The 251199-nt window shown below is 51.4% G+C and overlaps 2 protein-coding genes across 6 annotated transcripts; one reads left to right on the plus strand and one right to left on the minus strand.

Moving 5' to 3' along the window:
• Positions 1-3327: 3327 nt before the first annotated feature.
• On the minus strand, positions 3328-133782 carry PHF21B (PHD finger protein 21B). 5 transcript variants are annotated; one of them, XM_031005660.3, is made up of 13 exons: positions 133258-133775; positions 132313-132378; positions 43266-43358; positions 39125-39475; positions 36652-36792; positions 17210-17261; positions 14630-14706; positions 12450-12504; positions 10958-10980; positions 9170-9328; positions 6855-6930; positions 6411-6514; positions 3328-4534 (listed from the first exon to the last, which is right to left on the minus strand). In XM_031005660.3, the coding sequence occupies exons 1-13, from the start codon at positions 133309-133311 to the stop codon at positions 4316-4318; spliced, it is 1470 nt and encodes a 489-aa protein (XP_030861520.2). In that variant the 5' UTR covers positions 133312-133775; the 3' UTR covers positions 3328-4315. The 5 variants fall into 5 exon arrangements, with proteins under 5 accessions (XP_030861520.2, XP_030861519.2, XP_055231345.1 ...); XM_031005659.3 differs by lacking the exon at positions 10958-10980 and adding an exon at positions 14368-14450; XM_055375370.2 differs by lacking the exons at positions 10958-10980; positions 133258-133775 and adding exons at positions 14368-14450; positions 132562-133180.
• Positions 106742-107484, plus strand: LOC129529643 (location of vulva defective 1-like). The gene is made up of 2 exons (XM_055375372.2): positions 106742-106843; positions 106925-107484. Exon 2 carries the CDS (start codon positions 107050-107052, stop codon positions 107332-107334), a length of 285 nt encoding a protein of 94 aa, XP_055231347.1. The 5' UTR covers positions 106742-106843; positions 106925-107049; the 3' UTR covers positions 107335-107484.
• Positions 133783-251199: the final 117417 nt, after the last annotated feature.

A 251199-nucleotide genomic window follows, 5' to 3' on the forward strand; every position in this document is an offset into this window, starting at 1 on the left:
GCCCCCTTCTAATGGCAGAGCTGTCCCTGGGAGGGAGGGAGGGAGGGAGCCGCTGTTGCTGGAGTAGAGGGGCGGGGCAGTGAGGGGTGCTTTGGAGGGAATTCCCTGCATGGTCCGGCAGCTGGAGGTCACAGGAGCTGCCCCTGAGCCCTGCTCTTGGTTGGGAGTAAGGCTGTGATGGAACTGCGTGGGATTGGAGGACAAGGACGGAGTGGAGTCCGGGCACGTCCACTCGGCACCTGCAGGATTGCAGGCAATTCCATCCCTTTCCTGGCCTCTGCTTTCTTATCTGCCCGCCCAGCCTCACCTGGCAGTTGGGGTGGCCTAAGGGACTCCCCAGGGGAGGGCCCTGAACCAGGATGGCGCAGCCCCAAGGCCTAGCAGCTCTGTCTCTCCAAAATCTACGCTGGGTGTCAACTGTTTGCCAGGCACTTCTAGATGCTGGGGTTTGGAAAGAAAACCAACCAAACTCCCTATCTTCCTGAGTAGACAGACAAAAACCCACAGGGGTGCACACAGCAGGCTGTGGAAGCTCAAGGAACCAAAGAGCAGGCAGAAGGACAGGCAATGCCAGGGTCCTGGCGAGGGGGCTGGAAGGCGGCACTGCGAGGAGGCGGTGCTCAGGGTCAGGTCTTCAGGGAGCCGGCCAGGGAGATGGCTGGGGGCCGAGGGCACAGCACGTGCAAAGGCCCTGTGGTGGGAGCAAGCGAGGAGGCAGGCAAGGAGGAGAGGAGCAGGGCATAAACCAGAGGCCAGAGCAAGCGAGGCCTGTGGCCCTGGAGGCACAAGCAAGGTGAGTAGGGTGAGGCCTTTAGCTTTTGCTGAACGAGACACAGGGCAGCAGGGTTTTGTTTGTTTTTTGAGACGGAGTTTCGCTCTTTCGCCCAGGCTGGAGTGCAGCGGTGCGATCTTAGCTCACTGCAACCTCCACCTTCCGGTTTCAAGCGATTCTCCTGCCTCAGCCTCCCAAGTAGCTGGGATTACAGGCGCCCGGATGGCAGGGTTTTGACAGCGTCGCCATCACACTAGTTGCTGGGTTGAGAAGAGACTGCAGCGGGGCAGGGGGAGAGAGCAGGTGGGTGGCAGCTGCCGGAATCCAGGGGAGATCATGGGGCTGGGACCAAGGTGATTTTGGGGTAGGCGGTGAGGCTTGTCCCATCCTGCTTATGTTCTGAGGGCAGAGCTGATGGATTTGCCAAGGACCAGGTATGCAAGGTGGGAGAAAAGAGCCAAGAGTGACTCCCAGGGTGCCGGCCCCAGCAGCCTGAAGCTCCTCTGAGATGGGGAGGTGGGAGGGACTGGCCTGGTAGAGACTGTGCAGAGCGTGAGACACCCACAGCCGTACAGTGGGCCTGGGGGTACAGACAGAAGCCAGGGGCAGGTGAAGGCCGGCTGCGGGAGATCAGAGCACAGACCTGGGCCTTCAGTGATTAGGTAGAAGAGAAGCAAGTCTGGAGCAGAGACCAGCGAGCAGCCACATTGGCAGGAGTGAGGTCCCAGGAGCCTCCTTTGGCAGGGGGTGTGGCCGATGTGTCCTCTGGTTCTGAGAGGTCCAGGTGATGACCGGGAGCACCCCGGGGATCTGGCCATGGGAGGTCACTACTGACCTGGTGTTCCAGAGGTGCAAAGGGGTGGGGAGTCGGACTGAAGAGAATCCAGAGAGGACAGGAGTGAGCCACGGATGCCGAGTGTGGTCTTTTGAGTGGCCCCCAGGAGGGCTCAGGCAGAGCTGACTTGAAACCTGCTCCCCTCCTTCCAAACTATTCTCCCCAGGGCAAGCCATGAAGCGGGACTGTGTGGCAGCCCTGCATGCCCTCCACCTCTCTGTCCCCTGGGGCACCGGACCCCACTTTGGCATTAGACCCCAGCTTCTGGCCACAGCTAACTGCCCAGGGGTCGGCCCTGACCCACTTGGCCAATCAGAGTCCCCCGTGCAATGCCAGGAGCTAGGACTCAGGGGGGCTGCTTCCCCGGTTTCCTGATTCCCCACCTCTTGTAGGGCAAGGTGTAAGCTCAGCGTGGCTGCAGGAGTGCCTGTACCTGCTGCTGGGGGAGAGAGACAGCGGTGATGTTGCCAGGCTGAGAGGCAGGAACCCATGAGGGAGCAGAGGGCACCACCTTGGGCTCTGCACAGTGACAGACCTGCTGGGTTTCCGAGACTTTCCACCCTCAATCCTAGCCCTAAAGGGTCACCCGCCGCCTCTGAGGACTGGGAATGGGGGGTGAGCGAGTGGAGGGCACCGAGCTCTCTCCTGTTTCCCTCCCTCCATCCCTCCCTCCTCAGGGTGGGAGAAGACCCTGATTTCCAGCCTCTCCAACGCCCACCTGGCTGCCCTGGGCACTCCCGGGGGCCTCTCCGCAAGGCAAGGACACCAAAACCACAGGGCTTTGAAATCATCGATCGAGTTTAATACATTGTAAAGAAGGAAAACTACATTGGCGTATTTAAGACAAACACTTTTTCTCTATCCTCACTACCCACTGGACGGTCCTCCTTGGTCCAAAAAAACCTAACAATCTCAAGACACATCGGCAGCTACCCCTCCCGGGTCCAACCTTTCAGATCCTCCCATTACACTGTTAAAACATGTAACTCAATCCATCCGCGAAGAAAACCAAACCAACAGAAAAGGAAGCTGAAGACATGGACATCGCAAGCCACGCGGTAATGCATACTTGGCACAGAGTAGCCAATATAGAAGACGTGTGCCTCACACGGTGCACTTTGTTCATCAATAAAAGAATATAAAAATCTTGTTCACCCAGTGGTAAGTGTATTAAAATAGATCTGTATCATACAGCACAGTTTCTCCCGGAGTCGTGAGAATGACAGGAGGGACCGTGGCAGCTGCGGGATTTGCCGGCCTCCTCGCTCTGCACCTCTGCGTGTGTGCATGCGTGTCTGTGGTCGTGGCCGCGTGCGATGCACACACGCGTGTTCAGTGCAATTCGGCACCATGTGATATGCTCGGGGTGGGAGCCCGTGGCTCCTGGACGCTTATCCTGTTGTGCTGAGTCCCTCAGGACTGGGATGTGGGAATCGGGCGAGGGTGACAAGCTGGCACTGCCCACCCTGGATGCAGAAGCCCTTGGCAGCAAGTCTGGTCCCCGAAGGCCGGAACCTCCCGAGGCCACCGCCCTTTCTTTCCTCCCCAACCCTCCACCCGGCTCTTAAAAAACCTGCTGGATCTTCCAGCTTGGCCAGGCTTCCCGAGGGGAGGTGTTCCCATTTGTACCTTGAAGCAGAGACTACTAGAAGCAGAAAGGAAGTCAGCCAGAGTCCCCCCCACCATTCACATTAAATATCTCACAATAAAAACGCCATACAAAAGTGTGAAGTTATTTTTTGGCATAGTGTCTGCACTGGCAAGAAGGGAGGAGTGGAATACTTATCGGCTCTTCCAAAGGAGACAAGAAAAGGCTTCGGTCATTAAGTTGAATGATTCAACCCCAAAGAGAAAACCTGCCAAATGCTGCCCCCCAACAACAGGGTTGCAGCTCCACTCTGCCCAGAAACTCCATGAGAAAAACGCATCAACGGCAAACTGAGTCCAAGAGATTGGCAAAAGGAAGGAGGCAGCCTTGAGGGCCCGAAAGACGGAGCAGGAAGGGCACAGGCTCTGGCGGGGATCACTGCAGCGTCCCGGCGCCCAGACACGCTCACCTCCGACAGTGTCTTTCAAGTTAAACAGCTGCAATTCGTAACCCTAATAATACTGACAGAAAGGGGCCCAGGTGGTTCTGCCAAGGCGACGGAGTGCCCCAGGCCCGCCTGCCCACCCCAGGTGGACCTCCTAGGAGCGTGGGGCATTGGGGAACTACCTAGATCCGCTATCCCGCTTCTCGTCCCAACTACCGCTACCACTCAGCTAGTCCATGTGTTCTCAGCTCGCCCTCCCACAGGACACCAAGAGGCGGTGCCCTCAGTGGAGACTGCATGCTGGGGGGTGTGCTTGTCCCCTCCACAGCCTCAGCCTGCCCCTCCAACGGGCCGGAGGGAGGCCGTGGAGAGCAGGGCCTGGAAGCCAGAGGCCCAGGCAGCCCCGAGGTGGCCGGGGGCGGACTGTGTGCCCCAACCTGTCGTACCCCCACCTGGCTCCTAGGTACCCCCTGTGAATGTGGAGTGCACAGGGCCGCACCCCCACCTGGTCCTGGCTCTAGGCCTCTCGCCCAGCTCTTCCTCCCTCCTCTCCTCTGTCTGGTTAATTTTTGTCTGAAATTCATCGTGTTTATGAATTAAGGCCGACAGAACCCCCAGGCTGTGTAAGCAGGGTCCCAATAACTTTCCGTGGGTATGAAGACTGGTCCCTCGGGGTCAGTTGTGGCCCTGGGGGTGCTGGACGGTGGGGTGTGTGGCTGCCACCGAGGGCTTGGTCCAGGGCCCGGCCAGCAGTGGGGCAGGGCTAGTGGTCGTCATGGTGACCTGGAGCAGCTGCTCGCCCTGTATCAGTCTCAGGAGGGCCCGCAGGCGGTCCAGGGATGACTGGGTGCCCCTCTGGCGGGCCAGCAGGCTTGTCTTCAACTCCAGGCATTTCTGTTGGGGAGAAGGTCAGGGGAAAGGGTCTTAGTATTCGGCTCTACAGCCATCCTGGGGCAGCCACCGTCTGAGCCCCTCTCCCCTCCACTGCAAAGGCCTGCAAGAAACCAGGCTGAGGGCTTCACAAAAACCAGGAAGTGGTGCAAATGCAATTAAAGAACAGCCAGACCCACAGGAGACGATGCTTGCTTTGGAACTTAGGGCTAGAAAAAGTGTGGCTCTGCCTGGGAACGTCCTTCCCATGGCTGTGATGTGACCTCCTCCTCCCCGCTAGCTGCCCACACTCTTCCTCCTCCTCCTGCTGGCCAACCTGCAACAGCCTCAGAGGCCTTTGGCTTCCCAGTCACCTTTCTGCTCTTTCTCTTGCCTGTTGTGCTGTGTGGTCTTTTCCAGTCTCTCTACGCACCACCGCAACAAGGAAAAGCAGTAAGGACTGATGCCTACAGTCCCACATCCATCTGCTCTGGGTCAAATACTGCTTGGGCAAATAACAACCTCCCCGAGATGGTTTCTAAAATGATTATAGGGACAATCACAAAGCCTCTTCACAGCATTATAGAGAGGATTAAATGAGACACTGCATTTAAAGAGCTTCCCCAGGGCCCGTTACCATCACCATCCTCTAACACATCATCAGCACCATCATCACCATTACTGTGATCATTACCACCATCACCACCACCATGATCACCATTATCACCACCGCCACCACCATCACTGTGATCAGCACCATCATCATCACCATGATCACCATCACCACCACCACCATCACTGTGATCAGCACCATCACCACCATCATTACCACCATCACCACCACGATCACCATCGTCACCACCACCACCATCACTGTGATCAGCACCATCACCACCATCATTACCACCATCACCACCACGATCACCATCGTCACCACCACCACCATCACTGTGATCAGCACCATCACCACCATCATTACCACCATCACCACCATGATCACCATCATCACCACCACCACCATCATGGTGATCAGCACCATCACCACCATCACCATCACCACCATCACCATGATCACCATGACCACCACCATCACTGTGATCAGCACCATCATCACCACCATCACCATAATCACCACCATAATCACCATTATCATCACCACCATCACCATCACTGTGGTCTGCACCATCACCATCATCATCACCATCATCATTACAACCATCACCATCACCACCATCACCATGATCACCATCACCACCACCATCACTGTGATCAGCACCACCATCATTACCACCATCACCATCACCACCACCATCACCACCAACACCGTATCATCATCATCATCACCATCATCACCACCACCACCACCATCATCACCACCACCACAACCATCATCTTCATTATCTTGTCTATCTCCATCCTAGGGAGGAGGAATTATGTTCACTTTACACAAGAGGAAACAGATTCGGAGGTCAGGGCCCTGCCAAGTGGCCTGAGCAGGCACACAGCCAGGGTGCTGTCAATCGCTTGACAAATATTTGTTGAATGAGTCACAGCACTGCCTTCTCCACATACTGGCTTGCTGGGGGATGCTTGGTGAGTCTGTCTTCTTCCTAGGCCTTATAGGTGAACAGTGAAGCTCTGGATCTACGCCTGTGGTTCTAAGGACACATCTGCCTGTCCCCCAGGCCCCAGTGCACACCTGCAGGGCTGAGGCCAGCCTGGATCTACACTTGTGGTTTGAATGACACACCTGCCTGTCCACCAGGCCCTGGCTCCTTCCTGCACTGCTGAGGCCAGCCTGGATCTACACCTGTGGTTCTAAGGACACATCTGTCTGTCACCTAGACCCGGGGCACACCTGCAGGGCTGAGGCCAGCCTCCCCCAGGCCCCGGGGCACACCTGCACTGCTGATGCCAGCCGCCGGTCCCGCTCCTCCAGCTGCTGGTGCTCGTTCTGCAGCTCACTGCCTCGTTGCAGCAGCTTCTGCTTCTCCTCTTCTTTGACTAGAAAAGAGAAGGCCAGGTCCCTGGAGAGGGGCAGGTAAGGTCGTAGGGGCGGCTGGGTCGTAGAGTAAATGGGAGAGGCAGAAGGGATGAAACCAAGGCCTAGGACATCCCCCTGAAGAAGCCGGTGGCTGTGGCCAAATGCACAGGACCTGGAGCCACTCTCCCCTGGCCACACCTGCCCCAGACACAGGACTGGTCCCAGGATCCCACTTTTCAGTGCTCTGGCTCGGAAGGGAATGGACCCACCTGTCCTCCCACAGGACAAGGTGAGCCCAGAGGCCTGGGTGGGGGAGGAGGGGGAGCAGGTACCCTTTCCCACTCCCCAAGGATGCCTTACCTGTCTTGTGGGTGACATAAGAGTGCACGATGGCCAGCATCCCAGTCCAGGGCACACCCTCGTCTTTCTTTAAGGCCTGGGTAGCAGACGGGGAGATGAAAAAGTGGACAGGCCCTGGGACCTGCTGGGACTGTCCACACCCTGGCTGTGTAACCCTGAGGGGGCACGCCCTGTCTGAGCCACAGGGTCCTCACCCGTGACCAGGAGCTGGGGCCGCACATGCCTCGTGGCCCGGCTCAAAGGGCTACACGGTAAGATCAGCTCCACGAGGCTGGAACATTCTGGGCCTCTCCCCTGCTCATCACCAGGGCCCTGAACAGGCAGCAGGCTCAAATACTTCTTGAACGAATGAATGATCACCTGTCTTCCTCCCAAGTCCAGAAGACCTGAGGGCAGCGACCCCAGGCACAAATGGAGAGACTCGATGTCCCCCACACTATGCTGAAGCGGGGAACAGAATTCTGTTCCCTCTCCACATGCCCTCAAAAAGTTGTGACAAAAAAGAAAGAAGAAAAAAGGAAGAAGAGGCAAAAAAAAAAAAAAAAAAAGCTGGGCATTAATCCCAGCAGTTTGGGAGGCCAAGGGGGGAGGATTGCTTGAACCCAGGAGTTTGAGATCTGCCTGGACAACAAAGTGAGACCCAACCTCTACAAAAATTAAAAAATTAGCTGGCCATGGTGGTGTGTACCTGTGGTCCCAGCTCCTCAGGAGGCTGAGGTGGGAAGATTGTTTGAGCCCCGAAGGTCAAGTCTGCAGTGAGCTGTGCTCGTGCTCCTGCACTCTAGCCTGTGCAACAGAGCAAGACCCTGTCTACCAAAAAAAAAAAGGATGTAACCCCCGACCCAGGCAGTCACAATGCAGGGGCAGGTAGCTGCAGAGGGAACAGCCCGACCCTGCCCACCATATCCACTGCCCTTGATCCCCACAGAACCAGGGATGACAGGAACTCCCAATGGTTAATACTTTTTGAAATAAAGTATTAAAACTCCCTGGCTGGGTGCGGTGGCTCACACCTGTAATCCCAGCACTTTGGGAGGTCAAGGCGGACAGATCACTTGAGGTCAGGAGTTTGAGACCAGCCTGGCCAACATGGTGAAACCCCATCTCTACTAAAAATACAAAAAAATTAGCCAGGAGTGGTGGCGCATGCCTGTAATCCCAGCTACTTGGGAGGCTGAAGCAGGAGAATCGCTTGAACCCAGGAGGCAGAGGTGGCAGTGAGCTGAGATCATGCCATTGCACTCCAGCTTGGGCAACAAGAGCGAAACTCCATCTCAAAAAAAAAAAAAAATAAGAAAGAAAAGGTAACTCCCTATGACCACGCAAGTCATGCATCTGTGGAAGGCACACTTGAAGCCAAGCACTGCTGCCACCCGCCACCCACCACACTCAGGGGCCACACTCCCAAGTGTTTTATCCCAGGGTTTTTACTCTGCAGTTTTTCTCAGATGGCTGATTCCCAAACTATATAGCAGCTGTAAAGCCTGTTTTTTATTTTTATAATTCCATATAGTGAACAAGATCCAGAGAATCACACTTTTTGTAAAAACCTGTTGGATGCTGACGGAATATCTCACTGAGTGCAGAGCTGGGCTATTCCACTATCTCCCGCTGCTGGGAGGAGAGGCTGCTTCCCCTCTAGTCTTTTGTAAATAAAGGGTGTGGGGCTTCTCTGCGCACAAAACTTTATCCCTATTTGGATTATTTCCTTAGACTATATTCCCCAAAGCAAGATCCAGGTTTTTAAAAGGCCATTACTGAAAGAAGCCACTATTAGCATCTCACGGGTAGAGGCCAGGGATGCTGCTAAACATCCCATAATAGGCCAGGCGCGGAGGCTCACGCCTATAATCCCAACACTTTGGGAGGCTGAGGCGGGTGATCACCTGAGGTCAGGAGTTTGAGACCAGCCTGGCCAACATGGTGAAACCCCCCATCTACTAAAAATACAAAAATTATCCGGGTGTGGTGGTGGGCACCTATAACCCCAGCTACTTGAGAGGCTGAGGCAGGAGGATCACTTGAACCCAGGAGGCAGAGGCTGCAATGACCCGAGACTGTGCCACTGCACTCCAGCCTGGGCAACAGAACGAGACTCTGTCTCAAAAAAAAAAAAAAAAAAAAAAAAATCCCATAATACACAGGACAAAGTTCCACAACCAAGGATTATCCAGCCCCAAATGTCAATTGTGCTGAGGTTGAAAAAGCCTTCCTATACCCAAGCCCCTTTTTTCACCCCTCCTCTGCCCTGTCTCTGCCTACGGTGGGGACCTCCATGCCAGTCTGGGGTGAGGGGGTCACACAGCCTCTTGTACCTTCTGCTGGCACCTGGGGCACACCCACACGCCCTTGGGCGCCGTCTTGAGGGGCGGCTCCAGGCAGCTGAGGTGGTAGGCCCCCGGGCAGGTGCCGCAGGGCTGCAGGTTGGCCCCTCGCTTGCAGGCGGCACAGTGCTCATCGTGGGTGATCTCGTTCTGGAAAAGAAGGGAGGGCAGGAGACAGGTCAGCCACAGCCAGGTCAGCGGGGGCCAGTCAGCCAGGGCCAGGCCCAGGCAGCTGTGTCTGACCTACATGTGGCCGCTCTTCTGCCAACGTTTCCCAGCAGCTCTATGGAGAGAGAGGGATAAACCCTGGAGGGCGACAGTGTGGGGTCAGGCCTGGGCCCTGGGAGGAGGGGGGGCACCCACAGGGCCAGATTTACTAGGGGCCGAGGCACTGAGAATTGGAGTCCGGCCTGGTGTGACTCCCATAACCTGATTCTTCTGTACTAAGACCTGGACCCCAGGTGCGGGCGACAAGGCAGGCTGTCCTGCTGCGGCCTAGAAAACAGCCCCCTCAGGGTCTGTGTTGCACCAGAGGTCCATGTGCTGGGAGTGGGGCCAGTGATGAATGCAGCACTCCCTCCCTGCCCCCACTGCTTATGTGGACACTGCCTGGAGGGGCGGCGTAGCTCCGGCCAAGACCCTGTACTCAGCTCTCTGTTCACCATCCACGTGTCAACAGCATGCTCCAACTTCAGAGTTGGAAAAGACCAGAGAGCTCTCCTCTGGGATGGCCCGTGCCACAAGGACACTGGATGTCCCTGAAGGAGGGGCAACACCCTCAGACGAGGCCTCAGAGGTCCCTGTCTCCACCCCTTGTGTCATGCAAATGCCCAGGGAGGGAGAGGCGGTTGTCACACAGGGAGGGGAGGCAGTTGTCACACAGCAAGCTGGAAGGGGAGCCGGGACCAGCAACCAGGTGGCCTGCCTCAAAGCCGAGGCCCTCTCCAAGTCTGTGGGCTCTGTGGGGACAGAGTTCAGGCTCCAGGTGTCCCCTGTCCACATGCCCGCCCTGGATGGGCACAAGATGTTTGCAGATAAACACTGCCAGGTCCCCCAGCACCAACCCGTGCCATTGCAGAGCTATTGTGAAAATGACACAGCCTAACCGGAGCTGACTGCAATCATCACCTACTGCTTCTTAGATGCTTGACCGTTACAAGCATGCAGGGACTAGAATGTTCTTTTAGAATTAGATCAGACATTCAGTGAAGAAAAACGCTGAATAAATTCTGAGATCATGCCATGAACGAGGTCATGACCAGCCAATGTTCTGGGAATCAGGGATGTGGTGTGTGCACAGGTAGGGGGTAGGGGGTGGGGGCCCCACAGGATCACAGAAATGTGGGTGTGTGGGGTGAGTCCCTGGGGATTAACAAGTCCAGCCCCTTTCCGGACGGGTAACAGAGGACCAGGGAGGGCCAGCTCTGCCCAGGTCACACTGAGGCCAGTGGAGCCAGGGTGGAGGCCTTTGGGCACCAGCTGGCTGCTTCCAGTTGGGCCTCAGTGGCCCCTGCAGTCTCTGCATCCTCAATTCTGAGGAGGGAGGGCTCCCATTTGAAGCTAAGAGCAGAGCCCTGTGGTAATGCCGACTTGACGCTGCCTGGCCAGCTGGAAAGCTGGCTGAGTGTTGCACAAAGCTCTTAGCACCTAAAGGCAGAACCGAAAGGCCTTCTGCATCACTCCGGGCTCTTTCCCTCTTTCCAGGAGGGACCCTATGAGGACTGTACTGAAAACATTCTCCACCCCGGAAGTGTGAAGACGGAGGGAGGGGACACGTACCTTCCAGCAGGGGTCCTCATTGGCTAGCACAGAGAAGAAGGGCGGAGAACACGTTAGTGGCCGTCAGAGGAGCACAGATCAGGACTGGAGTCCATGAGGCCTCATGTGGCAAGGGCTCTTACCCCGGGGCATGATGGGAGCACCATAAGGCCCCCATGATACCTGGGCTCTCACCCCAGGGCATGATGGGAATATCACAAGGCCCTGTGATACCTGGGATCTTACCCCAGGGCATGATGGGAATATCACAAGGCCCCCATGACACCTGGGCTCACCCCAGGGCATGATGGGGGTATCACAAGGCCCTGTGATACCTGGGGCCTCACTCCTGGGCAGGATGGGAGTAAGGATCTCAGCCCTGGTCACATCTAGGAGCCACCATGGGAACAGGCTCATGTGGCCCCTGTGCTGAGGACATAGTGGCAGTGAGCTGCCCGGGGGAAGGAACCATCACTCCAAGAACCCCTCAAAGTGACTTATTTTCAACTCTTTTTAAACTGTAATCCACTCTCATTCTAGTAAATGATACCAAACCACACATTTTAATGATCACAAACATATATATCTTTCAGGTTCTAGATCAGATCTGTCTGCAAATAATGCCACCCAGCGGGAGAACAGTTCCGGCGTCTGCACAGCACTCGACAGCTCACAAAGTGCAGTCACACTCGCCCTTCAAGTCACTGTCCCAGCTCTGAGAAGCAGGTAGCTATGGGCCCACTTTCTAGATCAGTAAACCAAGGCCCAGGGAGGGATGGTGACATGTTGAAAGCTACACAGAATCCCAGCAAGCTGGCCGTCATTTCCTGCTCATGGGACTATGGTTTTCTAACTGAAGAGAAGTGGCAGCTTCCTGCTGCTGTCTGAATGCAGGGATGTGGCTCCCTGAGGTCCTGCACTGGGGCACGGCTGGCAGAGGAGGGAGGGGCCCTGCAGACACAGGTAGAGGCCTCAGGCCAGGTTCCAGCCTGAAGATCTGGCCCAATGCCTTGTACAGAAGGAGCCCTCGGCTCTAACACACACAGCGAGGCAGAGGCAGAACTGGGCTGAGATCCCCACCCCTGTCCAGCCTGTGCTCTTCCAATGCCCAGAGCAGGCACAAGAGGGTGGGCAAGGTTTGGGCTGAGAGGCGCCAGCCCAGCCCAGGGGTATCAGAGGCCGCCCGCGTGTGGGGAAGAGAGGTTGTCTCCAGTGGAGTATGGAAGCAGCAGCACCTGGGCTGGGTCACACCTGCAGAGGCCCCATTGGTCACGCTCACACCTATGGCCCAGGCTGTGGACCTCTCCCAGGCCACAGCTCCAAGCTCACACACAGGCTGCAGGAGGAGCGGGGAGGCGGGAGGCTCCTCTCAGCACGTCCTCACTTTCCTCTGCCCAGGTCAGCCCAGTGGGAGGCGGGCAGCCCTGCCCAGGCCCAGGCGTGGAGGACCACCCAGGGATGACTCCCCGTGGCCCTGAGCAGCTCTGGCAGAAGGCCTGAAGCCGGTGCTTACCTCTTGCTGTGAGGAACAGGGGGTTGTTGAGATAGTTGGAGGCCAGCCGTTTCCTCTGCAGGGACAGAAAACAAAACAACACACCCCATCGTCTGGAGGCTCTCCTCGATGGTGACGTCACCCCAGGTCAGGACTCTCTCTGGGACAGGGTTCCCATCCAGGGCTCCAGGCTCTGGCTGGACACCCCCTGCCAGGGGCAGAAACAGGAACAAATACAGGGCAGAAGCAGGAACAAATACAGGGCAGAAGCACGCAGGGATGGCTGAGGATGGGGCGGGGTGGGGCGGGGCAGGGAAGTCGGCAAAGGCTCTGCCTGCAGGAGGCCTAGGACATCCTCTCTGCACCCGTGGGTGCATCTAGCTCAGGAAGGGCCGTCAGTGGGACACAGCAGTCACATGGTGCATGTCACATTCTCCACCTGTCTCCTGCCTCTCAACTGGGTCTGGAGTCAGGTGGAAAAATGGGTGTTATAGACTGGCTCCCCCAAATTCCACTTCTTGGCATGTGGCCTTAAACATCACATGTGGACAAAGGTTTCTGGAACATTCCAGAAGAGCGGCCTTAGTCCTGGCTTTGGCAACCACAGGCCACACCAGTCTAAACCTTGGTGGTTCAAAGTGGCTTTGGCTGCGGCTGTTGTAATACTGTGTGGCCAGATTTGACACCATTTCTCTCGGTGTGGTCAGGCTGCGGACCTGGGGAAGGGCCCCCTCGGGCTGTGTGCCTGCTCCAGGCTCAGGGTCACGGGGCCTTGGGTTGACTCCTGACCTGCTTATGCCGTCTCTGGCCCTGGCCTCAGACTTGGGAGCCTAGAGTAACGCCTCGTCCACAGAGCAGCCTGCATTTTCATGAACAAACAAATCTAAAGGAATGAAGCCCTCCCTGTCTGGAGAACACACCATTTCCTTGGGTGGAGGCTGAAAACACTTCCACGATGTTCCTATGAAGGGTCCGAGTCAGGGGACAGGGCTTGCTCAGATGAAGGAAGAGGAAGTGAATGGTATGAAACGGCCCACGTGGAGCACGTTCTCAGAACAGGAGCAGGGCAGGCAGAAGTAGAGGAAAGGCGTGGACAGGCTGAGGAGGCCAGAGGACGCCTCACGGTGGGCTCTCCCCACGGACAGGGCAATTGCAGAGCCTGGAACTGGCTGCTGCTCCGCGCAAAACGCCTCCCTCCCACTTGAGCTCAGGTTCCCAAGACGTGGATTCTGGGCAGTGGCCCAGACTAGCCCGCACCCTGGGAGGTGAGACAGCACTTTCCTCACCTTCCTCCAGATCTCACAGAGCTGGCGTCTGCAACACACCAGGCACTGACCTCGGGGGACATCGTTTCCCTCAGGACAGCTGTCCCAAGCTCTGGACTTCGGAGCTCTAAGCAAACGGCTTCCATCCCAGAGAAAGACTCTAAGACGCTGCCCCTAAGAAAGCCCTGAGCCTCTGAGTTAAAGGTCCCAACAGACCCTGCAGAGTTGGCTTTGGGGAGATGACATTAGGATTTTAACCTAAGAATTTTGGACTGTCATTTACAAGGGCAGGGAGGTGTCATTTATGACCTGGTTTCTCCCTGGGGACATGCTCATGGGAGAGGCCCTTGTGCTCCCCTACGGCATCCTTAAATCCCAACCCTGCTGCACTGGACCGATTTTGGTGCAGGCTCTCGGATTCCCACCCCCATCCCTGGGGATGGACACTCCAACTGGGAGGAGGGAAGTGCACTGGCCATGCCCACCCAGCCCCTTTCTCTACGGTGCCCGCCTGCTCCAGGCTGTGCACATCCTCAGTCTCTCCCAGCCATGAGCCAACTGCACAGGCTCTAGACGAGGTGTGAGGTGGTCCAGGGAGGCCGGGGTGTCCAGCCCTGCCTGTGACCGGAGATTTGCCTGATCATTCAGGGTGAAGAGTCAAGAAGCCGGTGTACCTCACACGAAGCCACGCCCACCGGCGAGCCTCTATTAGGAATAAACTGACATCTCCTCTTCCGCATCTTCCTATCAATTGATTCTGAACTCGGAGGTGATAAGAGAGAGATGATTTACAGTCACCCACAGCCCCACTCCCAGGAGGGACAGACGACAGGGGTGGTTAGGAAAGCGAATGAGGGAGGCCCTGGGACTTTTCCTGGAGGCTGTGCACTGGGAGCCCCCACCCTCCTGGTGGCATGGGGCTGGCGGGTCCCCCACCTCGGTCTCCAGGAGGCCGCTGTAGGCAGGGTTGGCTGTGCTTCTTCTCTTCCGCTCCTGTCGCTTGCTCTGGATTTCTGGAAAGGCACAGACACAGCAGTTACTGGGTCCTGCCTGCCCTGGGAACCCCAAATGCTTCCTTGCCAAGCCCTGGGCACCACCATCCCCTCCTGCTCTGAAGCCTCTCTGTGTGCTCAGCATCCATGCCACAGAGTGGCCCAGGGCGGGTTAGGGCCTCCAGGAATCACTGACTCCATGGCAGGACAGCTCTGGTGGCCTCAGGCTGAATGACAGATTGGTGGGAGGCTGGCAGGTACCCAGAATCCAGGTGCCCACTCTTAGCACGGGGTCCTCCTTTTGTGTCCCTATCTGGCCCATGGCCGTTATTGGGGACCCACAGGATGGCAGATACCCACAGGTTGGGTGATACCCACTGGTCCAGTGAGCTGCAGGGTGAGGCTCCCAGCTGCCGGAAGCCCAGGAGCAAGCCTCTACCCAGGTGGCCTCTGCCCCAATGCAGCCCCCAGCAGGAATCCTTCACATGCGAGCGAGAGGGGGCATGGCCACACTGACAGTGTTTTCTTTTCCTTTTTCTTTGCTTTGACCCCCAGGCAGGACCCATGACCTGCCTCTCTGTGTGCAGCTGTGCTAGTGTCTTCTAATCTCTGTCTCCCGGACCTAGTTTTGCTTTTTAAACCTTTTCAGTATTACTCAGCCTGTTTTCTGTAAGGCACTCAGACCTTCTGTGGAATAACACAGGGTCTAAAGAAAGAAAGAATTAAGGACATCACAGCAGAGGTTGGGGAGAGGTTTCTAAATGAGGACTATTTATAAAACCAATAATGATCTAATGATCATGCCTATTAGGAACGCACTTTTCGATCAGTCCCTCACCAACTCCACGAAGTTTACAGGCGCAGTTTTCCCCATGTTGCAGATGAGGAAACTGAGGTTCGGAGTGGGGAAGGACCTTGCCTAGGGACTCCAGCCAGTGCACAGGCGGGACTTGAGCATAAGACTTCTGTCCCCACAGCCCCATGCTGCCTCTGTGGCACCGTGGTTTCGGTCAGAGATTAAATCATTCCCAAAGGCAAGCTGAGGGCAGCGGGATTCATCTCGCTCAAGCTCACACGATCAGGCGGGGAGCTCACAGAGGTTCTTATGAAGGAACCTTGGCTGGAGGGTAATGCCTTCCAACCATGCACGCAGAAGGGTGAGGAAGGCCAGGGGCAAGGGTTGCTTACAGGGGGCTTCCCTGCCCAGGGATCTGGAAGGCTGGGGCTCTTCCCTGGCTCTCCCCATCCTGGCTGCTGCCAGAGAGCAAGTCAGATCCAGGGGACATAAAGGGAGAGGGCTATCTTCTTGGAGCCTGCGTGGCAGGCTGCGGTCCCTGTGCGCTGGGCTCTGCTGAGCTCGGGAAGGCTTGCTCTGCTCCCACTTGCCCCGGATGAGCTGTGTGACCTCAGCCAGGTCCCTCCCCTCCCCTGGGCTTCGGTGGCTCACCTGCTGCAATGGAAAGAAACTCTTAACTTCAAGACTGCTAGTGCCTCGGGCACCACAGGGGTTCACTTCATTCCCTCTTGCTTTGAAGAAGAGGAACGCTAGGGGAACCTTCCTGCATCCAGGTTTACCAGGGTATGTGCTTTCCCTTTATAAAACGCCTTTGCAGGTGAGGTGGGTGTGGTGGAAAACGTTCTGGGTTGGGAGTCAGGAGGCCTGGATTCCAGCCTGGGCCTGGTATCAACTGGCCCTGAGACCCTGGGCAAGTGAATCAGCTTCCCTGGCCTCGGCTTCCCATGGGGGCTTCCCCAAGGGGGCTGGTTTCGAGGCTTCCCAGGCCCTAAGATTCTAGGATGACGTTCACGGCTCACGTGAGATTGCCCTCATCATTCTGCAACGATGTTCACGGCCCATGTGAAGCTGCCCTCATCCGTAAGGTCACAGCCCCTTCGTAGAGTCACAGTGCCCTGTCTGCTCAAAGAAACTACTGTTCCAATTTTGACGGACACATTTGGTGGCACACATGAAGTCCGCAGGCTAGTATGACGGCAGGGGAGCTGGTGGTCAGCTCTCCCACTGTGCTGGGCACTGCTTCCAACAATCCCCAGAGGACAGTTCGGCCATTACCCATTTTATACATGAAGAGACTGAGGCACACAGAAGTAACCTGCCCACACTTAAGAAAGTGGTGGGACCGGGCAGTCTGCCTCTTGTCATTTCCCTGTGTTGAGGGCAGGGAGTCCACACGGTCCCTCCGCTGAAACAAGGAAGTGCCACAGTGGGTATTGTGCATAGTCATGGAGCCAGGGCGAGCCTGGAAGGCTTCTCTGTCTTGTTCGTCTTTGATGACAGCCACCCAGCCTCAGGCACTTGGGGCAGACCTCCTGGGAGGTGGTTTATACACAGACACTGCCATCCGAGCCGGGACATCCTGAGACCCACTGCAGCTGTGTGAGGCCACGCTCCACCCACATCGGCTGCTGCTGAAGCCCAGACCACCCGTCATCACACCTGACCCCCAACACCCCGGCTTTCGGGTCAGTCCCAGCCCAACCTGCTGCTACCTGGATCCTTCCTTACCTTCCAAGTGTTCCGTGGTAACCAGGCCTAGCGCTACCATGAAGGCGATTTTCTGAGGGAAGGAACAGACAAAGAAGCATTAACACAACCATCAACGTTCATTCATGCACTCAGCAAACATCTGCTGTGGCAGGTGCAGGGCGATACCTCATGGGTGCCCCAACCACAGAGGCTTCCAACTCCAGATGCCAAGTCAGTTTCTAAGAAACGTGGGGAAATATGATTTCCAAAGAGAGTATCTACAGCTCAATTTGGAGGGCCTCCTTGAAAACACTGGATACATGTATTCAAACACACTTTAAGGGGCTAAGGTGCACATAGCTGGGCTAATCCTTATGGGTGCTCCAACCACTAAGGCCCCCAACTCCAGACACCAAGTCAGTTTCTAAGAAACACAGGGAAATAGGATTCCCAAAGAAAGCATCTACAGCTCAATTTGGAGGGGCTCCTTGAAAACACTGGATACACATATTCAAACATACTTTAAAGAGCTAAGGTGCACACAGCTGGGCTAATCACTGTCACATAACACGTCACTGGTTCATAACACATTTGCATCATTGGTCCTTTCATGGCTGTCTTTCATTTTATTTAATAATAAATTGAACATCATGAACCTACTAACTCAAAACCTGACAATTGACCCAAAAGTTGCATCTCTTCTGTGTTCCTCACTTTATCTCATTCTTTTCACCCTAATTTCTAGTGATCCTAGTTTTGTAATGACCATTTCTCCAGTTTTGTAATGACCATTTCCTTGACTTTGTATACACATATGCATGTATTTCTGTCACTTATGAAACAGGGTGGCACTTAGTTTTATCTGTTTTTTTTTTTTTTTTGAGACAGGTTCTCACTCTGTCACCCAGACTGGAGTGCACTGGAGGAATCACAGCTCATTGCAGCTTCAATCTCTGGGGCTCAAGTGATCCTCCTACCTCAGCCTCCCGAGGAGCTGGGACCACAGGTGCGCACCACCATGCCCAGCTAATTTTCGTATTTTTTGAAGAGATGGAGTTTTGCCATGTTGCCCAGGCTGGTCTTGAACTCCTGGGTGCAAGCCTACCCCAGCCTCCCAAAGTGCTGGTATTATAGATGTGGGCCACCATGCCCAGCCATTACCTGTTTTTGACTTGTGAAAAGGTCATGACACTGTATTGTCTACAGAGCTCACTAGGGCTTTTTTTTTTTTCATTTGACATTCTTTGGTGGTGGAAGGCAGAATCTAGAATGGCCCCGGAGCCCCTACCCTGTGGTGTAGCCACCCCGTATCATTCCCTGCCTTGAGTGTGGGCAGGATTGAAAATACCATGGGATTAGGTAACATCACAGAGCGAAGAGGTGCCAAAGCCACTCCTATGGTGTATGATGTTACATAAGACCCCTGCTGGTGACGGGAGTGAGGCTCTCTTGCTGGCCTTGAGAGACAGCCTGCCAGGAGTCCTGCAGCCACCACGCTGTAGGAAGACCAACTCCCGGAGCCTCACTCAAGGTCGGCCACAGAGTAGGTGCTCGTGAGTATTTGATGAATCTGTGAGTCAATCTTTCCTTGTCTGGGATATGACTTGCAGTATATTTTCCCCCTTTATCTTTTATTTCTGGGGCTGGCTTATTTATTGTAGTTTCAGATTTACAGGGAAGTTGCAAGACTCATTACTGAGAGTTCCTGTACACCCCACACCCAGTTCATCGCAACTAAAGAACCAACATCGGTACATTATCATCAGCTAAAAGCCATACTTTATTTGGATTTCTTTAGTCTTTTTGTTTTTTAGAGACAGAGTCTCACTCTGTCAACCAGGCTGGAGTACAGTGACACAATCATAGCTCACTGCAGCCTCAAACTCCTGGGCTCAAGCAATTCTCTTGCCTCAGCCTCCCAAGTAACTGAGACTACAGGTGCACACCACCACACCCAGCTAATTTTTAAATTTTTTGTAGAGATGAGGGCGTAGACCACCCACCTGACTCATCGCTGCTGGTGACCCTGGTCACTGGCTGAAGTGTGTCTGCCAAGCTCCACTCGGCAAAGCCACTCTTTCCGTGCCCGCCCCGTGCCCCCATACCATGCTTGTTGGGAATAAGTCACCATGGGCCGCTCACACTTAAGGAGCTGGGAATCAGGTTCCACTCAGGCGGGGCTTTTTTCATTTTGTTGCCATGCACCTAGATTTTTTAAAAAGAGTATCCATTTTTAAATTATAGTAAAAATTTTAAAATGCATCAATTTTTAATTTTTAAAATTTTAAATTAAATTGTAATAAAACTTATCAATATTTTCTTTTGCAGTGTTTTGATTGTTTGGATCCTGGCTAGAGGAGCTGAGGTAATAAAATAATTTTAGTCTCTATAGTTTCTCTTTTTACATTTAAATTCTTGATCCATTTGGAACGGATCCTGGTGGGCCCAGTGGGAACTCCGGGCTCACTGCTTTCTGTATGGCTACCATTTGTTCCAATACCATTTGCTGAAAATTCCATCTTCCCATGTTTCACTGACTTAAGGAGCCACTTTAATCATATACTAAATTATCATAGATCTATTTGGGTCTATTTCTGGGCCTTCTATTTTGTTCCTTAAATCTGCCTCTCTAGGAGCTCCTGCCACACGTTCAGTTCTCAAGGCTTTAGGGTCTATTTTAATATCCGGGAGGATTAGAATATCCCTTCACTGTTTTTCCTGTTCAGTTTCCTGGCTCTTCTTATTTTTTCTTTTTTATTTTTTTTTATTTTTTATTGATCATTCTTGGGTGTTTCTCGCAGAGGGGGATTTGGCAGGGTCACAGGACAATAGTGGAGGGAAGGTCAGCAGATAAACAAGTGAACAAAGTTCTCTGGTTTTCCTAGGCAGAGGACCCTGCGGCCTTCCGCAGTGTTTGTGTCCCTGGGTACTTGAGATTAGGGAGTGGTGATGACTCTTAACGAGCATGCTGCCTTCAAGCATCTGTTTAACAAAGCACATCTTGCACCGCCCCTAATCCATTCAACCCTGAGTGGATACAGCACATGTTTCAGAGAGCACAGGGTTGGGGGTAAGGTCACAGATCAACAGGATCCCAAGGCAGAAGAATTTTTCTTAGTACAGAACAAAATGAAAAGTCTCCCACGTCTACCTCTTTCTACACAGACACGGCAACCATCCGATTTCTCAATCTTTTCCCCACCTTTCCCCCCTTTCTATTCCACAAAACCGCCATTGTCATCATGGCCCGTTCTCAATGAGCTGTTGGGTACACCTCCCAGACGGGGTGGTGGCCAGGCAGAGGGGCCCCTCACTTCCCAGTAGGGGCGGCCGGGCAGAGGCGTCCCTCACCTCCCGGACGGGGCGGCTGGCCGGGCGGGGGGCTGACCCCCCCACCTCCCTCCTGGACGGGGCGGCTGGCCGGGCAGAGGGGCTCCTCACTTCCCAGTAGGGGCGGCCAGGCAGAGGCGCCCCTCACCTCCCGGACGGGGCGGCTGGCCGGGCGGGGGGCTGACCCCCCCCCACCTCCCTCCCAGACGGGGCGGCTGGCCGGGCAGAGGGGCTCCTCACTTCCCAGTAGGGGCGGCCGGTCAGAGGCGCCCCTCACCTCTCGGACGGGGCGGCTGGCCAGGCGGGGGGCTAACCCCCCCACCTCCCTCCCGGACGGGGTGGCTGGCCGGGCGGCGGGCTGACCCCCCCACCTCCCTCCCGGACGGGGCGGCTGGCCGGGCAGGGGGCTAACCCCCCCAACCTCCCTCCCGGACGGGGCGGCTGGCCGGGCAGAGGGGCTCCTCACTTCCCAGTAGGGGCGGCCGGGCAGAGGCGCCCCTCACCTCCTGGACAGGGCGGCTGGCCGGGCGGGGGGCTGATCCCCCCACCTCCCTCCCGGACGAGGTGGCTGCCGGGCAGAGACGCTCCTCACTTCCCAGACGGGGTGGCTGCTGGGTGGAGGGGCTCCTCACTTCTCAGACGGGGCGGCTGCCGGGCGGCGGGCTGACCCCCTCACCTCCCTCCCGGATGGGGCGGCTGGCCGGGCGGGGGGCTGGCCCCCCCACCTCCCTCCCGGACGAGGTGGCTGCCGGGCGGAGACGCTCCTCACTTCGCAGACGGGGTGGCTGCTGGGCGGAGACGCTCCTCACTTCGCAGACGGGGTGGCTGCTGGGCGGAGGGGCTCCTCACTTCTCAGACAGGGTGGCTGCCAGGCAGAGGGGCTCCTCACTTCTCAGACGGGGCGGTTGCCAGGCAGAGGGTCTCCTCACTTCTCAGACGGGGCAGCCGGGCAGAGACGCTCCTCACATCCCGGACGGGGTGGCAGGGCAGAGGTGCTCCCCACATCTCAGACGATGGGCGGCCGGGCAGAGACACTCCTCACTTCCAGGATGTGATGGCAGCCGGGAAGAGGCGCTCCTCACTTCCTAGATGGGATGGCGGCCAGGCAGAGACGCTCCTCACTTTCCAGACTGGGCAGCCAGGCAGAGGGGCTCCTCACATCCCAGACGATGGGCAGCCTGGCAGAGACGCTCCTCACTTCCCAGATGGGGTCGCGGCTGGGCAGAGGCTGCAATCTCAGCACTTTGGGAGGCCAAGGCAGGCGGCTGGGAGGTGGTTGTAGCGGGCTGAGATCACGCCACTGCACTCCAGCCCGGGTGCCATTGAGCACTGAGTTAACGAGACTCCGTCTGCAATCCCGGCACCTCGGGAGGCCGAGGCTGGCCGATCACTCGCGGTTAGGAGCTGGAGACCAGCCCAGCCGACACAGAGAAACCCCGTCTCCACCAAAAAAATACGAAAACCAGTCAGGCGTGGCGGCGCGCGCCTGCAATCGCAGGCACTCGGCAGGCTGAGGCAGGAGAATCAGGCAGGGAGGTTGCAGTGAGCTGAGATGGCAGCAGTACCGTCCAGCTTCGGCTCGGCATCAGAGGGAGACCGTGGAAAGAGAGGGAGAGGGAGACCGTGGAAAGAGAGGGAGAGGGAGACCGTGGGGAGAGGGAGAGGGAGAGGGAGAGGGAGAGGAGGGAGAGGGGGGAGAGGGAGGAGAGGGAGGAGAGGGAGGAGAGGGAGAGGGAGGAGAGGGAGAGGGAGGAGAGGGAGAGGGAGGAGAGGGAGAGGGAGGAGAGGGAGAGGGAGGAGAGGGAGAGGGAGAGGGAGAGGGAGAGCTCTTCTTATTTTTTCATGTGAAATTTAGAAACCATCTTAGGAAGCTCTGAGGATGAGGGAATCAGTTGGTGGATTTACTGGAATGTTAAAATTATAAATTAACTTTGGGCATAATGACAGTTTTATATTATTAAGTTTTCCTACTTAAATCTATGACATGCCCCTCTGTTCTTATTCTTTTTTTTTTTTTTTTTTTTTTTTGAGACGGAGCTTCGCTCTTGTCACCCAGCCTAGAGTGCAGTGGCATGATCTCAGCTCACTGCAATCTCCGCCTTCTGGTTTCAAGCGATTCTCTTGCCTCAGCCTCCCAAGTAGCTGGGATTATGGGTGCCCGCCACCAAGCCCGGCTAATTTTTGTATTTTTAGCAGAGACGGGGTTTCACCATGTTGGCCAGGCTGGTCTCGAACTCTTGACCTCAGGTGATCTGCCTGCCTCGCCTCCCAAAGTGCTGGGATTACAGGCGTGACCTACCACACCCAGCCTCTTCTTTTTTCTTCTCCTTCTCCTCTTTTCTTCCTTCTCGAGAACTTCCTTCTTCTTCTCCTCCTCCTCTCCTTCCTTCTCCTCTTCTTCTGTCTTAAGGGGTTTTAAATTTTTCCTCAAATAGATATTGAATATTCTTATTATGTTTATTCTTGGCATTTAATCTTTTTGCTGCAATCGTAAATGGGGTTGTGTATAAAGCTTCTAACAGGTTACTGTGTTGCTATGAAGATTAGTGATATTTTAACATTAATTTTACACCCTGCTGCAATGCCAAATTCTCTTATTGTCTGCAGCTTTTTCAGCAATTCTCTTGGGTTTTCCAGATCATCTCAAATAGTTTACTCCTTTCCGATTTTTACTTCTATGCTGTTAAAAATGCTTCTCTTTAATTTTTCAGCCGTAAAGGGTATTTTCTGATTCATCTTAAGTCCCAACTGCTACAGATAAGCTCATCTGAGAACTCTTTCCACTTCCCACCTTCTTTCCCTCCTTCTCCTCTCAATTTTACTTAAATGAATCTTTTATATATTATCGGAACACATCATATCTAAACTCTATTCTGACATCCTCACCCACAGTTACATACATTTGATGCTCACCCCGGTGCTGGTACCAAAGTTTCCCCATGTCTCTTGGTTGCTTGGGTTTGGGTCTCCAGCAGTTTCTCATAAATGGCTCATGGAACATTTCCTGAGCTCTCCAAAGATTTACAACTTTTTTTTGTTGCCCAGACTGGAGTGTAGTGGCATGATCTTGGCTCACTGCAACCTCCACCTCCCAGACTAAAGCGATTCTCCTGCCTCAGTCTCCCGAGTAGCTGGGATTACAGGCACCCGCCAGCACGCCCAGCTAATTTTTGTATTTTTACTAGAGATGGGGTTTCACCCCATGTTGGCCAGGCTGGTCTCAAACTCCTGACCTCAAGTGATCCACCCGCCTCGGCCTCCTAAAGTGCTGAGATTACAGGCGTGAGCCACTGCACCCGGCTAGATTTACAAGTTTTTATCTGTAGCCTTTAAACTTGAAGGACAGCTTGGCTGCAAATGAAATCCTTGGCTCGTTCTTTCTTTCCATTATTTTCTTGCAGATGTTACTCTAGCGTATCCTGGAATTGAATGTGGCTGTGGAAAAGTCAGACACCAGCTTAATTGCTTTCCCTCTAAAGTGACTCTTTTTTTTTTTTTTTTTTTGGCCTGGATGCCTATAGGATTCTTTTGTTTCCACAGTCAGTCAGTAACTTCACTGGGTGTGTCTCAGCATTACACATTTTCCCCCTGGAGCACACATCAGCTGTCCCTGGGACCCAATGTGTCCTTTCAAGATGCAGATTATAAAGTCTTTTTAAAAGTTCAGGACATTTTCCTTGAATTATATTTCAAAAAGTGAAGCATCACCATACCATGAAAAGTGGGGTCTGTCAAACTCAATCCTGTGAGATGTGCACTCACATAGGTGGAAGATCAGTGGAGCAGCTGAGGGGGCTGCAGAGCCACCTGACTGGGAATTCTGGGGCCATCCAGCAGCTCGGCCAATCAGTACCAGTCTGGCAGCAGTCTGGTGCCACCTGGTTCAAATATCACTTCTGGACCCTGTGTCTAACTAACTGGACAGTGGCAGGGACTCTAGGACGCCCTGAGCTGCTGGCAGCCGTTTTACTGGCCTGACCTGGCAAGGCTGGGCTGGGAGAACACTGGGAATGTGGTGCCTCTGCTTCCTCACATCATCTTCTCCTCCCTGAGTCCCCTCCACTGACACTCATTTGAGGACAGGTTATGAACAGGAAACAGGAACCAATGCCAACCACAGGACAGCCAAATTCAACTCATTGCAGGAAATTATGGAAATGTTTTCATCATTCTGGTTTCCTTCTTTGATGCCTCCCATTATACATGTGTTGTATCTTCTTTGCTTGCCTCCTGTAGGTTTCACTTACTGAAACTTAAAAACTCATTATTGAGTTCTCTTTCCCATCTTGCAAGATGGTGAGAAGTTGGATACTGAGGAGAAGAAACCCGAAGCCAAGAAGGCTGATGCTGGTGGCAAGGTGAAAAGGGGGAACCTCAAAGCGAAAAAGCCCAAGGGGGAAGCCCCATTGAAGCTGAAATCCCATCCTTGTCAGAGGAATTGGCAGATATTCCCAATCTGCTACATATTCCAGAAAGGCCGTGTACAAGAGGAAGTACTCGGCCGCTAAATCCAAGGTTGAAAAGAAGAAGGAGAAGATTCTTGCAACTGTTACAAACAGTTGGTGGTGACAAGAATGGTGGTACCCGGCTGGTTCAACTTCACAAAATGCCTAGATATTCTCCTACTGAAGACATGCCTTGGAAGCTATTGAGCCATGGCAAAAACCCCTTCAGTCAGCATGGGAGAAAACTGTAAGCCAGCATCACCCCTGGGACCTTCTGATCATCCTCACTGGACACCACAGAGGCAAGAGGGCGGTTTTCCTGAAGAGCTGGGCAGTGGCTGTTACTTGTGTCTGGACCTCTGGTCCTCAGTTGAGGACACACCAGAAATTTGCCATTGCCACCTCAATCAAAGTTGGTATCAGCAATGTGAAAATCCCAATACATCTTACTGATGCTTAATTCAAGCAGCAGCAGCTGCAGAACCCCAGACACCAGAAAGGTGAGCTCTTCCACACAGAAACAGACAAGTACAAGATTACAGGGCAGCGCAAGGCTGATCATCAAAAAGCTGTGGACTCACAAATGTTACTGAGTATCAAAGCTACTCCTCAGCTCCAGGGCTACCTGAGATCTGTGTTTGCCCCGATGAGTGGAGTTTATCCCTCACAAATTGGTGTTCTAAATTTCTTAAGAACCTAATAAAGGATATATACAAATCAAATAACTATTGTTTGAATTTCGTATACTTTTCCCCCTTCTGCCTCTGGTGTCCCTTACCGTGTCTTCTGCTGTATCCATGGCCCTCTGTGTTCATTCAGCTATGCATCCATTTCTGGGATGGTTTTATTGTTTTTTCATGAATAATTCCAGCTCATGGTTAATTCTCTCCAGTAATTTAGCCACTTAGCCACCTCTTCCATAAATCTGTGTATTTTAGCCATGTAGTGCTGATTGTTTCATTAAGTTTTTTTTAAAAAATCACAGCAGGATATCAATTTTTTTTCCTAGTATTCTTTATGTTATGGTAAAAATAACTTCTGTTTCCTGTATTTTTTGCTTATAGCAGCTTCATATTGATGTTTTGTTGTTAAACATAACTAAATGAGCTGAATTTTCCCATACTGGAGATTTGTAGCAGGTGGGAAAGGGATTACATTAGCCTTCTAGAAGCAACTCAAAGGCTCTGCCTCTCCTGCCAAGGCAATTGACTTCATTCTTCGTCCCTCAGTGGGATTCTCCGGTTAACCACGCCTCCTCTGCCTCTCCCCCATGGTCAAAGAGCATTTCTGCCACCTTCCGTGTTCCTGGATGCCTTACAGATTGCAGGTGCAATCCCTCCAGGAGACATATTTTGCCTGGCACTTTCTAAGACCTGACAACACCAAGCACTCCCTCCTCCAGCACATTCTCTCTATATTATCTCAGGCCCAGCTTTCACCTGACCCGGCCCTGTCTAAGCTAAGGCTAGCTCAGACACTCCCTTTCCTTTTGCACTTCAAGATGGACTTCTGATCTTCAGGGAGTGCATGCCACTGACTTTTTCTGCAGCCTGTGGCTCCTTGGCCCTCTCTGGAGTCCCCTACGCCACTCCTGGCCACTGCTCACTGCACCATCGGCTTGCTGCCCGGCCCTGACCTCCACTGCATCTGACGACACTAACACTTCTTGCCCAGTCTGCCGATGCTCTGCTCATGTCTGAAATCCACAAAATGAAGAAAAAAATTCTTGTTGCTATTAGTTTATAGGGGATGCAGGGGGAGTCTCAGTTCTAAGTAGCTGCTCTGTTCCTTCTGGAAGCTCAGCCAATTCTTTTTGCCCTGTGGGATCAACTGGCTTCATTCTGATAGACGTGTGTTCAAAACTGTGTTCTGCAGATTTTGTCAAATTTGCCTTTTACAATTCTGCTATTAGGTTGGTGCAAAAGTAATTGCACAATTACTTTTGCACCAAATGCATATCCCAAACGATGTTGCTATGGTACACATAAGTTCGTGACTGTTAAATTATCTTGATGGATGTACCTTTAGTATTTACATTAGTATGTCTTTTTCATTCCTTTCAACCTTTCTGGTGTTGTTTATTTAGGTATGCCTCTGACAAACAGCACACAACTGGATTGTGTTGTTTTTAAGCCTGTTTTCATTTCTCTAAAAGTAGGAAGACTTCATTTGCATTTATTATGGTTACTGAGTTATTTGGACTTATTTCCTCTACTTTATTTGTATTTTCAGTGTATCCTTTTTCATTTCCTACTTCTTGGGGAAAAAAAGCTCCACATTCACTTTTTTATTCCTCTGCTGATTTAGAAATTATAGGTGGCATTACATTTTTTTCACTGATTAGCCTAAATGTTTTGAGCATATGTTTCTAACTATACACTTTTCTAATAAAGGCTGGAGTTAATATTTCTATTCTTCTTCCCCAAATTACACTGCTTCTGTCATGTTCTAACTCCCTCCAAAACATCACCTCCAACCAATTTATTGTTTCCTAGAATTTTCCTTTTATCTGCTTTGTAAAACAAAACTGGATTTTTTTTTCAGTCTACACTTAAATACATCTACCTATAATTTAACAGTCTATACACTCAGTTGTTTCTTATACCCACTGGCTGTCTCTGGCTTCATCTATCTTCTGGCAAAAGCACAGTTCTTTTAAGGATGGTCTGTGGGTGATAAAACCCTTAGTCTTCCTATGTGTAAAATGTCTTTCTTTTGCCCTTGCTCTTGAAAAACAACTTAACTGGGTATAAAATACTGAGTTGGCAGCGACTTTCCCTCGGCAGTCTGCAGATATTTATTGCTCTGTGGTCATCTGCCTGAGGCTGCTGGAGGCCCCCGGCACATCTGTCATTCCGCTGTTTTTGCCCTGGCAGTTTTTTATGATTTTTCTCTTTATCTTTGACATGAATCTCTAGCCTCCTAGATTTGCTTTTATTAATCCCGCCTGAGAGATGGAGTCTACTTTTGACTTAAAAACTCAAACTGATGCTCTTCAATCCTGGGACATTCTTCAGCTTTGCTTCTCCACCTGCCCTGTCACCCTACACCCACTCCCTCTGGCTGAAAGCCCCATGAGGTGAAAGCGAGGTTTCCCCACTTGCTTTCTGTCCCTGCCTGCTCCTGCGTATTTTTTCTTTTACATGTTTGCATCTCTGTGCTCCATGCATGGTATCCTATTCAAAAGCACTAATTATCTCTGTTCCTGCCGTCTAGTAAGCTTTTCAAATGTCATCTCATCGCCATGTTTCTTATCATCAAATTCTCGAATTTTTATGTTCATCTAATTGTTTTCTATCCTTGGTTTTTGTGCTTCATTATTCCTTATTTCTAGACATTACTCCTTTCTTTGTGGATCTTAAACACATTTATTTAAAAGCTGTTGCTAGAGTACTTAGCACAATTCACTTCATTTGGAATAAATTCATGTTCCAAATGTTGATTTCATTGATCGCCACCCTTGGCGTGAGATCTCGTATATGTTAGAATTCTGTCGAGACTTACCTGGGCACAATTTCTTTTTGTTTTTTTGATACGGAATCTCACTCGGTCACCCAGGCTGTAGTGCAGTGGCACAATCTCAGCTCACTGCAAGCTCCGCCTCCCGGGTTCACACCATTCTCCTGCCTCAGCCTCCTGAGTAGCTGGGACTACAGGCGCCCACCACCAGGCCTGGCTAATTTTTTGTATTTTTAGTAGAGACAGGGTTTCACCGTGTTAGCCAGGATGGTCTCGATCTCCTGACCTCGTGATCCGCCCGCCTCGGCCTCCCAAAGTGCTGGGCACAATTTCTTTCTTTTTCTCTCCCTACGCTTACCCTTCCCTTTCAGCAAGTTTGCAGTTGCCTCAGCGCTGGCCACTTCCCTAGGTCTGGCTGTGGCCCGGACCAGCAGAGAAGCCTGGTCAACTTGTCTCTTACCCAAGGAATTCTTGGAACCCGCTGCCCTGTGTGAGCTGCCCACCCTCAGGGTCACCCTTGCTCAATTCCGAACCAAGGGTGTGGGTCCCTGGCTGCCGTGTTTTAGGGACACAGCAACGTTCAGCTCCATCATTATCCTCTCTCTCTCCACTGTATCTGGGGTTGCTGTGGGTTTGAAACGGAGAGGTCCATTCACGTGAACCCAGAGTCTTCCTGATGGACGGGATGCTTGGATGGATTTCAAGAGGGGGAGTGACTTAGTTATTTCTGAATTTTGGAAAGATCATTTGCAGGGTGAATAGACAGGGAGGAAGCCATCCAGGGGCAGGGAGATGGGCCGGGGTCCACTGCAGTAGCCCTGGGCAGATATGAGACAGGAAGGAGGGCTGGGCACAGGGCCGAAACGTGTGTGTGAACACAGCTTGCTAAGAGAGGTGTGGGGCTGGGACCTTGCTCCGACTGCCCTTTGCAGGGCATGTGCTGATTTGAGGGCAGCCAGACTCATTCAGATGCTAGCTGAGGCCAGGACAATGGGTGGCCCCAGAGAGGGCTGCAGCTCTGTCCTAAGGCAGGCTGTAGGCCTTGGGACACGAGGGAGCAGACAGTGCCCTGGGTCGGGAACCAGAAGCCCGGGTTCTGTCTGAACTTAGCATGCAGCCCCGTGACCGTACATGTGGTTTGCCTCTGAGCCTCAGCTTCCTCATCTGTAAAATGAACTTTGTAATTCCTGCCCCCGGCTACTGTGCAGCCGCCATGAGGACAGGGGGAGAAGGAAGGGGAAGCACAGTCAACCGTGAGACTCAGTGGTGATCAGCGTGGGGTGATGGCCACCGCCCTGCAGTGGACACTGCCACCTCACATCCCTGAGAGAAGGGGAAGCACAGTCAGCTGTGAGACTCAGTGGCGATCAGCGTGGGGTGATGGCCGCTGCCCTGCCCTGGACACTGCCACCTCACATCCCTGAGCTTCCACTGCCCATCACCTTGACACCTGTAGGTACATACATGTCACGCGTTTTAGAGCATTGCAGACGTGAGGAGCCTGCTAGGAAGCACGTCCGTGCCGCAACCTCACCCTTGCTGTGAGAAACCCCAGGGCAGCTGAGGCAGCCTGGCAGCCTGGGAACCTCAGTCTGACAGTGGCCCCGCCCACCCCCAGCCTCCGCCTCTGCTCCGAGTTGCTTCCTGGGTCCCCATTGTCTATGTATTGCTGTAGGTGTCATTTTCTGTTATGGCTGAAATCAGGAGGCATCTGAAGGATGGCAGAAAGGCTGGAGATGTGAGGTCGTGGCCTGGCTGGCTCAAGCTGAGTTGCAGCTACAACCTTGGGCAAGTTGCTGTGAGCCTGTGGTTTGTAAATCCTAAAGGGGACACGATCCCACCTCTGTGTGCTTGTGTGGGGTGAACAGGCCAGCCGTGTTCAGCGTCCCGCACGTGCCTGGTGTGGAGTGGGGCGTGGGATGTACATGGCCTGGGAGCCCTGGGCTTAGGATCATGAGAGACTTTGGCTTCCCTGTCTGTGACCTGGAAGGGCAGATAAGCAAGTGTCCTTAGGGCAGTCTCAGCCACACACAAAAGGACAGGCCCTTCAAGGAGGTTCTGGTCACAGGAAGGGCGGAACACAGCTAAGAGACGAGCGTTCATTACTGACATCTATCCTGATTCCGGGAAAAGGTTTTGTAGGGCATTTGCACAACACACTGAAACAGACGGTAAACAAGGAAGAAAGGAGACAGGACAGCAAACCTAGGAAGGTAACGTGAAGCCATGTCATAGGCCCTGACAATTATTAGAGGTGGGACATAGATTGGCCTGTGAGCTCCCTAGCTGCCAGAGCAAAGACGGATGCAGGGCCAGGAACACAATCCCACAGTCCACTGACCTGCTGGAATCTCTGGGAAGTACAGGGGCGCTGGGGGGGGTGAGGCCAGCCTTGTGGCCCCCTGGGAAGGCTGGTAATGCGGCCCCTTTCACGCCCATAATGTTTATATGCAGGAAAAGCTGGGAGCTGTAAGTGGGAAAATCAGGGAAGGATGATAACCCAAGGTATCGGGCAGCCTCTTCACGACTGACGGGTTCGGGTCCCGAGCAGTCGGTTCTGACCCCAAACCTGACCTCCACTCAGCCTGACCAAAGGCAGAGATGGCGTCTCCAGTGGCAAGGCTTCACGGCATAGACCGCAGACTCTGAGGCCAGATGCCTGAGTGTGGCTCCCACCTCTGAGGATCAGTGCCTCTGGGCCTCAGCGTCCCCATCTGTACCATGGGCTAACAACAGTCCTTTCCTGTGGGGCCTGAAACTGACCCATGTTGAGCATGGACGGGCGGCAGCTAACACCCTCCTAGGTGGTCTTATCTCGTTCTGCTGTTCCCCACATGGACCTTATGGGGTCCGAGAGCTACTGAAATATTCCTCCCCATGGTGCATGGGTCACTCTGGGACACTGCTGACTCGACGTCCCCTTCTGCTGCAGCCCCTGTTGCCATTTAGCGTGGCTCCAAGCAACCCCTGGGCTGGCCATCCCACATGTGCCCTGCTGAGGGCAAGTGCCACTTTCTGGGGAGCTGCAGTGACAGCGGAGTTGCACAAACATCAATCATGTTTCTTCACAAAAATCCACACCCCTACTGGCTGACCTTGGCTCCTCCTGTGACGCTTCTGGGGGCAGCTACTGCTGTCCGGTTTCTAGGCTCTAACTCAGACACTTCACTGACAGGTTCAAGGTCCAGCAGTCTGTGCAGCACAGCTCTTCTTGGTATGCATGTATGTGTGTATGTACATATATGAGATGGAGTCTTGCTCTGTCGCCCAGGCTGGAGTGCAGTGGTGCGATCTTGGCTCACCGCAACCTCCGCCTCCCAGGTTCAAGCGATTCTCCTGCCTCAGCCTCCCAAGTAGCTGGGATTACAGGTGTGTGGCACCATGCCTGGCTCATTTTTTGTATTTTTGTAGAGACCAGGTTTCACCATGTTGACCAGGCTGGTCTTGAACTCCTGACCTCAGGTGATCCGCCCACCTCGGCCTCCCAAAGTGCCAGGATTACAGGTGTGAGCCACTGCGCCTGGCCTTGGTCCTCTTTTAAAATAAACTTTAATAAGGATTTTTATCCCAGGACATGCTGTAATTGCAAATTCTATCTATTTAAGTCATCGCATATGTTTACACTAATTATGTAATTAGATGTAATTATACTAATTGTATAAATACACAATAATTGACTAAGATATATTAAATACTTTGAGAGAACAAAGAGAATCCACCCAGAATACCTTCCCCAATATTAAGGGTGCAGCTGAACCCCAAGAGAGGACAGAAGGGTCATCATGGGAGTCTTGGGCTGCAAGCCGAGCCAGGGCCTCACAGTGCACCTGCAGGTGCAGACACTGCCACAGAATGGAACGGACTTTGAGACGATTAGGCCCAGGGCCACAGAGGAGACCTGGTTCACGCTGCAGCCTCACTTAGCAGCTCCTTGACTTCACTGGTTTTTTAGACATGTCGAAGGACAATAATCAAGTCATTCTTCTGCTCAAAGATATTCCGTGGCTCCCCATTACCTAAGAATAAAGCTCCACTTTGTCAGCCTGCATTCAGGCCCTCCAGGACCAGGTTCCCACATCTGTCTTCACCTCCTACTGCAGTCCGAAAGCCCAGCTGACTGCTCTGGGTGTGTGGAATCCTTTCCCACTCGTGGGCTATTGCCTATGCAGTGCCCTCCGGCTGGTGAGCTACCCCTCTGCCTCCTGTTCTCTGCTGGATCCTGGCAACTCCTCCACCCCTGCAGACCACGCCCCTTCTCTCCAAAGCCTTCCTCAGTCCTTCCAGGAGGAAACAGCTCTCTCCCTTTGCCCTCATCTCCTGTAGCCCTTCATTTATAATTCTCTCACGACATACGCGTTTTTGAATCCGTCAGAGTCCTTGGTGGCCATCTCTGTCTTTACCCCTGGAAGTGAGTTTTCCAAGGGCAAGGACCATGTCTGCCTGCATCCTGATGTCCCTAGCCTTTGGCACAGAGCCTGGCAGGGAGCAAACTCCAAGGCATGTTGAACAACTAAAGGAAAAAGTGAAGGGATGCACAACAGGTTTCCTTTGGTAATGACAGTACATTGATGGGGAGAATCGCTGGGAGCTGCAGGGGCCCAGGGGGTCCAGGGCAGGGTGCTGCAGTTGGGGACAGGGTGGTCAGAAACCATTCCTGGGGGCCAACATGTCTCAACTCAATCTTGTGGAATGAAGGGCACAACAGGGAGGGAAAAGGAAACCGAGTCTGAGCTTGGTGGCTTACACTTATAATCCCAGCACTTTTGGAGGCTGAGGCAGGAGGATCACTTGAGGCTTGAGGCCAGGAACTCAAGACCAGCCTGGGCAACATGGAGAGACCCTGTGATATGGTTTGGTTGTGTCCCCATCCAAATCTCATCTTGAATTCCCACATATTGTGGGAGGGACCTGGTGGAAGGTAATTGAATCATGGGGCGGGTCTTTCCTGTGCTGTTCTTGTGATAGTGAATGTCTCACGAGATCTGATGGGTGTAAAAATGGGAGTTTCCCTGCACAAGCTCTCTCTTTGCTTGCCGCCATCCATGTAAGATGTGACTTGCTCCTTCTTTCCTTCTGCCATGATTGTGAGGCTTCCCCAGCCATCTGGAACTGTGAGTTCTCCATTAAACCTCTTTCCTTTGTAAATTGTCCTGTCTCAGGTATGTCTTTATCAGCAGTGTAAAATGGACTAATACAGTAAATTGGTACCAGTAGAGTGGGATGTTGCTGAAAAGATACCCCAAAATGTGGAAGTGACTTTGGAACTGGGTAATAGGCAGAGGTTGGAACAGTTTGGAGGGCTCAGAAGAAGACAGAAAAATATGGAAAAGTTCAGAACTTACTAGAGAGTTGTTAAATGGCTTTCACAAAAATGCTGATAGTGAGATGAACAATAAGGTCAGGCTGAGGTGGTCTCAGATGGAGACAAGGAACTTGTTGGGAACTGGAGCAAAGGTGATTCTTGTTATGTTTTAGCAAAGAGACTGGCAGCATTTTGCCTCTGCTCTAGAGACTTGTAGAACTTTGAACTTGAGAGAGATGATTTAGGGTATCTGGCAGAAAAAACTTCTAAGCAGCAAAGCATTTGAGAGGTGACTTGGGTGCTGTTAAAGGCATTCAGTTTTAAAAGGGGAAACAGCGCATAAAAGTTCAGAAAATGTGCAGCCTGACAATGTGATAGAAAAGAAAAATCCCATTTTCTGATGAGAAATTCAAGCTGGCTGCAGAAATTTGCATAAGTAACGAGGAGTCAAATGTTAATCACCAAGACAGTGGGGAAAATGTCTCCAGGGAATGTCAGAGACCTTTGCAGCAGCCCCTCCCATCGTAGGCCTAGAGGTTTAGGAGGAAAAAATGGTTTCTTAGGCTGGGCCCAGGGTCCCTCTGCTGTGTGCAGTCTAGGGACTTAGTGCCCTGTGTCCCAGCCACTCCAGCCATGACTAAAAGGGGCCAAGGTACCCCTCAGCCTGTTGCTTCAGAGGGTGGAAGCACAAGCCTCAGCAGCTTCCACATGGTGTTGAGTCTGTGGGTGCAGAGAAGTCAAGAATTGAGGTTTGGGAACCTCTGCCTAGATTTCACAGGATGTATGGAAATGCTCGGATATACAGGCAGAAGTTTGCTGCAGGGGCAGAGCCCTCATGGAGAATCTCTGCTAGGGCAGTACAGAAGGGAAATGTGGAGTTGGAGCCCCTACACAGAGTCTCTACTGGGGCACTGGCTAGTGGAGCTGTGAGAAGAGGGCCACTGTCCTCTGGACACCAGAATGATAGATCCACCGACAGCTCGTACTGTGCACCTGGAAAAGCTGCAGACACTCAACACCAGCCGGTGAAAGCAACCAGGAGGGAGGCTATACCCTGCAAAGCCACAGCAGCAGAGCTGCTCAAGGCTGTGGAAGCCCAGCTCTTGAATCAGCATGACCTGGATCTGAGACAGGGAGTCAAAGGAGATAATTCTGGAGCTTTAAGGTTTAACTGCCCCACCAGATTTCGGACTTGCATGGGGCCTGTAGCCCCTTTGTTTTGGCCAATTTCTCCCATTTGGAATGGCTGTATTTACCCAATGCCTGTACCCTCATTGTATTTAGGAAGTAACTAATTTGCTTTGATTTTACAGGCTCATAGGTGGAAGGGACTTGCCTTGTCTCGGATGAGACTTTGGACTGTGGACTTTTGAGGTTAATGTTGAAATGAGTTAAGACTTTGAGGGACTGTTGGGAAGGCATGATTGGTTTTGAAATATGAAGACATGAGATGTGGAAGGAGCCAGGGGTAAAATGATATGGTTTGGCTGTGTCCTCACCCAAATCTCATCTTGAATTCCCACATGTTGTAGGAGGGACCTGGTGGGAAGTAACTGAATCATGGCATGGGTCTTTCCCATGCTGTTCTCGTGATAGTGAATAGGTCTCACAAGATCTGATGTGTTTAAAAAACGGGAGCTTCCCTACACAAGCTCTCTCTTTGCCTGCCACCATGTAAGATGTGACTTGCTCATCTTCCGCCATGATTGTGAGGTTCCCCCAGCCATGTGGAACTGTGAGTTCTCCATTAAACCTCTTTCCTTTGTAGATTGCCCAGTCTTGGGTATGTCTTTATCAGCAGCATGAAAACGGACTAATACACCCTGTCTCTACAAAACATTAAAAAATTAGCCAAGAGTGGTAGTGCACACCTTGTAGTCCCAGCTACTTGGGAGGCTGAGGTGGGAGGATCACTTGAGCCCAGGAGGTTGAGGCTGCAGTGAGCTATGATGGTGCCAGTGCACGCCAGCCTGGCTCAAAGAGTGAGACTCTATCTCAAAAAAAAAAAAAAAAAAAAAAAGACAAAAAGAAAGGAAAAAAGAAAAGGAAACTGGGTGGGAAGGGTTGAATGGAAAAGACCCAGAGTGGAGGATGTGGGGCTGGTGTTGGCCTAGGATGCCGAGGACCAAGCTGCAGTACACCTGCTGCCACCACCAGTTCAGCAAAGGATGGCCCTGAGTCAGCTGCTGTCCCCACGCCACCATCAGTGCAGGGGCTGCGCATCCACTATGTATTTGGATGCTTCAATATGAGCTTATTTATCTGGCCTCCTTCAGAGGGTGTGTGGGAGAGGTGGAGACATAGGCAATTTCTAGCAAGTTCTCCAGGCACCTTCAGGAGACATCTGCACCTCTCATGCCAGCCTGGGGCACAGCTACTTCTACAGTGCCCAGGGTCCTGCACACACCCAGGACTGGCCATGGCAAGAGAAGAGGCAGGAGCCGCTGCCCAGAGGAGCCCCTTTCCCTCCTAGACTCAGGACAGAGGGGCCCATAGCTGGGGCCCCTAGGATGGGGTGTAGTGGCCAAAAGTCCCCACCAGGTGCTGTCCAGGGGCTCAGCAAACATGAATTCACAGAATCCTCCCAGCAGCCCTGTGAGGAAGGGGGCCCTGCCATTCCCACCTTACAGATGAGCAAACAGACGCGAGCTGCTCACGGTCACACCACTGGAAACTGGCAGTGCAGGATCCACGCAGAATGGTTCTAGAATTTGTGCTAACAACTGCCCCACACTGCCGTTCAGCCAGTGCCTCCCTGAGATAGAACAGTTGAGACCTGGGCTTGCTGGGCGAGGCCCCATCCTGGTCGCCGACTGCACAGGGCAGCTGTGCCCGTGGCTTGTCGGGACCATCCCACAGTGAGGCCATCCCCGCTATACACAGCGGCCTCAGATGGCACCTGCAGACTGAGCAGGGCCTGGGCCCTCCGGAGAGGGCTGTCCTACCTCGGGGTTCTCCTGGGTCGGGGGCCGGTCTTCCTTCTTCTTTTTGGTGGCCTGAGCTCCCTGAGATGGCTCCTCTGTGGGCGGCCGCGACTCTGCCGTGCTCTCGGGCTGCGTCTGCACTTGAGGCTGAATGATGATGACCTGGAAGATACCATGGAGGGGTGAAGGGGACAGTGATGGGGAGGGAGGGGTGAAGGGGACAGTGATGGGGAGGGAGGGGTGAGGGGAAGAGAGGAGGGGTGGAGGGGACAGTGATGGGTTGCGGGGTGAGGGGAAGAGAGGAGGGGTGGAGGAGGCTGGAGAGCGAGGGTGAGGGGCACAGGGAGGAAGGGAAGAGTGAGGGGGGCTGGGGAGGTAGCTGGTAGGGCACAGGGCAGGGGTTGGGGAGCAGAGCCTGGGCCAGGCCAAGCTGGGAGGGCGGATCCCCGGGAACTGGGTGGTTTGCGCCCCTGTCTGTCTAGCACCTGCCCCTCCTGACACACCTTTTCCACCATGGGGAGGGTCTGCATGAGAAGCTGGCCTGGTTTAGGAACCGGGAAGGTCTGGGTTCCAGTTCTGCCCCACTGCTTCCCAGCTGTGTGGCCTCAGGGGAGTCACTGCTTCTGAGAGTCAGGTTGGTCATCAGTGAAACTGGCCACACCTCTCCCCAGGGAGGCCGTGCACACTCAGGCGGCGAGGACTTCTCATCCCAGTTCAGGTGCAGATGAACTGAGGCCATGAGAGCTCAGACTTGCTCCTGGCCTGAGGCCATCCAGTCAGGAGGCAGAGGGGCTGGGAACCCTGGCTCCGTTTCTCCCTCCCCACACCACAGTGCCTGAGACACACAACCCTGGCTTGGGGGCACGGGTGGGAATAACATTCTACTTTTTTTCACTGCCATGAGGCCCCTCACGTGGTGGATGGGGAAGGGGAAGGGGGGTCTTCAGATGCCACCCTGCAGCAGCCCCCCTTAGCCAGCCTTCCTCGAGGCTCAGGGGGTGCTCTGGTTTGATGAAAGGGTGTGATGCTGAAAATCAGCTTGAAATCCACCCATCCGGCCCAGCCTCTCCCTGGGCCAGGATCCGCTCCATCTCTAGCTCTACCATTTTATTTCTTTGGACAGGAAATTGGGAAAGAATTATTAGTTTTCACGGCTCCAAGAAGAAGAATTCTCCAGGATCCATCAGCCACAGTCTGGTTTAAACTAGGAATTACTTGAACTTGGGTGTTTTTTTGGTTTGTTTTTCCCTAAGCACAGGTGGTGACTGTCTGATGAATTTGAGGCTTCTGAGCACAAAGAGAAAATATGTCCCATTTTTCTGCTGGCTTAAGGGAAGCTCTGCCTTCCTCTTTGTATCACATTTTTAAAACCCCAAAATCTCCGTATGGAAAAAATATGTCCATTTTTATATCCATGGGAAGAAAAACATTAAGATCTCCAATAGGAAAAAGGGCAAAGAATATTCTCAAGTCACACATGAGAAGATAGAATTCTTAAGTGTAAGAAAAACACTGAAGCTTAACAGTAACCAAGGGAATTCAACTTTCAACAATGAGGCATCTATGTGCCTAGTAAATGAACAAAACAGTGTTTAAGTGACCAACATCAAATGCTGGTGCAGTTGTGGTGAAACAGACACACTCCTTCCAGCATCTGCTAAGCACCTTGTCTGGATCAGGTGCCCTCCTGGGATACACCTGCCATCCCACCATGGCCCATGACAACTCTTCAGACTGCGAATTCTTTGAGGGGCCCTCAGTGGGCGGGAGAGCCTGGAAGCACAGGACTCCCGGGAATGCACCGGGTGCAACAGCACCAGCTCACATGAGGGTCGGCCGTCAACATCCAGGCTGGGGAAGCAGAAGGTACCCCAGCCATAAGCAAGAGAGGGGCGGCCTGGCAGTCCCCAAATGGGGAACAGAGAGAAAGAGGCCACAGACAGGGGACGGCAGGGATGAGGCAGCCCCGAAGGCCTCAAACAGCACAACCACCAGGAGCTCGGAGGGGAGCAGCGGGAGGACCTTAGTTTTAGTTTTAAAACTTGGCAGAAATTATGGGAGATTGTGCACTTGGGCAGTGGGGTAAAAACAGCCCTTGACCGTCCAACTCCACCAGCAGAGACGGAGAATCAATATCTCTTCTAGTCACTCATTCAGCCACATGTCATTAATTGGTTAATCATTTGAATGAATTCATTCATTGACCAATCACTCCTTTTCCACTGGTATTAATTCATGCAGCCGTATTGTCTCTGGATCGCATATTCATTCATTTGTTCATGCACTAATTCACTCCCTTAATCATGTGTTCACACTCCATTCATTCATTTGCTCCTCTGTTTCCGTCCCATTCATTCATTTGTCCACTTGATCATTCTGCCCTCTGGTCATTCATTCTGCCTGGGCTTGTTCATTTGGCCCTTCCCAAATGATTGCTCTTGGCCTCCTGTATGCGGCTGCACACCCTTTCCGGAGCCTGCTGGTGGGCACTCACCTTGTTGTCAGCACTGATGAGGAGAGGCTGGACTTTGATGCTGTCACTGACCACAGACACGGCGGTGCTGGGGGCCATGGCGGCGGCATTGCTGGGGGAGGTGGAGATGATGGCGTAGGCCACCCCCGCACTGCTCAGCGGAGAGGCGAGGGCGGCGGGCTCGGCGAGGGCCTGGGGCTGGCTGCCGGGCACTGGCACATGGCTGACAGTGTTGTTGGCGGTGGGGAGGGCTGGGCTGGGGTTCTTGACGCTGACCACGGTGGCCTTCTGGAATGTTGGGGGCTGCTTGGGTGGCCGGTCCCGGCCCGGGGCAACGGGGAGGCTGTCTGGAATCAGAGTCTTTGGCCTAACCTGGGAAGAAGGGACAGACAGGTATGTGGTCAGACGGGCAGACACACAGGAGTGCAGGGGAGGGGCCGCCCTGGCTCGGAGACTTCCTATATTCAAGGGGAAGGGGCAGCATCAGAAAGAGCACAGCGCCTGTCACGGCCTCACAGCAGGTGAGACCTCGACCCCAATGCCTCCCTCCTCCTGGGCTTGCACCGACTGGCCACGGGGCTCAGGAGGGGCTGCTCTGGACCCAAGGCCCTGCCAGCTGCACTCAGAGAAAATGGTGAAGAGCAGCGGGGAGGCTCGGAAGGCAGCGCTTGGGCGCGAGGGGACAGTCTGCGCAGTGTGACGCCCTGCAGATCAAGTCCCAAGCGGCAAAGCCCCCTTTGGCCTTGGAAGTCTGGAAAGCGCTGCCCCTCGGCAGGGACTGGAAGGGGCTGTGAGGGCTCCGGGGCCTTGCCCAGTTCTGCTTCTCAGTCTGGGTGGGGGCTGCTGCTGCGCTCCCATGAAAACCAGAGCTGAGCCCGCGTGACTGCGGCGGGCCTCTCAAATGACAGTGAAGGTGTGCAGAGGGCAGCCGGGCAGCCACCGGGTGGTTCAGGCCAGGGCTCTGGACAGACTGTTTGTTTGGGCCCAATCCTGGCTCCTCTGGGGTCCTGGTGACACACCTGAACTGGGCCGGGTCCCTCATCTGCATGAGGTGATGAGACTTACTGGGGTTCGGAAGAAAGAAAATGCACAGCAAGTGCTGGGTGTACTTGACTGAGGGCTGTCACCAGCACCCCCACACCCAGCAGAGTGTTTCTGATGGTGGAAATTCCCATCAGAGCCACCACCACTGAGCCCATGCATGGAACCAGGAGCGCCACATGCCCCAGATGAGGACACACCAACCCTGGGAGGTCCAGGCCAATATCATGCCCCAAGAGACAAGGGGACAAGGAGAAGGGGTACGACCTGCCTTCTCATCTGAACCCCGCTGCGCTCGCACTGCAGGGTGGCCATCCTGGCCTGTTCTACAGATAAGCAAACTGAGGTGCGTAGTGGAGACTCACCGGTAATAATGATGCTACGGTCGTTATCATTAGGGCCTGTCTGGCATCGGTGAAGGGCACAGAGCGCTGTACTGCCCCGCCCATCTCCTCCCACCCTGTGTCCAGTGGTGCATGTGGAAGGAGTGGTCCAGGGTGGCTCCTACAGGGCCCTGTGGCCTTGGGCAGGTCACCAAGGCACAGCGTGCTCTTCAGTTGGACAGTATCACGTCTGTCAGCTCCTCACCAGTGCCTGGCACAGAGCTGGCCCTTGAGTCTAGTGATCTCTGTGTCCCCTGCCATGCTGGGTCCTCAGCAAGTGAGCCCGGCCTCCCACATCAGGGCCCTGGCCACAGCACGGGCAGGCGATGTGGCCAGCCTGGGTTCAGGTAGCCTGCCACTCTGTCCTTGGCACCACAGGTCAGGGCCTTTGTCCCCCAGTGCCAGGCTTACAGCCCAACAGAAACTCCAATACCAAAGGCTTTAAAAAATCCGTCTTCTCGTTCCTGCCAGCCCTCAGCTGGAGAAAGTTACCCATTGGAAAACTGCTGTTCTCCGCCTCTGAAGAGGACTGGCGTGGGGGCGGATGGACACCCACGTGGTGGTCAGTGAGGACCTCAGCTGTGGCAGTGGCCGTTCCGCGTTCTGGTCAGCACCTCCCTGGTCATCTGGGGTTTGCCCACATGTTCTTGTTGACCCTGGCCGCCCACCCTATGTAAGCAGACTCTGGGCATGGGCGAGCTGGCGTCAATCACAGATGCCAGACACAGAAACTAAGCTGAGCTGGAAGCTCAGGATCTGGCCTGAGCCACTCCAGAGAGAACACCTTCGGGGCACCCTGGAGCTTATCATCTTTCTGCCTGTGCCTCCTGGCCTGTGTGCAGCCCCAGGCCGGGAAGCCCCCGGGTCCACCCTGTCCCCACCCGCTCTCCTTTCTCAGGTCTGCAGTCATCCTGCCAGGCTGGCCCCAACACAGGCTGCCTACTCTGTTCCCCGTGAGCCACCTGGGACAGCAGCAGCTGGCAGCTGGACCCGGCATGCACTGGACACCTTCTGGCCCAAGCTGACTGTCCTGGAGGCCAGCAGGCCAATGGCAGGTGCAGACTTTTGTGGGGCAGAGACAGCAAGGATAAAACATGGAGACAGAGATCCAGGAGGCGGAAGAGAGAGAGGAAGAAGGGTGGGTGCTGGGCAGAGGGAAATAGCACCGGCCTTGATTGGCAGCCTCTCCCTGGAGCCTGCCTTGCTCTGAAGCCTCGCATAGCTCCCTGCTGCCCACAGGTCACCGACAGGGGAAGCCCGACTCTAAGGTCCCCATGGGCCCCTGGTGGCCTCTCCACTCCCAGGACTGTCCCAACCTCCCTCCCTCAGTACTTTGACTCTGGTCTCTCCCTACCACCTCTGCCTCTGTTTCTCACCCTGCACCCTCCTCCTGGGGGGCTCCCTCTGGGGCCTAACTCTATCTCAGCCTGCAATGTCCTCTTACCCTGAGGTCTAGCTCAAGCACTACCTCCTCCAGGAAGCCTTCCTTGACGCCCAGGTGTGTGGCAAGCCTCCTCAGGGCTCCCGCCCCGCAGTGTCTCTTTCTGGCATAGCCCCATCACCCTGGACTCACAGTATCTGTTTTCCCTTGTCTGTCCTCCCTCTAGACCAAGCCTGTCCAAACCACAAGCTGCATGCGGCCCAGGATGGCTTCGAATGCGGCTCAACACAAATTCAAACCTTCTTAAAACATTATGAGAGTTTTTTGCCATTTTTTTCCCTTTATCTCATCAGCTACTGTTAGTGTTAGTGTATTTTATGTGCGGCCTAAGACAATTCTTCTTCTTCCAGTGTGGCCCAGGGAAACCAAAAGATTGGAAGATTGGCCACCCCTGCTCTAGACTCTGATTCAGCTCAAGTGGGCACTTGGGGAAAGTTGCCACATGAATGAGGGAGCTCAGGGCAGCCACCTCTCGCCATCCTTGAGCTGGGGGAATCTGTCTAGCCCTGAGGTCCCACGACAGGCAGGGGCCATCTTGGTCTTTACCACTGGCAGCCTCTGGCCCAGTATGCTGTATACAGCAAGTGCTCAACAAAGCTGAGCTTGTGGTAATAAGGGAGCTGGCTAATAACTACCTGGCATTTGCTCTGTACCAGGCACGGTTACAAATGTTTTGTCTTGACTCGATACTCACGGCCACCATTGGCTCAACCCTTACAGCCACCAACAGAGGAAGCCGGCACCTGTACCAGTCCCTCTGCAGGTGAGAAGCCTCGGCCCAGGAAGGCTGAGAGGTCAGGTGACTGGGGCAAAGTGTGGAGTCCAGTCGGGGGGACCCTGCACTAGAAGCCAGGGCACCTGGCCCAGAGTCTGTGCTGCCCCTCCCTGAAATGAATCCCCTCGTCCAGAGTGTCTCAAACTTCCCGACCATAACCCATAGTCAAAAATACACATGACGGAGTCACCCAGTCTTGAAACAAGTTGGTCAAGAAACAATGCATAGGACGCATCTTGATATTTCCATTCTATTTTAGTCTGGCCTCATTTATTCCATTTTTAAAAATTCTGGTCATGACCCACTAAATTGATTTCCCAATTCCTTGCTGAAAAAACGTATCTGGTCCAAATGTTTCCATTGAAGAATGGATAGAAGAGGTAAGAGGGGAAGGTGCAGCTGAGAGGGCATGGGTTCCGCCTGGCCCAGTGCCCACCAGAAACCTCAGTGCTGAGGGGTTAGGAACAGAGACTGCGGGGACAGACAGACGGACACCCCAGGGCCCGCCCAAGGGCTGCTTACCTGAGGTAGCACTGCCGCTCCTTGCCCGGCCAACCTCTGCAAGGAGCTGACCTGAGGACCCGTGACAGGCACTGCAGTGATCGTTCCCAAAGCCTGAAACATACAGGAGGGCAACGTTGAGACGGGACGAGCAGCTGAGACCGAATCCGTTGCCCCCAGCCTGGCCAAGCAGGGGGCAGCTGCCTTGGAGACAGCAAATTCTACTCTTCCCTTTCTTAATTATGATTTTAAGAAAATCACAATAGTAATCGATATTCCTTCCAGAAAGTTTGGAAACTAGAGAAAGGAAAAGAGCAGCACTGCCCAGAAATCAATTACCCTTTGTTACACATTGGCTTCCTCTTTTAAGTGAATTTTTTATACAGCTAAATATAGAATGTTGTAACCTATTTTTCTACTTTCACTTAAGGACAAGGTGTGATGTCGCTACGATCTTCATAAATCACTCCTTTAATGGCTATGGGATCTTCCATTCAGCAGACATAATGGTATTTCCTCAGACAATCCTCTACTCTTGGAAATTTGAGTTCTAGCTCCATCTTTTTCCAGTTAATAAACAATGCTGCAGCGAACATCTTTGTGGATAAATCCATTTCCACATCACAGAGCATTTCTGTAGGAGAGTCTGAATACGGGGATTCGTGGACCAAAATGCAGGAATATTTTTCAGGCCCTTGGTGCATATCTGCACTGGGTCCCTCAGGAGGGGGAACGGCCTGGGTGTGCACCAACATGCCCCCAAATCCCAGCCCCCCAATATGGGGGTCTCGCCAACACACGATGGGATGGCAGCACCACTAGCAGGGTGGACATTCAGGGTAAGGAGAAGGGAGATGGCACCCTCCCAGGAATTCCAGGCCCACACGCGTACAGGAGATGTGTTTTGGGGTGCTCACTTGTCTAAAGTCTCCTTTTGTGGGAACCACCACTACCCGCAGCCCCTGATGGAACCGGAACAGTTCTTTTTTTTTTCTTTTTTTTTTTTCTTGAGACGGAGTCTCGCTCTGTCGCCCAGGCTGGAGTGCAGTGGCGTGATCTCGGCTCATTGCAAGCTCCGCCTCCCGGGTTCATGCCATTCTCCTGCCTCAGCCTCCTGAGTAGCTGGAACTACAGGCGCCCGCCACCACGCCCGGCTACTTTTTTGTATTTTTAGTAGAGACGGGGCTTCACCATGTTAGCCAGGATGGTCTTGATCTCCTGACCTCATGATCCACCCGCCTCGGCCTCCCAAAGTGCTAGGATTACAGGCATGAGCCATGGCACCCAGCCTTTTTTTTTTCAGATGGAGACTCGCTCTGTTGCCCAGGTTGGAATGTAGTGGCGTGATCTTGGCTCACTGCAACCTCTGCCTCCTGGGTTCAAGTGATTTTCCTGCCTCAGCCTCCCGAGTAGCTGGGATTACAGGCGCCCACCACCACGCCTGGGTAACTTTTGTATTTTTAGTAGAGATGGGGTTTCATTATGTTGGCCAGGCTGGTCTCAAACTCCTAACCTCAGGTGATCCACCCACCTCGGCCTCCCAAAGTGCTGGGATTATAGGCATGAGCCACCGCGCCCAGTCCTGATGGAGCAGTTCTACATGGCTACATTTGCACCCCACGAGCCTGCCTGATGGGGAGAGAGGGACCCCCTTGCTCAGATCCAGCCAAACCATCAGTGGCCAGGGACCAGTGAGGTTCTCTCTTGAACTCAGATGCAGAAATTCTTAACAGAATGTTAGCAAATCAATTCTAACAATAACAAAAAGGATAAGACATCATGAACAAGCTGGGTTTATCCCAGGACTGCAGGGCTGCTTTGCCATTTGAAAGTCAGTCTGTGTAATTTGCTAAAATAACACATGGAAGAAGAAAAACCGTATGCCGGCCTCAACAGATTTTCAAACAGCTGTTAGGACTAATAAATGAGTTTAGCCAGGTTGCAGGATAGAACAATATATAAAAATCAGTTGTGGGCTGGGCGCGGTGGCTCATGCCTGTAATCCCAGCACTTTGGGAGACCGAGGCAGGCAGATCACCTGAGGTCAGGAGTTCAAGACCAGCCTGTCCAACATGGAGAAACCCCATCTCTACTAAAAATACAAAATTAGCCAGGTGTGATAGCACATGCCTCTAATCCCAGCTATTCAGGAGGCTGAGGCAGGAGAATCGCTTGAACCTGGGAGGTGGAGGTTGCAGTGAGCCGAGATCACACCACTGCACTCCAGCCTGGGCAACAAGAGTGAAACTTCATCTCAAAAAAAAAAAAAAAAAAAAAAAAAATCAGTTGCGTTTCTATACACTAGGCACCAACACTTAGAAATTCAAAAAATTTTAAATGCCATTTGCAATAGCATCAATAAATAAAAATAAGAAATAGGGATGAATCTGACAATAGCTATATAAGACCTGTACACTGGAAACTTCCAAATATCGCCGAAAGAATTGTTTAAAGACTTAAGAAAGAGATATACCATAACCATGAATCAGAAGCCTCAACATTGTTAAGATTTCAATTCTTCCCAGATTGATCTACAGATTCAACACAACCTCAAATCAAAATCTCAGTCAGCTTTTTTTTTAAAAAAATAGAAATTGACAAGATGATTTTAGAATGCATATGAAATTATAAGGGACCTAGAATAGCCAAAACAACTATGAAACAAACAAAAATAACAACCAAACAAAGGGAAAGATTTAACATTATCTGACTCCAAGACCCGCTATAAAGCTATGGTAATCAAGACAGTGTAGTATTGGTATTAAGATGAATAAATAGATCAATGGAACAGAACAGAGAGTCCAAAGTAGACTTACACATACATAGTCCATTGATTTTCAGCAAAGCCCAAAAAGGTAATTAATTAAGTACAAAAAAGATAATGTTTTCAAAATGGTATTAGAACAAGGAGATATATACTAAAATCGAACAGAAAAGAACTTCAGTCCATACCACATACCATATCAAAAAAAAAAAAAAAAGAAGAACAAATGGATCAGAGATCTGAATGTAGGGACCAAAACTATAAAACTGCTCGAACAAAATGTCTCAAATAAAATGTAAGAGAAATCTTTGGGATGTTAGGTCAGGCAAAGAATCTTAGATACAACACCAAAAACATAATCGATATAAGGGCAAAATAATAAATTAACTTCAGCAAAATAAGAAACTCCCAAAGATGGAAAGAGAATGTTAGGAAAATGCAAAAAGTGGCCACACCCTGGAAAAAAACACATACAAATCACCTGTCTGATGAAAGCCTTGTATCCATAATATATGAAAGAACTCTTAAAACTCAATAATCTGAAAACAAACAACTCAATTAAAATGAACACAATATTTGAACAGATACTCCACTAAAGAAGATATACCGGGCCAGGCACAGTGTCTCATGCTTGAAATCCCAGCACTTTGGGAGGTGGAGGTAGGCCGATCGCTTGAGGCCAGGAGTTCAAAACCAGCCTGTGCAATATAGTCTCTAGAAAAAAAAATTAAAAATTAGCTGAGCATGGTAGCACATGCCTGTAGTCTCAGCTGCTTGTGAGGCTGAGGCAGGAGGGTCACTTGAGGCCAGGAGGTTGAGGCTGCAGTGAGCCATGATTGCACCACTGCACTCCAGCCTGAGTGACAAAGTGAGATCCAAGAAGAAGAAAGATGAAGAAGAAAGAAGAAGAAAGAGGAGGAAGAAGAGGGAGGGAGGGAGGGAGGGAAGGGAGGGAGGGGAGGAAGGAGGGGAGGAGGGAGGGGAGGAGGGAGGGGAGGAAGGAGGGGAGGAGGGAGGGGAGGGAAGAGGGGAGGAAGGAGAACAACAACAAAAACAACTACTGATGGCAAATAAGCAAATAAAAAATTACTAAACATAATTAGTTATTAGGGAAATGCAAATTAAAACCACAATAAGATACTGCTACAAGCCTATTCAGATGGCTAAAATTAAAAAGACTGACCAAATCAAGTGCTGGTGAGGATGTAGAGCAACTGGAACTCTCAACCACTGCTGTTGGGAACATAAAATGATACACTTTGAAAGAGAGTTTGGCAGTTAAAAAGTTAAACATATGTATGGCAATGAACAGAACGTATGTATCCTCTCCCAGATCCAAATGTTGAAATCCTAACCCTCAATGTGATGGTATTTGGAGATGGGACCTCCAGGAGGTGATCCGGTCATGAGGGTGGAGCCCTCAGTTAGTGCTCTTATAAGAAGAGACACGAGGGAGTTTGTGTCCTCTCTCTCTCTCATTCTCTTTCTCTCTCTGCCATGGGCAAATACAGCAAGAAGGTGGCCATCTGCAAACCAGGAATAGAGCCATCAGGAACTGAATCTGCTGGCACCTTGATCTTGGACTTCCCAGCCTCCAGAACCATAAGAAACTGATTTCTGTTGCTTAAGCCAGCCAGTCCATGGTATTTTTGTTATGGCAGCCTGGGCAGACTAGGACATTTATGATACGAGACAGCCATTCTATTCCTAAGCATTCGCCAAGAGAAGGGAAGGCACGTGTTCATACAGAGACTTGTACGTGAATGTTCGCAGCAGCTCTTGGTGTCACAGCACAAATGGGAAGCAACCCAAACGCTCACCAACAAGTACACGGATGAGCAAGCTGTGGTATCTTCACACGACAGAGTATTACTCAGCAATAAAAAGGAACAAACTACTGACACACACAATATGGATGAATCACAAAATAACACTGCCAAAAAAACCCAGACTCCAAAAAATATCCATACTGTATGATGCTAGTTATACGAAATTCTGAAAATGGCAAACAAAGTGACAGAAAATAAATCCCAGGTTTTGTGGAGATGGTGCAGGGACGAGAGGAAGGGATTACAAAACGACACAGGACATTTTCAGGGAGAAAGATGTGTTCACGATCTTCATTGTGGCAATGGGTTCACATTTGTCAAACTTATATTGTACATTCTAAATACATGCAGCTCATTGTGTATCACTTATACCTCCACAAAGCTGTTAAAAATTCCCTCCCCATTTCTCTCCTTATCCAGTCTCTCTCCACCCCTAGAATGAATATCATCCATCCTCAAATGACATGGCAGAGAGTCTCAGGCCCCACCACAGAGCTGCTTCTCTCATTATGCTCGGACAGCGGTTCCTGCCTCCTCTTTGCCACCTGTCCCATGGGGGTCAAAACTCTGAGAGGCTCATGTCCTCTGAGCCAACTGCCTGTCTCTCTGCATGGAACCAAATGACACACATTCCCCTGGATATCCACTCTGGACATTTGTTAAAACAGAGCTTTCTATGCAATGCGGAGCACATGACAAACAGCCTCGGCCACTGGATGAGGCAGCTCCCAATCCATAACACTGCCTGCTGCTCTTGGCCGGCACAGCCTGGCAGGCAGCACTAAGACCACCTTAGGTGCCACCTGATGCCCGCCTCCCCTAATGCATGTCTCAAAGATGGGGGGTTATGGGGATTGTCCTCCCCGTTACCTCGAACTCCACGACCAGTGTTCCCCCAACTTCCACAAAGCAAGGTGTGTGGAAGGCTCTGATCTCCCCACCCCTGGCCTGCCAACCAGTGCCATTTATGCAGCTGGTCAACAGTCAGGGCCCCAGGCCAGCCCAGACCGTGGGGGCGGGAGGCAAGCAGGAGCAGCCATTTGATGAGCCAGCTTCCAGGTGACTCCACCCAACTGGGGCTGCAGGCCGAGAGTAAGCAGGCCCTGTGGTGGGAAGGCCCACACAGCACGGCCCTGTGGTGGATTCCCAGGGAAGTGGGTTCTGTGGTGGGAAGGCCCACACAGCACGGCCCTGTGGTGGATTCCCAGGGAAGTGGGTTCTGTGGTGGGAAGGCCCACGTGGCCCGGCCTGCAGTGGATTCCCGGGGAAGTGGGTTCTGTGGTGGGAAGGCCCACATGCCACGTCCCTAAGGTGTGTTCCCTGGGAAGCGGGTTCTGTGGTGGGAAGGTCCATGAGGCATGACCCTGCAATGGATTCCCAGGGAAGCACATTCGGCGGCATGAAGGCCCACACGGCATGTGGGTTCCTGGGGAAGCAGGTTCTGTAGCGGGAAGGCCCACATGGCATGTCCCCGCGGTGGATTCCTGAGGCAGGTTCCCCGAAAGTGTGTGCATGAGGGGCAGGCCGTGGGGCCCCGGGGAGGAGAAATTTCCACATGGATGGGGCTGGCCAGCATATCCAATAGGGGCCAGAGAACAGGCACGAACCTGCTTTGCTGGGGCTTCTGTCCTCACTCAGATGCCCCAGATAAAACCTCCAGACATGGTCCAGCCCGTGAAGAGGTGTGGGCTGGCACTCCAGGCAAGGCGGGTGTGTGCTGCTGTGTTTTCCAAGCCCACATGTGCCTCTGTGAGTCCCAGAGGGTTGCTGTGTCAAGTTGCTCCTGCAGATAGCTCTGGGTGGGCCGAGGACAGCCATGTGTGTTTTGCATGTTGCCTTGTGGACCAAGGGTTGCCGTGTGGGCTGAGATGGCCATGTGTCCATGTCCAAGTACTGCCACGTGGGCCATGGGTAGCTGTGTGTTTTGTGTGTTGCTGCATGAGCTAGGGGTGGCCATGTATCCATGTCCGGGTGTTGCTGCGTGAGCCGGGGGTGGCCGTGTGGGTCAGGGGTGGCCATGTCTGTGTCCGGGTGTTGCCATGTGGGCCAGGAGTGACCGTGTATCTGTGTCTGGGTGTTGCTCAGCAGCAGCTGTTGCTTTCTCTGATACCCACTCAGGTGTGCACAGCTCTGTTTCCACACGAGTTCTTCTCAGGAGCGTCTTTGGCTCTGTGTCTGTGTTTCTGGGCCTCATCTGGTCAAGGCTCGACCCTCCCTCCTGACTTGGGACCCTGACAACTCCTGTGCCCTTACTTTAGGAATTCACAGCCGGGGACAGGGAAAGGAGGGGAGACCCAAAGGAGAGGGACGGACGGAGGCGGCGGAGAGGCAGAACCCCGAGAGAGAGGTGAGGAGATGACAGGAAGAGCTATTTCCACTTGATCCTCCCTAGTCAGTTACCAAGAAAGGGACATAACCCGCCCTGGGGAAACGTCCACACCCGCAGGAGGCCGGCAACAAACAGCGACTGGCCATGCGTGTCCCCCCAAAACTCCAAACCAACCTGAGAGCGGCATGTGTGCCCCTGCCTGGGAATCGAGGTGCCCTGCAGCTCTTCAGGGAGCAAATATGGGGTGCCCTCAAGTATCCAGCACCCTTAGCTAGGTCGGCAGAAAGAGTGGGCTCTGCAACCATGGACCTACAGCCCCAGCATCAAAGAAGAGACGATTCTGAGTCAAAGTCCAAAGTCCCCATTATCTGGGAAAGAGTCTGCTGCAAACAGGGCTGCCTTGCAGGGCCCCCTCCTCACCGCCCTGGGAACGGTGGGTTCCTTCTCGAACACTGCCATCCCCTTCCAACAACCGTCCATTCTCCGCCAACGCTAAGCTAGCTTCAGGCTCTCCAATCTCTACGTGTTTTCTTCACTCCAAGCCTACCCGAGTGCGTTCTTCCACTTCCCTACAAACCTTTAATTAGCGAGCTGAAAGCCATTTTATCTGGCAAGGGCTGACCTTTCTGCTCCAAGCTGGAATTTATGGACACCAGCAGAAACAATCATCTCAGACTCGATTTCACCAGCACCAGGTAGTTTACAGCCGCACTTACTTCAAGATCAATGAGCTTGTGACTACGTTTACAGCTCCAAGCATTTTAATAGGGGAGAAAAAATGGGCCATGAAAGTCAAAGATAACTTCAAATTCTTCCTGCCATGGCTGAGTCTGGGGCGGGGCGGGGCACAGCTGGGGAAATCTCCAGGAAGCTCAGACACGGGGAGACAGCGGGAAGGAGACAGGTGTTGGTGCAGACCCTACAACCTTCCAGGGCAAAAGCCACACGTGGCTCTGGAAAAATCTGTCTTTAATAAATGTTTCTGAGCGCTCTAGGGACTTGGCTCTGGAGCTCTGCCAGGGCAGAGGGGTTCCAGCGCTGGCTTTGACATCAGCTGTGCGGGACCCCTCAGCTCTTCCCACCCCCGCTTCAGCACGCACCACCAGGACTCGCCCCATGCGGCAACACCAGCCTCACACCCGCCGTCCTCGAACTGCCAGGCCACAGTCTAACTCCCTGACTGTCCCACTGGTTACAAGCAGGACCTGGTCCAGGACGAGCCCTGTCATTTGTGGGTCTCTCCTGCCTCTTTCCATTTAGAACAGCCCCACAGCACCCCTTCTTCCCATGAAAGGAACTTTTTTTTGAGACGGAGTCTTGCTCTGTCTCCCAGGCTGCGGTGCAATAGCGTGATCTTGGCTCACTGCAACCTCCGCCTCCTGGGTTCAAGTGATTCTCCTGCCTCAGCCTCCCGAGTAGCTGGGATTACAGGCGCCCACCACCACGCCTGGCTAATTTTTGTATTTTTAGTAGAGACAGTGTTTCACCATGTTGACTGGGTTGGTCTCGAACTCCCGACCTCAAACGATCTGCCCACCTTGGCCTCCCAAAGTGCTGGGATTACAGGCATGAGCCAACACACATGGCTTAAAGGAACTTTTTAAAGAAACCAGGACAATTGTCTACAGAAGGCGCTGGGTTGCTGTGGCTGCTTCCTCGCAGTGGGCCGTGTTTCCCATGGAGACCCTCACTGGACAAGGGTGGACCAGGCTCTCCAGAGTCTTCACCCACCATTCAGGCCCTGGGGCTGCAGAGGCCCCCCACCCTTCACCGCTGAGGCCCCACTGCCGGGGCTGAGGACCCACAGGCCTCTCTGGACACTTGAGCTTCACCAGGCTGGGGAGGCGAGAGGGGAGGCAGCCCCAGGCCTCCCAGAAGCCCCCAGGAAGCCCCCATGGAAGGCGGCCTTGCTCTCCTCTCCACATGGCTCAGCCACCACGCGCACAGCCACAGAGCACGGCGATTTAATTGCTTCTCGAGTTGCAATTTTCCTTGCATCTTTATAGAACTGCTGTGATGTGTGGCAAAGATAACAAGTCAGTTCCAACATCAATAACCGCTAATAAATATTAATATAACATAAGCACCACTTTTACCGTCATGTGAAACCAGTTCATTATTCACAGATGAAATCCAACTGCCGCCTTTATCACTGTCAGGAACGAATGAGCTGGTTCCACGGGCCGCTGCTGCTGCATGAGAATGTGGTTAGGCTTGGCCTTTATGTCCCCATTTGGTGTCCCCCACCCTCATCCAGACATCAGGCCTTCATGAGCCCCAAGCTCATCCAGGAGGGACCAGCAAGGGCCACGGCGAGTGCATGTAAAAATCCAGGCAAATTCCACTTGCTCTGGTCTCAGCTGGCTGCCCTGTGCCTCCTCCAGCCCACGTGCGTTTACCACCATGCCCAGCGCACCTGCAACAAAGACCACCATGGGGAGGCCAACCCATCTGCATTTGAATTTGACTCCTGGACTGGCGCTGGTCATGCCAGACGCATTGCTCCCCCACCTCCAGAGAAAGAGGGCAAGAACTGCTGTCGCTGTTACAACGAAGAGGGGAGGTCCCTGTGTCAGGAGATGCCCGGCACACAGGTGCTCTAACAGCAGCCGGTGGCACTGGCACTTGAGTCGTTCCAATGGTGCCGCTGCCTCTCAGTCCTGGGCGCCTCTGTGGGCCAACACACACCCACAGAAATGCAGCATGAAGCGGCAGCCCTGAGGGACCCATAGAGATGCGAGGGTCCACCGGGCTGGAGGGAGGGGAGGCGACAGGTCGAAGATGAAGTGAGGCAGCGAGCCCAGGCCTGCAGTTCCAGGAAGGACCCCTGCAGCACCTGCAACCAGGAAAGCTGGGATCCACCCACTGTCACTAAGAGGGAAAAGAGGAACCAGAAAGTTCTCATACAATGGAAAACTTCCCAGCAGCCAGAGAGAAGAAACCAGACTTGCCCGGGTCACCAAGAGTGTGGAAGACACCCCTCAGGGTGAACAACACGAGCACCTGAGTCTGCCCACAGCCTGACTCCATCCACTCAGGCAAAGCCAGCACTGGGGCGGGTGTGGCCTGCTGGTGTCCCATAAATGCACACAACCAGGGCCGGGTCTATCCCCAAGTCATGACTGCGGCTGCCCCTGTGGAGGGGAGAGGGAGAGGAGGAAGCTGGAGAATGCCTATTGCCTCTACTGTGTTCTAGCCTTTAAGAAAGTGATCAGAAGCAAACTGCCCAACCTCCCTGTTTACCCATTTGGGTGGAGAACATGTGGAGGCTTATTATAGGGCCCTCTGGATATCTTATAATAAATATGCATGAAGGAGACAGAGGGAGCTCTGTCTACAGCTGGAAGCAGGAAGGCTCCCTGGAGGAAGCGGTGTCTGAGTGGGACCTTGCAAGCTGGACCGGAATGTTACCAGTGGGCAGTCAGGAAAGCACACAGGAGTCGGGAGGCGGGACAGGAGGGTGGTGGGAGGGGAAGAGGCACCAGCAGCAGGGGTGCCAAGAGGCTCAGAGCACTGGAGGCTACAGCTCCCAAAGGTGGACAGTGAAGGAGGAGAGGAGGGGCAGGTGGAGGCCCTGCCACCAGGGGCCTTGAATCCATCCATGCCCAGGATCTGAGTGTGAGTCAGGCAGAGCACTCTGGGGCAGGCACCAGAAGGGCTCTCACCTCTTCTGACAGGATAGGTTGCTGGCCAACCCCCTGAAAGGGCAGGGCGCAAGGGCGGCACCCCCCAACCCCGAGGTACAGAGGTCTGTTTGGACCTCGGTATCTTCTCCTGCCAGGAACAGCTGTCCGGGGGCTGCAGCCCTTCCCCATCCTGAATCCTGCTCTCTCCCAGGGTGCTGGGGACAGCCCCGATACCCAGCAGCTCCGGAGAGGTGAGCTACGCCCAGGGGACTCTTAGGAGGCCTCAATGCTGGAACCCTCTTCCAAAGCCAGCTTCAGCAAGCCCCACAAGGAGTCATTTTCTTTCTTTCTTTTCAGAGGCCAGGTCTCGCTCTGTTGCCCCAGCTGCAGTGCAGTGGCGCAACCGTAGCTCACTGCAGCCTCGAATTCCTGGGCTCAAGTGAGTCACCCATCTCGGCCTCCCAAAGTGCTAGAATTACAGGCATGAGCCACCATGACCACCCGAAGAGTCATTTTCTAAAGTTCTGACTCCAGAATGCTGCTCATGTCTCGCTCCAAGGCAATTCTGTTTACTGAGAGCACTGTGGGAACAAAGATATGCGGCCGCTGAGGCCCGGCTGCCAGGCGCAGGTGGCTCCCACCCGGCTGGGTCTCGGTGACCCTGACCAAAGCCAGGCCGGCCGAGGCAGGCTGCCCAGGGCCACTTAACCAATCGCAGAGGCCTTTACAGGCAGCTGCTCTTAATCAAAAAGTGCCAGACAACACAAGTGGCTACCGTATGCTGACATTTAAAACACCCGTGCAGCGGCCCTCGGCGTTGCAGAGCAGTTTGTTTAAGTTGAAAGGATGTAATTTTATGCTATTTAGCAAAAAAACACACACTCTGAATGGCATCATGAACTAAGGACTGGGGGTTGTGATCTTGGGGGGGGTGCCAAAAAATGGTTGTGAGGTCCCCAGTGACCACAGGTGCATGTGTAGAGGTGTATTCTGGAAACTTCTGCACGGAAGTGGCAGCCTCTGAGGTCACACTAGTTCTGCCATGGAGGGTGTCCGTGAGACCAGCTAAAACGGCCATGTCTCCATCTACTCAACTGGAAAACATACCGTCTGGAAGAGATCTGGACTCCAGGGGCCCAGGAGCCCACCAGGAGCCTCCTGTGCAATCCCTCCCACTGTGGGCCCTGCTCTCAGAGAAGAACTGGCACAGCCAGCAGCCTGCTGGGAATGTCCAAAATCCAGGGAGGGGCTGGACAGGAGGGACATCTCTAAGCTGCATCCCCCAGGAAGGAAGGAAGGCAGGGCACAGGGAAAGACGCAGCCTTGAGGCCTTGGAGAGGGTGGGTGAGGTCGTGTCACTCAACAGAGGACCCGGGGCAGAGGCTGGAGGCCTTGAACCTCCGCTGGAAAGACCCGGAGGTTAGTTTTCCCTCGACTCATCTGTTTCCTAAAGATGCAGCAAAATCTGATCTTTAAGAGGGGCCATGGGCTTGCTGTAAGGGCTGCCAGGAGAGGGCAGATTGGGGGGCGAATGCCCCACCCCAGAGAGGAGAGGCGCTGCCTCTCTTGAGCCTGGGGTAAGAGGAAAAACACAAGCGGTTGGTACTTACTCGTCCCTGTGTCACGAGACTGCTCACCCACTATCAGAGCGTCCTTATTCCTTCCTAGCCAGGGGGCCCTGAACCCCCAACCTGGGCCCTTGGATCTGGAGTGGCCGCCACCACCAGGCACACGTCTTCCAAACAAATCACAGTAGCAGCAAAATCCAATCGATGGTAGTGCCTCTAGCTGCCTGTCCCCACTGACCTCCAGACCTCTGTAAAATAGACGGTCATTGAGAAGATCTAATTCCCACATAAGATGGGTTCACGCAGTCCCGCTGGCCTCAGCTTCATCATCCCCACCTCCGACGGCCTGGGATCTAACTGAGGGTGCACCACGGAACGCTGATGACGGCCTGGAATCTGAGGGTTCACCTCTGCACCTGCACCACAGAATGCCGATGACGGCCCAGCAGGTGCTCCTCTCTCTGCAGAGGCCTCCCGGAGCTAGCCTTGGTGTGGGCAGGGATGCAAGGGTGGGTGGACCCCAATCACCCCTTCCCCAACCCCTGGCCCTCCAGAGGAAGGGCCCATTTTACTTCCAGTGAATGGCACAGAGCTTAGGCCACAGCTCACTGGATTTGACAAACATCTACACCCAAGTAACCACCGTGCAGACCAAGATACAGAACATTCCAGCAACCCTAGAGGTGCCCACAAGCCCCTCAAAGGGGGCCCCGCATTCTAACAAGGCACTCGCCAAGGAGAGCAGGTCCTGTCCTCGGGGACGGACTTCTGGTTGGATTGGCAAATGCTCCCGCCCCGCTGTGGAAACAGCCGCAGGTCTCTTCTATTTCTTTTTTTTTTTTGAGATGGAGTCTCACTCTGTCACCCAGGCTGGAGTGCACTGGCACATCTCGGCTCACTGCAACTTCTGCCTCCTGGGTTCAAGCGATTCTCCTGCCTCAGCCTCCCAAGTACCTGGGATTACAAGTATGTGCCACCATGCCCAGCTAATTTTGTATTTTTAGTAGAGACAGGGTTTCTCCATGTTGGTCAGGCTGGTCTCGAACTCCCGACATCAGGGGATCCGTCCGCCTCGGCCTCCGAAAGTGATGGGATTACAGGCGTGAGCCACTGCGCTCGGCCTCTTCTATTTCCTGAAGCCATTGGCACTGACTAAACTCAGCAAGTGTTCACTGCACACCTACCCCGTGCTGGGTCCCTTGTGCACAGATGAGAGGTTCTGCCCGCGATCTGGGGAAACAGACCAGAAGTGAGCATCAGAATGTGCTGCCCGCAACTCAACGGAAGTGCACGGGAAGGTCTCGGTTACATAGAAGGGGTAAGCGGTAAGTGGGGTGGGGGAGCCGTCTGAGGTTGGTCACGCACCTCCATGCCTAGTTCATCTCCACCATTCCAGGAGATGAGTATCTGGAGCTCGTCGTGCAGATGAGAGAGAGAGAGAGAGAGAGAAAGAGACAGACAGACAGAGAGACAGAGACAGAGAGACAGACACATGACTGCCCCAAGCAAGTGAGGAATGAATCTGTGTGTACCCTGCACCGCGAGGGAAGGGTTTTCTGGGCACAGTAACTGAATACAAATGATTTACACAACCACAGGGAAGGCTCTGGCAGTCCCCGGGAGACAGGCCATGGGCTCGTGAAGCGTCCTTGTCTATTTACTGAGATCCTGCCATGCTCAGCAGTCGCTGCATTTCCACGCAGTTTGAGGGACTTCCTGGTGAAAACTAACAAGAAAATATATGGCATGTGTAACCACAAGACCAGAGGGGCTCTTCTTGACCTCTGCTTCCTCTCCTCTGACGTGGGCATGGCAGCCCGTCCCCTCCTGGGGACTGCTGACCCAGAGGGTGGTCCTGGTGGCTGCCACGAGGCAGGGGGCCTTTGCACGGGGCTCAAAGTCCCATCGGCCACTTCCTCCTGACTCTCAGGTGCCGCCGGCCCTCACCTGCACCTCGCCCACCTGCTTCCCCTGTCCTGGAGCGTGTCAGTGAGGATGTTAGAACAGCCTGGTACCCAGCCACCCATCACCGCACATGACCTAAGATAGACATAGAGGAGCGATGACATCATCACAACAAACATGAATGAGACTCCTTACAGACGTCCACATCCAACAGAAGGGACTTCCACGAGCAGGAGTTTTTTCAGGCCAAGAAGGGACAACATCGTCCCAGGCAGAGAGGGGCAGTCTAGAGGTATACCAGGATGGCGTGGTCAGGAACAGAGCCCTCCCCTGCCAGGGCGTCAGGTCCATCTGGGAACAGCCAGGCGTCAGCACATGGACAGGCCACACCCATCAAGCTAAGCTGTCTCGACTCTGCAGGTAGGCACTGGGGCTCTAGGAGTTTCCAAGCCAAGGGTAACACCACGTGGGCCCATAACTGGAGGGTGTAGGGAGTCCTGGAGTCCCCTGAGTCTGGGGTTAGAAGAACTGAAGGTCCCCTCAGCCAGAAGCTTCTGATTCGTCCAAAGTCCCCACTGCCCCCACTTCTGCAAAGTGTCTGGGATGGCCACATCCCCTGTCTCTGTCTGGTCCTCACTCTTTCCTGGTCTGGCTGCTTAACTCCAGACCCACCGAAAGCTCAGCAGGCCCCACCAGGCCATCCTGGGAAGTGTCCCAGCCCTTGCTGAGACCTGCCAGGAGCATGGGGAGAGAAGACATGTGGCACTAGGCTTTGGAGAGGAGGACAGTCCCTGCTCTGCTCCAGAAGAAGTTCCCAGGGCCTTTGACAACTCCGTGGCTGGTTAAACACACATGCCCACACAGTATATTCACTTTCATCAAGAGAAAAAGGATCACGGCAATCGGTCCAGTGGTCACCCCTGTCCCCGACACACTCCCTCTGACCTGCGTCTAACTGGAAGCTTCAGGAACATAGCCCAAAGATCTGAGAGCAAACCCCAGTCCTGCCACCTAAGGGTTATGAGACCCTGAACAAGTTACTCAAACTCCCTGAGCCCCAGTTTCCCTCCTCTGTAAACAGGGAGAACTAACGTTCACACAGGTTTGCCCTGACAGTTAAAACAGAAGCACATGGCCGGGCGCGGTGACTCACGCCTGTAATCCCAGCACTTTGCGAGGCTGAGACGGGCGGATCACGAGGTCAGGAGATCGAGACCATCCTGGCTAACACGGTGAAACCCTGTCTCTACTAAAAACACAAAAAATTAGCCGGGCGTGGTGGCGGGCGCCTGCAGTCCCAGCTGCTCAGGAGGCTGAGGCAGGAGAATGGCGTGAACCCGGGAGGTGGAGCTTGCAGTGAGCCGAGATCGCGCCACTGCACTCCAGCCTGGGCGACAGAGCAAGACTCCGCCTCAAAAACAAACATACAAACAAACAAAAAAAACAGAAGCACATGGCTCACACCTGGCACCTTGGAGGCCCCAAGAAACTGGCAGGTCTCATGGGAGAGGGCAACAGGGCCCTCTGCAGCTGTGACTTCAAGCTGTTTAACCTCCTGAGCCTCAGTTTCCTCATCTGTAAGATGGAGATGTTGATGCCAGCTTCACAGGGGGAGCAGAGTTAGCGAGACTAGAAAAGTGTTCAGCTCAAGAAGGGGTGGCTCTGCCCTGTCTCTGCCCTCCTCGGGGGAGCTCCAACCTCGCATGAACCCACTCTGGGCTGGGGCCCAGAGCTGAGCCCGGCTCCACGCCGTGCTGCCCAGGAGACACACCACATTCTGTTCTCTCTGCTGGGGTATTTTTAGAAGGAACAGCACTTCTAACTGTGCAAATAACGTGTTGAAAATAAGCTTTAGATTTTGACTCAAATGTACTAGGAGAGGCGGAAACATTCCTTGTCCTCCGAATACCGTGGAGAACATCTCTTTGGAGGGTCCTGAAGAACCCAGCTGCTGTCTTCACTCCTGGGATGAATGGGCCAAGCCCCCCTCCCGGAACGGGGAGGTGGGGTCCGCCTTGTCACCTGCATGAGCCCTGGAGTACTCCTCCCTGGCCACGTCCAGTGGAGACGGCACAGGGGAAGCTGCAGCTCCCGCCTGGTTCTGAAGGCGGCTCCTTGTAGAGAGGCCACAGCCTCAGGCCGACTGTCTCTCTGGCCCAGCAGAAATGCTGGCTCCTGGCCTGTGACCCTCATCTCTCCCTGTATACCGGCAGCCCCGTCGCCTCCTGTCCCCAGTCCCTCTCCTTCGAGCTCCAGATCTGGGTGTGACATCCCACCTGGATGCCTCACTGCCCCCTCGAGACAGGACCGCCTCCTGCCATCCGTTACTGGTGAGCCCTTGCAAGTGGCCAACCTGAGCTGAGACGGGTTTCATGTGGGACCTCAAAGACTCATGAAAAGATATTAAAGTATCTCATTAATATTTTAAAAATGAAGTACATGCTGAAATAATATCTTGGACATATTGGACTACATAAAATAATTATTAAAATGATTTTCACCCCCCCAGGTTAATTTCACTTGTTTCTTTTTACTTTTTTTATTGTGGCTTACCAGAAGATTTAAACTTACACATATGGCTCTCACTACGCTTTTATTAGACAATGCTGTTCTACAGGAAACTTACAATTTAAGACAAAAGTTGTGGACATCCACTTTCTTTCTTTTTTTTTTTTTCTGAGATGGAGTTTCACTCTTACTGCCCAGGCTGGAGTGCAATGGCGCAATTTCGGCTTACTGCAACCTCCACCTCCCGGGATTGTCCTGCCTCAGCCTCCTGAGTGGCTGGGATTACAGGTGCCCGCCACCACACCCAGCTACTTTTTTGTATTTTTAGTAGAGGTGAGGTTTCACCATGTTGGCCAGGATGGTCTCGAACTCCTGACCTCAAGTGATCCACCTGCCTCGGCCTCCCAAAGTGCTGGGATTACAGGCATGAGCCACCGCACCCGGCTGAACATTCGCTTCTGCTGAAGAAGTGGAAGGATGAGAAAACTTTAACTCCATGGTAACATCAAGACACACCCAGACAAAATAAAAATCCTATTCATCCCCAAGAGCAGTGACTACGAGAAAGCCTTGAAGGACCAAGTTCCAGGGAGAAAGGAGCCTCAAAGGCTGGGCAGAGAGGGAGACATCACAGCCAGGCGGCCGCCAGGTGTGAACACAGGTGCACACTCGGCACAGGTGGAGGCCGCTGAGGACGGAGACCCAAGTGGGCTGAGCTGGGCCATCAAGGAGTAGCGGGGTCTCTCACAAACCACTGCAGGAGTGGGAGGCAGTGCAAACACTTCAAAAAATAGTTGGGTCATTTCTTACAAAACTAAACACACACCTGTGCTCTCTGACCCAGCAATTTCACTCCTAGGTGTTCACACAAGAGAAATGAAAACCTGTATCCCCAAAACATCATGTGCATGAAAATTCGGAGCAGCTTTATTCATAATCTCTTAAAAGGGAAAACAACTCAAATGTCCATCAACCGGTGAGTAGGCAAACCTACTGTGGGACCCCCACGCCACGGGATGCCACTGAGAAACACGCAGGGAAAGAATGACGAATACTCTCGATGACACGGAGGAGCCACATAGCACCGCGTGGAATGAAGGGACCCCACACAAAGGCCGCAGGCCTCCCCGGACATGAGGCTCAAGAAACAGCAAAACTAATCCATGGTGATGAAATCTCAACAGCGGGTGCTCTGCAGGACGGATCGCGCAGGTGCAGAATTTTCTGAGGTGATGCAAATGCTCTATTTTGGAGTATAAGTTACCTGGGTGTACACAACTGTCAAAACTCATCCAGCAGTACAATTAAAATCTGTGAATTTCAATGTATGCAAATTTTATCTCAAATTTTAAAAATCTATATATTTTATTTTTGAGACAGAGTCTCGCTCTGTCACCCAGGGTGGAGTGTAGTACCTCGATCTTGGCTCACTGCAACCTCCACCTCCCAGGTTCAAGCCATTCTCATGCCTCAGTCTCCCGAGTAGCTGGGATTACAGGTGCCTGCCACCATGCCCGGTTTTTTGTTTTTTTGAGACAGAGTCTCGCTCTCTTGCCCAGGCTGGAGTGCAGTGGCACGGACTTGGCTCACTGCAACCTCTGCCTCCCAGGTTCAAGCCATTCTCATGCCTCAGCCTCCGGAGTAGCTGGGATTACAGGCACCTGCCATCATGCATGGTTGATTTTTGTATTTTTAGTAGAGACAGGGTTTCTCCATGTTGGCCAGGCTGGTATCAACTCCTGATCTCAAGTGGTCCGCCCGCCTTGGCCTCCCAAAGTGCTGGGACTACAGGCGTGAGCCACTGTGCCCAAAAAATCTATGTATTTTAAGAAGGACAAGAGCTGCAGCTCCAACCCTCATAGAAAGGCAGGGCCAAGGGGGCAGCTGGAGGAGCCCGGCTGGTGCACAGACCTATGCCCTCTCAGGGGCAGCACTGATAGACCCTCATTATGGCAGCTGCATGGCTAAGATGCTTCATCTGGAATGGAATCAATATTCATAGTTATGTCAATGAGGGCCTGAAAAATAAGGTGCCATCTCTAGGAGGAGACCCAGGACCAGGATCAGGAACAGGTTCTGGGTGGCACTGAATATGGGGCAGGAAATCTGGATGCGCCATTATGGAAATAAATGCACTCTGGCCTCACTGATGACCAGGAAGGCACTAAGGAAGGACTCGTGTCTAGCTTCTCTGCTATGCATTGATAGCACCTGGACCTGCAGAAAAGCAGGAGCTGGTTGAGGACTGAAAAAGACCAAGGACTTCACAAAACCTCCACCAGGCTGCTGGGCTGCACACACATGGCACCTCCTGTGCGTGAGCTCAGAGCCGGCACCGACCATCTGCAGCAGCTGCACAAGCGCAGGCCCTTCCTGCCTTCTGCCAAGGCCCCTTAGGAGCCTCCAGTAGAAAACTCAAGATCGGCTCAGACAGGGCTGGGGAAGAGGGAGACTCCCGCTGAGCCAAAAGCAGGCTGCTGTGATGAGCCAGGGACTGCGGGAAGCTGCACGACCCATAGAGGCAGGAGACACTCCTTCACCCACGGCTGGGGAGACTCTGAAGCTCCAGGGTGCAGTGAGGTAAGTGGAGAAGGAGAGAGGGCTGTGGGTAGAACACGTCTGAGCTCTGCCCCAGGACTGCCATGTGTGACTGGTGTCCCCACCTGAGGCCTCACCTGTCACCTTGCAAAGTTGCCGCGAAGTTTCAATGAAATGCAGGAAGCACTGCGCACTGAGCAAATGCCAAGGTTCTCCCACTGGACCTCCCACGAGCTTCCCAGGTGGGGGCGGCAGAGGGGGCTCAACGCATCTGTGAGCACAGTGGGGACCAGGAAAGGGTGAAGGAGATGCTGGCGCTGTCTTGGAAGTTAAGTAGGATTCCCAGACATGGGGCGGAGTAACTGTGGGACACCCAGCCCGTCCTGTCCAAGCATCAACGAGGAGACCAGGAGAAGTCATGGCCACAGGGGATGGGTGGGAGCAGGGCTAGGGAGGGGCGAAAGGATGGGGCCGAAGGCAGCAAAGGCCACCTGCAGGAGGGTGGGTCTGAAGAAGAGGGAGACGGGTAGAGATGGGAGCCCAGCAGTCCAGGAGCTGCCCAGTAACGTAAGATGAAGAAGAGGCTGCCCACGGAGGCAGGGAGACCGGGAGGAGGTTGCAGAGGCCCAGGGAGGTGAGGATGAGTAAGACATGGTTGGGCTCTGGGCTTTAAGCAGGAAGAGTGATGTATCTATCAAAAACTCAAAAAGCCCAGAGTTAGGTGGTGGGGACAACAATAAAGTCCCCATCCTCAAAATACAGCCAGGGGCCAGTGGGGTGGGGACTCAGGCAAGCCACTGCCACCCTGGGCCTCAGTTTCCCCTTCTGTAAAAAGCAATCTGTGAAATGCAGAAGTGCTTAAGATGCCGCACCTCTGCCAGGGCAGGTGCCACGGGCTTAGATCACCAGTTTTTCCGCACCTCCTCTTGGCAAGAGGGCCTGAACCTGCCTCCGGGCAAGCCTGTCCACACCCTCCAGCCACCTTAATTATTCCCACATTCCTAACACGAAATCTGGCCCTTAAATTCACCAGCAAGCCTGCACCCAGTGCCAACGCCACATCCCTAATTACCAGCATTAGCATTGCTAATCTCCCGCCCGCCCGCTGTGAGCCCCATCACAGGCACCCCTTGTCCACGCAGTCCTCCTGTTAATAAGCCGGAATAATAAGGCTTCACCACGCAGCAGGGGCCAACAGGATGCAGGAGGATTTTAATTTCAGATTTTGGGGTCCCAAGTTATGAGGCACAACTGAAAGGGATCAGGGACGATCCCAGGGGCTGAAGGAGGCCGCCTGAGAGGCTGCCCAAATGGCCCCCAGAGAAACAGTGGCGGGTGGGGAAGGACGGGGAGAGGATAAGAGAACACTGCTCTCAGACTTTGGTGGACAAATAAAAATAACTGGGAGGGAGGGACTTCTGTGAAGCACCTGCTTCCCCACCTAGAAGGCAAAGGGGCCGAAGGAAGAGGCAGACTAACCCCAGCAGCTGGGACCTTCCAGAGCCCCGGTCAGCTGGACAAGGCTCAGGGACTAGAGGCAAACTCTTGGCCCATGTGGCCAGGAGTGGGTGAGATGGACACAGAGGAAGGGTGCCAACACCCCCTTCTTCATGTGAAGGCATCCAAAGCTTGGGGTGGGGCTGTGGAGGCGAGTGGGGGGGCTGTCGTTTCATGGAATGTAATTTTAATTTCCATTAATCAACTTCTAAACATTCCAACTCTTTGCAATTTTTAAAGGCTCAACAAATGTTTGCTGCACAAGCAGCGGGATTCGTGAACAGTAACAACCCACATCCACAGCACCCCGCAGCGCCACGCAGTCCTGATGTCATGGACTCAGGAATGCTGCACGTGCTCACAATGACCATTCCCTTTACACCTGAGGAAATGGAGGATCAGAGGTTGAGTGACCTGCCCAAGACCACCCAGCTACCAGTCAGCCAACACCCAGAGGAAGATTCCCAGTCAGCAACACCCAGAGGAAGATTCCCAGTCAGCAACACCCAGAGGGAGATTCCAGAAACCTCCAGAGGTCCCCGCAGTGCTACCTCCTGCAAGCTACACCGCGCCATGCCGCACCACCAGCTCTCCGCGGGGACTTCAGGGGCTGTGCCCTTCCAGGGCTGTTTGCCCCGGAGTGGATCAGGCCAGTCCGTCCCTCTGTGACTCGGCCTCTCAATCCTACACCTCAGGAGGAAGCTCAGTCTCCTCCTCCTCCCCGAGGCCACTTCAGCTCTGGTTTTAATCTCCACTGCTTAGAGTAACAGCGGTGGAGGAGGTGGGTCACAAGGACCTGAAAATCACAGATCCCAACCCAGCTGGATCGCTTTGTTCCTCTGACGTTGTGGTGGGCACAATGCAAAATTGTGAGACGCCACCAACCCCACTTCCCACGTTAGCAGGGGGATGGGGCGGGGGTGGACGGAGGCCACCGTCACTTTAAGCCTCTGCCTCGATGCAGGCTCGGGAGCACCCACTAGATGCTGGGCAGGGGGATACGGCAGGGCCTTCATTCTGGTCAGGAAACAGACCTGCTCATGGTGACCAGCCAAGGTGAGGACGGCAGGGGCACAGGCTAGGGGGGCCACCTGCCATTGATTCATTCACTAATGCAGCACCCACCCCAGGTACAGGGGACACAGCACTGAGTCAGAAGCAGCCCCCTCTCCCAGGGACTGCTTGTTCAGTGGGCACAGACCCATCCCCCACCCCATCTGTGAGACCACAGACAGAGATGCCACTTCCCAGAGGAGATGACAATGAGTAGGACCCTGAAAGAAAAGGCCACGACATGGCCCGAGGCCCAGTGGGGAGAATGCGGCCCTGGGAACTCAGAACAGCCTGACATGGGACAGCAAGTCTGAGGCCAGAAGGGCCTGGGATGCCAGGCTCAGCATCTGCCCTTGTCCCAGCACCACCAAAGGGTCCGCCTTCTCCCTTTTCCCAGCCAGACTCGGGACAGGGGCAGAAAATCCAGAGCCTGCAACATCTCATACTTGGTCTGGGGGCCTGGGACACAGATCCAGGCCACCGGGACAGTGTGTGCCAGGCACCATCTGGAGGGCAGCCGATGGGCTCTGCCAGATTCCTGATCCACAGTAGGACCCTGGGGGCACCCTCAGCCCGAGGACCCTGGAACACACAGCCCGGGGGCAAGAGAATAACTGCAGGGATCTCGCCAATTCCTGACTAACCCTGCCCTAGGTCAGTCCCAGACTTCATCCCCCCAGCTCTGTGGAAAGGCACTATTACCATCCCACTGAACACACAGGGAAACGTGACCTGCCAATGCTGGGAGGTGGAGGAAGCCGGTCCAGCCCAGGCAGCTGACTGCAGAGCCCATGTGTGCTCCAGGCTGCCCTAGGAGCAGCTGCCCCACACAGGGCACCGAGGTCTGTGGCCCTGAGGACACAGCCAAGGCACACGGTCGGAGGCGGGTGCCCACAGCTCACCCACAGCCTGGCCCCTGAGCTGAGGCCCAGCGCACGAGCTGTCGGGGAGCCACGTGGAGGGCAGGACCACCCAGGCTTCCCTGGGGGTGGCAGTCCTAGGAGGACACCCGGGACGGGGGTGCAGGAGTTGGTTCAGCAGCAAACCCTTGCCCCGGCTGGACCTGAGTTTCCCCATCTGTATGATGGGGTGGGGCTGGAGTGGCTGATTCCTGGGGGCCAGGGTGAAGCGTGTGACTCAGTGAAGAAAGGGGGATTCAGAGCTTAGGACACAAGCCTGAGGCAGGGACCCACAGGCGGACCCCCAACAGGGAGGGACCCCCCCCCCCCATCCTCAGAAGGGCTGACCAAAGCCAAGAGCACACAAAGTAGATGGAAGATCTGGATTGAATCCTGCTCAGCACCGCCTCTGCCCCCCAAGCCAGCCCCTCCTGCCCATGATGCCCTCCATGCTGCTCCCCAACATGCTCCAGGGTTGCCTGCCTGTGGCCTTCGCGCCAGCACCCGCTCCCCCAAGCCTGGAGAAGAGAGCTGCGTGTAGTCCCTGAGCCCGTCCCCAGGAGCACACGGTCCCTGTGCCTGTCCCCCAGTAGCACAGCCAGGGGCTCGGGGACACAGAAGCACAGGGGGTTGATTACACCCGAAGGGCCGTAATCCCTAGGACAGAGCTGGCCCGGGGAGGCCAGAAAAATCCAAGCCCCTATTTTGTTTTGAGCAAAGCCCCATCTGAGCTAGATCCCAGGGAAGTACCAGGGAATGTTTGGGAACGATGAGCATGTGGGGCTCTGGGAAAGGCCCCACTAGTGCTGGGGGCGGCCCGATCTCCAGCAGGCTCAGCTACATCTCCGTCTCCTCGTGGGGACACGGGCAGCTGCACGCCTCCTCCAGGCCCCGCGGGCTCTAGAGTCCTGGCAGCTGGCTCACACCGGGATCCTTGACTGCTGTGCCCCACTCCCACACCCTTTGTAAAGCAAACAGGTTTAGATTTCGACAGACAGGTTTGGGGTCCACATTCAGTGGCCAGGCACATGACAGCGACTCCTGGGCCACATGACGCTCACCCTCAGCTCTCACCTTAGTCTCTACCAGTTTGGGTCCAAAAAGTGGCAGCAGCCCAAGCGTCCAGCCCAGCAGCACCCTGGCACCATGCTCGTGGGGCACCGGGAAAAGCCACCTGCAGCATTCCAGGCCCGGCTTCCGAGTTCCTCCTAGCAACTGGGTCTCATGCAGATGAAAACCCCCAGGCCTGGTGCACAGTAGCTGCTCAGTAAAATGTCTTCAGCCCTTTGGACTCAACAGTACACTTGGACCCTGAGGGAAGGAACAGCGCTGGGCCTGGGGTCAGAAAACCTGGCTTCAACCCAGCTCCCTCCTCTACCCTCCTGCTGCTCCACCTTCGGTAAGATGCTGAGCCCCGCAAGCCTCAGTTTCTCCATCTGTAAAGGCTGCAGCTGTTCTGCAGACAGTGAAGGACTGTGCACCCAGCATCCAGTGGCTTCCACCTATGGCGTGTGTTGTCAGGCTATGAGAACCCTGATGGCAAAGGTGCCCTGAGCAGAAGCTGAAAACCACGTCCTTTCAAGGGAATTCGGGGAGGAAATAAGGTTCCTTTCCACGTGCATCTTATTTCTGGGGCCTCAAGGTGCCAGGAGCCACTGCCCAGGAGCTGGACGCCTGTGCTGGGAGGGGCACTATGGCATGCTCACCTCTGATGTCTGTTTCCATCCATTCCTCCTCTCTGGTCATCTGAAGCACCCTCTGGATTCTGGGAGCTATCGAGACTTAATGAGGGCCACCTGGAGGCCCTGCCATCAATAACTAGTTTGTATTATTGCCTCGGTATTTGGACAAATTAGGAACCCCACAGCCGGCGTCAGCAGAGTTAGGGAATTTCCTAAGATGCCAGGCCAAGTCCACTCCTGAGCCTGCCCACCAGCAAATGACGCATCACAGGGCCACGCTGGCCCATTCTGGTTCCTCTATCTGCTAGATGTGGATGGTGGGGTCCTGGCCTTCGAACGGGAATGTCTGCTTCAAGAAGAACAGCCCCAGAGCCAGGAAGAAACAAGCTGACCAAGCTGCTGATGAGTGAGTGAATGGGTGAATGGAGGAAGAAACCCTTTGCCCAGCCCATCGCATGGGTTCAGAAGCTCTAATGAAGTCAGGGGCCTGGAAGGAAGGACTTGGGGAAGGAAAGCATCCGACTACACAGTCAGGCAAGAGCTGGGCCTCGACTGTCACTCCCGCCTTCCTGCCGCAGTCCTGAGCCTTCGTTTCCTCCTCTGTGAATTAGAGCGATCCTTACCTCTTAGGAGCACATGAGATTCCTGCATGCGGGGCTGCGCCTGCACCTCAAAGGTGCTTGGGATGGCTCACTCACTCCTTGCCTGTTTCCCGTATTAATTTCCTGCCTCTAAATCACTGGTGAAAACGAGGTTTGCTTCTCAGGTTACCATGGCAGGAAAACCCTCCGAGTACACAAAAAGCTGCAGAAATCCTGGGTTTCCTGAAGACCTGGCTCAGGTGTGACTGTGTTACCATCTATCTCCTCCGTGTTGGGAGGCCCATGGGCACCTAGCTTTCCCCAGTGGGAACGGACAGGCTCGCTCTGGGTAGGAGCAGCAGGGGTCTGACCCAGGCACCCCCAGCGCCCTGTGAATGGGGCGATTTAACTCCGTCTGAGTGACATGAAGCATGGGAGGCACTTGTCTGTGCTTCCCAAGCCGCCGCCCCTAGAAATCTGAGACCCTCCCATCCTTGGGTGGGAATTGAGAGTACACGGGGTTTTGTGCTTTCTGCAGAATCACCTGTGCTTGAGTGCACGGGGCCTGTTTCCCAGCACAGTGCCCACACAGCTGGGGCTTGTTTCCCTGGCTCCAGCCCCAGCCCCAAATCCCCACACTGCTCAGATCCCCTGCACCTGGGCTGCAGGGCAATGAGTGCCTCCAGAAGGGCCTGATTGTGGGGACAGGGAGTGACAGGGAACCCCAGGAACGCCATCTTCCAGCACCTGACCAGTCTCCTCCCACATACTGTTGGCAGAATTGGGGGGGGGAGGGGTATAAAGCAGTCCTGCTTACCTTGACCTTGGCAGGAAGCTGTGGGTAAGCACGAGGGGTCAGCCTGAACCTGAGTCTGGGGCTCCAAAGGGGGCTGAGTGCCTCCCAGATGGTACCAGAACTCTTTGGGCCTCAGGCCCCAGGCAGTGAGATGGGGAAGATGCTACCATCCCCTCCTGAGGGTGACCTCAGGGCCACCTGTGCTGTTCCTTCTGCCTGGGTCGCTCTGTCCCCTGCCTCTTGCCCAAGTCACCCACTTACTCCCCAAATAATTACCAAGTTCCTACAGTGTGCCAAGCACCCAGAACTAACTACACACAGGTGGACACCACCCTGGCCTCCACCGGCTCATCAGGGAGAGTCAGGCCCTGCGGGAGAGAAGCATGGGGGCTGGGAGGCCTGCTGGAGCCAGAGTGGTCACGGAGGGCTTCTCAGAGGAGGCGCACTGCGGCAGAGCCCAGGCTGAGAGTGCAGTAGGCACGAAGTATTTCTGGGGCTGGGGGTGGGGAGGGATGCCAGAGACTAGAGGGGCTCCCTATCTCTGAGAAGCTTCCCCTGACACCCCCAAACTAGGCCAGATACCCCAATTCTGCCCTCTACCAGCACCTTCTATGCCCTCCCGACATGCCTACAATCTCGATCCCTCCTGCTAGGCTCTCATCTCTCAGAGCGTAGGGAGTAGGTCGTGTCTCGAAGAGTGTTGGCATCCTGGGCGCTCAGTGTACACGTACTGAGCGGGATGGGAAAGAGGAAACACGGAAAGTCCTGTTATTATGGATGGATGAAAGGGTGGACGGATGGTGGGTGGACGGATGGAAGGGTAGACGGACAGTGGGTGGACATACGGAAGGGTGGATGGACGGGTGGATGGATGGACAGTGGGCGGATGGATGGAAGGGTGTATGGATGGCAGGGTGGATGGATGGGTGGGTGGATGGACGGGGCGTGGGTAGAATCAATTCCACCTTCCTGCAGAAGACTCTCCTGCCTCATGTTCCATCTCAGGGGGATGCTCAGGATTCCAGGGGCTGAAAATATTCCAGGTTGCAGGGGCTGCAGGCCACACTCCCCACCCCAGGCCAAGGCCATGAACATGGCAGGGAAGACAGAAGCCTGTGGCTGGGGAACCTTTGGTGACACTGTGGAGGCCCCTGCCAGCTTAGCCACCTGCCACAGAAGGAGGGAGGGTAGCAGGGCCTCTGGTGACTCTGCAGGACCTGGAAATGGGACACAGGACAGAGGCTGGCCAAGGAGATGCTCCGTTTAAGGGGGCTGCGGCCAATTGGCATCACTGGAGCCCAGTGACAATGCCACCAGGAGGTCCTGTTATTCATCCCCTGTTAAACGTGAGAAAACCAAGGCACACTGGAGTTAAGCAAGTGGCCCAAGATCACACACTGCGTGGGTGGCAGAGCCCTTCCCCATGAGAAGCCTGGCCTTGCAGGCTGAGCTGTCCCAGTCCCCAGGCAAGATCCCCGCCCCCACCCTTGGCCCTGCTATTCTCAATGCTTCTGGAAGGGCTGCCTCCAGTCTGTGTGTTGCCATTCTGAGCACCTACTCGGCACCAAGCATTCTGTTCACGTTCATGATCTCATTTAAAATGATCTCGCAAGGCAGGGCTCTGCCGCCTTTGTTTTTAAGCAGACCGACACATGGGCAGGTGACTGACAGCCATGGATGCTAAGTTAGGAAGTGCCCGCTGGGCCTTAAATCCTGGCCAGCGCCAGGGCCCAGCCCCCTGCCCTATAGAACCTCTCAGCCACGCAGCTCCCATGAATGGCCTGGCAGAGGGAAGGGCTCTGGGCCCTCCAGGTGTTCTGGGTGCATCTCCTGGGACAGGCTGGGCCCAGAGCACTCACTGCAGCCCCGCTCGGCAGCACAGGCACCAAATTCTGCCTCCCTGTCATGTCACACCTTCCACGCGGACCCTGTGGGGACCAGAGTGTGAATTCTGCTTTCGTACCTGCTCTTGCCACTGCCATCCATGAAAGGCCCGAGGACAGGGGTCAGGTGGAGTCTGGGTCTCCAAGCACAGGGCTGATGACCAGGGTGTGGCCCTGGCTCCCGGAAGCTCAGATCTATTTCAGTTTGTCACTTCGGCTCTGCTTGGTGTGCTTCCTTTTCTTTTTTACTTATCCAGATACGACTTACAAACAGCGATGTGCGCAGGTCTTAAGGGTACAGCTGGAGGAACTCCTCCTGCATCCATACCCAGACAATGACCGCTGAGTTCAGGATCCAGAGCACAGGGCGCCAGAGCCTCCTCCCCGCTGTTGTCCCTCCTCCCTGCTGCTGTCCCGTTCGGACGTGATGCTGCCTGTTTTGTACCTTACATCAGTGGTCTCCAACCTTTTTGGCACCAGAGACCAGTTCCGTGGAAGATGGTTTTTCCATGGACCTGGGAGGGAGATGGTTTTGGGATAATTCAAGCACATTACATTTATTGTGTACTTTATTTCTGTTATTATTACATTGTAATAGATAATGAAATAATTACACAACTCACCATAACATAGCATAAGTGGGAGATCTGAGCTTGTTTTCCTGCAACTAGACAGTCCCATCTGCGGGTGGGTGATGGGGACAGTGGCACCCTAAATGTGTTGCCTATGTCCAGTCTACTCCATCATCTCGTTTTGGTTGCTGTCACTGCAGAAAACTCTGCTTCAGGCTGGGCGCAGTGGCTCATGCCTGTAATCCCGGCACTCTGGGAGGCCGAGGCGGGCAGATCATCTGATGTCGGGAGTTTGAGACTAGCCTAGCCAACATGGCAAAATCCATCTCTACTAAAAATAAAAAAAAAAAAATTTAGCCAGGTGTGGTGGTGCAGAACTGTAGTCCCAGATACTTGGGAGGCTGAGGCACGAGAATCGCTCGAACCCGGGAGGCAGAGGTGGCAGTGAGCCAAGACTGTGCCACTGCACTCCAGCATGGGTGACAGAGTGAGACTCTGTCTGGAAAAAAAAAAAAGAGAGAGAGAGAGAGAGAAAACCCGGCTTCACAAAGACAGGATGCTGGACATGGAAGCAGGCTTTTCAGTGCTCACATGGCAATCTCAGGATATTCCACCTTGACTTTTATCCAGAACATATGGAGATTTGAAGTTGTCTCAAACACACTTTTAGGGCCACTGTCATTTGCAGTCTCAAGCAGTTGATCCTCTTCTAGCACAGACAAAGGTGATTCGCGTGGCTTATCCACAAATGGGTAACGGATCCATTCCTTCCCAGTTTGGGGTTCTTTGGTGGTTGGGAAGTAACGCTCAAGCTCTTTTGAAAGCTGAGGTAGGGGCCGGGCGCGGTGGCTCATGCCTGTAATCCCAGCACTTTGGGAGGCAGAGGCAGCAGATCACCTGAGGTCAGGAGTTCAGTACCAGCCTGACCAACATGGAGAAACCCTGTCTCTACTAAAAATACAAAATTAGTTGGGTGTAGTGGCTCATGCCTGTAATCCCAGATACTCGGGAGGCTGAGGCAGGAGAACTGCTTGAACCTGGGAGGCGGAGGTTGCAGTGAGCCAAGATCGTGCCATTGCACTTCAGCCTGGGCAACAAGAGCGAAACTCCGTCTCAAAAAAAAAAAAAGAAAAAGAAAAAAGAAAGCTGAGGTAGGTGATCATGCACCAGCTGGAGGAGAGAAGGCCCTGGCTCCGTCTCTTTCAAAATCTCTGCTAATGTTTGAAACATGTCAAAAATCCCAGTGTTCCCTCGTCACCCCCATAATTCCAATTTGGCTTTGAATGCAGCCACTTTATCTGCCGACTTGAACACAGTTGTCATTCTTCCCTGAAGTGACAGATTGAGTTTGTTGAGCAGGTTGAATACGTCGCACAAGTCAGCAAGTTTTGCGACTCATCCTATGTCACTGAAATATGCTGCCAGTGGGGACTATTTTTCTAAAAGAAATCTCTGGAGCAGCTCTCATAACTCAGAAACTCTGGCCAGTGATCTACCTTTAGAAAGCATCTCACTTCTGTGTATCAGAGAAGACGTGTGTGCACTGCGTCCATCTCCTCACAGAGCCGCGAGAACAGACCTCGTGAGTTAAAGCCATGTACTTTAACGTGACTGATCACTTTAATCACAGCTTCCAAAACGCTGTTAAGTTCAGGCGACATTTTTTGGCTGGCCGGCATTTCTCCATGGATGACACAGTGTGTGGACTCACATTCAGAAGTGACCTCTTTGACCTGAGTAATGAAACCAGAAAGCCGTCCAGCCATGGCAGTCTCTCTGTCCATGCACAGACCAACATAAAGTGATCAATTCAGCTTTCCTGATATGTAATCAAAGACGTGAATACCAGCTGTGGTGTGGGTTGGCAACAGAAGCACACATAACACATCCTCATGCACATCCTCCTGAAAATATATTGCACAAAAACAAGCATTGTTGCCTTGTTTTCAACATCGGTAGACTCGTCAACCCTGGGTTGCGTACCGCAGTGACTCATTAATCCCCTCTAACAATTGTGCCTCAATACCCTCTGCCGTTTCATCAATTCATCTAGTTATGGTGCTAGCCAAAAGAGGAACACGTGCCACCTTTTCAACTGCAGTCTCTCTCAAAAGTTCACGACAGATGTCCTTAGCGGCAGCAGGCAGGATCAACTCCACCAACAGTAAAGGGATTCCTAGCTTTAGCAATGTGGTTAGACACTAAGAGTGACGCTCTCAGTGCAGACACAGTCAACTAAGTGGTGGCCTTCAATCATTGCTTCTGTTCTTCGTGTTCGTGTTTTTTTTTTCTTTTGAAAAACTCTAAAGGTTTGTCTTTTAATGCAAGGTGCTTGGTCTCCATGTGGTGAAGTGGTTTTGAAGGTTTTACGGCTTCACTGGATAGCCAGTAGTCACATATTATGCAAAGAGGGCTTGGGGAATGTGAATCACTTGTTGCAATGAATCCGTAATTGAAGCAGGGCTCTTGGTGTTTCCTTTTAAATGCAACTTTCTTTGAGTCTTCTGCTGTTTCACCATTGGGCCTTTCCCCCTTTTCAAAGAAGCTCTCCAGAGACGCTTGATTTTTTTCTTACTCATTTTGGCTAGGGTTAGCCAGTGGACTTACCCAAACTGTGACTGAGACACGTGCTGAGTGTGGGAAAGTGGCATGGACGGAAGTGGTAAGTAACATCACAGGCGGGCCACACGCAGACTAAAATAAGCATCAGGTTCTGACATAAAGCCTGCCGCCAGACGCGGTGGTACAACTGAAGTACATCAACTCACTTGCCACTATAAAGCCTGCCACCAGATGTAGGTTAATCGCCCGCCACTCACAGATATGGTTTTGATATGAGTCTGCAAGCAACTGACTTACTATGGTCTCTGTGCAGTCAAACCTCTCTGCTAATGCTTATCTGTATTTGTAGCCATGCTTCAGTGCCAGCATCACTGCCTCAGCTCCACCGCAGATCATCAGGCATTAGATTCTCATAAGGAGTGCACAGCCTACATCCCTTGCATGCAGAGTTCACAATAGGGTTCGTGTTCCTATGAAAATCGAATGCTGCTGCTAATCTGACAGGAGGCGGAACTCAGGGTAATGCGAGCAATGGGGAGCGGCTATAAATACAGATGAAGCTTTGCTCACTCACCCACTCCTCACCTCCTGCTGTGAGCCCCAGTTCCTAACAGGCCACAGACCAGTACCAGTCCGTGGCCCGGGGTATGGGAATCCCTGCTTTACATAAAAGGGATCACACAGTTTGCACTCTTTGGGTCTTGATGCATTTGCCCAACATTAACACCTGTGAGATGCATGAAAGTTGTTGTATCCAGATGTCCTTTTTCATTGCTGCATAGTATTCCACTCTGTGAATGGACCACAATCTACATCTCCAGTGTACTGCTGACTGGCATTTGGGTTGTTTCCAGTTTGGGTTATCATAAAGAACGGCTAATGCTGAACACCTTTTTTTTGGTGAGCCAGGCACTCATTTTTTTGGGTCTGCACCCAGGAGTGGAACTCCTAGATCATGGGATAGGTGCAGGTTTAGCTTTAGTGGACTGTTAGCTTTATGCATTTCCCATCTCACTTTTCCTTGCCTTTTGTCCTTTATTATCTCAAATTTCTTTTAGAAAGAGGTGGTGAACAAGAGTGAAATAAAGATTCCGAGTAACAGTGGTTATGACGAAATGATTCCATGATTCTCAGATTTGTGGTTAAACTTCTCTGTGATGGTGCTCACTGTGTGTTATGTATACAATTAAGAAAACAGAACTGGCTGGGTGTGGTGGCTCACACCTGTAATCCCAGCACCTATGGAGGCCAAGGCAGGTATATCACCTGAGGTCAGGAGTTCCAGACTAGCCTGGCCAACACGGTGAAACCTCGTCTCTATTAAAAAAACAAAAACTAGCCAGGCATGGTGGCAGACGCCTATAATCCCAGCTACTTTGGAGGCTGAGGCAGGAGAATCGCTTGAACTCGAGAGTCGGAGGTTGCAGTGAGCTGAGATCGCACCAGTGTACTCTAGCCTGGGCAACAAGAGCGAAACTTTGTCTCAAAAAAGAAAATAAAATAGAACCAACGTGCATGCAACGTGAGAGAAACTGTTCAGTTCACTGTGGCATGTTTCCACAACAAAATGGCATATGGTCATTGAAAACAGTTTAGACATGGGAAAAGGTTCCTGTCTATCCTGGGGGTGGAGGGAGCACAGGGAGGCAGAACCGAAGAAAAAGTCAAGTTCCAAGTGGAGTAAACGATGCCCAGCGTTTTTGGGCTTTCAACTGATGGGAATTACATCTAATGACTAACGGTGACTGCCTCTCATGGAGAATATGATAAATTTCTGTTTTTCTATTTCTTTATCCTTTATGATACTTTCCACATCTCCTATGATGAATATGTTTACAGTTGAAAAAGAGTATAAGAGTCTGATTCCAAGATTCTATGATTTTTGAAGAGCTATAATTATGAGCCTCCTCTAAATAACCCCAGAGGTTCAGAGACCCTGGCAGCCCTCAGTGACGTGAATGGGGTGCTAGGCACAGATTCTCAGTGACAGAGAGCTCTCAGGACAAAAGGCAGGACTCAGCCCCTGCGTCGAGCACCCTCCTAGCCCTCGGTTGCCCTCGGGACTGCTGAGCCCTGTGTGCTGGGCTGCCCTGTGCCCTGCTGACCTAGCTCCTCCCCATTCCGCAGACCCCTGGGTCTCTTCTATAGCAGCCAGGGGGACAGAAGTGGGCTGGGGTGAGCCAGGCATCAGGAGCCCAACTGCTACGATGGCTTCAGTCCTGAGCAGCCCCTTCCTCTCTCTGAGGCCCAGGGTGCCCATGAACACTGAGCCAGAAGGAGAAGGTCCCCACAGGACTCTTCTCTCGGACACTGAGGCCCGCGGCTGGGGCAGAAATGGCTCTCACAGGTCTGACTCCCAAGCCCTGGGCAGGATGCACTAGCTAGTTGGGGTACAATTTCCCAGTTTGTTTTAAGCAGAAACTCAACCCATTTGATGCATCACACTGGAAATTAGAACTCACAGCAACTCCTGTCTTTGAAGCTCCCGTGAGTGCCCCTCCCTACCCCTCCCTGCAAGTCTTATGCAAACCAACCAGCCACAGCTTCCATCGGGCTTTTGTGGTGTGATCACCGCTAATTTTCCACGTTCCCTTTCGTTTTATTTTTCCTGCTCTAATTTATTAATTAGCCTCTCTGCTTGCAACACCATCCCAGCCCCAGAGTGGATCTTTCAACACTGTGAACTCCTCTAAATGTTTTCTCTGCTAATGTGTCTCAGTGGGGGAGTGGAGAGGGAGCTTCCTGCTAAAATGGAGATTCCCCAGCCCTCCTTCCTGAGATCTGCAGCTTCCAGGTGTGTGGGTGAGCAGAATTTTGAAGAATGCATTGGACTTTGTCAGACCCAAATGCACCCATTAGTATTACAAGCAAGCATGGCTTATAAAATAATACCTAACATCTTATGGATTTTTAGGCACTAAATACTATTTTAAGCATTAATTAATCCTCAGAACAACTCTATGGAAAGGTATGATCATGCCCATCCAACAGCTGTGCCAACTGAGGCACAGAACAGTGAAGCAACTTGCCCAAGCCCACCCCGCCAGGAGAGGTGAAGCCAGGTTCGGCCCTGAAAGGCAGCTCAGCATGCCCCCGGCCTGAACCACCACCCCACCGGGCTCTTCCTAAGGAGCCTCTCCCGGCTCAGAGCAGACTCCCAGTGGGGTGTGGCCCACCATGATTCCTCGGGCCCTGAGAGGATCCAGGTTTACGGGGAAGGAAAGCTACCAGCTGTTGCAGCTACAGGAAATAGCACTGCTAAGGTCCTTTTCTTATTAATGCATTGTACGTTTCGTTTCTTTCTTGTTAAAAAAAAAAAAAATCCCCTTGGAAAACACTTTTGCAAGCACCCAGTGCTTATCTGGTACTTTCCAGCCTTCTGAAAGAATCTGTGCTCACTGGGACACATCACTCCCTCCCTCTTTGGGGACCCAGCGCAGGACACGCAGGCTGCCCTTCCTCCAGGCCCTCTCACGCTCAGGGATCTTGGATCTGGATCTTGCCAGATTCCTCTCTCCCTACCTGGTGCCCAATGCCACATCTGAGGAATTCATTCCATAAACAGCTACAGTGAATGAAGAAACAGCCGGCTCTGATGGTCCAGCTGCTCCACCCTAGCAGCTGGACCCGGCACTAGCCGAGCCAGCGTGTGCAACACACAAAGCGTTTCTGCATGAAGCCCTGTCTGCATTTTACCATCCATCCCATTTTACCTGCTTCTCTAAATAAAACCATCTGGCCTCTCTTGAGCAATTCAGGTCTACAGATTCACCAAGCAGTAATTATTCACATCACAAAACCATCCTTTAACCAAAGGCACCAACATCCATCTCTAGGCACCAAGCGTATTGCGTTTGTAGAGACCGGGCTTGATGCACCTGAGTCCTTCCCACCCCACGCTCCCAGGAATTTAACCGAGGAGTGGTCCGGCCCCGCTGGAAGACAGGCTCTGGGCAGGCCTCCGAAGTCGGGCTTTGAAGGAAGAGGCAAATCTTGCCAGGTGGCACAGAGGACAGTCCTCCAGGGAGAAGGAATGGGACAGAGAAGGCAGGACGGGTGATGTTGGGAGCAGGCGGGGACAACAGGACCTCGGGGTGGCAGGCGGTGTGGAGCTTCCAGCCCAGAAGCCATGATCAAGCAAAGCCCAGAGCAACCACACTAGGGATCACTGTCCAGCGGTGCAGCTGCGTCCAGCCTGAGGGGGCAGAAGGTGGGAATGGCCGGTTAAGAAGAAGTCAGCGGTCACGCTGTGTCTCCCAGAGTCCCGGCCTCGGAGGAGGCTCCACAGCAACACCACCAGCCCCACTTGCAGACAAGAGCCGGCACAGCACCTGGGAGGAGCACACAGCACCACTCCACAGCTGTGTGACCTTGGAAAGCCCCCTGAGCCTCTCTGGGCTTCAGCCTCCTCATCTGGGTAAACACCACCTGTGCTCACAGGGGTGTTGTGACCTCAAAGTGAGAAGATGCGCTCACGGTGCTGTGACGGTTAATTTCACACGGCAGCCTGAACCGGCTAAGGGGTGCCACACAGCTGGTAAATCTGCTTTCTGGGTGTGTCTGTGAGGGCGTTTCTGGAACAGATCAGCATATGGGTAGGTAGACCCAGGAAAGAGAATCCGCGCCACCAATTCGGGTGGGCATCCGCCAATCCACTGAGGGCCCAGATAGAACAAAAAGGCGGGGAAGGGTGGCTTCTCTCTTCCTGAGCGGGGACATCCTCCTTCTCCTGCTCTCAGGCCTCAGAGCTCCTGGTCCCCAGGCCTTCAGACTCTGGGACTTACCCACCAGGCCCTCAGGCCTCAGATTTGGACTGAATGACAGCACCGGCGTTCTAGAGTCTCCAGTTTCCAGGTGGTGGATCACAGGACTTCTCACCCTCCACCACTGCAGGAGCTGGTTCCCCAGATCAATCCCCGTTATGCATCCCCATCTGTATCCCATTGGTTCTGCTCTCTGGCGAGCCCTGACTGATGTGGGTGCTTAGAATTGAGTCGGGCCGTGGTCAGCGCTCAAAGATGCTTCCGTCATATTACAGATGAGGACAGTGGGGAGGCTGAGGGCACGCACTTCCCTGGCAGTTCTATATGAGCCCTGGCCCACGACAGGGAGGCACGGTGCTTTGTCCTGGGCACAGTGATAAACAACACAACTGTCTCCTCCCACCCAACAACGTCCAGCCATCAGCCCGCGAGGAAGGGGACTGAGCCCTCCAGCTTGACGACCCAGTGGTGGGAGCACAGGGGAGATGCTCTGTGTGTTCTGCACAAGCAACGTCCCACCAGGCTGGCCTCGATGGGTCGGAGATACAGGGGAACCAAGGGAGGAGGCTCCCTGGGGAGGGGGATTTTGCCTGGGGGAGAAGCTGAGCAGGAAGAGGAAGGCTATTTGGAGAGCCGCCCCAATGCTAGGGCACCCAGTCTGTGAGGCAGAGGCCCGACCCAGGGGCCCGAGAGTCAGTACTTTCTTACCCTGACGAGTGTATCTTTTCCTCATTACTCAACACTTAACGGGGTGACAGCCGGGATTAAACAGTAAGTCATCTGCAGCCCCATTAGGGCCCCAGCAAGATGGCTCCAAATTAAATCTAACAGTCAATGAAATCGTCAATATTTAATTTACTCATTGCAGGTGGCAATTTAGCCCTTGTGACAATATCGTTTAATGGCAGAAATACTGGGATTTATCACACATTATGGGACTGCAGAGCTGCCGAGCTTCCTTCACGAGGCGGCTGCTGCCCAGGGAGACCTCGAGGGACCCTCCACAAGTGACCCCATGAGGTCTGAAGCCCAAGGCCAGCGGGACCATGAGGCCTGACCACCGGAAAGGCCCAGGGGACCTCTTGCTGGGCCCACCCAAGGCAGTGCTTTCTGTTTCTGGAATCCACTTTGGAAACAGAAAACTTGGGCTAAGGGACAGAGGCCCCTCCACGCGGTGGGCTCTCCCTCCTCCTCCGACCTCCCTCCCTTCTCATCAAAGCTGTACCCCAGATGCTCAGGGCTGGGCCTGCAGCATTCAGCAGCCAACCGAGTGAAGAGAGACAATGGCCACATCCACTCACCAACCACAGGGAAAGAGGAGGCAGCCGTCACGCCTCAGTCCTGGGCTCCATCCTCATCCCAGCCCTCCTGCTGGTGGTGGGAGCTGTACCCAGAGGTCACTGCCCACACGGCAGTCCAACGGCCACCTCCACCTCAGCACCGCCCCCTCCCTCCTCCCTCTGAGCTCACAGCTGCCTCGTCCTGCGCATTCTTCTGTACCTGTGGCCTCCCTCGCTGTGGACCCACAGCCTCTGCAGGGGACCGCAGTCTCTGAAAGCCAGGCTGAGAACACAGTTGCACGGTGCTCACCCAGCCTCAGAGGGTCAGGCACCGGACGGTGCACTTTACAACAATTAGCTCTTCTGGAAAAAGTTGTTTCGGTTTTTTCCCCGATCCTTTGCATGAAAAACCCTCTGAAGGTACAAAGCAAATTCCAGAACTGACTGTAGAAGGAGTGAGAGAGACCCGGGCTGCTGCACAGGGCTGGCGTGCGGGCCCCTCACAGCCTTCCTCTGGGGCTTGCCACTGTCCGTCCTCATGCTGCCTCCAGAGGGAGTTCTCAAATCCATTTTATGCGTATTTAAATAACATATGCACAGAATCAATAGTCAGCCCTCTCTTTCTTCTACCGCTGCTTTTTTTCTCCTGCCTTGAGTTCCCATTTGTTTGGCGTTCTGGGTTCCTCCTGCTAATTTTTCCTAAGTTCCCTGATAGAATTATAAAACCCTTTCCTGTGCAAACACACCAGGCATCAGTTCCCTGTTGCTAACCTAAATAGGTTTCTCTCCAGGCTGCTGGGGCCCCCCCTCCTGAATTTAGATCTGCTGCTTTTCTGGGCTTAATTCCTTTATTTCAGTAGAACGCCTCACCCAGTAGCTTTCTGAGAAAGGCGACGCATGAAATAAGCATTCTAAACCCGTTCAGGCCTTGTGTGTCTAAAAGCGTTCGAACTCTAGCTGGACCTGATCACCACTGGACTTTTTTTTTTTTTTTTTTTTTTTTTGAGATGGAGTTTCGCTCTTGTTGCCCAGGCTGGAGTGCAATGGCGCGATCTTGGCTCACCACAACCTCCACCTCCCAGGTTCAAGCGATTCTCCTGCCTCTGCCTCCCGAGTAGCTGGGATTACAGGCATGTGCTATCATGCCTGGCTAACTTTTTGTATTTTTAGTAGAGGCAGGGTTTCTCCATTTGGTCAGGCTGGTCTCGAACTCCCGACCTCAGGTGATCTGCCCACCTTGGCCTCCCAAAGTGCTGGGATTACAGGCGTGAGCCACCGCGACAGCCCCTATCCCTGGGCATTTTGAGTGCACGACTCTGCTGCCTTCTGGCATCCGGGCCTGCCGCCTCCCTGACTCTCTCCCTACACAGTGAGGGTCTAGTTGGGGTCTGCTCAAACCCTGTGCTCTGGAATTTCATGGTGTGCACTGCAGTGTGGACCTTTTCCTGTTAGTTGTGCTGAGAACTCCGAGAGCTTTCTCAACCGGGAGGCCTGTGTCCTTCGATTAGGAATGTGCACATTGCATCCACATGGTTCTCTCTGCCAATACCCCTGTTTTATCTGAAACTCCTTAGTTAGAGATTTTCCAATTTTCTCAACTTCTCTCACCTAGCCCCATTCCATTAGCGTACTATTCTACTCTTTGAGAGATCTCCTCAGCTTCATCTTCCAGCCTTCCTTTGATTTTTTTTTTTTTTTTTTTTTTTGAGATGGAGTCTTACTCTGTCGCCCATGCTGGAGTGCAGTGGCATGATCTTGGCTCACAGCAACCTCCGCCTCCTGGGTTCAAGTGACTCTCCTGCCTCAGCCTCTTGAGTAGCTGGAATTACAGGCGCCCGCCACCACACCTGGCTAATTTTTTATTTTTATTTTTGTATTTTGTAGAGACAGGGTTTTTGTATTTTGTAGAGACGGGGTTTCACCATGTTGGCTAGGCTGGTCTTGAACTCCTGACCTCTGATGATCTGCCCACCTTGGCCTCCCAAAGTGCTGGGGTTACAGGTGTGAGCCACCGCACCCGGCCCCTCCTTTGATTATTTAACTGCGCGATCTACATTTTATTTCCAGTGTCTCCTGCTGGTTCCATGGCCGGTCCCCGCTGGAGCGCCTCTTCTGATTCAGATGGTCTACTGCCCGATTTCTCGGAGGATGACACAGTTTTGGAAGCCTTCTTCTGCTTCCTGCATAGCCTCCTCTCCCTCTCAGATCCGGTTTCTGTCTGTTTTGGTCTCTTCCTTGTTGGAAGCTCCCCTGGCATGTCCTGAGACTGCTGATGATCTGCTCCCATCTCAGGACGAGGCTCGCATGCCTTCTGGAGGGCCTGGTGTGTTGGTGATGCTGAATAACAAATGTCTTCCAGAGAATGATGACATTTTGCCCCGACCCATCTTCTCATACTCTCCACTTTGTGCTTCACGCCTTAGCTGCGGGACTTCTCACATTTCTGGGCCTCTTTGTGCCTTACTCTTGTGTGGGCCTTTGCTCCTGCTGTTTGTCCCCTGCCTGGGTCCTTCCTCCTCCTTTCTAACTGGTCCAAGTGAACAGTAGACACCAGTTCCAGCCAAGTGCTCTCTCAAGGCCCCAAGAAAAGTGTTTGTGCTCAGCAGGTTTCATTCACACCTGGCTGCCCCTGGCTCTGACCTGGAGACCAGTCTGTCTCTGCTCCTACCATGGAGAGGAAGCCAGTGATGGGGAAGACGGGCAAGTCATTCAAGATGAACCCAGGTGGTCCCGGTGCTGCAGAGGATGTCTGAGCTGGGCACAGCAGAAGCATCAATGAGAGGGAGCCAGTGCTACCCATGGGAAAAGTCTCCACGGAGGAGCTGATCACTGAAAACAGTAAAGAGATGACCAACAGGGGAACAGGAGGTAAGACATCCCAGGAGATGAAATGGCTTCAGTTGAGACCAGAGTTATGAAAGAAGCCCAGGAGTTCAGGAGATGCAAGCGCAGGGCCCAACCGGAGCAACAGCAAGGACAGGGGCTGAGCCAAACGTGAGGCAGCAAAAGTAAGCCTGGCCAGCTTGTGAGGAAGTCAGGGCAGCGCCTCCAGGAAGTGCTCTGAGCAGGGCCAGTCTGCACCCCAGAGAGCGGGCCCTCCGCTGTGTGACCCCAGCACCGGACATGTCTCTAGTCCTGCAACCCTCTCTAATGGCTGAAACCTGAGCATTCCTCACTGCACACCCAATGCTTCACACAAGGCCTGGCACCCAGTAGATGCTAAGTAAACATCCGCCTGAAAAGACAACCATCCCAGGAAACCGCTGGACGCTGAGGCCTCCACAAACCACGGGACCCAATGCTGGATCTATTTTTCCCTTTCCTGCTGATCTTCAGTTGTCTTGGCTCTGCAGAGATGCCCCCTTCCCTCCACAGCTACCTGAGTTCGGTGTCAGATGACATCAAGACAACTATCTCTTTTTTTCCTTCACTGCCTGAAAAATGAGAAAATTCTGGGTCGACACTGCAGTCCGGCAGCACCAGGCAAAGCCCCCCACTCCTGTCCCTCAACGACTACAGTCACCTGCTCCCCAAATCGTTGCCCAACCCTCCACTGGCTGGAAGTCACTGCTGTCTGCACCCGTATTAAGGGGCCATGGGTGACCTGGGCTGCTGGTTCTTCCCATGTCTGTCTTCCCCAAGAGCTGTGTGACAGTGACTGTGTCAACTGGACTGGACCATGGGGTGCACAGACATCTGGGCAAGCATTACTTTGGTGTGTCTGTGAGGATGTTTCTGGATGAGACTCACATCTGAATTAGTGGCCTGAGTAAAGCAGGTGGCCCTCACCAGTGAATGAGGGTCTCATCCAACCAGCCGGAGGCCTGAACAGAGCAAACTGTCTCAGTAAGAGAAGTCCTGCTGTCTGCCTGCACTCAGCCTGGACACCAGGGTTTTCTTGCCTTTGGAGGCAAACTGATGCATCAGCCTTTCTCAGGTCTCCAGCCTCCTTTTGGACTGGAACTTACAGCATCGACTCTTCAGGGTCTCCAGCTTGCCCACTGCGGATCCTGGGACTTGAGGGTCTGTCCCTTCAAAATCACGTGAGTTGATTTTTTTTTTTTTTTTTTGAGAAGGAGTCTCATTCTGTCACCCAGGCTGGAGTGCAGTGGCGCGATCTCGGCTCACTGCAACTTCTGACTCCCTGGTTCAAGCGATTCTCATGCCTCAGCCTCCCGAGTAGCTGGGATTACAGGTACGTGCCACCACACCCGGCTCATTTTTGTATTTTTAGTGGAGATGAGGTTTCACCAGGTTGGCCAGGATGGTCTCAATCTCTTGACCTCGTGATCCACCTGCCTCAGCCTCCCAAAGTGCTGGGATTACAGGCATGAGCCACCATGCCCAGACTGATTTTTTATACAACTTCAACTTTTATTTTAGATTCGGGGGTACAGGTGCAGGTTACATAGGTATACTTCGTGATGCTCAGATATGGGGTACAACTGATCCTGTCACCCAGGTAGTGAGCATAGTACCCCACGGTTTTTCAACCCTTGCTCCCCTCCTTCCCTCTCTGCTCTAGGAGTCCCTAGTATCCACTGTTGCCATCTTTATGTCCCTGTGAATCTAATGTTTAGCTCTTACTTCCAAGTGAAAACGTGGTAATTGGTTTTCTGTTCCTGCTCTATTTGCTTAGGATAATGGCCTGCAGGCTGGGCGTGGTGGCTCATGCCTATAATACGAGCAATTTGGGAGGCCTAGGCAGGCAGAGCACCTGAGGTCAGGAGTTCAAGACCAGCCTGGTCAACATGGTGAAACCCAGTCTCTACTAAAAATATGAAAATAAGCCAGGCTTGGTGGTGCACCCCTGTAATCCCAGCTATTCGGGAGGCAGAGACAGGAAAATCGCTTGAACCAGCATGGCAGAGGTTGCAGTGAGCCGAGGTTGCGCGCACCACTGTAATCCAGCCTGGGTGACAGAGCGAGACTCTGTCTCAAAAAAAAAAAATAATAATAATAAATAAATAAATAAATAAATAAGGATAATGACCTCCAGCTGCATTCATGTTGTTGCAAAGGGCATTATTTTAATTCTGTTATGGCTGTGTAGTATTCCATGGTGTATATGTACCACATTTTCTTTATTCAATCCACTACTGATGGGCAGTTAGGTTGTTTCCATGTCTTTGCTATTGTGAGTAATGCTGAGATGTACACACAAGTGCATGTGTCTTTTGGGTAGAATGATGTATTTTCTTTCCAATATATACCCAGTTAATGGGATTGCTGGGTCGAATGATAGCTCTGTTTTAAGTTCTTTGAGAAATCTCCAAACTGCCTTCCATGGTGGCTGAACTAATTTACATTCCCACCAAGAGTGTATAAGCATTCCCTTTTCTCTGCAGCCTCACATAACTTTTTAATGATCTGTAGATGCGCCTCAACTTACGATGAAGTTACATCCAGATAAAGTCACTGTAAGTTGAAAATATCCTAAGTTGAAAATACATTTAACACACCTGGCCTGCTGAACATCATAGCTTAGCCCAGCCTAACTTAGTGTGCTCAGAACACCTAACAGTGGCATGGCTGATGGGAGCTGCAGCTCACAGCCGCTGCCCAGCATTGATTGCAAGGGAGGCCCAGCCCAACTTAATGTGCTCAGAACACCTAACATTGGCATGGCTGATGGGAGCTGCAGCTCACAACCGCTGCCCAGCATTGCAAGGGAGTATCACATGGAATAGTGCTAGCCTGGGAAAAGATCAAAATTCAAAGTATGGCTTCTACTGAACGTGTATTGCTTTTGCACCATGATAGAGTCACGAAAGCATAGTAAGTGAAACCATCATCAGTCAGGGACCATCTGTACACCACATATCCTACTGGCTGTGTTTCTCCGGGGAACTCTGACAAATACAAGCTGGGTCCCATGTAACCCAGTGTCTTGCTCAGAGGGAACACCAGGTACTATATGGACACATGCCTGGATGAAGAGCTGCCTGCAGGTGCCTCACGGAACGGTGGGGGATGGAGGCTGGGGCAGGGTGGGGGTGTGCTCTACTTGCGATGTGGCCAGAAGACTCAGCCCCGATGCATTTAGAGGCCCTACAAGAACACCTCATAGCACCAGGAATAGAGCCACGCAGTACAGTTTTCCCTTCCAAGCACCATGATGATAAAACAAATCATGACTCGTTCTACCTTTGCATTATCTCATGGTTTGCAAGGTACTGGCTCATCCGGTTCTTTCAACAACCCTGGGCAGACATTGCCATCTGGAAATGAGGAAGCTGAGCTCTCTGGGGGCACAGGGGCTGCCCCCCAGATCCCTCCTCATAACAGAATCAAGATCTCAGCTTCTCCACAAGGACACTCTGCAGCTGTGACATGGACTCCCTGCTCTCCCTTCTGGGAACAGAGGGGAAACCTCATGGTAGGCCTGGCCTGGCAGCCACGTTCACATCACTGCAGCAGCCCTGAGGGCAAGACAGCACGCTGGAGAGGGAGGGCAACCCGCCACGCTCACACCACTGCAGCGGCCCCGAGCGCAAGACAGCACACTGGTTAGGGAGGATGACCCACCATGCTGAACTGTATTTCGAGGGTACTGAGGGTGGATCAGCCCTCACTGTTAAGGATTTTGTTTTTTTACCTAGAAATAAAGTGACTTCTATGAAGCCCTCACTTCTATGAAGCAGGGTCTGAGAGCCCTAAGATGACGTGACCCATGGTTTCTCCAAGCCTTTCTCAGCAACACTCGTCATGGTCATCATCATCCCCAGCAAGAAGTGGGGCTGAAGGACGAAAGAAGAGAACGGATAAGAAGATGCTTTGTAAACAGCAAGGCAGCGTCCAGGCACTCACCGCAGACTTTGTTTTAACTCAGAGAACCCGAGGCCTTCCCTGGCTGTACGCTCCCAGGGGCCATGTGGGGCTGAGTCCCATGCCAGGCCCAGCACCTGAACCCAGCCCACAGCACAGTCAGGTGACATCTGCAAGGACAAACACCACCAAAGTTCGGAGAAGCAGGCCCACCCCACACCTCTGCTCAAAGCTTCTCTCTCCATGTGGGGGACCCCAAGGGCCAGCCACACAAGACATTTCTTAATTTTGTGGACACACCTGTCACCTGCCTTTGACTCAAATCATTGACTTCCCGGTAATGAATCAAAGCCTGGCACACAGAGGGCACTCAGGGTCATCTTTGGAAGGGCACTGGCTCCAGGGCCAGCCAGCTGTGTTCCAGCCCTGACCTCGGCCCCGTCCAGCTGTGTGTCGGGAGGGTTGCTGGAAGCCTCGGCTTCCTTCTCACTGACCCAACAAGAGCAAGAGCATGTGTTTCCTGGGGCTGTGGGGAAGATGAAACAGATGAATATCTGTACGTATGTGCTGCCACTAGACAGTGACAAACACAGAGGATTCAATATACTCGTTAATATTAATATTCACGGAGGCCTCAACCCTGTCTTCCCTGCATCACTGTTTAACCATTATCTTCCCTAAACACAGACCCACCCAGAGACACATTCAACAGTGAGGCCACTCTTCCCAATGCAGCCTCAGCCCGAGAGAGGATGGGACTTCGCGTGGTGCACCCCGGCCCCCCTGCACTGACTCTCGCACCCCTGAACCTGGGGTCTCCCACTGAGCAGCTCAGGCCTGGCCATTTGGCAACCCCGGGGGCACAGAGGAGGACCACTCCCAAACCTCCGATCTTCAGCAGCGAAACAACAGCCCCTGACTCGGCAGGAGAAGATTTTACTCACTGCGGCTCAGCATTTAAATGACCCGATTATGCTAATTCCAGCTGCAGTGATTAATAACTACATTTTAAAGGGAGATGCCTCCCAGGGTGAGGTCTTTGGGGAAAAGTTTTTGCCTGCGGCACAAGTTCCCATGTGACTTTAGACAAGCAGTGGTCTACTCTGTTCATTCATTCATTCACTCATTCATTTACTTATTTTCTAGGAGGGATTTTAAAAGCCTCTTTTTTTCCATCCCCAGTCTCGGGCCCAAGTCTCCTGGCCACCTGGCCTCCCGGAGACTCACAGTAAACTGGGCCTGAAGCCGCCTCTCAGGCCGGTTGTCAGTGCAGCAGGTGTGGACCAAACCTGCTCTTGCTGCCCTTTGCAGTGTGAGGCCGGGCAGCACCTTAACATCTCTGAGCCTCGGCTCCTGTCCATACACTGGAGATGAGGTGGTTGGGAAAACAATGCACATAGGGTGCCCGGGGCAGGGGCATCTCAGGGGCTCATGTCCTTTCCCTCCCCTGTGGTATGGTGGGGCTCCCAACAGGGTGCCTGCAACGTGGCGTGAACACCGCAGCCACTCTGAGTCCCAGCCTGGGACTCAACCGGCTTGAACAGCAGCCCAAAGACGGGCTTTGCTGGACGATCCCCCCGGGCCACCTGTCCAGGGCAGCTGCCAGGCCAGGCTTCCTGACCTCTGAACACAGCGGCCTCTGGTCCAACTCGGCTGCACACCCGCTTGTATGTGGACGGCCACGCTCATCCCCCTCAAGACGCCTCCCAGCCTCTTCCCCTCTGCACAGCCCTCAGATGTGGGTCCTTTGGGTCTGTGCCTATCCCTCCCCCCCCACCACTACACTAGCCACCTGCACCCAGCGGAGCTCACCATCTGTCCAGCCAGAACTCAGTCACCCTGCCCCACCCTCCCCACCCCACAGGTTCTGCCACTTCCAGCTTTTTCCATCCTGCACGGCCCTGGTCCTCCTGTCAGTCCAGGTTCTCACCATTTTCCCAGTTCTTGGCTGAGGGGTTTCCCTCTATTACCCCAGATGCAGCCTCTCCTCCCTGACTCTTTTCCCAGCGCCCTGAGCTGAGACGATTCCCCCGGCCCCCCAGGTGTTCTGGCTGTCTGGGCCGTCTGTCTCCCTCGCCCTCCAGACCAGAGCTGAGTGGCTGGTGTCTGACTTGGGAACAGCGGAGCAGGACCACACTGCCCACTGGCTGGGAAGTCAGACAGCCACACTGGAGCCACCGCCAGATGCCAGGCAATGGGGTGGACGGGGCCATCCCAGCAGCCTGGGGTGAGTGCCAGCCATGTATCACAAGGACCCTGAGCAGGGACTCCTAGGCACAGGGGGTCAGGACACCCCCTACCCCAAAGCTGCACATCCCCTGCTCCACCACTTCCTCTCTAAAGGAGGTGAGCCCCATCCAGAAATCCCACTTCCAAAGGCCCGGCTCCCACGGGCCTGCTCATCCACTGGGCACCCAAGGGAGGGCTGTGTCTTCCTCTGGAGACAGGTGTTTCTCCAGCCATCCCTCCAGCCTGGAAAGCCCCTTCCACAGCTCAACTCTCCTCCTCCAGAGCCTGCCAGATGCCCTCCCACATCCTGGGCACTCCCTGCATCCCTTCAGTCCCTCGCTCCTATGCTGCCTGGGCCTCCTAGACAGGCTCCAGGGCCCCACCCCAGCTTTCCAGCATAAAGGGAGAGGCAGAGCCGGGGACGTCCCCAACCATGCGACGAGCCCTGCTGCTCACTGAGCTTCAGAAAACCCGGAGTCTCCAGCCCCTTTTTGAGAGAAGTCTGAGCCTTGTTGGGTGCAGGCACTTGCCCAACGTCACATAATCTGCGTGAAGGTCAAAGCAGACAAGCTGGGCCCCCAAGCCCAGCTCTTGCCACACAACCCTTGGGCAGGCCAGCATCTATTGGGAGCTCTGGGGCCACTGCAGCGTCCCTGTGAAAAGACAGGCCCCAGCACTGGAGATGCAAGAGACCAAGCCCCTGTCCCCAGGGAGTCCCTGGGCAGGCAGGGAGACCACAGGTCAAGGCCAGGCAGGTGCGGTGAAGGGAGCCAGGAGTCCTCCCTTCAGAGCCTGGGTCCCTCCATCCGTCTGTCACAGGTGGGGGCCAGGCCAACCCTGCCAGCTGCCACACACATCAAGGCCCCAGCATGAGGTAGCAGTAGCCCCCGCAGTAACCTCCAGCAAAGCCATCAAGACCAAGAAAAATTGTGATGGGCGATGGCTTTGAAATCTGAGGAGTGAGGTCCAGTCCAAGATGGAAAAGGTAGCATCGCTGCAGAGGCTCCCAGAGCAGTGCCCACACTCGAGTTAGTGCATTATATAGATAGACAGACGCTTTCTTGACAGACTTTGCAAGGCTGATCTTTGTCTCCCACTCCCCAGCCTCTCCATTCAACTTGCAATCTCCCCCAGAGCCCACTGGCCAAGTCCCCTGTGTGCAGGTTGAGAAAAAAACACAGGTAAAGATGACCACACCTCAATGCCTCTGCAAGAAAACACAACTCTCTTTCTGCTTCTCCATGGAGAGCCACGTGGAGCTGAATCAGGAACTTTCTCCAACCACCGAGTCCCCTGAGGTGGGGGCTGGATGTCCACTCGCTCACGGGGGGTGGCCACCAATGTGCCCTGCACAGAGACCGGGGGGCAGAGGCTGGGCCACGACAGAAGAGGACTTTTACTTTTTTTTTTTTTTTTTTTTTGAGACGGAGTCTCACTCTGTGGCCAAGGCTGGAGTGCAGTGGCACAATCTCAGTTCACTGCAAGCTCTGCCTCCCGGGTTCATGCCATTCTCCTGCCTCAGCCTCCCGAGTAGCTGGGACTACAGGTGCCCACCACACCTGGCTAATTTTTTTGTATTTTTAGTAGAGACGGGGTTTCACCGTGTTAGCCAGGATAGTCTCGACCTCCTGACCTCATGATCCGCCTGCCTCGGCCTCCCAAAGTGCTGGGATTACAGGCGTGAGCCACTGTGCCCGGCCGGTCTTTTACTTTTTAAAAAATAAATTTTATTCCAGAATAGTTTTTGATTACGGAAAAGTTATGAAGATATAGCACAGAGCATTCCCCAGTAGCCCACGCTGTTTCCGCGACTGTTAATGTCTGACACCGGCCTGGTGCATCTGCCTCCACTAGGGAACCAATGTCACGCACATAGTTAGTTAACTGAAGTCCACACTGTGTTCAGGCTTCCTTCGTTTCTCCCAATGTCCTTTTCTGTCTCAGGATCCCAACGAGGATCCCATATGACATTTCATCATTGCTCTCCCCAGGCTGCCCTGGGCTGGGAGAGTTTCTGACTCTCCTTGCTATTGATGACCTGGACAGTCTGAGGACGGGTCAGGAATTTCGCAGAATGTCCTCTTAGTGGGATGTGTCTGTTTCTCTCTTGATGAGGCTGGGGTTATGGGCTTTGGGGAGGAAGACTGTAAAGGTATGTGGTACCATTTCCATCACGTATCAAGAGCGCTTCCTGTCGACCCGGCTTGTCATTGTTGGTGTTGACCTTGGTGACCTGGCTGAGGTGTGACTGTCAGGCGTCTTCAGAGCAGTTACTTTACTTCCTTCCTTCCACACTGTGATCTCTGGGAGAAAGCCACTGTGCCCAGCCCACCCTTAAGGGGTGAGAGTTACCCCTCCCTCCTTGAGGGCGGAGTAGCTACATAAATTATTTGAAACTCTTCTGCATGGAAGATTTGTCTCGTCTTTATTCATTTATTGAATCATTTATTTGCATCAGCAGGGACTAAGAAATATTTACTCTGTACTTGGTCTATGATGCAACACATATTGAGTATCCCTTATCCAAAATGCTTGGGACAAGGCTGGGTACAGCGGCTCACACCTGTAATCTCAGGACTTTAGGAGGCTGAGGTGGGCAGATCACTTGAGGTCAGGAGTTCGAGACCAGCCTGGCCAACATGGCAAAACCCTGTCTCTACTAAAAATACAAAAAGTAGCCGAGCGTGGTGGCACGTGCTTGTAATGCCAGCTACTCAGGAGGCTGAGGCAGAAGAATTGCTTGAACCTGGGAGGCAGAGGTTGCAGTCAACTGAGATCGCGCCACTGCACTCCAGCCTAGGCAACAGAGTGAGATTCCATCTCAAAAAAAAAAAAAAATACCTGGGACCATACATGTTTTGGAATTTATATTTTTTGGATTTTGAAGGACTTGCATTATACTTATCCACTGAGCCTCCCTAACCCCAAAATCCAAAATCCAAAATCCAAAATGCTCTAATGAGTGCTTCCTTTGAGTGTCCCATCACTACTCAAAGTGTCAGGTTTCAGAGCAGATTCTTTTGGGTTTCAGATTTTTGGAAGAGGAATACTCAACCTGTCCTACTTTATTGACTTTGTAGCTCAAACTGCTCCAGCTGTGGCCACTGGGGGCTCTCTGACTTGGCTCTGTGTCGCTTTGACATAAGAGTCCCATCATTCTGTTTTTTGTTGTTACCTTCAGGCACTACAAGACGCTCAGCTCCTGGGCACCATTTACAGCTGCACCAAAGGATACTGACACTTCCTGTGGCCAGAGTCTCTGAAGGCGTCACTGCTTCGTGGAGCTCACTGGCATAGGGTTGGACCTACAAAGCAGGACAAAGGGCCTCCGTGTCCACGTGATCCATGCTCGCCTGGCCCTGCTGGCATCAGTTTGCAGGAGCTCCCTAAAAGAAGGGGTGTTTTCAGCACAAAGGACACCCCAAAGCCAGCTGCTGCAAGCTGCCTGGTTCTTCCACCCTCAAACTCTTAGTCAGAGGCCTGGAAAGGTGCTTGAGCTGTGGAGTCAGGAGGGTGTGGGGTTCAACTCCTAGGCCTCCATTTCCGCAACTGAAAAATGGAGCCGGCCGGGCACGGTGGCTCGCACCTATAATTCCAGCACTTTAGGAGACCAAGGCGGGCGGATCACTTGAGGTCAGGAGCCCGAGACCAGCCTGGCCAACATGGTGAAACTCCGTCTCTACTAAAAATACAAAAATTAGCCAGGTGTGGTGGTGGGCACCTGTAATCCCAGCTACTCGGGAGGCTGAGGGATGAGAATCACTTGAACCTGGGAGGTGGAGGTTACAGCGAGCTGAGATCACGCCACTGCACTCCAGCCTGGGTGATACAGCGAGACTCACTCTCAAAAAAAAAAAAAAAAAGAAAAAGAAAAATGGAGCCATTTGAGGATTGCAGATGAGGTGCGTGAAAGCCTGGGGGCCCAGCTGGCTCAGCATACGACATGCATGGCTGACTGTAGACTTTCCACTATCTCACCTGATCCTTGCCACGATTCTATAAGGGCCTATAGTGTCCCATTTTACAGATGAGGAAATGGAGGAACAAAGAGGTTAAGTAACTGGCCCAAGGACATCCAGCTACTAAGGGCTGAGATTTGAACACTGTCTCGTTTTTCCATGCGCTCTGGACAACTTTCAAGCTCTTGACTCTATCATCATCACATCCTCCAGCAGCGCAGCCACTTCATGAAACTACAGGTGGTCAACTCTACAGGTGGTCAACCAAGATCACAGCTCCACGCTAGCACTGGTACTCGGGGAAGCCAGAGCCCAGGGAGGCTGTGCGGCCAGCCCAAGGCCACAGAGCTGGCTTATCGGAGATGCATGGCACTCCTGCCTCGATCCCAGGCCAGTATGCTTTCCACTAGGAAGAAAGATTAAAAGCATCCTGAAGGGAGGCATATTCCCCATCCCTTGAAGCCAGGCTGGCCATGCCATGTGACCTGCTCTGCACAGAAGGGCAAGGGGGGATCTTTTCTGCACACTATTTTTATAGGCTCGAGACTCCAGGAATTCCTAGTTCATTCTGCAAAGCCACTGGGCAGATGCTGGTCAAGCACAGCTGCACCACCAAAGGCAGCACCTGTGCCAGGGGAGGGTGGGACCTGGTAGGGCTGGGTGTGCCAGGCGGCAGTCCCATGCCCACCCCTCTAGGTCTGCTGCTACAGAGCCACCAGTGGCTCCCCAGGGTCTCCCCTTAACCACCTCAGCAGTGGTACCAAGGCCAGCATGACCCTCCCCACACCCGCCTACCTTCAACAGCAGCAATTCCCAGGCCAATTCTCGGCCCTCCTTAGAAACCTAGGTTCAGGGTCAAGGTGGGTCTGTGTGGTCAAAGCTCGCCGAACTGCTCTAGCACTGCTCATCCAGCCCAGCCACAGAGAACCATGGTCCTGCCCCCTCCAGCCTCACCTCTCAGGGTTCCCTCTTTGCCCCAAATTTAACTCTAAGCTCTTTGGAGACTATACAGCCAGGAAAGATTTGGGGGACAAGTGGCGAGGGACATAGCCTAAGACTTCCTTCAATCTGCATGTTGATTACATTCTGACTAGCAGAAAATGGTGGGTGGCTCTTCGTCTGTTTTGCCTCTATTTCTTCATCTGTAAAATGAAACCACTCACCTCCTAAGGTCTGGCCAGGATGAGATCAGCTTAGCACTCAGTCAGCACTCCTCCTCCAACCCAGCGGTGCTCAAGGTGTGGTGGCCATTCCAGCAGTACCAGCAGAGCATGGGGACTCGCCTCAAAAGGCAAATTCTCAGGCCCACCCAAGAGTGATTAAATCTAAAACCCTGGGAGGAAAGGCTCAATAATCTGTGTTTTGGAAGGAGTTCTAATCCACCCACACCCTGTTTTTCAACCACAGGGCTCCTCACTCACGGCTGGACCCTGTAGATCACCATCATGGGCCCCTGGCGTGGCTATGAAGCCTGTTTGGCGTGAGTGACTCTGAAGCCCTCCTCTCACCTGACAAGGTATCTTTGGGTTTTCTCCGTCCTCCCTTGAATTCTTTCTGCCATGTGTTTTTCAGATGATAAAGCATTGGTGCCTGGTAAACAGCCCTCCTCAGGGCCATTCGGGGTAGGCAGCAGAAGGAGTGCATCCGAGACCACCTGTACCGCGCACAGAGTTGGGGAGATACTGAGAAGGGGTCTCCACTTTCCACTCTTGGACTTTGGGTGACTCGGGGCCAATTTACACTGTGTCCGCCCTTTGCTCTCCCGGGTACCCGCAGAAGCCTGAATTCCCCAACACCACCGTCCACTCCAGGGCTTCCAGTGCCTTGGGGCTGCTGAGACAACAGGGCCTGGCCCTTGGGCGGCTCTGTCCCTCCCTTCCCAGAAAACTTAGCCCTCCCACAAGCCATCAAAACACACTGTGCCTCCACCTCCAGGGAGCCCTCGTGGGTGTGCCCGGTAGAGCCAATCTCTCCTCTGGGTCACTGCATGCCCTGACATGGCTTTGCACTGACCCCTCCCACACTTGCTGGGTCTGTCTCCCAAGCTCAGCCTCAAGCTCCTTACGGACATGTCTGTCTTTCCTTGCACACCACCTGGTCCAGCACAAAGCAAGGCATGAAGCAGGCGCCCCACAGCTGCTAATAAACACATAAGAAAACAGGCTCAGGGAGGTTAAGCAACTCCTACCCCCGGGTTGCATTTGAGGGGAGAGATGAGGGTTCCAGTGGGCTCAGGACAGGGTCACCCATACCGGCTGCACTGAATGCTTTAGGGTGGGCAACACTGTGTCTGCTCAGACCTGCAGGCCCTCCCCTAACGAATGACAGGGCTGGGTCTTGGGGGAGCCCTCACAGCAGAAAACATGAATGAGAGATAAAGGCTTGGCTTTGAAATTCAAGTTCCTTTGTATTCTTCATCAACTTCTTACCAGAGACATGACTCAGATGGGCTTTCCCAGACCTGACTGCCTTGATGTTGCTAATGAAAATATGAAAGGTGATTAAGGAGGACGTTTCTTTTTTCTTTTGACTTTGGTAAAATGTATCATGAGTGACAGATTTGGGCATTTTGGCCTGTTGTGCATTTTCATCATTTTGTTAAGAGGGGAAAAAACCTGAAAAGCCAAAGAAGCTTGAAACCAAGTGTTGGCGGACGCTGCGGCTCAGTGGAACGAGGAAGCCGGAAACCGAGTGTTCGCAGACCGGCTGCTCAGTGCAACGAGGAAGCCGGAAACCGAGTGTTGGCGAACGCGGCTGCTCAGTGGAACCAGGAAGCCGGTGCTGGCTCTCCAGGCCCACACTGCATGCCCTGACATGGCTCCTCAGTGGGAACTCCTCATGTACGTCGGCTCAGGGTGCTCTGGGCAGAAGCGGGCATCGTGTGGGTCCTTGAAAGCCCTCACTCAGTCAACAAACACTGAGCACCTGCTGCATGCCCCACCCTGGTGGAGCTGAGCTTCTCCTGGGACAAATAGGATTCTGCCCCTCTCCCTGTCCCAAAGCTGTGTGCAAAGGAGCTGTGTGTCCGTCCCCCTACAGACAGGGACTACGTCTTTGCTGCCAGACAACTTGGGCCCTGGCACAGGCCTGGTGCTAAGGCCCAAGTGGGCCAAGGAAGTAGGGGCGGGGGAGGGAGGCTGGCAGGCAGGGCGCTCAGAGATGAGGAGACACACCCTCCCCGCCATGCAGGAGGTCCTCAGCTGTGAGAATGACACCAGGTGACTGTCACTTTAACAAACTCCCACTCCGGGCTCTGATGACCCTCAGCTTTGTTGTCAGAATTAAGTGCAAACACTATGACTGACTCCCCACCCCCAGTCATCACAGCCCGGTGGAGTCTGTGTGTCTGTGTTTAATACAGAAGTCCCCGAGGAGCTGCATTCCCTTCAGGTCCTCAGGCCCCAGTCAGAGAAAACGGGGTCTGCTGGTCTCCACCCTGTCCCCTTCCTGTCCCTGGACTCTGGGTCCGCCAAAGAGGCAAAGAGAAGATTCAAGTGCACTCAACCTATGCACATCAACTTCCAGATTGGCAGATGTCAGCTCCCACCCCTGAAACCAGAAAAAAGTTGAGCAAACTAAAAATCAGTGACTTTTCTTAGAATCCTCAGAAAATTGAGGTTACAGGACAAACAGCCAACCCTAAAACTAAAGAGACAGGCGGAGACAGAGAACCACAGCTCACAGTGAGGACAGGCTGCTGGAGCCAGGAACTGGGAGGAACAAAAAGGCAACTTCAGTGAACTGCTCAAGCTGAGTGGGGGCTACCTCAAGACTTAAAACCTAGGGGCTCAGCGTGGGATGGGGGGGCACACTTTTATAAGGCTTACCTTCAGAAACCCCACCAGGGTCTCAAAGTGAATACTGGAGAAGAATCCCACTGTGCTTGACTGGGGTGAGAGGAAAAGAACCATTCTGAAACACAACTAACATATACAGAGTACCCACTGTATTCCCAGCTTTCTCAAGACAGTGTAAGGGTGGGGTCGCCATGGGAGAGGAAAGTGTGGCTCTTGTCCCCAGAAGCTATGCAACCAGCTGAACAAGACCTAGCCCAGCACTGGGAGGTCAGGGAAGACTTCTTGGAGGAGGTGGTGCCAAGTCAATTCTTAACAAATTAGCAGGAATAAGCCAGAAGAGGAGGCAGGTAAGGACAATGTAGGCAGAATTAGCAGAAACAACACTAGGGGCGTAGTTTTTGGACACCAGTGAGACACCCTGGCCAGGCTGACACTCCTCCTTGCTCAGAAGTACTAAAAGCTTTGGGCTGAGGCCACAGCAGACAGGCGTGACTATCAGTTCCATTCTCTGCCTGGAGTGTTTGTGTGTGATGCTGTAAACGTGCATATGCGGCCAGGTGCGGTGGCTCACGTCTGTAATCCCAACACTTTGGGAGGCCGAGGCAGGTGGATCACTTGAGGGCCAGGAGTTCGAGACCAGCCTGACCAACATGGCGAAACCCTGTCTCTACTAAAATATAAAAATCAGCTGGGCATGGTGGCGGATGCCTGTAGTCCCAGCTACTTGGGAGGCTGAGGCAGGAGGGTCACTTGAGGCCAGGAGGTTGAGACTGCAGTGAGCCATGATTGCACCACTGCACTCCAGCCTGGGCGACAGAGACCCTGTCTTAAAAAAAAAAAAAAAAATGCATATGCTTAAGGACACAGAGGTCTGCACAAACACACCCTGACACGACACATGCTTACATTTTCACACAAACAGCCGACATACCCACATGTGTTGGTACCACCCTGCACAAAGTCCTACATCCGTGCAGCTTACATTGAGTTTTAACACTAGGCAAATCCACTGTGACCACAGCGGGTCACTTCCGGGCCCTCGTCACCACCTGACCTGCTCATAGATGCAGCCTGGTGCTATACAGTGTGTGTCCAATCAGACCAGAAATTGGAGGAGAGAGAGAGAGCTCTTCAAACAGCAGGTATCCCGCCTCCCATGCTGGGTTTACAGTTCAAATCAGAGCGCTGAGCGTGAATATGATTTAGATCTAACAAGGCCAGGGTGGTATATGGAGATATAGATGCCAAGCAATTTGTTTCAATGAATAGTGTAATGTTCTCTGTTATTGAAAATTCTGATCATATTAATACCACTCGGTACCCAGTCATTGAACAAGCAGATCAAAATGGAATGTGAATTAACACATGGGTGTTGTGATGAGAAACAAACATCCCAGAATTCAAAGCTGAAAGAATCCTCAGACATCCTCCTGTCGGTCTGTCTCTCCTCCGGCATGGAGCCACAGCCTGTCCTGGACGCTGACCCCACCTTCTCCTCTCTCTCCACCTGCTCCCCAATCTGCACCCTTGGCTGAGGGAAGACAGCAGAGAATCTTCCTGAAGCCCCCATCACCATCCTCCTCTCACCCCTTCTGCATCAAACCCACCTTTTCTCCAGGGAAGCAGAATCAAGGGTCCAAGCTCCTGGCTGAGACACTTCAGCTCCCTCTGCCAGCCCCACGCCTGGGATGAGCCCAAGGAGTGACCAGCACCTGCCTGGCCTTGGACTCCCCCTCTGGCCACCGTGACACTGTTCCTTCCAGAGCAGGAAGTGCCTTTGGGTGGGTGTCTCACAGAGCCATAAGAGGCCCCTGTCCCTCCCCTCCCTCCAGCCAGCCTAGAAAGTGTATGAAGAGCAGGCGTCCCTCTAAGCCTGGTGACATCGGTACTGCACATGGAGTCCCCTCATGAGTGGCAAGCAGGTCTCATCACTGGGCGCCCTCCTGCCCTGACAGCAGAGAGGGTTTTCTAAGCATTTACAGAACACCGAGCTATGTTGCGCACTGTGGCATGAGCTTCTTCCAGCTCATCTCAGCCTACGAGGAAGGCAGGAGGGAACCCAGGCTCCTGCCACCTTCTTCCCCAAAGCTGCGGCCAAATCAGCGAGGGAAGCCCACGGCCACGCCCAGTAAAGAGGCTGCTCGGAGTGCTGTCCGTGGTGCTGAACCAGCAGGGCTCTTGGGGCCAGAGGGTCCTCCCACCAGGGCTCCACTTCCAACTCGCCCAGGAGAGGGCGCTGGTCAGTTTTGCTTCATTTCCAGAATTTACCTTGGTTAACAAGAAAACCTATTTTAAAATTTTTGGGTTGGGCACGGTGGATCACGCCTGTAATCCCAGCATTTTGGGAGGCCAAGGCAGACGGATTGCTTGAGTTCAAGAGTTCGAGACCAGCCTGGGCAACATGGCGAAACCTCATCTCTACAAAAAAATTCAAAAAATTTGGCCGGGCATGGTGGTGCACACCTGTAGTCCCAGCTACTCAGGAGGCTGAGGTGGGAGGATCACCCGAGCCCAGGAGGCTGAGGCTGCAGTGGGTCATGATTGCGCCACTGCACTCTAGCCTGGGCGACAGAGCAAGACCCTGTCTCAAGAAAACATTTTGTTTTTAATTGACACATAACTACATATTCATGGGGTACAGTAGGATATTTTGCTGCATGTACATATTGTGTAATCATCAAATCAAGGTATTTAGCATATCCATCGCCTCATACATTTATTATTTCTTTGTGGTGAGAACACTCAAAATCCTCTCTTTACACTGTCTTAAGATACATAATACCATATTGTAAGCACCGCAGTCACCCTGCTGTGCAGTGGAACACCAGAACTATTCCTCCCACCTAACTGTAACTTTGTACCCATTGACCAATCTCTCCCTATCCAAACTTTTAAAATGTGGACTTCATGCCATTTTAGAAGGAAAAAAGCAAAATTACAATTCACATTTCACAATTTACACAGTTGGTTTCATGCACTTTTGACCGTTCCGTCTTGTTTCTGCAAGTTACACAAGTTGCAGCCTCTGGGGAGCTGGAAGTGTACTGTCCCTGGAGGTCCTTGTATGTCCAAGGACAGCCCAGACCCATCCGCCTGTACTAAAGCACAGAATCTCACATTTGAGGCAGGAAGCCCCACACCTACAGGCCCATTTAAAAACATACAGATGTTTTATTAAGTACTGAAGAGAGATTAAAGGTTCTAAAACATGTAACATTTGAAGAATAATACCAGAAGCATCTATGTACATAGCACTCAGGTTAAGAAAGTGGCCAGGGCCGGGTGGGGGCTCACAACGCAGTCCCAGCACTTTAGGAGGCCCAGGTGTGAGGACCGCTTGAGCCCAGCAGTTCAAGACCAGCCTGGGCAACATGGCAAAACCCTGTGTCTACAAAAAATGCAAAAAGGTGGCACACTCCTGTAGTCCCAGCTATTAATACTAGGGAGGCTGACCTGGGCCCGAGAGGGTGAGGCTGCAGTGAGCTGTGATCATGTCACTGCACTCCAGCCTGGATGACAGAATGACACCCTGTCTCAAAAACAAAAGAAAGAAAAAAACGAAGGAAGGAAAAAATAAAATAAATATTCACTTTGAAATCCTCCACTCGCTACAGGTAACTACTACTATTTTGTATTTTTCATTCCCAGACTTTTTTTTTAATAGTTTACCACATATGTATATCAAAAAGTGTATCAGGCCAGGCACGGGTGGTGGCTCACACCTGTAATCCCAGCACTTTGGGAGGCCGAGGTGGGCAGATCACCTGAGGTCAGGAGTTTGAGACCAGCCTGGCCAACATGGTGAAACCCCATCTTTACTAAAAATACAAAAATTAGCCAGGTGTGGTTGTGTGCGCCTGTAAGCCCAGCTACTTGGGAGGCTGAGGCAGGAGAATCACTTGAACCTGAGAGGCGGAGGTTGCAGTGAGATGCGATCATACCTCTACACTCCAACCTAGGTGACAGAGCGAGACTCCGTCTCGAAAAAAAAAAGGATATCGCTTGTTTTTTGGGTTGGTTTGTTTTTTTGTTTTTTGGGATGGGGTCTTGCTCTGTCACCCAATCAGGGCTCACTGCAGTCTCAACCTCCTGGGCTCAGGCGATCTCCTCACCTCAGCCTCTAGAGTAGCTGGGGCTACAAGTGCATGCCACCACACCCAGCTCATTTTTCATTTTTTTTTTTTTTTTGTAGAGATGGAGTTTTACCATGTTGCCCAGGCTGATCTCGAACTCCTGGCCTCAAGTAATCCTCCCACCATGGCCTCCCAAAGTGCTGTGATTACAGGCGTGAGCCACTGCACCTGGCCTGCATGTTTTGAACTTTAATTAAATGAAATCATATGAAGTTTTCTTCTGCAACTTTTTGAAGAAAACTTCAACTCCAAGCTCCCAAGAGTCAAGGTTGTTGCACGTGGCCTCGCTCATTCCTTTTCCTTGCTGTAGACACAGTGCATACATGTGCATATTTATCCATTATCCATCAGTGGTGGCCACATTCTGTTGTATTTCATTTTGGCTGCTAGGATTTTCAGGCCTCCCAGGACACGTGTGTAATAACTTCCCTATGGGAAATACCTACAAGTGGGATCTCCGGTTTGCAGGAGATGTACATCTCCCCTCATCTTTACTAGATAATTCCGAATTGTTTTCCAAATTCTCCAACTTCCCACCCAGCAGCACTCCTCACACCCAGGAGCCCCCGACACCGTCATCATTCTCCTTCGGTGTTGGTATTCGTCTGGAAGAAACAAAAAGGACTCTCCCTGTGATTTTGTTTTTTTGTTTGTTTTGTTTGTTTTTTGAGATGGAGACTCCCTGCGATGCCCAGGCTGGAGTGCAGTGGCACGATCTAGGCTCACTGCCACCTCCACTTCCCAGGTTCAAGCGATTCTCCTGCTTCAACCTCCTAAGTAGCTGGGACTATAAGCATGCGCCACCTCACCTGGCTAATTTTTGTATTTTCATAGAGACAGGGTTTCTCCATGTTGGTCAGGCTGGTCTCAAACTCCTGACCTCAAGTGATCCACCCGCCTCGGTCTCCAAAAGTGCTGGGATTACAGGCATGAGCCACCACGCCCAGCCTCCCTGTGGTTTTCATCAGCATTTCTCTGATTCGGGTAAGGCATCCTCCCAATTGTAGAATGACTGCCCTTTTTTCCTCTTCTACAACACCTGCCCAATCTCCCGGCTCCCGTAGGAGCTGCCCAATCTCCTGGCTCCCGTAGGAGAAGGCTGTTGACAAGATGGTTTCATTCTGAGGAACAAAGGATGTGTCCACGGGGGAACCAGGTGTCCACTGCTGTGTAGACTCTGCGTGCAGCCGCTGCATCTGGAGATCCCAGATGAGGCAGGCCCACTGGCCCCAGGGAGAAAACGCAGGACAGGGAATCTTCCCAGTTCACAGCCTCACCCCCCAGTAACAACCACCCCCTGCAATGAAACTGCACTTTGGGCTCAAGCTGTGTCCCTTTCCGGCACCCCTAGACCTCGCTGCCACGTGGCTCAGGCAGCTCCAGCTGCAGCCCCCTAAGGGTAGACCACATCTGGTTCATTCTCTCCTGCACCCACAGTGCTTGGCAGAGATCTAGAGTGTGGAGGATCCTCCTGCTGGCTTGGGGGCAGTGGGGTACAGGGAGGAGCTGCCATCTGGGGGCTGCCTCTCTGAGCAGCCCTGGTCCTTTGGTATTGGCGGCCTGATGAACACAGTGGCCAAGGCCAAGTTGACCTGTGACACCAGGGAAAGAGCAGCCAACACTCCAGAGGCTGTCGTGGTCTCTGACAGGCACCCGAGGTCGTGCAAGGGCACTCAGGGGGCAGTCTTAAGGACAGGCAGGGATGCAGGACTGTCAGCCCCCTCCCAGCCATAGGAAGGCAGACCCTGACCCCTTCCTGCAGCCCCTGGAGGGCAGCCAGTGGCAGAAAGGAAAGGTTGTCTCATGTCTGCCCAGTGTCCTCCCCAGCCTTCTCCAACTCTGGCCTGTGACGTGCCCAGCGCCTTAGCAGCTGTGCCTCTCCCCTCTTGGCTCCTCCAGCTCCTTCCCTGCTCAGAGGGAGACTTGGTGTCCATGACTATCTCCATTTACCGGCTATGTGTGCTCAGACACTTTAAGCTGTGCCCAGTTTATGGTGTTTGGGCTTTCAAAATGTCTTGTTGTCTTGCTTGTTTTTGTTCATTGAGGTAAAACCATTGACATAATATAAAAGTAGCCATTTCACTTCTGTAATCCCAGCACTTCGGGAGGCTGAGGCAGGGGGATCATTTGAGGTCAGGAGTTCAAGACCAGTCTGGCCGACATGGTGAAACCCGGTCTCTACTAAAAATTCAAAATTTAGCCAGGCATCATGGCGGGTGCCTGTAGTCCCAGCCACTCGGGAGGCTGAGGCAGGAGAATCGCTTGAACCCGGAAGACAGAGGCTACAGTGAGCTGAGATCACGCCACTGCACTCCAGCCTGGGCAACAGAGCAAGACTTCGTCTCAAAAAAAAAAAAAAAAAAAAAAGGAAAGAAAAAGTAACCATTTCAAAGCCTACAAGGCCACTGCATTTACTCCATTTGCGAAGCTGTGCAACCACCACCCCTGCCAAGTTCCAGGACATTTTCACCACTCCAAAAGGAGCACTGGTTTCTTTCTGCAGGATGTCAGCATGTCTGGCCCTCAGTGGAAGATCTGGACTCCTGGAGGACAGGTTCAGGGTCTCAGGTGTCTCTATCTACACCTCAGACGGGCTTGCAGTCACTGCTCACCCACGCTGAAGTAGGTAACATGTAGCGATGTGGACACACGGTTCCCAGAGTCTCCTGAGTTTATGTCCAGCACCCTGCAGGGTTACCGGGCATCACCACACAGGGCGTCCACACTGCAGACCTGGGAGGCCCAGGGATGCAGCACAGGCCACATCTCAGGGACAGAGCCAGCCCATAAGTAAAACCCAGTGAAGCGGGTCTGGAGGAGCTGTGTGTGATAAAGACTGGAAAAGGCATGAGTGGTATGAAGGAAGCCACTGCCATCAGAGGCAAATTCAGGGCAGCTGCGAAGGTTCCAAATCCATACAAGTCAAGCCACTGCCTCCCCCAAGACCGTAAAGTCACTTTCCACACAACACAAGTGGGTGCTGACACCTGTGTCTCTTCCAAGGGACAATTAGCTGTCACTCAGCCTTGAAAACAAGGCCAGGGTCCTCTGCCCGCCCCAGGAAGCCGAGCCCCTTCACAAGGGTAACGTGCCCTCTCCGTTCTAACCCGGGACCAGGAAGCAGCATCTGTCACCCGGCACTGCCGCCCAGAGTCATCACACAGCTAATTACTGCTAATTGTAATATCGTTTCTGTCTTGCTGTTAATACATTTAGACTTGCTAATCAAATCAAACCATTCCACCTTGCTGTGCTGCTTTCAAATAAACATTTCTGCAAAACGGGAAATAAATAAGTCCCAAGCTTTGTTCTCTTCTCTGGAGCTGCTGTCTGCAGAGATTTAGGGTAGGGTGTGGGGGTTGCCGTGTCTCTGGGACCAAAGGCATAGAAGAAGTCTGATGAGGAAACGGCCTTTATGTCCAAAGCTTCCCATCAGGTTGGAGGAAGAGGGAGACAGAGGGGAGGGGAGAAGAGACCTAGAGACTGGGAGGGAGAGGGAGGAGGAGGCAAGAAACTGCCCTAACTGAGTGGCACGATCTGTTCAACACTTTCCCTGTGTCATCTCTACCCTCCTCGGATACTGTCTCCAGCAGCCCCTGGCTGGGCTGGTAGCTCCTTCTCGTGACCCCCTCAGACCTCTGCACTCCCCGCCTCACTCACCAAGTTGGGGTTTACTGATCTGTTTGCAGACCTGGCTATGGTCTTGAAGGTGGGGACCCTGTGCTGTCACGAACCCAGCACCTCACCCAAGGCCTGGCAGGTAGCAGGTGCTCAGGAAGCCCTGGCTCAATGAACAGGCTAATGATCAGGGAAATGTGACTTTCCTGATTCTGCAGATGAGGAAACCAAGACTCAGAGATGCTAAGTGACTGCCTAGCATTTGTGCATCAGTGAAGAGTGGACCTGAGAATTCGTTCCTGGCTGGACAAGCCCTTCACCTGTGCTCTCTCAGAAAGGAGGGGAGGGAGGGGACACTGGCTTTTCTGTGCCCCTTAACAATAGCTACACGGGGACCGACAAAGAAATTTGACAAGCTACAGCGGCACGCAGGTGTTCTGCTCAAGGACACGCTGGGATGACTCTCAGAGTTCTGGAATGGAAACTGACAAAAGGTTGACCATGAAAGCAAGGTAACAGAAGTGCATCCAGTTACTATGGCAACCCAGCTGAAGAACTGGCTGGTGCCTGCACACGTACCCCACCGCTGAGAAAGGGGCTCGTGCCACCCTAGGGCCGGGGGTTGCAGGACTTCCCAGCCCCAGCCCTCGGCTGCCTCCCGTTGCCTTGGCAAATGCGGTTTCCCCATCACCCACCAGCCCCGAGGGAACGGGGGTGTGGCAGTGGAAACAGCGCTGGGCTAGAGCGTCATGGCACACAGGTTCTCTCCTGGTTCTGCCAGGACTGGCCTAGACTAAGTCACTTCTCCATTCTCAGCCTCAGTGTTTTTTTTTTTCAGATGAGGGGAACCCGGTGTCCCTGCTGCCTCTGCTGCCTATCAGCTTCTGTGTATCTCACTGAAGGAGTGAATGAGTGAGTGAATGACCCAATATGAGTACTTTGCAAAGGCTGGTCTGGGGCAGGGAGAGAGAAGAGGAAAGACAACAAGATCATGACTGAGCATCCACTTGGGGCAGGCACACCCTTGCCATCACCTACGTGCAACCCTGGGGAGCTGGCACTACCAAACCCTTCCACAGATGAGAAACCTGGGGCTCGGAAAGTCATCCGATTACCCTAAGAGGGCACAGGCCGGCCAGCCAAGTCTGCAGGACTTTAAGCCCGTGTCCTCCCCACTCCTCCACAGGCCCAGGTGCTCGGCGGGTCCTAAGCAAACTCCCCCATGGGCTCACATCTCGCAGCCACTGCTTCTGCCCAAGCAAGAGACGCACATAACCAAGAAACCAGAAGCTCAACTCCCGTCAAATGAGGCTGTCGATTTTAATTAATTTCAGACTTTGTGTGTTTCTGGCAATTATTTGTAACAAGGTTTACAGAGGGCATTTAAAATTAATGGTGATTTTTATCTGGAAATCATTGATTATTTTTAAGTAGCTCATTAGGGGTGAGTGTGTATTACGGGAGCAGCAGGCTCTGTCAGGAAGGAGGCACCTGGGGCTACCAGGAGGAGCCAGAAGAAGGAAGACGTCTGAACTGTGACAAGTTCAAAGCCAGCATGATTATGAAATGATGCTCCCCAAGACAGAATCTGATTTGGACCAAGATGTATGCAAAGGGCCGGGCGCGGTGGCTCATGCCTGTAATCCCAGCACTTTGGGAGACCGAGGTGGGAGAATCACTCGAGGTCAGGAGTTTGAGACCAGCTGGACCAACCCTGTCTCCACTAAAAATTCAAAAATTAGCTGGGCATGGTGGCAGGCGCCTGTAATCCCAGCTACTCAGGAAGCTGAAGCAGGAGAATTGCTTGAACCCAGGAGGCGGAGGTTACAGCGAGCTGAGATCATGCCACTGCACTCCAGCCTGGGCGACAGAGCGAGACTCTGTCTCAAAAAAAAAAAAAAAAAAAAAAAAAGGCAAAACCAGGGGAAATCTAGTGAATGACCTAAAACGGGAAAGCGAGTTGGGCTCCTCTTGCTTCTCACCCATTGACCTGCAGACATGTTGGCATGTTTGCTGCCGCTGGTGGCTCTTAGGGAGGTCCAGCTGTCCCTAGCCACTTGGCCCAGGGGAAGTCACTACCTCAGGCAGAGGCTTCAGTATGAACCCCCACGAGTGACAAAGGCCCTGAGGAAACCGGAACAAAGACTGCAGGGAGGGGTCCCTGTGGGCATCAGCAGACAAGCCTGGAAGAGCTGGGCCCTGGGCCGTCGCAAACACCACACCAAAGGGCAGGCGAGGGAGGCTTAGCAGATCATCTTCTGTACTTTTTGTATTTTTTAAAAGTATTTTAAAAGACATAAGTTTGAAAATCTACCCTAAGAAAAACCAATGCAGATGAAGAGAAATGTCTAAACACCAATCACATAAAATGTTAAATGGAAACAATCTAACATCACAGACCGTTTACAAACTGCTACAGTTTTTACTTCCTGCTTTTTACTCAGAGGATTAAACTCCAGGGTAGTCCTCTGAATTATAATAAAACCACTAATATTTGCATAGGCCTTTATAGCTGATACAGATATTATTTCCATTTTGCAGGTGGGAAAAGGGAAGTTTGGGGAGATTCCATGCCCAAGTATTCAAGGCATGTACTCTGAGGAACTGGAGCTGGGCTCCTTTCCGACATGCCGATGTCCTCAATCTTTCCCAGAGGTTAGCAAGGCATGATAGCCACCGCCATCATCATTGGCATCATCACCACCATCATCACTATCATCATCATCACCATCACCACCACCATCACCATCATCATCATCACCACCATAACCACCATCACCATCATCATCACCATCACCACCACCATCACCACCACCATCACCACCATCACCACCATCACTACCATAACCACCATCACCACCACCATCACCATCACCATCATCACCATCATTACCACCATCATCATCACCATCACCACCACCATCACCATCATCACCACCATCATCACATAACCACCACCACCATCACCATAACCATCACCACCATCATCACCATCACCACTACCATCGTCACAATCACCACCATCATCACCATCACTACCATCATCACCATCACCACCACCATTATCACCATCACCACCATCATCATCACCACTACCACCATCATCACCACCACCATCACCATCACCATTATCATCACCATCACCACCCTCATTACCACCACCATCACCATCACCACCACCACCACCACCACCATCATCATCATCATCATCATCATCACAAAAGGGCCAGTAAGAGCTGAAGAAGCATGACCTTCACATCTTTCATCATCATCATCATCATCATCATCATCACAAAAGGGCCAGTAAGAGCTGAAGAAGCATGACCTTCACATCTTTCCATCTGGTCAGGTGGCCAGGGAAAAGGTTAACCTTACCCAGAGCCTTGGTTCTCAAACTTCAGGGGATCCCGAATCTTGTGGGAAGCATGTTACACACAGACTCCTGGACCCAGTGGTGGATTCCCCAGGTATGGGGAGGCACCAGGCTTCCGCAGGTGAACGGAGCTCGGGGATTCAGGTGCAGTCAAGGGGCTGGCTCTGAGGGCCCCTGTGCAAAGCCTGGCAATGCCGTAGCTGGAGGCACATCTGAGAGTTAAACACCCGCTCAGCATGAGAATGAAAGTGTGTGGCATACATGCTTATTTGTATTTCAATCCTGCTCTGTAAGTTATTAATTTAATTTGTAGGGTGATAGGACTGCTTATCCTGTTATTTCATGGAAAGCTTTATTTTTCAAGAAAAGTCACATTAGGACTGTTTTCTATTCCTGTTATTTCCTTCCAGAACCTCGGCATTTCCCGCCGGTGGCCAACACAACTACAAGCCCTGCAGAGGAGGAACGGACGGCACCCTGGGCCTGACCTGAGATTTGTCAGACCTATCAAGTGATGTCACAAAGACTCTGCAAAAGCAACAGGAGGTACTAGCCCCTGGAAAATGCTACCTGAGTGTCAAGGTCTTTAAAAGTGATGTTGGCAACCCTGTGGGTTTTCTGTTATCCTGTTAACTCTGCAGGGGGTTGTCAGCAGGGCATTCTCCAGGAACACAAGGAACTTCACTGCTGGGGTATCGAGTTCAGTGACTAGGACTTCGAAAACTTTTTGCTCCTGCTTTAAACACACACGAGCATTTTGTCTTTAAGAACATAATCTAACAGCAATATCATTTACAGTTTGTAAATAAATGTAAATTTATCATTTACAAACTTCCACACCCACTATTTATTCATTAAAATTTTACTGTTGCACACCTGAACCTCTTGTCAGAACAGAGAGGACTTTCACTACCTCCATTTTACTAAAGAGGAAACTACAACTCACAGGGTCTGATTTGCCACCAAGTAGCAAGGCCAACACTTGCAAGCTCTAGCTCCTGATACATGAAGAAGTCAAGGCCCAGCCTAGGCAACAGTGAGACCCTGTCTCTAACAAAAAAATTAACTGGGTGTGGTGGCTCACGTTTGCAGTCCCACTTATGGGAGGCTGAACCAGGAGGATCGCTGGAACCCAGGAGTTGGAAGTTGCATTGAGCCATGATTGCATCACTGAGCTCTACCCTGGGCAAGAAAGCAAGACCCATCTCTCAAAAAAAAAAATGAAGAAAAAAGAAAAACAACTCTAGTCTCTGTTCCCTCCACTGTGGAGATAATATGGGAGATAATATTTCCTCACAGGGATGTGTTGTGATGGCAAAGCAACATGGAAAACACTTTTACTCACCATAGGAGGTGGTCAGTAAATGACAGCTGCCATGACCGCCACTGATGTTATCACCGTAGCTATCAACACCATCACCATCACCATGGGCACCACCGCCACTACCATCACAATGATCACCATCACCACCACCATCACCAGCAGCACCACCACCATCACCATGAGCACCACCACCACTACCATCACAATGATCACCATTATCACCATCACTATGACAACCATCCTCATCACCATCACCATGACAACCATCACCAGCAGCAGCACCACGATCACCATGAGCACCATCACCAGCAGCACCACCGCCACTACCATCACAATGATCACCATTATCACCATCACTATGACAACCATCATCACCACCATCACCAGCAGCACCACCATGAGCACCACCGCCACTATCATCACAATGATCACCATTATCACAACCATGACAACCATCATCACCATGACAACATTACCAGCAGCACCACCACCATCACCATAACACCCATCACCAGCAGCACCACCACCACCATCCTCATTACCACCTGCATCTGCATGATCCAATCCAGATGCATCCAGAGGTCCTTTCTTGAGGGTAAGGAGATGCTCCAGGCCTTGGGTCTTGGTGGATGGGCTGGATCTTATTTCAAACAACAACAAAAAAAGGCAACCCAAGCAGGAGAGCAAAGGCTCAGTGACCCCCACATGTTTAGTATGTCTGGGAAATGGTCTGCAGTTTTGAGTCAGGAGATGAGGCTGAAGAAAGGATTTGAGGCCAGATAATAAAAGCCCCCATCTGTCCATTGCAACAAAGTCTTGAATTTTATTCCTCAAGTTACTGGCTTCTACACTGTGCTCGCTGGAGCCCCAGATGCCTCCCACATGCCAGTGTTCCTGGAGCTGGGGAGAGGGCAGGTGAAGGTCCTGGAGTTGGGGGTCCTGGAGATGGGGAGAGTGCAGGTGCAGGCGGGGTCCTGGAGGTGGGGGGAAGGCAGGTACAGGCGGGGTCCTGGAGGTGGGGGGAAGGCAGGTACAGGTGGGGTCCTGGAGGTGGGGGGGAAGGCAGGTACAGGTGGGTCCTGGAGATGGGGAAAGGGCAGATGCAGGCGGGGATCCAGGCCCCTGCCCCAGCTCCAAGCAGAGCAGCTTGTCTATCAGATTCATACCTCGAGAGAGGCTAAGAAGACATTAGAAACTTCTGCCATTGGCCAAGCAGAATGAAAGTTCGTGTTTACGCACAGAAGAGTAACATAAAGGCTAAACTTGAGACAAACAACTTTGGTCACAGTGTAGTGGACAGAGGCTGGGAGTAAAGAGACCAGTCAGCGGGCTGCTGTAATACTTCCGGTGAAAGCTGCTGAGGGGTGAATGAATAGTGGCAGAGGTAGGAAAAAATAATGAAAACATTGGCATGGAGGTGACATTGGCAAGATGAGGGTGGGAACTAGCAAAGAGGTGAGAAGGAAGGCCAGTGGGACCCCCGGGGAGACCAATGTTTCTGAAGCCAGCAGCAGAAGGTAACGGCCAGGCTGAGAGGCACCAGGACCTAAGCTAAGCTGTAACAGCCATGGTTCTGCTTCACACTTCCAGGTCTACAAGGCGTGCACTCAGATCACCTCATCTTGCATGTGAGCACACAGCGGTGCAAGGGTGCTTAATAACAGGCTCAAGCTCACGAAACTAACAAGGGTCCAACGTGGGACCTGAGAGGTGAAGTTGGGGAGGCTGTGCACAGGGTTAGAGCTCAGAGGAAGAAATCCCATGGTCCTCTGACCACCCAGAGCACTGGCAGCCACCACCTGTGGTCATGACATCCGGACCCCAGCTGTTCCTCATGGTGACAAGGAACCTCTTGAGGGCAGGCATTGAGGTTTACGGTTCTTAAATCATGGAGCCCCCAACACTCTCTCTTGTCTCCTCTCTTTCTCTCTCTCTCTCCTCTCCCCCTCCCCTCTCCTTCTCCTCTCTATCTCACCCTTCACCCCTCATTGGCTATCAGGCCATAGATTATAAAGGTCTCCCCCAGTGGGTGGGTAGATGGATGGAAGAACAGGAACTGACAGATCCCAAAATAAGGTGGGCCACCCTGAAGATCCACGTTGTCCAGACCTGGAGTGGACTTGCTTTGGAGATAGTGAGCTCCCCGTCACACAAAGAACTCAACCAGTAAGAATGACTAACAGGGAATCCCTGGAGGATTTGGTCAGCATTTGTCAAACTTACTTAGGAAGCAGAGCCTAGGGATAACATCTTTGTGGAATACCATGAACTAATATTTTATCCCATGATACAATCAAGGAAAAACTTTACTGTAGAAAATATCACTTCAAGGCGAGGCACGGTGGCTCACCCACGCCTGTAATCCCAGCACTTTGGGAGGCTGAGGCAGGAGGATGGCTTGAGCCCAGGAGTTCAAGATCATGACCTGGGCATCATAGCGAGACCTCGTCTCTGCAAAAAATAATTAGACGAGTGTGGTAGCATGGGCTTGTTGTCCTAGCTACTCAGGAGGCTGAGGTGGGAGGATTGCTTGAGCCCTGGAGGTCAAGGCTGCAGTGAGCTAAGATCATGCCGCTGCACTCCAGCCTGGGTGACACAGCAAGACCCTGTCAAAAGAAAGGAAAGGGAAAGGAAAAAGGGAAATAGAAGGAAGAAAAAAATATAACTTCATTTTAGCTGCATGTGAAAAAAATGACTAGAAGTCCACCAAAGTCTTCAAAATAGTCATAACCAACTGTAAATTTTTGTCAGATGCTTATTATGTCATTTTGTCCTCTGCTAGAACCCAAGAACCAAAGATGTAGGAAATATGAATGCCAGGAAAAAAAAGTTTAATTGAGAAAGGTCTGCAGATTGTGTCTTTTTCCCTGCACATCGAGAGAAGAGCATTGTGGAAGTTTAGCAATGGCATATGCTGTGGTCATTTTGGGGCTGCTACACCAAAAGATTAGACTGGGTAATTTACAAACAATAGGAGTCTACTGCTCACAGTTCTGGAGGCTGGGAAGTCCACGTGGAGGGCCCCAGCAGATGCAGTGTCCAGTGAGGGCTGCTCTCTGCTTCAAAGATAGTGCCTGGCTGCTGTGTCCTCACGAAGGCAGACAGACACCCTCAGCCTCTTTTATAAGGGCACTAATCTTATTTATGAGGGTGTAGCCCTGGGGACCTAATCACCTCCCAAAGCCCCACCTCCTAATACCATCATCTCGGGGTGAGGTTTCAAGGTATGTACTTCAAGAAGGGCACAGCATTCAGGCCTTGGCTGCCTAACTCTCTGCAGCCCAGGGCAGGCTGGCGGATCACAGGACCATAGTCTGAAGGGCCACAGATAAAGCAGCCTAGTCAGGAGACCTCAGGGAACTCTTCACATGGATGTTCCTCAAACCCCGGACTCAAGGAACAAGTTGGCGGTGGCGGTGCTGTGCGAGTGATGAGAAGGGCTCTAGGAAGCTGCCTCCAATCTCAGCTTGGCCTCCTCCAAAGAAAACGCTGGATTTTATTTGTGGGTGCCCTGGAAAAGGCCCACCAGCCCTCAAACCTCACTTTTAAACCCATGAAACGTGAATGCAACGGGTTAATGTAAGTGGCAATGCCCAATACCCCGAGATGCTGCTACACAAATGTTAGTTGTTGTTCACGAATAAGGAACGAAGAAATCGGTCCCCTCCTGACTAATCATCCTGAGAGAGAGAGGAAAAAAGAAAACACATCACTATAGTAATACAACGTCTACACAAGCCACCACAACGCGCCTTTTTTCACTATAGTAATACAACGTCTACACGAGCCACCGCGACGTGCCTTTTTTCACTATAGTAATACAATGTCTACACGAGCCACCGCGACGCGCCTTTATTCACTATAGTAATACAACGTCTACACGAGCCACCGCGATGCGCCTTTTTTCACTATAGTAATACAACGTCTACACGAGCCACCGCGACGCGCCTTTTTTCACTATAGTAATACAACGTCTACACGAGCCACCGCGACGCGCCTTTTTTCACTATAGTAATACGTCTACACGAGCCACCGCGACACGCCTTTTTTCAGTATAGTAATACATCTACACGAGCCACCGCGACGCGCCTTTTTTCACTATAGTAATACAACGTCTACACGAGCCACCGCAATGCGCCTTTTTTCACTATAGTAATACGTCTACACGAGCCACCGTGACACGCCTTTTTTCAGTATAGTAATACGTCTACACGAGCCACCGCGACGCGCCTTTTTTCACTATAGTAATACAACGGCTACACAAGCCACCACAACGCGACATTTTTTTTTTTTTTTTGAGACGAGTCTCACTCTGTCACCCAGGCTGGAGCGCAGTGGTGTGATCTCAGCTCACTGCAACCTCCGCATCCCAGGTTCAAGCGACTCTCGTGCCTCAGCCTCCTCAGCAGCTGGGATTACAGGCACACACCACCACATCAGGCTAATTTTTGTATTTTTAGTAGAGACAGGGTTTCACCATGTTGACTAGGCTGGTCTCAAACTCCCAACCTCAGGTGATCCACCTGCCTTGGCCTCCCAAAGTACTGGGATTACAGGCGTGAGCCACCATGCCCGGCCGTGAGCTACATTTTTAACGTCCACGTGTTCAACGCCAATGCAAATCTCTAACAGGAGAATTCATTCTGAGCACAGGCACGCCCTTCATAAAGTGCACGCCGAAGGGGCCAACAGGCTCCGTGAATGCTGCCGCTGCCTCCACTTCCACCCGTGCCCATGTCCCCTGGGCAGAGGCCTTACTAGGGGCTGGGGGAAGCCAGCAGAGAGGCACTCAAATTCCCTGGCAGGATGTGATATCAAAACCATGGTTCCCACAGTCATGGACACAGGTTTGATGGAACACGGTCACCCCTGGACTATGCCCCCAGAGGATGACACAGGCAACCAACCCTTCAGGCTTCTCTCCACTGAAGGTTTGCCCAGGAAGAAAAGCACAAGTCCCATCCATCAATTCCACTTCTGCATAGATACCCAAATGAATGGAAGGCAGGGACTCAAACACATTTGCACACCCATGTTCCTAAGAGCTTTATTCACAACAGCCAAGGGGTGGAAGCAAGGCAAACGTGCATTGATGGATGAATGGATAAACAGCACGGAGTACATGCAAGCAGTGGAATAACGCACAGCCTGAAAAAGGAAGGAAGTTCTGACGCACGCTACAACATGCGTGAATTACGCTAAGTAAGAGTATATTACGCTAAGTGAAAAAAGCCAGTGGCAAAAAGATAAATTCAGTATATTACACTAAGTGAAAAAAGCCAGTTGCACAAAGATAAATACTCTGTGATTCTAAGTAAGATGCCGGCTACCAGGAGCCTGGGGAGGAAGGAATAGGAGTAATTGTTTCATGGGTACCAAGTTGCAGTTTGGGAAGACAAGGACATCTGGAGATGGATGGTGGTGATGACTACACAGCGTGAATATATCTAATGTTGCTAAACTGGGCACTTAAAAATGGTGAAGACGGTAAGTTTTATGTTATGTCCATTTTGCTGCAATAAAAATTTGGATCAATGTTATTTAATAAAGCCAGGAGTGTGACCGAGGAAAAAGGCAGGAGTCGCTAACTGCGTGGCCATGGGGAGCCCTGAACCACCTTGGAAGGTCTAGCCACCAACAGCGGGCCCTGCTGCCGCGGCTCCTCCACACCCAGGCCTGTGAGGCGGGAATCAAAGCCCTGCCCTGCCCACCTTCCAGGGCTGTCACGAGGGTGCCGTCCATCGGGCAGGGCAGTCTCCAAAACCGTCCAGAGAAATGCAACCTGGGCTTCAATCCAGGTTAGCCCATCCTTCAGTCTTCAGTCATTAACACTAGTAATTTTAGCATTTGTGCACCAAGGGGATTAAGTTCAAATGAGAAAACCCTCCTTGAGAAGGCAAAAAAGCTTGATGTGCACGCTATTAAGAATTCCCTAAAACGGGTAAAAGAAAAGGCAGCCTGGCCACTCCATGGTGCAGTACAGATTCTCCCACCTCACAGGTGCTGGGTCCGTGCACAGGGGAAGGGATTTCCGGTGCCTGGAAAACCCACTGTGTGTGGTGGTTCCTTCTTCAGTGACGTCAGCCAAACAGAACACAAACAACCAAGACGACAGGCAGACTTGTGACAGATGATCCCACTGAGCGTCCTCCCCCAGGGAAGGAGGCAGAGGATCACACAGCTTCGGCCCAGGAGACCCAAGGAGAGGCTGAGAACAGGGACGGGCCTGGCGTCCCCCTAGATGGTGAGTGATGCTGTGGTCCTCTCTGTGGGGCCAGGACATCCATGGAGGGGCAGTCCCTTACAGAGCTCGGGGGACCTGGGGGTGGTCACCCTGTGCCCAGCTGGGGGGCTCCTGTGGTGGCCACTGTCTCCACCTCTGTTTTGCGTCCAGTTGGCCTCCCTCCACGGGCCTGCTAGCCAGACCTGACTCTCAGCTCCGCTGGTCCATCCAGCTCCATAAGCAGGACTCACCTGGGGACACAGGGGACAATGGCTGCCCTCGCTGGCTTTACAGGGTGAAGGGGCTGCTGAGAACTCTTGTCTTCACTTTCTTTGGTCTCTTCCAAAAACACATTTAGTAAATGAGTCAATTGTGTAACCTAAGAAACAGCTTTTTTAATCAAGCTGTTGGCTGGGTCACAAGATTTTTGGAGGCATTAAAGAAACCAGACCCGGACGTTGGGGGAGCGCACTTGGTCGGGTCTCTTCCTTCTCTTGACCAATGTAAGTGACGGGGAGTGCACTGCCTCGAGGGCAGACTGTTCTCTCAGTGCATTCTTAGATGTCCTCTAACTTCAGGAGAAATTCAGCTCTGTGTTAATCCCTTCTCTCCATGCCCTCTGAAGTTGCAGAAAGCACCATTCATGCCCCTGTCAGGGGAGGACCCTTGGAGTGTTTAAACAGAAGCCCCTTGAAGCCACTTTGCAGAGGCTGCCGCTGCCCAGGGATGCTGGACGATGAAATGCATGGGAGGAACTGACGGGGACGGGGTGCTGTGGACGCACTCAATGCCAGGGCGACCAGAGTGAGCCACTGAGACTGGTGTCAGGGCTACCTGAGCCACCAGCCAGTATCCCAGGCCTGCCTTCCAAGTCCTGCTCCACTGCTGGCTGATGCCAAGCACAGCAGGTGACTGTCAAGCACGTCACCCACATCAAACCTTGGAAAACACCTAACAGGCAGGAGCGGAGGTGAGGTGTGTCTTCCACAGGCTGGACTGAATCTCTGCGTGTGCACGTGTGGGTGGCAGAGCCAGGGTCCCCACCAACTCAGCCTGAGGCCGGCTCTGGCTTTTGGCCGCCATCCTCCACGGAAGAGCTCCAGCCCCACTTTCTGTGGACCGAACAGCATGTAAAGCACCCAACACATAGTAGGCATAAGAATGAGTGATGTGGCGGGGTGGGGAACAGGAGGACGGGAGTGGTGACCTGACGCTGACCCCACAGACAGGCTCTCAGGACCCTACCCAGCCTGCTCACACGATCCTGTCGGCCTCATCCCAGCTCTCCCTGGTTTTCTTCATTTCAGCCTTGCAACCCCGCTATAAAGCAGGCAGTAGAGCCTCGTCCCCATTTTACAGATGCAGGGACTGATTCAGAAACAGCTGAGCTTTTACCCAAATCCACCAAGTCCAACAGGGCATGGGACTCTGCATCCTCACACTTGGTCAGAAGGGACACCTCCACTCTGCCACTCCCTGAGATGCCAGGGAACACAAGGCATCAGGTACAGGGAGGAGCCACGTGAACCTGAAATGCCACATCCATGTGCGGCATCTCGCTGGGATTCCTGGCAGGACTCGCTGGCTGGGCGGTCTGGGCTCCATTCTGGCTGGGATACAGTTTAACATACAGACAACACAGAGACACTGAGCTCAGACCAAGCTGGTTCACACTCCAGCTTCAGAGATAAGCCCTCAGGTGAGTCATCACACCTCACCCAGCCTCAGTGTCCCCTCCGGTAAAAGGGGGATCGCAGCAGGCCTCTGTGTTGTTGGAAGTAAAGGCAGCAGAGGCCTGTCCACACTCACCCACCACAGCGGCACCGGCTCCATCCTCCCATCCGCCAGGGCTCTCCCACAGCCTAGAGGATGGGGAGGCTGAACCAGACCCCAGCTTCCCGGTCAACCGGAGAACAGGCCACAGCCAAGAACAGCGAGTCCAGAACCGCTCCCACACACGGCAACGTGCAGTTTACACATACGCTTCTCCGCAAGGCAGTCAATCCCCATCACAGGCTTGGAGACAGGGGCCTTCATTTTAGCCACTTCACAGATGAGAAAAATCGAGGCCCATGGAGATGAGCAACTTGGACTCTTTACTTTCCTGCAGGCCAAACAGCAACAAGGAAGCTGTGTGTGCACCCAGGAGAATGCACATCCCTATTTAGGTCGGCTGTGCTTCTAAAGCAATCTTTCCTTGCCACTGGATGAGAACAAATCAGGGTGAAACTCTCAGCTGGCTGGTTTTCAAAACTACACACACAACCTAATAGCAAACCTTCTGCCTGTGAAGAGCCACAGACTAGAGGAAATGATGCACCCCAGCTTTTCTGAGATGGTCCCGATTTCAAATATTCAAACCACCTGCCCAGTCACAGTTTCAGAAGATCCTGCCATCCCACCGCTCAGGATGGAGCACGGGTTCATAGTTTGTCCATCTCAGCTCCTGGCTGTGAGAGAAGGACAGGGAGCAGACCCACGTACTGAGCCAAAGGCACCTGCTGCTGGGTCGGCCCAGGGCATCCCCGCAACTTGAATCCAAGGTAGGCAGGGCTAGCTTCAGCTGGCGGAGGTACTGGGTTGAAGAGTGTCCCCCTAAATTTCAGATCCTTCTAGAACCTTGGAACATGACCTTATTTGGAAATAGGGTCATTACAGATGTAATTAGTTAGCTGAGGTCATTGTGCCTTAGGGTAAACCCTAAATCCCATGACTGGCGAGCTTATAAGACAAGGAGAAAAGACTCCCAGACAGACCCTGAGGTAAGACAGCCAGGTGTAGACAGAGGCAGAGACTGGAGGGCTGTGTCTTCAAGCCAAGTACTTCCAGAAGCCACCAGGGGCTGGCAGAAGCAAGAGAGAGGCCTCCCCTCGAGCCTCCGGAGGGAGTGCGGCCCTGCTGACACTTTCCTTTCAGACTTCTGGCCTCCAGAACTGTGAGAGAATGAATTCTGCTATTTTACGCTGCCCAGCTCATGGGGATCAGTTACGGCAGCCACAGGACACTCACGCAGCAGAGAAGAAAGCTAAGGCTCCGAGAGAAAAGTAACCAGCCACAGCCCCCGGGCTCACACACAGCTGAGCCCAGCTGGACTGGGCAGCCTGGCCCAGTGCTTCAGACCTACTTTCCTCCCCTGGCACTCACTTCATCTCATCAACACTCCCCCACCCCCACTTACAAACAGGCTGCTGATTACGATGAAAGATGTGCCAACGTCCCCACTTCCGCAGTATCCAAATTAGTGTCATTACAGAAAAGAAGTCCAGATAAAAATACCCAAACTTGGGGAGCGCCAGGGCGAGAATCAGCAGACCTGCATGGCAGCCTGCAGCGGCGGCATCTGAACTCACAGCAGCTCAGGCCGAGCGGCCGCCCACCGCCCACCCCTCCAGCTCGTACTGGTACTCGCCAGCCAGGTCCCCGGCTCTCAGAGCTGTCTGCCTTTTTCATCAACTAAACAAAGCAGCAGAGGTGCAAACACTGCCTTGGGGAAGTGGGTGGGTACATCCCTCCCTCCAGTCACCAAGGTTGTGGGGAGGTATGGGGGGGATGAATTACTGTACAGCAAGTCCAGCTGCACCAGGATGTAATAAAATGTGTTGCTAAGATACAAGTGCCACAGAAGTTCATTAAAGGACACTTTCAACCAAGCTGCCAGACTCTTCTCCCTTCAAAGCCGCTTCTTTGGTACCGTCCCTCGTGCTTATAATTAGATCCACAATATGAGAGGCTGCGTTCCCCATTCAAGTCCACTCAGCAGAACACGTTAATAAAATAACTCCAACGAGGCAGTGGCTGGGGCTGGAGTGTGTGGGGGGCTGGGGGACGAGTCTATTTACAGAAATGCATTTGTGTTCCACTTACTTATCTAAATGAGAGATAAACACCCTTGAAGAGTCCCAAGGCACTCTGGTTGTGTGACCAGCTCCTCCCCTCCCAGGAGTCTGGGGCTCACTCCGGGACCACAGAATCGCTAAACCTTGGGAGCTTGGACCATTGTAGAACCAAGGTCTTGAATCTCGGGAATCACCAACACAGACTCTTTGCATCTTAGGATGCTAAGGTTCCAGAATCTTCGGCGCGTCGAGTCTGACTCAGTCACTGCATTTAGCACTCGGTATGTCGGCACCTCGCGAGATGTTGAGCGGAGACAGAGATGAGGGAGGAAATTACTAGATGACCCCCCCGCCCCCCACCCCCCCCATCCCCCCACGTGACGGAGCTATTCGGGGGAAAGACAGACTCTGTCCCTGAGGTCAGGGTGACTGCCCACCTCCGCCGGGCCCCAGACGATGCAGAGGAAGGAGCCAGGTGTTGAGGGCACAGCGGAGGGGACTTGGCAAGGGGCTCAAAGATGGTCGCGGAGGGGACAGTCACCTCGATCTGCAGGGGTGTCCCTTCTGGCCGGGGATATGTGGAAAGGCTGTATTGCCCATATCCAAACATCACACTTCATTTCTGGCTTCTCTTGAAAAATCCAAGGAGCCAGCGGCACAGGGCCCATGCCACATGACAACAGGGGGGTGCTGGGCCATGCTGCCCCCAGCTGAGGGGCTCGGTCTCTCCAGCGCCCAGCCCTCAGCAGGACCACTCGCCAGCCCACAGCTTCGGAGTCTGCCATCCCTGCCGAGGCTGGGAACCTCAGGTTGTAATTACACAGCCACAGAATCCCTGATGAGTCTCAAGATTTCTGAATCACAGAATCTCAGTGTCAGGGAGCATCAGCCAGCCTTCCCCGTACAACTGCTGGTTGGTGCCGCTTCTCCTTCACTGATTGAGAGATGGTTTGGCAGATGAAGGCCTTAAACAACCAGTTCTAGCCCCAGACAGCTCTCATCATCAGGGAATTCCTCCAGACTGGGGGCGGAAATCAGCTTTCACCTAACTTCCAATCTGTGGTCAACATTCTGCCCCATGAAAGGGCTGCTCCCTCTCAAACACTCAGGCCAGGTGGTGATTCAAAGGCTGAGGTCAGTCACACCGAGAGGAAGAGTCCCTACCCCGTTTGACTCTCTGATCCCCTCTAGATCACTCTCTAAAGCTGCCACCTGTCCTACACACACACACATGCATACATGCATATACACATGCACACATATACACATGCATGCAAACACACACAAACACCCACATGCACACACGGATCCACACACGTGCATGCCCAAGCACACACACACATGCATACATGCAGACGCACATAAGCATACACAAAGGTGGGCACACGCAAACGAACACACGCACACACACACATGCATACATGCAGAGTGTATGCTTACACAAACGTGTGCACACATGCATACACACATGCACACACACACACGCACATGCACATCGCTTCCCCTGTTCTACTTTTCACCAGAGCACCTGCCACCTTCCGACCCACTCCACGTCACGCATTATGTTTCTCATCGATTACCTGTCTCCCCCCCGAGTCTCTGAGCACCACAAGGCCTATTGTGCCCACTGCTCACGAGCCTGTTAACGGGCCCTCCCTGCTGAACATCCTCATCTGGCCACACCCCGGAGAATACGCAAAAAGGCTTCAGACACAGAGAGCTCCACTACCCTCGTCCCCTCCAGTCCCTTACGCTGAAGGTCCTGGGCCACTGAGTCCCAGCTCCTGCTTGGAGATGGCAGCCACAGGTGGCTCCTGGCAACTTTCCCTTGACGTGCCCACTTCTGCCACTTCCCATGCCTATGGCTGGAATCACCTCGAGGGCTCTGGCCTCAGTCCACGATGTCCCCAGTAACTGTTCTGTCACCTCTCCTTCCAAGCTCTTGGGGGGACCTCCTTGCAATGGCTGCAGGGAGGTAGACGTGGGCAATGTGGACAAACAGAGCTTTGCATTCAATGGGGCTGTCAACCCAGAGTTTAACAAATAATTCCGGCATTTATCTGTGGTGCATTTATTACCACTGAGACGCATTAATCACAGACTAGACTCGTATCGCTGATTGTAGGAAATGCTACCTGTCACTTTGCAAGCTGCATCTCACATTAAATTCTGGATCATAGTCTCTAATATGTATATATTTTTAATTACATTTTCAGGTTCATTTACATGTGCAGATTGGCTTTCCGCCTGAATGACATCAAAGAGAAACACTTCTCCCTCTCTTTCTCTCCCTTCCCCTCCTCTCCTGCCTCATTCCAGCCCTTTTCTTTTGCCTGGGGTAAAAAGCCTCTCCCCAAATTGACTACAGCTTCACCCAGGGGCGGCCTCCTCAGGGAGGGCCCAACAGACCCCTCTGCTGCCACTTCGCATAACGGAGGCCCGCCCTTCCAAACTGCCATCTCTCAGCTCCTTTCCTATTTTGGGGAATGACTCTTCCCTAACAAGCCCACAGCTGGCCCCTACCCTCAAGTGTAGACTCGGAAAACAGAAATGTGCAAACTTGGGCTAGGTGAAGGCTGCAGGGACTCCTGATTCTCCAGGGACACAGAAGGTGAAGAAACTTACCCATACCTGGAGATCTGCAGCCAATCTGATTTAATAAGTTTCATCGTATGGACCATTCTGGAACACACTGTGCCCTGCCAAAGCTGCCTGTCTCTTACTTGTGCAATTCAGAAGTCAACTACTTGGAGAGTCTAGCAACCGTTCTCAAAACACCCAGGTGTCCCGAGGGTCCTTTCTTGGCAGTCCTGCTGTCCACACATAAGGTCATCCATGCAGGACGCAGCAACTCTCACACACAGGCTGCCCTCTGGGGCCAGCGGCTTCAGAAAGAAAACTCTGGTGAAGTAAATTTAATTGTGGAAACAAACACAATAGGTTTCTCGCATGGGCGAAGAGCAGTGATCAGAAGACCTGGAGTCACAGGGGCCTGATCTTGTTCCTGGGTGCAATTCCCAACCCCGACCGGGGCCTCAGTTTCCCTCGGGTAAGATGAGGGGCTTGGCCAAGGTGCTCCCCTTGGTTCTCACATCCTATGCTTTTAGCTTCAGCCATAAGCCATCAGGCCAAGGCGGGGGACATGTCCCCTCAATTTCCACAGACTCCCAAGTCAGGGGCCGAATCCCAGCTCTGGGTACACCCGTCCAGAGACCAAAAGCAACTCAGTAGTTTCTGTATCAACAAAAAGCCACAGATGCCTCCCTGCTCTTCTACGGCAATAATGTCTTTGGGGTTCTGCTGGCTTTCTGTTTCTTGTATTATTGTTAATAAAATAGTACTGACAACAGCTCTCTCTACTCAACTCCTGGTGCACCTCGGGAATCACGCCCGGTGCGTACAATGCTCGCCCCATTCATCCCCGGGACATCACTGCCAGAGGGGCTGCAACACCCCCACTTTGAGACCAGGACCCAGCCTGGCCCGCCCCTCCCATCCCTCTTCAGGATGAGGGTTTGACTCAACCCTGGGCAAAAAAATAAAAATCCCACATGGATACCCTCCTTTCCGCCATGTTTTAAGAAGACCAGCACAAGTGCCAAGCCAAAGTAAAAAACCATATAGTACGGCCCAATCGGAGCCACCAAGGGATGCCCGCTGTTGGCAGTCAGGGACTGTAACCAGAGTGAAGCTGCACCAGCAATTTCTCCCCACACTGGAACTGCTACTACCGAACAGGAAGTCACCACCAAAAACAACACAGAACAATCTTCAGAAAGCATATTTGTTCCTTCAGAGAACAGAGACCATTTCAAAATAAGATGTCTCCACCTTAAAGTATAAAATAACAACATCAATAATAATAAAAAGGAGAGCAGAACGCAAGCCAGAGAGAGGAAGGAGGAGGAAAACCCCCAGCTGCGAAGGGCTTGGCTTTTGTGCTGCAGACTCCTCTCCGCAACCCCGCAATCCTCGCCGAGTCCCCGGCCAGCCACACACTCCCCGGTGCTAAGCCAACAGCCAGGCTCCCGGGAGATGCAGAGACCCAGACCCAGACCCGAGGAAGCTTCCATGACTTCCGTTTCGGAGCGAAAGTACCACTCGCGGTCACCAGGACGGTTACTAACTTGCTGGGGATTGTCTCCAACATCGTAACTCCACTTATTTTTATCTGACCGTGTGCCCTGGAGTAACAGTCCACACCTCACTTTTCTTATTGGTGCCATTACGCTGTCATTTCTCCCCCTACACGTGCCAGTGTTGGAGTTAAGGTCACAAAGCTGGGCACCCAATGGTCCAGAACTGGACCACGGCTTCTCTACTCACCAGGGGTGTGATCTCAACAAGGCCCTCAACCTCTCTGGGCCGAGCCAGTCCACAGAGAGAACCAGAAGGCACCTGCTCAGAGCCAGCGCCCCACAGGAACACCAGGACGCGTCAGGACACGTCATCAGTCCCACTGGGTGAGAACTTCCTGTGGGCCCAGAGCTTAATGCACCACTCACTAATCCTGCGGCCTCTGGAAGATTGTTTCTTGAGTGCTCACCGAGCGCCAGGCACTCTGCTGCCTGGCTGGCCATGAACTATTATTAATCCCCTTTTATAACTACGGAACCAGAGCCTCCAAGGCGGCAAAGCCTGCCCCAAGCGGAAGAGCCGGCAAAGGATGGAGCCGGGATTGGAACTCCAGTCTGTCCAGTTTTAAAGCCTGCACTGTAAACCGCTTTGTCACACGCCTCTCGGAGACAAAGTTAAAAGCCTTCTAAACAGTACTCGGGAGGGAAATCGGGGGGCAGGGCCTCCAAGGCTGGGCCACCGGACACCCTCAAAGCTCCTTAACCCCCTAGAGGTGACCAGAGCCTCCCCGAGACACTGCTCCATACATATCAAGAGCCTTGGCTGCTGAAGAAGGAGTGTGGCGCCCTCAGGACCAGCAGTGTGTCTGCAGATGGGGCGAGTAGCAGCCTCGTGTGTTCACTGCTCACACAAGTGAAATCAAAGACACAGCCCATGATTCGGTTCCTGAAGAGACAAAGGCGTTGGAGGAAAAACTTGCTAAATCACAAGGCTAATCATCATAGCCAGCAGCTCTAATGAGGCATCATGGGACTACCAAAGTTATTATCAGAGTCATTTCATTGAAAAAATTCCAAGTTAATTGAAATCAATTGTACGGTTCCGACAGCAGGTGTTTTAAGACTCTAAGATATCAAAGCGGACTCTTTGGAGTGGCTGATGCAGGCGGCGTAGTCAGCATAGTGGTCGTCAACCTTTACGGGGGCAAAAAGCAACATGACACTCTCGCACGGAAAGATCGCCTCCCCAACGGGGACAAGCAACAAGACAAAAGTGCCCAGGTCAGAGCCCGGGCAGGGGGGTAGTTCCTGTGGTTCAAATCAACCCTCATCTCTAGTGACAGACCCACGTTTAACACCTTCACGTTGCAGTCTAAAAGCACTTTCATATCTGCTGATTTCATCGCAATCACCGGGTGAGTGGGTCTTATTCCCACCCCCACTTCACAGCTGGCAAACGGAGCTCGTTCAGAAAGGCAGAATGGCTTGCCCAAGGTTGCTCAGCCAAGACACAGGAAGCTGGGCCGTGAACCCCCGTGTGCTGACTTTGGGGCCCTTGCTCTACCGGCTCCATCACCTTTTACCCTGCACCATGGGAGACCAGCTGGTGATGAGCAGGGGGCTAACACGGAGGCACTCCGGGCCAGGAGGCAGGGTCGACAATTCCATTCACGGCGGTCCCAGGCGGCTCAACCTTGGAAAGCTGCCCTCCTCCGATCTGTCCTGAAGATTCACCAGCCCAGTCCGACCCAAGTCCCAGGATTATCCTGACAATCAAATAAAAAGACGTCGATCAAGGAGGACAGAGGAGGTGCGTTGAAGAGAGTGCCACAGCCAGCCACAGCAGCGAGTGTGCAATCTGCCACCACCTTCTCTACCAGTGCAAATGTCACCTCCCTGGAGCTGTCCCCACACCCCTCAGCACAGCACATCGTCCCATCTGCCACCTGGGTGAGCCTGGTGGCCAGACACCTCACACAAATACCTCACTGGGCCTCGACAGGTGACTGTGGACACACCTGCCTCCCCAACTGCATGTGAAAACAGCTGTAAGCTGTGGGCTATATCAAGTGAAAGCCCTCTGCAAGTGTAAAGCCTTATAGAGTGAGATGTCACCGTCACTCACAACATACCGCTCCACCGCTACTTCCATATCCCCAATAATTTCTGGTGGAAACTCCTTTCATATTCATGGAATTAACCTGAGCTGTTCCCAAGAGACCTCCACAATACCACGTCAGGTGTGAAAAGCAGGTCTGGGAATAGCGATGCCTGGTGCATGGACTTGTGTGAGAAGGTGTTTACCCAACATCATAGACGCATCTGCAGACACCTCCATGAGCACACCTCGAGGCCACCGCTGCTCTCGCCCAAGGATACAGTGGGGCAGGAAGAAGTGAGACCCGCACTTTACGATATTCAAACTTGTACTGCCATTTTCCCGATGAGCACGTGTTGCTTTTCTAAGAAAAACCTTTAAAAAGTAGAATTCTTCTTTATCTCCTAAATGTCACCAAAATGATAGAATGCTGATCACCACCTTGCTTAGTAAAATTTACTTCAGCAGAATGTTATTTTCCTGACTTCAAAAACAAATCCTTCCTCTCATTTTAGTAACAGACAAAATAATAACTATGTTATACACATTACATAGGCTTTACATGTCTACTGTTGTATTGACATATATCAATATACAAATATTTGTCATTATATTATATGTTACATGTGGCCAAGAACATTAAATCAATAGGAATAAAAATGTAACTGGAAAACATGTAACTATAAACTGCATTTATGTACATACACACACACCACACGCACACAAACACACACACACACACTTTTCTTCTTCAACTTAGCAGAGTTACCCACTCAATTGCCTTCTGGGGCTTCCAGAGGTGTCCCCCACTAGTTCTTTGGCTCTAAGAACCTCTGCTGAAGGCTGGGGGAGGGTCACCTGGAACCCCCACCCTCACAGCCTGGTTTATGTACTGGTCACCCAGGGCTCTGGGTCCAGCACCAGCCTCACGCTCCCCACAACGATGGGGCCTGTCAAGAGGCTCCCCACGCAGGTGACAAACACCTAAGTATCTCATGCACTTGGGGAACCCAGGCATCCTTCACACTCCTCCCTTCTGACCTGCCCTCAGCACCCCTGCATTCCTACACACACCTTCCTGCCTCGTGCCCTAGAAGCCCTTGGGCACGGCAAGAGGCCATGGTATCAACTCGAGGCCCTCCGTCCCTGCATGTGACACCTTCTTACACTGGCCCCAGCTGGCCTTCTCTGCCCTCTCTCTCCTCCTCGTTCACGGTTTTACTGCCAGAAAACTCAGCAGCGCCCTTACCTCCCACTGCGCGTTTCTCTGGGGCCATTTTCCCTTGACAAGCTTGGTCGCCATCCACGCCCAACCGCTCCCCAGGAGGCCCTATGGACGCATCTCCCAGGCAACCCCCTCCCGGAAGCCGTCCTCAGTTTCCAGGCCAGCAATGATGTAGGTGTTCCTGCAGCATGATTTTCACAGCCCTTTTCCAGAAGTTCCTTGAAACTGTTCTCCACGCCTCACTCTTTTGTTGGGTTTCCAAGGGCAGGGAGCTTGTCTCATTCATCTCTGGGTCCACTCATTTCAACACGCACGATTTCAAAATCTTCCCTTTGCTCCAGGCCTACTGCAGGCTAGGGGCTCCCCTAGGACAGTTAACAAATCATTGCCAATCTTCACACCATCACTGCCCTGGGAAAAGGCAGAGGGGAGCTCAGCAGGCACCCCTCAGGGAGCTTACAGTCTAGCACAGTAGCTGATCAAGGAAGATCTACACAAGCAAGGCTAAGAACGCCACAGAGGCAGAAAAGCACTCCAGGTGTCTGTAGCTGCCCCTCAGAGAGCTTACAGTCTAGCACAGTAGCTGATCTAGGAAGATCTACACAAGCAAGGCTAAGAACGCCGCAGAGGCAGAAAAGCACTCCAGGTGTCTGCAGCTGCCCCTCAGGGAGCTTACAGTCTAGCACAGTAGCTGATCTAGGAAGATCTACACAAGCAAGGCTAAGAACACCACAGAGGCAGAAAAGCACTCCAGGTGTCTGTAGCTGCCCCGCAGGAGCGAGGAGGAGCTTCTGGGGCAGAGGCCGAGCAGGTGGGCAGGGCCATCCCTGTGGCTCTGCAGGCCCCTGGGTTTCATTCCAAGAGCAAGGGGAAGCCACCAGAAGGTTGTGAGCCAGGGAGCACTGTGACCTCATTCACATTCTAAGACACTGACTCTGGGGAAGAATATACTAGAAGGGCCCAGAGTAGATGGAGCATGCCACTCACAACAGGAAAAGGTGGACACAGGCCCGACGTCCACTCGTGGATGAACGGTTGGACAGAATGAGTTCTCTCTACAGGGCGGGAAGTCCTGACATAAAAGCTGGTGAAGTGCTGATACGCACTACAACTTGCATGGAGCCTGAATCATTAAGTGCAACAGGCCAGTCACAAAAAGACGTAAATATATCTGTTTAATATAAGTGGAATCATACTATATACATAGCAGAATCATACTATATAGTCATTTTATACACACACACACATACATATATACACACATACATAGTATGATTCCATTCACACGAAAGCCCAGAACAGGCAACTCTAGAGACAGAGTAGATTAGTGGTTGCTTAAAGCTGGGGAAGGGGGAAAGGGGAGAGGGGAAGTGACAGCCAAGGGGTTTCTTTTATAGGCGACAAAAATATTCTAAAATGGATGGTAGTGAAGGCTGTACAGATCTGTGAATATACTAAAAACCACTGAATGGTACACTTTAAATGGGTGAATAGTCTATGTAAAGTATATCTCAATAAAGCTGTTTTGTTGTTGTTTTTAAGTAGATGCAGTGAAGGGGCTATCACAATCTTCCAGGTAAGAGATGGTAGTGGGTGGGCGCAGGGCGACGAAGGGATGGAGGGGTCCAGGAAACTCCAGCTGTGTGTGGGGGGGGGTGTGAGAGGTGGGGGATGAAGGCCACACAGGTGGTAGCCAGGCTAACCAGGGGCGAAACCAGGCTAGGCCTTGCTGTCCCATTCCCACCATCTTCCCCTAGCAGTATTAAGTGTGGAGCTTTTGGAGTTGTACTGATTTTTTTCTGCAATGTATAATGATACTGTTTCGACAATGAGAACTGGCACTTTACATCAGAGAGATTAAAATGTACCTTTCTGGAGGAGAGTAAGCTTGGGAGGAGAGTTTGGAAAACAGAAAGTCCTGGTACCAAAGGACTGCAAACAATGTGGGGTGGGGCTGTGGATAACCCCCCAGCTTCATTCAGTGGCTGCTTCTAAGGTGGAATCCCCCATTGCTGGACACAGCTGGTAAGTCATGGTGAAGACACGTCTCAGCGCTGGGCGCACACACAACACCTTTCAAGACAACGTACTTTCACTGCTGCACTCGGGGACAGCCCCTCAGAACCCAGAGTTCATCAACTCCACGGACTCTTGGGGTAGTGCACAAGGTCCCAAGCTCACCTCCGGGGTCTTTCTCATGAGACCACAGCAGCATGGACTGCGGTTCGAACAGAAGGCTCTTCCCAACCTGACTGTAAAGCTGCACCTGCATGAAGTTTAGGTCTGGAGATGCCAGCTCACACGTGGCATCTAAATGCTGTGCTCGGAACTCCGAAGAGGGGACCCCCACACACCCAGTATTTACGCTGGGTCTGTAACTTACACAGAAGGGCTTGTTGCTTGACAATTTAGATAAAAATGTTACTGCCTCTGCATGTGCTGCAATCTCATGGTGTAAACCACTGGAGCAGCTAATGGAGTCTTCACACATCATATCTTGTTAAAGAAGAGGGCCCTCCGCTATCGGAATCACAGCCCAGCAGCAAAGTGCAGCCACACCTGGGAAGGCAGCTTAGCTGGCCTGGGCCTGGCCACAACTCATCAGCTCTGACCAACTATCCTATGCCTCATTTTTTTTTTTAGTGGAAAATATGAACTTCATTTTCAAATAGCAAGGTCCTATGTAAACTCACTTCCTGTTTATTCCCTAGTCCCCCAATGGTAGCACAAAAACTAGACAGTTACACAGAAAACATATCTCTATCTACCCTGACCAATAAGCTATCTACCACTATCAGTCCTTTAAACACCTTTACACACTTGTCCATGTTTCTTAAAGTAACTGAGAAAAACATCGTGCTAAGGGCATTAATGAGAAATTCACGGTTGGGCCCTGAAAGACAGGATTCCGCTGCTGGCGTACTGCTAACAGACCTGGATAACGGGGTCATCTGTTCATTTTACTATCTAGTTCATCATCCACATGTGCACTTTTAATTGAAACTTAACCTTTATATCCGATGTTCCAGCACAGAAAACATCTCTGGAGGTGGAGATGGTATAAGCGTTTCCCTAAGCGACTCTCTTAAAGAATTCTACCTTTAATTTTCTGTTGAGTTAAATAAACTGTGACACACTTGCCTTTTCACCTCCACTCCCCCATTTCGGCTCTTTCTGGGCATGTTCTGGGGTGACCCAGCAGAGCCTCTTCAAAACCCTAGTTCAGCCCAGAGTCACCTCCAAAGCGCTCGTTCATCGACCTTTCCCCAGCTAAGCTGCCAATCACCACCAAACTCTCCCAAGGAGAGGGAGAGGGGAGTAAATGTTAAGTCTACCTAACTCATTTCATAGGTGACCTCTGAAAGATTTCAACGCAGAGCCTGGGAAAGACAAGGCGGCTTTATTAGCATGCTGAACCACGGCCGCAGCCCCCTCCCCTCCCTCTTTTATGAGCCCTTGTTATATAAAATGCCACAAAGGGAAATGGAAAAACAACACCCTTGCAGTTAAAAACACAAGTTCCAATGGCCAGGCCAAATCCTGGCTGCTTACCCAATGTTGTTTAGTCATTTAAAAGGGAAACATTTCTAAAAGGCCGGAGAAAAAAAGTTTTCCTTGTTTTCTTTCTTTTTAAACACACACTCACACACACAAAAAGATGGAGGTCAGTTCGCAAGCAAGCCTCCTTCCCGGAGTTCAAATTTAAAGGCAAAGGCAGCCCGGAGTGGGAGAGCTCCTTCCCGAAGCTGCTGCAACCTTCAAACAGGATTTTCAAATGTTTCTTTCGGCTTATCTAAATTCCGGCATGACAGATAATAAATAGCGACTCATTTACTATCATCATAAAAATTTAAACAGCCTCGAAATAGTTGCTACAATACAGAAGAAATGATCAAACCGAAGCTCAGAAGAGTCATTCCAAATAGTAAAACTACTGCCAAGCAGAAACATAAAGACATTGTTCCAATAAAAGCTCCTAGGTTATTGGATTTTTTTTTCTTCTCTCTCTCTTTTAAATCTTCTAGGAGCGTACGAGTCAACAACTTGCCGTTTTACCCAGTGAAAAAAGGGCTTAGTAACCCTCAGCTATCACACTGGACCAGATCGGGTGGCAGATTTTTTTTTTTTTTAAAGAAAGTATCTGATTTGATTCTACGCAGTGATTAAACAGCTTTGTGCTCTGCGGAAAAGGGTCCTCCGACCCCTCCCCCTCCAAAAATGGCATCAAAGCAATCAAAATGGTAATGCAGGGCCTGGGTCCCCTCCCCCCACCAACTCCCTGACTTCGCCGGGGCCGCGCGCCGGGCCCCCCTCCGGCGGGAATGGAAGCTTCCACTCCCGGACGGGGGCGCGCGGCCGGGGGCGGGGGGGCCGCGGCACCGACTGAAAGGAGTTAGTGCATTCGTCCCATGCCTTCGGTCCAGCCCGGCGGCCCAGACCAGGCGCGGGCCCGCGGCACTGCCATCTTCCTTTCAGCAAGCCCGGGCCCCCCCCAACCCGCCACTCGAGCACGCCCCCTCCCATCACTTTTTAACTTTAAAGACTCGACACGAACACCCGGCCTCCGAATTCTCTCTCGCCAGGGTCACCGGCAGCCGCCCCAACCTCGTCCACGTCTCTCCCCTACGCCAGAAAATCCCCCGGGGGAGAGGCCGTCCGATCGGGCCGCCCGGGCTGGGGTGGGAGCGCGGGGGCCGGCCCGGGCGGGGGCGCGCGGGGGCGGGCCCGGAGCTGTCCAAGTTTGGCGCTGGCGGCTGCGGCCGGCATTCCGAAGGAAACGCGATCGATGGCCGGGGGCGCGGCGCGGGCGGGGGCGGGGCGCGCGGAGGGAGGGAGGGGGCAGCAGAGTGAGGGAGGGGCGCCGCCGCCCCCGTGCCCGCCACCGCGGTGCCCCCAGCACGCCATTGGCTGCGCCGCTCAAAGTTCTCGGCTCGGGGCTGCGCGGGGAAGGGGCGGGTGTGCGAGTGCGGGGAGGGGGCGCGGCGGGGGAGGGGCAGCGGGGGAGGGGCGGGAGCCAGGGGGCGGGGGCGCGCGGCCGGCCGGGCTCCGGCGGCGGCATCTGTTCGTGGTGCTGAAACCCCGAGCGCTGAGCTCAGCGCAACTAAGTCACAATGGACAACTTTTCCTCCCCGGAGGGGGCCCGGAGGGGGGTGGGCGGTCGCGCCTCCGACGCGTGGGAGCTTCTCAGGTGTCCCCAACTACACCTAACGCCCGGAGCCCAAAGTTGGAGCAGAACTGGGGGGTCCCGGGGGCGCGTTTCTTTTGTTCCCCGGGAGCTGGCGTCAGGTTCCAAGAATAAAAAGTGAAGCTAGGGAAGTGGAAGGTGGTGGGGGGAGCCTCGAGGAACGATTTCAAAACGAGGTTTGCCACGGAACCCAGAAATCGCTTCCAACGAGTTTGGTGTCCAGGCCCCCACGGCCGCCCCCCTCCGCCCCCATGGCCGGCTCAGCGCAAAGCGGGGTACTCCGAGCCGGGAGAAATCGCCACGTTCCAAAAACATGTCCACCACCTCAAAATGGACGCCGGGCCGCGCGCTGCCTTTTAAGTGAGCTCCTCTCTTCGGCCCCCGCAGGGCCCGGCTCTCCCTGCCGCCTCCGAGAACCCGGCTCTTTCTTTCCAGGAAAGGGGAGGGGTGGGGAACTTTGAGAACTGGAGACAGACCCCTCTGGGAATCTGAGCGTGCGTCGCCCAGGCTGGCACTTTTTAGGGCGCCGCCAAAGTGCCCAGCCACCCTCCCGCCCCATCCCAGGGGGGGCCGCGATCCCCTCGCTTACTTGTTTGTCGCTGAGCGCGGCGATCCGCGGCTGCCTTTCGTGGAGCTGCTTCTTGAGGTCGCCGTTCTGCGGAAACACGGAGGAGCGGGCTCAGGCAGGCCACCCGGGGTCAGGTGCACCCCAGCCCCGCGGGCCGCGGCACCCCCCGCCCGGAGCCCCACGGGCGGGGCCGGCCGCAGCGCACCCCAAGTTTCCCGGGCCGCGTCCTGCACGCGCGGCGGCCGGGCAGTGCCGCGCGGGGCCGCTTACCTGTGGCTGCCGCCTCATCGGGGCAGCTCGCGGGGCGGGGCGGGGGCCGAGGCCACCCGGCGGCGCGCCCCGAGCCGTGCAAGTTTGCAGGCCGGGGTGCGTGTGCGAGTGAGTGTGAGTGTGTGCCGGGGGAGGGGGGAGGAACAAAGAGCCAAGTAAACACGGCGAGTCCGTGTCGAGCAAAGCTCATAAATATTCAAGTCGCGTCCTAATCTCCCCAACACACACACGCGCACGCCGAGCCCCGCTCAGGCTCCGGCCGCCACGCCGCCGTTCGCCAGCAGCGATCGCCAAAACTACTTCTGCACACCGGGCAGGTTCGCCCGGGGCGCGGGGGCCCGAGGGGAGGCCGGAAGGGGGCCCGTTCGCACTCCCCTCCCCGGGGCCGGCTCACGAAGGGGCCCCCTCCAGGCACCCTCCCAGTCATGCAGACCCTACATCGCTTAAGAGAAGACTCCAGGCTCGGGTCCCACGCGTCCTCGATCCCACAAACTGTGCAGGACAGCGCCAGGGGCAGGCGGAGGGGAGCCCAGAAGGGGGTCCGCGCGTGTGCTCACTCCCTCGCCCCCCGCCCCCAGGCAGGCTCCAGCCTGGAAGACCCAGAGACCGGGAAGAGAGGATGCTGGGCTCGGGTCCCCCGACCCCCTCACCCCGCAACACACTCCCCGGCCCCGGGCCCGGCTCCCGGCCACCTACCTGGTGGCGCGCGAGTTCCACGGCGAGCGCCTCGGGCCGGCTCTGCAGCTCCATCCCGGCAACTTGGGCAGCACTTTGCGCTCACTTTGGCCCGGGCTCCCGGGAAGTTGCGCGGCTCCGCGGGGGCCAGAGCGGGCGCGGGCGGACGCGGCCTCCGGGCTGGGTTGGGGGGGACACGAGCCCCCTCCCCCACGGCCGAAAGGGAAGGGGGCTGGCGAAGGGGAAGACAGGCTTCCGGGCGCCGCGACGCCGAGCCCTCGGCTGCCCCAACTCCTCAGGCTGCCCGGCAAGTTGCGCCGGGTCCCCGGGCTGCCGGCGCGGCCCGGCGCATGGCCCCCCGGCGCCGGGAGCCCCGCGCAGCCCCGCGCGCGCCCGCCCAGCCGCCGCCGCCGCCTCCCGCGAGAGCCTCCCGCGGGCAGGGACTATATTTTCTCCGGCGCGCGCGCCTGGATCTCGTTGGGCCTCGGCAAAGTTGTGCCTCGGCACGATGCTAATTCGGCAGTGCCCGGATGGAGCGGGCCGGGGCGGCGGGGGGCGGTGCCGGGACCCTCCGCCCGCCGCGCCCCGCCCCCGCCCCGCCCGCGCCTGCGCACTGCCGCCCCGCCGCGGCCCGGCACCCCGAGCGGAGAACAAAAGTGGCGGTGGACGGGGACGCACGCTCGCCGGCTCCGGGGACTGCTCGGGCCGGGCGCTCGGAGAGGACGACTGCGGAGTCATCCTCTCCGTCCCCAGGCCAGCCCGGGGAACGCGGCGCCCCCACCCCCTACACCGTGTAACGCCGGGTTCAGGACACTTTCCACTGGGAGGCTGCGAGTCCGTGTTTCCACTTCTCCTCACCCTGGTCCTCGGCTCCCTCCTTTCCCCCCTCCTCCGCCTCCCTCTGATATTTTATTTAAATTCTTCCGTCCCCTCCTGTCCATACCAGCGCCGCGACTTGGGGGATTAAATTAGTCGCGTCGCCACATTCCCCCGCCGCCTGATGGCCTCCGTGTTGTTTAAACAGCAAGAAAATTGATCTCTTGGCTCTTCCTTTAATGATTTTTTTTTTACACGATTAAACTCTCAACAGATGTCACTGGACTTTTTAAGACTCTTGTTAAGAGTCGTAAACAGGCCCGGTCAATGCGACCTAAAACAATTATAACTACAGCTGCGGAGATCGCGTTTCAGAACCCCCAGCCGCGCAGCCAGGAGGTTAATGTCCCAGAGTCACTGTCACCACCTCGGGGCTGCCATCTTCATTCAGGTCGGAGTGCCGGGTGCCCTGTTGGCAGCAAACTGGCACGTTTGAAACACGCTGGGGAGAAAGGGTGCAATCATATGTCAAAGTAAACGTTTAAGCTGTTAGGTCGTTTTAACTTCAGATTCCTCTCCGGCAGCACAAAAAATACCCAAGCAAGCACCATCAGCAAATGTCCCTTTCAACATACGCCAACAGGTCACACATTTCTTTTGTTGGCAGAAGTTATTGGAATTCCCCCTTTTCTTTCTTTTCTTTTTTTTTTTTTTTTTCAAGTGAGGACCCCAGCGTTGTTCTGCTCTCTGTTAGGGAATTTGTAATAAATTATGTGTTTGGGACCCCCAAACACAGATGGCCCCTCATCCCACAACCCAGCACTTCGCCTTCAGAGCACGACAGAGTGAGACTTAGGATATGAGTAACTATGCAAAAAGCAGAGGGGCATGTAGATGACCCTTACTTTAACCCAAATTAGTTAACAGAAACTTGCAAACAGCGCTTTAAGACTCCAGAGGAGGCCGGCCGGGGGCGGTGGCTCACGCCTGTAATCCCAGTACTTTGGGAGGCCGAAGTGGGCAGATCACTTGGTCAGGAGTTCGAGACCGGCCTGCCCAACATGGTCTCGACTAAAAATACAAAAAATTAGTCAGGCATGGTGGCGCAAGCCTGTAATCCCAGCTACTCGGGAGGCTGAGGCAGGAGAATTGCTTCAACCCAGGAGGCAGAGGTTGCAGTGAGCCGAGATTGCACCACTGCACTCCAGTCTGGGCAACAGAGCAAGACTCTGTCTCAGAAAAAAAAAAACAAACAAACAGAAAAGACTCAACAGGAGGAGCCACTACCCTCCGGCCAGCATCTGCCTGAATCTGTGTGGGCCGAAGACGACCTGAATAACCTCTGTTGATTTAATTACGTAGGTTAATACGTGGGTTACGGTAAGGATCATATACATGCCCCTCTGTTTTTTGCATAGTTACTTCCTGTGTGAGTCTCATTCTGTCGTGCAGGCTAATGTGCAGTGGTGAAATCATAGCTCACCACTGCCTCCACCTCACCTGCTCAAGCAATCCTCCCACCTCAGCCTCCCAAGTAGCTGGGACCACAGTCACACCATAAGCCAACACTGGTTAATGTGGATGCAAAACTAGCCCGTGTTTGAAGTGGTCGTGATCCCTTTGGTTTTGCCCCGAGCAGGGAGAAGCAAGGTTCCTCAAATGCAAAACAAAGAGGCTGACTCGGGGTGCCCCAATAGGTACCCACTCCTCCCACTTCTGGGTTTAGCCTGGGTCAGGGTGGTGGCCTCCCTCCTTAGTGCTTTTGCCGGGCTGAACACCAGCCCAGGAAAGTGGACTGCCCTGGAGACCCATGCTTGGAGAGCCAGAGAGAAAGTGTGCAGAAAGAGGATTCCTACTGTAATCTCTGTAAATGCCACTGGCTTCTTCGTAAAAATTCAGAGTAATTTTATCAGCCACGTAGGGTAATTAAATCAACAGAGGATATTCAGGTCATCTTCAGCCCACACAGTCTCAGGCTGATGCTGGCCAGAGGATAGTGGCTCTGACTGTGGAATCTTAAAGCACTGTTTGCAAGTTTCTGCAAACTAATTTGGATCACAGTTACATCTACATGCCCCTGTTTTTTGTGTAGTTACTCACTTCCTGAGCGAGTCTCTGTCACGCAGGCTGGTTCACAGTGGCTCAATCATTAGCTTACCACAGCCTCCACCTCCCATGCTCAAGCAATCCTCCCACCTCAGCCTCCCGAGTAGCTGGGACCACAGGCACACCACCAGGCCCAGCTAATTTTTTTTTAAAAGAAATGGGGTCTCACTATGTAGCCCAGGCTGGTCTCGAACTCCTGGGCTCAAGCAATCCTCCTGCCTTGGCCTCCCAAAATACTGGGATTACAGGCGTGAGCCACCATGCACAGCCAAAGAGGAAGTTCTTATGAACCGGCCCAGGAGTCCTGTGCTCCCGCTGCAGGCATGCATTTTCCTGAACGCATCCTGTACGCCAGGCCTCCCTTTGCCCATGCTGTGCCCTCTGTCTGGGATGCCCTTTCTCAGAACTCACCTTTTGAAAATCATTTGCATCCTCCAAGATTCACTCCGAGCATCTTTTCTGGGAAAATTCCCCTATTTTCTATGCATAAGTTCTTTATCCCTCCTCAAGGACGCCCACAGCGATGATGGTGAGTGACAATGAAGAACTCCCTTAGCAGAGGGGGCATTCTGTCCCCTAATGAAGGCAATTGTTTTCTTCCCCATTGGAGCTGGAGCCAACTCCTGTGGGTAGAGCATGGTGTTTATGTGTTAAAGGATGCCCCGGAGTGCCTTGAGCTGAGTGGGTGCTTACTGGATGAATAAGTGAGTGAGGCAGTGAATGAATGAATGAATACTGAGAGATATATTCCATTTGGGGGAAGGTGGGCTGTTGGTAATGATCATAGAAATGAGCAGTGTCTGCAACTAATCTCAACATCCACGTTTCTCCTCACTTACATGGTGGTCAAGTGGATGGGGTGGAGGGGAGTGGGGCTTGAAGGTCTGGGTTTGAGACTTGAGTCCACCCTTAACAGCCTCATGACCTAGGGCAGGTTACTCAAGCTCTCCTAGCCTTCCTTCCTTTGGATGTAAGGTGGGAATGTATCAAACTAACTATAGTTAGTACCAGATCAACTCGGCTCCTCCTACCCCAGACCTTGGCCGCTTGCTCAGTGGAGAGCCTCGATCGCTGTCCCTTGGTGGCTTGGCCTGCCTGAAGGTGAGGGCTGGCCTTCAGCCTGCCTCTGCAGCATGCCTGCAGTGGGGGAGTTTGTATCGGCTCCAGCACCCAGGTCCACTCCTATGGACCCATGGAGGAGTCGGCTGCTCCCTGCTCTTCCGGTTTCTGACTGAAGTGTCCTGGGGCACGGATCTGGCCTCCAGTGGCCAAAGGCTCAACACAACTCAGAAATCCAGACGGGTTCATGCTTCATGCAATGAACTTGAACCAGCTACAAACAGGATTCAGGAAGGAGCCAGCAAACTAATATCTGCCCCTTCCTTGACTGGTTGGAGTGTCCCAGGACCCAGGGACCCCAACCAGCCTCCTGCAAAACAGCCCACACCACTGAGCAAATGGCGCTCTTTCATACATCCTTCTGTGTATTTTAAAAAGCAGGCAGCCCGATAACCCATCACCTCAGTGCTGCTATCCCTCCTTCCTGGCCTTGCTTCCCTTTCCCCCTCACTCTTGCTGTCCTGCCATTGCATCTCAAAACTTGTGTTTTCTGGCCAGGCATGGTGGCTCATGCCTGTAATCCCAGCACTTTGGGAGGCCGAGACGGGTGGATCATGAGGTCAGGAGATGGAGACCATCCTGGCTAACAAGGTTAAACCCCGTCTCTATTAAAAATCCAAAAAGTAGCCAGGCGTAGTGGCACTTGCTTGTAGTCCCAGCTACTCAGTAGGCTGAGGCATAAAAATTGCTTGAACCCAGGAGGTGGAGGTTGCAGTGAGCTGAGATCATGCCATTGCACACCAGCTTGGGTGACACAGGGAGACTCCATCTCAAAAAAATAAATTAATTAATAAAATAAAATAAAATTGTGTTTTCTAAGGAGTCCGTGGCTAAGATGCGGAATAGCTAAACTATCATTCCACAAGAATCTCATGAGAATGTATGGGACACGCTAGAAAGCACTAAAAATCCTAGTGAATATTCTCAGTCTTAAGAATTAGCCGGGCACAGTGGCTCACGTCATCACAACACTTTGGGAGGCCAAGTTGGGCGGATCACTTGAGGTCAGAAGTTCAAGACCAGCCTGGCCAACATGGTAGAACCCCCATCTCTACTAAAAATACAAAAATTAGCTGGGCATGGTGGCACGCACCTGTAGTCCCAGCTACTCTGGAGGTTAAGGCAGGAGAATCACTTGAACCGGGAGACAGAGGTTGCAGTGAGCTGAGATCAAGCCATTGCACTCCTGCCTGGGCAACGAGAGCAAAACCCCATCCGAAAAAACACAATTTGTCTTCAGGCTGGGAGCGGTGGCTCCCGCCTGTAATCCCAGCACTTTGGGAAGCAGGCGGATCGTTTGAGCCCAGGAGTTTCAGACTAGTTTGGGCAATATAATGACACTGTGTCTCTACCAAAAAAAAAAAAAAATTAACTGGGTGTTATGGCACACACTTGTAGTCCCAGCTACTCAGGGGACTGAAGTGGGAGGATCACCTGAGCCTGGGGAGGTCAAGGCTGCAGTGAGCCAGGGTCGCACCACTACACTCCAGCCTGGGTGACAGAATGAGACCTTGTCAAGAAAAAAAAAGAGAAAGAATAGGTTTTCATTTTCTCTCCCACATGAAAGAGTTATATAAAAGGCCAAGATGAATCTTGAAAAAGCAACACAGTATTTATTTATTTATTTATTTATTTATTTATTTATTTATTTATTTTTGAGACGGAGTCTCACTCTGTGGCCCAGGCTAGAGTGCAGTGGCGTGATCCTGGCTCACTGCAACCGCCACCTCCCAGGTTCAAGCGATTCTCATGCCTCAGCCTCCAAGTAGCTGGGATTACAGATACGTGCCACCACACCCGGCTAACTTTGTATTTTTTGTAGAGACGGGGTTTCACCATATTGGCAAGGCTGGTCTCGAACTCCTGACCTTGGGTGATCCTCCTGCCTCGGCCTCCCAAAGTGCTGGGATCACAGGCATGAGCCACCGCACCCAGCCACTGTAAGCATTTAATGTGTACCTATAGCGTACCAGGCCTACCCCAGCTGGCAGGCGATACACATTCCACTGGATGTGTCCCGGGCCTTGGAGATCATGGTGTAGCAAAAGATCCGACAGAGACAGCAGAGACACAGGGGCCCTGTGTTAAACACAGAGCAAGAAAAATGACTGACAGGCAAAGGAAGGGTTAATTCTGAGAGGGGCTTGTCAAGAAGTAACTTGAGCAGAGCCTTGAGAAGGTAGTAATGCTGTTTGTTCTGAGTTTTACCATCCACAGAGCACTCTTCATACCTGTTGTCTCCCACCCTCGTTGAGTTCCAGGGGTAGGTCTGGTATCCCTATTTTACAGGTTAGAGGACTGAGGCTCAGGGCATTAGGTTACTTACAAGCCCTGTTGCCTGGAATTGGACCCACAGACTCAGGCAGCAGAGACCTGGATAGATGCGTAGCCTCTTCCCCGTCAGGGCTGGGAGATCTGGGCCAGTGGCTGAGGATGGATTTGCTTCCAGAGAAGAGCAGGCATAAGCCATGGGCCTGGGCTAGGCTGCAGGAGGGATCTCAGGGGGCCTGCAGTGCTCACTGGAGGAGAAAAACAGGACAGAAAAGATGGCAGGACCAGACCCCAAGGTCCTACAACACCATGCTGGGGTTTTAAATGTGTTATGTGGACAAGGGGACCTGCCCAAGGTTTCTGCACAGGGGTATGAGACATGACCAGGCCTCTGCTCAGAGATGACCTGGTGGTAATGTGAAGGATATGGTGGAAACTGGATGTGGGGGCCAGTCAGGAGATGGGGGCCATGGTCAGTGAGAGAGGCACCTCTCTTGAGATTGGGGAGGGGGCGAAAAGGAGGAGGCCAGTGCAGATTTCTGGAGCCACCAAGGCCCCAGTACAGAGGAAGTGGGAGGGGGTTTGAACCTGTGGCGTGCAGTTCACCCACATGAGCGACTTCTCTGTTGGGGACACAAGTTTTCCTTTAGTGTTACTGCTGCAGGGACCACTTACCGAGAGCCTTCCCTTTCCCCTCTGTAGTAGGCATTCTTCATGCCTTTTGATCCTATGGAGGTGGGTATATTTATCCCCACTTTACAGATGAGAAAACTGAGGCTCAAAGTGGTTCAGTAACTTTCCCAAGCTGCACAGCTATAAATGGGGTACACACCCATATCAGGGTCATAGGACAGCCCTGTCTATGCCTCTTGTCTGAATAATATTGAATAGCGCCCCTTTCACTCTTTTTTTTTTTTTTTTTTTGAGATAGAGTTTCATTGTTGTTGCCCAGGCTGGAGTGCCATGGCACAGTCTCAGCTCACTGCAACCTCCGCTTCCCAGGTTCAAGCGATTCTCCTGCCTCAGCCTCCCAAGTAGCTGGGATTACAGGCACCCGCCACCATGCCCGGCTAATTTTTATATTTTTAGTAAAGACGGAGTTTCATCATGTTGGCCAGGCTGGTCTCAAACTCCTGACCTCAGGTGATCTGCCCACCTCGGCCTCCCAAAGAGCTGGGATTAAAGGTGTGAGCCACCATGCGTGGCCCCACTTACACTCTTAAATGGGTCCCAGCGGCCGGGCACGTTGGCTCACGCCTGTAATCCCAGTATTTTGGGAGGCCGAAGCAGGTGGATCACGAGGTCAGGAGATCAATACCATCCTGGCTAATACAGTGAAACCCTGTCTCTACTAAAAATACAAAAAATTAGCCAGGCATGGTGGCAGGCACCTGTAGTCCCAGCTACTCGGGAGGCTGAGGCAGGAGAATGGCGTGAACCCGGGAGGTGGAGGTTGCAGTGAGCCGAGATCGCGCCACTGCACTCCAGCCTGGGCGACAGAGCGAGAGTCAGTCTCAAAAAAAAAAAAAAAAAAAAAAAAAAATGTGTCCTAGCTTGGATGAAGTCTATGGTCAGCCCCCCGTAGGGCATGGAGGCAGGATTCCCCCTCCACTCTGCCTGACTCCAGAGCCTGCTCTCTTCCTAATTCTTCACTTTGTCTTACACAGGCACTGTGCCCTCGGTCTACGACAGTAGCCGAGGTCAGGAGTGGCACCGTCTGGAGCCTGGGATCCCGGTGCAGAAGGCTCAGGTCCCAGCAGGGCCAAGCCACAGAGCCGACTGCAGCCTCACAGACTGTCACTGTCCTTCCTGCAAAGCAGGTGGCCAGGCCTTGTTCACCCACAGTAGAGTTGGGACATATCTGCCAGATACTGACAGGCTCTGACCTATATAGCCTAGCAGCCCCCTGCATCTCCTTTGATGTTGTTGGGTACCTCCAGTCAACATGCCCCAGTCTGGGCTCAGCACCCTGGCCCAGCGCTCTCCATATCCCAGGCAGCTGCACCCAGAGCCGTCCTCTCCTCTCTCACACCCCGTAGCACGTACACCCCTGGTGTTCCTGTGGTATGATAGGAAATGTATCTGGTCTTTGTCCCCAAGCTCCTAAAACCCTTACTGTCTGAGTGATAGGACTGTCTTTTGTTCTTCATAAGGAGCCCCTTGAGGTCACACCTGAGTTTATGCTAATGAAGGGACTGAGGGTGGGCCCAGTTACCAGGCGGGAAGAGCTGTTGTCCTGCTAAACCCTGGCTGCCTTCTGCTAAGCTGCCTGGAGGCGGAGTGAATGCCCAAGGGCTGGGTAGAGCCCCTCAGCACAGCAGGAAGGCACAGTGGAGGCTCCGAGGATGCTGGGCCAAGGCTGAGGCTCCTGAACACTTGAGAGGGAGAGGACAAGGAAGGAAGCCAGTGTGGCCAGTGCCCATCACCGTGTGTGCCCGGCCCAGGCTGGGAGGCTGTCACATCATAACTCTCAGGTCTCCATGCTTCCTGAGGCAGATGTAATTACAACACCCCATGGAGGCATTGATCTCAGGCCCCCCTGCAGATACCGAAATCCATGGATGCTCAAGTCCCTGATATAAAATGATGTAGTATTTGCATGTAACCTACACACATCCTCCCATGTACTCTCGATCTCCTGACCTCGTGATCCGCCCACCTTGGCCTCCCAAAGTGCTGGGATTGCAGGCGTGAGCCACCGTGCCTGGCCTGTATTATTTTTAATTGTTTTTTTTAATTTTTTTTTCCAAGAGATTTTCAATCCAGGCTTGGTGGAATCTGTAGATGCAGAAGCTGCAGATATGGAGGATCCATGGTACTCACTTTAGCTAAAGGACTTTTTTGTATTTTTAGTAGAGACAGGGTTTCACCATGTTGGCCAGGCTGGTCTCAAACTCCTGACCTTAGGTGATCTACCCGCCTTGGCCTCCCAAAGTGCTGGGATTACAGGTATGAGCCACCACTAAAGGACTTTTTTAAAGACCAGAGAGACACACACCTGTAGTCCCAGCTACTTAGGAGGCTGAAGCAGGAGGATCACTTAAGCCCAGGAGTTTGAGGCTGCAGTAAGCTATGATCCCACCACTGCACTCCAGCCTAGGAGATAGAGTGAGACAACCCTGTCTCAATAAAAAATAAATAAATAAAAGGCCCAGAGAAGATAATAATTTCTCCCAAGTCTTTGTACTCAGACAGGCTCCTGTTTAAATCCTGACTGTGGGCTAGAGTCAGGATTTGCACCGGAGCCTGTGTACAAAGTCTGTGATTTTTCTCCTATTAGCCCTGGCCACCTCCCTTTCTAGGTATGATCCATCCTGCTGTTATTACAAGTTCAGGGCCAAAAGGCCTTTTGGAAAGTTGTCTTTCTTTGTTCTTTGTTTGAGTCAGGGTCTGGCTCTGTCACTCAGGCTGGAGTGCAGTAGTGCAATCTTGGCTCACTGCAACCTCTGCCTCCGTGGCACAAGCAATCCTTCCAGCTCAGCCTCCGTAGTAGCTGGGACTACAGGTGCACACCATCACACCTGGCTAATTTTTAATTTTTTTTGTAGAGACAGCAGTCTCGCTATATTGACCAAGCTCGTCTCAAACTCCTAACCTCAAGCAATCCTCTCACCTGGGCCTCCCAAAGTGCTGGGATTACAGGCGTGAGTCAGACCTGGAAGGTTGTTGTTCTATTCCCAGATACATTTTCTTATTTCCCCAGCAAACAATAGTACAATTTTCAAAGGCAGAATTCAAAACCCAGGGAAACCAACCCCAACTCCCAGGGATGCTTCGTAAGGACGTTTCTGTATTGGCTCCAGTGGCCAGTTTCAGATGAGCACCCATGCGGCCAGCCAATCACCAATACAACAAAACATTGTGGCACTATTAGAAAGAATGTTCTCGACGCTTGACCCATGCTAACTGGGACCCACCTGCCCTGTGGGATGACAAGCTCCTCGCGACTGGAGGTGTTTTAGCCAGGCTGCTCTAGAGAGAACAGTATTTTGTGTTTGTTTTTTTTTTTTTTGTTTTGGTTTGGTTTTGGGTTTTTCTGAGATGGAGTTTTGCTTTTGTGACCCAGGCTGGAGAGCAATGGCGTGATCTTGGCTCACCGCAACCTCTGCCTCCCGGTTCAAGCAATTCTCCTGCCTCCCCCTCCTGAATAGCTGCTATGATACACACACACCACCACACCCAGCTAATTTTGTATTTTTAGTACAGATGGGATTTCTCCATGTTGGTCAGGCTGGTCTCCAACTCCGGACCTCAGATGACCTGCCCGCCTTGGCCTCCCAAAGTGCTGGGATTACAGGCATGAGCCACCGCGCCCCACCGAGAACAGTATTTCTTTGCCTTCATGATATATCCGGTTTCCTCCTCTGGGATGCTTGGTTCTACCTCCTAAAACTTCAGTTTCAGTTGGAGAGATTAGACATGGAGTTATGTCTGTAAAAATAAAAATAATACCAGCTAACATTTTATATACAGCTCACTACGAGCCAGGTCTCTTCCAAGTGCTCCCTGCACATCAATGTGTTTAATCCTTATAATCGCCCCATCTTAGAGGTGAGCGAATTGAGGCTCAGAAGGGCTACATGGTCTCGCAGGCACACCCCTGTATGTAGCAGAGCTGGGATTCAGCCCTGTCCTCTTTGCAGTGCACCTGGGCAGAGAGGTGTAGAGGAGAGATGTCCTATTCTAGTGGAAGTACCTCAGCGATGGTGCTTCCTTGCATCAGACGCTGCTCCAGGAGCTCAACCCGCGTCACCTCTTTTAATCCCCACGACTCTATGACTGTCAAGATCCCCAATACACCGATGAGGGCACTGAGGCATGGGGAGAGATCTAAGGGTCTTGTCTTGCATCACTTGGCTGGCCAGTGACAAGACGGGGACTCTAACCCTGAACATCTCACTCCACCGCTTGGCCTTGCTATAGGAATGCGGAGAGAACGTCTGAGCAAGAGGTGATTCTGAGTAAACAACCTTGGGGCCTCCTGCTCTGCAGTTCCTGTTTTTTTAAACCATTTTATTGAGGTACGATTGGCATCCAAAAAGCTGTACTACTTAATGAGTACAACTTGATGAGTTTAGAGATAACGATACACCCATGAAACCATTCCCACGATCAAGGCCATAAACATATCTGGCATCTCCAAAAGTTTCCTCCCACCCTCTTAAAAAGTGTTATTTCTTTGTGGTAAGAGCACTTAATATAAGATCTACCCTCGGATCACCTGAGGTCAGGAGTTTGAGACCAGCCTGGCCAACATGGTGAAATCCTGTCTCTTCTAAAACTACAAAAATTAGCCAGGCGTGGTGGCACACACCTGTAGTCCCAGCTACTTGGGGGCTGAGGCAGGAGAATTGCTTGAACCCAGAAGGTGGAAGTTGCAAGGAGCCGAGATTGTGCCACTGCTCTCCAGCCTGGGCGAGAAGAGCAAAATTCTGTCTCAAAAAAAAAAAACAAAAAAAACACAAAAAAACAACTACCCTCTTAGCAGATTGTAAGTGTACAGCACGGTATTGTTAAGTACAGATCCATGCTGCATGGAAATCTCCCGTTCATTCCTCTGTCTCAGCACCAGCTGTTCCTCCATGCTATCGGCTCTTTAAGAACAGAGGGCCGGGCGTGGTGCCTCACACCTCTCGTCCCAGCACTTTGGGAGGCCAAGGTGGGCGGATCATGATGTCAGGAGTTCAAGACCAGCCTGGCCAACATAGTGAAACCCCGTCTCTACTAGGGGTGTGCCTGCAAGACCCCGCTCTGCTACATACAGGGGTGTGCCTGCGAGACCATGTAGCCCTTCTGAGCCTCAATTCGCTCACCTCTAAGATGGGGCAATTATAAGGATTAAACACATTGATGTGCACGGAGCACTTGGAAGAGACCTGGCTCGTAGTGAGCTGTATATAAAATGTTAGCTGGTATTATTTTTATTTTTACAGACATAACTCCATGTCTGTAAAAATAAAAGTTAGCCAGCCGTGGTGGTGGGTGCCTGTAGTCTCAGCTACTTGGGAGGCTGAGGCAGGAGAATCTCTTGAACCCGGGAGTCAGAGGTTACAGTGAGCCGAGATTATGCCACTGCACTCCAGTCTGGGCGACACAGTGAGACTACGTATAAAAAGAAAAAAAAAAAAAAAAGAACGGAACTGTGCAAAACTAGGCTGGGTGCGGTGGCTCACACCTGTAATCCCAGCACTTTGGGAAGCTGAGGCCAATGGATCACTTGAGATCAGGAGTTGGAGACCAGCCTGGCCAACATGGTGAAACCCCATCTCTACTAAAAATACAAAAATTTGCCGGGCATGGTGGCACACACCTGTAGTCCCAACTACTCGGGGGACTGAGGCATGAGAATCACTTAAACTCAGGAGGCGGAGGTTGCAGTGAGCCGATATCATGCCACTGCACTCCAGCCTGGGCAACAGAGTGAGGCCCTGTCTCAAAAAAAAAAAAAAAGAAGAAGAAGAAGAAGAAGGAGAAGGAGAAGGATTGTGCAAAACTAGCATCTCTAGAGGATTTTCAACTCACAAGCAGTGAGTAGGTATATTATGTATGTTATTTGATTGTCTGCTTATAATAGATCTGAGACATGTGAACACTGAGGTGAGGTGATGTTTACTAGCCCAAAGTCACCCAGCATATATGTTGGGAGCCCTCTACCTGAACCCAGGTCTGGGATCCCCAAAACCCAGCTCTTAATAATTCAAGAGGTCCAAGAACAACGGAGGAAGAGGAGGAGGAGGGAGGCTCTCCAGGACTCAGCAGTAGAGTAGGAGGGAGATCAGGGGAAGCGGAGGGAGCCTGGTGCTGGGCCTGCTTCTTGGGTCTTTCTTCTGGGAGGTGTGGACAGCGTGCTGACAGCCTCCTGCAAACATCCCTGCACCACCTCCCACCCTCTATCGGGAAGGAAGAAGCTTGGGGTTGGGGAGGCTCCCTTGGAAGTGGGTTCAAGGCCTGGCAGCTGCCTGCAGGCTCCTTGCTTCCCTCTGGGAGTTTTGGTTTCCTCCTGGGTAAAAGCAAGTTGATGAGATTAAGGGGAAATTGCCAGGGAGAGAGGGCTGCCCGGTGTGAGGTGGACCCCACCTGCCCAGGAGTCTCTCTGTGGGTATCACAAAGACAGTGCCAGCTCAGTGATACCTGAGGATGTCTCTGTCCCAGGGCCCCTATTATTAGCAAAGCCTTCCTCATTAGCACTTTCACACCCACATCATCACAGATTTCACATCAGCTGTTCAATTCTCTTTTGAGAAGGAGTCAGTGTGGTACATATTGTAGGATGCCCTCTAAAAGGAAAAACATGGCCGGGTGCATCGGCTCACACCTGTCATCCCAGCACTTTGGGAGGCCAAGGCAGGCAGATCACCTGAGGTCAGGAGTTCGAGACCAGCCTGGCCAACATGTCAAAACCCCATCTCTACTAAAAATACAAAAATTAGCTGGGTGTGGTGGTGTGCGCCTGTAATCCCAGCTACTCAGGAGGCTGAGGTTGGAGAATCACTTGAACCCAGGAGGTGGAGGTCGCAGTGAGCTAAGATTGCGCCACTGCACTCCAGCCCAGGAGACAGAGTGAGACTCCATCTCAAAGACAAATAAAAATATAAATAAAAGGAAAAACATTTTTCTCCAAACAGGGTGGACAGGCTGACAGGCAGGTCTGGGAGGGGCTGGGGCAGAAGGGGCTCTGCTTCCAGCAGGGCCCCTGGGTGGGAGCCGAAGCAACGGCTGCAAGTTTGGGTCAGAGGTCCAGGTAAAGAGCGGGGTCACGCATTCGCCCCTGCGTGCTGCTCTGAATCTGCCCTGGTCTCGACCTCTCCGGGGTTGTGATGCGGCCCCCTTGATGTCCCTCCAGCGCCCTGTGTTTGGAGGAAGGGACCCAGGCAGCCCAGGTGGCCGAGGTCAGGAGGACTTCGCAGCCTGGCTCTGTCACCCACAGGCAGAATGGCAAAAACAAGCTACCTGCTAAGTCTCAAATTCTCCACCTTTAAATTGGGGGGTGTCCACCCAGCAGGCAGTTATGGAGCAGCCACTATGTGCCAGGGACTGCTGGCAGAGGGAACATCAGGTTCCTCCCTCTAGGGAATGGAGCACCTCCTTTCTGGTGAGACAGCTAAGTGAGCCCTGTGGTGGGTGCCGGGATAGACCATCCCAGGTGGATGCTGGGTAGAGAGCCTGGGCAGGAGAGAGGCTGGCCCCTCGGGAACTGCTTGTGGTAGGTGCAGCTGATCCCAAAGTACAGACAGTGCACCTGGAGGCAGCCAGCTGGCAGAATCCTGGTGTCAAAGGCTAAAAACAGGCCTTGGAGGGTTTGGGGCAAAGACCTGCTGGTCACTGGTGGTTACTTGGCTGCCAGAGGCGAGAGGATTTGGCAGCCCTGACCCTGGAGCTGAGAACCCTGGGGCAGGTGAGCTGAGGGGAGTGAGGGAGAGGGGGGATCCCTAGGTGAGGTGGGGTGGGGGGAGTGGGGGGAACCCTGGGGCAGGTGAGCTGGGGGGAGTGAGGGAGAGGGGGGATCCCTAGGTGAGGTGGGGTGGGGGGAGTGGGAGGAACCCTGGGGCAGGTGAGGTGGGGGAGTGAGGAAGAGAGGGGAACCTTAGGTGGGGTAGGGGGAGTGAGGGAAAGGGGAAGCCCTAGGCGAGGTGGGAGCCCTATGTGAGGTGGGGGGAGTGAGGGAGAGGGGGAGCCCTATGTGAGGTGGAGGGAGTGAGAGAGAGGGGGGAACCCTGGGGCAGGTGAGGTGGGGGGAGTGAGGGAGAGGGGGCAGCCATGGGAAAGCAGGATTGGATGAGGTCGGCAGGGAGGCTGGGGAGGTGACAGGTTGGGATGTTACAGCCCTGCTGTCTCAAGGTTGTTTTTGGGGGGTTCTTTGTGAACCATAAAAGGCCAGGTCTCAGCTCAGGAGAGGCCAGCGTCCCTGCACTTTCTGCCCTGCGCTGGGCTGGAGAGCATTCCCTCCAAATTTTCATTATTTCTGGAACCACAGAATATGACCTTGTTTGGAAGTAGAATCTTCACAGAAGTGAAATCCGGATGGAGTCATTCTGGGTTCGGGTGGGCCCTCATCCCATATGACCGGTGTCTTTATGGAACAAGGAGAAGAAACAAAGGTTTCTCACAGAGAGACCCAGGGAGAACGCCACGTGCTGTCAAACGCAGAGGACGCCAAGGACTGCCGGCCACGCTGGCTGCTGAGAGGCGTGGGGTAGGCTCCACTCTGAATCTCAGAGGACCAAGGAGCAGGGCCCTGCCAACAGCTTCATTTCTTTTTTCCTTTTTTTTTTTTAATTTTCATTTTACGTTCTGGGGTACATGTGCAGGATGTGCAGATTTGTTACATGGGTAAATGTGTGCCATTGAGGTTTGCTGCACCCATCAACCCATCACCTAGGTATTAAGCCCTGCATGCTTTCCTCCTCCCGCCCCGCCCCGACAGGCCCAAGTATGTGTTGTTCCCCTCCCCGTGTCTGTGTGTTCTCATTGTTCAGCTCCCACTTATAAGTGAGAACATGCGGTGTTTGGTTTTCTATTACTGCATTAGTTTGCTGAGGATAATGGCTTCCAGCTCCATGCATGTCCCTGCAAAAAACATGGTCTTGTTCCTTTTTATGGCTGCATGGTATTCCATGATGTGTATGTACCACATTTTCTTTATCCAGTCTATCACTGATGGTCATTTGGGTTGATTCCACGTCTTTGCTGTTGTGAACAGTGCTGCAATGAACAAATTCGTGCATGCATCTTTATAATAGAATGATTTATATTCCTTTGGGTATATACCCAGTAATGGGATTGCTGGGTCAAATGGTATTTCTGGTTCTACATCTTTGAGGAATTGCCACACCAGTTTCCACAATGGTTGAACTAATTTACATTCCCACCAGTGGTATAAAAGCATTCCTATTTCTCCACAACCACACCAGCATCTGTTTTCTTGTTTTTTTTTTTGTTTTGTTTTGTTTTTGTTTTTGCTTTTGTTTTGTTTTGTTTTTTTGAGATGGAGTTTTGCTCTTGTTGCCCAGGCTGGAGTGCAATGGTACAATCTCAGCTCACTGTAACCTCTGCCTCCCAGGTTCAAGCAATTCTCCTACCTCAGCGTCTGAAGTAGCTGGGATTATAGGCATGCGCCACCACACCCAGTTAATTTTGTGTTTTTAGTAGAGACAAGGTTTCACCATGTTGGTCAGGCTGGTCTCAAACTCCTGACCTCAGGTGATCCACCTGCCTCAGCCTCCCAAAGTGCTGGGATTATGGGTGTGAACCACCAAGCCTGGCCAAGCCTCATCTTATTTCTGGACTCCATCTCCTTTTCCAAGCCACAGTGATCAAAGTCCTGAGTCTCCTTTCTTGAGGGATGGTGGAGGCGGCACCGAATCCTTCTTCTTAATTAGCATTCCCCCACTGCCCCCCGCAGACCCTGGCCTTCGTGAGTGCTCATCCTGCACTCTGTCAGGTTGGGTCTAACGTCTCCATTTGGTCTTGGCTATGGGAGATGTGGTCTTCAATCTTGGGGCTCGTTGTTCTCAGATCCTGTTAGTTTTCCTTCCGTAGCCTGTGTTTGCAGGCACAGTCAAGTTTAATTATTTATTTACATAGTCAGCACCTACTTTTTCCCAAGAGTTCATTGAAACCTTTCAAGGACTTTGGAAACAATCCCTTTTATTCTCATTTTGGTTGGCCGGATGCTGAAGCAGCAGAACAGAACAGAACAGAACGGTGTCTGGTTCCAGTTTCACCTGCCCCCACCTCCCTGCTTCACATGCAGATTCTGGGTGAAAGAGCATTTCTTAGGCACCCACCAGGTGTCAGGCACCACAGTGGTCATCTGAAGTTATTACCGTCGGCAGCAGCGGCAGGGCCAGGCTGATGTTTGTAGAATTCAACTCCATGCATCGTGCTGAGGGCTTTTCATGTTCCCTCATCTTAATCCTTCACAAAACCCTACAAGGTAGGTATTATGAACCCCACTGTATAGGTGAGGAAACTGAGGCCAATATACATGGGGTGACTTATCTAAGAGAGCACAGCTTGTAAGCCGTTGTTTCTGACCCTGAGTCTAACTCAGGACCAAGCCTGCTGTGCTACCTTTTACGTGGAAGCTGTGCAGGGCTCGCAAAAGATGCCTAACAAACACTGACCAAGAGGCTGCCCACTGTGGCCTGCGGACATTACAGGTGAGGAGACTGGAGGCTGGGCTTGTAGGTCTGCTTTATCACCCTCCAGGGAGGACCATAAGTAAGAAAATCTTTCAACTGCCATGTGGCAGTCATGGGCGAGTTCTGAGTTATTAATAACACATAATTTTTCAAACGAAGATCATTATAATAACGAAAGGTGCCATGAAGAAGTGCTAATTGCAATAATTACTAATTTATTAGGGAGTTAGAAGACGGGTCCAGGTTTGTAAATCAGGAAGGAACGTGTTAGACAAGTACATGAGAAAACATGTAAAGTTAAAGACTCAGAATGTCTGTCTGAGAGCAGTCAGAGAAGAATTGGAAAACAATTGCTTCCACGAGCCTCCCCTCCCTGGGACAGCCACTGAAATCTCAGAGCCCCTGAAAATGCAATAAATAAATAAATAAATAAATAAATAAATAAATAAAATAATCCAAAAAAAATAACCCAAGATAGCCTGACCCTAGGATCAGTCTATCCAGGCTAAAATGGTAGCAATTTAGACACCGAGCTTGCAACACAAGCTAAACCCAAGGACAGACCAGAGGGCCGTTTTCTATTCCCGTTGCTGTCTGCTACCCCAGTGCCCAGAATGGTGTCTCCCAGAGTGGGTGCTTATATGAATAGATGTTGTCATGATTGTTATTTTTGCTAGTGGTATCATTGTAAATGAACGTCAGGCCTGAGGCATTTCATCCAGCCAACCACCAGCTCCGCTCCTCACTCCCCAGAGGTTAAGGCCAATGGAGGCTTTGGTTTGTGTGCACTTGCACATGTGTGTGTGTGTGTGTGTTTATGTGTATGCCTCTGTATGAAATAGAGATTCAACCCGGTGCTAAATAAACCTGCTAACAATTGGAAAGCCATGTACACTGGTGATTTGTTATGAAATATCCAGTTTGAAACCATGCACTCGGCCGGGTGCGGTGGCTCACGCCTGTAATCCCAGCACTTTGGGAGGCCAAGACGGGCGGATCATGAGGTCAGGAGATCGAGACCATCCTGGCTAACATGGTGAAACCCCATCTGTACTAAAAATACAAAAAAGTAGCCGGGCATGGTGGCGGGTGCCTGTAGTCCCAGCTACTCGGGAGGCTGAGGCAGGAGAATGGCGTGAACCCGGGAGGCGGAGCTTGCAGTGAGCCGAGATCGCACCACTGCATTCCAGCCTGGGGGGCAGAGCAAGACTCTGTCTCAAAAAAAAAAAAAAAAAAGAAAAAGAAAAGAAACCATGCACTACAAACCATCCATGTTTGTAAAATCTGACAGATGCTTTCTCATCTGTGAATGTGAAGGTTATGGCCTCTGCCCGTCCTGCCTCATAAAGATTTCAGGAGGGACCCAGAACCAGAGATGGGAAACAATTTCGAGCAGATGCAGTGCTAACAGCTCATCTCTGTACTGTTAATCCAGCTTCTCCATTAACCTCAATCAGGTCCACTGAGTCCCAGGCGCTGCAAGATTGACCTTGACCAGTTCCAGAAGCAGCAAACCTGGGTGTGTGTTGGAAGCAGCCCCAGCCCTGGATCCTAGGTATTCTTACATGTAGGAAAAGCAAACAATGCACACAAGAACAGGTCCCAAAGAACCTCCCTCCATTATCCTGAACTGTGAGTGCACCTGCTTATACCTCTGCCCCTACCAGCCCATGCCTCTAGATCTGCTTTACACCTGCCCAGAGGTTACTGCACAGCCAGGAAGAGCCACAGCGGCTACCAGATCAAGACTCTCTATTTTTTTTATTACGGCAAAGAACATGTGAGATGAAGTCAAGATCTTAAATTTCATCAGGGTATGTCTGGGCGAAAATAACAGCTGGATAATGTAAATGACAAGTTGATGGGTGCAGCAAACCAACATAGCACATGTATACCTATGTAACAAACCTGCACGTTGTGCACATGTACCCTAGAACTTAAAGTATAATAAAAAAAAGTTTAAAAGGTAATTCATCCCATGTATTCATTCATAACCAGACTCTTTTTTTTATTTTTTTCAGATGGAGTCTCATTCTGTCGGCCAGGCTAGAATGCAGTGGTGCAATCTCGGCTCACTGCTACCTCCACCTCCCGGGTTCAAGTGATTCTCCTGCCTCAGCCTCATGAGTAGCTGGGATTACAAGCAGGCACCACCATGCCCAGCTAATTTTTGTATTTTTAGTAGGGACGGGGTTTCGCCAGGTTGGCCAGGCTGGTCTCGAACTCCTGACCTCAAATGATCTGCCCACCTCGGCCTCCCAAAGTGCTGAGATTACAGGCATGAGCCACCACGCCCGGCCAGAAGAAATTTTTATTGCATAAACTGAGAAAGGTGTTCTGGAGACAACACCAGGGCAGGGTTGAAAGTCCCTCCATAAAGAGATTACCCAAGGTATTAACCGCCCATCTCAGCAGAAGCCAGGAATAGGGGTGGGTCATATCTGCAGAGACTGCCAGCTTGGACCAAAGGGGACAGAGATGGGATGAAATAAAGTAACATTTTTGGACTTCTGGGGCTCTACAGGACAGGACAATAGAATGATGTGGTGGTGAACATACTTTCTCTTTCAAGAAAAGAGGAAGAATGACTCCAAAGGCAACTTACAGATCGGGGACTGCCACTTCCACCATAGACCCAGGGAACAAGGCTGTTTCCTCTTCGTTTCCAGAAGACGCAACTTCCACCCCTGGCTTCCAGTAGACCAGGCAGCACCTGCCTAGTGCCTGAGGGGTAGAGCCACCACACAGAGCCCCCAGAGTGGGGCTGCCACAAAGAGACACCTGAGCAGGGTCACCACCCAGGGCTATGGGGTGGGGAGGGGACAACTGCCCCAGTGGGCCCAGAAGTCCCAAAGAATTGTCCAGCCAAAGAATTATTTTTGAACCTAAAATCCGAAGGACTTTGCCTTGCTACGTCTTGTACTTGCCTGGGACCCATCACCGCTTTCTTCCTGGTTTTCTCTTTTAGAATGAGAACGTGTCCTATGCCTGTCCTCACATTGTGTTTGGAAGCACATATGTCTGATTTCATGGGCTTACAGCTAGAAAGGTATTTTGCCTCAGGAGAAATCATACCTTGAGTCTCACCCCTACATGATTTAAGTGATATTTAGATGAGACTTTAGGCCTCAGAGTTGAGGAATAGTTAAGACTCTTGGGGGTGTTGAGATGGGGTGAAGGTTTTTGGTTATGTGTTGTGTGTGTGTTTTTGGACACGAGATCTCACGCTGTTGCCCAGGCTGGAGTTCAGCAGCATGATTATAGCTCACTGCGGCCTTGAATTCCTGGGCCCAAGCAATCCTCCCGCCTCAGCCTCCCTAGTAGCTGGGACTACAGGCATACACCCACCAGGCATGGTAATTTTTTATATTATTATTGTTTTTTGTAGTGACAGGGATCTTGCTATGTTGCCCAGGCTGGTCTCGAACTCCTGGCCTCAAGTGATCTTCCCACCTCAGCCTCCCTAGTAGCTGGGACACAGGCATGCCTGACTGATGAGGTGAAGGTATTTTTTATGTGTTAGGAACGTGAGTTTTGATGGGCCAGAGGATGGCATGTCATAGACTGAATTGCATCCCTCCAAAATCTACATGTTGAAGCCCTAACCCCCAATGTGACTGTTTGTAGAGGTAGGGCCTTTAAGGAGGGAATTAAGGTTACAAGAGGTTGCAGGAGTAGGGCCCTCATCCTACTTATAGGACTGATGTCCTTATAAGAAGAGAAGAAGGGCCGGGCGCAGTGGCTCATGCCTGTCCTAACACTTAGGGAAGCCAAGGCAGGCGGATCACCTGAGGTCAGAAGTTCAAGACCAGCCTGACCAACATGGAGAAACCCTGTCTCTACTAAAAATACAAAATTAGCCGGGCTTGGTGGCACACGCCTGTAATCCCAGCTACTCAGGAGGCCGAGGCAGTAGAATTGCTTGAATCCAGAAGGCAGAGGTTGCAGTGAGCCAAGATTGTGCCATTGCACTCCAGCCTGGGCAACAAGAGCAAAACTCCATCAAAAAAAAAAAAAAAAAAAGAGGAGGAGGAGGAGGTGGAAGGGGGAGGGGAAGAAGAGGAAGGGGAAGAGGGGCTGGATGTGGTGGCTCACACCTGTAATTCCAGCACTTGGGAGGCCAAGGTGGGTGGATCGATCACTTGATGTCAGGAGTTCGAGACCAGCCTGGCAAACATGGTGAAACCCATCTCTACTAAAAATACAAAAATTAGCTGGGTGTGGTGGTGCGTGCCTGTAATCCCAGCTACTCAGTAGACTGAGGCAGAAGAATCACTTGAACCCAAGAGGCGGAGGTTGCAGTGAGCTGAGATCACACCAATGTACTCTAGCCTGGGCAACAGAGCAAGATTCCATCTCCTCTCTCTGGACACTCACAGAGGAAAGGCCATGTGAGGACGAAGCGAGACAGCGAACTGTCTGCAAGCCAGAAAGACCTCACTAGAAACCAATCCTGATGACCCCTTGATCTTGGACTTCCACCTTCCAAATGAACTTCTGTTGTTTAAGCCACAAAGCCTGTGGTATTTTGTTACGGCAGCCCTAGCAGACGAATACATCTCACTTTTGGATGAGGAAACTGAGGCACAGAGAGATTGGGTAACTCATCCACACGTACTCAGTAGTGTGTGGAACCAGCCTTCAGCTTCAGGCAGCCTGGCTCCAGAGCTCCTGCCTGCTCATATCACTAGAGAATAAGAGAAAACAGCCGAGTGGAAAGATCCTAGGCCTTCATGGTACTCCGCAGCCCACCCCACCCTTCTGCCCCCTTGGAACTGTGTTCCCAGTCCTGGCTCTAGGTGTTGGTTATGGTTCTGTCTCCCCTGCCACCTGGAGCCACCCGCTGTGGTCTCTCTGTAACTGTCTTGACACCAGCATTCAATCAATGCTTGCTGGACTAATAATTCCCCAGAGTAATGAGCTCTGCTCTCCTCTGGGCCCTGCCACAGTTGGTTTTGCTCCCTCTACCTCGTGCCATCGTCATCTGGGTCTGTTGTCTGGCTGTCTCACCCAGAAAAGCTCCCTGGGGTTAAGGACAGCATCCTATCCACACCTGTTTCCCACAGAGCTCAGCCCCAAACCATGCTGTGGGCCACCCTCTAAGCCCTGTTGGACTGGCCTGAGTGAAGAGGGGGCTGGGGAGGAGTCCCAGGTGTGGACACATTTGCAGTGCTGAGTGTGGAAGTGGCATCTAACTTTTAGAGTCTGAGGGATAAAAATACGTCCGAGAAGAACATGAGGCAGATAGAATACGAACAGTTTATCTTCCCTTGTCCAGGTGACCAAGGGTGATCGAACTGAACTGTGTCACTCGGCCACCCAGGAGCATGAGCCAAATTTAAGTGGAACCACCTGCCCTGTGCCCCAGGTCCCCAGCCACACCCTACACCCACTCTGGACCTCTGCTTAATGGATCTTCCAGGGCTTGTTTGTAAATTACTTTGTGGGTGTGGACTAAGGTGTCCTCGGTATACAGTAGGCATTCAATATGTGCTGGTCCGTGGTTGACTTAGCGCACAACCCTATTGGGATAAGTAGAGAAGGGGGAGACTGGACCCCACCTCAGGTGCATGTCACCTGCCTTTGTCACCTCCACCCGGTTCTCTGAGTCCCTGGTCCTGACAAAGCTTCCCATGTTTAAGCCAGAGAAAGCCATCCAGTGTGTCCAGAGAGCAGCAGGGACTCCTCTCAGTGTCCTGCCCCCTGCTTGCTCACTCTCTCTCTCTCTACACACACACGCGCACACACACACACACACCCTGACTCAAGTGGAGACATCTTCCAGTGTAATCCAATTAAACTCTCAAAGTTAGAAGCGATAGTCAAAGTCATCTTGCTCATTCTCTCAGTTTATAGATGAAGAAAGGTTGGTTCAGAGAACTTCAATTACATCTCAAGTCAGAGGCAGGAGGGGGATTTTAACCTCAACCCCTCCTCTCCTTTCCTGAGACAGAGACAGCACCCAAGAGGCATGCACGCCACCCTGCTTCTCCTGCTCCCAAGACATGAATAATCAATCATGGCTCTCTTCCTGGCTGAGCCTGAACATGGTCCACAAATCCTTATCGACACAGCTTTCCAGGCAGCCACTGCCAAATGGTCAACTTGGATTGGACCCCCCACCTTCCTAGCTGTCCCCAGAGCATGCACTGCCCCGGGGTACCTGAGTGTCTGCAATGTCAGCCACAGCCAGAGAACCCTTGGGCTCAGCACAACATTGGAGACTTCAGGAGAGAAACCGCCTGGAGGGTCCTCTGCCATAGACAAGGGTACAGTTCTGGGACTCCATCTCTTCTCTTTGAAGGTGTGTCTTTTTTGTTTTTGTTTTTGTTTTTGTTTTAGAGAGCAGTGGCTCTCACACTGTTTGACCTGGACCCACAGTAAGAAACAAATTGTACATAGAAGCCCAGGACCCACACCCCGTATGCACATACCTGCAACTGAACGAATTTTGTGGAATAAATATCTATGCATTGTGATCGTTTCTATTCTATCTTTTATACATTGATCTCAACCACCAAATTGATTTCACGTCCCACACATGAAATCAGTGGTGTGAAAAACCACAGCCAACCCTAAATGGTCGCTCATGTATCCAGTGTCTTTATATTCCTGGACTTCTCGTTCCATAAAACTCTCCCATTTCCTTCCCTGATAAAACAAGGGATGGTGCAGAAGTAACCAATGTAACCAGGGAGTAGCTGATTGCTGTGGTGCCTCCGCCCAAAAAAGTCAGTAAAACCCAGGAAGCACTAATACTGGGTAGACCTGCAATGCCAGCTGGCGAAGGGACTCAACCCTCCCCAGAAGATGTTATTCATGAGATCCAGGGCAGGGCATGGCCCTTTAGACTTTGAAAATGTCCCAAGTAATTCTCACCTTCAACTTGTAACTGGGAATCACTGATCTCATCCAGTTTTTTTTTTTTTTTGAGATGGAGTCTTGCTCTGTTGCCCAGGCTGGAGTGCAATGGTGCAATCTCGGCTCACTGCAACCTCTGCCTCCAGGCAATTCTCCTGCCTCAGCCTCCCGAGTAGCTGGGATTACAGGCATGAACCACCACACTCGGCTAATTTTTGTATTATTAGTAGAGACGAGGTTTCACCATGTTGGCCAGGCTGGTCTTGAACTCCTGACCTCAGGTGATCCACCTGCCTCAGCCTCCCAAAGTGCTGGGATTACAGGTGTGAGCCACCATGCCTGGCCTCATCCAGCTTCTTAATTTCACAATGGGTGAACTGAGGCACAGAGGAACAACCATTGGGCAATGATCTTAGGGATCCAGCGGCTAAGCTGGGACTACTCGAAGTCATAGTGTCAGAGACTTGAAGCTCTTGGGGACTTCCTTTATTTTATACCTGGGAGACTGAGGCCCAAGGAGGGGAGGTGAGCACCTGATAAGACACAGTCGACAGGAGATTGGGACATGGCACCTGCAGTGGGTTGAATGGTGGCTCTCCAAAGGATGTGTCCACATCTGAACTCCTGAAATCTGTGAATGTGACCTTATGTGGAAAGAGTATCTTGACTTCAGACTTCTAGCCTCCAGAACTGTTCGAGAATATATTTCTGCTGTTTTAAACCAAGTTTGTGGTCACTTATCAACGGCAGCCCCAGGAAACTAGTACACACCCAAAACAAAAGTTCAGATAGTCATGGAATTCAGGTGGTCTAATAGGATTCAGGCATTCTAATGGAATCAGGTATTCTAATGGGATTCTGGTGTTCTAATAGAGGCAGGCATTCTAATTGAATTCAGGTGTTCTAAGGTGCAGGCATTCTAATGGAATTCAGGTGTTCTAATGGAGACAGGCATTCTAATCGTTCAGATATTCTGATGGATTCAGGCATTTTAATGGATTCAGGCATTCTAATGGAATTCAGGCGTTCTAATGGTTCAGTTATTCTAATGGAATTCAGGTGTTCTAATGGAGTCAGGTGGTCTAATAGAATTCAGATATTCTAATGGTTCAGGTATGGAATTCAGGTATTCTAATGGTTCAGGTATGGAATTCAGGTAGTCTAATGGGATTCAGGTGTTCTAATGGATTCAGGCATTTTAATGGATTCAGGTATTTCAATAGAATTCAGGTATTCTAATGGAGTCAGGTATTCTAATGGATTCAGGTGGTCTAATAGAATTCAGGTACTCTAATGGATTCAGGAAAATAGAATTCAGGTATCATAATGCTGGACTCTTGTCATGGGCCAGGTGCTGTACTAAGGATTAACACTAAGGATATTTCTCATGATGTCACCAACAAGCCCAGCAGGTACAGCTGTTACCCTGACAGTACACAAGTGTTAATTTGCTGAAGGCCAAAAGCTAGTGCTGCACAGCCAGGACTGGAAGCCCGCACGTCCTTTCCACCCCTTCCTTTCCAGGTCTTTCTGACAGGCTGCAGGTGGGGCAGGTCTCTTTCAGGAGAATAGGGGCTTATGATTCTAGGTTCCCACCACGTGGGCAAGTATTGCTAAACCTGACATTAGCAACAAACTCCAAGACTCATGATCAAAATTTGAGGAGTAGCCCTGAAGTACAAAATAGAACTTTTTTTGAGACAGAGTCTCACTCTGTAGCTCAGGCTGGAGTGCAGTGGTGTGATCTTGGCTCACAGCAGCCTCCATCTCCCTGGCTCAAGTGATCCTATCACCTCAGCTTCCCAGGTAGCTGGGACTACAGGCATGTGTCACCACAGCCAGACAGTTTTTTTATTATTATTTTTTGCAGAGATGGGGTTTTGCCATGTGGTCCAGGCTGGCCTTGAACCCCTGGGCTCAACCAATCCTCCCACCTTGGCTTCCCAAAGTGCTGGGATTATAGGCGTGAGCCATTGTGCCTGGCCAATAGAACATTTTAAAAGGAGAATCATATTACAGAGTTGTTGGGGATTTTTTTCCTTACTCAAGATGAACGGGAAGGGATACATTCTCTGTGCTATATTCAGTAGAGAGGAAAGAACTTTTGTTTATTTTATTAAAAGAAATGAGAGCAAAGATGTTTGGCAGTTCTTAAGTTATTTAAAGCCCTAGCTTCAGCTTAATATTCCCTGTATGGTATTAGGATATGTGATACATAGTCGGAGAGGAGAGAAACCACAAAGTGGAAATCAGTCGACTTTCCACTTAACCACAAGAAGCAGCTGGTGTTGAGAAGTTTATAAGCCGGATGAGGGGTTGATGGGCATCCCAGGAGAGGCACGTTGTGAAGATGTCTGAGAGAAGACCTGGGATAGAAGAATCACAAAACCAACCTCAAGGATGAAGGGCTGCCAGGGGAAGCCAGATCTGAAGGTGTTCTCACCCCTCACTGATCATAGGGAAGGAGCCCTCAGACCCACAGGCAGCTTCTGGTATGAGGTGACTGAGCCTGGTCACAACTCACCTTTGGGTGGCACTTTTATGCTTTAAGAAGTGTGCATACTTTAAGACTGGGCAAGATGGATCATGCCTGTAATCTCAGCACTTTGGGAGGCCAAGGCAGGTGGATTGCTTAAGCCCAGGAGTTTGAGGCCAGCCTGGGCAACATAGTGAGACCCCTTCTCTTATAATTTTAAAAACTACATTAAAAAAGGAAGTACTTTAACATCTTTCTTGTTTAGCTCACAAAAAAAAGTCCTATAAGGAGATGGGAAGGGTTATCATTGATATTTTACTGGAAAAACCCCACTGAGGTTCAAATTAAGTGTGATTTACCAAAAGTCTTATTCTAAATGGGTGATGGTAGGAGGTATTGTGTGAATTCCAGCCCTGAGAGTGCTCAAGAGCATCAAATCCCTCACTAACAGTCAGCCGAATGTCTAGCTGTTCTCAAGGCGTTCAAACTTTAAATCTCACCAAAGCAGATTCCCTGCAGACAAAACATCACACAGAAGTAAGGTTTTCTTAACGTATCACCGCGTTTCTCCCAGCCACAGAGGCGGATACGCCCTACGCATCTGACAGGTCAGACTACTCACAGCTTTCATTTTTATTCCTGCCATGCCCTGACTTAGAGACGCAGTTTCCCCATCTGGAAATAGAAGGGATGATGGGATGATCTTAAGGATCCTGAAAAGTCTTCCCAGCTCTAGAACTCCAGACTGAGCAGATCCACCCTGGGGACCCTGGCTCCACCGGTGGACGACGTGGGCAAGAAGGCTCTGCATTCAAAGACTTTACATGGAAAGGGCGTGCACTCTAATGCCTCGTATGGTCCTTCATAAGCGAAGACGACATCACTCACTCGCTGACCCTCTCCCTTGACCTCTGTCTTCTTTCCTTCCCCCTATTTCTTTTTGTCTGAGATGGGGATCTTTATCTCTTGCTCAGGTTGGAGTGCAATGGCACCATCATGGCTCACTGCAGCCTCAGCCTGTCTGGCTCAAGTGATCCTCCCACCTCAGCCTCCCGAGTAGCTGGGACTACAGGTGCACAACACCATGTCTGGCTAGTTTTGTTTTTTGTTTTTGTTTGTTTTTTGCAGAGACAGGGTTTCGCCATGTTGCCCAGGCCGGTCTTGAACTCCTGGGCTCAAGCGATCCTCCCGAGTCAGCCTCCCAAAGTGCTGGGATTACAGGTGTGAACCACGCACCCAGCCCTTCCCCCCATGTTAGTAGTTATGCTATATTTGTTTTATTAAAGGCCACCTTGACTCCTCTTTACAGCTTGGCAAGGTATAATTCCAAATACATGCATGAAAGCAGGAAGAAAGGGAGGGAGGCAGAAACAGGGAGGAAATGAGAAAGGAGGGAGGCAGAAACAGGGAGGAAATGAGAAAGGAGGGAGGCAGGGTGTGTGCAAAGTAGCAGACACCCTTTGAGTAGCTGGGACGCTGTCGGCGTGCAGCGTGCACATCGGGCGTTGCCTTTGCCGACAGTGATGGGGTTTCGCCATGTGGTCCAGGCTGGTCCACCTAAGGCACTGGGCCAGGGGTTTTGATTCATCCTCTCCCTACAGCCCCCGCCCCCAGGTCAGCAGTCTTATCCCTACTTTATAAATGATGAAACAGAGGCTCAAAGACGTCTTTGGCCAAGGCCACACAGCAGTACATGGTGGTGCCAGGATGTGCCCTCCTGGGGGGCAGCGTGGGGTAGGGATGAGGCACTGCCTTCAGAGGCCAAGTCCTGCCAGTGGCAGGGGCCTGGAAGTGATGTGCCTGGAGCGTCATGTGGTCCCCATCACTGGCCCCTACTGGGACCAGTCTGCACACTGGCTAGCGGACTGGCTGGCCTTTCCCTGACCACCCTTGCCTCTGAAGTGAGGTGGGTGATAATGCCTGTCGTCTCCCACCCACAGATGACAGCGAGCACTGAAGTGAAATAGAACTTTGGAAACCAAGAGGTCCTAAGACAGCAGTGACCTCATTTTTGCTAAAGTCCCCAATACTGCTGTGAGGCAGGGAGCCTGGAATCCTCATTTCCTTCTTCAGGCAAGGGCACAGAGGCCGCACAACGCCAAGACTTGTTTGCTGTGGGCTGATGGTGGGACCGGGCCTGGGTCTAGACCCAGGCCCACACACTGGTTCCCCTCCCAGTGAGGTGGGCAAACTGGGCCAGCCCCAAAGTCCCTGTCTGCAACACTGAACTAAGTGGGCAACGGTACCTATAAGGACTCCTTAAAATGCTAGCTCTGTTTCCCTTTTTGGGAAAGGACCACTGAAGCCCATGGCAGCCAAAAATCTCAAGTAGACCCTGAATCCATGCCCTGATGCTCTGGAAGGGGAAGGAAATAGAGCCAAGAGCTGGAACCTGGTCAGCTTAAGGCCACAGTGCCCTAAGAAAGGTTCTGTGTTCATGGGCATGTGTGAGGACTGTGTCCTGACCAGCCCCCATGGGACCTCACACTGTGCATCTCACTTGGCATCTGGGGAGCCAAGGGCCACACCCGCCCAGGGCTACACAGCAACTGGGGCAGAAACTCCCTTCGCCAGGCGCCAGGCCCAGCGCTCTTTCTGCTCGGTCCATAGAGGGAAAGGCATTTGTTCCAGAAAGTCAGTCCCCTGTCCACATTCCGCAAATCTCCCAAATGGAAGTCAGAACATCGCAATCACAGGCAGTGCCCCTCCAGCCACACCGCGCAGCCTCTGTGGAATCTGAGGCTGCTTAGAAGAACGGTTCTCAGCTGGTGCATGCTGGCTGCCATCCAAGGCCCACCCATGAATAGCCTTGATCTTGGGCAACACTGAGATGCTTTTTTCCTTTTTGGCCTTAGATGCTTGTGACACCGGCAAGTTGCCTGGCAGCGCCTCCTGGGTCTCCATGACCTGGTGAGGTTTGGAGACCAGCGAACTCTCCAATCCGCAGGGAGACCCGTTTCCCTTGGGAACAGGCGTGCACGTCCACCCCCCGCCCAATTCTCTTTCATGTAGTCACTTCTAGCAGAGGAAGCGGCCGGTCCCTGTGCCCTGTCCAGGCAGGCCAGTGTCCAAAGCTGGCCCCCAGGGTGTGCTCTGCATGGGTTTTAGTCTGGAATGTTCATGGAGACAGCCCAGGTGCCTTGCTGGGTTTGAGCCTCACATGGACCTGATGGAGACAGAGCCGGAGGGTCCTGTGGTCCTTGCTTTTTGGGGAAGGACACCAGGCTCAAGTAGGTGAAAAGGATTTGCCACAGGTCCCGGCAGGTAGGAGGTGCAGCTTGGAACCACCCTGAGCTTCTGCCGATTCAAGGCCCATTAAATACTTCCCACCAAGGCAGCGGGACTGACCCCAAGCCAGGCGCTCTCCTGTCTCTGCACCCACCTTGCTGGGTGACTTTAGACCTGCTCCCTTCCTTCTCTGGGACTGTAATATGAGGAGAAAGGAAGCGTGTTTCCATCAGATCGAGGTTAGGGACTGTGGGAAGAGACATGACTCACAGTCAGCACCACGGGGCGCTGTGGAGCGGGTGCTCCTGGTTGTAGTGTCTGCCACCCCCTCATGCTCCCTCATTTCCTCTTGAGGAGTCACCAGTGGTCTCCATTCACATGTCAGGCCTGCCTGCCCTGAGCTCTCAGCGGGGACCCAGGGACAGCGCCCTCCCCCACTCACTCTGTGGCTCCTTCTCAGAACCCTGAACACTTGGGCCTGGGACCTCTTACCCTACACCCTCTCCCTAGGGGATCACAGCTCAGCCAAGGCTTCGATGGTCAGTCTCACACCAGCTGCCTCCAATCACCAGGCCAACTTTTCATCTCTGCTGGGATGTCCTGAGGGACCTCAACAGCAGCACATCCAAAAACAGTCTCTTTCCATTGTGACAACATTCCATTGGTGGATGACAGTGTTCCATTGGTGTCAGCGTTTCATGAGAGGGTGACAGCACTCCATTGGCGGGTGACTGTTCCATGAGAGGGTGACAGTATTCCATTGGTGGGTGACTGTTCCATGAGAGGGTGACAGTATTCCATTGGTGGGTGACTGTTCAATGAGAGGGTGACAGCGTTCCATTGGCAGGTGACTGTTCCATGAGAGGGTGACAGCACTCCATTGGCAGGTGACTGTTCCATGAGAGGGTGACAGTATTCCATTAGTGGGTGACTGTTCCATGAGAGGGTGACAGCGTTCCATTGGTGGGTGACTGTTCCATGAGGGTGACAGCGTTCCATTGGCGGGTGACAGTGTTCCATTGGTGGGAGACACTGTTCCATGCAGATGACAGCATTCCATTGGTGGGTGACTGTTCCATGAGAGGGTGACAGTGTTCCATTAGCAGGTGACAGTGTTCCATTGGCAGGTGACGGTGTTCCACTTGTGGGTGACAGTGTTCCATGAGAAAGTGACAGCATTCTATTGGTGAGTGATAGTGTTCCATTGGTGGGAGACACTGTTCCACAGGGATGACAGCATTCCATTGGTGGGTGACAGTTTCTATGGGATGGTGACAGTGTTCCATGGGGGTGACAGCATTCCATGGGAAGGCAACGACAGTGTTCCATGGGGGTGATAGTGTTCCATTGGTGGGTGACAGTTTCTATGGGAGGGTGTCAGTGTTCCATGGGAGGGTGACAGTGTTCCATTGATGGGTGACACTGTTCCATAGGGGTGACAGCATTCCACTGGTGGGCAATGAGCTGGGTGGTGACATGGGCCCCAGCAGGGGAGAGTTAGTGGGGCTGAAAGAGTAAATGGCACAGCCGAGGCCAGGGCCTGTCTACAGAACAGCAGACCCCATGTGTAGGTGACTGGGGCCCAGCTGGCTTGACTGGAGGCTGCACTGAGTGCTGAGATGATACCTGGGCTGACAGCCGATCTCCCAGTAATAGGAAATGAAAACAGGAGCTTGTGAGATGGGCCCTGCTGAAGGGAGCGCAGGAGCAGACATACCTGCAAAAGCTCTTTCTAAAGGACTTCTCTTTTGCTATTTTCTCACCTCACTTCCTGCTCAAGAAAGCCAGGGCTTCTCTGTTGGCAGAGGTCACTGTGGCTAGACACAAGGGCTTGGGGCCAGCCAGACGTGGGGTGAGCTGTGTGCGTTTCTGCACAATTAACTTGGAGCCTGTGAATGAGGGGTGGTGCTGGGGTCACACAGGGAGATGCATGCAAAGGCCTGCGTGTGGCACTGAGGTCGCCATGAATGTTCTCATTGGTTGTGTTTATTGATTGCTGTCTGAGTCCCTGCTGTAACAAAATACCATCAACTTGGCGGGGTTGGGTGGGGGTTATAAATAACAGAAATTTATTTCTTACATTTGTGAAGTCTGGAATTCGGAGATCAAGACGCCAGCAGATTCAGTGTCTGGTGAGGACAGCTTCCAGCTCACAGACAGCTGTGTCCTCATGCGGTGGAAGAGAGAGGCAGCTTCCCATGGCCTTCAAAGGGCATGAATTTCATTCACGAGGCTCCCCCACCATGACTACTCACCTCCCAAAGGCCCCACCTCTTAATGCCATCCCACTGGGGTTCAGTTTCAACCTGTGAACTTTGGGGGACAGATTCAGCCCTCAACAATCACCCTTCTTCCTGTTGCCCAAGTTGGAATCTGGCCATTGTTCTTAACTCCCTCAGCCTCCTGGTTCCATCCCTCCATCCCCAGCCTGGTACTCCCACAGAGGTGATTGTTTTTTTGGTTTTGTTTTGTTTTTTTTTTGAGATGGAGTCTTGCTCTGTCACCCAGACTGGAGTGCAGTGGCATGATCTCGGCTCACTGCAACCTCTGCCTCCTGGATTCAAGCAATTCTCCTGCCTCAGCTTCCCGAGTAGCTGGGAATACAGGCATGCACCACCATGCCCAGCTAATTTTTGTATTTTTAGTAGAGATGGGGTTTCACCATGTTGGCCAGGCTGGTCTTGAACTCCTGACCTCGTGATCTGCACACCTCGGCCTCCCAAAGTGCTGGGATGACAGGCATGAGCCACTGCGCCCGGCCACAGATGATTCTTGAGCCTGTCCCCCCTCTAACCCCTCACCTCCACCTAGCACCCCTGCCATGCTCAGGCCCAACACTGCTCTCTGGGGACATGGCAGCCCCCTCATGGCCACCCCAATTCCAGGCCTGTGAACTCTTACTTGTCCTCCTGCTGTGGCCAAGGTTATCTTTCCGGGCACAGCTCTGATGATGACCTTCCCCTACTCCCTGCTGTCCAGGATGGCCTTGCTCCTTGAACGAGCACCAACGGACCTCTCCCCTCCTCCCCGACGAACACCTGGCCTCTTCCTAAAGTCCCCAGTCACTCTCACGGCTCAGTACGCTTGACAAGCTTTCCTCTCCTTGGAATTCTCATTCCCACTGCCCACCTGGCCGGCTACAGGGCATCCTCCAGGTCGCATCTCCATCTCCCCTGCTCTGGGAAAAGGTCTCAGACTCCCTGGGCAGTTGTGATTCTTCCCTGGGCTGGAGTTCCCGCTGCCTCCTTGCTCACTGCCCAGCAAGGTGACCCCTCTTAGGTGGGGGCCCTTCGCAAGCGGGAGTGCTCTCAAGGAATCCTCCCTAAGCGCTTCTGTGGGCCAGGCCCAGCACTGAGGACCCGGGCTCTGCAGAAGCCTCTAGGTGGTGGGTGAGACAGGTGTGTGCCAACCACAGGTACAGGGGAGGGAATGAACATGGTAAGATGGGTGTGCATATGGTTCTGTAGGTGGGCTGTGGAGGAACGGTCCATGCCACTTCAGGGGAAGTGACATTAAAGCTGGTTTTGGAGGGTCAATTGGGATTCATCAAAAATCCTTCTCCAGGCTGGGCAAGGCGGCTCATGCCTGTAATACCAGCACTTTAGGAGGCCGAGGTGGGCAGTTCGATTGAGCCTAGGAGTTCGAGACCAGGCTGGGCAACATGGTGAAACCCCATCTCTACAAAAATACAAAAATTAGCTGGGTGCGGTGGCAAGTGCCTATAGTCCCAGCTACTCGGGAGGCTGAGGTGGGAGAATGGCTTGAGCCTGGGACGCAGAGGTTGCAGTGAGCTAAGATCAAGCCACCGCACGCCAGCCTGGGCACCAGAGCGAGACCCTGTCTCAAACAAAACAAAACAAAACGAAACTTCTCCAAGTACTCAGGTCCGCCTGGACCACTCGCTTATCTCAGAGCCAAGGACATTGATCACCTGCTCCACAATCTGATGTGAAGAGCATGGAGACATGCGCTGGAAGGCGCTTGAGGCAGCTTCCCAGCAAAGCCAGGACTTCCCTTACTGGGGCCCTGAAAAGGCTTTGCTAAAAGTCTCTCCCTCCCCCAGCCTAGGGCTGGCTTTGCGGCAGTGTGACCTGTATAGCAGCACACGGGCTGCACTGAGAAGGGCCTTTTGCTGGGCTTAATGCTCTGCTGTTACTGATTTGAAATTCTTAAAATTTTGGACAAGGGGCCTGCATTCTCGTTTTGCATTGAACCCTGCAAATGATGTAGCCAGTCCTGGCCCAGAATAGCCCCTTCCCTCCAGCGAAGATGTCTAGAAATTATACTTCATGGTTTCCTGGACACCTGACATAATTTTAGTTAATATTTCATTGTTATTTTCTGGCCTAACCATTCATCTGGCATTATTACCCACCCTGGGAACAAAGTTTTTGGCAACCAACAATGTCCTTGTAAGATGTTCTTTATTGACTGGGCACGGTAGCTCACGCCTGTAATCCCAGCACTTTGGGAGGCCGAGGATGGGAGGATCACCTGGGGTCAGTAACTCAAGACCAGCCTGGCTCACACCTGTAATCCCAGCACTTTGGGAGGCTGAGGCGGGAGGATCACCTGAGGTCAGGAGTTCAAGACCAGCCTGGCTCACACCTGTAATCCCAGCACTTTGGGAGGCTGAGGCGGGAGGATCACCTGGGGTCAGTAACTCAAGACCAGCCTGGCTCACACCTGTAATCCCAGCACTTTGGGAGGCTGAGGCGGGAGGATCACCTGAGGTCAGGAGTTCAAGACCAGCCTGGCTCACACCTGTAATCCCAGCACTTTGGGAGGCTGAGGCGGGAGGATCACCTGGGGTCAGTAACTCAAGACCAGCCTGGCTCACACCTGTAATCCCAGCACTTTGGGAGGCTGAGGCGGGAGGATCACCTGAGGTCAGGAGTTCAAGACCAGCCTGGCGAACGTGGCAAAACTCCGTCTCTACTAAAAATACAAAATTAGCCAGGCATGTTGACAGATGCCTGTGATCCCAGGTACTCAGGAGGCTGAGGTAGGAGACTCGCTGGAACCCAGGAAGCAGAGCTTGCAGTGAGCAGAGATCACCCAGACATAGGCACTGGATGAATTAAGGAGTGATTCACGAGAGGTTCCCCTTTTTAAGAAAACAATTCCCTATGGAATTCCTTTAACTAGCCACACTCCTAGTACATTTTTAATGTGCTTTAACATATTAAAAATTATTTACACGCAGTCTTCTCAGGTCTGTTCGTTGAGCCAGTGTGCCTGACCTCCATTCTGTGCGGGGTAAAGGATGGCTGCCACCACCCCCACCCCCTCGGGTGCTGTACACCAGGGCTGGCACCAACTGGAACATGCTGAGGCATGCCAAGCCAGGACCCCCACGTGGCTCAAGCCTAGGGCTCGGCAGTGAACTATCAGTACAGAGTCCTCAACTCGTCTTGGGTCCAAAGTGAGTGAGAGTAGCCCTGAATTGACACACTAGCACCTTTCATTGGCCAGAAACACCGTGCTGATCATGGAGACCCAGAACGACCCCAGGACCCCAAGACGGTCCTATGAACACAGGCCTGCAACTCCTCGGGACATCTGGTCACCCTCACATGCCTGGCGGAAGGTTGGACAGGGGAGACCCAGGAAAAAGGGACCAGACTCCACATGAGTCTCTGCCCAGGACTGGGTGCCCCAGCCAGGTGACATTCTCAGCATGGTTGGTCCCAGGCGTGGCAGGGGTCTTAGAAAATGTGGAGGGAGACACTGGGAAGAACAGGCCCCTGAGGCAGGGGCTGCACTTGCTGGCGTTGAAAGCTGTAAGGGCGGTGCAGATTCTGGACCTCACTTGCCTCCTCTGTCAGCTGGGAATGATAATCCCCACCGAGACGCGGCAACTGTAAGGATCAGCTGAGATGGTGGATTTAAGGGAGCCCGCCAATGCTCAGGCATCACGGTGATGTGGATTTATGATGAGGATGGTGTTTGGGCTCATGTGCATAGAGGAGTGTGAATGCCAATTCCAGAAAATCCCCAGCACAGCCCTCCTGAGGAGCATAAACAGGGAATGGATGGTGGGAAAAAAAAAAAAAAAACCTCTTCTCCAGGATCCTAAAATGTATTGATTTGGTTTTAATGGGGAGCGAACCAAATTTCTCTCGAAGCTGTTTCCTGCAGTTTTAGTTGCAGGATGGGAGTGGATTTGCTCATTGATGAAGGAAAGTTACAGAGAATAGAGGAGCCCACTACCTGGGTGCCCAGGGAAGGTGTGGGGAGGAGGGATGTGCGGCCCTGAGCCTTTATGCAGGAATCTGGGGGGACTCAGGACTGGGGGAAAGGGGTTACTGAGGGTCATCAGGAGTGGATGCAGAATCTTCATGAATTTCATGGAGAGGAGAAGAGTGAGGCAGAACTGGGTGCAGGTCCCAAGAGAGGTGCCTAGCTGGGGCTGGTTGGGGACCTTTTAGGGGCACTATGGGAGATAGGAAATTAGCCAGGAATGGCCAGAGTCTGCAAATGTTTCTTTATATGGTAAAAGGGATTCTGCAGATGTGATTAAATCAAGGATCTAGGCGTGGTGACTCACGCCTGTAATCCCAGCACTTTTGGAAGCCAAGGTGGGCAGATCGCTTGAGCTCAGGAGTTCGAGACCAGCCTGGGCAACACGGCGAAACCCTGTCTCTACAAAAAATACAAAAGTTAGCCAGGTGTGGTGGCACATGCCTGTAATCCCAGGTACTCAGGAGACTGAGGTTGGAGAATTTCTTTAGCCTGGGAGGCAGAGGCTGCAGTCAGCCGAGATCGCACCACTGCACTCCAGCCTGGGTGACAGAGCGAGACCCTGTCTCAAAATAAAATGTAAAAAGTCAAGGATCTTGATGTGGGGATACTGTCCCAGACTATCTGAGTGGGCATGCTGTGATCTCTGGGTCCTTATGAGAGGGAGGCAGAGGGATCTTTGATGAGCAAGGAGGAGGAAATGATAGGATGATGGATACGGATTAGAGTGATAGGATTGGAAGACGGTGGAAGGAGCCACAAGCCAAGGCAGGCAGGCAGCCACTGGAAGCCGACAAAAGCAAGGAAACAGATTCTCCCCTGCAGCCTCTAGAAGGAACCAACCCTGCAGATACCTTGACTTTATCCAGCGAAAATGATTTCGGACTGCTGACCTCCAGAGCTGTAAGTGAATAGAGGTCTACTGTTTTAATCCACTGCATTTGGGGTAACTATTTACAGCAGCCATAGAGAACTAATACACAAGAGGACCCCGAGTTCTGAGTCAGGGCTGGACCCAGGCTGTGCGGGCTCCCCCTGGTTCCCAGGTTTCACTCAGGCAGCCCCTCACACCTTCACCACCAGCCTCTGTCTTTGCAAACTAAAGAGCCCCTTCTAAAGAACCCCAAGGTTTCCCTTCCCCCAGGAGGGTTCCAAGCACCCTCCAGGGCCTTTCTTGAGGGTCTTGAGGAGCTGCCTGCTGGATCGCAAGTGTGGAAAATGTTTCCCGGCTTGGGCTCCTGTGTTCTTGTCCTCTAACTCCACCCAATCAATCATGAGGCAAAGGGATCTCCATCGGCCATGAAACAGGCTCCTCTACCACCACGCCTGGCTAATTTTTGTATTTTTTGCAGAGACAGGGTTTCGCTGTGTCGCCGAGGCTCATCTTGAACTCCTGGTCTCAAGCGATCCACCTGCGTCAGCCTCACTAAGTGCTGGGACAATCTCCCCACATCAGGATCCTTGAGTTTTTAAATTTTATTTTGAGACAGGGTCTCGCTCTGTCACCCAGGCTAGAGTACAGTGGCGTGATCTCAGCTCACTGCAGCCTCTGCCTCCCAGGCTCAAGTGGTCCTCCCACATCAGCCTCTTGAGTAGCTGGGACTACAGCTTTGTGCCCCCACACCTGGCTAATTTTTGTATTTTTTGTAGAGGCATGGTTTCGCCACGTTGCCTAGGCTGGTTTTGAGGTGTCGGCAGGGCTGAGGCAGGAGAATCTCTTGAACCTGGGAGGTGGAGGTTGCAGTGAGTTGAGATTGCACCACTGCCCTCCAGCCTGGGCAGCAGAACGAGACCCTGTCTCAAAACCACAACAAAACAAAAAATAAATAGGGATCAAATCCAACCATCAATGTGGTTCTTCTGGTTCCAGAATTCCCTAATTCTAGATGCGTTATTCCTGACTCTTTATTGAATCATAACTGATAGCTCAGAGCAGTCGTTTTATTGGCACAACTGAGTTATTTTCCCCTGACGGCATTAACTGCTGCTTGCAGACACAGAGTTCATCCAACACGTGCTTCCCACGCAGGATTCTCAGGAGACCTGCCTGGAGACGCTCTCTCAGTTTGGCAAGTCATTCCCAGAGGAGGAAGCGACAGTTAGAAACTCAGATATTTCACAGAGTGCCTCCATTTCCAGGTAATTTATTAAAATCTACAAGAACTAAGGGAGAGCCCTTCCTCATTAATTTCTTGACCTGGAGAATGTTTATTGCCCTTTCCCTTGCTTCCTGATTCTACACCATTTCATTTATAACAAAAGGCTTTTTCCTTAAAAAAAAAAAACAACAACAACAGAAGTTTTGTTTGTTTGTTTGTTTGTTTGTTTTGAGACAGAGTCTTGCTCTGTCACCCAGGCTGGAGTGCAGTGGTACAATCTTGGCTCACTGCAACCTCCGCCTCCTGGATTCAAGCAATTCTCACGCCTCAGCCTCCCAAGTAGCCAGGATTACAGGCACGCACCGCCGCACCGGGCTAATTTTTGTATTTTTAGTAGAGACGGAGTTTCGCCATGCTGGCCAGGCTGATCTTGAACTCCTGACCTAAAGTGATCCACCCACCTTGGCCTCGCAAACTGCTGAGATTACAGGAGTGAGCCACCTGGCTAAAAAACCGAAGTTTTTGATGAGACAATTTACTTGTAGATGTTTAAAAGTTTAACCAGTATATGTCTTAGTTATTCCATGTTCACTGTTTACCCACTAAAAAAAGATTCAATTCCATTATATTCTAGTTCTTTTTTCAGTTAAAGATTTTAATACATGTCAGGGATGATAGCTCACGCCTGTAATCCCAGCACTTTGAGAGGCCAAGGTGGGCAGACCACTTGAGCCCCTGAGTTTACCACCCTGGGCACCATGGCAAAACCCCATCTCCACAAAAAAATGCAAAAATTATCCAGACATGGTGGCATAAGCCTATAGTCCCAGCTACTGGGGGGGCTGAGGCGGGATGATCACTTGAGCCTGGGAGGTACAGGTTGCAGTAAGCCTGGCAACAGAGCAAGATCCTGTCTCAAAAAAAAAAGAAAAGAGGCTGGGCACAGTGGCTCATGGCTGTAATCCCAGCACTTTGGGAGGCCGAGGCAGGCGGATCACCCGAAGTCAGGAGTTTGAGACCAGCCTGGCCAACATGGTGAAACCCCATCTTTACTAAAAATACAAAAAATTAGCCGGGTGTGGTGGTACATGCCTCTCATCCCAGCTACTCGGGAGGCTGAGACAGGAGAATCACTTGAACCAGGGAGGCGGAGGTTGTGGTGAGCCGAGATCACGCGACTGCACTCCAGCCTGGGCGACAGAGTGACACTGTCTCAAAAAAAAAAAAAAGAAAGAAAGAAAGAAAAGGTAATACAGTTGTGCCCTTGCCATTGGTCTGTCCTCATCACTACTTTGCCTAAGCTTTTATTTACTGACTTGCAGAACATTTATCCCAGCTAAACCCAGAAGCAACCCAGGAGCCTGTCCTGCTGAAGAGACAGAGCTAAGAGGATGCTCACCACCAGCCCTCGCCTCTCAAATTCTAATAAAAATGCCTCAAATCTGCCCAGCTAAAGATATGCAGCAAGGATGGGGATGTATTTATTCAATCATTCATTTGATATGACCCTTCCCCCTGCTCCAGGCATGTGAGCCGTGCCTGCTTCCCCTTCACCTTCCGCCATGATTTTAAGTTTCCTGAGGCTACCCCAGAAGCAGAAGCTGCTATGCTTCCTGTACAACCTATGGAGCCATCAGTCAATTAAACCTCTTTTCTTTATAAATTACCCAGTCCCAGGTATTTCTTTATAGCAGTGCGAGAACAGACTCATACAACCTCCATTAACTCATTCACCATCCAGCAGCAAATATAAGCATGGCCCTCCTGGCTCAGACTCCTCAGCCTCAAGGTTGAGAGCTTCCAAGCTGCTCCCCACCAACTGCCCAGCTCAGTGGTCACTCCAGCCACGCTGGACACCAGCGGTCTCTCTCTCCCCAAGTCTCGCTGGCCTCTGGGCTTCAGCACAGCCTGTCCGCCATGGCTAACTGCTGCTACCTCTATGCTGCAATTTCCAGGTCAGCTGTGCCCACCCCCCTTATCCTCCCCCCCAGGCCCTAGTGCCCCTCAGCCGGGACATTCCCTGGAGGCCCCGCAGCCTGTGCTGTCCCATCTGAGGACTTCTCCGATGCTATCAAAAGTGCCTGTGACCTCTGACTCCCCCAGGGGCTCCACCTCAGTGACCGTGCCCTGGCCACTTTCCAGCTTTCACACAGAGCCTGAGACACAGCAGACATTCAATAAATCTTTGATGAATAAAGGCAGGATCCACTGACTACTTTAAGGGAAGTGAGATGATCAAGTTTGCTTTTGTAAATATTTGTCTAAGTTATTAAAGCAGCCCATATTTGTGATAACCAATGAAAATGACACCAAAGAGCCTCCCAAGAAATGACTTCTCCAGATCTCATTCCTTGGGGGTAACTGCTGTTTTCAGTTTGGGAGGAATCATTTCAGAATTAAAACAATAACAATGCAACCACCACCAATCCAATTCCATATACAGGGAAGCATTTTTTAAAGAATAAATATAGATATTCGTGCATACATGCATAACGTTATACTATATATACCATCTTGTAACTTGCTTTTGTCTATAAACATATCAAGAATCAGGAATATTTTTCTGTAATAGACACTATTTGTAAATAGACACTATCTGCTTTTTTAAGCTTGCATCTTATTCAACTGAGCGAATGCACCATAATATATATTTTTTTCTTTTTTCTTTTGAGACAGGGTCTCACTCTGTCACCCAGGCAGGAGTGCAGTGGAGCAATCATGTGTCACTGCAGCTTTGACCTCCCGGGTTCGAGTGATCTTCAACATGCCCAGTAGCTGGGACCACAGGTGCATGCCATCATGCCTGGCTAATTTTTGTATTTTTTGGTAGAGATGGGGTCTCCCTATGTTGCCCAGGCTGGCCTTGAACTCCTGGGTTCAAGCAATCCTCCCACCTTGGCCTCCCAAAGTGCTGGGATTATAGGCATGAGCCACCATGACCAACCACATTTTCTTTTAAAATGAACGTCTTATTTTGGAATAATTTTAGATTTACAGAAATGTCATGAATATAGCACAGAGTTCCCCTAATGTTGTCATAACCATGGGACATTTGTCAAAACTAAAAATGCACATTGGTATATCATTATTAATGAAATCTTTTGCTTGCGTTTCACCAGTTTTCTCACTAAGGCCCTTTTTCTGTTCCAGGACCCAGTCCGGGCATTGAGTTTCTCCCTGCAGCTCTGATTTAGCAATTCCCACATGGTGGACACTTAGTGTTTTGCACTTTTGCTGTGCCATGAGGCTGCAGTCCGCACCTCGTGGCCTCTCTCCCTGCTCACCTGCACACATCCTTCCCTCCCACAGGTGCATCCTTCCCTCCCACAGATGGGCCAGAGTGGAGGGCAGTGCGAGGTTATGCAGGCACAGGAGGCTTGCTGCTCCCAGAGGAGGGAGGCGTGGCAGTTGTCTACCTTACCTCCACCTTGTTTCTGTGATTTGCACTTTAGCAAGCTCACTCTGGCTCCTAGGGCTGAGACTTGGAGGGAGAAGGCTGGTCTAGAGGCCTCAGTGGAGGGACAGAGGCAACGGGACAGACATTAGAGAGCTTTAGACAAGACTCCTGTCTGGTTGGGTGTGGAGTTGAGTGAGGGGAATGATGAAGGACTTCAGCTTTGTTATTTAGGCAAAGGAAGTCATGGGGCCCTTCAGGGAGGCAGCAGGAACAGGGGAGGAGGTTCATCAAGAGGCTGAGGGATCCAGTTGTGGCTCCGATGTTTGGGTGCCCTTGGGATACCCGGGAGGCAGGAGTCATAGATTTGGAGCGTCCCGAGTGGCCAGACGAGAGCTGAAGCCATGGATGGGGATGTGACGCCCTTCCTTCTAGATTGGATCTACCGAATTAAAGACACACACAAGCTCAAGCACACATGCACACACAAAGCTTGTTTTTTTAAAATCCAGCAGAAATTGTGTGGACACACACAGCTGGAGGGTGATTTAGCTACAGAACACGGAGACCTGGAAAACCCAGCAGGAGGAGCTGAGCCTGCCGTGGATGCCCTGGTGGAAGAGCTGTGAACAAACGTTACATCCAGGCTAGTAGCACCAGCAGGTGGCTGAAGGGGCTGTGTGATGCAGGTCTGTGGCCGACACCCGGCCATCCTGCTCTTTCTGCTGCGCTGAGCTAGACAACAGTCTGTCCCACTCCAGGCACGTTGCCTTTCCCCGGTTTCCCCTACATGGATCTCTGGGCCGCCTGGGTCTAGCCTGTCCCCAACTGGCCATCACCCCTCACTCCTCCACCTGCCATTCCGCACAGGAGGAAACTGAGCCACTGCCCCGCTTCTGAGAACTCTACAGCTATCCTCAACTCTCCCACAGCCTCCCCTCTGAGGATGGGTGTCTTCACCTGCAGAGCCTGCAGCGGGGGACAAGATTAAGGTTAAGGTCCTTCCTTGAGTCAGAGTAGCATGGGCAATGAAGGAACCATGGGCAGGCAGATCTGGTTCCAATCTTACGTCAAATCTGATCAGCTATGTGACTTTAAGTAACCTCTCTGAGATATACATCTCTCTCTCCCTCTCTCTCTTTCTAGTGGGGACAATAATTCCCAGCTTGCAGGGGTTTTCTGGGAAGCTGAGAACATGGATGTGCAGTATCTAGTACATCACTGGGACTAACTAAACAGCAGCTGTAATTACAGTTATTACAGGAATTCTGAGCTATTTCAACTCCACAGTTAAAGGGAGACATTTTTAAAGTTCCAAGCCATGTAAGGTAAATCAAGGACAATTCACACTGCCACTGTCCCCCAGAGTGAATTATTCACCCTGAAAAGGGTGTTCAATAGGGATTATTAACTTGCAGAGGGGAATAAGTTTCAAAGAACAGCAAAAGCACGTCTAATCTTAATTAGGTGCCATTTTTCTCTGTCCACCTAGAAAAAACTAGTTCCTGGATTTGCAGGGGCTGGGGTCCATTGCAAAGGGGAAAACAATAGCTTAGAGGATTCCTGCACGTTAGGATAAAGGAGAGACTATCCATGGGGGAGGACCGCATGCAAAAACACTGCTCTGTCCAGGGGTGAGTGTCACAGCCTCCTCCCATGTCACAATGCACAGTGCTGCCTCTACTGGGGACATCAGTGTGTTTCAGAAGCCATCAGATTCTCTGTGAAGTGCACAGTTTACAAGCCCTATGTTCCCGCCAACTGGCACCCTGAGACGGTGGCTTTGTGCCCTGAGCCTGGGCTGCAGTGGAATGAAAGTTCATTGCACACTGAGCTGCTGGAACAGAAGGTGGTTTGCTCAACATGGTACAGCTCCAACCGTGAGCTGATGGACGCCTGTTCTTGAGGGAGGCTTCTGTCCCCTTCCCCTATTCAGAGCAGCCCCTGCGCTTCCACACAGGAGCTCAGCTGAGGAGTATCCCAAATTCAGAGGACCCCTCTGTGTTCCAGTCAAGCCTCCTCCATCACCTGCTATGTGTCTTTGGGAAAGTCCCTCAACTTCTCTGTGACTCAGTTTCTTCACCTGTAAAACAGGGATGACAAGTGTATTTGCACCATCTACCCGTTAAAGAGGATAATGGATGTAAAGGTGCCATGTGCCCATATAATTCATCGTGATTGCTATTCTCTTGTTCTACTTGTGCCCTCCACCCCAAGACTTCCTGCCCAAGAATGTACCATGGAAAATCCAGGCACTGTGGCCTCACAGAAGGTGCTGGAAGAGGGTGTTTTGGTGAGGAGGTGGTGTCCCCCATGGAATGCAGCTGAGAGAGTAAGTAAGCGGAGGCCAAGCACCCCTATGAGCCCTGACTGAGGCCTCTTCATGGGGCACCTCCCGAGGTTCTGATCACGCACCACCCACCTCACTCAGGATCCTACGCCCTCCACTTCTTACCAGGGCGCCCACTCCAGAAGTTCAGTGTAAATCATTACACTCCCAATGTAAGGCTTTCAACGCACCCCATAAAGAGGGGCCCAGGTGCTGGCTCTTCCCACCCCTGCTCCCGTCCCACTCCAACCCATCCCTCCTGGCTTTGGCCATCACTGTCCCACCGCAACCTCAGGGCCACCATGTTCATGGTCCCCATCTGTCCTCAGCAACACTCAACTCCTGGACTGCCCCCTTCTTCTCGTGGCCCCCAGCTCCCACTGTTCCCAACCCTCCTTCCCAGGCTCCATGGCCAGGTGGCCCCTCTGCCCATCCTGAGCCTCTGCTCTCTGGTTGGCCACCCCAGCACGTGACTCACCTGGGCTAAATGCCCTTCAGCCCATCTCTCCCTGAGTACTGTGCGTGGCCATCAGCTCCTTCTTGTCACCTCTCTGGACTCTCAGTGGGCATCTCAGGTTCAAATAAAAGTCCCCACTCCCTCTCCCCCAAGCAGCCCCTCCCCTGTCCTCCATCTGGTTGTCTACAGCAAAGCCCTGGGCAGCAGTCATGGCTCCCACGTCAGTCCACCCCATTTCTCATGGGACCACCTTCAGATTTCTGAGCACTTGCCCAGCCTCCTTCAAGCCTCCTCAGGAGGTCACCCTGCACCTCTGCAAGCCAGGCTCTGCCTTTACTCCTGCAGGAGAGCTCTGTGCTTCCTTCGGCCATCACCTTAGAGCCCGCAGCACATCCAAGCTTATCCACTCACATCTTGTTTCCACCCTTAAGAACAGAAGCGGCACGGAGCAGAGACCAGCCTAGGACCCGAGCCCTGGGCACAGGGCCTGCCGCATCGGGCATGGATGACGGGTGTGGGATTCCACCCCCTGTAAGGCCCGCCCCAGCTCTCTGTCACCTCCCCCAAGACCCAGGCTCTAACTCAGAGATCTCTGAAAATAGGACAATGATTCCTTGTGTTGTGGCCTCTGTTCATTCCATGCTCTGCCTGTAATACTCTTCGATCTTTCTGTTGTTTGGTCAGCTGCGGGTCCCTCTTCAAGCAGCAACTCACAGGTCCATCTCTTCGGGGTGCCCTCCAGGCCTCCCAGGGAGGGGACTGCATTGCTGGGTCCCTTCTCGGGGGCCCTCATTCCATCCTCACCACCCTGGCCTCATCCCTCATCTCTCCCTGCTGTGGCAGAACACTTCTGCCTCTCTTCTCTCCGACAGAAGAGGAAGCTTCTATCCTTGCTTCCAATGGCTTCTTGAAAAGCGGCATGGCCCAGTCCATCAGGCTTGTGAAAGGAAAATAAATCTCGGGGCCCCAGATCACTAAGCTAAAGGGAAAAGTCGAGCTGGGGACTGCTTAGGGTCAACCTGCCTCCCATTCTATTCAAAGTCACCCCTCTGCTCACTGAGATAAATGCACACCTGATTGCCTCCTTTGGAGAGGCTCATCAGAAACTCAAAAGAATGCAACCTTTTGCCTCTTATCTACCTAAGCCCCTCCCTGCTTCCTTCCCACCATTGCATCGAGTTGTCCCACCTTTCCAGACTGAACCAATGTTCCTCTTACACGTGCTGATTGATGTCTTCTGTCTCCTTAGAATGTATAAAACCAAACTGTCCTCTGACCACCTTGGGCACATGTCTTCAAGACCTCCTGAGGCTGTATTCTTCGCATATAAAGGTGTAAACCAGAAAGTATCTGAGACGGGTCTCAATTAATTTAGAAGTTTATTTTGCCAAGATTAAGGACATGCCCCAGAGAGAAGTCTGTGCCTTTCTCCAAAGATGATTTTGAGGGCTTCCATATTTAAAGGGGAAAAGGGAACTGGAGGAGAAAGAGGGAGGGTGCAGTTACTGAATCCACATGTTGCAAGGGAAAAGCAGCAGGTAGGGGAGTAGTCAATCATGTATTCACCTGGCACTCAGTAAATCAGCACTTTACATAAGATAAGGTGAACACTGGATTAGCTACCTGGAGAGATACTTAACCTTTTCTCTGTAGCTCTCTGCTTAGGAACAAAAGGAAAGGCAGCTTCTTGCATGACTCAGCTTGCAGCCTAATTTCTTTCTTTTGGCCAAGTGAATTGGGGTCCTGAGTTTTTATTTTCCTTTCACAAAGGGGAGCTTTAGAAGATCCTTCTCTTGCCCAAAAAATAAAAATAAAAAGTTGGCTTTCAAGACTGTGTTCTTACTCCAGATCGGGGGCTCTCAGCTGGGATGATTCTGCCTGCCAGGGGGCATTGGGTGGTGTCTGGAGACATTTTTAATTATCCGGACTTGGAGGCGGAGGAGTGGCCCCTCTATCTGAATGTGGGTAGAGGCCAAGGATGCTGCTGACGCCCTACAGGATCTTACCCCAAATGTCCACAGTGCCCAGACTGAGCAACTCTGCCCTAGGCCTAACAAATCCTACTTTGCATGCGAAAACCAAGCCCCAATTCTTTTCTCTTGATGTTCCTCCTGAAGCAATGCTAATTGCCCCTGAGGCAAAGGACACCTTGGCTGAATAGAAGGGACTCAAGAAAATGCATGCTTTTAAATATAGCCTTTGCAAATGTCACCAAGGAGAGGTCCTTAGCACTGTGGGACTATATTGAGGGCCCCTGACATCATCTGGGTCTCCTCAGGGGAGATTGAGATTTGAAATACAAGGGAAGAGGAGTTCTGAGCAAAAGGACATACAGGCCCAGAAGTTGGGCTGTGATATGGTTTGGCTGTGTCCCCACCTATATCTCATCTTGAATTGTAGCTCCCACAGGTCATGGGAGGGACCCAATGGGAGGTAATTAAATCATGGGGGCAGGTTTTCCAATGCTGTTCTCATGATAGTGAATAAGTCTCATGAGATCTGATGATTTTATAAAGGGCAGTTCCCCTGCACACATTCTCTTGCCTGCCACCATGTAAGATATGCCTTTGCTCCTCCTTTGCCTTCTGCCATGATTGTGAGGCCTCCCCAGCCATGTGGAACTGTGAGTCCAATAAATCTCTTTTTCTTTATAAATTACCCAGTCTCAGGTATTTCATTATAACACATTTGAGACAGCGGACTGGGAGGGGGCGGGAGGGGCTGGAGGGAAAGGAGCTGCCTGGGCCATCCTAGGAGTGCTGGAAGCTGCTGTAGGCCAGGCACACACACACGACACATCCAGACAGAGAGGGGGGCACAGAGCAAAGCTGGGAGAGGAGAGCCCAGGACAGTAGCTGTCCCACGGCTCCCCACACAGAAGCGCCCCACTAAGGAGCTGGTTCTTTTTTTATATATATAATAAACAATATTAAAAACCAATACATAAATAAGTGGGAGTGAACAGGTTAAAGGTAATTAATATCAGAATTAAGATATTTCTTTCTCTCTCTCTTTCTCTTGCTTTTTCCCGTTTGTCACACGCAGGCTGGACTGTGACAAAAAATTAACCAAAAGGTCAACTTCAGTGTGAAGGAAGGAGCATTAGGAGAACAGAGAAAGGAATAAAGAAAAACAACAGCAAATTACTCTTAGTACTGTGGAAACAAACAGAAATTGGGCTTAGAAAAAAAAAACAGAGGAAGCCGGGCGCGGTGGCTCACGCCTGTAATCCCAGCACTTTGGGAGGCCGAGGCGGGTGGATCACGAGGTCAGGAGATCGAGACCATCCTGGCTAACACAGTGAAACCCTGCCTCTACTAAAAATACAAAAAATTAGCCAGGCATGGTGGTGGGCGCCTGTAGTCCCAGCTACATGGGAGGCTGAGGCAGGAGAATGGCATGAACCCCAGGGAGCGGAGCCTGCAGTGAGCCAAGATCACACCCCTGCACTCCAGCCTGGGCGACAGCGAGACTCCGTCTCAAAACAAACGAACAAACAAAAAACATGCTGGGCACAGTGGCTCACGCCTGTAATCTCAGCACTTTTGGAAGGCCGAGGCGGGCAGATTGCTTGGGTCCAGGAGTTCGAGACCAGCCCGGGCCTGGGCGACATGGCAAAATCCCGTCTCTGCAAAATAATAAAAAATTAGCCAGGCGTGGTGGCACACATGTGTAGTCCCAGCTACTTGGGGGGCTGAGGCGGGAGGATCACTTGAGCCCAGGAGGTTGAGGCTGCAATGAACTTTGATCGCACCACTGCCCTCCAGCCTGGGTGACAGAGTGAGACCCTGTCTCAAAAAAAAAAAAAAAAAAAGCAAAACTATGAATGATTCCAGGCTATCAGAATCTACTAGGACTTAGCCTTGGGGCCTGCGTGTGCCTGGCCATAGCCACCTATTCGCTGTCATGGAGACATCTCACAGTCACCCGGTGGACACCCCAGCAATCCAACGAGAGGGTGTGAGGAGGCTCCCCCAACGTCCAGCCTCTGTGGCACCTGCTAAGCGCTAACTAATCATGTTTGATAGCAACCATCTTATGTAAAGACTTTCTGGCTGGGCGCGGTGGCTCACGCCTGTAATCCCAGCACTTTGGGAGGCCAAGGCGGGCGGATCACGAGGTCAGGAGATTGAGACCATCCTGAATAACACGGTGAAACCCCGTCTCTACTAAAAATACAAAAAAATAGCTGGGTGTGGTGGCAGGCGCCTGTAGTCCCAGCTACTCACGAGACTGAGGCAAGAGAATGGCGTGAACCCGGGAGGCAGAGTTTGCAGTGAGCCGAGATCACGCCACTGCACTCCAGCCTGGGCGACAGAGAGAGACTCCGTCTCAAAAAAAAAAAAATTTAAAAAAAAGACTTTCCATGTCCCCATAACACTACACAGATGGAGAGATGAGCCACACAAGGTGCAGAATCCAAGCACCGAAGGGGTTCAGCAGCTACCCAGGGCCACACAGCTAATGAGTGAGTGACAAACCCAGGAGTCCAACTTTGGAGTCTCCAACCCCTCAAGCCCTCTGCTTTTCTGCCCTTTTTGTCATTATTCAAGATGCTTCACTGGGAAGGGGAGAGTGGGGAAGAGGGGGAGAAGAAAAGCGTAACGGAAACCACATGGTATTGGTGGGGGCCACTCAAGAATAGTGCTTCACGGTTACAGGACACATAAAACAGCAGAAACCTTCTGCAGCTGCATACTGCCACGGAAATCAAACTGGCAGAAACGCAATTCTCCTTATCTCCTAAAGAAATTATTTGGAGGGCTGGCCCCAGGGAAATTCAGGCAAAGAAATAGAAGGGGAAAATGAAGGCAGACGTAAACTTGCTGAATTTATCATTGTGTCATGCTAGAAGCTGAGGGAAGTGTCATATTTATATGACTGAGTTATAAGCTGTGGTTTTTATTAACCAGTGAAAAACACACTGAGATCAGAAATGGTGTCTATGAAACAATTCTTGCATATGGGCCTTGAAAAATAATATAATTACATATAGACAAAGAATCTGCTGATGAAAACTAATTCATATACGTAAAATAACAAGCTTAGAAATGTCTCTTTCTTCATATGAATGGAATGACGTAAAGTCCTTTTTTAAAGAACAAATGTTTTCTAAAATCAAAAGAGATTTTTCTCTTCTGGAAGTTTTAACACAGGAGATTCAGAAGCGAATGCAGGGGACAATAATGAAATGAAAGAAATGATAATGACGAAAGAGACAGAGGCACACATTCTAAAGATCAAGGCAAGAGGCCAGGCGCGGTGGCTCACGCCTGTAATCCCAGCACTTTGGGAGGCCGAGGCAGGCTGATCACCTGAGGTCAGGAGTTCGAGACCAGGCTGGCCAACATGGCGAAACCCTGTCTCTACTAAAAATACAAAAATTAGCCTGGCGTGGTGGTGCACACCTGTAATCCCAGCTACTCAGGAGGCTGAGGGAGAATCGCTTGAACCCAAGAGGGGAAGTTGCAGTGAGCCGAGATCACGCCACTGCACTCTAGCCTGGGCAATAAGTGAAAATTCTGTCAAAAAAAAAAAAAAAAATCAAGGCAGGGGAGAATCAGGGGATGGGGGAGCCTCCTCTGTAGGTCTGGTGGTTGAAAGGCAGCTGCAGGCTCCCCAGTCTGGAATCTCTAAGGCTCTCATGGGACTCCCCCAGTGCCCATGGTCTTCTGAGCCTTGCCTTCTTCCAGCATCTGGCAGCTGCTGTATTCTTGCTCCACCAACAGCTGCTGTCCCGGCTCCTCCGCAACTTCCCTGCCCAGGGATATGGGAACGGAAGGGATAGAGCAGAGCAGATGGTTGCAGACCTGAAGCCCAGCGGCCCGAATCCCAGCTCTAAGGCTTTCTCTGAGAGCCAGGGTGCATCACACCCTTGCATGGGCCTCAGTTTCCCTGCACCTGCCTTACAGCATTGTGGGAAGTATTCAATGTACTTCAAAGTGCTGTAATCCCAGCACTTTTGAGAAGCAGAGGCAGGTGGATGACCTGAGGTCAGGAGTTCGAGATCAGCCTGGCCAACATGGCGAAACCCCATCTTTACTAAAAATACAAAAATTAGCTGGGCATGGTGGTGTGCACCTGTAATCCCAACTACTCGGGAGGCTGAGGCAGGAGAATTGCTTGAAGCCCAGAGGCGGAGGTTGTAGTGAGCCAAGATCATGCCACTGCACTCCAGCCTGGGCAATAGAGCAAGACTCTGTCTCAAAAAAAAAAAAAAAGTTATTTCCTATGCTGTGCCTAAAATGGCACCTAACACTTAAGAAGAGCTCAAAAACTATTAGCAGCCACAATCGTCAGTTTATTCACTTTTGAACAGGTGTTGACATTTACATTTTTTAAAAACAGAAGAGCAAATGAGGGCTGAGAGTGTGAAGCCCTGCTCCACCCCAGCCCTCTCGCGCGCAGGCAGCCACCGTTCCGACTTTCCCTGAGTCCTCCCAGAGCGCTTTGATGTGTGTACATGCAACGGACATCAAGTCCTTCTTTTATGAAACAGTAATATACCCGTATTCACTTTCTGTTCTTGTGTAAGAAATCACGACATAGCACACTTAGCAGCTTCAAATCACGCCCATCAATGGTCTCACAGTTTCTGTGGGTGTGGACTCCAGCACAGCTTAGCAGGGCCTCTGCTCAGGGGTTGCCAGGTGTCATGGGGGCGCTGTAGTCTCCCCTGGAGCTCGAGGTCCCCGTCCAGGCCCAGTTAGGTGTGGGGAGATTTAGCTCCCAGCAATTATAGGCCTGAGGCCCTCGGTTCCTTGCTGGTATCTGCCAGAGGCTGCTCCCAGAAACTAAAGGCCCCTGAATTTTTTGTTTTTTTTATTTGTTGAGACAGAGTCTCTCTCGCTCTGTCGCCCAGGCTGGAGTGCAGTGGCACGATCTCGGCTCACTGCAACCTCCGCCTCCCGGGTTCAAGCGATTCTCCTGCCTCAGCCTCCCAAGTAGCTGAGATTGCAGGTGCACACCACAACACCCGGGAAATTTTTGTATTTTTGGTAGAGACGGGGTTTCACCATGTTGGCCTGGCTGGTCTTGAACTCCAGACCTCAAATGATGCACCTGCCTCGGCCTCCCAAAGTGCTGGGATTACAGGCATGAGCCAATGTGCCCAGCCTATATTTTTATTTTAATTTAGAAAAATAATTGTTTGCAGTACTTTTCTGATTTTTCTCCCCATAAGTCAGCATTCCCTGACCTGGGAACCTCATGTCAATGGAATAATACCACACGGGTTTTTGGGTCTGGCTTCTTCAGCTCAGCATAACCTCTAGAAGATTCATCCATGTGGTTTTGAGTGTATTTAGATCTTTTTTAAATTGTGATAAAATTGCATGACCTGTTGGGTATAAAGCTCTGTAATCCCATGGTTCTGTGAATCTAATACCAACAGACCCTCGGGAGTGTAAATTTGGAAGCCCTCAACGCTGTACCAATTGTCAACGGGAAATCCATAATCAAAGCGCTCTAAGACTCTCAAAATCTACACCTCCAGATAAAACTCATTCATCCCAAAAAAGTCCAGCATCCGAGAATGGCCCACTCCACCACTCGCTGGGTTGTGCTAGTCGAAGACCCATGAAGGAGTAACCCCTCCCCTCCCACAGCCAGCTGCTCCCCAAGACCCTGAGAGTCTAGCCTCCTCATCTTCATCCATCCCATCATGTTGCCCCCTCTGCCAGTGCCTTGGCTCCAGCGCTACCACCCCTCCCCCACACAGTCAGCAGCCATACCTCAGAGCCCCCCTGGCCTCCGGGGCTCCTCCACTGCCTCCCACAGGCCAGGCAGGTGTGGTTCCAGCCCGTCAGCCAGAAGCAGGACCAGAGAGGCATGTACAGGAGCCTGCTTTGTGGTGGGATCACTTATCTCACCTGTAAAATGGAAAAATAATATCTTCCCTAATTACCTTGACAAAGAAATGATAATGTAGGAAAATTCAATGGCCCCAAAGGGCTTTCACGAAGCATAAGAAGAAACAGATCCTATCATCCACTGACCCGACCCATTCATTTAAAACATGTTTGCCCTGTACTTGTAGGGGGGCCAGGCCCTGTGCTAGACACCCAGGGATTCCCTGAGAAGACAGCCCCTGACCCGGAGCTGGGGAATCCTGTGGTGGCCCAGAGGAAGAGCCAACGATCCTTGCCTGGTGGGGAGGGTGGGTGGCCAGGGAATGTTCCGTGAAGGTGGGGATTTGAGATGAGCTTGGAGACCATGACTGGGGGTCTCCAGGCTTGGAGAGAAATGGATGATGGAGAGAACACCAGTGAGGCAAACGCCGTGGGATGGAGGGTGCTGGAGGGAGGGCAGAGGAGGAGAAGTGGAGGAAACAGAGAAGGCTGCGGCTTATTCCCACCATGGACAAGCGGGCCACAGTGGAGACAGCGTGGGGCCACAGTGTGAGGTGCTCTCGAGACAGCACCGGGGAGTGGGGCAGAGCAGAGCTGGCTGTCTGTGGGGCTGGGGCTGGGGAGCCAGGCACAGGGAGTTCAGAAGGGTCTCATGTGAGTGACTGAGGGGGTCTGAGCTGCACCGAAGGAAGCTTTCTCAGCGCTCAACCAGACTGCCCAGGGATCCCACAGGAGGGGAGGGGAGGGGAGAGGGAAGAGCCAGGAGGGCTGAGGACAGGCACTTAGGTGGGTGGCCATGGGCCGGGACCTCGAGGTGAGGCCTTGGGCGAGATGACCCCCAAGGATTTAGATTCTTTATTCCTTGATTTTGTTGTTGCTGTTAGAAACAGGCTCTGGAGTACAGTAGTGTGATCATGGCTCACCGTAGACTCTACCTCGCAGGCTCAAGTGATGCTTCTGCCTCAGCCCCCTGAGTAGCTAGGACTACGGGCCTGGGCCACCACACCTGGCTCATTTTATCTTTTATTTTTGTAGAGACAGGGGTTTTGTTATGCATAGCATAGCAATATGAAAGTCAAAACAACCTAGAAGATCCTGGGTCCATTACTGGCCAAATAAATCCAAAATAAACAAATTCATACCTCTGTCAATTACATAGTGGAGGCCACAGTATTGTAGGGGAAGGCCTCTCTTTTTCTCTCTGTCATGCACACACACACACATACACACACACATGCTCTAACACAACTCCGCTACCTTCAGAGAGCAGCCCGCCTTTTCCCTTTCATGGTGTCGGCTCCCTTGTGCGCAAGCTAAATGAGCTTTCTCTTTCTCTTTGCTGCTTTGTCTGCTGACCTCTCTTGAATTTTATTTTATTTTATTTTATTTTATTTTATATTTTGAGACAGAGTCTCACTCTGTCACCCAGGCTGGAGTGTAGTGGTGCAACCTCAGCTCACTGCAACCTCTGCACCCTGGGTTCAAGCGATTCTCCTGCCTCAGCCTCCCTAGTAGCTGGGATTACAGCCACACACTACCACAGCTGGCTAATTTCCTTTTTTTTTTTTTTTTTTTTTCTGAGATGATGTTTCGCTCTTGTTGCCCAGGCTGGAGTGCAATGGTGTGATCTAGGCTCACCACAACCTCCGCCTCCCGCGTTCAAGCAATTCTCCTGCCTCAGCCTCCTAAATTGCTGGGATTACAGGCATGTGCCACCATGCCCCACTAATTTTGTATTTTTAGTAGAGATAGGGTTTCTCCATGTTGGTCAGGCTGGTCTTGGACTCCTGACCTCAAATGATCTGCCTTCCTTGACCTCCCAAATGCTGCAATTACAGGCGTGAACCACCATGCCCAGCCACCTCTCTTGATTTCTATCCTGGGAGATTGCAAGAACCCAATGCACCAATAACAGAGCCATCGGCAAACCTCTTCACCTGCACGTCCAGCTCCACCACCATCCTGCCAGGTCCTCTCCACTCCTGTCTGATTGAGAATCTTATTGTCTCCCTACCACCCCTGACAAGATCTGCCTGCCTCCTGTTGGATTGTTCTAGTGAACAGCAGGGCTGGCTTTGCAGGCTCACTACTAATCATGAGGACCTTAAAATTATCCTGTTAACTAAAACAACAACAAAAAAAGGTCTTACAAAAATACGTCAATGTTTGGGGGCTCAGCCCAAATCTTCTGGGTCTTCTCCAGGAGGAAGACTAGGTTGCAGGGTGGCCTTGAGGATGGGTCTCAGTTTTCTCATCCCTGTATTGGGAGGTAATAATCTCTGCCTGCCTTACCCCTGAATATGAGGGTGGACCAAAGACCTTCTGGCTCTTCTTCCAACTCTGAGGATGCTGGGCTCTGAATCATGTATTTACAACTTTTCAATAACTTATGTGACCCTTTATGACGAAGGCCCACGCTGGTCAGGTTGCTGTATACTTCCACATCCCCGGCCTAACTTTTATTGATAGGAGTTCCTCTGATTTTCCATAAAGATAGTGATTGATGCCAAAGTCAGTGATTGCCAGGGAGTCCCTGTCGGGGAGGAGGGACCAAAGGACAGCTGGCTCAGCTCCCCTGAGCTGCGGAGGTAGCGGCCCCGATTCCCACTAGTCAGATGAGACCTTGAGAAGGACGGAAGGTCGCAGTGATAAAGGGATGCTGTCCAGGGTAACTGATGCACAGCGCTGCTCTGCACAGAATTTCATGCCCATGCTGGATGGCAGCCCGGGCGGGGAGGATCTCCCCTTTAAAAATGAGGACCCTGGGGTTGACAGGTTTTAAGTGGCATATCATAAAGCGTTCCTGCCACATCACCCCTGGGGTGTGAGGTTGGGCCTGACTCTATAGAACTGAATGGGCTTTAGCCACAGAGACCCGTTCAGGAATCTATTTGTCTGTGGACAGTGGATAAAGATGGTCATGAGCAACACTGATTTCAAGGGAAACTTTGTCTCTGGCCACAAATAAACGGTTGCTGCTTCGTTTTGCTCACAGACTGCATTGCCCTGGGCCAATGTTTCGTTTTTGTTTTTTTTTTTTTCATGGAAAGTGGGGGAGGTGGGTGGTGACATTTTCAGCTGCTGTTTTCATGCGTCATTCTCAGTCACTGTGGGCAGCTCAGAAGCCAGCACGAGCCTTCCCACCACCTGGGGCTGGGGGTTCCCAACTTCATGGTGCTGACGCTCCTACCTGCAGAAGAAAGTGACAAACACGTGTCCCTCCTCCAGATCCCATGAAGAGGGGGCCGTACGGCCCCTCCTAAATTAAAGACAGACACACGTAGGGTAGGCTCAGTGGCAGAGCCAACCCCGTCGTGACACCTGACCTCTTCGGAGATTATGATCTAGCTCTTTGCACCATCTGGAACATTCCCAATGCTAGAATAGCAAAGATGGGCCCTGAACATTCAAAATAGATGCCCAGAACCCAAACCTGGAGCTTCATGCCTATGCCTCATGAGCAAGCCCCTCGGGGTCCTACTCCAAGGCATTTGCTTTTGTTTTAGATATAACTTAACCCCGAGTCTCTCACAAATGACACATCCAAAGCAACAAATTCCTAATGTGTTACCCCTGCACACTTGCTGAAGAAAATATTAAACCATCCAGTGGGTTATTATTATTATTGAGATGGAGTCTCGCTCTGTCACCCAGGCTGGAGTACAGTGGCGCGATCTCGGCTCACTGCAAGCTCCGCCTCCCGGGTTCACACCATTCTCCTGCCTCAGCTTCCTGAGTAGCTGGGACCACAGGCGCCCGCCACCACGCACGGCTAATTTTGTTTTTGTATTTTTAGTAGAGACAGGGTTTCACCGTGTTAGCCAGGATGGTCTCGATCTCCTGACCTCGTGATCCGCCCGCCTCGGCCTCCCACAGTGCTGGGGTTACAGGCGTGAGCCACCGCACCGGGCCTCCAGTGGGTAATTATTGCAGATGAATCTTAAGGGACCTTCCAACCCCATTCCAAATTTTCAGTCTTCAGCAGAGATCATGATGAAAGAAATGACACGAAGGATGTAGTTCCAGATTTCATTTCCCAACACCAAGCAAGCATTTCCACAAATATTATTTTAGTTTCAAGAGCACATAAGCTGCTTTATGGTATCTCTCCCTGTTTTTCCTTTTTTTTCAGAGGGGGCAGCTTGGCTCCGTGAAAGGAGAGCCCTGGACTGAGGTGCCCCATGGGATGGACGCGGCGTGACTTTGTAGACGGCACCGCACTGTGCTGGTTTGTCTTCTCTCCTGTGGCATCGAGATCCACTCACTCACCAGCATTTATTGAGCAATTTCTGTGTGTTGGGAGCCATTCTAGGCCCCAAGGGGATTGGTGAGAAACAGGACAGACATGCTCTCTGCCTCACTGAGTGTCTTTTTCCTCTAGAAAGATGATGATGAGGCCAGGCATGGTGGCTCACGCCTGTAATCCCAACATTTTGGGAGGCGTGGTGGCAAGCACCTGTGGTCCCAGCTACCTGAGAGGCTGAGGCAGGAGAATCGCTTGAACCCGGGAGGCGGAGCTTGCAGTGAGCCAAGATCATGCACTGCACTCCAGGCTGGGCGACAAGAGTGAAACTCCGTTTCAAAAAAGAAGAAGGAGAAGGAGAAGAGACTACAGGCACCCACCACAACGCCTGGCTAATTTCTTTGTATTTGTAGTAGAGGCGGGGTTTCACCATGTTGGCCAGGCTGGTCTCGAACTGCTGACCTAGGGTGATCCACCCGCTTCGGCCTCCCAAAGTGCAAGATGGTAAATCTTATATGTCTTTTACCACAGTAAAAAATTTGGGCCTGGGTGACAGAGTGAGACCCTGTCTCCAAAACCAACATTTTTTTGAGAAGCGTATTATACTCTGGTGAGGAGACAGGCCACCATGAAGGGGAAGAGCGCAGGAAGCAAGTCTGGTCCCTTCCAGCAAGTTCCATCTGGATCAGCTCATGCCCTAGCCCCGACATGAAAGGCTTAGGTGTGGTGTCTCCTGCACTCACTCCCCCAGGCTTCCCGACTCACAGTGCCCCCTCCTCCCCACTTAGCTGGTACCATAGGGGAGTACCCTGTGTTGGGTGCTAATGGTTCCAGGGTTACAGAGGAGAATCAGGAGCTTATGGCTACATGCGTGGGCGGCAGGGAAGGTGTTGGCTTTGACCCATGCAATGAGCTGGGAAGGCATAAGAAGGCACTTTCCCAAATACATCTGCTTTCCAACTCCCAAACTTCCATCATTGGAGAATTTCTCCCTGTCCTTATTAAAATGCAGATGCTCCTAAAAGGAACCATCTACAGTCACCAATTTCCAGAGGCAGTTTATTATTTCTCTTTTCAGCAAGACTGCTCACTTTGAAACTAGTTCCTTAAAGGGAAGGAGGGTGTGGAGAGGGAACACAGGCATGTGATGCTGTGGGGAAGCGGGAGCCCTGCTCTGGCTCAGGCCTTCAGCAGCCCCGTTAAAAAACAGTGCACAGGCCAGGCGCAGTGGCTCATGCCTGTAATTCCAGCACTTTGGAAGGCCAACTAAGGCAGGCGGATCACCTGAGATCAGGAGTTCAAGACCAGCCTGGCCAACATGGTGAAACCCCGTCTCTACTAAAAACACAAAAATCAGCCAGGTGTGGTGGCATGCATCTGTAACCCCAGCTTCTAGAGAGGCTGAGGCAAGAGAATTGCTTGAACCCAGGAGGTGGAGGTTGCAGTGAGCCAAGATCTTGCCACTACAATCCAACTTGGGTGACAGAGCAAGACTCTGTCTCAAAACAAACAAACAAACAAACAAAAACAGTGCACAGGCCGGGCGCAGTGACTCACACCTGTAATCCCACTGCACTCCAACCCAGGCGACAGAGTGAGACTCTGTCTCAAAAAAAAAGACCAAAAAAAAACACAAACAAACAAAAACCAGTGCACCAACCTCCTGATGGGCTGCCTAGCTCCAGTCTCTCCCCTGCTAATCTGTTCTCCAGGCCATTCCCAGACATTTTCAAAATATTACTTTATTTTTCATTATTATAAAAGTTATATGGGCTCATTAAAATAAATTCAAATAATACTAAAAAAGAAACGATATTACTCAAAATTCAACTTCTTCCAGACTTTTTAATAATCATTCATATATAGATATTGTACCAATTAGCAATTGCCACAAAAAAAAAAACCTATGTAACAAACCATCCTAGAACTTAGTGGCTTCAAACAATCATTTGTTTTTATGAGCTGCAGATTGTCATAGTTTGGCTGATGTAGGCTGGGCTCAGTGGATGCCTCTGCTGATCTTGGCTGGGCTTACTCATTCCTTTGGGAATTGGATTAGGGTTGGCTGATTGGGGCTGGTCTTGGCTGGTGACTTAATTCTGCATATCCCTCATCCACCTCCTGAGACCAGTGGGTAGCATAAGAATTTTCTTCTCATCAGCAAAAGAGACCAGCTGAAACCACTCCCAGAACTGGTACATCCATCACTTCTGTCTCATCCTATGGATAAAGTAAATAATGTGGCTAACCCCATGTATTGGTCCATTTTCATACTACTATGAAAAAAATACCTGAGACTGGGCAATTTATAAAGAAAAAGAAGTTTAATGGACTTATAGTTCCACATGGCTGAGGAGGCCTCACAATCATGGTGGAAGGTGAAGGAGGAGCAAAGACATGTCTTACACAGCGGCATGCAAGAGGGCGTGTGCAGGGGAGCTGCCCTTTATAAAACCATCAGATCTCTGGAGTCTTATTCACTAATCACAAGAACAGCACGGGGGAAGAAACCACTCCCATGATTCAGTTACCTCCCACTAGGTCCCTTCCATGACACGTGGGGATTATGGGAGCTACAATTCAAGATGAGATTTGGGTGGGGACACAGCCAAACCACATCACCCCAGTCAAGAGACAAGGAAGTACACCTCACCCACAGCTGGAGGGCACTGCAGATTACAAGGAGAGGAGCAGGGATCCAGGAAAGGATGAAGACCTGGGCCAGTTATGTAATCCACCTCAGATATGGTGGATCTTTTTGAAATAAAACATATTCATGTTATATGTACTATTTCTCAAGCTACATTTTTTTTCCACATAATGGATTGTAGACATCTTTTCAGGTCAAAAACAGTTGTTTTACATTGTTATTTTTAATGGTTGAGGAGAATTTTGATACATGGATGTGTTTTAATTTATTTAATCACAGAGTTATAGTTCATAACCTCAGGCCTGATCACATAACTGTCCAACTTACAACCTTTCAAGGACCCAACACTGGACGTAGTCCAAATCTACTGTCTAAAAATCATGGTCCTTCCCAGTCTGATCTCAAATAGCTGTTCTTATTTCGTCTCCTCCTCACTCCTTCCCACTCATCCCTCTGAAGCTATACAGTAGGTGATACTCCATTTTTCCCCACTGTCCAGGTTAAGATAATGCCTATGACTGTAACAGATGACCCCCTATCTCAGAAGCTCAACACAACAGAAATTGAGACCTCATTTCTGCTCACATAAAGGAGTATCTGTAGCAGCACGGGGAGGAGAGCTCTGCTCCAGGCAGTCATTCAGGGACCCAACGGACCTTTAACAAGATCATCTCAGACATCAACATTCAACCAGCGGATGATGGGAAAGAGAGAAGAAAGGATCTCACCAGAGGGGTCAGGCCCAGACACAGAAGTGGTGTATTCCATTAGCCCACTTTCCATGAGCCATGATTCAGGAATATGCTGGAATACCTGCAAAGGAGCTGGCAAAGGTATGGGACCTGTGCTCAGCTATCCAGGCACTTTGCATGGTAAGTGCATCTGTTCATCTGCCTGGGATACCTCTCCTTCACTCCAGCTTTGAGTCTGCTCAAAGGTTTGCCACGGGAGACCCTCCCTGCTCTGGGCTGAGTCAGGGGCTCTCTCTGGGCGCCCACAGCAGACAATCAGACACCTGCACCGGAGCACCTGCTCTCCCACATTAGAATAGTGATGAGGCCGGGCACAGTGACTCATGCCTGTAATCCCAGCACTTTGGGAGGCCGAGGTGGGCAGATCATGAGGTCAGGAGATCGAGACCATCCTGGCCAACATGGTGAAACCCCATCTGCTAAAATACAAAAAATTAGCCAGGTGTGGTGGCGGACAACTGTAATCCCAGCTACTCGGGAGACTGAGGCAGGGGAATCGCTTGAACCTGGGAGGCAGAGATTGCAGTGAGCCGAGATCGTGCCATTGCACTCCAGCCTGGGCAACAGAGCAAAACTCCATCAGAAAGAAAGAAAAGAAAAGAAAAGAAAGAAAAAAGAATACTGATTGGCCCCTGCATTTGTGTCTGTCTTCCCCACAATTGGTCATCGACTCCTCCCAGGCAGAGATGGACGGGCTCATGGGAAAAGGGCATGTGAAGTTGGCGTTGGAGGCCGGCGGTAGGCCTGGGTGAAGAGGGGCAGGTATTGCTAACCGTTTGGGTAGAGAGTCTATTAACTGAGTCATCCTCAACCAGCGATGTGGGGAGGATGGGGCGGGGGAGGAGGTGAGTGTGTATCACTGTCTCAGGAGAAAAGTTTCCCTTGAAACACACACCCCAACCCCTGCAGCCTGATCTCTCCCCTCTGCCCCGGCCTCTGCCCTCTAAGGTTCCAGGTGGAGTGTGTTATGCAGAGAACGAGGCAGAAGCAGCTGGGGCTGAGGCTCGCCCTGCCTGGACCATCCCTGCCAGCACAGAGGCTGGTTAGCTAGGGCAGGCCGACTGGCAGGGTCCTGGGGAAGATTCCAGCAGGTGGGGCCTAGCTTGTGGGGAGAAGCAACCAAGGGCCTGGGCGGGAAGCCCCTGTCCTGCCCCCAGGGCTCATGGTCTCAGTGCCGTGCCCAGGCCAAAGTCCCTCTGAACCTGGACTTCCAGAAGCAAACTTGACCAGAGGAAGGAGGAGACAGCAGAAGGCTGGAGATACCCAGGGCCTCAGGGTCCCTGTCACTGCCCCTGCCCCATGGGGCCTGCTGAAGGCCCCTCAGGTCACCAGCACCCCACACCCAGAAGTCTTGCCCACTCTCTGCAGTTTCTCAGGCCAGAGGCCTAGACACCCCCAGGACGCTGCCTTCTGCCTCACTGCCCCTCCTTGTCACTTTACACCCCCCCGCCCCAGGCTCTCCCCACCCCTGCCCTACCCCTCACACTGGGCCAGCACTAGAGGAGGCACCCCGCCCTTGTATGGCCCTGAGGGTGAGTCCCGCCTTAGATGGTACTCCTGTGTGCCTCTCGGACCTCACCGTCAGTGGTCCTGCCACCTGCAGGGCCCAGGTCCAGACCTCTGTCCATTCCCACTCGCTCCCACCTGAGGGCTGCCCTACAGCCAGCTCACCTGAGCCCTCTCTCCAAAAGCCATTGTGATGGAGTTCCCACCACCTTCAAAGCCCAGCGTGTTTCTGTTGGTTTAGGAAGAGGCCTCACCTGTGAGCCTCAGGCACACCAGCCTTCCCACCTCCTGGGCCCCATTCACCTTATCAAGCTCTTTGTACCCTCCTGACACAAGCAGCTCCCGGAGAGAACTCCTCCCTCATGCCCAGGCCAGGTTGGGACCCCTGTTGCGTGTTCCCTGGGTCTGTGACCTCCTCCTGAGCATCCTCCCAGGTTGCTGTTCTCCCTCGTTTGGCATTGCTGTTTGATCACTGTCTCTTCTCCTAGACTGGCAGCCCTGTGGGGACAGGCACCGTGCCTGCTGTCACTGCCCCTGGTCCCTGGCACCTTGCAGGGCACCTGGCATGTTGGCACACTAGGTATTTACTAAGTGCATGCATGAGGGAGGCATGGGCCAGGCAGAAGTGGAGAGAGAGGGGGTAGGGGACACAGAAGGGAAGAGAAGGACCTGGAAAGGGACGGAAGAAGGGAAAGAGAGCAGAACAAGGAGAGGGAGCAGGGGGCACCGGAAGGAAAGGACCGCAGCAAGGGAGAAGGTGGGAGGGCCAAGAGAGGAGGCAGGGCAGGGATGGGGAGGCGAGAAGGGGAGGTGAGGGGGAGGTGACTTTCTGAAGACTTCGTGCTCCCTTGTCCTGGTGGGCTGGGGGCAGTGGGAATGCCAGCCTCGTGCCTGGTGGCCTCCTGGTGGCTGGGTGGGCCTCCCCTCCAGCCTCTGAGCCGATGGTCCCCCTCTGGGGAAGGTGCTCTTTGGCGAGATACGCAGGGATAGGTGGCAGCGGCAGCTGCAAAAGCCTCTTCCTGGCTGCATGGCACTGCTCAGGGCTGCCATGAAGTGGCCAAGAGGAGCAAGAGAAGAAAACCCGCCCCTCTGCGGGGTGGGGGGCGGAGGCGGGGCAGGGGGGCTGCGCCTCGACTGAACCCACCTGCAGGTGTAGTGGTTTTCACAAAAAGCACCAACCACACGGCCTCCTCTCCTGCGGAGTCAGTTCCCATTCCCAGCCAGACAGTTCCACTGATCCTTTCTTCAGTCCCCTTGTCCTCAGCACCGGGTTCCAAAGGGATAGGCTGTGTTCCAAACACGCAAATATCCCTAATTTCCTCCCAAGTGCTCTCGTTTTTTCTGGTGACGTCCCTAAAAAGTCTTAGTTAGGTGCTCCTCTCCTGAACACAATTATAGCCCTTTTTGCATAAATGGGAACCCTTTGGGAAGGGATCCCGTCCTTCCCTCCCACCCCCCACCCCCCGTACACACATTTATAGGAGCCGAAGGCCCTAAGCCACAAATCCTGAAAATTCCAGAGCTTCCCCCGCCCCAAATGTCGTTTCATTTATTTCTATGCGCTTGTCTCCAAAACTGCCGCAAACTGAACCTTGCCGTGTTTTGCCCGTCTCTGCTTCCCTCCTGGTCTTCCCACCTCAGTAAATGGGGCACCGCCCACCTGATTACTCACACCAGAGTCATCCCTGACGAGTCCGCCTCCTCCCCCGCCGCAGCTCCCAGAATCTTGTAACTGCCCTTCTAAATGCATCTGGAATCTGCCTGCTTCCTTCCCTCCGTCCCCACGGCCGCCACGTCCCCACGGCCGCCAGGAGACTCTTAGAGGAAGCCAGTGCAGGTGAGGCTGTGTTTCAGGGGCTTAGACTTTCCACTAAGTCCCGAGGGTCCCCCACACCCATCCCCAGGCCTCTGCACACAGGGTCCCTTCTGTCCAAGTCGCTGTTCCTCTACCTTGGCACCAGTCTGCCCTCATCTCTCCATTTGCCCTCACATTCTACACATGGGTTTTTTTGTTTTGTTTTGTTTGTTTGTTTGTTTTTGTTTTTTATCCTTACAGCAACCCTGGGAGGTAGGTTCTGTGAGTATCCCCATTTTGTTGGTGAGAAACCTGAGGCTGGAAGGTAAAGAAACTATGCAAGGGACACAGTTAGTAAGAGGCTGAGATGAGATTCAAAAGGCTCACTCCCAGGGCCTTTGGCTGCAAAGCCCTGAGGGCTGAGCCGCTTCCAGCCTCAGCTGGTCACCACCTGTATTTGTTCACAAATGGCCCCTGAGGTCCTACTGTGGGCCCAGCACAGTCATAGGCACTGTACAACCTGAATGCCCACCACTCCCAGAAACTCTCCGAGCCCCAAATCGAAATTAGGTCTCCCTGTTTCACTTCCGCATAGGACCGCACATGCTTCTCTGTCTCCTCGGCACAGCTTGTAATTGGCATTGCTCTTGTGACTCCTGGATTGTCTCCCCTCTGGACTGTAAATTCCAGGGGGGCAGGCTTTGCACAGCCGGCCCATAGCCAGATGTCTGGATGGCTGGTACACAATAGGCACAAAATGGATGAATGGGCGAGCCCATACATGCCCTGGCAGAGACCATCAGTGTGTGGAATAGATAGATGTATTTTGGCTAAAAAGTGGCCTCAGAATTATTTTTGGTAAAATGCTTTTCCCATGGAGCCGATCATAGCTGTGAGCTCCGTGGTAAAAACTTCTGTGAAGGCCGGGAGATAGTGACCACCCTGAGTGAGCCGCTCTCAGCCACACCGCACATCAGAAGCCACTTTATCCTGTTTCAGACACCTGCTTCACACCTGGAGGGCTGGGGCCCGGGCCCGGGGCGTCTGGATTTTTAAAAACTCCTTGTGCTCACGTGCCCAGCCAGACCTGAGAGCTGAGGCCTTAGCCATGCAATTTGCTGCTTTGCGAATTGCAAAGGTTATCGAACCTTGCTACTGGGAATGTTTACCAGGTTGCTCAGTAAGATGCTGGGGAGACAGAGACAAAGCTCCCAGGCCTGCGGCCAAGGCTCAGAGACATGCTACTGAGCAAGACCCGGAAAAGCTTCCCGCCCGGTCAGGGCCACTTCCCCACTGCCACTATGGCAGGCAGGAGCTGTGCTGGGGCCATCCCTGGGCTGCCCGCCAGCTCCGTCATATCCCTGGTTGTGCAGCCTAACTCATCTCCTGTGGCCACTGCAACAAATGACCACAAACCTGGGGGCGTAGAACAACACAAATTAATTCTCTTACCGTTCAGGAGGTCACAAGTCCTAAAATCAAGGTGTCTACAGCGTTGGTTTCTTCCGGACGCTCTAGGGGAGGACCCCTTTCCAGAGACGCCCCCATTCCTTGGCTTATGGCCCCTTCATCTGTCTTCAAAGCCAGTGGCCCAGCGTCTTCTAATCTCTCTCTCTCTCTCTCCAGTCACATCTCCTCCTCTGACTCTGACGGTTCTGCCTCCTTTCTTCCCTTATAAGGACGCTTGCAATTATATTTGGTCCACCTGGCTAATCCAGAGTATTCTCCTCATCTCGAAATCCTTAATCACGTCTGCAAAGTCCCTTGGCCATGTCAGGTGACACACTCACAGGCTTCAGGGATTAGAGTGCAGACATCCTAGGCGGGGGCAGGGGACATTATTCTGCCAGGCTCAGTGGCCTTGCCTAGGAACTGGCCACTCCATGCCTCAGGGCCACGTCGGAAAGTCAGGGGGGATAACAGTAACAGAGGCAGTGGAAGTCATAGTATAGAAGGAAAAGGAGTGATAGAAATAGTCATGGCAATGATTATGGAGATGTGAGGATTGATTTTCTATGTAAGTCTGTAGAAGAGCATCTGACTAATAAATGTTCAAAACACATCAACTGTCAAATACATTTTATTAGTGATATCTCTAGCACTGTGCCACAGGCCCTATGAGCTGTAACAGCCTATAAAATGATTTTCAGATTAGAAACAATGTATATATGACAAAATATTTTTATTTATTTACTTTAAGATGGGGTCTCTGTGACCCAGACTAGACTGCAGTGGCACAATCACATCTCACTGCAACCTCCGCCTCCTAGGCTCAGGTGATCCTCCTGCCTCAGGCTCCCAGCTGGGACTACAGGTGTGTGGCAGCATGCCTGGCTAATTTTTTAAATTATTTGTAAAGACGGGGGTCTCCTTATGTTGCCCAAGCTGGTCTCGAACTCCTGGGCTCAAGCAGTCCTACTGCCTCCACCTCCAAAGTGTTGGAATAAAAGGCATGAGCCACCATGCCCGGCTTAAAATATTTTTAAAATGGCAAAGTCAAAAGAACAATTAAATCCATTTCAAAAAGGTATAGCTTAATAAGAAAAGACAGCAGTTCTTACAGAAAACAGAGCAAAGGGACTGGACGCAGTGGCTCATGCTTGTAATCCCAGCACTTTGGGAGGCCAAAGCGGATGAATCGCCTGAGGTCAGGAGTTCAAGACCAGCCTGGCCAACATGGTGAAATACCATCTCTACTAAAAACACAAAAACTGGCCAGGCATGGTGGCTTGTGCCTGTTGTCCTAGCTACTCGGGAGGCTGAGGCAGGAAAATCGCTTGAACCTGGGAAGTGGAGGTTGCAGTGAGCCGAGACTGTGCCGCTGAACTCCAGCCTGGACGACAGAGCGAGACTCCATCTCAATAAAATGAAAAGAAAACAGAGCAAAGGGTATGAATTTACAGAAGAGGACATCCAAGAAGTTAACAAGCAGAAGAAAAGACACTCAAAAGCACTGGTAATGCGAGAAATCAAATTAAAATCACAATGAAGGTTCACTTTACACATTTAGGCTGGCAGAAGTCTGAAAGCTCGGTGATGTCACAGTTACATGATGTAATACAGGAGACCTCCCTCACTCTGTGGGGAGGGTGGGCTGGGTGCCCCTTGGGAAGGGTCTCTAGGTGTGTTAGTAAGAATAAGGAAGTGCAGGACTGAGGTGCAGCAGTTCCCCTCCTAACAACATCTCCCCCCAGACATTCTCACACAGGTCCCAGATGCTTACTGCAGTGCGAAGTGGGTCCCCAGCGCTGGGAGAGTGGGTCTTGGTGGACGCACACCTTGCAGGGTGGTTTGGCAGCTAGAAAAAATCAAATGAGATATACACGTAGGAACACGGGTGGCAAAGACACATCAGGGTTGGTGAAAAAGCAAGAAAATGAATGAGATAGATAACATGACATCACGAACGTAAATTAAAAACAGGGGCATGCAAATGGCAATACCCATTTCCCAGGAACAGAAAGACTTAAACACTTGAGCATGGTCATCTATAGGTGGGGGGTAGGGAGGTGGAAGGGAATGAATGAGTGAGTGAGTGAATTAATGAATTCACTAAAGAGAAATATTTACATCATTGTGGCGGGTGCCCGTCCACACATTGTTGCAGGTTTGACGTGCCGTAGGGAGAGCTTCCAGAAGGTGGAGCGTGCAGGGAGTACCCTTTGCCTCCCTGAAGGGTGCTGTAGGCCTGTCAGGGCCTGGGATGGGGAGGGCTTGGAGAAGCAGAGAGCTTGGAAGGATGGGAATTGACAGGATGAGGCAGAAAATTTCATCGTCTTGGCAAATCGGATTGGCAAAGCCAAAGAGAAAGAAAACACAGGAGGCTCCCAAGACTGACCGCTCCCGTTTCTGGAGTGCTTCAGATGAGCCGGGGGCACCCAACAGGAGTGTAAGCCCCACACGCTGCGGGACTCGGTCTCTACTCACAATAACCTTGCGAGAAAACTACTCTCTCCCCATCTCACCCCAGGGAGCATGCAGGCTGTGCTGGGGTTGGGAAGGGGTTCCACCTGGGAGGGAGGAGCCAGAAGACCAAGCAGGCCCTGCCCATTCCAGAGCCATGCAGGCCGCAGCTTATATCTGCGAGACTGTAATGTTGATAACTCAAAGGGAAGAAAACCCAGCAGAGAAGAATGTTGCAGGCTTCGAGGCTGCTTCTGCACGTGGACCAAGCAGCTGCAGTAGATTTCTCCCCTGGGGCCCCACAATGCAAGGAAATGAGCCGGAGCAGGCTCTGGACTCTGATCTGGGATCTGGCCCGGCTGGAATCCCCTAAATTCCAAAAAGGAAGTGACAGTTCTGTGAGATAAGTTCTATCACCAGCCCAACAACCCCCTGAAAAGAGATACTCATGTCCCCAACATAGATCTTTGTAGTTGTCTACCTGCATTTTATCTCTGCGCATGACATAGGGTGGGAGAGGAGGAAGGACCACAGGACACTGTGTGGCTGGGAGGATGGGCCACGGGGACAGTGTGTGGCTGGGAGGATGGTTAATGGGGACACTGTGGCTGGGAGGTTGCACCACAGGACACTGATGATGATGAGCTAGCTTGCGGTTGGAAGCAGCCTCAGCAGGTCCACTAAGGGCATGGTCCCCTCACTCTGCATTTCTGAGATGCAGTAGATGTCACCTGGGCTTGGTGTCTGGGCACCAGGGACAGAAAAGTGGAGAGTGTTGGAGATTCTGATAAAATTAAAGAAATTGCTTCCTCAAAAAAAAAAAAAAAATTAGCCGGACATGGTGACTCGTGCCTGTGGTCCCAGCTACTCGGAAGGCAAGAGGTTGGAGTATCACTTGAGCCCAGGAGGTGGAGACTACAGTGAAACATGATCACACCACTACACTCCAGCCTGGGCAATGGTAAGACCCTGTCTCAAGGAAAGAAAAAAAAGGAATGCGGTAGTGATACATTATATGCTACAACTGTGAGGAACCTCAAAAACATTATGCTAAGTGAAATAAGTCATTATTTATGGATTTTTTATTTTTCATTGTCAAGTTAGCATTGTACACAAATACACAGACATGCTCACACACACGGCTTGGTTTGATTTGCAAAACTTTTATTTAGGATTTTTCCAGGTATGTTTGTCAGTGAGATTAGCCTATAGCTTTCCTTTCTTTCACTGTCTTTGTCTAATATTGTTATAGAGGTTATATTAATTTTTTTTTTTGAGATAAGAGTCTCGCTCTGTCACCCAAGCTGGAGTGCAGTGGCACAATCTCAGCTCATTGCAACCTCCACCTCCCAGGTTCAAGCTATTCTTGTGTCTCATCATCCCAGTCTCGTTGTGTCTGGTCCCACCTAGAGCCCTTGAGACTCCTTTCCTTGGATCTCAGCGTCCTCTGCTGTGATGTCATCCCTGGATGAGATGCTCAGAAGGCCCCTTCCAGGTCCACTGTCTGTGCCGCTGTCCCCTCTCCCCTCACAGCCATCTGGAAATGCCCTACGCTGCTGTGTTCTTGGCTCCAGCCGCTTGTGCAGCCCGACGGTGGTTTTAATTTGTCTCCTTCACGTGAGTGGGGATTAACAATCACTGCAGTGTGGTTCCCTGCGGAGGAAAGAGCTGACGGAGCCGCCTGAGAAGCTGCTCCGCTGGCCCCCGTCCCAGGCGCAGACGGTGGACAGAGGGGTGGGGCAGTCCCAGCGCCAGGGAAGCCCCTCCCGCCCTCCCACCTGGGTCAACAGTCTCCCCAACCCCAGTTAGCTTTGTAGCCCTTCTCCAGTCCCTTTGGGTTTCACTCAAGTCAATCGGTGGCCACAGCCTGGACTGTGGTCAGTCTAAGATGCTGAAGCCACGCCGTGACCCCAGGGGCTCCCACATCACCAGGAGCAGAGAAGGCAGAGAGTGTACAGGGCAGAACTCACGCTCCCATCAAAGCAGGAGGCACGGGGACAAGCCCCGCGCAGGGCAGCGGAAGGCCTCCAGCTTAGAAGCTGTGGTCCAGCTCTGTCCTGGACCAGCCGGGTAGTGGGACAAGCTCCACCTCCAAGCCTCAGCCTCCCCGTGTGAAAAATGCGAGCAGTAATGCAGAGTGGGCCTGGGAGCAGGTGGGGCCGAGGGAAGCTGGGAGTGTGGAGCCGGGGGAGACTGAGGCGGGCAGACTAAGCGTCATCAGGCAGACCAAGCCCAGCCACCGCACTCCTGGACTGGGGAGGGAGAGGCTGCGCAAGTTCTCAGTTCTCCATTGCCACAGAGAGAGGATGGAGCCGGGCTGGTGGCCCGCGGGTTTAACCGGCCTCAGAACAGAGAGAGGATGGAGCGGGGCTGGCGGCCCGCGGGTTTAACCGGCGTCAGAGCCCTGCAGTTGTGCACAAAACCACATGCGTTGCTTCTTCGGTATCTGACGCTACATCCGCACCCCAGACCTCTGGAAGCAGAATTTCCCAGGGGTGTGACTGGGCGTTTGTCACCTTGGGGCAGGTGGGGCTCTGACTGTGGTGGGAGAAGCATCCACGGGTTTCAGGTTTCTGTAAGCATGGTCCCAGGAGGCTTTCAGCAAAGCGGATGGAGCCACCCTCGGGGCGGTCCCCATGTGCCAGTCCCCCATGCAGACCACCACTGTCTCTCTCCATTTCTAATCCCCAAATCCACTCCCAGGAGCTGCTAGAGACTGGCTCTGTCACCCCCTGGGACTCTCACACACTGCTGGAGTGAGCATAAAAGCAGTTCAACCACTTTGGAAAAGCGTTTGAAAATATCTACTAAAGTTGAGCATATGCCTAGCCCATGACCCAGCAATTCCACTCGGGTGTTTTTTCCACAAGAGAAGTGAGCACATATGTTCACAAAAAGACGGACGCAAGTATGTTCGTAGCAGTTTTATTTGAAATAGCCAAGAAAGGAAACTCAATGCCTATCGATGGAAAAATAAAGTGTGATACATCTATATAATGGAACATTATGCAGAAATACAAAAGAACGGTCAACGGCTACATGCAAAAAACTGGATGGATCTCCCAGATGTCATGACAAGCAAAAGAAGGCAGCTCAGGCCGGGTGTGGTGGCTCACACCTGTAATCCCAGCACTTTGGGAGGCTGAGGCAGGTGGATCACCTGAGGTCAGGAGTTTGCGACCAGCCCGGCCAAGATGGTGAAACCCCGTCTCTACTAAAAATTCAAAAAATTAGCCGGGCATGGTGGCGGGCACCTGTAATCCCAGCTACTCAGGAGGCTGAGGCAGGAGAATCGCTTGAGCCTGGGAGGCGGAGGTTGCAATGAGCCAAGATTGCGCCATTGCACTCCAGCCTGGGCAAAAAAGAGCAAAGCTCTGTCTCAAAAAAAAAAAAAAAAAAAGGCAGTCCAGAAGACAGCAGACGGCATGATTCCATTTGCAGAAAGTACAAAACAAGCCAAAGCAATCAATGGTGGCAGTGGTCAGAAGAGCGGCTGCCTTTTGTGGGGAGGGTGGTTGAGGGGGAAAGAGGAGGAGCAGTCTTTCTAGGTGCTGGAAATGTTCTACATCGTGAGCTGACAACGATTAGATGGGTGAACACATGTGAAAAGTCATGGACGTGTCAATTTAAGAGTGGGGCAGGTTACGCACTTTACAGTGTGTATGCTGTATCTCAATTCCAAAAACTGTGGGGTCTCCTCGTTGCCAACAGGCTCAAGTGCAAAGTGCTGGAGGCTCATGGCACCTGGCCCTCCACAGTCCAGCCTTGCTCCAGTTTTTCTCTCTTCCAGTCTTCTCTCTCTCTCTCTCTCTCTCACACACACACACACACACACACACACACACACACACACACACACCCCATACTAGCCATCTTCATAACCATGATCTGACTTTCTTCTCACAGCCACTCTGGGGGGTAGATATCATCATGACCATTTGACAAATGGAGAAATAGAGCCTCAGAGTGATGTGGATGGTGACGAAGCTCCAGGGGGGCCCAGTTCTTCCGCTCAGCACACAGCCACTGAGGACATGTGGACCCCAGTCCTGCAAACAACGGAGTGGGCCAGCCTTGCCTCTGACAGCTTCCAGTCTGGAGGAAGGCAAATCACCAAATGGAAAATGTTCACACGTGGGAACAGCATGGGCCCAGGAACGGTCTCTGTTCTGCCACTGGGCAAATTACTTAAACACTCCAAGTCTCCATGTATTTGTCTGTAAGATGGTGATACGACCTCCCTGCTTCTGGCCTGTGGTGGATACCAGATAACTGACAGCAGCATTACTGCCCATTGTTCTGATAATGAAATAGCTTCTGATCCATCCAGCTGTCCAAGGTTAAGATCAAATGCCACCATCTCATGGAGACATCCTCAGCTTTGCCACCTCTGTAGACACAAACCATCACCATCATCATCATCACCATCATCATCACCATCATCATCATCATCATCATCATCACCATCACCATCATCATCACCATCATCACCATCATCATCATCACCATCATCATCATCATCACCATCATCACCATCATCATCACCATCATCATTATCATCATCATTATCATCACCATCATCATCACCATCATCACCATCATCATCATCATCACCATCATCACCATCATCATCACCATCATCATCACCATCATCACCATCATCATCATCATCACCATCATCACCATCATCATCATCATCATCATCACCATCATCATCACCATCATCACCATCATCACCATCATCACCATCATCATCACCATCATCACCATCATCATCATCATCACCATCATCATCATCACCATCATCACCATCATCATCATCATCATCACCATCATCATCGTCATCATCATCACCACCATCATCACCGTCATCATCATCACCATCATCATCACCATCATCATCATCACCATCATCATCATCACCATCATCATCACCATCATCACCATCATCATCATCATCATCACCATCACCATCATCACCATCATCATCATCATCATCACCATCATCACCATCATCACCATCATCATCATCATCACCATCATCATCATCATCATCATCACCATCATCACCATCATCATCACCATCATCATCATCACCACCATCATCACCATCATCACCATCATCATCACCATCATCATCACCATCATCATCATCACCATCATCATCATCATCATCACCATCATCATCATCACCATCATCATCATCACCATCATCACCATCATCACCATCATCATCACCATCATCACTATCATCATCATCATCATCATCACCACCATCATCACCATCATCATCATCATCATCACCATCATCATCATCATCATCACCATCATCATCATCATCATCACCATCATCACCATCACCACCATCACCATCATCACCATCATCATCACCATCATCACCATCACCATCATCACCATCATCATCACCATCATCATCATCATCACAACAATAATGAAATAATACTAGCTATAGCATCTTAAGAATTTACCATGTGCCAAGGACTATGCCAAGTGCTTTACATACATTTGCTTATTCAATTCCCAGAACAACTCTGGAAGCGACTGTTATCGTCTCTACTTTTTTTTTGAGACTGGTTCTTGCTCTGTAGCCCAAGCTGAGTGCAGTGTCGCAAACACAGCTCACTGCAGCCTTGACCTCCTGAGCTCAAGTGATCCTTCCACCTCAGCCTCCCAAGTAGCTAGGATTACAGGCATGCGCCACCATACCTGGTAATTTTTTTAATTTTTAATTTTTATTTATTTATTTATTTTTGAGACAGAGTTTCGCTCTTGTTGCCCAGGGTGCAGTGCAATGGCACGATCTCAGCTTACTGCAACCTCCACCTCCCGGGTTCAAGTGATTCTTCTGGCTCAGCCTCCTGAGTAGCTGGAATTACAGGTGCCCGCCACCATGCCCAGCTAATTTTTTGTATTTTTGATAGAGACAGGGTTTCACCATATTGGGCAGGCTGGTCTTGAACTCCTGACCTCAGGTAATCCACTTGCCTCAGCCTCCCAACGTGCTGGGATTACAGGCACGAACCACCACGCCTGGCAATTAAAAAAAATTTTTTTTTTGTACAGACAGAGTCTCACTATGTTGCCCAGGCTAGTCTTGAACTCCTGGACTCAAGCGATCCTTCTGCCTCAGCCTCCCAAATTGCTGGGATTATAGGCATGAGCCACCATGCCCTGCCCCATCTCTACTTTTTTTTTGAGGCGGAGTCTTGCTCTGTCGCCCAGGCTGGAGTGCAGTGGCGCGATCTTAGCTCGCTGCAAGCTCCGCCTCCCGGGTTCAGGCCATTCTCCTGCCTCAGGCTCCTGAGTAGCTGGGACTACAGGTGCCTACCACCATGCCCGGCTAATTTTTTGTATTTTTAGTAGTGACGGGGTTTCACCGTGTTAGCCAGGATGGTCTCGATCTCCTGACCTCGTGATCCACCTGCCTCGGCCTCCCAAAGTGCTGGGATTACAGGCGTGAGCCACCGCGCCCGGCCCCATCTCTACTTTTTAATCTGAGGCTTAGAGAGGTTAAATGGCCGGACCAAGGTCACACCTCTTGTGATAGATGAAGTGGAGACTCAGCCAGGTCTGTGAGCTCATGTGCTTGGAATCTTAACCGCTGGGCGATAGTGCCACCTGTCCTTCCTTGAGTACGGAACAGTCTCTCATAAGGCAGGTTATTTAATTGTATTGACTAACATTTAAATGACATTTTACTACATACAGGGCACACTCCTCATTCCACAGATGAGAAAATTGAGGTCCACTGCTTTTTCTTTCAACAAATAATCATAGAACGGCCACAACTGGCAGGGGTGCATCCGGGCACAGCACTGGCAAGGCCTGCTCTCATGGAGCTGTTAGTTTAACAGAGAGTGAGGGGGTGGGTGAGGATGCCAACAACACACCTCAGTGGGAAATGGAGCCAAGAAGAAACTCAAATAGGTGTCAGGGAGAGCAAGGGCGGGGAAGCTTTGGCTTGGGGGCCAGGGAAGGCCTCTCTGAGGAGCAGCGTTGAAAGGCACCATCTGGGAGAAGGGCATGCTGGGAAGGGGGCACAGCAGGTGCAGAGGCCAAGGGAGGGGGCAGCTCAGCGTGTCTGAGGGACAGACAGATACACCTTGAGAACAGTGGTGTAGGGTGAGCTCGGGGAACCAGCTGCGGGGAGGGATGGAGGCTGCACAGGTTTTATCCTAAGTTAGAGGGAAGTCACGGGAAGGTGTTAAGCAGGAGGGTGACATGATTTCGTTCATGCCTCAAAGAGGGCCCCAGGAGGGCAGAGCCTGGGAGAGGAGTCAGGTGTGGGGGCCGGGGTGAGAGATGAAGGTAGTTTGGACAGAGACAGAGGCAGAGTTTAGGGAGAAGCGAAGGGAGTCAGGGCTCCGGGTGGACTCAATGGATTAGATTCCAGGGATGAGGGGGCGGGGTGCAGTGGCTCACGCCTGTGATCCCAGCACTTTTGGAGGCTGACGCAGGCGGATCGCCTGAGCTCAGGAGTTCCAGACCAGCCTGAGCAATATGGTGAAACCCTGTCTTTACTAAAAATACAAAAATTAGCTGAGTATGGTCTCAACTACTTGGGAGGCTGAGAAAGGAGAATCACTTGAGCCCAGGAGGCAGAGGTTGCAGTAAGTCGAGGTTGCACCAGTACACTGCACTCCAGCACGTGCGACGGTGAGACCCTGTCTCAAAAAAAAAAAAAAAAAAAAATCCCAGGGATGAGGGAAAGACGGTCCCCAAGGTCTTGTGCTTCTGCATGAGTGGCAGCACCATTTCAGATGACGGAAAGCAGGGACAGGGCGAGACTGAGAGCAAAGGAGACCAAGAGGAAACAGCGGGAGGGAAGCGGAAGGCGCTGAGCCACATCATCAGGGAGCCAGGAAGGCAAACCCGGTCCTGGCCCCTGCAGCCTGCTATGCTGTGCTGCTGCCTTGTGGTCAGTCCTCAGCTTCAGTGCCCCCCATCACCACCTCCAAGAAGCCTTCCCAGGTTGCACCAGCTGGACCGCCTGGGTAGTGCTCACCCATCACATACCTAGTTTCACTCTCCTTACAGCAGGATCAATGTCTATGTTAACTGCTTCATCCAACCATTTATTTTCTCCCCCCACATAGAATGTTGGCCTCTTGAAGGCACGTCCTGCTCTGAGAGCTTAGTCTCTCCCTGGCCTCAAATAGGACCTGTCACATTATAGATGCCCAATACTATTAACCCTTCCGCTGACTTGACAATGCATTCCAAGCAAATAGATGGATCTCTGTCCAGTGCCCCCAGTGTGGGACAAAATTGCATTCCATTGGAGGTTAAAGAACCTGTCTTTGGGCCAGGCACAGTGGCTCATGCCTGTAATCCCAGCACTTCGGGAGACCAAGGCAGGTGGATCACAAGGTCAGGAGATCAAGACCATCCCGGCCAACATAGAGAAACCCCGTCTCTACTAAAAATTAGCCGGGCGTGGTGGTGCACACCTGTAGTCCCAGCTACTTGGGGGGCTGAGGCAGGAGAATTGCTTGAACCCAGGAGGCAGAGGCTGCAGTGAGCCGAGATTGTGCCACTGCACTCCAGCCTGGGCAACAGAGTGAGACTCTGTCTAAAAAAGAAAAAAAAGAACTTGTCTTTGGGGTCTGACAAGAGTTCCATTCCAGGCTGTCTGCATTTCAGCTGTGTGGCTTTGGACAAGTCTCACGACTTCTCTGAGCCTCAGACCGAACACTAATGCCCATCTCAGGAGGTTGTGTAGGAGTAAATACTGTTCACACAGAGCTCAGCCCTGCCTGGCACAAGGCCAGACCTCACACGGTAGAAGCACGAAAGTCAACAGCAATACCCAAAGCAATGCTCTTCAAAACTTTGACAGTGATGCCTCGCTCTTTATTCTCCATGACTGTCACATAGAGAATTTAGAATTATTAGTCACATTGGCACCAAGCTCCCTTTCCAACCCACTGGCTCAATAAAAAGGAGCAGTGGCATAGACAGCTGTGCATGGTGTCAGCTTAAAACAGAGCCACATGCTTGGCTCTGGGGGGCTGTAAGCTGTTCCCTCCTGCCCCCCTGCACAGGCAGCAGTGACTCAGTCATGACTGCAAAAACTTCTTCCCAGAAACCATGATGATCTTTTGTTTTATGAATTGACTCACTGTATTTGCCTCTACAATTCTTAACAGTAGCTTTGGAAAGAATCAGACAGGAGAGAAAGTGACAGCCCTTCTCGGATCCCTCAGTGGGGTGTTTGGCAGAAATGTCCCATTTCTTCACCCTTCCCTGCACCCTTTGCAATGAAACATTTCTGTCCTCCCTTTGAGAGGTACAATCCGTTTGCCACACTGCCCTGGGTAGGCCACATGACTTGTTTTAGCCAACAGAGTGTTGAAGAAGTAACCATGTGTCTGTTCCAAGCCTGCCAGAACCCTGCCACCTCCATGGAACAAGCCTGGCTAACCATGAGATGGACATCACTATTCACTCTGAGGCTCAGAGAGGTTATGGGAGTTGTCCAAAGTCACACAGCTGGGGAATGAGAGACCCCATGGAGCAGGGCCAAATCAGCCCAGTTGTCCCAGTCTAGGCTCCAGAGGCATGAAAGAGACCAGACAAGTTAGGCAAAGCCACCTGCTCAACCTGCAGCTGACCACAGACTGATGAGAGAACCCAGCCATAAATGGAAGAACCACCCGGCTGAGCCGTAGACTCACAAGAAAAGAACAGCTGTTTAGAGCTGCTGAGTTGTAGGTTGTTTGTGAGCCATCGCTAACTTGGACACTCAGTTCCCTGAGGACAGTCTAAGGCCTTTGGTCCTTCCACCCTAAGTGCAGGCAGGCGCGGCCAGGGCCGGGGCAGGACAGGCAGAAGGGTGGATATTGTAGGGCCACCTGGGCCCTGCAGATGAGCATAGAGTTGGTTTTTCTGATAGATAATGAGAATTTGCAGTTAAGAAAAGTTCCTTCTGGAACATGGACTGGGGGGAGTAGTGGGGTTGTGATTAGGAGACCAGCTGTTGAACTAGTCTAGGGAAGAGACAATGGAGACTTGGCACCAAGGCAATCACAAGGGGAGGGATGGATGGGAGAGGTGAGGATACGGAGTTCTCACAGAGCTGAGGACAGACTGGCCGGGAGCAGGTAAGGGAGGGTGTGGTGGGCTTTGGGCCAGGGTACCTAGCTGGCTGACAAAGCAGTTCACCAAGACAAAAAGCCTGGAAAAGAACCGCCTTCAGGGCAGGATGACAAGCCCCATACTAGTTGACTTGAGTGGCATCCACAGCATCTCTCAGGCTCTAGGAGCACAGGGGCTCCATCTGTTTGCTGCACTGTTATGCATCTTCTCCCCACCTAGAGCAGAGTCTGTCTCTAAGGAGGTGCTGTTTATTTGACTGAGACAGATTAATTGGTACTTAAAAGCACTTACTATGTGTTAGGCCTGCTCTAGCACTCTATATGTATCCATTCATTTTGACCCTCACACAAACTCCATGAGGATGGTACTAGTCCTATTCCTGTTTTACAAACCAAGAGACTGAAGCACAAAGAGGTAAGGTAAATAGCCCAATGTTCCAAATCTAGGAAGAGGCAGAGCCAGGATTCGATTGTCAGCCCCAGAGCAGGGTGTATTAGTCTATTCTCACACTGCTATAAAGAATACCCGTGACTGGGTAATTTATAAAGAAAAGAGGTTTAATTGACTCACTGTTCTGCATGGCTGGGAGGCCTCAGGAAACTTACACTCATGGTAGAAGGCAAAGGGGAAGCAGGTACCTCCTTCACAAGGCAGCAGGATAGAAAGGGGGGGTGAAAGAAGCCACACACACTTTTTTTTTTTAGACGGTGTTTCACTCTTGTTTTCCAGGCTGGAGTGCAATGGCGCCATCTCAGCTCACTGCAACCCCCGCCTCCCAGGTTCAAGCGATTCTCCTGCCTCCACCTCCTGAGTAGCTGGGATTACAGGCACATGCCACCATGCCCCGCTAATTTTGTGTTTTTAGTAGAGATGGGGGTTTCTCCATGGTGGTGAGGCTGGTCTTGAACTCCTGACCTCAGGTGATCCACCCGCCTCGGCCTCCCAAAGTGCTGGGATCACAAGCATGAGCCACCTTGCCCGGCCAAGCCACACACTTCTAAGCCATCAGCTCTTGTGAGAACTCACTCATTATCCTGAGAACAGCATGGGGGAAACTGCCCCCATGATCCAGTCACCTCCCCCCAGGTCCCTCCCTCGACACCTGGGGATTAAAATTTGAGGTGAGATTTGGGTGGGGACACGGAGCCAAAGCATATCACAGGCTTCTCAGCTTCACCACTACTGACACCCGAGGCTGGATCCATCCCTCCCTGTGGTGGGACCTGCCCTGTGCTCTGTAGGGTGTGAGCAGCATCCCTGGCCTCCACCTACTACCTGCCAGGAGGACCTCCTGCCCAGTGTGACAACCAAAAATGTCTCTAGACACTGCCAATGTCTCCTAGAGCAGGATGGGTCTGGGCTCGTGAATCCTCGCTACGAAACCCAGTCTCTGTTTTTCTTTCTTTGTCTAACCCCACATCTGTGGGGCACGTAAACTAAAAATAGAATCCTGAGCGCTCCACCAACTGAGTGCTCCTCCTGTGGCCAAGGGGACTCCAGAGAAATCTTACGAGTTCCTGGCCATGACAGGGCAGGTCAGACACGGCTCATCAGATTCCCTCCCTTTATGGTTTAAAGCACATAGTAAGTGCTTTTAAGTACCAATTAATATGTCTCAGTCAGGCTGGGCACGTGGCTCACGCTTGCAATCCCAGCCCTTTGGGAAGCTGACGTGGGTGAATCATGAGGTCAGGAGTTTGAGACCAGCCTGTCCAACATGGTGAAACCCCGTCTCTAATAAAAATTCAAAAATTAGCTGGGCGTGGTGGCACATACCTATAGTCCCAGCTACTCGGGAGGCTGAGGCAGGAGAATCGCTTGAACCTGGGAGGCGGGGGTTGCAGTGAGCCGAGATCGTGCCACTGCACTCCAGGTTAGTGACAGAGCGAGACTCTGTCTCAAAAAAATAAAAATAAAATAAAATAGTATGTCTCAGTCAAACAAACAGCACAAACAACAACTGGCCAGCATTAATGCTAAAATAGACATCGTAAGACAGACAGAACAGACTCTTTGTGACAGAAAGATACCAAATTGTAAACAAGACCTACGGTCACAAGGGTTGAATGCTGCGCCCCTACACTTAAAAAACAAATGAGGAGCCAGGTGCGGTGGCTCACGCCTGTAATCCCAGCCCTTTGGGAGGCCGAAGTGGATGGATCATGAGGTCAAGAGTTCGAGACCAGCCTGGCCAACATAGTGAAACCCCGTCTCTACTAAAAATATAAAAACTAGCTGGGCGTGGTGGCACATGCCTGTAGTCCCAGCTACTTGGGAGGCTGAGACAGGAGAATTGCTTGAACCTGGGAGGTGGACGTTGCAGCGAGCTGAGACCATGCCATTGCACTCCAGCCTAGGCGACAGAGTGAGGCTCCATCTCGAAAAAAAATAATAATAATGAAAAAACAAAAAACAAAACAAACAAACAAAAAAATGAGGTTCTACCTGCCATAAGGTTTTTCCTTGTTTTCCAGCAGCTAAATAAGCCCTGGCCTCAAGATGAGCAAGATTCAAACACTCGCAACTCATCTAGCTCCCAGATGCTGACTAATGACCTCCTGTTCCACCAGCCCTAACTCCAGCTTTGACTGGACAAGACACTGGTTTCTGTAACTTTCTCCTGATAAGAAGGCCACCCACCATGGACTGGCTCCAGCGGGTTTACAGAGTGCACTTTCAGGCCTTCCTGTCCCGAAAGGATCTTTTGGGCCTGATTGTAATACATTTAAATGTGGAGTCTCCATCCCAAAGTGAACATGGGTCACCTGTGACGTGCGTGATTATTCAGTACACATGAGTCAGGACACCTTCATGAATATTCATAGCTCCTCCTGTAACCTGTTGAATATGTATGATTAGCCAGCCTGGTCAGGCCCAACCCCTCCTCCTTCAAAGAGCCTGTCTCTGGTCTTGGCCGGAGGTATACTTCCCACCTTGCTCCATGGCCACCTTGCAGGGTGGAACCCTTTAGAAGAAATAAAGTCTCTTCTCTTTTTCATTTTTTTTTTAATTGAGGAGGAGTCTCTCTCTGTCACCCAGGCTGGAGTGCAGTGGTGCAATCTCGGCTCACTGCAACCTCTACCTCCCGGGTTCAAGCTACTCTCCTGCCTCAGCCTCCCAAGTAGCTGGGACTATAGGCATGTGCCAGCACGCCTGGCTAATCTTTTGTGTTTTTAGTAGAGATGGGGTTTCACCATGTTGGCCAGCCAGGCTGGTCTCGAACTCCCAACCTCAAGTGATCCACCCTCCTCGGCCTCCCAAACTGCTGGGATTACAGGAGCGAGACACAGCACCCAGCGCTTATCTGCTTTTTGACTGAAGTTTATTTACAAGAGACAAACACCATTCCTTCCACAATTAAGGCTAAAGGCCAACCCTAGCAAGCAGAGAGAACTAATTAAAAAGTCTGAGAGTTGGAATTGTGTTGTATTTCTCCTGTCAACTCAAATGATCGGTTTGCACTCTCCTCTCCCAGATTCCTGAGAAGTCACGGCTGCCGATGGCTCCGACGAGTGTTTGCATTTCCAGAGCCTGTGAAGTTCTGTGCCTGCAGCTACGGACTTGGCCTGTTGGCGTTTTCACAGTCTTGCCCTTGCAAACAAGACAATCAGTCTACTAAGTTAACAAAAGCTTACCATTCACAGTAAAAGCAAAAGAAATGAAAAAAAAAATTTAAGGAGCCCTCCGGTAAGTGATTTTCCTATTGCTTCTGTCTACTGAGATAGTGATTTCTTTGGTTCTTGTGGCCAACCACACACACACACACACACACACACACACCCCTCTATAGAAGAAATGTGTGAAACTCATGCTTCCAGTAACAATCTATACATTGATTTTCCTCTGCATCAAAATATGTCACCCTTCAAAGCTTGGACCCCAACCAATAGAAACTAAAATCCAGTTCCAGAGAAATCTATGGCTGCTAATTAAACTCACTCAAAGCAAAACATAAAGGATTTACCTCTTGATTATTCTAGTTAGTGCTGATGGATTATTTCCTTTACATGTGTTTTAAAATCGCAGCTTACCGGCTGCCGGTGGTTTCTGTGGACCCTGAACCACCTGGTTCCCTCAAGTGCGCACCCGCACTCGGCACCGTCCCACACGGAGGGTGGACCTGCAGAGCTCAGGCAGGGAGGTGGGCATCTACGCGGATTCACTCGACACGCTGATGGGACACGCTCACGGCGTGCGGAGGCCAGGAGGGAAAGGGTTAGGGCCAGGCACAAAGTCTGAGTCGGGGAGGGGCAAGTTCGTGGCAAGAAAGCCCAACCCAGAGACAGGTCGAGAGAGCAGGTGCCCTGTAAAGTGGGGCGCTCCGGGTTCTTGTCCTGCCTCTGCCGCTCGCTCGCTGACGACCTGGGAGAAGTCGCTAAGCTCTGGAACTCCTCTGCTTCTCAGCAGCAAGACAACTGGCCTCGGGGGCCCTGCGGATCCCTCCAGCTCCGGGGCTGCTTCCTTACTGTCTTGTTTCTCCTTCAGTCAACAGATAAATGCCTGCCACGGACCAGGCACTGGGATCGGTGTCACTCAGATCACAGGACACTCAGGTGTTGATAACGCGTAGGTAGCACAGTGTGGAAGGAAAGATCTGTAGCAGACAACGCAACACAGCGAGAGCCACAGCAAGCGGAGGCACGAGCCGGGTGAAGGCAGATGGAAAACATCCCTGGGAGAGGGGAACCGGCTGCTTCCTCCAGGTGGTCATCGTGGATCCTCAAAGCTTAGCACAGTGTCTGGGCACAGAGCAGGGCCTCATAAATGTGTTCAATTTACATAGGCCCAGAAGAGGCGGGCGCGGTGGCTTATGCCTGTAATCCCAGCACTTCGGGAGGCCGAGGCGGGCGGATCACCTGTGGTTGGGAGGTCGAGACCAGCCTGGCCAACATGGTGAAACCCCATCTCTACTAAAAATACAAAAAAAAATTAGCTGGGCGTGGTGGCGGGCGCCTGTAAGAAAGGCGCTCGGGAAGCTGAGGCAAGAGAATCACTTGAATCCGGGAGGCAAATGTTGCAGTGAGCCGAGATTGCACCGCTGCACTCCAGCCTGGGCAACAAGAGTGAAACTCCATCTCAATAAATAAATAAATAAATACGGCTTTAAGGTATACTTGATATACAAAACATGGCATATATTTAATATATACAATTTAATGAGTTTGGTGTCAGCACAGTTTTTACAAAGCGAGAACATACTCACAGCGGATGGGTGTGTGGCTGGGCCTGATACATGTGAAGGTGGAGTGGGGAGAAGGGTCTTTCTAGAAGCAGAGGGGCAGCAGAATCTCTGGAGGGCTCCTCGCTCTATGAGGAGAAGGGGTTGTTCTCTTATAGGCTGGAAAGCAGTTCTCAAGCCTGGGGAGACGGGTGGGTTTTAGGACAGAGGGCCTGGCTTCCCCCCATGTGAGGTATTGATGTGGACTGAATTGTGTCCCCTTAAAATCCATGTTGAAGCCCTAACCCTCAGGGTGACTGTATTTGGAGATAGGGCCTCTAAGGAAGACATTAAGGTTAAATTAGGTTATAAGGGTGGGGCCCTGACACAGCAGGGTTAGTGTCCTTGTGCTGTAGGGCAAAACGGGGTTGCTGTCCGATGTGCTAGAAGCCAATCTTATGATGCTGAGTTTTTGAGAAAATAAAACCTTTGTATTGAAACTCAGCTCCCAAGGAGACAGGAGCCAAGCTCAAGTCTGTCTCCCGGTGCTGGAATACTTCAAGGCAGTGTTTTTTATTTATATACTTTTTTTTTTTTTTTTTTGAGACAGAGTTTCACTCTTGTTGCTGAGGCTGGAGTGCCATGGCACGATCTCGGCTCACTGCAACCTCCGCCTCCCAGGTTCAAGCGATTCTCCTCCCTCAGCCTCCAGACTAGCTGGGATTACAGGCACCCGCCACCGTATCTGGCTAATTTTTGTATTTTTAGTAGAGACAGGGTTTCACCATGTTGGCCAGGCTGGTCTTGGACTCCTCAAGTGATCTGCTCACTACAGCCTCCCAAAGTGCTGGGATTACAGGTGTGGGCCACTGTGCCTGGCCTCAAGGCAGTATTTTTATTAGGAAAGGTCCAAGGGGTGGATTCTGGGATCCATAGGCGCTTGGTGGAAGAAAGTGGAGGTCTGGAAAGTCCTTAGGCATGTGCAGTCACCTCTTCATGCTACCTCGTGTGTCACATTGTGCAAATTCAGGGGGCGATTCAGGCTGTGACGTCGGCAAGCGGGTTCTGCGCGGACTCCAGCCGGTCCCCAGGGCTCCGACTGACTTCAGCCCATTCTTTCATCTCATGGGCAGAGGAAGCTTCAGTATTCCAGCCCGCTGTTTCCTTTCTTATCTGCCACCCTGCAAACTCAAGAATTTCTGCTGGCCGTCTGTATCTTTGACTCTTTGGGGCACGGTTTTACTTACAAGAGAAAGACACCACGGAGCCTGCACCCTCTCTCTCTACCGTGTGAGGACGCAGTGAGAAGGCGGTGTCTGCAGACCAGCAAGGGAGGCCTCCCAGAGCCCTGCCATGCCACACCCTGAGCTTGTGAGAAATGAGTATGTGTTGTTTAAGCCACGCAGTCCATGCTGCTTTGTTAGGGCAGCCGGAGGTGACCAACATGGCTGTTAACCTTTGCTTCCCCAACCACCTCTACTGGTTCCCACCCCTCTCCTCCTTGGCCCACTCCCCTCCAGCTCCCAGCCAGGCCACCCCCCTGAGGCTGCAGAGGCCAAGATCACCAAGAACCTCCCATGGCCAGAGCCCCTGGGATATCCCTTGACTGGAAATAGCATCATACATGCCACACTCAGAGGACTCTCCAGCCTGACTTTGACGACCCCACTCTGACGCCGCACACCCCCAACTCCCCAGCTAAATCCCTCTCCAGCCTCCCAAGTTCCATGAATGACAGCTCCACCCTCCCGCTGCTCAGGCTACAAACCTGAGTTATCCTCGACTCCTCTCTCACTGTCAATCCAATCCATCAGCAATACCGGTGCCCCCAGTGCCCCCACCCCACCACCATGAGAGATGCCCTCCCCTCGCCTGCCCACTGGATGGCTACAGTCTCCTCCTGCTGCACCTTCTGCTTCTACCGTTGCCCCCTCCTCTCTGCACAAAGGGTGGCCCTTTTAGAGCCCAGGTCAGGGCATGTTTCCCTCTGCTGCAACCCTGACACTTCCCAGGGGCACTCAGGGACCACCAAGCCCTCCCACGGCCACAACGCCACACAGGCCCCAACTCTGACCTCTCTAACCAGCGCTCCCACTTTCCTCCTCCTCCTCCTGCTCTTCCTCCTCCTCCTCACCAGACATGTGCAGTCACTGAGCCCCTCGCCCCTTCCATTCGCCACCACTGCCCCAGCAACCCTTCCCCAGATGACCGCGGTGACCTCCCCACAGATCTCCTTCCTCCCTCTTCCTCCCCACCCTCATGGCTCCAATCCAACATCCACTGGAACCATGAGCTTCTGGCAATGCCACGTCACCCTGGCTAGCCCCTGCCTTAAACCCTTCAGGGTTCTTCAGAACTCTCAGGACAGAGCTCAGACTTCTGGGTTCTCAGTATATGGTTTTGGGTCTCCTGTCCCACAGCTTCTCCTCTGGAACATAAGCTTTGCAGCGGCAGGGAACGCACCCACCTTGCTCTCTGTCCAGAACCCGGTGCAGGGTCAGCGGTCTGAAAGGCACGTGAGTGGATAAACTCAGTCCTTTCTGCCCCAGCCTCTCATCTGACTCACCATTCCCTCTGTCTGGTGAGAAAACTCCCCACCCTTCTTTGCTTTGCTAACTCCTTGTTGGCCTTCAAAACTCAGCTCTAGGGACACTTTCTTTTTTTTCTTCTTTTTTTTTTTTTCTTTTGAGACGGAGTCTCTCTTGTCGCCGGGGCTGGAGTGCAATGGCACAATCTCAGCTCACTGCAACTTCCGCCTCCCGGGTTCAAGCGATTCTCCTGCCTCAGCCTCCCAAGTAGCTGGGATTATAGGTGTCTGCCACCAGGCCCGGCTAATTTTTTTGTATTTTTAGTAGAGACGGGGTTTCAACATGTTGGTCAGGCTCGTCTTGAACTCCTGACCTCAGGTGATCCGCCCACCTTGGCCTCCCAAAGTGCTGGGATTACAGGCATGAGCCACCGTGCCCAGCCTCTAGGGACGCTTTCTTCTAGAAGCTTCCCTTAATGAAATGACCTGTGTAACCTAATATGTGTCGAGCATCTCGTGAGCGTCAGGCAGTGTGCTGAGGTGTTGGGTGCTGTTTCAAAGAACTTAGAGCCTGGATCTACCCAGGCCCTCTAATTCGAATGAGTTCCCCTGATTTGGAAGTTCAGGATGTGGATCCTCAGGCAGGTGTCTTGAGAAAAACTCTCCAGGTGATTTTGCTGCACCCCTGCCGCCTATGTCCCGAGAAGAGCCAATCCAGGAGTTGGAAGACCCACTGCCCTCTGAGCGCTGGCTGTGCCGGGCACATGTGAGATGCTGTGCTCAGCTCACCTCTGACCCCCACACCCCATGCGGTGATAGGTGCCATTATTATTCCCATTTTATAAGATGAAAAAACTGGAGCTTAAAGGAGTTACTTGCTCCATGTCACGCAGCTGGGAAGGCACAGAGCCTTGTACAGCAAGAAGGGATCTCAGGGCCCATTGAACCCAGGGATTCCCCACCACGCTGTATGAGAATCACCTGGGGAGCTCTGAAAAGCACTCCACCTGGAGCTTCTGATTCAGCCCACACTGATATTCTTTCCCCCCGGGGAGTCTCATGCTCTGGCAGAAATGAGAGTCATTGACTCATCCAACACTGTGGTTTTACAAGTAGGGAAACTGAGGCTGAGAGAGCTCAACTGGCTTGTTCAAGGCACACAGAGTTCTCGATGGAACAAGGATTCAGATGGAGGTCCTTGTGGCACCCCATCCAATGTTCTTTCCAACGTACCAATGTTTTCCCAGTACCATTACTCCTTTCAGAGAGGCTAGAGGAGGCTTCCCTAACCAAAGACATAGAAACCCAAGCCATGGCCAAGTTTCAAGGAAATGTGACCCCAGGCAGGGATCGCTGAAAAGCAGTTCCACCCAGCCTGGCATGAGGAATCACCACCCTAGCCTAGAAGAAAACAAGAAGGCTTTCTCCAGGAGGAAGCAAACCCAAACTACTCTCCAGTGCCATCTAGTGACAGAGAGAGGGGCCACCAGAGCTTTTCGCAGCCCGAAAGGACAGAACTGTCACAAATCCACACCAATGGAGCGTTGGAGATGTCTGGGAGGCAGCAGGACATGGAGGAGAGTCCTCAGATCAGAGGTTCTAGGGGATAGAGATGGTCAGAGAATTGTCACCAAGGAGGTGGGACTTGAAAGGCAGGAATTCACATTAAAGTATTTTACTGAGAAAGAGTTAGGTGTGGTGATTCCTCAAAAAATTAAACACAGAATTACCGTGTAATCCAGCAATCCCACTTTGGTAAATGCCCCAAAGAATTGAAAGCAGGGACTCCAACAGCTATTTGCTCATCCGCGTTTAGAGCAGCAGTCTTCACAATAGCCAAAAGCTGGAAGCAACCCTAGCGCCCATCTATAGATGAATGGGTAAACAAAATGAGGTCTATCCACACAATAGAATATTATCCAGCCCTAAAAAGGAGGGAAATTCTCACCTTTGCTTTGACATGGGTGAACCTAGAGGACATTATGCTAAGTGAAATAAGCCAGTCACAAAAAGACAAATACTGTATGATTTTACTTACATCAGGTGCTGTGGTTTCAATGTGTTTCCCAAAAAAGTACATGTTGGAAACTTAAACCCCAGTGCAGCAGTGTTGGGAGGTGGGGCTGCCTGATGGGAGGTGATTAGACCGTGAGGTCCCTGCCCTCACAGATACATTCATGAAGATATTCGTGAATGGATAATGTTATCGTGGGAGTGGGTTTCTTATAAAAGAATGAGTCCAGCTTGCTCGTTCTTTCTCTCTCTCTCTCCCCCCACCTTCTCTCTCTCTCTCCTCCCACCTTCTCTCTCTCTCTCTCTCTCTCTCTCTCTCTCTCTCTCTCTCACCTTTCTGCCTTCTGCCATGAGATAACACAGAAAGAAGGTGACATGGTTTGGCTGTGTCCCCACTCAAGTATCATCTTGAATTGTAGCTCCCACAATTCCCACGTGTTGTGGGAGGGACCCACTGGGAGGTCATTGAATCATGGGGTGGGTCTTTCCCATGCTGTTCTTGTGACAGTGAATAAGTCTCATGAGATCTGATGGTTTTATAAGGGGGAGTTTCCCTGCACAAGCTCTCTCTTTGCCTGCTGCCATCCGGGTAAGATGTGACTTGCTCCTCCTTGCCTTCCACCCTGATTGTGAGGCCTCCCCAGCCATGTGGAACTGTGAGTCCATTAAACCTTTTTCCTGTATAAATTACCCAGTCTTGGATATGTCTTTACTAGCAGTGTGAAAACGGACTAATACAAAAAGCATTAGCCAGATGCCAACACCTTGATCTTGGACTTCCCAGGCTCCATAACTGTGAGGATATAAATTTATGTTCTTTCCCTCTTGTTGCCCAGGCTGGAATGCAATGGCACAGTCTCGGCTCACTTCAACCTTCACCTCCTAGGTTCAAGTGATTCTCCTGCTTCAGTCTCCTGAGTAGCTGGGATTACTCGTGCCACCATGCCCGGCTAATTTGTGTGTGTGTGTGTGTGTGTGTGTGTGTGTGTGTGTGTGTGTGTGTGTGTGTGTGTACGTAATTTTAGTAGAGACAGGGTTTCACCATGTTGACCAGGCTGGTCTCGAACTCCTGACCTCAGGTGATCCACTTGCCTCAGCCTCCCAAAGTACTGGAATTACAGGTGTGAGCCACCACACCCGGCCAAATTTACGTTCTTAATAAATTACCTAATCTACGCTATTGTGTTATATGTTATAGCAGCACAAAACACACTAAGACATGAAGTACCTAGAATAGTCAAATTCATAGAGACAGAAAGTAGCATTGAGGTTTACCAGGGGCTAGGGAAGGAGTGGGTACAGAGTTTCAGTCTGAAAGATGAAAAAGCTCTGGAGATGGGTGGTGGTGATGGTTGCCCAACAATGTGAATGTACTTACGTCCCTGAACTGTGCACTTTAAATGCTTAAAATGGTGAATTTTGGCCGGGCGCGGTGGCTTACGCCTGTAATCCCAGCCCTTTGGGAGGCCGAGGCGGGCAGATCACGAGGTCAGGAGATCGAGACCATCCTGGTGAACACTGTGAATCCTCGTCTCTAATAAAAATACAAAAACATTAGCCAGGCGTGGTGGCGGGCACCTGTAGTCCCAGCTACTCGGGAGGCTGAGGCAGGAGAATGGCATGAACCCGGGGGGCAGATCTTGTAGTGAGCAGAGATCGCACCACTGCACTCCAGCCTGGGTAACAGAGCGAGCCTCCATCTCAAAAAAAAAAAAAAAAAAAAAAAAAAAAGGTGAATTTTATGTTAGGTATATTTTATCACGATCTAAAAAGAGGAAGAGACTCAGGTGTAAGGCCCAAAGTGCCAAGTCAGACTGAATTGAGTATCACACCCCAGAATGGGATGGTCATTTATTTTTCACTCATTCATTTATCCATTCACCAGCAAATGTCACTGACACCGTGACATACCAAGGACCGTTCTGGGTGCTGGAAATCTGACATCAAACCAAACAGACAAAATTACCTGACCTGGCAGAGCCTACAGTCGAACAACAACAATTAACAAATCAAGTAAATGCCTAGCATGGCAGCTGGTGACACCTGCTGTAGAGAAAAACAGAGGGAGGGGGCTGCTATTTTATTTTAACTATCAAAATCTGTTTAGTAAAGACAATTTTGCTCATACAAAACAAAAGTGTACAACAATCTGGCCAGGCAAGGTGGCTCACACCGGTAATCCCAGCACTTTGGGAGGCCGAGGCAGGTGAATCACTTGAGGTCAGGAGTTCAAGACCAGCCTGGCCAAATGGTGAAACCCCCGCCTCCACTAAAAATGCAAAAATTAGCCGGGTGTGAGGGTGGGCACCTGTAATCTCAGCTACTCGGGAGGCTAAGGCAGGAGAATTGCTTGAACCTGGGAGGTAGAGTTTGCAGTGAGCCAAGATCGCACCACTGCATTCCAGTCTGGGTGACAGAGTGAGACTCCGTCTCAAAAAAAAAAAAAAAAAAGTTTACAACAATCTGAGTGCTGGACACATCATCTGAGACAAGGGAGGCATTGTAGGCACCTAGAGCCCTTCCCCTATATGCAAAGGAGATCCTGGGTGCCCCTCTGCCACCTGCCCCTGAGGGAGAGAAAAGCTGAAGTATTCCTGCTGCCTCTTCCCCCAAAGGGAAGAGGGAGCCGGGCATGATGGCACAGAGACCCTGTCTCTAGCTGCTCCTTCTCTGTCCTGGAGGAGGCCCCTCCCCTTACTTGCCCGGACCCCTGAAGCTGAGCTGTTTGAGGGTGATGGCAAATGGCTGATGGGCAAAGGGGGCAAAGTTGGGACATCTTAGGTGCAAAGACTCCTCCCATCCCCCACCAGGCCACACAATGGAAATTTGAGGGAGGACCTCAAAAGTGGCCCGGCCTTTGCCCACAAGGGGTAGCTGGCTGATGTGTGCTGCTGTTTTAAATAGGGACAGAAGGAAAGAGCTTTCTGACTTGGTGACATTGGTGAAGGCAGTGAAGGAGTGAGCCCTGGGTGTTGGGGAAGGGTGCACAGGCCCTGGAGGGGGACCTGGCTCTGAGTGCTGGGGCAGGGTGAGGCGGGACAGAGTGGGCAGAGAGATGGCCAGGACTGACCACGTGGGGCCTTGCTCTCCGTTGTGAGAACACCGGCTTTCCCCACGGGTGAGATGAGAGCCTGAGTGGGATTGGGCAGAGGAGAGGCATGATCAGACTTAGAATTTCACAGGGTCATCCAGGCTACTCTGAAAGGATGGACTCAGGGGCACAGGAAGAAGTAGAAAGGCCAGTTGGGGCCACTGTCAAAACCCGGGCAGAGATGATGGGAGCTTGATGAAGGAGCAGAGGTGGCCGGTGAGGAGGGCTCGATTCTGGGTCTGTGCCAGAGGAGGAGGCATGGGGTTTTCTGATGGCTTGGGTGTGGATGAGAGAAAGAGGGGTCAAGGATGACTCCCAAGCCCTTGGCTTTTGTCCTGAGAATGTGGAAGGATGGGGCTGCTCAGTGACTGAGATGGGGAAGACAGAAGGAGGTGCAAGTCTGGGGAGAGAAGAATCAAAATGCGCTTTTGAACATATCAAGTCTCATCCAGCGACCCAGCCTGGGCCTCAGTGTACCCACCCATCCCTGCCCTCCTTCCTTAGACGCATGCATCCACCCCGTTCCTCCCTTTCAGATATCTCCAGACTTCCAGTGTTCAGCAGGACCTGGGGTGTGGCCGCAAAGTTCCCTTTATGTATTTGGAGCGCAAGGAGGGCCTGTTACTGTGAAATGAAAGCACTTCCCTATCTGCCCCCCAGGGCCTTTGCCAGCTGCTCCACATTAGTTAAGCGCTTACTACCTACACTTTGGGGATTGAGGGTTTCTTTAGCTTTGAGACTGGGAGGCAGCTTAGCAGTGGAGACAGTTAGCTCATAATTCCTGCAGGGGTACAAGTGCCAAACCAAGTGCTATGATCCCTGGAGAGGCAGCCTCACCCACGAGGGCCTGGGGCCTGAGTTCAGATCCTCACTCTGCACCTAACAAGCCGTATTGACCGGGGAGGGTCACTCAGCCTCTCCTGCCTCAGTTTCCTGATTCGTATAACAGGGATAACATCAGCTGGCTTCCCTTGACACACCATCTATTAAATTGATTGATATGAATAAAGGATTTAGAATAGGGTCTTGAAGAAGGCGGTGCTGGACCCACGGACAGTGGCCAATGGGTATTGTTTGTCATCATCATCGTCATCATCACCATTGCTTTCGTCATAATCATCATTGTCACCATCATCAGCGTTCAGAGGAAAGGGGGGTGTAGAGGGTCGTGTTTCACTGGGAGGTGGGCCTTGAGTTAAACTTCAAAGCAGAGTAGGAGCCAGCTGTGTACGATGATGACATTAACAGCCGGCACTTTCCTCTGTTTTTTACACGCATGACAACGGGTTGACAGAAAAAGAGAGAGCTGGGCATTAGCCAAACAGAAAGTTGTGCACGGAAATACAGAAAAGGACTCGGTGATATTTACGAGCCCATGAAGTACAGAAGTAGTTAAGGATTGGAGTTCCAGTAAGAGCGCATGCCAGTCTTATTGTGCCTTGCTTTCTGGAATGATGAGACTCCCCTTCTCCCCTCCCCGCTCACCCACTCTGTCTCCCCCTGCCTCCCACCCTCCTACCTCCCCAGACTCTCCATGGACTGTTTAGGCCTTAACAACTCTGGAGAGCTATTAGGATCTATCAAGTGAAAAATAATTTACTTCACGAAGTGATGTGTGTGATTTTCACCATTGACCCTAATCGCAACAGAAAATCATTTCAGTCGGCTGAGTGCGTAATCTGTGTGTGCTGAACTTCTCTAAGCTTGGACTCACCCAATGAAGGAAAATGGTCCCCTGGGACCCACTCAGCGACGTGGAGTAAACAGCGTGCATTTCATAAATGGGCTGGGGGTGCGCCAGAACCATCGCCGGGGACCCACCGCTGTCAGCCTAGAAGGCCATCGAACACTCAGAAACCATCTTCACAAATCCTTCTAGGGTGAGGTGGGGGGCTGGGGAGTCAGGGGTCGTGCACCTAACCATCAAAGACAGTGTGGATGTCCTGCTCATCTGCCACCGGCCGGCGCAAAGAGAAAAGGAGAGCAGACAGAGCAAGGAGGCACGTGTCCTTCCTCCTCCATCACATCTGCAGACTGAGCCCAAGCATCGGGAGCCATGTAGCCAGGCAGAAATGGGAAGTCATCTGTGCCCCTTGCTAGCTGTCATGGTCCCAGGGACAGGTCCTGTTCTGTCCTGAGGCTGGAACTTCAGGAGTCCCAGGCCAATCATCAAGCTACCAACTTGAGGAGCTTGAGATTTTTTAGTTTAGAAAGCAGGTACACAATTGTACATATAGCACCAGCGTACCCAGGTATAAAGAAAGAAATATGCCAACCTGTTGGCCGTGGCTACCTTTCAGAGACTGGATTATGAGTTTTAGTATTTTCTAAAATTTTCTACAATGAATATGCAAGTAATAATAATAATATAAGATCTTACAAAGAAAAAAGGTCTCAAGATTCCACTCTGACCATGTGTCCAAGTTCTAGCAACAAAATTAATGCCTAGGGAATGCCATGGCCAAGTCCCATCAGGACAGGGACTTACTTCACAACATCAAGAGCTTTTAGTAAAAAGTGCAGGGGCCAGGCACAGTGGCTGTAATTCCGATGCTTTGAGAGGCCAAGGCAGGAGGATCGCTTGAGCCCAGGAGTTCAAGAACAGCCTGGGCAACATAGTGAGATCCCTGTCTCTAAAAAAAAAAAAATTGTTTTAGATTAGCTGGGAATGGTGGCATGCACCTGTAGTCTTAGCTACTCAGGAGGCTGAGGTGGGAAGATAGCTTGAGCCCAGGAGGTCGAGACTGCAGTGAGCTGAGATTGCACCGCTGCACCCCAGCCTGAACAACAGAGCAAGACTCTATCTCAAAAAAGATGGGGGTTGGGGAAGGCAGGAAAAAGAGCACAGAGTGGAGAAGCAGAAGAGATTCTTGAGTTCTTGTCCTATAGGTAAGAGCTAAAGCAAGTCACTTGCTGACCTAAAGTCTCAATATTCACGTCCCTTGACTGCAGGCAAAAGCTGGTCTCACCTCCTATGATTAATTGACACTTGTTGCTTCTCCCTGCTCGGGTTCCTTCCCCTTTCCTTTGCTGCCTGCTGCTGTCCTGCTCTGTGTAATTCGGCGTGGATGTCCCTGCTTCCCCCAGGTCAGGCAGGCTCCTGAGCAGCCCCCAAAGCACAGATGTAGTACCCGATGGGGCGGGGAGGGGATGGCAGCCTGGCAGAGCTGGACACTTGGGGAAAGGGAATTTCTCTCCTTTGGGGCACTCAAGCACCAAGGGTCATGGAAGCCGGGAGCTGCCATGTTGCACAGAGTAAGTCTGTCTGAGAATGAAGCCAGCTAATGAGAAAACAGAGCAAAGAGATGGAGAAACTGAGGCCTGTGGATGTCACTTGAGCCATGACATCAGCCTAGCCAAAGCCAGCCCCAGCCTCTGAAAAAAAAAAAAATTTTTTTTTTGGCTGGGCGAGGTAGCTCACACCTGTAATCCCAAAGTGCTGGCCTTGACTAAGGCCAAGGCAGGCAGCTCACCTGAGGTCAGGAGTTCGAGACCAGCCAGGCCAACATGGTGAAACCATGTCTCTCTACTAAAAGAAAAAAAAAATACAAAAGTTAGCCAGGCGTGGTGGCAGGTGCCTGTAATGTCAGCTACTCAGGAGGCTGATGCAGCAGAATCGCTTGAACCCGGGAGGTGGAGGCTGCAGTGAGCCAAGAGCGCCACTGCACTCCAGTCTGGGTGACAGAGCGGAACTCCGTCGCAAAAAAAAAAAAATTCCCAATTCCTATTCTGCTGTAAAGCCCCAGCCCCTTTCAGTTACCGTTTACTGAATGATAACTTTCCTCCTATTTCAGACCCAGCGTGGGTGGGATTTCTGCCCCCTTGCAATGGAAGCCTTCTGGGGCTATGTAGGGCCGGCTCTGCCTGGAAGTGCAGATGCCGGAAGTATCAACCAGAGGGAGCCAGCAGTGGCCTGCCAGCCGCATGCCAGCCCCAGTGGGCTCTGTTGCCTCCCATAGGATTAAACATTTGAGCCTATACTTTAATATCTGAATTTCATCTAAAACTCTAAAGAGTTTCAGTTTCTCTGAAAAAAAAAAATTGGAAGATCTGGCAACACTGGGTCTAGGTCCTACGTCCTACATAGAACAATGAGCAGGGGCTACACAGGGGCTGCCACCTTGGCTTGGAGCCTTTCATTCTCTGTCAGCTCCCTGAAACTCCCTATTTTCTCTCCAACGCTGAGGCTGGGTTTCAGATGGCATTTGTAAAATTTTGGGGGGCTTGTTTTTTTATAGGAGAAAAATTTTTCCTTTTGTCTACGCCTCTGTCAACAATGGCATGGTGAGATGTAGGACCGGTGGCCTCAGTGGATCAGGCCACTGGGTCCCTCTGTGGCCCTGCCCATGTGGACACTGGCCTGAGCCACGTGACTTGCTTTAGCCAGAGGTCCAGCAGCGCGTTAAACACACACACGCACTCATGCATGCATGCACTCACGCACGCACACGCACACACACACACACACGCACACACACACACACACACACACACGCACACCACACACGCTTGATGAACACTCTGTCCTCTTTGAACCCAGAATTTGGGATCAACATGAGAGACCATGTGGAGAGGGACTTTAGAGAGGAAGGGATTGCTCAAAGAATAATAAGAACGCGTCAAAAACCAAGAAGCTCCTTTGGAAAGGTGACCACTGGCCAAATCTAGGACAATCTGAACATAAAAATAAATTATAGTCACAAAAAATTATAATCCATTGAATATAACAGGAAACCAAGAATCCATACAGATATAAAAAATAAATGAATGCACTGAGAATTTGGTGAGGAATGGAGATATTTGCAGAATTTCAAAGTACCTACCCACAAAATGGCAGAGAACATGAAAAAAGAATGACTCTGGCCGGGCACAGTGGCTCACGCCTATAATTTCAGCACTTTGGGAGGCCAAGGTGGGTGGATCACTTGAGGTCAGGAGTTCGAGACCAGCCTGGCCAACATGGTAAAAGCCCATATCTAATAAAAATTAGCCAGGTGTGGTGGCACACGCCTGTAATCCTAGCTACAGGGGAGGCTGAGGCACAAGAATCACTTGAACCTGGGGAGCAGAGGTTGCAGTGAGTCTAGATCGTGCCACTGTACTCTAGTCTAGGCGACAGAGCCAGACTCCGTCTCAAAAAAAAAAAAAAAAAGGAATGACTCTATAAGAGAGATGCTGGCAGACACCACTGTTGTCAAGTGATCAAAGTAAACATCAAGTGACAAATCGAAACCAAGCCCCACCCTATGGGAGGCAGTGAGAGAAACAAGGTATCCATTTGCGACAGTGCTGCCAGATTGCATAGTTGCTTGAGTAGGAGGAAGAGCAAACAAAGGGAATTGAGGAGAGGAAAAGAAAATGAATCGTTCGAAAGTGTTATCCTCCCAGGAGAACTGGAGATGTGTGCACCAGAACGCCCGAACAGGGATGGTCACGGGAGCGTTAATCATAAGAGCCCAAGAGTCCAAATGTCAGCATCCAGCAGCTCAGCAGTGGACAGACAAGTTGTGGTCTAGCCACACGTTGGAATGTTATTTGGCAATAAAAAGGAATGAGGTACTAATACACGCCACACCATGGATGGATCTTGAACACACGATGCTAAGTGGAAGGAGCCAGTCACAGAAGACCATTTATACAAAATGTCCCAAACAGGCAAACCCGAAGAGACGAAAAGTAGATTTGTGTTTGCTTGGGGCTGGAGTGGGGGCAGGAGGAGGGGTGACTGTCAATGGGTGTGAAGTTTCTTTGGGGGCTGATGAAAACGTTCAGATGGCGGTGATAACTATAGAACTCTGAATACACGAAAATGGAACTGTATCTGTAAAACTGTATACACTGGATTGTATGTATAAAAGGGTGAGTGTTATGGTATGTGAATTATAGCTCAATAAAGTTGTTATTTAAAATAGTAAAAATAAATTGTAGGTAGATTTAAAAGTTGAACTAGTAAAGTACTAGAAGGAAAACAAGCAGAACTTATCCTACACGAAGGGTTGGACTAAGAGGATGGATGTGATCAGATGTTGTTCTGTATATTTTATTTGAGAGACAACATAGACGGTGAGGAAGCAAAAGGACTGGGAGGCAGGAGGCAGGACGGCTGCAGTAACCCAGGCAAGGAACAATGAGGGTCTGAAGCAAGGGGTAGCAGTGGGCCCTAAGAGGGAAGGAGAGAGACAAGAGGCATTTGGGAGCGAGAACTGAAGGGCCCTGGTGTTGAGTGGGTGATCACAGGACAAGAAAGACCTCCTTCCTTCCCATTCTTCCCATTCTTCCAACGCAGAGTAAGTGTCACTTCCTCGGAAGCCTCCCTGACTCCAAAGCTCAGCGGGGTTCCCCTCCAGGGTCCCCCCACCTCCATATCAGAGCACTGATCACAGGGACTGGCCATGGTCTCTACTGCCCTCTGGAGAGCTGGGCAGCAGGACCTGGGTCCTGTTCACCATCAACCCCAGCACCCGTCAGCATTCAGCACACGATGAATGTTCAATTAGTATTTGCTGAGCAAAAATGCGAATGGATGAACCAGCCTGTGATACTCACCAGGTTTTGGCTTCTGAATTCATTCACTATGTTGGCCATTCTACCATGAATGTACTCCAGCTTACCCCTGAGACATGAAGGCAGCTGGGGTTAATATGGAGCCTGCAGCCCATGCCTTCTGCTCCTGGGTCTGTGCTCCATGTGAGGTTAGAGGATGCCAAGGACTGAATGTGTGTGCCCCCCTCTAATTCCTCTGTTGAAGCCCTAATCCTCAATGTGATGGTATTAGGGGTGGGGTATTTGGAAGATGATTAGGCCACGAGGGTGGAACCCTCAGGAGTGGAATAGTGTCCTTAGAAAAAAGACTCCAGGGAGTTATCCAGCTCTTTCCACCCCATGAGGACACAGCCAGAAGACGGCCATCTGCAAACCAGGAAGGGAGCCCTCCCCAGATGCCAAATCTGCCAGCACCCTGCTCTTGGATTTCCCAGGCTTGAGAACTGCGAGAAATAAATGTCAGTTGTTGAAGCCACCCAGTCTGTGGTATTTCTGTCATAACAGCCTGAGCTGATGGAGCCAGGGAGGCTGCATGGTCATGAGCATGCTGCAGGCTAGCAGGGAGCAAAGGAAGGGAAGACTGGGGCGGGTGTCAACCCCAGGTAGCCTATGTTTGTCCCCGGCCACTGCTCCTCAGCTTCATCCTGGAAACCCAGCTGTCACCTGTCAGGAGAGGCTGCTCTGTCTCCTCAGAGCACAGGGCTGCAGCCAAGGTGGCTCGGGGGTCCTCCTCTCCAGTTCCATCCCAGATGACTCAGATGCCATAGGCAAGTGTCCCACCTCCAAGCTCTCATGGCTGTAGGGCAGGGGCTGAGCTGGAAACGTCAGCAACACCAGGAAGAACATTCAGAATATCTGCCCCATGTGTCGACTGCTCACCACGTTCACCGTCCACTCCCGGGTCCAGGCCACCACCATATCTTGCCTGGATTGCTCTTAGGACCTCCTGACCCTGTGGCAGCTTCCAGTCTCACCCACGACAGCCGCCCCATTTCCCGCACAGCGGCCTGCAATCTTTTAAAGACAAACATCATACCTTGACGTTCTCCTTCCTTACATTCTCCAGGGCCCCCTGGACAACTGCTGTCAGGATAAAATCAAAAACCTTCACCAGCGCATGAGGGTCTGCATGATCTGGTGCCCACATCTCCTTCCCCTCTCTCCCTCACTCACCAGGTTGCAGCCATGCTGGCCTCCTTTTCACCAAAGCTGCCAAGACCTTTCCCACCCCAGGGCCTTTGCACCTGCTGTTAGAAGCACTCGAAGCTCGGCTGGGTGCAGTGGCTTATGCCTGTAATCCTAGTGCTTTGAGAGGCCAAGATGGGAGGATTGCTTTAGGACAGGAGTTTGAGACCAGCCTGGTCAACATAGCAAGACCCAATCTCTATTTTTTTATTATATATTTAAATTTTTTCTTAAAAAGAAGCACTCTATCTGCCCACCCCACCCGTCCACACCACATAACCCCCTCCATCTGCCGATCCCTGCTTGCTCCATCACACCACTCCCTCCATTCCTTCCCTCATAGCAGCTTCCTCCACAGTGGTTGTTTCTACTTGTGCGTCGTTGCATCACTCCCAACCAGAAGCAAATCTGCATGAGCATGGGCACCTGAGCACGGGCACCTGTTCTGTCTTGTCCCCACCATTTCACCAGGGTCCAAGGCAGTGCCCAAGAAACAGTCCAAGCTCAATAAACACTTGTCAGGTGAATGAAAGAACCGAGAGCTGATCATATTTTATTACCTTTGTGATGCTTATCATCGTCTGACATGAGCTTGTTATGATTGATGACTGTGGTTCTCCTGTGATGAGAATGGAAACTTCAGGAGACCAGAAACCTCATCTCTGTTCCGTTGTACCTCTGGCACCCAAAGTAGTACCAGGCACAGAGTAGACCATTAACAAATAGTTGCTAGATGTTGAGTGACTGTTGGTGAAATTTTATCATTTTATCAAATTCTTAAAAATATACATTTTTAAAAACTAGGATACTATTCAAAAATCATCTCAGCAGCCTGGGTGTGATGGCTCATGCCTGTAATCCCAGCACTTTGGGAGGCAGAGGTGGAAGGATCACTTGAGGCCAGGAGTTCAAGACCAGTCTGGGCACGATAGAAAGACCCTATCTCTAACAATTTTTTTTAATTAGCTGGGCGTGGTGGGCACCTGTAGTCCCAGCTACTCCAGAGGCTGAGGTGGGAGGAGCGCTTGGGCCCAGGAGGTCAAGAACGCAGTGAGCCATGAACACACCACTGCACTCCAGCCTGGGCAACAGAGCAAGATTCTGTCTCAAAAAAAAAAAAAATGGTCTCATCATGTATTTTTTCTAGCTTGATCACATATGCACAAACACGTATCATTCTTAGTTCTTGTTAGAATTCTCCATTAACCGGCACTATGGATTTTAACAAGTTACTTAATCCATCCAGGCTAAAGGCATCATCTACAACATGAGATTATTGTAATACTTTATTTCTACGACTTCCTCCAGCTCTAATCTCCTATTATTACATGTATTCTGCTTCATAGTACAAAGGGTTTAAGCCATACCCCAGTCCCAATGTACTGACTTCAGTTTCTGGGCATTCCTTACCCGTGGGTGAGTGTGGGTGTTTCCTGGGATACTTGATCGTATCCCATTAGTGCCAAGGGCACATGGATATTCCCACGCAGAAATATTGGTGAAAGTCCTACAGCTGATCCAAGAGCCACAAGCTCCGCAGGTCCCTGAGGAAGGAAGATGGAGACTCCCTCAAGCTGTGCCACTATGGAAATTCGTTGGCCCCAGATCAGTACCTGCTTTTTTTTTTTTTTTTTTTTTTTTTTTTGAGACAGAGTTTCACTCTTGTTGCCCGGGCTGGCATGGAATGGCACAATCTCAGCTCACCGCAACCTCCGCCTCCCAGGTTCAAGCAATTCTTCTGCCTCAGCCTCTCGAGTAGCTGGCACTACAGACAGGTGTGTGCCACCACACCCAGCTAATTCTGTATTTTTAGTAGAGAAGGGGTTTCTCCATGTTGGTCAGGCTGGTCTTGAACTCCCAACCTCAGGTGATCCGCCTGCCTCGGCCTCCCAAAGTGCTAGGATTACAGGCGTGAGCCACCACGCCTGGCCAATATCTGCTTCTCATCTTCACAGACACAGGCGATTTCTCTGAGGCCTTCCTAGTGGCATGCCTGTGTTGCTCATGGTCTGGCTGGTTCCATCCCGCAGCCAATCACCATAGAAGTCAACAGATCAATTATGCAGCAAACCCAACCAACTGTTGGACAGGTGGAAAACAACAGACTGGCTGGTAACCTTCAGTCTTTTTGTCTCTACCTGAAATCTAAAAGGTCCAACCTAACCCCTAAATACCGACGGAAAACCTACAGCATAATTAATGTGAAAGGGAGGGGGAGGAAATGGGATGGGATGGAGGAAGGACCACAGTGCAGACCAACAAGACCAAGGTCAATCCAAGTTTTGGCAATTACAAATACAACTTCTATAAACATCCACGGGCAGGTTTTCGTACAGACGTAAGTTTACAAGTTTTCCTTTGGGTAAATACCAAGGACTGTGGTTACTGGTACATAAGGTAAGAGTGTGTTTAGCTTTGTAAGAAACTGACAAACTATTTTCCAAAGTGGCTGTGCCATGTTTCATTCTCACTAGCAACAAATGAGGGTTCCTGCTGCTCCACGTCTTCGCCTGCATTTGGTGTTGTCAGTGTTCTGGATTTTGCCCGTTCTAATATGTGTGTTGTGGCATCTCGTTTTGGACATAGACTTTTTTTTGTTTTTTTTTTTTGAGACAGAGTCTTGCTCTGTTGCCCAGGCTGGAGTACAGTGATGCGATCTCGGCTCACTGCAACCTCCGCCTCCCGGGTTCAAGCGATTCTTCTGCCTCAGCCTCCCGAGTAGCTGGGACTACAGGCACACACCACCACGCCCGGCTAATTTTTATATTTTTAGTAGAGATGGGGTTTCACCATATTGGCCAGGCTGCTCTCAAACTCCTGACCTTGTGATCCGCCCGTCTCGGCCTCCCAAAGTGCTGGGATTACAGGCGTGAGCCACCATGCCTGGCCTGGACATAGACATTTTTAGAGGAGAGGGCAGAACACTTCAGAAATTACAATTGACATGTGCAAAAGCAAAGGCTGAAAGGCACAAAATGTGCTTGGGCAGGAGGTGCATGGTGCTGTGAAAGAGACCACCTCGCCAGGCAGCCAGGACCCGGAAGACCTACGGGATGTCAGGGGCTGCACTCGGCAACTCACACCCAGGATCTCATGTGCTTGCCTATTTCATGTTTCATAGATGCATGCATTGTGCCCCCTCTACATTTTATGTTCCAGGATATCTGTAATCACTTGTACTCATCACTCCACCACTCGTGTGAGTTGTACTTGTCCCAGTATTTGGTCCAGTGTCCCAAACACATTAAGTGATCCTTGTTTTCTGAAAACAAAGGCAGAGATGTGGTCATCTTGCCTGTGTAGCTGGTACCTTGGACATGCACAAGTTATGATGTAATAAAGATACAGCTCTTTTTTTTTTTTAGATGGAGTCTCACTCTTGTCACCCAGGCTGGAGTGCATTGTCGTGATCTTGCCTCACTGCAACCTCCACCTACTGAGTTCAAGGGATTCTCCTGCCTCAGCCTCCCAAGTAGCTGGTATTACAGGCATGCGCCACCAAGTCTGGCTAATTTTTTTGTGTATTTTTAGTAGAGATGGTGTTTCACCATGTTGGTCAGGCTGGTCTCGAACTTCTGACCTCGTGATCCGCCCACCTCGGCATCCCAAAGTGCTGGGATTACAGGCGTGAGCCACCACACCTGGCCAAATACAGCTCTTTTACCTCCTGCTCTGCATATGAAATCTGTTCAGAGGGAGCAGCCCTCCTCTGGCCAGGATGAAAACTCTGGCAGGCCCTCGACTTTCCTATGTACTCTCAGGTAATAAGCAGTTGCTCTAATTACCAAGCACAATCTCTTTAAAAAATTATTATTTTTAGAGACAGTGTCTCGCTTTGTCACTCTGTTGCTCAGAATGAAGTGCAATGGCACAATCATAGCTCACTGCACCCTTGAACTCCTGGGCTCAAGCAATCCTCCCACCTCAGCCTCTCTGGAAGCTGGGATTGCAGGTGCATGCCACCATGCTCAGCTAGTTTTTAAATTTTTTGTAGAGACAGGGTCTTGCCATGTTGCCCAGAGTGGTCTCAAATTCCTGGCTTCAAGTGATCCACCCATCTCTGTCTCCCAAAGTGTTGGGATTACAGATATAATCCACCGTGCCTGGCCCAAATACAGACTTGATTCAGAAACTCAAGCCCAAGATATCAATCGAGTCTCCAGATTTGATCTAATGTGAGACCTTCTCACATTAGAAGAGTCTGCTTCTACAGGGGAAGTGGGCAGTTCTCCTCCTCTCCATTTCTCTTACCTTGTACTACTCTCTCTCCTGCATCCAAGCCCATCACCCAGCTTCCCAGCCAGTTTTTGGCCCCTGTAGTAGGAAGGTAGGCAGTAAAAAGTGGTAAGGAGATAGAAAAGCTCCTAAATTGAAAGCATCAAAAACTAGTTTCACACTGTCCAGGTCATAAATTACCAAAAAAAAATGGCTATAATTCTTCACTCCTTCCTGAATCTGTGCCCTTTGCGTGTGACCTTGCAATTGTTCTCACTAAAGAGGCAGAGTTGATTTTCCTACCCGTTAAATCTGGGCTGGCCTTGTGACTTGGTTCAGCTGATAGAATGCTGTGGAAATGGTGGCCTTCCAGTTCCAAGCCCAGGCCTCAAGAGATCTTGCATACTTGTGCTGACTGTCATGATCTCCACGTGAATACCAGGCTAGCCTGCTGGAGGATGAGACACCACATGGAGCCAGGCCAAGTCACTCCAGCCAAGGCCAGCCTAGACCAGCCCTGTCCCAGACAACTTGCCAGCTGACAAAAAAACACATGAAAAAGCCCAGCCCAGTCCAGTCCAGACCAAAATGGTCCAGTGGACAAGTCAGTTACCACAGACTTTGTCATGGTTTGGAGCCAATAAGTTTTGGGGATGTTTGTTACACACCCTTATGATGGCAATAAATAACGGTTACACTCCAGTTCTGGCAACTGTTCAAAGGTGATTCTCTTCTGGGGCACTCTCATGGACTCTTTGAAGAGTCCTGCTGTGGAAGGCCTCTCCCTGCAACTCTGAAGGTGTAGGGAATTCATATTTTCCTTCAGATCCTCCAATCTCCTCCCTCGGCTCTGTTTCTCTGGTGGTTCACTCCACCCTGTCTCTCCCTGTTGAGGTCACCTCATTTGAAAGTGTAACTTTCAAATGAAACCCTTCAGGCATGGAAAAACATAAAAGAGTGCAGAGAAATAAGCCAGGTACAAAAGAACAAATACTGTATGATTCCACAGATAAAGTATCAATAACAGGCAAATTCATAGAGATAAAAAGTCTAATAGAGGTGCCAGGGCTGAGGAGAGGGGGCTGGGGAGTTGTTTAATGGGTACAGAGTTTCTCTCTGAGATAATGAAAAAGTTCTGGGAGTGGATAGTATTGAGAGTGACACAACATTGCGAATTTATTTGATGCCACTGAATTGTATGCTTACACTTAATAGAGTCAAATATGGTGTCTGGACAGGGCTGCCAATTCATTCCATGAAGCCAATGTCACTCTGCTACCAAAATCACACAAAGACATCACAAGAAAAGAAAACTAGGACGGGCACAGTGGCTCACGCCTGTAATCCCAGCACTTTGGGAGGCCAAGGTCAGTGGATCACCTGAGGTCAGGAGTTCGAGACCAGCCTGACCAACATGGTGAAACTCCATCTCTACTAAAAATACAAAATTAGCCAGGCGTGGTGGCACATTCCTGTAGTCCCAGCCACTCAGGAGGCTGAGGCAGGAGAATCGCTTTAACCCGGGAGGCAGAAGTTGCAGTGAGCCAAGATCACACTACTACATTCCAGCCTGGATGACTCCGTCTCAAAAAAAGAAAGAAAGGAAAGAGAGAAAGAAAGAAAGAAAGAAAAAGAAAGAAAGAAAGAACGAATAAAGAAAGAGAAAACTAAAGACCAATATCTCTTTTGAATATACCATAGAACTCCTCAATCAAATATTAGCGAATTAAATCCAGAAACATATAAAGAGGATTATATGCCATGACCAAATGGAGATTTATCCCAGGAATCAAATGAGATTCTTATCCCAAGAATGCAAGTTTCATTTAGCATCCAAAAATTAATATGATGTACCATATAGATAGAATAAAGAACAAAAATCACATGATCATCTCAGGAGATACAAAAAAGGCATTTGACAAAATCCAGAACCCTTTCATAAAAACATGCAGCAAGTGAGGAATAGAAGGAAACTTCCTCAACCTGATCACATGTGAAAAACTCACAGTTACATTCCTTTTTATTTTTTTTTTAGACGGAGTTTTGCTCTTTTTGCCCAGGTTGGAGTCCAATGGCATGATCTCGGCTCACCGCAACCTCCGCCCGCCTCCCGGGTTCAAGCGATTCTCCTACCTTAACCTCCAGAGTAGCTGGGATTATAGGGATGCGCCACCACGCCAGGCTAATTTTTTCTATTTTTAGTAGAGACAGGATTTCTCCATGTTGGTCAGGCTGATCTTGAACTCCCGAACTCAGGTCATCCACCCGCCTCAGCCTCCCAAAGTGCTTGGATTACAGGTGTGAGCCACCACGCCCGGCCCACAGTTACATTCTACTTGATGATGTGAGGTTGAATGCTTTTCTCCTAAGATCAAGAACAAGGATATCCATTCTTGTTACTTTCATTCAACACATTACTGGAGATTGTGGCCAGAGCTATTAGGCAATAAAAAGAAATGAAAGGCATCCGGATTAGAAATAAAGGAGTAAAACTATTTCTATTCATGGATGACATAACCTTGTATATAGAAAATCTTAAGAAACCCACAAAAACTATTAGAACTAATTAAAGAATTTCAGTAAATTATAGGATACACGATCAATATCAAAAATTAATTGTATCTCAGCTGGGTGGAGTGGCTCACGTCTGTCATCCCAGCAGTTTTGGAGACCAAGGCAGGCAGATCACTTGAGGTCAGGAGTTCAAGACCAGCCTGGCCAACATAGTGAAACCCGGTTTCTACTAAGAATACAAAATTAGCCAGGTGTGGTTGCAGATGCCTGTAATCCCAACTACTCGGGAGGCTGAAGCATGAGAATAGCTTGAACCCAGGAGGCAGTGGTTGCAGTGAGCCAAGATTATGCCACTGCACTGCAGCCTGGGCGACACAGAGAAACTCTGTCCCAAAAAAAAAAAATTAATTGTATCTCTAATATTAGCAATGAAAAATCTGAAGATTAATGAAGAAGAAAATTCCATTTACAATAGCATTGATAAAAATAAAATACTTAGAAATACAATTTAATAAGAGAAATATACTTGTACACTGAAAACTACAATATTGTTGGAACAAAATTAAACAAAACCTGAGTAAATAAAAGACACCCACATTCATGGATTGTTAGTGTGGGAGTACTCCCCAAATTCATCTACAGATTCACTGCGACCTCTGTGAAAATTCCAGCTGCTTTTTTTTCTCCAGAAATTGACAAGCTGAACCTAAAATTCATACAGAAATGCAAGAGACCCAGAATAGCCAAAACAATTTTGAAAAAGAACAAGCTTGGAAGACCACATTTTCTGATTCCAAAATTTACTACAAAGCTACAGTAATAAAGATAGTGCGGTACTGACATCAGAATAGTCACGTACATCAATGGAATCGAACTGAGAATCCAGAAATAAAGCTTCACATTCATGGTCAATTGATTTTGACAAGTGTGCCAAGACCCTTTAATGGGGAAAGAATAGTATTTTCAGTAATTAGTGCTGGGACAACCAGATATTCACATACAAAAGGACGAAGCTGAACTACTACCTCACACCATTGCAAAAATTTAACTCAAAATGGAACCAAGCTCTGCCTTACACCATAAAAAAAATTAAGGAGGTGGGCAAATCACTTGAGGTCAAGAGTTCAAGACCAGTCTGACCAACATGGCGAAATTTTCTCTCTACCAAAAAATACAAAAATTACCTGGGCATGGTGGCACACGTTTGTAGTCCCAGCTACTCAGGAGGCTGAGGCAGGAGAACCACTTGAACCTGGGGGGCGGAGGTTACAGTAAGCCGAGATCACACCACTACACTCCAGCCTGGGCGACAGAGTGAGACCCTATCTCAAAAAACAAACACACAACAAAACTCAAAATGAATCAAAGACCTAAACATAAGACCTAAAACTATAAAATTCTTAGAAGAAAATGTGGGAGAAAAACTCCATAACATTGGATTTGGCAATGATTTCTTGGATATGACACCAAAAGTACAGGCGACAAAATAAAACTTAAAAATTTAAAAGTTCTGTTCATCAAAGGACATAATCCACAGAGTGAAAGGGTGGCCCTGGAACAGAAAAAAAAAAAAAAAAGTTTGCAAATCATATATCTGATAAGTCATTAATATCCACAGTATATAAAGAATTCCTGGCCGGGCGCGGTGGCTCACGCCTGTAATCCCAGCACTTTGGGAGGCCAAGGCGGGTGGATCACAAGGTCAGGAGATCGAGACCATCCTAGCTAACATGGTGAAACCCTGTCTCTACTAAAAATACAAAAAATTAGCTGGACGTGGTGGCGGGCACCTGTAGTCCCAGCTACTCGGGAGGCTGAGGCAGGAGAATGGCGTGAACCCGGGAGGCGGAGCTTGCAGTGAGTCGAGGTCACGCCACTGCACTCCAGCCTGGGCGACAAACCAAGACTCCGTCTCAAAAAAAAAAAAAGAATTCCTACAACTCAACAACAAAATGACTTAATTTTTAAAACGAACAAAGAACTTGAATAGACATTTCTCCAAAAAAGGTATACAAATGGCCAATAATTACATGAAAAAAAGCTCACCAGGGAAACACAAATCAAAACCATAATGAGATACCACCTCACACCCATTAGGATGGCAACTATCAAAAAATTTTAAAAAAATAACAAGTGTTGGCAAGGATATGGAGAAATCGTGACGTTTGTGCAGCGTTGGTGGGAATGTAAATGGTGTAGAAGCTATGGAAAACAGGACTGTGGTTCCTCAAAACATTAAACATAGAATTATCGTATGATCCAGCAATTCTACTTCTGGACATATACCCAAAAGAACTGAAATTGGGGTCTTGAATAAGTATTTGTATATCCATGTTCATAACAGCATTATTCACAATAGCCAAAAAATAGAAGCAAATCCAAGTGTCTGTGAATGGATGAATAAATAAACAAAAATATGCTATATCCATACAATGGAATATTATTCAGCCTTAAAAAGGTAGAAAATTCTGACACATGCTATTACACAGGTAAGCCTTGATGACATTATGCTAAGTGAAATAAGCCAGTCACAAAAGGACAAATCTGATATGACTCCACATATATGAGGTCTCTAGAGTATTGAAACTCCAAGGGAGAAAGTGCAGTGATGATCTCCAGGGGCTGGGGAGAGGGGGAATGTATTGTTTAACAGAGTTTCAGTTTTGCAAGATGAAAGGAGTTCTGCGGGATTGGTGGTGGTGATTGGGTGTACGACAATGTAAATGTGCTTAATGCTACTGAACCATACATTTCAAAATGTTGAAGGCACTAAATGCAATGTGTATTTTATCACAACTTTTAAAACTAAAAAAGAAAGGATAGAAAAAATACATCAAAGTTCTGAAATAATTTTTGATTCCAAAAACTATTTCTAAAACTATAAAACTCTAAACTATAAAACTCTAAAACTATAAAACCCTTATAAGAAAAATAGGTTAAATCTTTGTGACCTTGGGTTAGACAATGGTATCTTAAATATGACACCAAAAGTACAAACAACAAAAGAAAAAATATTAGATAAACTGGACTTCAACAAAATTTAAAACTTCTGTGTTTCAAAGGAAACTGATATGGTTTGGCTGTGTGTCCCTACCCAAATCTCCTGTTGAATCCTAATCACCCGTGTTGGGGGAGGGACCTGGTGGGAGGTGATTGGATCACAGAGAAGGATTTCCCCCTTGCTATTCTCATGATAGTGAGTGAGCTCTCACAAGATCTGGTTGTTTAAAAGCGTGTAGCACTTCCACCTTTGCTCTCTCTCTCCTGCTCCACCACATGGTAAGATGTGACTGCTTCCCCTTCACCTTCCACCATAATTGTAAGTTTCCTAAGGCCCCCAGCCATGCTTCCTGTACAGCCTGCAGAACTGTGAGTCAATTAAACCTCTTTTCTTCATAAATTACCCAGTCTCTGGTAGCTCTTTTTTTTTTTTTTGAGATGGAGTCTCGCTCTGTTTCCCAGGCTGGAGTGCAGTGGTGCAATCTTGGCTCACTGCAAGCTGCGCATCCCAGGTTCATGCCATTCTCCTGCTTCAGCCTCCTGAGTAGCGGGGACTACCACCTGCAGGCACTATAGCCTGCCACCATGCCCAGCTAATTTTTGTATTTTTTAGTAGAGATGGGGTTTCACCTTGTTAGCCAGGATGGTATCGATCTCCTGACCTCGTGATCCACCTGCCTCGGCCTCCCAAAGTGTTGGGATTACAGGCGTGAGCCACCGTGCCCGGCCTCCGGTAGTTCTTTATAGCAGTGTAAGAACGAACTAATACAGAAATCATCAAGAAAGTGAAAAGGCAATTCACAGAATGGGAGAAAAAAATTGTTAATGATATATCTGATAAGAGACTGTTATCCAGGATATATAAAGAACTTTTACAACTCAATAAAAAAAGACAAATCCAATTTTTAAAATGAGCACAGGATTTGAACGAACATTTTTCCAAACAAAATATACCAATGACCAACAAGCACGTGAAAAATGCTTAACAACATCAGTCATAGGAAAATGTTAACCCAAATCACAATGAGGTAACAACACTTCACATCCACTAGTATGGCTGCGGTCAAGAAAGGACAATAACTAGTGAGGACATGGAGAAGCTGGAACACTTACACATTGCTGCTTGAAATGTAATGTGGTTCAGCTTTGGAAAAGCTTTGGAAAACAATTATTTGGCAGTTCCTCATAATGTTAAACACAGAGTTACCATATGTTCCAGCAATTCCATTCCTAGGGGCGTGTGTGTGTGTGTGTGTGTGTGTGTGTGTGTGTGTGTGTGTATTCTACTCTCTGCCTCTATAGGTTTCTGTATTCTGGGCATTTCATATAAAAGGAATCATATTGTACATAGTCTTTTGTGACAGGCCTCTTTCATTCTGCATTATATTTTGGAGATACACCCATGTTATAGCATGCATTAGAACTTCTTTTATTTTTATGGCTGTGATACGGTTCGGCTGTGTCCCCACCCAAATCTCATCTTGAATTGTAGCTCCCACAATTCCCACAACACACACACACATACAGTCACACACACATATATATACACGTCTCCAAGAGAATTGAAACTATACGTACACAAAAACTTACATAAGTGTCTAGCTGATCTTCTGGACACAAACACAGAAAAAAAAAATACTAACCAACCAAACAAAAAAATGTACACATGTGTTCATAGCAGCATGATTCATAATTGCCCAAAAGTGGAAACAATGCAAACATCCATCAATTAATGAAAGGACAATTATTAGTCAAATGTGGTATATCCATGTAATGGAATATTATTCAGCCTGCATTAGTCTGTTCTCACGCTGCCAATAACGACATACTCAAGATTGGGTAATTTATAAAGGAAAGAGGTTTAATGGACTCACAGTTCCACATGGCTGGGGAGGCCTCATAATCATGGCAGAAGAGCATGGGATGTCTCACATGGCAGCAGGCAAAAGAGAGCTTGTGCACGGGAACTCCTCCTTATAAAACCATAAGATCTCTTGAGACTTACTATCACGAGAAGGGCACGGGAAAGACCCACCCCCATGATTAAATTACCTCCCACGGGGCCCCTCCCACGACACGTGGGAATTGTGGGAGCTACAATTCAAGATGAGATTTGGATGGGGACACAGCCAAACCATATCACAGCCATGAAAAGAAAAGAAGCTCTGATGCATGCTATAACGTGGTTGTATCTCCAAAATATGCGAAATGAAAGAGGCCTGTCACAAAAGACTACACACTATATGATTCGTTTTATATGAAATGTCCAGGATAGAGAAGCCTATAGAGGCGGAGAGTAGATTAGTGATTTCCAGGGGCCGTGGGGAGGGAGGAATGAGGAGTGACTGCTAATGGGTACAGGATTTCTTTATAGGGTGAAGAAAATATTATAAAATTGAATGTGAGGATGGTTACACAGCTCTGTGAGGATGCTGAAAACCACTGACTTATACAATTTAAGTTATTGAATTTTATTAGGTGTGAATTACATATCAATAAAACTATTTCTAAATTTTTGAAATGACAAATTAAATTTTAGGTGGTCTGGAAAGCACAATGATATGTTTCTTCTCCTACTCAGGTGGCAGTGCTAGGGGATGGTTAGATTTGACCATCCTTCTTTCCTTGCTCTGCCACCCAGGCTGGCTGGAGTGCAGTGGTGCTATCTCAGCTCACTCAACTTCCACCCCCAGAGTTCAAGCAATTCTCCTGCCTCAGCCTCCTGAGTAGCTGGGATTACGGGTGTGCACCACCACACCTGGCTAGTTTTTGTATTTTTAGTAGAGATGGGATTTCGCCATGTTGGCCAGGCTGGTCTCGATCTCCTGACCTCAGGTGATCCACCTGCCTCAGCCTCCCAAAGTGCTGGGACTACAGGCGTGAGCCACCGTGCCCAGCCATCCTTCCTTTTTTAAGAGCCCATTTCTTTGGAAAATCTGGGCTTCTAGAAGAATGCTGACTTATCACTGTCATGTTACTGTAAATACACAAAGCTACAAGCTCACACCAGATGATTTCAAAAGGTTCTTCTGTGCTGATGGTTATTTTTCTTAGCTCTCTTTCCTGCCATCAAATCCTTCTGCACAGCGAGTAAGTATTAAACGTCATTCTTTGGTTTGATCTTCATGATTTAATGGGAACATGGACAGACTGTCGCCAAAGGAAGTTGTTGGTTCTTTTTTTTTTTTTTTTTTTTTTTAAGACAGATTCTCACTTTGTTGCCCAGGCTGGAGTGCAGTGGTGCGATCTCGGTGCACTGCAAGCTCCGCCTTTCGGGTTCACGCCATTCTGCCTCAGCCTCCCGAGTAGCTGGGACTACAGGCACCCGCCACCATGCCCGGCTAACTTTTTGTATTTTTAGTAGAGACAGGGTTTCACCGTGTCAGCCAGGATGGTCTCGATTTGCTGACCTCGTGATCCGCCCACCTCAGCCTTCCAAAGTGCTGGGATTACAGGCGTGAGCCACTGCATCCGGCCGGTTCTTTTTTGTTTATTACAAATCACAACCCACCAGCGCTTCCTGAGATAATTACTCAAGGAAGATCTTGTCTACAGTTCTGGTAGAGCTCTACTTTGGGCTACAGAACAAACAAAACCCTGGCTTGTTCCAGACACAGTCATTACAGGACGTGAGTCAAAATCTCAGGTTACACATAATAGACTTTTAATATATATTAATGAGAGTATATGAGATGTCTTTGTAGAAAGAGATACAATAAAACCATGGATTCTTCTCATCAACAGCTGAATTGTCATTCCATGACCTCAAGCTTCCAGTCCTCCGAATGGCTGATACTACTTAGTTTTGACCTAACAAACCCAAGGGTCTGCTTCTGAAAATGTCTATGTCCTGATATTCAAGAGCCCCGAAAAGGCTAATTGAACGATAGATAAAGAAAGCGATGTGTTGTAAATTGATACATAGTGGCACTCTGAGAGTCCTTGAGATTCTTAGTTATTCGGTGCGATGGTTCCTACATTAGAAGTAATGGCGGCCAGGCGCGGTGGCTCACACCTGTAATCCCAGCACTTTGGGAGAACGGAGCAGGTGGATCATGAGGTCAGGAGTTCAAGACCAGCCTGACCAATATGGTGAAACCCCGTCTCTACTAAAAATACAAAAAAAAAAATTAGCCGGGCGTGGTGGCGCACACCTGTAATCCCAGCTACTCAGGAGGCTGAGGCAGGAGAATTGCTTGAACCTGGGAGGCAAAGGTTGTGGTGAGCAGAGATCGCACCACTGCACTCCAGCCTGGGCAACAGAGCGAGACTCCGTCTCAAAAAAAAATAAAAATAAAAATAAATAAAAAGTAATGGCAAAATCCACGATTACTTTTGCCCCATCAACCTAATAGAATGGAAACATGGCTCTCAAATGAAATTACATTCTGGGTGGTAGATGAGTGGATCTCACAAGCAGCTATTATGGTTAATTCAGGCCTCTGTCACCTTTCAGCTAAATGACACGATGGCTTTCTAACTCCTCTTCCCTCGTTGCTCTTCTTAGACTGCTGTTCAAGGCATCACAGCCTGGCCTTCTGCTGGTACATGGGGCAGAAGTGAAATGCCCCCCCCCCCCCCCCCGATGGAGCCCAGACGTAAGGGAAATTAGATTGCTCTCCAAGATATTTGGCTGGGCATGGTGGCTTACTCATGTAATCCCAGCACTTTGGGAGGCCAAGGTGGGCGGATCACCTGAGGTCAGGAGTTCCAGACCAGCCTGGTCAACATGGTGAAACCCCATGTCTATTAAAAAAACACAAAAAATTAGCCGGGTGTGGTGGTAGGTGTCTGTAGTCCCAGCTACTCAGGAGGCTGAGGCAGGAGAATCACTTGAACCCGAGAGGCAGAGGTTGCAACGAGCCACTGCACTCCAGCTTGGGAGGCAGAGTGAAACTCTCTCAAAAAAAAAAAAAAAAAAAAAGATTGTTCTCCAAGATATTTTCTAAAATTCCTGGACAATGATGACGTTAATGATTTGCAGGAGTAACCTGGGAATTTCAATGAAAGTGAGATCCAAGAGTTTGGAACATTCCCCTTCCACCCCCAACCCACCACCCTCAACCCAAGTTCCAATCAAAAAGTCTTGGTGGTGGTGTGCTGGTAAATGTTTAACAACTGGCTCTTTGTGGAAGAAGTCCTGATTCATAGTGCTTGCCAATTTCCATGGTGTAACTACTCCCACCATGGCCAATCAAGCTACCCTCTTGACAAAATTGAATGAAGAGTTAGGGGGCGACGTGTACCCTCAGTTCTCCCCAGCTGGCATGAGCTGGCTCCTGCACACTCCCGAGTCTCAAAAAGATGGGACTGCAATACCAGTGTAAATTAGTAGCAGAAACCCAATTAACCATATAGCCTATTTGAAGGAATTCTCTGCAAACTAAAAGACAGGTGATCATGGAAAAAAAAAAAAGGAAACAGAAAAACAAAGAGCCAAGTCCCCAGTGCCTGTATGGGCACTGTCCAGGAAGAGGGTGTCCTGCTCCAGGCCTCAAGCTGCCGCTCACAGAGGAGCCAACCCTCACGTCAGGCTGGCTGCATCAGACTGGAAGCCTCCAACTGTTTTGTTTTTTTTTTTAATCATAGCTTCCTGCAGCCTCGAACTCTACCCCCATAATCTGATTCTCTAACTCATGAAGTAACTTTCTGATTAGAACCTGATTTCCCTTGAAGAGTGGGTTTATCTATCCAGAGGGGAGAAGGCATACTCTACTGCTCAAGTATTTTATTCTACTGAACAGTTTTACTCGCCATTCATTGTTTTGTTTGTATGTTGTTTTTTATTTCTGAGAAGGAGTTTTGCTCTTGTCACCCAGGCTGGAGTGCAATGGTGCAATCTTGGCTCACTGCAACCTCTACCTCTTGAATTCAAGCGATTCTCCTGCCTCAGCCTCCTGAGTAGCTGGGATTACAGGTGCAAACCACCATGCCTGGCTAATTTTTGTATTTTTAGTAGAGATGGAGTTTCACTATGTTGGCCAGGCTGGTCTCCAACTCCTGACCTCAGGTGATCCGCCTGCCTTGGCCTCCCAAAGTGCTGGGATTACAGGCGTGAACCACCGCGCCCAGCCTGGCTTATTCATTGTTAATGATAAACTGAATTTTAAAACTGGAATTCTGAAACCGCTCATAATCCACAATCTTTCATCCTGTCCTGACTGCTTTGGTAGCAGTAACTCCAGCACTCTCTGCTGCATCTTGAGAGAGCAAAAAGCTCTGGGCAGCACTTCCGCTCTGGCTTTGAACTCCATGCACAAATCAGCAAACAACCTGAAGAGAGCAATGGCGATAGCCTGGCTGACCCGGTTGGCCTCTAATGCCTTCAAACAGGTGTTTTTGAAATATTATTCAGCTTTTGTGATGGGTCTCGGTAGGAAAGTTGGGTCTATATTTTTTTTTATTTTGTATTTACTTATTATTATTATTATTTTAGACACAGGGTCTTGCTCTGTCATCAAGGCTGGAGTGCAATGGCATGATCATAGCTCCCTGCAGCCTCGAACTCCCTGACTCAAGCTATCCTCCCACCTCAGCCTCCTGAATAGCTACAACCACAGACCCACGCCACCACGCCTGGCTAATATTTTTAGGAAAGTTGGTGTATTCTCAGGTACTTGTCATAGCCAGAAGTAGAACCCTCTGAAAATATCCTTCTCCACCCCTGATGTTTTCTCCTATTTCAAGGTCTAGTTCAAATGACACGTCCATTTCAGTTTTCTCTGCCCAGGAGGAACTGCTTCCTGAAAAACAGCCTATGGTATCTACATTTTGCACTGCCCGAGGGAGTCAAAGAAAACTGCCATAATGTGCTAAGACTTCCTCCAGCTGTGGGATGGTCTCTATTAGAATCCACAGGGAACAGGAAGGGGGATGAGGAAGCCTGGCAACGAGACCTGTCTTCAAAGTCAAGGTCCACAAAATGGGGTGGCCTCTGCCTTCCTGACATTTAACTGATTGAAATTAGACTGTGACCCGTATCATTGCTGCCAGATGCCATAGGACACTGTGCTTCCCAACAGACATGGGATACATTAATTAAGACAGAAAGCGCTGTGCATTGAGAAGGCAGCTCCAGGATGCTTTCCACATGCAGATGCTCCGAGGAGGCAAAAGAAACGACACCCAGGGATCAGAAGCGCAGCTGAAGAGCGGCTTTGTTAAAGACCATCTTTTGGATTAGTGGAAGGTAACAGCCTGACCACGACTCTCACCACTGGCTCCGCTGATGAACTTATTGTGAGAATTGCTATGCTTGCAAGAGGTCTAAATGGTCTTAGATTTTCAGACATAACATAAAGATGGGACAAAATCGAAACCCTGCTGGGCCTTTTTTTTAAAAAAAAAAAAAAAAGGAAAAAAAAAACCTCGAAGCATGAGAACCATTTTTTAAACATCATCTTAGAACAATTGGCAACTGGGAACCTTTTGCTTGAAATCCCTGGCTCTGACAAAGGCAATGAGCAGCTTTAAAGGATTCCGAAAACGAAAAGGCTGCCGGAGTCATTTCCATTCATTCTGATCTCGTTCTTTACTATTTTATACACTCTCATTTGGAAGCTTTTTAGCTGTCCTTTGTAGGTTTGTGAGAATGATTTGCAAAACCTTGGAAACATTTAGCTGCTCTCCAACTCCTAATTCCCTAAGTAATTCTGTGGCGTGTTGTTCACGGGGCCTCTGGGTTTCCTCATCATCTCCGGGAGTTCTATGCATTGCCTGTGTCAGGGAGGCACACAAGAAGCTCTTGCTCTCTGTAAACAAGCGTCTTTGCTGTAGGAGGAATGAACTAAAGGCTGGTGGTGCTTTCCAGAAGGATGATGCAGTGAAATGCCAAACGCTGCTGGGACGCTTTCCACACTGACAGCGTTCTCTTAGTTACTTAAAGAAACGAGGGAGGGTGACTATTCCTGGAAGTAACCAGGAGTGATGAGTAGCCGTTCCCTTAAGGATAACAAAGCATGTCAATTGCCCCCTCACCCTCCCGCCACACCATGCTGGGTTTTGCAGCAGTGGCATCCTGCCTGGCCAGTGAGCCTGGTGTGGTCAGCAGCCTGTTCAGGCTGAAGACAACGGGCAAAACGCAGCTTCTCTGAGGCCATGAAACTGACCTTATCCCCTTCATTCAGACAATAGGTGCTGGGTTACTTGAAAGAGCCATCGTATTGACCAATAATATAATGACAGAGACTTCCACAGAATATCTTTGACATGGTTGGGCTCTGTGTCCCCATCCAAATCTCATCTTGAATTGTACTCTCATAATTTCCACATGTTGTGGGAGGGACCTGGTGGGAGATAATTGAATCGTGGCGGCAGGTCTTTGCAGTGCTGTTCTCATGATAGTGAATAAATCTCACAGCCGGGGACCGTGGCTCATGCCTGTAATCCCAGCACTTTGGAAGGCCAAAGCAGGCAGATCACTTGAGGTCAGGAGTTCGAGACCAGCTGGTCAACATGGTGGAACCACGTCTCCACTAAAAATACAAAAATTAGCTGGGCATGGTGGCGCATACCTGTAATCCCAGCTACTCAGGAGGCTGAGGCAGGAAAATGGCTTGAACCTGGGAGGCGGAGGTTTGCAGTGAGTCGAGATTGCGCCATTGTGTTCCAGCCTGGGCAACAGAGTGAGACTCCATCTCAAAAAAAAAAAAAAAAAAAAAAATCCTCACAAGATCTGATGGCTTTCTAAGGCAGAGTTTCCCTGCACAAACTCTCTTTGCCTACTGCCATCCACGTGAGATGTGACTTGCTCCTTCTTGCCTTCTGCCATGATTGTGAAGCTTCCCCAGCCACGTGGAACCTCATTCTTTTGTAAATTGCTCACTCTCAGGTATGTCTTTATCAGCAGCGTGAAAATGGACTAATACAATCTTCTACTGGTTAAATCCATATACAGTTGAGCAATTCCAAGAGCATCCCTTTTACAGATCATAAGAAACTTTAAGCAAAATTTCTTATCATCTGTAAAACTTGTTGTCTTAGTCAATCTGGGCTGCTATGAGAGGACCAGAGGCTGGGTGGCCTAAACAACAAACATTGGTTTCTCACAGTTCTGGAGGCTGGGAAGTCCAAGATCCAGATACCTACGGATTCAGTATCTGGGGAGGGCCCACTTCCTGGTTTGTAGACAGCCACATTCTTGCTGTGTCTCCACAAAGAGAGATAGAGAGAGCCAACTCTCTCCCATCTCTTGCTAAGGGCACTAATCCTATCCTGATGGCTTCATCTTGGTGACATAATTGCTTCCCAAATGCCCCATATCCTAATGCCATCACATTGGGGATTAAGGTTTCAACATATGAATTTGGGGTGGACAAACATTCAGTCCAAAGCACTTTTACTCAACCAAAGCATGCCCTTTAATATACAATAAGGAGTCAATAAAAGATGCCTTTAAATTGCCAGTTCAGCTCCCCAATCCACCTAAAGCATAGTTAAGTAGGAAACATCCAATTTGCCATACAGATCTATGGAAACAAATGAGAGTTTATTATTAAGAGCAGTTATTCGGCCGGGCACGGTGGCTCATGCCTGTAATCCCAGCACTTTGGGAGGATGAGGCAGGCGGATCATGAAGTCAGGAGATCAAGACCAGCCTGGCTAACACAGTGAAACCCCGTCTCTACTAAAAATACAAAAAATTAGCCGGGTGTGGTGGCGGGCGCCTGTAGTCCCAGCTACTCAAGAGGCTGAGGCAGGCAAATGGCATGAACCCGGGACACGGAGCAGCAGTTATTCACTACACAAAGCATTCCTAAGGAAATTTCCACCCTTGAAGTGTTTATATTCTAAGCTGGCAAAGGGAAGGAAAAAACACTGGTTCTTTTTTTTTTTTTTTTCTCATTTCCTTGATACATAAATTGCACGGAAAGGAACAGTTTTTTGGGGGGGGTGAGGAGATGGTCATAAAAGAAGGCTCAGAGATGAAGCGTGCCTCTTTGCAGCAAACAAGATGGAGAAGCTCTGCAAGATGTTTCTAGTCCTGCAAAATTGTGGTCAAGTTATCCTTGACACTCTTCCATTAAAAACACCTAAAATTATAGACTAAATATAAAAAGTATTATTTTAAATGCATTGCTAAGCTCATGAAGAAAATGAGAGGCCGGGCGCAGTGCCTCACACCTGTAATCCCAGCACGTTGGGAGGCTAAGGCGGGAAGACCACCTGAGTTTCAGGAGTTCTAGACCAGCCTGGACAATATGGTGAAACCCCATCTCTACTAAAAATACAAAAACCAGCCAGCCGTGGTGGCAGGTGCCTATTATCCCAGCTACTCAGGAGTCTCAGGCAGGCTTGAACCCAGGAGGCAGAGGTTGCAGTGAGCCGAGATTGCGCCACTGCCCTCCAGCCTGGATG

This window comes from Gorilla gorilla, chromosome 23 (assembly GCF_029281585.2).
Source record: "Gorilla gorilla gorilla isolate KB3781 chromosome 23, NHGRI_mGorGor1-v2.1_pri, whole genome shotgun sequence".
In the NCBI taxonomy this organism is placed as follows: Eukaryota; Metazoa; Chordata; class Mammalia; order Primates; family Hominidae; genus Gorilla; species Gorilla gorilla.

Coding starts and splice junctions, on each gene's coding strand:
- LOC129529643 (XM_055375372.2), top strand. CDS start 107,050: ATGATAGCCACCGCCATCATCATTGGCATCATCACCACCATCATCACT.
- PHF21B (XM_031005659.3), bottom strand. CDS start 133,311: ATGGAGCTGCAGAGCCGGCCCGAGGCGCTCGCCGTGGAACTCGCGCGC. Junction 132,379..133,257: donor TGGAACTCGCGCGCCACCAG/GTAGGTGGCCGG, acceptor GTGTTTCCGCAG/AACGGCGACCTCAAGAAGCA. Junction 14,451..14,629: donor GCGGCCTCCTGGAGACCGAG/GTGGGGGACCCG, acceptor CTCCGAGTTCAG/AATCAATTGATAGGAAGATG.